Below are 270634 nucleotides of genomic sequence, written 5' to 3'. Positions count from 1 at the left end.
CATGTGAGATGACGGGATCTAGATTGGATAGTAAGACTAAGGCCAACCGTCGCCGAGGCTAACCTTTTTGCCGCTTCCAATAACAGTCCTATATCTTGGTTGCTGCCGACTCACAACCCGAGTCTTAACATTCTTGTGTCTCGTCGCATAGAAACGTCTTGAGGACAGGTCCTTGTTTTTTCTTCCATAATGGTCCAGTCCGTATCCAATGAACATCAAAGCGATTACGCAGAGAGCCAGGCCAATGCCATCGCGTCGCTTGTAGCGGCACGCAAAGATGGAAAGAAGCACCTCCTGTTGGCGTATGATTCGACTCAGCTCTTTTTCTTTTGAAACAATACACTGACGTCCAGTCAAGGGCATCCGGCTCCGTAGCCACTATCAAGAGCAAGTGAACCTGCCAATGGTCCTCCTCCAGTGTATCCGCTTTCGTGTCCTGACCTATCACTGCCTTCCAGTCCCTGTCATCGTCCAAGCCCTGGCGAAGTATAAGGGTGTTCTCTCCATCCGGATCGTTTTAACCGAATCGGCCACACACTTTCTGGCTGGCCAAAGCCCAGAACAGCCTACAGTCTTGTCTCTTTTGCACCTGCCAAATGTCGATGCCGTCTACCGAGACCAAGACGAATGGGGTCCTCAACCATGGAAGCGCGGCGCAAACATCCTCCATATCGAGTGAGTCAAAGTTTACCGCATCCTCTGACTCCAGCAGACTGCTGACATGTGTATCTCCTGCAATAGGTTGAGGAGATGTATGTCAAACAATGTCACGTAGTTCACTCCCTGACGTCTGCTAACATATGATGGAACAGGGGCCGACTTGATGGTAGTAGCGCGTATGCCACTCTCCTACATGTTTCCCGGAGGCATATGCATAAGAAGCGGCTAACGAAACAACAGCCCTCAGCGCCAATACGCTAGCCAAGGTATGTGACTGCTCTTTTGTTGAAGTCATGGACTCCTTCTCACGCGACTGCCCTGTTTAGATTGTAAATGGAATGTCCGATAATTTGTTGACCTCGATCATTCGTGCTTGGGACACAGATGCTAGCATTGATATGAAGAAAAAGATCATCTTGGTGGCGCCAGCTATGAACACAGTAAATCCCATCTCCCTCTCTTCTCCAACCCTCGTGTTAGATTATCGTTCTTTTGCTCAGGGGCTAACGCATGTTTCCAGGCCATGTGGCGACACCCAATCACTGAGAAACAGATGCGTGTCCTTGAGCAAGACTGGGGCGTAAAGGAAGACGTCCATATTGCAGGCCGCACGAGGGCGATTATGGGGTGGTTTGAGGTTCTTAAGGTAAGTAAAGGTTACCAGTCGCTCTTGGACACTTGACTGACATCGCTGTTACAGCCAATCAGCAAGTACGATTAATTCCCAGTTATTGTTGATCGTCGCTTGTATTACTGACATGCCTCTTGCAGAACGTTAGCTTGTGGGGACACTGGAGGTATGCTTACTATGGACCTGTTTCCCGCTCCCGACATTTTGTATGCTAACCAACCCATCCAACTTTCAGATGGTAGGTCATCTGAGCTATGTTTCGCTTGTCCTGGCCGACTTCTGTTTTCTGTGCTTCCCAGGATCACCACCAGGCCTCGCACACGCCAAGCTTCAAGGCTGACTCATTTCCCACCCAGGTGCAATGGCCTCGGTAGATACCATCTGCGAGGCTATCGAGCAAAGATTGGAACTGAATGACGCTTTGGAGGCGAAAACCATGGAGGATGAAGAACAACGTCGGGCGCAGGCATTAGCCAATGAGTGAACTCGAGATGCCATCTTGCCGCGACGAATAAGATGTAAGACGTTTGGCAGACAACAATATTGGAAGCCCGTTTCCGGATGAGAAGATTTCGCAGTTTCCGGCAATTGCCTTACCTGATGGATACGTATCTCTGTAGTAAAATAACGGTGCAGCTGAAGGAAACATGTCTCACGCAAAGGGATCAAAACTGTCCTGGTTAAGAAAAGAGTTATTCTCTTATTTTTGGATCTTCATGGATTTTCGATTCTTATGTTGCAGCCCCCTGAGGCCGGCAACATGATCGTATTCCCCACTCAAAAACTGTCTACGCAGTTTGCTAGCCCATGGAAGTAGCATTGTCTGTAAGTCAAAAATAATGCCAACCGTAGAGTGCCTGATAGAGAGTGGCTTGGAAGTCTAGCCTGAGCCGTACTTAGTACACAGTGAAGTACCATCTACTAACAATCTAATAGCCGGTGCCCGGTTAGCTCAATCGGTAGAGCGTGAGACTCTTAAGGAATCTCCGTCCAATCTCAAGGTTGCGGGTTCGACCCCCGCATCGGGCTCAATTCCCGATCAGCGATTGTGTAATCACTGACTTTTTTATGTCCCCCATTTGGAAATGGCGGCATTGCTTCGATGCTATTGTTCCTGAGTAACGTCATGCTTGACCCTGTCCATCCGTGAAGTCTATAATGTCGGGCTTTTACTGTCGAGCTACGTTTGCACCCCACATAAATCTTGTCCGTCAAAAGTCGATGTAATTTAACGATTCGTGGCCTTATTTACGACATTACTTTTTCGACTTGTTCAGCATCTACAAAAACACGCTACCTAATGCAACAACAAATCACAGAGTAGACACCACAAACAATCATCCGCCCAACCCTCACCTAAAAGCAGAACATCGGAAGAACCTCTCCTCATCACACGTTGCACTCTGAGGCTTTCTTTCCCAGATCCAGGGATCTATGATGTATCCCACCGTAAGTCGTGCAACATGAAGCAAACACTACACCACCCATCCAGATCTATGGTCGTTGGTGTCTGTTTATACACAACATGCACATGTTGGTGTGAAGATGACCTTGCTCGGCCTACTGGTATTCAGAAGGAGGAAACAAGCTTAGTGGTTCATAGCCTCGTTGGCAATGTTGTGCAGGCTATAAAATTGGTCGTTAGCAAGGAACAATATCCCCGCAGCTAGGCATACGCATACCTGATGTCTTGTCGATTCAACACCACCGGCGGTTGCTCGCCGTTTTGCGCTCCACTAGGCGTAGCATCATCATCGCCATCCACAGCGACCCGCTTATTGCCATTGCCGCCCGCAACGTTGACTACACCACCATTGCCAACGAGTGTCTGAGAGCCAGGGGTAGCCTCCTCGGCCATCTTGCGCTTCTTGCCGCGAACCTCGTTCAGGTGCTCAAAGTAGCCCTCGGGTACCTCGGTCTTGTATTCGCCGCAGAACACGCCGACTTCAAAATCGTTGACGACGGGGACCTTGCTGTCGGCCGGGGGCTTGGGAAGGACGGCGAAACAGGCCTGCTTCAGGTCCTCCAGGTCTTGGTAGATGACCTCGTCGGCGTTAATGTGCCGAGCGATATCCTGCCGGCTCTTCTCGTGGGCGATGAGCTCGGCCGGGGTGGCGAGATCGATGCCGTACTGAGAATGGGACGAAGCGGTTAGCTTGATATTCCAGAGAAGAGCAAGGAGATGGTGACTCACGATATGAGGGTGCTTAATGGGCGGAGCACAGCTGGCGAATATGACCTTGCGGGCGCCAGCCTCGCGAGCCATGCTGACAATCTCGCGGCTGGTGGTGCCACGAACAATGGAGTCGTCCACAAGGCAGACCACACGATCCTTGAACTCGGACTCCATGGCGCTCAGCTTGCGGCGCACGCTCTTTTGGCGGGCCTTCTGGCCCGGTAGGATAAAGGTGCGGTAAACGTAACGGTTTTTGATGAAGCCGTTCGAGAAGGGCTTGCCCAGGCGCTCTGACACAACAGCGGCTGCAGTGTTGCTGGTCTCAGGCACGGGGATGATGACATCGATCTCCTTGAGACCCTCCTCTCCCAGAACCGAGCGAATCTTGTCGGCAAGCTTGGCGCCCATATTTTGACGGCTGCTGTTGACTGAAATGCCGTCCATGACCGTGTCCGGGCGGGCGAAGTAGACATACTCGAAGATGTCGGGCGCATAGCTCTTCGCCGGGGTGACCTGGTGGAACTGGGGCTTGCCGCCCTTCTGGATAAAGACGGCCTCACCTGGCAGAATGTCGCGGAAGTTCTTGAACCCCAGCTGGCGGAGAGCGATACTCTCAGAGGCCAACATGTAGTCGATCCCTCCATCGATAGTCGCGGACGGGCGGCTGCCCATGATCAGGGGGCGAATGCCATACTGATCACGGAAAGCCAAAATGCCAAAACCAGCGATCATGGCCGTCACAGCCCAGGCGCCCTGGCAGCGCTCGTACGTCTCAACTAGGGCGCTGAAGATGTCGTCGGTGTTGACACGGGCCTTACCCGTGTTGTTGAGGGCATTGGCGAATACGTTCAGCATCAGCTCGCTGTCTGAGTCTGTGTTGACGTGACGGTGCGCTTCCTTGTCCAGGAAGTTGCGCAAGGCTGGGGCATTGATCAAGTTGCCATTGTGGGCAAAGCAGATGCCATAGGGGGAATTAACGTAGAAGGGCTGACTCTCAGCGCTCTATATGGAGAGTTAGATTGATAACCAGACAACATGGGCGAACAGGCAGAGGGGCAACATACCGAGCTGGTGCCAGCAGTGGGATACCGCAAATGGGCAATGCCCATGTATCCGGGAAGGTCGCCGATTCGCTTGCCATCCTCAAAGACCTTGGAGGCCATGCCATTGCCCTTGCACTGGAATATCCTACCGCCAGCAGCACAGGTGGCGATACCGCAAGCATCCTGACCACGATGCTGCAGATAGTACAGGCTTTCGTGAAGATCGACGGCCGCATCAATGGCCGTTGAGTCGGCAAGAATCAGACCGATGATTCCGCACATGTTTGCTGATGCTATCCGATGTGTTTGTTACAGTGATCGATCAGGAAGTAGGTCGCGTGGTTGTCCGAAGCACCTGACGCTGAGACCGAAGGAAGGAGTTTACCACGAGGGACTCTTGGGTGATGTTCGCAATTGGCCGAACAAGATCAAGTACCACACAACTTCTCGGCCTTCAAAAGCCAATTATCCAGCTGCAGGTCCGGTCAGGTCAGGCTAAGGCCAGTCAGTCGATCTGCTAAAAGCAGAAGCAATCGATCTAGTTCGAAAGTAAAAGCTGCCGGCGCAGTGTTTCGGACCAATGCCGAAGTCGGGCTATCGCCATGTAATGGCCAGTCTTGCCCACGCAGAACCACTTCACACAAGGCAACCGGATAACGAATTGAGAGGCAAGGAACAAGGATATTTCCCTTGGCACACAATTAAGGACCCGTGGCAAAAGGCTAACTCAGTGATGTTGCCGTCTTGACCGTTGACTGCTCAGCGGGTGCGTGTGCGCCGCGTGAGATCTGCTCGACGGGCCCCACCAATGGAAGGGGCGGGATAAAAAAAATCTTAGATCTTATCGCCGTGGCAGGATTGCCAGAGGCAAGAGAAAACTTGGGGAAATAAGCAGGCGGTCTTGAAGGTGGTGACAGAAGCTAAAGAAAGCAGATCCCCTTATTGCATCCATTTTCCCAAGAGTTAAGCATCTAGGGGAAATGCGCGGGATTAATCAGTGTCATGGTGAGCCTCTTTTTTAACTTTCTCAAAACTCCAGATTAGAGATAGCGCCTATACTGTACGGCATCCAGCGGCTGCCAACGGCTACCCCCCATGCCTCCTAAGACAGGAAAGAGGTCCCTACTGAGAACCGCAGCGGCAGCTATCCGACTGTCACCATCCAATCCCTTACCGTCGTTGAGGGGAAATTTTTTTCTCTCTCCAGTGGGGTCACATCAATGCGGCGGGGCAATTCGAAAAAATGATGCGGGGCAGACGGCAAACAGGTGCGCGGTTCGCATGCCGAGAAATCAAGATTTAACTTGGCACTGCGATGTCATTGGTTCCGGCCCTTCGGTTGCGGTGAACCCGCAGAACCATCGAGACTCGAATCCCCAGACCCGCAGATGGATGAAGAGCTTGTGACCTGTGCCGGATGTATGGAAACATCTCGTGGCGAACAAAGCTGGCAAGGCTGTGATGCCTACCTATTTTAACATCTCTAGTCATCACTGGTTGTGAGGACTGTGCGATAGATCTCGCTGGTTTTCAAACAACCCTTGATCAAGGCTCACTTGGGATGGACAAGCAACTTGGCGAAGGGCACCTGGTACGGAGTAGTGCATACAGTCGGTTCTGTACCACAAGCTCCATCACTGACCCTACGTAGGCCCCAGCGTGTTACAGAAATGATAAAACTAACAAAATGCTAAAACACTTCCTACAGACAAGCCAACAGTACACGAGAATAACCATTACATAAACCGTCATTTTTCGGCAAACTTGGAGGTCGGCAGTGAAAGCTGCGTGAACACTCAACCCATCCATTCGTACCAATGGACCAATGTCTACCCCGATAGATAGAATGAGCTGGAGCTATCTCCTCTCACCAGATTAGCCCCTCCTCACAATGTTTGAGGATCCCTGTGTGATTCCCTTTTCCTTTTATCCAGCCTAGGTAGGTAGTTAGTAAGGTGGGACAGGAAGCAAGTACAATTCTTCCATTAACTCTCCTCACCCTCCCTTAACCTGGAGTATCCCCGAGCCTTGTTATCACCTTGCTATACTCAATTCTTTTATGTCCGCTCTAGCCGAGCAAGCGCCCTCTAATGAGCCCCAATAACCGGGAGCCTTAACCACCCAGGCCATCCTGGACCCATGATCGCCATATCCCATGCAAGCCAGTCTAGCCACCTGACTTTGATCAAGCTGAAATGCTGAAATTATCTGCTCCTTCAGCTCATGTTGCAGTCAGAATCAACCTTCTCCGCCACCCAAGCATCCATTTGTATGTACCTCAATCAAATGCCCAATACCTCAACGCCCAAGTCCTGGGAGCAGAGTGCATCCTACTTCATGGTGTATCACAATCTCAGCTAAGTAGTGTAACCCATGAGCCAAATGCCAAAGATCCCACTAACCCTTTCCCTAGTGTTCAATGAACAAAATTGATGCAGAGGCTTTAACCGCACACACGTTATGTAACAAGAGCGAGGCCGTGGATGGGCCGGAAAATCATCCACCCTGATCGGGGAATGGTCTTTGAGTAATCAAACCATCTCAGAAAGGGTCTTGGCTTGATTCTCTTGAACTGCTTTAATGAAGGTGTCATAGGGTGTCAGCGTGCCAAGAGCACGGCGCATATGGGCATTAATGATCTGAAGGCCATAGATGTAGCTGGCATTGACCCATCCAAAGCTGCAGGAATAGTTAGTCGCCATTCTCGAAGCCTCAAAAATCGGAAAAGACACTTACCCTTCCTTGGCAACACCCTTAAAGTCAAGACCTTGGTTTCCATACTCAGCATCAACCCGGTGAGGGTCAATGGGCCGAGTGACATCATACTTCTCAACCACAACGCCATTGAAATCCACGAATGCCTTGGTGATCATGAAGAGCCACTTGTAAGCTAGTCGCTCAGCCTCCTCTGTGAAAGAGTACCGGTACAAGCCAGTCCAGGCCAGCATTTGCTGAGGCGCCCAGCCATATGGGTAATCCCACTGGCGGTTGGGGCGATCAAGACCGACCTCACCACGCGACTCCTTTGTTCCAGAGAGCAGGCCACCAAAGGCCTCAAACCGCGGAAGCGCTTTGGTCACCATGGCCGCCGCCTGCTTGGGGCTGCTTACGCCTGCCCAAAGCGCCCAGAAGGTTGTCGCGCTCTCGTACGTGCACTGTTTCCGCTTGACCGTATCATAGTCAAAATACATTCCCTCTTGCTCGTTCCACAAGTACTTGTCAATGGCAAGCTTGCGGCGCTTGGCCCGACGATCCCAGATGGCAGACGTCTCAACGTGGCCAGGCTTCAGGTTGGGAGGGCACCACTCAGCAGGAATTTCGAGCCGATCGTTGAACACATTGCGAATGGTGCGAGCAATGTCGGTTTCATACTTGAAGAGCAGTGAGTTGAGATCGATCGTGGCCAGGTTGGCGCAGACACCCTCAAAGCGATATGTCGTGTCATGGCCAGACTCACGGACCGCGCGATCATGCATGAAGTATTCATCCAGCTCTGGCTCTTTGATCCTACCGTAGTTGTAAGCATCCACAAACTCCTTGAACGTCATGTTGTGCTTCTTAACGTAAGGCTCCAGAATGTGGACGAAGTGGCCCGCCTCTGTCTCGGGGGGGACGCCGAGACCCTCAGGCCTATACCTGGAAAGGCCAGTAACAGGGTCGAGGCGGGGCTCAGCCGTCCAAACGCTGTAATACTCCTTGATGGCTGCAAGAAAAGCAGTCTTGAGGAAGTCAAGGGCGCCTTCCTCATGCTTAATCTTGTCGTAGACACGGAGGGCCATGTCTGTTAAGAAGGGGGGCTGGGACCGGCAGAGATAGTAAGAGCGAGTCGCGTTCAAAATCTTTCCGTAGTGCTTGATGCAGAAGCAGAAGTTCAACACCATTGACTTAGCAAGATCGACTTTTCCGTGGACAAGCAGGCCGAGAGATTCCATGTAGCTGTCCCAGCCATACAGCTCATTGAAGCGGCCTCCGGGGACGACGAAAGGCCGACCTCGGAGTGTCTTCTCTCCCGTTTTGGGATCAATGACCTCCTCCATGTCAACCGCCAAGAGACCAGGCTTTGCGTTCATGTCTCGGACGAGCTCAGGAGTGATCTTTTCGGGAAGCATCTGAACATCGAGGCGAATTTCGGGTCTCTCCTCGGCCAATTTCTTGTAATATTCGTACTGTTCAGGGCAACCATGAGGGATGTAGATGCGAGGGCGGGGGTCGTCTGTCCAATCCTTCGGATCACGGGCAGCAATCTCGATGCTAGAAGCGTCGATGCGGCGGGTCAAGCCTTCCCAGAAGTGGTCGCGAATCATTCGAGAGAGCCGGTTCACCGGGTTTTCGTTCAGTCTCGCCTCATCGAGAATGATCTGCTTACGGCCGTACTCTTTGGCGAGCGACAACTCCTGGAGGAGATTGGAAAGCATGTAGGTGCCGCGGATGTCAAAGCGGTTGTAGCCATTCGAGGCAGCAGTACGAAGGGTCAACACCTGGAGAGTTGTTCCGTTAGTCTCTCTCACGTTCTGGCTCTGTCTCCAATAACTTTCTCCTCACTTTCGGCCCGTTGTCCTCGATTGTAATTTGCATGTTTTGATCGGTATCCTCCATTTTGAGGAGGCTTTCGAGGGTTGGCTCGACCCAGATGAGAAATTTACGGCCATGAGGAAGGGTTGACTCGTCTTCACCAAGCAATTGTCAGCACTCAAGATATGCGTCAGTTCAAGAAAATCGAGTCGGTCATACCATGGCTGCCTCGTCTGTAAGGTTCATGGAGATGCAGTCTCTCAAACTGCTTGAGTAGTAAACTGTTCTGAAACGGGAAATTGTTCAATTAGCAGCTGACAGAAAGCCAAGTTCTGTTCCAATTCCTGCTTACCTGAGAATAAGTGCGGGTCCGGGGACCGGCCCTGTGGTTCCTGTGCCGCTCCTCGCTCGTATAGTAGGTGCGTGCATCATCATAGACATTATAATCATCAGTTGACCCGCGCGAGCGAGGGGGTACCGGGTTGATCGGGTTTGCCGGGTTGGTCGGACCCGCGAGGTGGTGATCTTGATTGACAGGCATTGTAATCGTTCCCGCTATGCGGCAGCTGACAGGATGAAGTGTTCGAGACAAGGTCCGGACTCTTAGAGGTGATGCAATGGTAACACGAAGTGCTGAGAGCTGCTGTTAATTTCGACAATCGTAGTGAGTCCAGTGCTCGCGAACAAAGTCGGTTGGCCGAGGTCGCCTTAATTGTTGGGTAAGAGGGGCAACGATTGGGTGATGGATGGAGGGAACAGCGAGGAAGTTAAGAGCTATAGCAGGCAAAGACAGGTTTGCGTGTCGTTTTAATGCTGTCTCACAATAGATCTCCGTCTTTGTCGCCGGCCACAGATATGGACAGCCAGTCACGGGCACGGTGATGGGGGTGAACGGTTGTAATGATGGGCAAGGGGGGTTTGGGTACCTTTATGGACGGATTTGGGTGACGCGATCACGCGGACCCAAAAGCAAAGAAAGGGCAAAGCAGAGGGAACCCCCCAACTGCACACTCGGGAAATAGCGAAGGTCCGGCTGGGAACAGCGAGATCCGCAAGAGATAGGTTTTGCTTGCCTCACTCGACTCGGTGGTTCCTGTGTGGACACACCACAAGCACACTTGTCTGCGATGTTGGGATTTGCAAGCTTTGGTTGTTTTAAGGACAGAAGAGCTGCCTGGGCCAGCTGATTCCTTCCTGCACACAGCCCACTCTCTGCTTAGCTGGGACCTGTAAGACCTGGCAAGCCCAACCCTTTTGACGGTCGCCACAGACTGGGCCGATATCGCTGCAGCTGAACTTCAGGACACACGAAGCAAGCGTCGACGGACAGATTTTTGTAGCGGAGGTCGTGGTGAGACGCGATTTCGAAGTAGAAACTCGTGTTCTGGGCCGTGGCGGTGGTGGTAATTTCAATGAGAGCTTGCAGCAAACACAGCTTTTCTGTAGTGGAGATGTTACAAGTGGCAAACTGGTGTAAGCCGTTAGGAACCAACCGCGACTGCGCACAAGCTGACTATAGCTTGCTTTTTGGTTTCAGGCAACGCACTTGTTTACTGGCATGTCCAACTATCCAAGACGGTCCGACAGCTGATAACTATAACTTTTTCTCACTCCTTCCCTCGGCTTTAAAGAGAACGATCGGCTCCCTAACAAGACCCCTGTTCAAACACTTGCACCGAAAGTCCACAACATGCCCAACGTTGGGTCGCAACCAAGCTCCCCAGTGTCGTCACTGTCAACAAGGGGCTTCTCTTTGCGAGAGCGGGCCACTGCTGCGGGATGTGGACCAGATGAATGCAGCACTCGGATCCACTATGACGATCTCTGATGTTTGGGCTTTTACGCATATTAGAAGCATTAAAAATCAGGCACCAAAGACTTGATATTTCTGTAGCCCAAGAAGAGTATGACAGAATTGCCTCAAACAACATTCTCCAAGACAAAACGCTTCTCAGGAGTTTGTCGAGGAAGAGTTACCAAATCCGGTATCCAAGGTCTACTGTGTAAGTGCAAGCCGCGACCGGGCGCTTTGCCAATTTGGCAGCTCTAATTTCACATTCCAGTAATGTTAGGTATACTTACGCAGATACATATCAAATGACAGAATAGGCCATTGAAATGATCATTTTTGAGCTCATCCATTGACTGTCAGCCATTTTCAACTTCATGATGCCAATCTGGTGACATCCAAATCCTGCTTTTACGACCCAGAAGTCTAGGCACCGAGTTCGAAAAAGCTCAAATTAGCACAGAGCTGGGAACCTCCAAGGCGGTGAGATAGCTTACAGACTCCGGCACGTAACACAACTGTGCGCGCCGAACTTCTCTTCTCGAATCTCCCACTTCCACAGCCTTTTCGAGGTTCTTGAAGGGCACATGACCACTGTTCACGGCACCATCCGGGGGATGATCGGCTCTTGGCAACGCGCTTGGGTACCCCGGAACGTGGGGGGTGTGTGGTTCCGGGCCGGCTGCCTTGACCGGGACGGGGTTTAAGCTGTTGTGCAGGGCTGTGATCCTTTTTTTGGATTGGGTTTCCATCTCAGGGGAAACTTGCACAAACACTCCTCTCTGCACAAAGAGAGAGTTTTGAGCAGATCTGCTTCCTGTTTTCTCAACAGTTTTCAAGGAACCACGGTCAGTTAGGACTCAGCTTGGAACACTCATCTTAGTTATTCCCGTTGCTTACATCTAGCATAAGGGCGACATGAAAACTGGAATTCTTGGTCTCGTGACTTTTATCCATGACTTCTCCGAGTCTCATCCCCAGTTTGACCCCCATGTCTTACCAACAGTCATGACCAACAAATGCCTCAGCTAAACACCTAACACCTATTCCAATCTAATGAAAGGTTTGATAAGCAAAATAGTCTTTTCAGCAGCAGAGACAACAACATCAATGTGAAAACTGACCCTTACATCGGGTCATTCGGATGTTCCCACTTGATCGGATGCAACAACATACTCCTCAAACACATCCTCCCTGTGCTCCCCGGCCTGCTCTCCTCCCCAATTCCACCACGGAGCTCACCGCCGCCACGGTTCCTGCTCCCTCCTAAACCGCCATCATCACCATCTTCATAGACCTCGGTCGTCCACACCCTGCCATCCACTTGCGCGTACCCCAACCACCTCCTCCACAACAGCCCCGCAAACTCGCTATGATAGTACCATGTCGTCCCCTTATGATTATGCTCATTCCTCAGTCCAAACGGACTCCCGGGCCCTGATGTGGTCTTCCCCCTTCCACCATTAAATGCCTGATCCACAGACGCCACATCCCACGCACGATCAACATACACTGGATGTGGCGCATACACGGCCTTCAGCCCGTGATGCAAAGCTACGGAGGCGGGAAACATCTCCACGAACATGGCATGGCCATGCCGGAAGGTTTCTTCGTGCATGACAGACAGCAGCCGGCGGCTAAGGCGCGAAGCTGTCACGATGGACGTCCGTCGTGGAGGTATGGGTAGGTCAAGAGGATAGCCAGTCACATCGGCTTCAAAGACCCAGCCGGAGGCATCCGGGTCGAAGAGGGGATTTAAGGTGATGAGATCTGCAGGTTCGCCAACGCCGCAACGGGAGAGAACGGGGTCGGGATCGGGCTGCAAGGCCGAAGGTTCGCAAGATGGTGGTAGAAAGGTGTTTCCAAGGGCCTCCGAACGAGTCGGTATGCGGCCAGGGAATTCAACAGACCCAAAGATAGGAACCTGGCCGCTGTTTATTGTTTCGTTGTGCACGAGACGAGTAAAGTTGACCCAGCTCCCATGGTAGGCAGGGATGTAGTACTTCGCAGCGCGCTCCCACATTTCGATCCTCGTTTGCTGGCGCGACCAGCGGTCAAGTCGGTCAAAGAGCTCGTAGTAGTGTCCGAGCCATCGCATATCCAGCTCCTAGTTCCAGAAGTGCGTGTACTCGGGGTGGTTCATGGCAAAATGCTGAAGGGCTAAGTATGCGCTTCGATAAACCCCATGGATGTCCGTTCCGCTAGGGTTACGAAAACTTGGACCGAACCGCACCGGATAGATAACACGCATCTGCGCCTCTGACCAGAGCGTACAAATATCATGGAATTCTGGCGGCACGAACCGATCTAAAATCTCCTGCACCGTATCTGGGTCCGCCCAGATGGGCTCGTGATCATCTCGGACGTGAAGCAATATGTGAACTGAATACTCCGCCCCTGAGCTAAGTGCTGCTTCTGAAATCATGGCGCGAACGTTGAGGACTGCATGTGCCGTCCACAAGTATCCAGTATATGCCCTAATGACAATTGCTGTTCGTGGTAGTGTTTCTCTTTCGGTGAGTTGGGAAGATGAAGGCCGTGGAGAGCGTGGTAGGTCTGACGGCTCATTTGAAAAGCTTGGTAGATGCTCGCCATGCTCGATCGCGTCGTGGAAACGGTGCTGGTTCGCTTGATGACATCGAGTTTGTGCGTCTCCCCAGTCGACTGCGCTGTAGTCAATCTTGCCCGTACTTTCCCATACTACCTCACTTCCTTCGTTCTCAGTGTCAAGGCCAGCTCCGAAACCTCCCTCCTCTATGGTGTAACCTAAGCCATAGGGTCCAAACCTTCCAAATCTATCAAAGCAGACATCATCCCTGAAGCCCAAAACTTCGTACGAACCGATGATATGTCGGGGTTGGCCTTGTACAACACCCGGGTAAGCGTAGATCGAGGGGACAGGGACCTTGCCATCTTTATCCAGGAAGCATTTTTCGACTTCATGGTACCGCAGCGTGTAGTCCACCGAATCATATGCCGGGAAAGGGTTGTATGGCGTAGGAGTAGGTAAGCCGGTATATGTGACGGTGAAGGGGAAATCTGCTCGTTCTTCAGATGATATAGGATATTCAGGTCTATACTCTCTGGGTGACACCAGAGCTTTGAGCCCAGTGAAGAATCCATTGAGGCTTCACTTAAGTTAGCAACCTTTCCATGTCTTCGGGAGAGGTGCTGCTACTCACTGCCCAAACGAGAGCCATTTCGGTATGTTCATGGCGTTTAATGGAGCCACAGCCTGGGTCGGCCCGGTTGTGATAATAAAAGTAGTTCCGGGCTGGTTATTACCCCCATTGGTTTCCACTGGAAGATGCTTCCCTTGGTTTGCATCATTTTGCAACTGAAGATTTCGAGTCAACCAGAACACATAGATCACTAGCACGACAAAAACAGACCACAACAAAAGTTTCCGGCAGAGCCGTGGCCCACAATAGACGGGTGTTCGAGGCCTTAACTGTCGAGTAGCAGTAAAACGACGGTTCTGGTCATTTTTCAGGATTCCTGGAGGACCGGTTTCCTGAGGTGCTTGGGCGCGGGGCATCACTCAAGCGCAAGAGGATCGCATTGACGCGGACAGCGCACAAACGAAAAGATATGGAAATCGGCTCGACGTTTTGGATGTTCCACGGAGCTTTTTCGGGTGAGTGTCGCATTTTTTAAACATTGATTGCTTGATTCGATGATGCGGCGCGTCCATCGCCAAGTGCACGGAAAGAGGACACCAGGACATCACCTGCCCACTTCCCATACCCACCATCGATATTGAAGAGGAATAGTTTGACCGAGTGAAGGCATGGGCAAGCTGATCTGAGCAGGTGCAATGGGCTGATCACCTGCAAATGTTGGGGCATCCTTTTCTTGCTTGTTAAGGCAGACTTCATGGGGACATGTAGGAGACCCCTCACAAATCACTCTCCGCTCTGATACCTGCGAGAGGAAAACGTTATCGGAAAGATACGACAAAGTTGGGTTCTCAGTAATTCTATACTGATTATCTACTATTAGAATCTGTTATCTATGGAAAGTTTATGCGAAGTCTAGTCGTATCCAATCATAGCTGGTAGTAAGCATCACTAAAACAGACGCTTCTCTCTCGTGGTTATACAAGAATTGCTCATCCCTCCGAAGTTTCTACTGCATATGTTTCCTCCTTGCCCTCCTCCTCTCGCGCCGCTTATTGTCTACCCATTGCTTCCAGTCATTGCCCCAACGGACAGTCGCTGCAATGCCTGCGCTACTGGCTATCAGAAACACCGCTGTAATAGTGGAAAACCACCCGACCCCGATACCTTCGACGGCCGGAAGCACACACGCGGTAGCGGCGCACGCAAACAAGTATCGTACAAAGTAGTTCCCAGCAATGACTTCAGCGCCCCTGCCCTGCATGACATCAAGACAGTATGTGTTAAGACTCGGGAAACAGAACAGCTGGGCAACTCCCTGCACAAAGAGTGTCACAACTGCGAGAGGAATCCCTCCAGCTTCCTTCTGCACACCCCATCCATACACCAACACACATCCGGGAATGATAACTCCCATGAAGGGCAGCGCAGAACGCAGGCGATCTTCAGGCACACGGACGCCTCCACGCTTTTTGATCCATCGCTTCACCACATGGTCTGCGTACCGGCCACCAATTAACGTGCCCACGAGGTATCCCGTTCCAGGAGCAAGGTAGAACAGGCCGGACTGCATCGGAGTCGTAAGGTTGAAGCGAGGGTTGAGAACGTAGCGGATAGGCGTCAGCAAGCCATACATGTTCCAGATGACGGCCGAGGAAGCGAGGCTTGCAAGGAGCAGGTTGGGGTAGACGAATAGACGCAGGACGCGGATGGGGTTGATGAGGGACCAGAGGATGCGGGCTTGTTGTCTGCGGCTGAAGCCTGCTAACTCATCGGCCCGGCGGTAATAGATAGTTTCGGGGAGCAAAGGGGTTAAGGTGAATAAGGCTGCAAGCCCTGATAGACCTGTTTGTAACCAGAAGATGACTCTCCAAGAAGTGTAGGTTACGATGATGCCGCCGATAAAGGGACCTAGAGCTGGACCGATCAGTGTCCCGGAGAGGAACCATCCCAAGGCCGTGGCGCGCTCTGTTGGACGATAGATATCTCTGGACTGTGTTAGTTCGGCCTTTCAATTCTACAAAGAGTGTAGGCGACGGTGGTACTGACCCTATACATGCTGACCCCACGAGGATAAAGGCGGTTCCTTCGAATGCCGTCAAAACTCGGAAGACAAAGAAAGCAGCTAGATTCGGGGCCAAGGCTGTCCCAATGCTGCATCCAAAGAAGAGCACGGCGGTGACCTGGTTAACCTGCTATGGTCAGCCTCTATATTTTTCTCAACGGCCGTTTGGCGAACCTTACCCTCCTCCTACCGTATACTTGACTTAAGGGACCCCTGTCCGAACGCAGTAAGCAGCAATAATCAGCAAGTAAATCAGGGGAACACTTACCAAACAACAGGACTAACTCCCATCATCAACATATAGATGGCGTTCACCACATTGACCACGCTACCTGTTGTCCCATACTCACTTGCTACCTCAGGGGTAGCCGCCAATACCGATGTACTGGACACAGGGGCCAGGAAAGAGCAGAAAGATAGCAAAGCCACCATGATAATTTTGCGATGTCGCGGGAAGCGGTCGTAGGCTGAGTCCGGAATTTCGGGGGGAGCTGAGAGCGTCGGTTCCAGGAGCAGGGGTGCAGGAGGATGGGGATCTGGAGGGACAGCATCGTCATCTTTGGCCCTGATCGTTATCGGATGATCACTGGCGTCGGCAGCCTGCTCTGGCGGTGATGGTGGAGGTGTGACGATGATCGCTCGATAAACTTCTGGCTGTGGTTGACCTTTCTCGAGGTCAAGCTCGGGCTTGCTGGTTGCAGAGATCACAGGAGCTGGCGCTGATATGGCGGTCGCTTGCTGAGAACCAAACTCTGAGGATGATGAGTACAAGCTTTGGTGGCGATCAGAGTTCCGGCTCCGACTCCGGGTTCGGGGCCGACTCTGACTCCTTTCCCGGGCTTGGCTTCCGTCTTTGCCCCAGTCTCGGGACAGACTAGGCGAGTCAGCGGAACCTCCTTTTCGGAAGGATGAAGAATCCACTGCAGGGTCTTGGCCTGGATGTTCGCCCTTGTCAAGGCCGGATATCTTGGAGTCTGCCTCTTGGCAACCTTCCGACGGTGTTGTCATGACTTGATCTCGGTGCGTCTGGCGTGTATTGCCGTCGGTTTCCACGAGCCGAGGGATCTCAAGTGGGCAAGGATAGGCTAAGCGGTGTTAATTAGGAGGAGGGCGAAATGAATATCGATGACTACACGGGAGATAGGTCGAGTCACAGCTTGAGACTTCAAGGATGATCTTGAGGGAGTGCTTGGCAGAGATATGCTTTGCAGATAAGAGATGTTGACTTTTTTTTTTTTTTTCGTTACGCTTCGGAAGGGGCGACTGCCGAGGTCCGTTTCCGGGTAGTGTCCTAGCCTATGGTGTTGCTAGTACGGTGTGTTAGACTCCAAATCTCCACATCGGATATCGACGTGCCGATCTATCAATGCCGCCTTTTTCGACAGAATCTCCTCTGCATCTTATATACTTCTTGGAGCTGTGATGACTTGAAGGTGAAGGTGTTGATACCCTCTGCATCTTATATACTTCTTGGAGCTGTGATGACTTGAAGGTGAAGGTGTTGATACTATTTACAACCTCTACGACTATCTGTTGGCTTTACTGGGCGGTTCCTTGCTCTCACCTTGTGTCCGGGGACTTCTCGGAACAGCGAGTATTACTCATAAGGGGGCAACATGACAACAGCTCTGGAATGGGCGTTTAAGCCAATGCCATCGGCTTCCCTGTTCATATGTCTAGGGATGGACACGTGTTGATGTCCTGGCTGTTCATCAAGGTCGGCGATGTCAATTGCCAAAGCACCACGAGACTCGGAACCCATGAGCTCGCCTTGCGTACTCTGTGGAGGAACAGATCTGTGAACAGCATCATGCCGCTTCCGACGCTTCCGCCGTTCTTAGAGAGCCAGCTGCCGACTGTAACACCCGGCAGGAACCCGAGTGGTCACGGACGGATACTACCCTGAGTCGGAAACGGGCGTTCCACTTTCGCGGTCCGGCCCCCGTGTGACGCTTCAAACCCGGGGATACCGGGGATATGAAACGTCTCTGGATCGTAATCAAGGCAACGCTCTCGGGGTTGAGATGTTCAGCAGGGACGTTGCAGGTGCTGGAGCGACCAAGCTTAGGGGCGCAAACCAACATGGGCTCGGAGTTTCACAGCAGCGACTTGTTTAGATTACCTGCTTGGAGCAATTGCCAGCATTCCTGATGATAGGGTCAGAAATCGGTCAATGAGTCCTTCAGCGGCTACCAGCTCTTCAGTGAGCGGTCAAGGATGAAAAGTCGGACTCGTAATTTGACCTAGGGGATCCACCACGCGAATCAAGCTCCAGGGCAAGAGCCGGTACGTAACTTACACAACACATGGTATAATACAGAGCTGGGGGTATTTCCCCAACTCGTGACGTCATAGGTGCACGGCTCAAAGGTGTTGGCTTTTGTCTCCAAAGGTTTGGTTGGTATCAGCATTTGGAGCTGAATGGCCTGTATGGATTACTCGTATAGTATGTTTCATGATGTGATTGTTGAATGTGTGGAAAGATGAGAATACTGTGATAGTTTGAGCAGAAAATTGATGCTGGAAGCTGGGCCTCGTTGAAATATCTCAATTTGGCAGGTGCATCAACAAGTTCAATCCTTCATCGATGCTCTTTGCTTTTTTGTTAGGTAAGGCCAAGTATTTGTAAACACCATTTTTGACCAAGGGGTTTGCTTCGTTCCACGTGCAGTCGACAACTCCGGTTTGAACATAAACCTCACTTTAAGAGTTTGGGGCTGAAGGATTAAAGCCTGAGATAGAAGAAGAGGTCCTTGAATGAAATGAAGCCATAGACAATCAGGCTCATACTAAGTTCAGCATAAGCGCGCAGGCTGCATTCTGATTTGCCAGAAGAATGTCGCAACATATCGCTGCAGCATCTAACGTCGTCAACCGCTGCGCAACCTCGGTCTGGGCAATCGAAACGGGAAAAAGATTCAACCAGGATGTTCCGGGTTACCACATCATTGGGCGACATGGTGGGCTGTCAGCCACAGACAGTGGGCCACTGTCAGACGAAGAGCACCAGCGACTGTTAAGGAAGGAGGGCAAGGACCTAAGCCGACGCAATGCGAGCATCGGAGACAGAGGGCAGTAGTTGCAGTTATCATCGACTGGAAGCCATTGGGTGCTCTTTGCATGGGCAGCTCATGCTTGGACATAGAAGCTGCTGATATCGCTTCCTTGTATGAACCTCAGAAATCCTCAAGAAGCCTTTTTTTTTTTTCAGAAACATTGAAGGGGTCAAATACGTCGTCCTAAAAACCAAAATAATTTTTCTAGACCGAAGGATGGTCCCACAGCTTTTCTGGAAATCGCACCAGCACGATCCAGCGATGGCGCGACGAAAATCCCACGGGGGCGGTTTCGGAGCGGCGCTCCCTAGCTTGTTGGAGCCCGGATCGCTCTGCCCGGTCATGACAGCCACGGTGTACTGGAGGATGGCCGGAGTCGTGAGCTTCAACCCCGGGGCAACGGCGGGGAGGAGATCGCCAAGCACGGCTTACCACATGGACAGGCACTATCGTGACTTATCATCGCTGTCGCCAAGCCTGGCGACAGCATGGGGAAGCATCCATTTTAGGAAGCTCAACTAACACGGGCTTTCCCAGGTCCACCCCAGCTTGCGACGCTGGCGATGGCCAAGCATTGCACCGTTCCGGGGCTATTGCAGGTCGAACGGCATGAGATGCCGGGGATTTTAGAGCCTAAAAGCTTCTTTTTCGACGGGACATGCCTAGCCACTTAGCCGTCCGGCAGTTTATGAACGCCATGCAGGAGACAAAGAGAGAGGCACCGTAGATCAGACAACGCTACCCTCAACCGTTAGCATTGTCGTCGTGGTCTTCAATGGAGCAAACTTCCATTCCCTATACTGTTTGTAAACAAATCCGAAAAAATATGCCCATTGCATGGTCGTCTTCGTCTTCCCCCCACAGCTGCCGGTTGGGAGGCTCTGGGCCCTGGGATGCAAGGACATCACTGGCCGGAAACAGCGGCACGCCATCCCCGCGTCCACTATCTCTTGGCACCCTTGATCCATCTTGGAAGGTGACAAGAGATCGAAGGACATTGGAGTCGTCCTCTTGCCAGAGCTGGACATTTGGCCCTGCTCGTGGTCGGGTCATCCCTCGTGCCAATCGGTCGCCAAACACTGCAGGCCCTTGATGTTTGTCGCAACAAGTGGATGCATTACACCATTGTTGGACCGTGGACGTTGCATGGGCACATGTGAGTCTGGACCTCTCCTCATGGTAGGCAGGTTGCGGCAGCTGCTGCGTGTGGAACGGAACTGTGTTTACGCGCCCGAGCACCATTATATTCTCCCGTCTCTCCCAGTCGTACTGCTTTTTCTGTCCTTCTCTTCTGCATGCCTGCGTAAGAAGCGACCATCTCCTCAACCCTGCGCCGATTGTCACAGCAAAAGGCATCCATCGCATTCCCATGGCGTCAGAACCGACCAAAGTCGCCACTGGCGACGATGTTCAAACCATCTCGAAGGAGAAGGATGCCGGTTTGGCCCATGTGCCCTCTCGTCCCGAAGATGATAAACTGGGAATTACGCCCGATGGCGGCGAACCGACTGAAGAAGAAATGCAGACGCTGCGTCGTGTTCCCGACAAGATTCCGCTGAACATCTACACTATCGCATTTATCGAGCTGTGCGAGCGATTCTCGTACTACGGTACCACTGCCGTATTTACCAACTTCATTCAACAGCCTCTCCCCCCCAACTCCTCGACCGGCGCCAGCGGTGACATCAACCATGGGCAAGCTGGTGCTCTTGGCCTTGGCCAGCGCACTGCCTTCTCCCTGACGACTTTCAACTCGTTCTGGCAGTATACAATGCCTCTGTTTGGTGCTTACGTTGCCGACTCTATTCTTGGCCGTTACCGAACCATCTGTACCGCCCTTCTTGTCGACATCATTGGCCATGTTCTCTTCATCATCTGCGGTCTCCCTCCTGTTATTAAGAACCCTAATGGCTCGCTTGCTGCTTTCTGCTTGGGTGTTATCCTGGTCGGTGTCGGTACCGGCGGTTTCAAGCCCAACGTCAACCCTCTGATTGTCGAGCAGCTTGACTTGGAAAAGATGGTGGTTCGAACGCTGCCCACTGGCGAGCGTGTGATTGTTGATCCTGCGACTACTGCCTCCCGTGTCTACCACTACTTCTATCTATTCATCAACATTGGCGCTCTGCTGGGCCAGCTCGCCATGGTCTACTGCGAGCACTATGTCGGCTTCTGGTTGTCTTTCACCCTGCCTACCATCCTGTTGTGCCTCTGTCCGCTTGTCATGCTCTGGGGCCGCCGCCGGTACCGTCGTGTCCCGCCTCAGCCGTCGACCCTCGGCAAGTCGTTCAAGCTGTTCTGGCTTGCCAATAAGGGCCGCTGGTCTCTCAATCCTGTAAAGACATGGAAGCAGCTACATGATGGAACCTTCTGGGAGAACGTCAAGCCCTCCAAGTTTGACGATGCTACCAGGCCTAAGTGGATGGATTTCAACGATGCTTGTGAGTTATACCAAAAGAAAAAAAAAAGAAGTGGATATCAGTGCTAATGTAGACTAGGGGTTGACGAGGTCCGCCGTGGCTTCAATGCCTGCGCTGTATTCCTGTGGTATCCTCTCTTTTGGATCTGCTACAACCAAAGTAAGGACTTTTGTCCCGATATCTATATGTAAAATACTAACTCTCTCAGTCAACAACAACCTCATATCCCAAGCTGCCACCATGCGTGTTGATGGTGTTCCAAACGACGTGTTGACCAACCTTAACCCCTTTGCTCTGATTATCATGATTCCCATCCTGGACACCGTCGTCTATCCTGCCCTCCGCAAGTTGCGTATCAACCCGACTCCTCTCAAGCGCATCACTGTCGGTTACTTCGTCGCTTCCGCCGCCATGATCTGGGCCTGCGTCATCCAATACTATATTTACAAGCGCTCTGAGTGCGGCCACTACGCCAACGACTGCGACCCCGTCAACATCAGCATGTGGGCTCAATCTGGCTCTTACATCCTAATCGCTTTCTCCGAGATCATGGCTTCCATTACCAGTCTCGAGTACGCCCACTCGAAGGCTCCAGCGAACATGCGTTCCATGGTCCAGTCAGTTGCGCTCTTTATGAACGCCATCTCGTCGGCCATCGGCTTCGCGCTGGCTCCCCTGGCCGACGACCCGAACCTGATCTGGAACTATGGCGTTGTCGCTGTTCTTGCTGCCATTGGTGGCACCATGTTCTGGATACAGTTCCGCCATCTTGATGAGCAGGAAGATGAGCTTAACATGCTTCCGACCGGCGAGTTTGGAAACCAGGCTGCTGCGGTACCGGTTGAGACCGTTAAGGAGTCGGACAAGAGCCAGGCTTAAAAAGAATTTGTTGTTCCTTAGCACTGTGTCCACGTAGAGAAGGCTCAAGCGTAGATGACGAGCCCTCGTGACACATATTGATAATCATATTTTACTCTAAGGTCTCGTTTTGATGAAATTGGGGTTTGTAAGAGTTTGGGTCAATACCAATTCCTTGATACCAACTATTTGTCTTGACGTCTGGCGGAACATGATAATATGTGTATGAAGGACAGGGATTTGCGTTACTATGGACAGGCAAAGGCAACATATCAAACTGTGTCTGGAGTGTGATACTTATAATATGTACTGTTTGCTTTACTTGACGGTTATATTCCATTTGAAGGTTCACGCCCATCATAATCAGCAGCCGGTGCGGCCGTAATTTGTAAACGTATCTTTCGAGCATGCACCCAGGTGTGCTCGTGATAACGGGGCGACTTCTGTAATTACTCCGAAACCAATGTTTGATTGCCATTGAATGAAGTGTAGCATGGCTGTTTAAGAAAGTAAATCAAGGTGTTTGATTGCAAGTAGAAGCTGAGTCGGTAGTTGATGATCAAATTGCCAAAGCACTCAGGATCTTTGCAACTGAGTGTGCTCTAAGTAGGACTTGTACCTTGTTGGAAGGGATGGGGGCAGAGTACAAGGCCTTCTGTTTCAATACAAGCGTGGGCAATTTGGTAATGTTGAAATTGGGAACTGGGAGGATAAAAAGGACCAGTAAGCAGGAAAGGGAAAGTGTTGGAAGCCAGACTCGAAAGTGGGTGACTTGCACATGAGCCACAGGTTGTGGTGATCCAGAAGGCAGGTACGGTGTGCGGCCAACCACCATGCAACCAGCTTTCGAATCCCGCTTCTGTGGGAGAGAGGGGTTAACGAGAAGGTTATAAAGTTGTCTATTGTGCCGTAAAGATGACCAGCAGGTCGTGAAGCATGAACTACCGCTGTTGTTGAGGGTGGCGCAGTCAGATGGCTCGTGAGGGCAACGACTTGCGAGGTTGAACTAACAACAACGCCTTGGTAATGGGCTCTGTTGATTTCTCTTATCATCTTTCTGCTTCTCTTTTCTGCCTCACTTCCTGCCAGCCAGCCAGTAGCACTAGCTCAGACCAAGGCTAATGATATATACCACAATCATTGAGCCGCCATAACATAAAGCGGAAATAGGAACTGAGAGGACCACTGTAAGGTTAGATAAAACGTGTCGACATAACATTGTATTCTATCTTGAAGGCCAACACATACGCCAAACGAATGTTAGTTCAAGAACCAAGCCAAGACAACGTGGTTATAAAGTGGCGACGACAAAAGCAGGCGCCCGAAACACCCAGCATTTACTCTTATCAAAGCGAATAAGAGAGTAGAAAAGATCAAATAAAGTTCATACCGAATACATCTTGACAGTCACTGCCCGCCGCAGTCCTAAGTCGGCTTGAGGAAGAAAAGCCAGACAACAGAGAAAGAAACGCAACAAGAAAACAGCTGGGTATCCTGCAATTCTGCCACTTTGACAAAGTACCTGCGTACGCCCATCTTCCAACGCAGCTTTGTATGAAACACTCTCACCACCCCTGCCTTTAGCCATCATCCTTTGTACCGCCAAAAACCATTCGCGCTGGTCCGAGCTCATTTTAAGGCTAAGTGTTGTAGTCACCCAAAACCATATGATACCATATATCCAGCATCATCACAAGCTACTAACAAAAACCACCCACCTTTTCCATGAAAGATTCAAATAGGGCTCACGGGAAAGCTTCTCACGCTCGCCACATGTGGATATCCGCTTAAGTCTCCGCTCCCAGTCCTCCTCAGCGCCTGCGCCATAGTCTCAACCGCGATCTCGCCAGTAACCACAGGGGCAGGCGGCAGGCCCGAGCCTCCTGGCCCTAGATTGGTCGGACTGCCTAGGGACTGTTTCCCGGCCGCGGCTGGAACAGTCGGGTGCAGCCGAGGAGATAGATCGACGCCTGTCACAGACCCGGACTTGCTACCGGCCGAAGAGACTGGCGAGCGTACAGGAGAGGGCGAGCGATTCCGCGGGCTGCTACTGCTGTTGATATTCAGCGAAGTCAGACCCGCAATGAGATGTGTGCTCTCGCGGGACCCTGGCTCGCCGCCGCTCAGCTGCTCGCGGAGCTGCTGCTGCTCGGCTTGCACGACGTCGGCGAAGGAGATGAAGCTCAAACGGCGCACGTCGGTCGTGTCGGCCAGGCTGCCGTAGTTGGAGGCGCTGTCGGCGGGGTACCGGCGGGCCGAAAAAGCGGCAAGCTCGTCGGTCCAGGACGAGTGTGCGGGAGGTTCGTGCGGGCTGCTGAGTGCGGAGGATGTTGCGGCCGCTAGGCCGACTCCGATGGGCTGGTGCGAGGCATGCGTGATGATCTCGACGTTGTCTGGGTCTAGGTGATTATCGGTGATAGCCTCAGAGGATGCGTCAAGCACAGGAGGGATATAGTTCTCGGTTTGGATATGGGAGGGGATGGCGGGCGAGTTGGGAATGAGGATCGAGCCCGTCTCTTGTACGTCGCGCTCGAAAATCTGGCTGCTCGCTGGCGAAGAGATACGGGGAGACGAAGGGAAGCCGGGCCGGCCTGGAGACGAGGGCGAGAAGTATGGGTGCTCAGGTTGAGCAGACGAGGTGGCGGTCGACCGGTTAGTTGTCGCTGTCGTTTGAGCGAGCGCAGAGGGGGGCTTATTGCTCGTGGGTTTTGCGGCTTCTTTCGAGGATGGCTTTGTTGACTCCTCGGCCCTTTTCTTGCCGAAGCCAAACAGGCTGCGCTTCTTTTTCTTCTCCTCGGCTTCGGGTGCAGCAGGACGTGCGGTCGAGGTGCCGGTGCCAGAATCGGATCCTGAAGGCTCAGCCACCTTGGGAGCGGGTTGGCTGCCCTGCGAGGGCGCAGAACCGGATGCAGTCATGGCGCGAACACGACTAAGCTTAAGACTGAGGGTGTGCTGGCTAGCGACGTTGATGGAGGAGAGAACAGGTCGTGTCGCTCAATGCTTGACGAGCCCGCAGTTATTGTCGCCGGTGTATTGTCGCAGATACGTAGCCAGCCCCGCGGCCAAGGGATGCATGAAAAACTCCAAATAGTGTGTATGACGGGTCAAAGGCCTTGTGATTTGTTACGGTTATATTCAAGGATGGACGGCCACTGTCAGAGGGCTGCAGTGCTAAGGGTTGGAACCAATGGTTGCGGGAAGGATGGTTGTCACGTCTGGCTTTGAAGCTGCGGGCTGGGTGTGTGAGTGTGACGCAAAGAAGAAGACTGAGCAAGTGATCTGATCGTTTGCAAGCAGGTTTCACGGGTTTGGCCGCTGTGGCGGCTGGGAGCTAGCTGCACGTGCGATGGACCACGAATGCGCAGAGGAACGGAAAAGGACAGCTCCAGTCTACGTCGGTGTTTTCGCACTTGGATTCGGTCCCTCGGCTGCGTTCACTGTACTATCCACAGCAGCGATGGAGAGTTCAGATCCCCTGAGGTTGTGGTGACAAAACAGGCTGCGAACAGGGGCAGTAGAGAGGGTTGGTGGAGGGCTTACAAGCGAAAGTGGAGAGCGGGGCTAGAAGTCCGTATTTATGCACGCTACACAATGACAGCCAGTATGAAGTTGAAGTACCTATTACTCTGTGTGTACGAAGTTTGCTGTGCCAGCAACACAGCAAATGCGGCGATCGTGCGCGGGGTATGACGTACTCGGCGATTATTTGTGACTCGACTTGGTTGTGCCGCTTTATCCTCAGAGGGCAACACAGTAAGTTATGAGTGGCCCGATGACCAAGCACGCAGATAGCGATCACACAGCAAGGAATGTACGAAGATTAGGGTGAAACTTTCTGCTTGGTTTTACACAAATGGTCGATGCACATCAGCGCCTTATATATAGCCATGTTACGTTTAGGGTATGATATACTCTGGAACCTTCACCTTACATTGCCTTTTGGTACCTCCTCCTGTCTGTGCAATTGCACAACAAGGGCACAAAAGAAGGATGTGCAGTTCATTATGACCGAGTCGTATTGAAGCTTTAATTATACATGATGGGGTATAAAATATACAGATAATTTACACCAGGCGCTAACTGGCCGATGGCGCACAGGGGCCTGCCAAGGCTGAAACTGGAGGATCGCAGGCGGCAAAGGCGATCTTGAAGGCTGGGCCAGGACCTTTGCCCTCGTTCCGTTACCTCCGTAGGGTCAGACACTCCAGGTTGAGAGTGCTGGCACCCGTACAGGAACGCGAGGAATCGTCTTCGTGGAAGCCTGCTTTGAGGCATTGCTTGTACTTATATTGAATTGGGAAACTCCGCCCGTCACTCCGTTCGGAGAGAGGAACGGAGGGTTTGCGACGAACTGGACTTGGCTTCCTCCGCTTCTAACGCCAACCCTAACCCTCGTATGCTAACCAGAACCCCATGGGACGCCTGCGGGTGGCCCCGGTCCGGTGCCCCTTCCGGCGCCCAAAAAGTCCGCGCCTTATGCCTACGGACGGAGAAAAGGTTTTCCCATTTCTGTGCCGCCCTCGAACCAATTAAATTCTCTGTAGGCCATCTGAACACCCAACTGGACGCGCTGAGCACTCCGGCAACCAAGTATGTCAAGCACTCAAATATTTCCTAAAACAGTGCAAGATTTACGAAAACGGAAAGCCATCCGAAACGGGTGCATGTTGGTAGATTGGGAGGTTGTTAAAAATGGGAGGTTGCTTCGAAACGACGTGGGGACGCAACCATGACTCTGTCCCATCACAAGCAACGCATCGATGACCTATGTCACCAAGTAATTACATACACGCATGTGGATGAATTGTTAAGGCGCCAACAGCTAGGCTGACTGGGCACGCTGCAACCCTGACTGCACAGGTTGCCTGTTCCTGATTCTGTGCCCCTAATCCCCCAATCCTGCATGAAGGGACGCCTATCGATTGAACCAAGTTCAGTGCTAAGCCCGTCCGGTATACAGCTGTCGCAATGGCTCCCGAGCTCGGGGCTTCAGTCTTATGCATCCATTAGCCCGTTGAAACTTGCATCTTCTGGTTCCTAAAGTTCTGTTGATAGCGTCAAATTGTAGGCGTGGACATGCGCAGTTACAACAGCTTTAGATTGGGCAAGAAGGCGGGCAAATGCCCTCCCATTGCTGAGAGAGATGGATGGAATGAACTGCTCAAATGAGAATATATTGGTTTATAGGGGAAAAAAAATGATGGGCGCAAATGAGCACCGGGCCTGAGTACCTACTTAGTATATCCACAGCGCAGGGCAGAGGCACGGCTGCAATAAGCATATGAATTGAGCGAAGGAACACGCCCCTGAACTACGTCTGCAAGCCATTAACCGTAAATCAAAGAGCATGGCCAGTTTGTATACGTCAATGGTCAAAACAGCCTTCTAATCTCTTTGTACAGTAATAGTGAGAGCTGGACGCTTACTTCCAACAAAGAAAGTGACAAGATCGCGGCATCTACGGCTGAGATTGGCTGATGACGTTGACCGACGTTCGTCTCAATGAAAGACCTTTCGAAATGGATCCTCCGTCCCTTGAGAAACAACCTTTGAAAGATATATGGGACAATTTGGAGAGAAAGTATGACTTTGGGGAGATTGTTCAGGATTGTTGATTATGGGAAAATGGAGCATATGTGGTGCATGCCGTGTCTACACAGGTACATAAAGTCGTCGTCGTTGCTGCGGTCCCCGCTCTCCGTTAGGGAACTCCACTTCGCCGATGCTGCGAATGGGAGCCATTGGACGTCAAAAAAAGACGGGGCTGCAGTGGCCTTCAGACCGACCCTGACTCTGATTGGCCCTTTACCCCTCTGTGCACGGACTACCACGTGACAGCATCGCCCTTGAATGCCCGAGAAAAAGTTGAATTCAACATCGCGGCCTCAGTGTGTAGCCAGTCGAGCCTGAAGGAGCTGGACGGCGGCCCGATAACCCTCGAGAAGCGCCTGTCCGCCGGCCAATTGCACCCTCTTGCTCTTCACCAACGTTGAGGCTCAGGTCAAAGTCCGGATCAAGGCCAAATCACACCAAAACAAGCTATGGAGGCCATCTTCTCTCGGCCGGCTCTCGCCTGCGCCAGCCGCGCCGTTAATCCCCTCCACCCCGCTGCGACAGCAGCGACGACTAGTTCAGCCCGTCTGCTGTTTTTCACAAACACAAATGCCATCGGAGTACCGGCCACAGTCCGTCATGCGTCGACGTCGAGACGTCATCGCCGCATGCTCCGGATCCCCCCGCACCCCTCGTTCCTGACCAAGCCCGATACGGACCAGATCATCTTCAACCCTCCCTCCTCCGCGCCTTCAGTTTACCATACTCCCTTTAAGTTCCTTCCCAAGTCCGACCCTCGCCGTCGTGCTGCCCTTGCATCAGAGCTCTTCTCCCAACCATCAGCATCAACGCAAACACAAAGTTCGAGCAATCCAGCCGATATACTTACTCAGTACGACCAGATGAACCCCCCGAAGGGAGACTTCAACGTTGAGGACATCCCCCCTCTGCGACAGGATCTGCAACCGCCGTCAAACCCGCGGCATCATTTAACCAAGGAGGACATTGAGGAGATGCGGAGGCTGCGCGCCGAGGATCCTATCAAGAATAGCGTCTTGAGCCTTGCTCGCCGCTTCAACTGCAGCAAGCTGTTCGTGCTGATGTGCTGCAAGACAACTCCCGAACACGCTAAGCGCATACGGGAACGGGAGGAGAAGATTCGCGCTCGCTGGGGCCCTGTGAAGAGGGCGGCAAGAGAAGAGAGACAGATCCGGAAGGAAATGATCTTGCGCGGGGAGCTATGAGCTGTTCCTTTGAAAACAACTTCAGTTATACGAAGTTGGGACGTCTAAGAGGTTAACAATCCCCGTTCATGCTTTGGCCAGTGCAGATCGAGGTATATGGAGGTTCTCGAGTCATTGTTGACTCGACAATCTTTATGCTGTCACACTACATGGCCTTGCAGGTGCTCGCGGACGTTGAGCCCTTGCTTCTCCTTGGACAAGTTAAAGCCGAAGCGGCACGGCTAGCCGAAGAGCAATTTGCCGCCACTGTACTATTTGGCTGGAATAAAAGGTGTTCTCCGCGCACCTTGGGATGGATCGTGTCATGGAGGGTTTTTTGGTATCTCACAAATTACGGATACCTAAGTCACGGTAGACAGGGGATATGTGTACGACGAGATTGGGCGGCTGGCATCTTTGTTCTGGCTCGCCCACTCTCACTGTATAATGCAATCAATTGTACCTTGTATATTTCTTGCTGTTATAACAGGATCATCTCTAATTTTTGCGGTCCCTCTACGTTGAGCATCTATCGATCTGAGTTGCAGGTCATTGTTTCTACCACACTCAAGCCATTCACCTCCCTCTTGTCTCCTCTTTTGGGTCTTGCTCATGCAGCCCCTTTCCTTTCATCACATCCTTTTCATCACCTCCTTTTGCACCACGTGGCCGCAGGTCGAGTTATTTCTTGCTCCTCAACTGCTTACAGGATACAGGCGTCACGACCCCCGCATCAGGCGGTTGAAGTTGAAGCTATCGATGGTCCGAATTCTTCAAATACATGACAATGTGACGAAGTAACATGCGGATGATCTCAGCTGAACAAGGCAGACTGAAGACATAAAAAAGGAAAGCAAGGGGATTCTCGGAAGTCTCGAGAGCACCAGATGTCACATGGCCAAGGTGCAGCAGCCACCTTTATGTGGGGGCTTTCCGGTGGCGTTGGTGGCGCCACAGCCTTCCCCGCCAAGAGCTTAACCGGTCCAGGCCCGTAGGTGGGAGCCCCTCATTGCGGTAAGCGGGGTGGTTTTGCTGACATCGATGCATGTCCATCCGCACACGACAGACATGGAAGCTGCGAGTAGGAGGATGGCCAGCAAGGACAGGTACCTGCCTCTTGCTACCGGCAAGACAGTGTCAAAGCTCAATTCAGGTTTCTGAAGGCCATTTCTTGGTATCCAGAAAGTTAACATGATTCCTTTCGTACGAGCTCTCTTAAGCTATTAATCCTATATTTTCCTCTGTTTCTCCCTCGACCGCGGCCCTCGTATCTCGCTTGCAGATTGTGACCTCGGATCGAACGCTTCTTATCAGCTTCACAAACCTTCCTGTCCACCTATTTATCAAGTCCTCCATATCATACACGCAAATAGCGACGATCCTTGATCAAACACAAGAAGAGTGCCAGGGGACCTAGCAATCATTCGAATCAACCGCTGAGACTTGCCTGACCCAATTGTCAATATCCAATAGCGCTATATCGCGGGATCTTCCACAATGGCCGTATTTGTCGACTTGGATGAGGAGGAGAATGGAGCCCAAAGGAACGGAGATCGTCCATGGAATGGCCGGGTGGATGCCGTGAAGCCTCACCCTGCGACGGTGGCCATCCGAGATAGCGAAACAGGAGACGTTGTCAACATCTCTGCAGACGCGGCAAACCAGCGAAGTGGACATGAGTCGGTTGCAAGAGAGAACCCTAACCAAAACAAAGCTGTAACGCGGGCGCTGGGCTGTTATCCGTACGCTTTCCTCACTGAACATCTTTTGTTTATTTGGGTTCTTACCCCTATTTTTTTAACCTCATACCCCTGCACGATGTCAATTGCACATTATTTTCTGGTTGTTTGAACTTACAGGAGGGTGCGCTGACACTGACTGCCATGTCACATATTCAGTATCATCATGGCGGTGGCTTCGTCCATCGACCTCAACACGCTTGACAATCTGTCGCGTACCTGCCACCAGATCCGGCAAAGCTTGCTGCAATACCGCAAGTCGCTGATCGGTTCAACACTGCGCTGCTCTTGGGATCATTTGCCCGTAGACCCAGAGTCAACGCTTCGTTACCGCGCCCGTGCAGGTAATTGGTGGTACATGGAGGACGTCAGCAGAAGTTCATACAATGGCAAGTCTGGCCGTTGCGCGAGGGATCTTGTGTCCGAGTGTCGCCGCTGCGGCACCGTTGTATGCCGGGTAAGTCTTTGACTTCAGCCTTTGGTTATATTTTTACCAGTCTTTGCGCTCATCGGCGTACCAGAATTGTACCATTAAGCAACCGGCCCCTGTTGTCCTGCGTGACCGCCATCGCCGACTTTGCCAGGCATGTGTAAATGCCTCGCTAGGATCTCTCGTCAAGCCTCCTCTTGGGCCAGAGATACCCGTCAATTCAGACGACATGGAAAGGGCAATCTGCAAGTGTGGTACTGAAGGCGTCTGGCTGTGTCAACCTTGTGGAAGGTCCATCCGTAGCGACGATGGCGATTACAAAAGGTAAGATTCTGTTTATTTCACTGACAAGATCCCCGGAGTTAACGAGATTCAGTATTTGGAGATGGCGCCATCAGTACACAAATGTACTTGGAGGTCTCGGTACTGGTATCGGAGAAGGAGACCGCGGTGTCCCGTGCGGGCGCGAGTCAGAATGCTGCGCAGCCCGCGAGCGTGAACAGGAAACCGATGGCGATGCCGAAGATGCCAAGGGGGCTCAAACCTTCACCGAGTATCAGCAACAGCAGCAGCAACTCCAGCAGTTACAGCACATGCACGAGCAGCAATTATCTTCGGACAATCCGCTGATTCCGAGCACCATCTCAAATGGCTCGGTGTCGTCGCCTTTCTCTTCCTTCCCACCAGAGGGAACCTTAACACTCAATGGTACTGCTCCTCCATTTAACGGCAGCCACTTACTTGACAATCGACGCACTCCTAGTCCGGCGTTTAAGCCTGGATACGAACGGCATGAAGTTGAAGGCATTGGCGGAGTTGTGAAGAAGCTAATAGTGAGGACTGTCAAGGTCGGAGCGTGTGTTCCTGAATTTCCTGATGAGATTATAAAGGGCGAGATTTTGGGGCGTGAGGTACGACGAGAGAGGAGGAGCTGGTGTGGATGGTGTAAGAGGGTTATTCCGTCCATGGCCGATTATGAAAATGATAGGTCCAGGAGAGAGGGAGGAGACAGTTCCAAAGGAGATCAGCCTAATGGACAGGGTCTGGAAGGGAGGGGTAAGGGTAAGGAGAAGGCGTCCGCATCACAAGGCGCTTGACTAAGGGCTAGGGTCCTGGATCATTTAAAGGCAGGGGAAGTCCTACCCAACATGAAGCTCTGCGTGGGTTGTGTTCTGCCTGAGTCGAGCTTAGCTGAAATACCGTGCTTGAGGAGCCTAACTGTTCCTTTTATTGGATCAGCGTCAATCAGTGTGATCCCTGATAACTCCCTGTGGAGGGCACTTGGCGATTGGTGCTGTGATTGCCAACACGCTCCGAGCCGTCCAGCGATTGATTGAACCCCTCGTTGAAGACGGCCGTAGATGTTTGTTAATTCTAGTCATTTTTTTCAGTCGATTCTCGTCTTCAGAATTTAAGATCAGCATGTTTAAGTAAGAAAAGGAGAAACAGTTTGGGTCGTCTGGCTGAGTTCTTGGTTCAGCTAGTCCTTGCTGAGTTGTGCTCCACTACCACGTGATCCCGCCTTTTGGTCGCGACACGGTTCCCCGCCTATACGCGTCGTGTCTGCATATTTTCCCCCTCTTCCTCCAAGATCGCAACCGGTGGCTTCAATTGCTTCCCAGTGTAGCAACGGCCATGCGATATTGCAGTCATAATGTCACGAAGTTCAAGCACTTATATCGAGACACTGGATGATGATGCGACCGCGTCTTCCGTCAATGATCTCCAATCCCCCATGCCTGCGCGCAAGTGTCTGAAGCGCAAACCCAGCGCTGATTTTGAAGAGAAGGTCACCTGGACAGACGAAGATGAACCCGAAGAAAGCGTGAAGTCAAATCTTCAAAGGGCTAGCAAGCGACGTGCTACTGGCAAGGGCCAGGCTGCGGGGAAAAAAGGCTCCGGCCAGTGTCAGGCGGACAAGCAAAACATCTCGGACGACGATTGCGATGCTTTTCTCCCCGACTACCTCCAGAAGCGCCGGCGCGAGTTTAATCAGAAGAGGGAACTCCTACACAACGCTGCTCTCAAGCTACCTCCTGACTATTCTGAGATCTACTTCTCGGATGACGAAAGGGATGAGCCGCTCGAAGTGCGGCCCCGATTCGACGAGACTAGCGGCATCAAGCTTTGTCGCCCTTATGAAGACATCGAGCTGGAATACTCCGGCGGTATTATTCCTGCCCCAATTGCTCAGTACCTCCGTGACTACCAAATCGCCGGCGTCAAGTTCTTGCACCAACGGTTCGTCTACCAGAAGGGTTGTATCTTGGGCGATGACATGGGCCTGGGCAAGACCGTGCAGGTAGTTGCCTTTCTAGCAGCCGCCTTTGGCAAGACGGGAGACGAGCGTGACACCAAACGGATGCGGAAAATGCGCCGGGCAGCTGGCGATCTCTGGTATCCAAGGGTGTTGATCGTTTGCCCCGGCTCGCTGATCCGCAACTGGTACAACGAGCTGAGCCGGTGGGGATGGTGGCATGCTGATATTTATCACGGTTCAGGCAAGGACGATGTGCTCGCAGCGGCCAAGGCTGGCAGACTTGAAATCATGATCACAACATACACGACTTACAAGAATATGCATCAGGCTGTCAACACGGTTGAATGGGATTGCGTTGTTGCCGATGAGTGTCATGTACTCAAGGACCTCAAGTCCGAAACCACACAGTCTATGAACTGCGTGAACGCGCTCTGTCGGATTGGGTTGACGGGCACAGCAATCCAAAACAAATACGAAGAACTTTGGACACTCTTGAACTGGACGAACCCTGGAAAGTTTGGTACGCGTGCTGACTGGGACCATGCGATTTCGAAACCGCTGAAAGTTGGGCAATCCCATGATGCTACTTTGAAGGAGCTCAGCTTGGCTAGGTCGACTGCCAAAAAGCTGGTCTACAACCTGCTGCCAGACTTTTTTTTGCGGCGTATGAAGACGCTCATCGCTGATCAACTCCCTAAGAAAACCGACAAGGTGGTTTTCTGTCCGCTTACAACCCTACAGAGAGAAGCCTACGAAAATTTCTTGGACAGTGAACAGATCGAATACATCATCTCAGCATCGGATCCCTGCGACTGCGGTTCAGGCCGTAAGAGCGGCTGGTGTTGCCATAAGACATTGCCAGATGGACGGTCGTGGAGGAGCGTGGTGTTTCCATCAATCGTCACGTTGCAAAAGATTGCTAACCATCTGACGCTCCTTGTGCCCACAACGGGAGACCCTCGGGACAAACAGGAGACGGAACTTGCCAATTTGCGAACATGCTTGCCGGAAGGGTGGGAGGAAATGTACCGCAACAGGGACTCGATGGTGAACCTGGCAAATCCAGAGTTCTGTGGCAAGTGGAAAGTTTTGCGGAAATTGTTGCGTTTCTGGCACGAAAACGGCGATAAGGTGCTCGTTTTCTCTCACAGCGTTCGGTTGCTGCGCATTCTGCAATGTCTCTTTCAAAATACCAGCTACAATGTGAGCTTTCTAGACGGGTCGCTGAGTTATGAGGATCGCCAAAAGGCCGTTGATGACTTCAACTCGGACCCACAGCAGTTTGTCTTTTTGATCTCAACTAAGGCTGGTGGTATGGGTCTCAACATCACGTCCGCCAACAAGGTTGTAATCTTCGACCCGCACTGGAACCCGTCTCATGACCTGCAGGCTCAAGACCGGGCCTACCGGATCGGACAGTCGCGGGATGTTGACGTGTTCCGTCTCGTCTCAGCCGGCACAATCGAAGAGATCGTCTATGCACGGCAAATCTACAAACAGCAGCAAGCCAACATTGGCTACAACGCTTCAACAGAGCGACGTTATTTCAAGGGTGTGCAGGAGGACAAGCATCGCCGTGGTGAAATCTTTGGACTCCACAATCTATTCAGTTTCCATGCTGATCAGGTCGTTCTGCGTGACATTGTCAACAAGACCAACATCGCTGAGGCAAAAGCGGGTGTCCTCCTCAGCGATATCGATGTCAATCTTAAGGATGATGATGATGATGATGCGCTAAGCCTCCTCAAGCAGGAGGATGGGGACAACAGTCGCGATGATGAGCACGGCGGCATGGCGCAGCTGGCAAAGCTGCTGACCGCCGAAAATCAAGAGGAGCTGATCCGGGCCCGCAAGGCCTCCAAGCCCCGGACCGATGCCATTGCGGCGATCCTTGCATCGGCCGGCGTCGAGTACACGCACGAGAACTCGGAAGTAATCGGCAGCAGCCGCGTAGAAGCACAACTGTCTCGGAAGGCCGAGCTAGTTGCGGATGTATTGGAGGGCGACAGCGCACTGTTCACGGCTGTCCATCACAGTCCCGGCATCCCTGACAGGCATGGCGGCGGGGATGTTAATTATCCCTGGAAAATGCACTACAGGTTTAAGCCCCCAAAAGATGTGATGCTCCGGCAGTTCTGTAGTATGGCCAAAGAGTTTGGGTTCGAGAGTGCCACGGATTTTGCGCTGGTAGTAGAGAGTTGGAGTCCAGAGCAGAGACGAAATTGCTTAGATCTGTTTTACAAGATCAGGGAAGTCAAGGTGCTAGAGAAAGAAGTGGCCCAGATGAAAGCTGAAGATGAGGCCGGTGGCGACGTAAGGGAGGTAAAAGACGGTAAGACTGAGGATGCAAAGAAGAAGCCGGAAGAAGACTCGAATAAGGGATCCAATGCGACAGTGCAAGGAAACCGAGAGATGAGAGAGGAGGGGTCGCTTAAGCAAAAGGGCGTAAAAGCGGAGGTGCAAGATAAGAAAGTCGCAGATACAGAGGAGTTCAGTTCAAAGGCTCCAACCCCAGCTGTCAGGATGGAGAAGACAGAACAGCGGCGGACGACAATGATCTTCCTCTCTGACGACGACGAGGACGATGAACTCTAATGATGTCTACAACCCCACATACTGGACAGGTTGGTTAAACTTCAAGATACCCAGGTTTATTTTGGCTAGTTCTTTCAAAAAGCTTGTCTTGATGTCTCCGAGCCCTCAGGTGAACTCCTTCCTCATTTTGCTGGTCCGAATTCTCCCTCTTCATCTCGTGCAAAGTGCTTACCTACCGAATGCATGTGCCTTGTTCTGACCTCAACTGATTCACTTCATTGACAGTCATGGAAAAGTCTTGTATCACTGATGATGACGATGCGCTTGACCCCGAGCTACATGTGAAAACCGAAGTTCGCCCGCGCTCAACGAGGCTCGCGGTTGCGAAGACCGAGTGGTCAAGGAAGTGCCTTGTACACTGTGCGCCCCCGCTAGACGCACCATGCGCCCAAGCCGGGTCGGGAATGGCGTCGGATGTTCGAGGTCGCGATCGCGCAGCCGCAGCCGAGGTCAAAACGGTCCAAGGGGAGGTTGGCCAATCAAAGGCGGCTTTTCTCGGAAGGGCAGCCGCAACGAAGATCAGTCGCGTGCGGTTGATGCTGGACGGCTGGGTGTGTCGCCAGGCCGCCGAGTCTGGAGGTGCGCCTATGACGCATCCATTCACCTTCACATGCCAGAGGTGGGGTTCTGCACTTCTGCGCTTTTGCGCTGGATGACCAGGGATGGCTTTTGGCCCGATGCACGGGCAATTGTCGATTGCTGTTGAGAAAATCCTGACCTGCCTCTGGAGGTCTGCGTGCTGTGCTGGGTCCGTGGCCGTTTGCCGTCGCGATGACCGTCGCTGGCATTGACAAGCCTGGAAATGCCCTGTCCCAGGTCGAAGGGAATTCGATGACGGCCATCACCCTTCCCTTTCCCCATGGGCAACGTTGGATCTTCCCCGAAAATGCGCCCTCCCATTGCTGCGGGGGAGGGGCCATTCGCCTGCTTCACTGGCAGCGAACGCAATCTGGGGGACCATGAAGAGCCAAAAGGACATCCACGGGCATCCATAGCTGGAAGAGATGGGTGATTCCCACACTGTGGCACACGCCCCCCCCCCCCTTCTCCCTCCGTCCCTCGATTGCCCACCCCCTTCCCGGCTCCGGCTCGGCAATTTGAGTGGTGGGTACCGAGGGGCGGCGAGCAATTGGAGGGCGTTAGCTCGGCTCAAGGGGAAGTGTTTTTGACACTTGACGACGACCGCGACCTGTTGCTGCGGTCGAAGTGTTGACTTTTTGCAATATTTCCGTGACTCCCATGACTCCCATGACCGTTACGACGATTCATTTGGGGCCCAATGTGAGCCACACAGACACAATGGCTCGCAGACAGGCGTGGAGGCACGGCCTTCGCAGCTATCGACTCATCAAGGTGTCCGTCAGTCCAAGGCGTCGGCAATGGCTGCTGTTTTAGAAACTGGTGAGACTTGTAAGCAAGAGTCATGATGCCGTGGAGACAGGGGAATAGCCGCTAGACCGATCTCTCCCGAATGGCAGAGCCATCCCGGTTCCCTGGCCTCGACACTGGACGAGCGTCCCTGGACCTGCATGGCTATCGGAGCATGCATGCCAGCGCTGCCAGAGACCCAGAGAGTCTCCAGAGAGGGCCCAGAAGGCCCAAATGCGTGCACGCGCGCTCCCGAGTCCCGTCCCTAGCTCCGCTTGCACCGACGGTTGCCCGGCCTAGCCCCGTTCCGGTTTCCTGTTGAGGAGTGTGACTGCTCAGTCATCTGTGGCCGTCTTGTCTCCCTGTTCCCTTCATATTGAACCCGTTCCCTTCTCATTCCTTCATCCTTCCTTCCTTTCTTCTCTAGGTTTCTTCCCCAGCTCTCGGCTGTCTCTGCCCCCATCCCACCACCGCCCCTCCTCAGCACTAACCCCATTCTCCTTTGCGTCGAGTCGTGTGTCACCCTCTGTTGGATACCCTTTCTAGTTTATACCACACAAAAATCGCACACAATGGCGGCCAACAACATGCAGAACCCCGCGGTTGATCCCGCGCTGGAGGACGAGCTCTTCGCGAAGGAGGTTGAGGAGGTCAAGAAGTGGTGGAGCGATCCGAGGTGGCGCTACACCAAGCGCCCCTTCACCGCTGAGCAGATCGTCAACAAGCGTGGCAACCTCAAGATCGAGTATGCCAGCAACCAGCAGGCCAAGAAACTGTGGAAGATCCTCGAGAAGCGCTTTGCGGTAGGTCTTTGTGGCCAGAATCTTGCCCATTCAGCTTTCCTGCTAACAACTGAGTCTCTAGGAGCGTGATGCTAGCTACACCTACGGCTGCCTTGAGCCCACTGCTGTGACCCAGATGGCCAAGTACCTCGACACTGTCTACGTGTCTGGCTGGCAGTCGTCTTCCACCGCCTCGTCCACTGACGAGCCTGGCCCCGATCTTGCTGACTACCCCTATGTGAGTTGAGGGCTCTTTTTACCTTGGCGTTCACATGCTAACCGTTCCAGACCACCGTCCCCAACAAGGTCGGCCACCTTTTCATGGCTCAGCTCTTCCACGACCGCAAGCAGCGCCAAGAGCGCATGTCGGTCCCCAAGGAGCAGCGCGCTAAGCTGCCCAATGTCGACTACCTCCGCCCCATCATTGCCGATGCCGACACTGGCCACGGCGGTCTCACCGCTGTCATGAAGCTCACCAAGCTCTTCATCGAGAAGGGCGCCGCCGGCATCCACATTGAGGACCAGGCCCCTGGCACCAAGAAGTGCGGCCACATGGCCGGCAAGGTGCTCGTCCCCATCCAGGAGCACATCAACCGCCTGGTTGCCATCCGTGCCCAGGCCGATATCATGGGTATGTTCCGAGCCTTCCCACGCTCGATGTGTTGTGATGTCTCAGGAGACTAACCAGGACCAGGCCACGACCTCGTCGTCATTGCTCGTACCGACGCCGAGGCCGCTACCCTTATCACTTCCACCATCGATCCCCGCGACCACGCCTTCATCCTCGGCAGCACCAACCCCAACCTGCAGCCCCTGAACGACCTCATGCTTGCTGCTGAGCGCGCCGGTAAGACTGGCGCTGCCCTGCAGGCTGTTGAGGATGAGTGGCTTGCCCAGGCCAACCTCAAGCGCTTCGATGAAGCCGTTCTCGAGGCTATTGCCAAGGGCGGCTACGCCAACGCTGAGAAGCTCGCTGCCGAGTACAAGGCTGCTGTCCAGGGCAAGCAGATCTCGAACCGCGAGGCCCGCGCTATTGCTCGTCGCCTCCTCGGCAAGGACATCTTCTTCGACTGGGATGCTCCTCGTACCCGTGAGGGTTACTATCGTCTCAAGGGCGGCTGCGACTGCTCTATCAACCGCGCCATCTCGTACGCCCCGTACTGCGATGCCATCTGGATGGAGAGCAAGCTGCCCGATTATGCCCAGGCTGAGGAGTTCGCCAAGGGTGTCCACGCCGTCTGGCCCGAGATGAAGTGAGTTCCCTTTCCTTTCTGTCGTCTCAGGCAACATGCTGACTTGATCTTTCCCAGGCTCTGCTACAACCTCTCCCCGTCCTTCAACTGGAAAGCGGCCATGTCGCCCGCCGACCAGGAGACTTACATCCGCCGTCTGGCCAAGCTCGGCTACTGCTGGCAGTTCATCACCCTGGCCGGCCTCCATACGACCGCCCTCATCAGCCACCAGTTCGCCAAGGCCTACGCGGCTCGCGGCATGCGCGCCTACGGCGAGATGGTCCAGGAGCCCGAGATGGACCAGGGCGTCGACGTTGTCAAGCATCAGAAGTGGAGCGGTGCCAACTACGTGGATGAGCTGCAGAAGATGGTGACGGGCGGTGTGAGCAGCACTGCTGCCATGGGTAAGGGTGTGACGGAGGAGCAGTTCCATTAATTGTGTCAAGTTGGGATAATGCGCAAGCCGAGCAGGTTGTGATACCATGATACCTGAGGGGATGAAAGTAATGATGGGGCTTTTGTACATTGAGTGGGAGGATCTTTTCATGTTCCCGTTTTGCGGTTCTCTGGATATATAGCACTAGAGCTCGTTCTGGGTTGGATACTTCATACAGTACTGGGTCCTTTTCTAAAATCACTGGTCTTCGTTACCTTGCTCCCTCTGACTCTGCTGATAGGTGCTTCAATGTCGTCATGGTCGCCAGCCCAGAGCTCTGATTGTTTCTACTTTTAGGTTCTACTTCTGGCCTCTTGGGCCCAAAACAAAATGTCCGCAGACTCAAATTGCCCCTTCACCCAAGTCCAAGCAGCTTTCAACCTGCCGATAAAGACACCGTTATTGGAGAGCCAAGTGTCATGCTACTTCCAAGCTTTGTTGGATATGAGCAACGTGCATCATCCTCAACCAAGTTGACATTTGGGTCGGTTGTTACCAACTCATGCTCATTGGATGACTTGGTCTGCCTGGGCCATATCCTCCTTGCCACATCCAAGCGGTGCACCCTACGGTTGGAATCACCAACAAGCGTTCGTATCATCCTACATGACCACCTTCGGGAAATCTTCTTGTTCGGGGAACAGAAGCCACGTCTTTGTTGTTATTCGACACAGGAATCCATGAGGCAAGTTGGAGGAAGGACAGGCTTTCATCTATAGGATGGTTACACTTTGAGTGCTCTATATATCTTGCACGGGTAACCGTTGCATTTGATCTGTGAGATGCTAGATATAACACATATTTCGCCAGGTTGAATTCAGGAGACACTCACTGAAGTCGAGGGTATGACAGAGCTTTCTCAGTAATGGATGAACTCATGCATGTTTCGGAAAATTAAGCAAAAGAGGAGAGAACAGTTACATTGGTACCTGGTAAGTTTCTAATGTGGGAAGTTCTAGAACCCCTAGCCATAACGCTGCAGCTGCCTGTCCAACATCATATCGATTTTTTAGAGTCCTGTGGCACAAGTGGCGCAGAGCTTGTGCCTTGCCTGGGAAATCAATAAAATCTTTCATAAGCTTACTTTTTCTTGTGTATCCAATAGTTGGAAAGACTCAGACTCGCAAAGAGAAATGAGGACAATGGCTGATGCTAGAATTGGAAAACCTTGAGAAGTCTCAGTTCCATCCAGTTGAACGCATCATCTGAATCTGTGAACCGTGTCCATGGAATCGGAACAGTCCGAGTTACCCTAAGTTCAGGATTAACCAAACTATCAGCTCATACACCATCCGAAGTCTTGGCATTACTTCTGGGACCTTTCCACATGGGATGTGGTTAAGTTTTAGGACCCAAGCATGGGCGGCCGTCTAGGTTGTCTGAGCTATTTTCCCCAGAGCCAAGAAATATGGGAAAGTAGAGGTAACTATCACATTTGTGCGCCAATCCTTGCAAGGCTCTGAAGCAGAGAACTTGCTCTCGGTTACAAGTATGCTTGAGCTGAAGTGCCCTCCTATCTCGTCCTGCCAAAGCTTGGAAGTGGTTCCACTAAGCATACAGGAAAAATAAGGATGATAGCAAGTTGCATTCTTATTGGAGTACTCTTAATTCTTGCCATTCGTTAAAGAGTGACAGGCTGTTGACAGGTTTCATTGTTCAAAACCAGCTTGAAAGATGTTTCCTGCCAAGACATTAATACACTGTTTAATCGGAAAGCGTTATCTCCTTTAGAGAATTGTTACTAACTCAAGATTCACACTTGCTTCATTGTTTAAGGGGTAACGAAAGTGAACCAGTATCAAAAATCTCTTAGAAACTTCTGAGACAAGTGAAAAAGGTGACATGCTAACGGAACAGAGGGGGGGATGAAGCTGAGTGGGAAGAGGTCGATGCTTTAGCCAGGTTTCCATTTCAGGACAATTTGGGGATTTTCAGGGAACCTTTTATATGTGTCGACGTGAGAGAAAACATGAACAGTGTTGATTCGCTATTCTCATGGAACTAGAGTGATACAAATAGGAAGATCAAGCTTGTAGCACACTGGAACTCATACCAGTCGCTCCTCCTCTTAGGCTCTGGTTGCTCATACTGCGTGTAAATATCGACATTTATATCGGCTGCATCTTGTGATCAACTTTTAGTAATGTTTGAGCACACACAGTCAAATTACCTCTAATGGCAGAACTCAGCTGGGCTAAGACAAACAGAGTGATGTAGGCTGCACAAATTAGCCGGTATGCAGCAGTACAAAAAGAAAAAAACAAATATTAAGAAAAATTGGGGCCAGGATGGAATCATAGCGAAGAATTTAACCTTGGATCAGAGCCTGGGGAGTAAACTGAACTGTTGATACTCATCCACCCTCGCCGAAACAATCAAGGGCCGAGTAAAGTGAAGAGCAGTAAGAATAGATATCAGAAGGTGTTGCACTCCGTAGCTTGAGACAACCAGTGCAGTCACATTTACACCTCGCTTACCGTTATGGTCTTGGCAAGCCATTTTGGTGATGTGTATCTGCAGCATCCCATGGGTTTGGAAGTGGTTGAATACTGGCTTATTTGAAATCGCACGAAGAACTGGAGCTTGAAGCCATCGTGCACAAAGTCTCTCATGGCCGATCCTGTACAATTTGCATCCATCTTGGTCCTCAGCTGTGGATCCGAAGTGATTTTGAGTTTTTTTGTCTTGGCAAGGCTCTTGCCTTAACCCCTGTCAGCACCTGAAACCAACGCTCTGTCTCGGTGTTAACTCTGGAAGTACCTGCCAATCTCTGCCTTATCGTGCGCCCGGAAAAAAAAACCGAGACTTAACATTCTCCGTATTTGATTCTGCTAGATTGCAATCAGCAAATAGCAAAACTATAAAAAATAAAAGATAATATTTCAAAGAGTTTAATTTCCCTCTGTAGAGCCTACAACAGAGGAAAGTACCAACAGCTTTATTGAGCAGGCCTTAAAGCAAGTAACATCTATCGCTGCCCAACTGCTTCAAGTGACCTGCTCACTAACAGCCAACCAGACGTGGCGCACCAAGTTGGCTGCAGATGATCGAACACATCCTGCTTCAAATCGAACTGAAAGAAACAAGCTTTGTGAAGTGGCTTTGTCATTGCAAGCTTGCATATTCTTCCTTTTTGGCTCTGATAGCGAAACAATGCCTTGTTTAGGATGTATTTCGCAGCTAAACTCACTCTAGTCCTTCCCCCGAAGACAGGGCTGGCCATTCAAGAGCTGAAATGGATGTTTCCGATCCCAATGTAGGCATTTCTGCGCTTCTCATCATGGGCCTTTGCATCAATCCAAGTAGTCCACCCAACGGATAGTCAAACAGCATGTTTCATGCCGTCGATCTCGCAATGGCTGCGCCTCATACACGCTGCGGGGTCTAGCATATTTCTCTCCGTGGGGTCACCATTTCGCAGGCTCATTGGTGCGCATACACTGATCTCAGTTATCTGACCGAGCTTCTAAAGTACCTATCTTCAAGGTTGACATAGAATGCTGTGCAGCCTGTGCCTTGCCATCTCTGACGCTTATGGCACCTAACCCAGGACGCCTGGAAGCTGAGTGACTTTCTTCTGTCTTGCTGGAAGAGGTCTCTAATTTGTGAGACAGCCCCATTGAGGTGTTCCACTACCAGCTCCAATGACTCTCAAAAGCTGGGATATAAAGGGGAACAAGCTCAAGCAAGTTGCCTGTGCTCACAAAGAGTGGGCGGCCACTGTCTGCGAACGAGCTCCATGCACGGCGAGATGCCGTGGCACAGTCCTCCAACAGGCCAACAAGAATGAGATTAGGTTGACGTCGTATGCCCGATTCCCGTTTACCGACCCACGATCTGCTCCGCCGTCCGCGGGTAGGTAGCAAATCTGATCGCCATACAAGTGCGCGGCTGTGCCAACTTGATGGTTGCATCCTTTCCCCTTGGGCTGAATCGAAACTTTGTTTAAACCCATGTCCTTATCATCGATGATCAGCAGCTGATGGTTTCAACCTGTCATGGTCGTCTTTTGCAGGTTTCGTATGTTACATTGGTCTGGTCTTGGATGCGACTCTAGACCAACTGCCGTTGCCATTCATCAGTCAGTGACTGTCATCCCCCTTCACTCGAGCTCCTACGTTGCCGGAGGTTTTTGCTCCCATGAGCAAGTCTGGGTCACCCCTGATCTGATCTGACACATCACGGGCTCCTGCCATCTTTTTCTACCCTGGTCTGTATTAGCATCCTCAACAACTGCGGCAAGCGCCGTTGGGCGCTGTTGAAGATCTTACAGGGACTTCCCAGCATTCATACTCGCCATCTCGTCCGTAGCCCATGAGTGAACGAAATGCACTGTCCAGGAACTGTGCCGTCGATTCGTGTGGCGGCGTAGATGACGGTCTGACGTCCATCCAGTGTTAATGTGCATGGGACCTCGTCTTTCCTTTTCTGTTGCTTGGCACCCTTTCTTGACCCCCTTCATCCTATCTTTCTGTCATCAGAGGATACTCCAGCTTGCGTCCAATTTTGTGCTATTGAGTTAAGACCAACAAACGGATTTGAGAAAACAACAAGGCCATTAAGTTTTCTTGGGTATCTGGTGAGCACTCGACCTCCGCAAAGAATGAAAAGCCCGTGTCCATCATTGTCTAACTCAGTTGCAGATATAGCTATCTTTACCCAAAGCCTACCTAGTCCAGAGGGTATAGGCATCTTTGTTCCTAGCCTAGGTTTTAGCGGTGAGGCAGGCTGCATCTTGCTTGCAAGGACCATTTTGGGGAAAGAAGTACCTCATCGACTTTCGGATCCCAAACAAAAAAAGAGGTCATTGAGCGTTTCTGAGAAACGAAACAGGTAAGCAACGAAACTTCCACTCCTGCACCCGTTTCGCGAATCTGTTTGGCATTCTACCAGGGATCCGTTCCTTACCTGCACCGGCGTGGCTGCCAGCACAGGTTAAGTGTGCCACGCTTTGCAATCGATCCGAAGCTAACTTGTTTTATAGACGAGTCGCACCTGTCGCCGGCTCTGTGTTTCTTCCGGAAGGCTGTGTCTAGTCACACCGGGCTCTGTGCTTCTTTGGGGGTGCTTTTGCGTGCTCTTGGAACATACACGGGTGCCGTCATCGTCAGTGCGGAGAGTTATCGTCTCAGACGTCGATCCCACTGGCTCCACGCCGCCTGCTATCGACAAGATCAAAAGCTTGTTGCATCCTCTTATTTGACAAGCTTCCGGCTTTTAGTCGCGAGGATCTACCCGCCTCACTGCCATTCAGTTCCCGTTTCTGCTGGCGCTTTCTGAATGACGAAACACTTCCTCTCCACTACGCTCTTTGCACTTGAAACATCGTTATCGGCTTCTTCAGTGACTGACCCAGTCTTCGACTGCTTCGCTGCATCTTCAACGGATACATTTTAGCAGAGGAACCAATATCATTGATTCTCAAGAAGGTGAATGAGACCCCTTGTTTTTGCTCCCGCGCTTGCAGTCTGGCTTTTTACACTAGTGATGTGCATGCTGGCATCATTCTTGTCGACATAGAACTGAGGACTAAGTAGTCCTCTGCTTCGGAAACAATGTTGAGCCCTTGAGTGTCCAATACCACTGCCAACTTATGTTAGAACTTGCAGTTTCATGCATTGGCTTGTTGCAGTGTGACTGACTTGAGAAGCGCGTGAAGATTCCACGGCGTTCGCGACTTTGTGTTGTGGCTCCTGGCTATCCGGGTCTGTATCTTGTGATTTTTGGAGGAGAAGCGCAAGAGACGTCGTGTCGGTCGAGGCGAGAGAGGCCCTGTGGAATTAAGCCGACATTGGTCACGATTGCTTGATGAGAAGGCCACTAAAGTGGCTGTCTTACCATCGCGGCAGAGGCGATTGAGGAACGAAAGAACTCTCTACCCGAAGGACTCGTCAACTCGGGACCTTGTGTCCAAGCCGAGTGTTGTCTGTACTCGAGTGTCGTGTTGCAGACACGTTCTCACTGTCAAAACAAACGACGATTCAGTCTTTGATCACTGGCAAGGAAGTGGTCTCGACGTGGCTCTCAGGCAAGCAGCAGTTGACAGCCACAGTAAGGCACCATGGATGTCAACGCACTCCTGAATGTCTCATCTTCGGGACCAAACATCATCAGCACAAAGGATCCCAGTGCCAGCTCATTGACGATGGCCACTGAGGAGAGAACAACCGGTCAAATGACAATGCCAACCCCTCCATCCCATGGCAGCAGCCCGGCAAGGAGAATGAGTGGGAGTGGGGCGCGGTCGCTGAGGCGACATCGAACCCCGTGGGATGCGGGAGGCTATTCATTGCCGCTGACAATAGATACTGCATCTGCGAAATCAATAACGATCCCATCTCCTCGCAGCAGGCTCCCCACCTTTTGCTCTGATTCGCCCACAGAAACGCGGCCCTCGATTAGCCCAACTTCTCCCGCCCATAAATACTCCCTCTCTCATGGTTCGATTTCTTCCTCCTACACTTCCTCCACAACATCCTCACTCAATTTCGGATCTGCACCGTGCTCCGGATCCCACTCTCGCATCTCTTCTCTATCCACAGTCAGCGAGCTACAACCGTTAACATCCTCCTTCAACGACTGGTCGTTATTCTCTTCCGACAGCAACTCCAAGAAGATGGCTGAAGAGGTACCCCGGGAGGAGTACCACCGCCGTCTACATGGCACTCATGATACCATTGACCTGACTGGGGATGATCGTCGCCCCGAGTCGCCTACCGATGTGGTCATCCGTAGGCACGGCAACATGAGCAACGGGTGAGTCTATCTGCGTTTTTCTCGGCTTCATTGCTGAGTCCTTTGATCTCTGCTATTCCCATCCTCCTCCAAGACCATTAAGATACCCTTCTTCTCGGGAAGGACATGAGGTTCCTGGCTTGAGATGCACATACCCCTGAAGTTACCCAGAGTCCCTTTTCTGAAACCACCTGTCGTCGATCCCATATAAGTTTCGCGGGGAGCCTTGACAAAGCCTTTTTTTTTTTTGCTCTCAGGTCGAAAACTTCAGATCGCGAGACCAGAACTCATTGTCAGGTGGAGCGTCTGGCTCGACAAGCATGATCTCCAGAACATACACAAAGCCCCCTTCACACTGAAATCATGTGTCGTTGTTCCTATACATTTTTGCGGTGTGCCGCGACAGTGTATTTTTTTTCCCTCCCCTCCCAAACATCAGACCGCACACCCGAAGCGGAATGTGATGTGGACCCGCACGCGGGGTTCTTTTGATGTTTATCCTTCAGATCGACCACTCAGGACCAGTAGCACCACCCGATCGGGTAAGCGGGTCAACCACCGCTTTGGATCAACAAGCCCAGCTAGAGACATCGGTCTGCAGGTCATCCATCGGTCCAGACATGCCAACACCAAGTCAACAACTTCGGGATCGCGGTGCCAGCCAGCCGGGGCAATGCTCTTCATGGTATCAGACCGTAAGCCCCAAATGAGCAGCACACGATCCCATGTCTTGCACATCCCATCACGAGAGATGAGATCGTGAATCACCCCACAACTTCAAGACTCTGACCGAAGCATGCGATATAATATATGGGCTACACTCCAACCTGAGAGCTAAACCTCTGCATGCGGGCTCCAACGTTCATCTTCCTCATCATCATCCTCACGTCCCATTCACACTCTCTTTGATGTCCACACCTTGGTCATACTCTCTCTCTGTCTTTGTTCTATTTTCCTCCAACATTCCTCTCCAAAGTTGGCTGTACGTTGAGCTAGAGTGTCTTGGCATCCTGCAAGCGCGGAACTCATTGCACTGCCCCACAAAATTCCCGTCAGCCAAGATCATCACAGCCTATCGGAGATTTTTGTAACACGGGATGCGGCTTTGTTCATCTCCCGCTCATCGCCCCACAAGCCCCCCACGCTCAATCTTGAATTTGCTTCCTTCACGACACAACATCTCCACCTTGGTCCAGACAACAAATTCCCTTTACTCTGTTTGGTTAGGTTAACAGTTGCTAACAATGGCATTGGCAGTCTGAGCAACCTTCGCTTCACCCAAAACAATGTCGCCGGCACCTCAGGTCAAGGTCGCCAAGACGCGCTTACAACACTTCACAACTTTGCCTCCGCTGGCTTGTCAAATGGACACGACAACACCCCTGCTGAGGATCTCGAAGAGGGAGCTGCCAATGTTTCCCCCACAGCCAACTCGGTCATTCAAGATGTTGCAAATACCCAAGTCAACCATCCTTATGGACTTGCTGCCCCACCCAATTTTAGATACGTTCAGCTCAATGAGCCGCTTCCCCCCATTGGCCTCCATGGCCGCTCCGTTGCCGAGATCATCAACGCCATTGACTGGAGCCACCCAGTCTATGCCGGTCCCAACCGCGTGGTTTTCATTAGCCGCCATGTCATTGAGGTGGCTGCCCAGTTTGTTCACGACAAGGACGAACTGGAAAAGGAAATCAATATCTTTGTGGGCACCGTCTGCAAGTTTATGGATAACTGTAATTTGTACAGTAATACTGCCAGAATACCCTGGAGGAAGGCACTCTCCCACTTTTTTGGGAGAAACAAAAAATGCACCCGCCAGGTTCCGGAAAACGTTTGGATCGTGATGTGCCGCAAGCACTACCAGCGTGCTCGTTATCGGAACACCACCGAGTACAACAAGCGATTGATCCGCCTCATTGCTTTCCAGGTTCTCCGTATTGAGAACTGGAGCGAAAGCAACAGATTGGGTGGTACCCCTCAAAATGGCATCGTCGAGAGCTGGAGTCTCCAGCCCCGCCGTCGCGAGCAAATGCGTATCGACGAAGCTAGGAAGCGCAAGCTTGAGGATGACGAGGATGTTGAGGACGATGAGGATGAAATGGATGATCTGGACGTGCCTACGCCCGCCACGAGCGGTGGGTCCAGCCAGATTCCTGACTGGCTTCTGGAGATGTGCCGCGATGGCTACTCGACCATTGACATTCTCCGCATTATCCTCGAGATCAAGGTTCGTTTGGACAGTGGTGAGCTTACTCAGATTCCGGACATTGAGATTCTCCCCAAAATCTCGGGAGATCAGTCCCAGCCGAGGTCAAAGCCTCGTACTGGACGAGTTTCCAAGGGCACCTCTAAAGATTTGGGTCATAGAAGGACTCAGTCATTGGAGAATCCTTCTGCCGGGCTATACCGCCGCCATGCTAATGCTTCCCGGCGCTCAAGCCAGCCCAACGACGCCTCTCGCCACGATGCAAAGCGCCAACGTCGGGACAACTATCAGGACGAGTCCTACGAGGATGATTTCGGTACTTACGTTGGCCGTGCTGCTGAACGTCCAGACACGCTTCGGACCCTTCCATCTACCAGCTCAAATCTTCCATCCTTGTCGTACGGCGGGTATGGTGCTGGAGCCAATGGTCCTCTTCCGGCTCCCAGATCCAACATGTACAACTCTGCGGCGACTGGCTCCTTTGCCAATACCCGCCCTTCTCATCAACGAACCTTCTCAGATGTCTCCAATCTTCCCTGGGAAAACACCGTGACCTATAATACTTCGGCCACGGGCTATGATCATTCTACCAACGGTATGCAGCAGGAGGTCCTTCACGGCCCCTCTTTTAGCTCGACTGCCTATCCTCAGTGGCCTGAGATTGGCTATGCTCCTCGGACTCAAGGTGCATCCTATCACCAGCAGCACCAAGCTCCGACGACTTCTTATTCTCCACAGTCTTTTTTTCCGCCTTTGTCCACGTCAACTCCCGGTACCGGCGCTAGCCACTCACGCCAGCCCTCGTCGTCATATATGAATGGCTACTCTTCCGCCACGGGGGGAAATGCATCTTCGGGTGCTCATGGAGGATTTGCTGCTTGCTATAACGCTGGTCGAGGTAGCTATTCTGGCGGTGCTCAGAGCGGCTTCGGCGCCGCCTACAATCTGGGGGCCACATCTTCGGCCTCTGGCGCCCAAGGTCCTTATGGAAACACCTACAATCCTGTCAACGGTCAAGGTCATAACGCCGGCTATATGTCTTCCCCTGCCGGTGCTCAGCAATATGACGGCTTTGACCGCACCGTAGATGATGAGTCGAAGCGTTTCGATCGCCACTAACTCCCATAACTTGGGTACGATGAGCAGTCTTGCTTGATGCTCTGCATCCAGCGAGCGAGCAGACTGGTTACGAGGATTCTTGACACCAAATCACCAAATTGTCCAATAAAGCACGACATATATATCTATGATTCATTGATTCTTCCACAAGAACGCTACTCAGTCATCGACCTCAATAGCATCATCAACTTGCATCCCTTGATGTCATCTCATTCAGTCTTCAATCGCCATAGAAAAGACCAGCTTGTTGCAACGCGCAGCATTCGACTAGCAATGCAATACATCCTGTGCGCGCTTTATCGGGTCACATTCGTTTTAGACGATTAGCAACAGTTTGTCGGCTTTTCTAGGCACAACCATCATTTTGGGATTTGGGAAGATGCATTTTCACGGCGTTCGGGTGTTTACGGTGATGATACCCAACTCCCCCCCCCCTCTCTTATTTTTTTTACTCCATTTCCTTTCTCTTTCCGGTCCAACGCGGTATCCATCATTTTGTTTCTTACTGGGATTAGGTTCTCCGGGGATAAAGAAAAAAAATAAGATTGGTCAGGGATTGTGGTTGGGAGATAAATGGACTCGGGATTGGGCGTTCGGGGGTTTTGCCGGTCATCGGACGAGGGACGACATCTACCAATGGTAATGACCAAAGAGGACGTTTGAGGGTAGTGGTTGTATGATGGTTAATGGGCCCTAGTCTCTTTTCCTTTTCCTTATCTCTTCTTCTTCGCTTATGCCTTGTGCTTTATGCATTTATTCCGTTAGATTTGGCTTTCTTATTTGGTATGCCCCTGACCAAGGTTTCCATTTGCTTCCATCATCCCACTTACTATCGTCCTCGGAATCAGAAAGACCTCGAGGTGCATGGGGTCTATGTGGCGGACAAATTGGCGGGACAGGGTGCATTTGAGAAACAGAGATTACATAGCGTTGCATTATTTACGCGTTAAGTTGTACGCTCTTGCTGCTTTTGCTTGCCGTTTTTGTGATTTTTGCTTGTTGGAAACTGCTGGGCGGTTTGGCACACAGGCGCTGGGGATCTGGCGTTGGGTGTTGTTGTGCTTCGTAAACCCGCTTTGAAGCTGTCGATGGTGGGGTTGATGGTATAAAGGCGGATGTTTGCCCGTTGAGTTTTTTCCTGCCTTGCGTAAACTGCCTTCCGGTAATTTATTTGCCTTGCGTTTTGCGTTTGCTAATGATGCATGCCGCTGTACTGCTTTGGGAAAGCAAAGGGGCAAAGAACTTGGGGCCGCATTTACCACGACTACATACACCACGTAAGTGAGTCTACTCTAGGTATGCAGTCCTCTAGACGTGAGGGACATTGAAGACTTGAGGGCTGGGAAAAGGAAGGAGATAAGGAGGAAGGAAATAAAGTGAAAAGAGGTTTGAAGAGAGTTGTGGGCTGTGGTAGCGAGAAGACATGGCCGTGAGGAAGGAGTAAGCCGGATCAGGTACTCATGGAAGATGAGTGTATCGTGGGAGGTTTCGAGCTTTAGACTGCCTGCGTTTCATTCTCACTAGATTGCAATCACAGTGACGAGAGCTCCTTCCAGTCCGATAAGGGTGGATGAGGGCATTAAAAAAGCACAATATGAGCTTTCCATTCTGCAGCTTTCTTGAGTCCGTTGAGAGAAATAAGTCTTTCTTTGTAGAACGGTGATCAACCAAGTCCAAGGTTACACTTTGTGTGATGCTCAATCTGACCACATCATCGAGCAGGTCGCAGCTAGATAGATACCCTGTGTATCCCGAGGACTATCTCATCTGAGAATTCCCTTGCAATTAACTAGAGAGGAGATGCTGTCCAATTGTGTACAAACTTTTGCGAAACTATGCTTCCAATCCCACGAAGCCGGCCTGAAGAGATATCCTGGTCTCATGTCACATGCTCGAGCTAAGATCAACCACTTCAGACAACCGAGGGCTAACCAACATCGATATCCGCGCTGACCTAGACTGACAAGACATCCAAAAAGCAGGGAACAATACCAAAGAAGTCGCACTGTGCGGTGCATGAGTGGAGCAGACATTGTCATCTTGACTTATATCCTACCTACGTCTGACATATGGCAAGATAGGACGAGGAGACGAGGAGAAAAGGACATGGTGGATCTACGGTTGAAGGGAATCGGAATTGCCCGGCTCAAACCCAGAGTCATTGAAGCTTGATGGACGCAGAGCATGTGATCAGGGTACAATCGGTGTTTAGCAAGAGTGTTACAAGGTGAGAGGCGGTTTCTCGGAAGGAGTCGGCTCTCGTGATAATGTGTTACCATCGAATGCGAACTTTTGCTTCCGGAGATAAAGTTACAAGAAGGCTTCTCGGATGCGGGGTGCGAGGTCTGTGGGATCGAGATCATTCCAATCAACGGTCCGATTTGAAGTCATCAGTTGCCACTGCGCTTATGATGGGAACGCGACGGTACAGGGCTGTTCCTTGGTTGTAAACAGCGGACAATGCTCAACTTATGGCTAGTATGGTTCAGTATATTCCCCGGAGAAACAAGCATCACGAATAGGGGATGAGTCGGAGAGTACAGTCCTGCCGGAAGATTTAGGCATGATATGTATCTGCCTGTCTCGGTGGATAAGTCGTCGTCTTCTGAGAGAACAGCACACAGACTAAGATACTGCTCCGAGAATGGAATGTGGAGGTAATTACGTGATAGCAGTAATCATAACTGACCAGATAGATCAGTGGTGCGGGCATGAATAGGTCTGGTGTCTTCTGTCTCGATAGTAAACAAACCACTTACTGTTCCCAGCGTTGGGGGACTTCAAATATTGATAATACAGGATGTTACGTCCGTGCCCCGAACGTCCTTTTGTGCTACAACGATGCCTAACACATGTCCTATAGGCAGGACCTGTTTATGGATGAGTTAGCGTGGCTTGACTGGAATAAACCACTTCAGATACCACCGCTCAGGCTTGGAAACCATTGTGGTCAGAGCTTGGATTTGGAGCAGGTAGCTGGGTTGGAAGATGTGTTTTGGGAGCAGACATGCCAGGTTGGTAGAGTGTCATCGGCATGGAGGCTGCTGTAAAGTCGCATATCACGCATAACAGAGCTGGCATACATGAGCAGCTTTCAGTTTTCTTCGTAAATCCACCAGACCATCAGAGATCAAAACGTAAGGAGCTTGGTTGTAAAAGATGCATCATTATAGCACGAACGGACCTCGTATATATATCACCGTTCTCCGCAGTTGGGGGGTCGCAAGAGATCGAAAGGACACAATGCTTCATGTCAAGAGCTCCAATTCCCAGCCAATAGGGGCCCCTGCCTAGCCACGATACGTACCTGATATGGCTCGTGGGCTCTGTCAAATCCAGCCCCACTGGTCCGCAGCGCTTCCCCAAATAATCGGTGGATTGGAAGCTTTCCCTCTCCAACAAGCTCCAAGAACTGTTGAAGCTTTTTTCAATGTCGTTATCCGGGATACACTTCGTATTTGATTGGCGTCCGATTTCTCCCAGCTTTCCATGAGGGTGCGAAAGCCGATTTCGCAGAAGGTCTAGTCGACAGATTGATCCGTGCGCGATCTGCCAGATGTTTCAGTAGAAAGCTTCTCGAGAACTAATGCAACAAGACTTCAACCACACTGCAAGTTCGCTGTAGACATCACTTCGTTTAGGATGGACGGCATGGATTTTTGCCAGAATGAGGAGGCAGATGCGACCACGGTTCCAGTCCTGAGCCGTGTGACCTGACCATATTCCTGGGTAGCAGCGAGTGTGACAGGATGTGAACTAACCACCCCCCCTTTTCTCCTCGGCGAGAACATGGATGAAACACTTCTGGCATCTCTTTTGCATCCGAAAACTCCGGATCAGGATGTCTGTTCTTTTTGTTCGCTTTTTACACCAAGACATCCTCACTTACCTGCTTCTTCCTCGTCATAACATTCATCTATGTTACCAGGACAGTTAATCAAGGTATCTGGACACATTTCTGCTGGTTTTTTTATTATCTGCAGCTTAGCCTTAACTTTAACATCAGATGAAATAAGTGATCACTTTTTTTGCGGGTCAACGGCACAGCATATTGATCTTGCGACGTCACAGGTCAACAAAAATTGGGCGCGATGGCAATCATATCTCTCAGGACGGCCCTTGGTGCCGTTATCTTATGCATCTGCACATACATCATCGCTCTTACGAAAAGCATCCTCCAGGCGCGCAAAACCGGGCTGGTATATATCGTTACGCGTATGTGATGCCTTCATCAGCCTTTGATAGCTTGACCTTGTAGCTAACTTCTAGCCCAGCTGTTTCCCCATTTTTCCGTCCATGGCAACTTACATGCGGCTTATGGGTGCCCTTGATCAAGCTGCTTCCTCGACGATGCTGGGAAAACTGGCTCTTGTACGTTAGGATCTTGGCCCTTAGATCTTGACTCCAAGCTGACGAACTCTTTAAGTATCCTACTTCCCGAATGGGGTTATCGAACTGGCCAGGAGCACTTTGACCGGCTGGGCACTGATACCTTCCTGGTGGTGTATCCTGGGGGGATGATATTCTTCACCCAGAGCCCCGAAGTCATCGCGAAGATGACGCATAGTCGAGATGCTTTCCCTAAGGATATAGAGAAGTACGGAGTACTGAGAATGTTCGGGAACAACGTTCTCACAACCGAGGGAGCTCTGTGGCGTATGCATCGCAAAGTTACCAGTGCCAGCTTCAATGAGAAGAATGCCGCCCACACCTTTCGTGAGGCCATCAATCAAACACATGGAATGTTGCGCCACTGGTTTGGCTCAGAAGGCGAGAAGACAAGTTCCACCAAAAACTATTCGGACACTCGAGCACGACACTATGCGCTGGGCACTCAACATCATCGGCTACGTTGGCTTCGGCTTGCGTTTGATCTGGCCTGGCCAGGAGCTGCCGTCTGATCTAGATCCAAACGCTGGCCAAATACGGCAGTCTCAGCCCTCCTCCAGGGCACACCTTGTCGTTTACCGATTCGCTTGAATTGACGTTGAAAAGGATCGTGAGCATCATGGTTCTGCCGACGCTTGCTCTTAGTACGTCGTCCCCATCCCTGATGTAAGGGAGCTTCACTAACCTGGGTAGAAATACTCCCATTCAAGTGGGCGCGAGAGGCCTATGAGGGAAAGATCAACTTCCTCCAGTATATGAATGAGTTCCTCCATGACAAGATCGAAGAGGCTAAACGTGGCGGACCTCAAAAAGAAGGCATGGACATCATGGGCCAGTTAGTCCAAAGCAAATATGGTCGGAACGCCTCGCCAGCCTCTGAGAGCAAAGATGGCGTTCCGAATATACTTAATGACAGCGAGATCATCGGCAATGCCTTCATTATGATCGTTGCCGGTCACGAAACAACCGCGAACACACTGCACTTCGCCCTCCTCGAGCTCGCCAACAACCCAGGCACGCAGCGACGCATGCAGCGGGATATCGACAATCTCTTCAACGGCGCTGACCCAAGCACCTGGGACTACGAGCGCTCCATTAACGCACTGATGGCCAGCTATACGGGAGCTGTGGTCAACGAGACGTTGCGCATGATGCCCCCCGTCACAGGCATCCCAAAGGTGGTGAACCCAGAGTGCGATCAACGCATCACCATCAACGGCCGCGAGCATGTGCTCCCTGCCGGCGTGAGCTGTGCTTTGCAGATCGTATGTGCACAGCGCAATCCGCGATGGTGGCCCACGCGACCGAGCGAGCGCACCGGTAAACCGAATGACATGGATGACTTTCTGCCGGAGAGATGGTATCGTTCGCGAGACGAGTTGAGGGGCGCCAAACGAGAAGGGACAGTTGTGGACGATGTCGCCGTTCCTGAAGACAAGACCGACTACGGCGGATTCCAGGGCAGCGACACGTCCGCAGCGCTGTATAGACCTGTGCGCGGCAGCTATGCGCCGTTCAGCGACGGCCCTCGGTCATGCCTGGGCAGGCGGATTGCTATGGTCGAGATGAACGCTGTGTTGGCTGTGATTTTTCAGAAGTACAGCATTGAGTTGGCTGTGGATGACTGGGCTAGCGATGAGGAGGTTGCGAAGATGAGTCCTGCTGAGAGGAGGGCAGTGTATGCCCGCGCTCAGGAGCGCAGCAGACAGCTTCTCCGGGAGGCCGACTCGGTGCTGACGCTGAAGTTACATGGGGGAAGGCATGTTCCGGTAAGGTTTGTGAAGAGAGGTTGTGAGCGGTTTGTTGCAGATCCTGAGCTGGTCTAAACTCTTGAGAGTTTGTGCTGTTTCACGGGGTAAATGGCTCATTTTCAAAGAATATATTTTACACTGCCGAAGCAAAAACCTGAATATATATATATATATATATATATAATATTGTTTTCGGAGTTCCTGATAATTCGTGTAGGCTCTAGCTACTATTATCAGCGTGGAACTATGTCGAAAGCTGCATGCGGGATGCAGATGCAGGTCTGATGGCTGAGACCTATAGTCTAAGTCAACGATTGCCGCCTATGTTGAGCTCCCTTGTCAGTGCTTTAGGGCCCGTGACGGCTGGCTACACTACCGGGCAAGTCGCTATCAATTGCAACAACGGATTTCCGGTCGAATAATTGTCATGGGCTTTGTCAAGGATGATTAAGCAACTGTGTTAGACCTCGTTCCTTCTTTGTCTTGCTTGGTTTCCTGTCGGGCTACTAACGGGAAGCAGTTACGTGGCCCAGCTGCTGCTGATAGTATAAAGGAGAAGGACTAAAAAGAGCGAGGATCGGGGTCCCGATTTGATATCCAAAAGAAGCTCGCCGCATTTGCTGGCCCCCTTTAGCGACGGTTCGGGTGTGGTAAGTGTAACATGCATGCGCCTGGGCACCAATTCGGCAACGGGCTGAAGACATGAAACAGCGGCTCACAACTAAATATGGTTGGAGATTGGCAGAAAATCGAAGAGAACTCGACGGGCCGCGCTAGCCATATCTTGTATTCGTTGTGGAGAAAAAGGCCGGTTTCGAAGCTTTGAACCTTGTTCCGGATGTGTTCTCGTCCGTCGCTTCTATAACTCCAAGATGTTTTGGCATGTTGTGGATAAGTACGGATTATGAACATCCGGGGTTCCCAAATTTTGCCCAAGGAACAAGACATGGCTTTCATATCCGAGACCTTCTAGAAGGTGTCTCGAGCATACCTCGCTCTTCGTCTTCTCTCTTTCACTGAAAACCGTTCCGTTATACCGACCCGTGCCTTGATCACACATACCCAAGCGCGGACCACTCCAGGCTGAGTCGTCGACCGGAATTCCCCCAAGGGCTTCCCCCTGGCTCAGAGGCTGCTGCAGGGGCTCAAGGCACAGCGCCCGCTCGAAGTTCGCGGCTCAACAGCCGGTCAGAACGACTTGCCAACCTTCACCTTCTCTAACATAGACCTGGTTGGCGACTTGTCGGCAGAGTCGAGACTGAGGCTAGAAAATCGTTGACATACCAGAGTCACCACTATCACGAGCCAACCCGGGCCCCAATGATGGAGTTGGGCCGAAATAAAAGGCCCACAAGGCTGGAATATACGATATGATTATTCAGCTTTACAGTTCGCTAAGCCTCAACCTTAGATGACGAGCTCTCTCTCGATGAGTAACCACACCTTGATGATGCATCGTGTCGAGACTTGTTCATAAGCGCTTTATCCCTTTCCATCCGCAGGCAGCTTTGATCGCTTCAAGTTCAGGCACCAACCTGTTATTGGGAGTTCATAAAAACAATCGCAACACTTTCCAAAATCTTATCGCGACAGCCGTTCAAGGCCTGTTGAAGCTTGACAATGCTGACACCACTTAACAAGCTCAGTGGTCCCTCAACTCTTGTTAGACCGGATACATGAACAAAACAGTCAATATCCAGGGCATCTGAGAAATTTTGTCTATGGCAAGTGTATCCAAGCTTGGCAGCTCCCCTGGATGCCACTGATTTTGAGTACGTTCTGAGACCCACCTAGTGTTAGGAGTTCTTCAACTTACACAATGGGCGTTGAAAAATAGTATTGTTGCAATCCATGGCTTCCTTGCTGATTCAATTGAGACCTGGACGTGTCCGGATACCCACAAAATATGGATTAGGGACTTTCTCAAAGACACGTTCCCTTGTGCGTGTATTGTTACATTTGGATACAAAGTTAGCAAACTTTTCCTCAATGTGAGGACAATCAAAATTGAAGATGTGGCAAAGGACTTCCTTGTAAGGCACGAGAAAGGACTGCGCCATACTAGTCAGGAGGTCAGTGTCTTCATGCTGCAAGCGACCTTCAACCCGTCAGGGTTCACTGACAACCTTTAAGCGTCCGATAATCTTCAGTTGCCACAGTCTCGGTGGGATCATTCACAAAAAAAGCCATGATCAGGGCAATGATCGCAGGGAATTACACAGCTTCATCTTGGAACGCCTCAAAGCAGTCATGTTCATGGGAACTCCCCATCATGGTTCCAAAACAGCAACCTGGGTGGACAGATTTACCAAGTTACCACTGCCAGTATCTATTCTGAATAAGGATGTCGTCAAGTTGTTGAAACAAAACTCAAGATTTCTTCTCGAACTCAACAAGAGGTCTGTTGAGCGGATGAAGGAGTTCCGAGCTATTGTTCGTTCTATGAACGACAAGTCCACCCGATTTCACGACAGATCGTATGTACCTCATCATGGGCATTAACCCCTTACTTTGTCGCCATTGAAGCTGAGCTGACGAAGACTCTGCGATATTGAATTAACCAAATGAAAGAGCAGTCCCAATGAACGCCGACCACAGTTCCATTTGCAAGTTTGCGACGCCTAATAACTGTGATTTTGAGCTGGCAGTGGCAGAATTAGCACGAATAATCGAGATATTGGTTCAGGGTATGCCTGGAACTCCTACACTTCAAGTCGGTGAGTATACAGTACGAGTCAGCAACAAATCAAAGGATCTAATGCTGGCGACTCGCTCTGAACTAGATTACCGACTGGAGCAGCCTCGCGAACTTGTCTCCAGGCGATGCCCAGATGGCTTCCAAGAGGCATGCAATGTATACAAAAAGGTCTATGAATACCTACGGCCCCTTGAACCAAGACCACCTCAACTGGCAGCGGCTTCTCTCGGTATGGCGCGTTGTCTTCTCTATACCATGCGCTGTTGGGAGAGTGCGCCAGGGCGTGAGCAATGGGTACAACTGAGCCAACAATTCGGACAGGCCGAACCAGCAGCTCCTATCCGGCAGCGAAATTTTCTGGGAGAAGCGTGGCCCTTGGTTGACAAGGTGAAGAAATGGCCGGGCGAGATCCCGGAAAACACCAGGGCTGAGCTTATCCGATACCTCTACGATATGCAATTGGATCTGCATTCCGTGAAGAAACCCCCGAAGGTTTTAGAGCTCTTTCAGATGATAAGGAAGTACTTGAGAGATTGGACGCTGGGGGACTTGTGTAGCGAGGAGAAAGTCATTTCAAAATAGCAGCCCTGATACCCTCTTTGATCATTAACATTTGGACTCCTCCGTCTACCTCCGAAAGCATTAAGATGGGACTCGAATAAGCTAGGCAGAACTAAGTAACATAGAAGCTAATATAACTCAAGGACCCAAACGCCCAACGGCGCTCCTCCAGCACAGCTTCAAAGCAGTGCACTGTTCCAACCATATCATGGCCATTGACACTTTGAACTCTATACCAAATCCTCCGTTCTGACTCATCTCGGTCATTGGGCAGCGGGAAAGGGCTCGGAAGCTCCGTCAGCGTTGAATACCTGGGGACCAGAGGGCCGAACTGATGGGCATCTGCGTTATATCCAGTCCGGCCGTACGCTGCTGGCTCTTCTCGAGGTGAGCCTTCTGCCATCGGCGGACTAGAGCCCAAACGACGAGGATGACAACCACCATCACGAAGCCAACGATTTGGAAGACTATCTTCATCCAGCCATGGTTGGTTGTAGTGCTCTCCTCTGAATTATCTGCTCCAAGCTGTCCGACGTCGGTAGCTCTGGGCGTACTTGGGGTCTCTTCAGCAAGAGAGCTGAGACTGGCGGTCAATGCCCTTAGCCTTGAGGGTCATCAGGACATCGAATGTAGTGGCGATTGTCCAGCAGCCCCATGATGTGCCGAACTGCGTGCTCCCAATGTGTATCAGGTTTTTCACACACTCGCTGTCGGTGGTGGTGATCACGTCTCCGATCTGAAAGGTTGAATAGAGTTCTCGAACCGGGTCCCAAAGCGAGGTGACAGTTTTGACAGTCTCTGGAATCTCTTCTGTGTTGATCAGTTGTCAGACATAGTTAGCTCTTTCGACATTGATTATCCTATATGTGAGCATGAGGAGAAAACTGTACCATGTCAACGCCCTCGGATCCGTCGTAGGCATAGTCTGAAGATCCGATTTTCCATAGCAGGTTGTGAAGAACTCGCAGGCCGCGGATCCTATGTTATTGTACTCTGGCGGACAACATCTCACAGCGGTGTTATGGAAGAGCTCACAGAACGATTGTTGTGAGGAGCATCTCATCGGGCTTTGGGCATCGCCCCCATTCTTTTCGCGGTCGTACGAGCCGCAATAATCCTGGGCGACGAGCTTTCGCTCGGCCAATACGACGGTCTTCCAAGATCTGGGTTCAGGTCTGGCGGTGACTATGGGGAGAGGTGATGTCGTTGGCTCTGAACCTGCTGTTTGGGATGGCACTTGAGCGCCCGTCCAAGGCATGAAGAGTCCTAGGATCAGAAAGGCCATGGCCCTCAGAGAGCATTGGGGTCGAAGCATCATGATTGTGGCTAATCTAGAGAAATATTTCATATATGGCGTTGAAGTTTCTTGACGAGCATGCCTCCAAGCGGCATTATTCAACCTATTCTTATACTCATCTTCATATCGCTCGCCGATGGCTTCACAAGCAATCCCTCCTCTCCATGTAGCAGATCACTCTTGGTAAGCACATTCCGCCGGCACCTATCCCAGCAAGATGGATGTCGCAGAAGGACGAGCGTACGTGTGATTCATGCTGAACAACAGATACTTAAAGAGGTCTCAAGCGGTTTGGGGAATCGAACGGTGTTGACTTCTCCAGAACCTCAGGTTCGCCGGGCGACTGGACCCGCGCCTCGTTCAGCTAGCATGCAGCGGTTGGGCCTGGCTGCTGTGTAACTGGAATAACGAGTACCCCGGACGTACCGAACATACCAGTCTCCCGTGCTAGCAGTTCCTTGCTCTCAGTTCGAGCTGCGCAACCATGTGCCCCTTGTGTGCCTCAGCCCAGCCTTGCCGCAAAGAGCCACCATTCTGGATGACCCTGGTTTAGCGAACTCGAGACTCTGGGACAGCACAACTGCGGCAAACATGCCGAACCGCTCTGATGATAACCCGGGGTGGGGCAGTAAAGTTTGTGGGTTTGGAATCATTATGCTTTTCTGCTCAGCAATCATACCAAGAGTGACACTGAAAGAGCCGTATAAGACTAACAGGGGGTGCCGTGACAAGTATGCATCTAGAGCTGATAGCACCATCATTTTGGGATGTCTGCACTTTGGCCAAATACTTGAGTGGGAAATATACAAGGAACAAGGATTGGACCGTAGTTGAAGACTTAAAGCTGGTGTTGACAATCACCTCGGCATGGTTTGTTTTATTGATCCCAATGGTATCCCAGGAATGTTCCCAGAAACCAATACTTATATCTTGTTCTGCAATGGGTTCTATCATTTTATTAGCACCGTAAGACCCTTTTGTGGTGCAATCCGTACTCATCCTTCACCAATTGTACGTACATACAAACCTGAAAAATGTTGGGAATATGTTTTTGAGAATCACCTTGCGGTGCTGTTCAACATTTCTCTCGAAGGCTCGTCGGAGAAACAAAACTCCGCGCCGACTTGGGCGAATCCTGTCAGTGGCCCGTGCTTAGCGGGTTCAGTTGGGGTGTGGGGTGGGTGCGGGAGCAATAGTCGTAGCTCCACGCGCCCGTCCAAGCAGCAAAACAAACAACCCCAAACAACGCGCGCACAGTCCACGTCGGTTCCCTCGCCTCCCTTGCCCACTGCGGGACTTCACCTGCTTCTAGGTTGCGTCTGCAAGCCGTAACCCTACCGCCCCGGCGCCCCCTCCCCCTCCACATATCTCGATCGTCAATATCATCGTCACCCCCTCTCGCGATTTCTACTGTAGCAACCCAAGTGTTGGCCCAATTCCCGAGCAAAAACCAATTGCGCCTTACGCACGCTTGCTGCGCAGTATCATTTCTTTATCCTACATATTTTTTTCCCCCCAATAAACACATTTGCTTTTAAGCACGCGACATGGCGAATCCATGGTTGGCGCGACAGCGCAAGGCCGAGCTTGTCGAACTGGCGCAAGCCGTTGGGCTCAAAGAGTACGTCACCCTGTCCTCCCTTACTCACCCTACCCTCACCCCCAGGTTGTCTCCCTGCGTATAATCAGTCGTCAGCAGGGATTGACGCTGTCAATTGTCCACATTGCCCTTGTGAATTATGCTATATCTTGGTTCAATCCTTCTGTCGCACTGCGCATTGGCTTAAAGCCCGATCATGCGCCATCGCTAAACAAGGCACATGATGATCTGACACGACTAACTTGCTAACATCACTGCCCTGAAATAGCGTTGACAGCAAACGCAAGGCTGATCTTGAGATCGCCATTGACGAGGTCCTCTCGGACAATGCTGCGCGCTACCAGAGCGACCCGCGCTTCACCGATTACTTCAAGAGCCGCGCTCGCGCTGGCGGCTCTCCAGTCAAGAGAGAGAGGGAGTCTGCCGCCGCGACAGGAGCTGCTGCCGGCGATGTAAAGCCATCCCGGCGCAAGTCGACCAAGCCGATCGAAGAGCCTGTCGCTGCTACTGAGTAAGTTACCAATCTCCCAGTCTTCCCCTCCTTTCCCCCGTTTCTGTTTTGCGCGCGCGGCAGAACAGGAAAAACCCAAACAAAGACCCATCCCAAAGCAGCATAACGTAAACAAAACCACTAACCGACACTGCGCCCACCCCCCCTCTCCCCCTCTTCCAGATCCGAAGAGTCAGAATCGCCGACCGACCCCTCCGCAGCCCCCAGCGACACCCCTTCGATGGCACTGACCCGTACCCCGGCCCGCGCGTTCGCCCTAGCTGCCCGTCTGACCAATTCCCTCCCCGCAACCCCCGCCGACGTCGCGCAAGCGGTCGACCGCTCCACGGTCGCCGTCCGCTCACAGCTCTCCTCGCTCGTCGGCCCCGCCTCCCCGGTCGCAACCTCCCTCACCGACGCCGCACACACGACACGCGCCTGGCTATCGACCGTGCACGCCGTCTTGTCAGCCGCCGCGCTCTTTGAGGCGTACCACCTCCGCCGGGAGCTGCTTCCGGATGTGTATGCGTTTACCATTCCCGCAATCAGCTGGCTTGGGACTGGCGACAAGCCGGTGCATGTTCCCGACGTGTTCGCGTTGCTGACGAGCGGGTTTTGGGCATGCACTGCTACGTGGCTGTTGACGAGTCTGATTATACCCGGTGTGGCGGGGTGGTTTTTCAACCTTAGCTCAGCGACTGGCACTGCGCCTGTTCGTGTGCCGGCTTCGGCTCCGGCAAAGAGGTCTCGTGGCAGGCCGAGCGGTGCGTCGCAGAAGCGGGAGGGTGTTGATAAGAATCAGGAGGAGGAGCAGGAGGAGGAGGGGGGAGAGGGGATGTCAGAGGGGAAGCAGCAGAAGCAGGAGTATGCGGTTGATCCGCTTATGTTTAGCGTTGCTAAGGCGCTGATTACGTACGTGGTGTACGCGCAGGGGGTTACTTTTGGGGGTCTGCTCAGCCCGTGGGCTGTTACCCGTGTGGAAGCTGCCTTGTATAGTGGCTGGCGCGGCGTCCTCGTTGGGACTGGCGTTACGGCCCTGGCGGCTGTTTGGGAGGCTGTGTCGCGGAAGTAGAATCGTTTGGCAAGCTTCCTTCTTTGAGCTTGAATGGTTATGTTATGCTTCAGTTTGTTTATGCTCTCTCCCTCTCTCTCCTTCACACACACACACACACACACACACACACACACAACAACACAGAGAGAGACCGACATATGCACACACCACACACACTCACTCACACACACACACTCTCACACACATTCACACACTCACTCACACACGCACACACACTCTCTCTCCATATCTCAACTTTGTTTTGGATGAGAGCTCCCATCGCTGGGCGTATTGAGTCGAGTGTGATGCTTTTTTTTCGGTTGCTTCAATGGTTATCGGGTAATACGGTACTGATGGGTCTTACTCATGTCCACGCCCTGCGCCGCCCTTGATTCTTCGCTTCAACTCCCCCCTATATACTTTCTCTTCTGCCAACCGACACAATTGCCCATGCACGTTTCTTGGCCTGATTTGACAGACTTCATTACACGGGAAGTCAACTACTTTTCGGAAGAGATGGGCTGGATCCTACAAGGTTACCTGGTCCGTGGCTCGGGTTATGGGGAAAGCGCAGGATGGTTTAAGGGAAGAAGAGAAGAGAAACCCTATCTGCCAGCGGTGGATACGCGGTCGTGGTTTAGGATGGGAATCAGGGAGGGCGTTCTGGGCGTTTTGTAGGTTGGAACTTGGTTAGCTGAAATATCAGGGAATTGGTAGCTTTTGGTACCATGTCGATAAGTCACAGCACGATTCACATTTCAGATGTTATCCTCTTTGCTCATGAATTTCTTGGCCAATAAGTGCTACTTTGTGAGATATGTTAACCCCCGGGAGTGGTACCTAGCTGTCAGCTAGCACCATCCCCACTGATAAGATAGGGAGCTCTAATCGCCCACAGCGGATATCCGCGGGGCAGTTCACCCCTCCAACTCCTCTATCGCCAGCGGGGCAATACTGGCCCGTCTCACTACTCTTGATGCTCTTTCAACTGCTGATCGTACCAGCATCAACACCTGCATTCATAAAGCCATCTTCTCCTTAGTCTTCAAAAACCATCCCGTATCCCAGCTGTTAACTCATTCACCATGTCCTCCGACGGGCTCACCCCCGAGCAACTTGCGGCCTTCCACCGCGACGGCTACCTCATCATCCCTGACGCCCTCCCCCCAACCACTGTAACCGCCCTTCTAGACGAGACTCATCGTCTGCTCGACTCCCTCGACCTATCCACACACCCGCTCACCCGCTTCCGCACGGGAGGTGAAACGGGCGAGGACCACGTCGGCGACGATTACTTCCTCACCTCAGGTGACAAAATCCGCTTCTTCTTCGAGGAAGATGCCTTCGACTCCGAAGGAAACCTCGTGCGTCCTAAGCATCGCGCCATCAACAAAATCGGACACTATCTACACGGTCTGTCAGCTCCGTTCAAGGCGCTGCTTGCACGGGGTCCAGAAGACGAGGGATGGGACCTAGCGAAGGATATGAAAGCCCGCCCAGCAACCGTCGCCCGCCAGTTGGGGTACGTTGACCCGCGCTGCTTGCAGAGCATGATCATCTGCAAGCAGCCCGAGATTGGCGGGGCTGTGCCGGCGCACCAAGACTCGACATTCTTGTATACCGATCCACCGAGCGCCGTGGGCTTCTGGTACGCGCTGGAGGACGCGACGCTGGAGAATGGGTGTCTGAGTTTCTTGCCGGGATCGCATCGCTGGGCGCCGGTGGAGAAGAGGCTGGTGCGAAATGGGGATGGGAGCGATGGGAAGGGGACCAAGATGGTGGTGAATGAGGGGTCGAGGTTTCCGAGGGGAGAGGGGTACGGGGAGGAGTTGAGGGGGCAGGCAAGGGAGGGGGAGTATGTGCCGGGTGAGGTGAAGGCTGGGTCGTTGGTGCTGATTCATGGGAATTTGCTTCATAAGAGCGAGAGGAATACGAGTCAGAAGGGGAGGATTATTTACACATTTCATGTTATTGAGGGTGCGGAGGGATGGCGTTATGATGAGAAGAACTGGCTACAACCTCCAACTGAGGGCTTTACAAAACTGTATGCCTAAGAGGATACGCTTTTTTTGGGTAATCATTGTTTTTGAACTTTGCTTAGTGTTGTCAATGAATAATCATGATACCTCTCTCTCCGAACTTCAATACATACCTACTGTCAAACAACATCAAGAGAAACCAGGTTTCGAAATTTGGGGTATGGGCCTGCACAATGAGATGTGAACCGAGGCGGAATGACAAAGCTACGTACAATACCACACTTTGTCCAATGACGTGGTCAGGGAGCTTGCAGCAAGCTGCAGCGTTTACCTGAAAGTCACTTGGAAACAAACTGATTGTGCTGCGTCATTGGACTGACATTTGCAGCTCCCCTCGGGCCGTTTCAGGGGCCCTTTGTTACGATCGTCCCTAAGAACTCCATAATCCTTGCCAATTCCCTCACCGTCCACATGATTGTAAGCCAATCATCACCAGTTCAAGCATATTCCATTGCAAGAACTCTTAGAGCGTCCTGGAGTAAAAACAAAGATATAAAGCATAGTTATAATGCCGGCCAGCTCTAGCTTACCTGATGCTCCTACTGAGCTCAGCAAGAAATATGAGACCTCGTTAGGCATTGCGCACACCACCATGCAGGCCCTTAAGGATCGTATCAGGTTACACTATGACCTGGCTAGCGATTACTATCTCAACCTATGGTATGGCCTATGAATTTTTATTTTTATTTTTATTTTTTTCCTGTCGACCTTCAGAGCGCTCACCATGCCAACCCAGGGGCGAACACATTCACCACGGCTACTGGCCGACACCAGAGTCCAAGAACACCGACTCCAAAGAGACTGCCCAAGTCAACTTGATCAAGCTCTTGCTTGACATCTCTCAGCTCTCTCCCTCAGACAATCATCCCAATCCCAATGGCGGCGAGACCATGAAAACCAGTCCTCCCAGTCTCCGCATCCTCGACGTCGGCTGCGGCCTAGGCGGCACCTCCCGCTACCTCGCCTCAACCCTCGGTGCTGCCGTCACCGGTATTACCATCTCCGGCAAGCAAGTGCAGATGGCAACCAGGTTGAGCAAGAAAGTTGCTGCTGCTGCTCCTACCGGAAACGTTGCCGATATATCCGCTGCCGCCGCCGACGACGATGATGATAATGATAATGATGATGATGATGATGATGGCTTCATCCCCCTGGCGGGGGGAGGGAAAGTTCGTTTTTTAGAACTGGATGCGGAGAAGATGGGGGAGCACTTCTCGGGAAGTTCACAAGCTTCGGGAAGCGACGGTGACGACAGCAGGAAGTTTGATATTGTCTGGATTACTGAAGCGCTTAGCCACTTCCCGGATAAGGGGCTTTTCTTCCGCAATGCACAGAGCTTGCTGCGGAAGGGAGGAAAGCTGGTGTTGGCGGACTGGTTTAAGGCTGAGGGGCTGGAGAAGGAGCTGCTTGAGAAAGATATCAAGCCGATCGAGGGTTTGTAGTACTCGATGACTAGCACTTCGACTCTTTTGGACAAGTATATTCAACTGACGGCTGAACAGACGGTATGCTCCTTCCTCCTCTTTGCACGCAACAGCAATACGTCGAGCTCGGAACAGACGCCGGGCTGGAGGTGTTAAGCCCACCTAAGGACATCAGCCAGGATGTGAGCAAGACATGGTGCGTATTTCTACTCCCTCTCGCCCAAAGTCTGCCTCTGACAATCATGATAGGGAAATCTCCTGGTCCCTAGTCCAGAACCCATCCCTCTGGGCCTTTGCTTTCAGCCAGGGCCGTGACGGCATTGCCTTTCTTCAAGCTTTCCGGGCTATGCGGAGAGGTTATGCCAACGGGAGCTTTCGGTACGCCGTCATGGCCTTTAAGAAACCGTGATTGCTGCTGTTCGTAGGATTCGTACCATGTTTTCAGATAAGGAGACAATTATGTTTTTTTTTTGGGGGGGAGGGGGGTGCGGAGGGGAGGTTATAACACAGGACATAAAGTGGCAGGTATTGCTCGATCTACTTGAGTTAATTGAACGTCCGAAGGGATGGATTGATTTATTGGCAGCTTGGCCGAGTCAGGTCAGCTATTTCGTTCCGTTTTCATTCATTCCTCGTGATATTTGCAGCAAAATGCGAACGTAGTAATTTTGCCGTCCGGTTCTGTTCCCGAACCAATCGCTCTGAGGATATGGAAGATCTCGGGTCTCGAGAACAGACAGGTCCGTAAGCCCGTTATGTATGCGGTCCAATTTGTCCTATTTAACCAAAATCTCTCCTTTTAGAACCCTTTGACTAGTCCAACCGAACGCCATTCCTGTTTCTCATGGAAACCCAGCAGCATTGCAAGGGGGGTATGTTAAAACAGCGCAATTACACAGCAGATTAGAGAAAGGGTAAGCAAAATCTAAATCCTTGAATGTCATAGCCGAGCGTGAGGGCGCTAACGCTCAAAAGAGAATACGTCGTTTTACGGGCTGTGATACTGGCTCTCCATTAACAGTCGTTTTGCTCTTTCGTAGCAGAGATGCCTTGCCGATCGCTTGTATCTTTTCAAGAAGGTGACTGCAGGTCGGGAAATCGTTAGTTATCCGCTTGATCAGCGTTGAAAATTCAGTTTTCAAATCTCATGCGTGGCTTTATCAACGAGCCTTTGGTAAACTTCATCTGGGGGAGGGTCGAACTAGTCGCCTACTCCGCTTTGGGGGGGGGGCGGCTCCTATTTCTCACCCCCTGGCTTCCACTTGGGAGCCAGAACCAGGACTCGAGACCGGTGAAGCAACGAGTAACAACACCGGAGGGAAACACGCATAGACGTACTTGATAGGTATGTTCCCATGGCTGCGGCTCTCCTGCACAACAAGCTGTGCCCGTTCCGCCGCAGCCTCATGATCACGGAAATGCTCACGGATCAGATCCTGCCCCTCCTGCTCCTCTGCCGCCCGCACGACATACCCACAACCTTCGTGCTCGCATGTCCATGTGCCGTTGGGTCCACGTGGTGTTGTATCCATCAGCGGTTCCGCATGAACCACGACGCGGACGACTCCATCAGGCAGCGGTAGACGAGATCCAGAAGCGGCAATATCCTCGGGAAGATTAAGTATGGCAGCGACTTCGTCCCCAACATCGTCATCGGAGGAAGAAGAAACGTCCTCTAGCAATTCTGAGACGGGACGCTTCCTGGAAGTCGAAGGGAGTGGGCGAAGAGTGGCTACTTTGCCGGACTTGCGGCCACGCCGTGGACGTAAAAATGCCACACCACTATCCGAGATATCCTCGTCGCTTTGCTGTGATGGGAAGTCGGGTTTGGTGTGAAGGTTGATTGGTCGAGGCAACGGAGCCAGTGGCTGGTGAATTGCTAGTACCTTAGTTGCCGCTTTGGTAGCCCGCCGGTAGGTCTGAGAAGGGATATCCTCCTCTCGGATACCCGTCATTGGTACCCATGGCTTGTTCGATTCTTCCTGCAGCCATTTCAGGAACCGTGTCCCTTTCCACTCAGGACCCAAACGAGCAAAGAGCTCTTTGGAGTAGTAGAGGACGATGTCCTTTGCGACCCCATACTCCTTCATCTTGCACTTAAAAAACAACTTCGAGTAAACTGTTGAGGGTGACGCCTTGGAGATATCGAGTTCTACAGCAAGTTCCCGAAAGACGCTCAGCAAACGATCGACCGGGGATTCTGCATCCGAGTCCGTCATCGGCACATCATTCAGTTCGTCTGCAGTTTCTGAAGTTGATGGGCCAGATACCTGGTTAGACGCTGACTGGCTTGTAGCAACAGGACGCGCGGGTGTAGGTTGCGATGTTTGAAGGGCGGTAGGTTGATTGATGAACGATCTGTATCTTTCTGGCAGAGGAACCGGAGTGACTTTAGTCGCAGGCTTAGGATGAGGGCTATGCGATCTGCTTGATATAGAGTCCTGGATCTTGGCTTCTCGGGTATCACTAGGCCTGTTGGCTGTTTTAGAAGGTCTGCCCTTGCGCTTCCGTGGAGGTTGGCTTGTTTCAGATGCTTTGGGGACAATAACAGACGGCGGAGAGGGGGGAGGGGGAGGAAGGGGAGGAGCAATCTCCTGTACGATATTTGCGAGCTTCCTTTCCACTTCCTGAAGGCTATTAGCGGCGAGGAATTATACGTCAGATTCAGCTCCAAAGTACGTACAGGATGAGAATCGCGCAGCCACTTGGCGAAGTCAGTATTCTCCCAGGACCAACCATCACACGCGCCCTCCTTGGGGAAATGGGCGATGAGAAAATCGGCCCATTTGTGGCATAGAGCTTTCGCTTCCTCGTGGAAGATCCCATTGCCTGCCTTAAGAGCATACTTGAACAAGACTGTATCCAGGCTTGGCTGAGTCTTTCGTCCCTTCTTTTTGGACTTTTCCGCGAAGTGATTGTTGTAGGCATCGAAGATACCGTAGTAGAGCGTCACAGCCTCGTGGATCTCGCGGAATATTGGCTCAAACCGGCGCGATGGTTTTATTTCGAACCAGCCAGAAGCACCGGAAACCCATAAACGCACTGGATGGTCACCGAACGAATATTGGTCGGAGCCAGTGATCTCAATCGGTACAGGTTCGGTACAGCGCCTGGTTACTTTTAAACAGTCAGAACGAACGAGCAATTGAGAACGGGTAGTCGCGGGGATGATGGAGATGTACAATGTTTCTTGGCCGTTTGATCGAGCACCAATATCCCGCGCACTATGAACGGGCCATGAAGCTGAACAAGAAGCGGATTTACCAATGTCTTGCCGTCTTTGCAGTATACGGTCGCATTGTGAAGTAGGTAGCATGGCCAGTCTTGATCGGAAACCCTGGGATCAACAGGCTTGAGGATGCTCGATTCCTGGATCCAGCGTATGCTTGATTCATTGAAGCACTCTGTGGCTGCTCTTCGGGAGGTGTCGGTACTACTGCTTTCATTGTTGGCCGCCTGCCTTCTGGGACGGCCGGCCATGGCTCGAGACAAGAGAACTATCTTGAGTTGACTTGAGCGCGGGGGCACGGTCAGAAAGATATGAGGTGCGACTCAAGTTTTGGTTCTTGTCAGAAACTCACGGCAAAAATAAGAAAGTTCCAAATGAAATAAAAATTGACTAAAAAGGCAGAAGGGGTGATTGAATAGAAGTTGTGACAAAATTATTGGCTTTTGGCGATACCCCGATGACCCGACGAAACGGAACACTGGTAAATCCATTAAACTGACGCGCCTCAGCCGCGAATCCTTGGTTGGGGATCCATGCTGCGCTGCCCGTGTGTTAGTGAGCACCCTGGTAGTCAACCCCACTCTTATCGATAGCGCGCAACGGCAACAATGGACGGACCGATCCTGACTGTTTTGCGCGTTTCTCCCGAAATTCCTAGTCGCACGCCCTATCCCCTCATTCAATCCCTCATTCTTAAAAGGGTAGGACATCTCAGAACAGCGCTGCCTCCGTTTCTTGTGCAATTGGCCGCTGGGGATTTCGGCGACGGCCTGCGTCGTTCTTTTCTTTTGCGCCCGTCTGCCCATGCGACTTTCACTTCCGAAGCTGGCAAAGATGGCGACAGACAAGGTTCTCGAGGGCGTCTTCGGTACGAGAGCAGCATCCCGCGATGGCTTCGGCGCTTTGCTTCTTGGTTTGTGCTGCTAACTCTATCCTCTTCTACAGCCATAAACAAACCCCTCGGCATGAGCTCTGCCCAGGTTATCCGCGATTGTCAGCTCTACTTCAACCCGTCCAAGCTTTTTGCGCCTCTGCTGGAGCAGGAGCGTGCACAGCGCGCAAAGGAATCGAACTACCAGAAAAACCGTCGCCGGAAGTGCAAGCAAGAAATCCGCGTGAAGATGGGGCATGGTGGCACACTTGATCCCCTTGCGACTGGCGTGCTCATACTCGGCGCCGGCAAGGGAACCAAGGCGTTGAACAACTTCCTGGCCTGTACGAAGACCTATGAAACCATTGTCTTGTTCGGCGCCAGTACCGATACTTACGATCGCACTGGTCGGATAATCAAGAAGGGTGACTACTCTGGGGTGACTCGCGAAGCTGTCGAGAAGGCGCTCGAGAGCTTCCGCGGGAGGATCAAACAAGTGCCGCCGTTGTATTCGGCGCTCAAGATGGAAGGCAAGCCTCTGTATGAGTACGCTCGCGAAGGTAAACCCATCCCACGTGAAATCGAAACTCGTGTCGTCGAGGTATCCGAACTGGAGCTGGTTGAATGGTATGAGCCTGGGACACACCCCCATCGCTGGCCAACCGAGGAGGCTGGACAAGACGAGAAGAATTTGGTCAATTCGGTGTGGGACGTTGCCAAAAAGCAGCAGCAGAACGCTGCATCAGGCGCACAGGTAATTCTTGACCAGAGAGATGGTAAAAAGCACGACGCCCCGGTGACCGTCGACCGACTCGAGAGCCTTGAGGAACACTCCTCCTCCTCCAAGCGGCAAAAGACCAATGAAGGCACAGCTGCACCTGCCGCGACCACCGCAACGACTCGCGAACCCAGACTTGTTCCCCCTCAAGGCAAAGGCTCAAACCTAGTCCCCCCTCCTCCTTCTCCTGATACGCCTCCTCCGTGGGAGGGCAAAGGTCCCCCGGCGGCCAAGATTCGGATGACTGTGAGCTCGGGTTTCTATGTGCGCAGCCTGTGCCACGACCTCGGCGAGAAACTCGGCTGCGGTGCCATGATGGCCGAGCTGGCGCGTACCCGTCAGGGCCAGTTCGTGCTGGGGGGTGAGAACTGCATGGAGTATGAAGACCTGCTGAAGGGCGAAGAAGTCTGGGGCCCCAAGGTGAAGCATATGCTGGAATTATGGAACGGTACAGCCACGAGTACTCAGACTGCTGCTTCTGATGGACAGAAGCAAGAAAACAACGGCAAGAAGAGCCGCGAGAGCAGCCCGGCGGGCAAGAGGAAGTCGTCACCGAAGAGGAAGAGTCGTGAGGGGTCGCCGGCTAAGCAAGCTCAAACAGAGCCCGTCGCTGCTGCCAGTGCCTAGGGTGCCGGCTCTGACTCTCACTCCCCCTGGATGGACTGGTGTGACTCTGATTCCTGAATGGACAGTGACTCGGATGACGTCTTCAACTTGTAAGACATCATCAGTATGGCGCTCAGGCTCCTTTTCAAAGGAATCGAGAAGAATGCAACTGTCGGCACAAATATGGCAGAACCGCTGCATACGAACGCCTGTAACTTAACTGGCCCCAAGAGCTCGTTCTGAGCATTATACAGCAGTGTACATATCCCAATATAGCACCCTTGATCAACGATGTGTTACAAACATCCAGGACGATACATAGAGCAGTGTAGATACCAACCGACGACCGGACCCTGCGTGATGTTTCAACCAACTTGCTACACCCGACCGTTTCCCAGATATCCCTTCCAAAACGTAACGCCTTTCAAACCAACCAAGTATATCCCAAAACAATGCTCATCATATGTGTCCGTATAATGCAGCCCATTCTCCCAACCCTAAACCCCGTTCTATCTTTTGTTTCCCGGCCCCTAACTCTCTGCCATCTTTGAAGACTTCCAAGACAGAAGCCCTATTACAACCTTCCATCATCCGAGTCAAGACTTCAAGCTAACCCCCAATCCTTCAATTACTCAGCTCCTTGCAAACTCCCTCTTATGCTCCTTCTACTCTCTCTCTCTCTCTCTCTCTCTCTCTCTCTCTCTCTCTCTCTCTCTCTCTCTCTCTCTCTCTCTCTCTCTCTCCCTCCCTCTTCCAACACCCCCCTAACACGCTCAATCCTCCCCACTGCTCGTTCCAAAACTGCCAACCTCGCCGCCTTCTCCTCCTCCCGCCTCTCCAACTCAGCAACTCTCGCCTCCAGCGCCGCCCGTGCCCTCCTCTCTGTAGCAACCATTTCGTTCGCTTGCTCAAACAGACTTGCACTCAACTCCTCTACTTCGCGACTCGCGGCGCGGAGCTGGGTCTCGGCTTGTTGGCGGAGGGACTTTTCTTGAGATAACATCGAGAGGAGCGTTGAGGTGTCTGTTTGCTCGGACGGTGTCACTGACGGTGTTGGTGTGGGAGGGGGGAGTAAACTGCCGGGGGTTGGTTGGGAAGGGGGTCGGGATTGGGATTGTTGTTGCTGTTGTTGGGGTTGGGAGGGGAGGGGTTTGAGTGCCGGGGCCGAGCGTCGGGAGGAGAGGAGGGCTGATATTCGTGCTGCGGCGCCAGAAGTTAGGAAGGAGGTTCGGGAGGGTGAGGGAGAGGGTAGGCCGGCGGCTGAGCTGGGGGGTGTTGGGAGGGAGGTTTGTTGGCGGTGTCCGGGGAAGCCTAGTTTGTCCGAGGAATCGCCTAGGGCACCGACTGTGCTTTGGGCTGATGGGGAGGGGACGCCGTTATGTTGGGGCTGTTGCTGCCTTGGTGTCTGTGGGCGAGCATCGAGTTGGGCTCGTAGCCGGGCGAGCTCGTCTTCGTAGTCGGCCCAGCGGTCGACGGCGGCGGTTGCTTTCTGGTTGAGCAGACGGACTTGGGCTTCGAGGTCGGCGATTTGCTTTTGGGCTGTTAAGAGCGCCGCTTGCGTTTCTTCAAACGGAGGTAGAGTGAGAGAAAAGCCGCACCGCGGACAGCAGAAGGATTGGGATTGGGATTGTGGTGGTGCAGTCGTCAAGGTGCCTGATGCCATGGTGACGGGAGTGGCGGTAGTTGCGGTAGCGGTAGCGGTAGCTGACATGTTCGCTGCCTTAGCTATATTGACACAGAGAGGCCCAAAGTTATGTCGGTACTCCTCAGGCTGCTGGCGCACTCCTGCGGCATTGGCACCGGGCCGTCGTCAACAGAGAGTGCAGCCGTCAGTTAATGTGGTCCGAAGAAGAAAGGGAGAATACGGTGGGCTTCGTGTCGAAGGCTTGGACATTTCACAAGTTCGAGCGCTAAAGGAGTGGGGGTCCATGGGTTGCAGTGGGTCCAGTCTTGGCAACGGCTGAGCCCGGGGATGAGGCTGTTTGTTTGCTTGTGACGTTTCACGATGCGCATGGCTGCAACCCCAGATCCAGCTCCTACCATCAAATGACAGGTCCAGGAGGGGCTAAGTTTCATCGTTGCATCTTTTTCATTCGCTTTTGTGTGCCAATATGTCCACTGTTTTCAAAAGTGTCTATATGATTCCCCTCAACATTACAATGCCAAACGTTCAGATCCGCAGCTACATGTACACTCTTAGCAGGTGATGTGCAGTCAGGGTCCCATCCTCCTCTTGAAGTTCATTCTGCCGTAGTATGAGATCTGATCCCGTGTCGTCATACCCGGAATGAGTCTGGACGCTAATGCATGTGCCACGCCTCGGTGCATGTCATGCGGGTCAGGGATCGAATACCCGTCCATTGCTCCTTGATGCTTGGTAGCCGTAACCCTTGACTGATCTTATATCCGGAGCTTGGCCTGCTATACAACTCTGCAAAGAGCGTTACGGCCAGCTCTTTATGGCCCAAGGACAAGTGCTATAGCCACCGACATATAGCCTGCTGGCTCGTCGTCTCTGAAGTGCAGAAGTGTAGAATCACACTCTCAGCAGCTCAGTTAGCCGGGCAGTCCTCCGTGCCTGTTGATGGATGCTCTCCCTGTCCAGCAACAGAGCTATCCACTGCGCCGTGCGCCATGCGGGTGGCATTAACTGACAACAAATGATGCTTTCAGCTGCGATTTCAATGGCAGGTCGTGATCGCCGTGCTCTCGGGGGGCTTGGGAAGATAGATCGGCCTCTCGTGACATTGTTGCCTTTCAATACGGCTTCGCAACCTTCCTCAGCTCCGTGAGACCCGTAATAGGGTCGCGATACTCCCTCCAGCTGACGGGATACATGGTGTTACCGGCTTCGCTAGTAGCCAGAATGACACCAAGCTCGTTGCGTGCCGTGGAGAGATAGTAGTTGGCCTGGTCGCCGAGGGAAATCTGGTCAAAGGGCAGTTAGTATAAATTCCAAACTGCTTGCTCTTCAGGGGAGAGCACATACCACTTCGGCGCGGACAATATCTCCAGGCCGGAAGCTCTCATACACCTTCACCCGGTCCTTCTCAGTCGCCCGGATATCCTGCACCCGGATCAAGCCCTGCCACTCGGCATCGAGGACAGTATCCCCGCACACCAAGATCGTGACAACCGCCTGCCGCGGGGTGATACGAATGACCCGGCACAGCACAATGTTGCCAACCTCAGGTAGGATTTCCCGCTTGCGCCCAGTCACTAGCCCACTGGCTGCGGATCCCGCGGGACGCGCGGCCGAAACCGAGATGGTGGGAAGCTCGGCGGGGGTCGGGGCCGGTGTGATCCTGTTCAGGCGCTTGACCGGGCCCGGTGCGCGCGCCGGCTGGGTGACGTGGACGGTCCCAAGAAGCGACGAATACAAATTGGACTCATGAACGTGCGTGCCGGGACCGGGCTGATATTTTGATATCGGGCCGAGAAGCTGGCCAGGAAGTGCTAGGGTAGGCTGTGTTGTCGTCATCGTTTTGAAAGATGCTTGCGATAGTTGAGGACCTGCGGCTGGTGTCCCAATTGTGTGCGACACCTTCGGCACACCCGAAAAACTGGGACTGTTCTTTTTGTTCTTCTGTCGCTCGCTCTAGACGTAATCCAATCAACGGCCGACCCCAACGGTTGCGGATCACAAGACGCTTGGCATCTGCCGGCAAGTTGAGTTCCGGGTGGTTCGATCGCAGGAGAGCAGTACAGCATAGGAAAAAGACCACCACAACAAGCCCCAAAAAAAACCTGAGAAGAGTTTGCCAAGAGAAATTCTGCCATCTGGACAAGAGCTCTGGGAGCAGTTATGATTTCCGATTGGCTCGCACGCTTCTTATCGCTCCACAGATAAGTGTGCCCCTGTCCTTGGGGTTTCACCGCTTTCCTAGAGTGCACAAACCCCCAGGACTGCCAGGGCCCAACAGGGGTCTAGGACCCCGAGATTGACAAGCGCGGCGCGCCCGCAACAATCCCAAACCCAGCAACCCCCAACCACGCGCGATCCGATCTTTCTTCCCTGTTTTTATATTTTCCCGACTCCCATCCACCCCATCATTTTCATCCTTTTCATCCCTTTTCTTCTCCCCCACACCACATCCCCTTTGTGTCCGCCTCAGGTCCTAGGTCCAGGTCGAACGGTTCCGCGTCCCAATGGCTCCATCCAAGTCGAAGCAGGCGGCCAGCAGTGGCTGTAACTGTAAGAAATCCAAGTGCTGCGCTGGTGGTGTCACTGGCTGGCTCAAGATCTTCGCCATCCTGCTCGGCGTGCTCGCGCCAATTGTTTACTATCTGGAGCAGAACCTGAACCGCTTCTACATCTTCGACCTGGACCATCTCCATGACCTCTCCAAGCGCAGTATTGCCGCCCACGGCAATGACACCCGCGCCATCGTCAAATATATCGTTGATGAGCTGACCAGCAAGGTCGAGCTGAAGCCTTACATCAACACCGATGAAGAGTGGGTTTTTAACAATGCCGGTGGTGCAATGGGTGCTATGTATATCATTCATGCAAGTACGTGACTGCCCTTCTTTTTCTCTCCACGCCTCGTTGCTAATTCAGTACCAGGCATCACCGAGTACCTCATCATCTTCGGCACTGCGATCGGTACCGAGGGCCATACTGGTCGCCACACAGCCGATGATTATTTCCACATCCTGACGGGTACCCAGGTCGCCTACACTCCTGGCAAGTACGAGGCTGAGGTCTACCCTCCTGGCAGCATGCACTGGCTCCCTCGCGGTGAGGTCCAGCAGTACAAGATGCCTGAAGGCTGCTTTGCCCTCGAGTACGCTCGCGGCTGGATCCCTCCCATGCTTTTCTTCGGCTTTGCCGATACCTTTAGCAGCACCCTCGACTTCCCCACCCTCTGGCGCACCGTTGTCATCACCGCCAGAGAAATGATCGCCAACCTGCTCAAGGGCAAGTTCTAAACCCAAAGGACGGGCAACACATCCGTTCGTCATCTGTATCTGTTTAAACAATAAAGTTCGCCTAAGGAGTGAGGGATGTAATCATCACTCATCTGCCTAGGGAACTGGCATAGAATTTAGAGAGCTGGGCTTCTGTCAAAAAGTAGGCCCCGTAAGTGTTGGAAAACTGGACTCGCGGTGATAAGCTCTCATGTGAAGCAGCCGCTCAGTGTCGGATACACGGAAAGACACCTCCGTTTGGTTAAAAATGTGGTAGTCATGTATCTAGGTATGGTAGACACGTCCTACCTTAATGCATAATGAAGTGCTTCGGGGCTTGAGCAAGCCCCGAGAGTGCGCCAGGCATGTAACAATGGATACAACTTGGTGTGTGGATGTTATTGATAGCGTGCCTGCCTCCAAGGTATAAAAGTTGTATCCTTTTAGATGCTAGTACCGAGAATTTTGTCTTTTGCTTTGAGAATTGGGTCTACCATAAATCGGCAGCTGATAAAACTTATCAGTCCAGTCATCTTTTTCTCTCAAGGCCTCTGCAACAATATCAGCTTATGCGATATCTCTCTGTGGTATTCCTCGTCTTCTCCTTCAAAGGTGCTACAGTTGAATCAATTAGACTGGAACTAAGAGAAGCGGCTCGGTGGAAGCTGCTTCTTGTCCGTCTGTTCCAAGCAACTTGATTACCGATTTGGAGATAAACCAGTGAGATCTCGGTATGGGGGGTAGAAAAGTCCTTGTGTTAGGGACGTGCGATAAGCATCTTGCTCTCTTACGCTTCCAACATTAAGGCAAAGAACGTGTGCTACAGAGGACAATCACGGTCTTGACTGAGAACAATCCACACTCCAGTACTTTTCTAGTAGCCAGTTTTATGAGAAAACATGAAGTTGCTGCAAATTACTGTCAAAGAAGATTACCTCTGCAAGTTCCTAGCCCGTTGATCACCCTTTTAAACAAACTTTGCTTCAACGTAAAGCCTCGCCTCTTTAATTATACAGTTAGACCTGCTGATAACGATGGAGTCCATTACCCAGGTTCATATCGTTATAACCAAACTAGCGCTATGGACCTGATCGTTATCCGCAAGTGTAACTACAGTGATGTTCACTGGTTATGAGCTCCTCCAGGTGTTTTGTTCACAGACCTTTGGGATATACATCATATTTACTTAGAAAAGAGGGAAAGGCCATCCTGGGCGCCTCACAAACTCGGCTCTAGGCGGACCCAGCCAGTCCTCTGGAGTAACTCATCGAAGACTTGATGGAATAGTGCCAATAAGCGATGAGAAAAGGACATAGACACCCTCCGGCGACGAAATGGACAAGAACCACTAAAGAAACCTACACCGTCTTCATGTATTCTTGTGAACCGTTCACATGGTAGAGGTATTTTGACTGCTTCGCTAAACCCAATGTCTCTGTGTCTGCACAACACCTGCGGACGAGGCAGGAGAACTATTTCCATATGAATCAGATAGCCCGACCTTGTTCCAATCAACGGGTGAAAGGCATAGTAGACAAACAGGCTGAAGTGGCATGCACTAGACATCACGTGTGAATCTAAAATCATACCATCGATGCCCAACAGTGGAGTGAAACTCCCCAAGGATACCTAAAAAAGAGGGGAAGAAAGATATCCTCAAGAGCTGCTAACCCAACTTGCTCACTTTCTGAGCTTATAAGCGCAGAGTCTCTGGCTAAATCAGAGCGACCACAATAATCTTGTCTTCCAGCCCTCAGGTACTACATGAGCCTACATGAGCTTGTCTATGCAGGTAGCGTGGACGTCGCCATATTCCTGGATACGTACGAGCCACACCATTCCAGACTTTAGTCTAGACTTCAGGGGGAATCATTGCATATAAAGCTGGACCGATATGCCTGATAATCTCGTGTGGCCCGAGTGAGCCGTCCAGAAGACATTACCTTCCAAGGAATCCAGCCACTGAGGACATTGAACGGAGGATTTCCTCGCTAATGGTATGGTATAGTCAGTAGTGTATATACGCAGGAGAAGCTTCCCTTTTTCTTTTTTTCCCACCTGAGTTGAAGGAACGCATCCTAACTGCAGTAACATCTTCTTGTACGCTCCTGCAGAACAACCGGGCCAACATCCTGGGCCGGCCGGAAACCCCCAAGAGGGAAATGCCGTGGCCATACTTAGCGAAAAACGTGGGGGGACCAGGCCAAAGTTAAGTCAAGCTCACACTAAGCACCAGGTGATGACGTCGTAATGGTGCCCCCTTGCAAGGGCCATGATGACATTCTCATCTGCGGTCCTCTCAAAAACCAAATTTCGGGCCAACCATCGCCGACAATCTGAAGCTTCAGCCCCAAACCCCGGGGTTCGGGTTGGCGATGGCAATGCGCGCTCACATCTCCCGCAGTTGGTCTCGCAGCCAGCCAGGCCGAGCCGACTGGCGGCAGCAAAGCAGAGCAGAATTCCCGAATCTTCCCCGCGATTCGGAGGAGTATCCGCTAAAGCGGTCAAATTGCGGGGAAGGTCAGGTTAACCTTAGCTAACGTTGCTTTAGCGTCTTCTTGATTGTTGTCTTGCCTTTGGCTGGGTTGGATCGTGTTAGGCTCCGAAGTAAAGAAATTTTACACTACGCCGTCTGGGGTCCATCATAAGGCGTAACCTGGAAAAGTTTCTTAGCAGTAGCTGGGGTTTGCTTCCGTCGAGACTTTGGTATCATCCTGAGCACTGAGTGAAGCTATACACGATACGGAGCGTTATCGACAACACATCAAGACCTCACACTTATACAAGTGCCAACCATATGAATGGACAAAAGTTATGACGGCTCGTCAGATGCATCCATGCACTGCAGGGTCGCCGCGGAAAAGCACAGCTGGCATCTCGCTGCGGCGTTGGCGACATGGCGTCCCTCGTGGCCGCATTGCGCAAGCTGGTAGGATTCCCGAGGAGGGGCCTGACCATTGGTCTCGAATAGTTAATGGTGTTAGCGGTGCAGTTTGTACGTAATTGAAAAGAGAGATTCTCCCGTGAGCCAGTCTCGATGCTAGCGGTCTCTGGTTCCCTTTTTTATGCTGCTCCTGAACGATGGAAAATCTGTGTCGGCTGCGAGTTGTGATCGACCATGCGCTGCACTGTTGTCACCATTATTATCCTATGCTTATGCTGCTGCTACTGTCATGGCAAGTCTGGGTTGATGAGAGAAGAGGTCATCGAAAAAAAAAAAAAAAGGTAGAACCAGCGCAAATATCGCATACACCAGGCTACGCAGCCGCTGGCGCGGTGGCTTCCGTTTCGCACCAAGGCTGCTCTGCCACAACCCCTCCCCTCCTCCTTCGCAATCGACGAGCAAGTTCCCATGTCGGCAGTCAGCAATACCCTCGATGCCGGTTGTCCCTTTCCACAAGGTCAGGGTCAAAACGAGTCACTGCCCGAGACTTTGTCTAAAATTCGAGTCAATACCGTCATCTTCAGGCACCCCGATATGATGCTGTGTGTAACACATAGGTCTGACCGTTTCTCGAGATCATGGGCCTTTGGTCTTTGAATCTGGAATCAGGATCCTGGGGGCGGGCGCTTAAAAAACAACAGCCATGATCTAGCCTTCCAAGCCATCCTTCCCAGCAGGAGGTGCAGTCGCGTCATCGAGCCGACCAACCGGCATGCCAAGACAGATTTGCTGGGCATTTGTCCTCGGATATGGATCGGGAAGGTAATCATCAAGTAACAACAACCTCTAGCTGCAGCGGACTGGAGCATCCAACCCCAGCGGGCCCAGCGCACAGCACTCAATTGCTGCCGACGAAATACAGATTTGAAGGGTTTTCTCTGGTGGCTGGTGGAGAGAAGGATTTTCCCAATGCCCTTGCAGGTTTTTTCTTTTTTTTTGTCCAAGGGTTAGGCATGTTTTGCTGTGCGTGCCTCAGTTGCCTGATTCGGAAAGAAAGAGTGTGTTGCCCTGCCCTGTGGGTACCTGGTACCAGATATCACGGGAGAGGAACAAAAGCACAGCAAAGCTAGGAGCTAACCTGCTGATGGTGTCGGGAATGAAACAGCCGAAGCTTGACCATCACCAATTACGTGCTCTGTACAACGAGCATGTACAGCCTTAACAGGGCCAGAAAGCCGCCTTCTGAGCTACTGATATTGCCGCATCTGCATATTGCTCTGCGTGTCTCGTGTTACACCAAGCTGTGGTCTGTTATCTCCACGACGCCGGATGGATTCCAAAATTTTCTGTTCCGCTGTCCTGTTTCTTGTCCGTGGATCCCTGCGCAGTTGTGCAGGCTGCTTGCCAGTTCCTGGACAAGCGAGTCGCAAGGAACCTGCAACTAAGGCTCCAATGCGCTGACCGACTGACCAACCGACACAAGGGATCTGGGATGTGTCCCTCCGGAAAACTAGAGCCTAGGATCCGTCCTTCGTCCGGTTTGGCTGGGCGTGTTCTGGGAGACTGAGACTTTGACAGGCTGACATCTGGTCTCCGCTGGCCGCCGGCTCGCAACACAGCGCCCTGCGCCCGGGCGCTGTGCGAGTGTTTGTTACTGGGCCGAAGTCGGTGGCTCCCATGTGCGCGCCGCCTGGAGCATTGCATGAATCGGTCTCCGAGCGCTCACCATTCTGCGATTGCACATGCGAGGCGCGCATGCTATGCCCCCGATTGGCGGCCGGGCCTTGCGTTTGGCCCTAGCCGCATGCTCCAATGAATATTTCTTACCTTCTGACTGAAGATCTCTCTCTTGTTGTGTGGATACAAGTGGATGCACTTCCCCGTCTTCCGCCCCGTGGAAAATCGGTGGAAGTTCGTCCAAGTCGACGCTAAGGTGGAAACAAGACTTTTGGCGGTGGAGTGATGCCGCTCTGCCAGGCTGTTTAGCAATCGCAGAGCGCTCAGGACACGGCCCTTCTCTGCGCGGGCGGCCGTGGGCTGCTGTGGACTTTGTGGGCTTGCTGTAGTGATTTTTATGGAGACAGGCGCCCAGCTGATGGCCCGATGGCTCGATGGAAGGTTTGCATCGGCCAGAACTCCTTGTCACCAAACGGCGGGGCAGCCCAGCCGGCCCTACACTAGGACGACACGATGCCTGCAGATGGACTCCATACCTGCTGCGCTTTGTCATGTGGACAGGCACTGGCACTTGTTGGTGCTTCTGGCTGCTGGCACTCTCTGTCTCCATCGTCTGTCACTTTGGATGATCTGGGTGGTTTGTAAATGATGAATTGCCTGCCATCCATGATGCTCTTTGCCCTTGGCCCCTTGTTGCCGGTGCCAGTCTGCTAAAGCAACTTTTGTGTACAGCTCACCCCTTCTTTTCACTGCACACCGCAGCAGGCCATTCTGTCCGATAGTCCGTACCTGCAACACGATTCTCCCCTTTCTCGTTTTTCTTCCTTTCTTCCCTTTGTCTCTCGGCTGCCACGTACCTTCCGTGCCTTCCGCGCCTTCTCTGTTTCCTTCTCTGTTTCCTCATCAGCCTGTTAACCTGTTTCAAGGCTGCACGAGCCATCTGGTGACCAGCACGCACCTCACGTCGTCTGCGTATATATCCGCTAGAAAAATTCCATACCGGGCGATACCAACCTTTATCAACCCCCCTGTCATGCGGCCTGCCCCGCAATCTGGCATGAACCCCACTAACAGATAAACGCGACCAAGAATTATACGCCATCTGCGGCCGAGCTTGCCTTGTCCATTTGGCGATCTGCCGCACCAGCTACCTCTACTTCGACCTGCCCATCAAGGCCCTCAACTGGTTTCTCCCGAGAAAAAAAAAAGTTTATAGTGCCTCCCGAAGGTTACCTCACCGCTGCCTGAAAATAATCTACAGTGCGCTTCCTTGATATCGCTAGCCTCTCGGGAGTCGGTTTAGCACAGCCGTTATCCGATTTCTTCTTCTGGATCAAGATTTACATCCACTTCTCTAATTTCCAAAGTCTCTACGTAATAACCGATCTTGCGATCACACACACACACACACACACACACACACACACACACACACACGAGACCCTGCAACCATAGGTAGAAGTCGCTGAGCACTCTGTTGAGGCTTAATTAGAAAAGAAATTCTTCTTGCGACTGGAATTGACAAGTCGGTCGAACCCCTCTACACTCGCCCGGCTCTCCCGCGGATGGCAACCGAGCTTCATTCGGAGCTGGCCATTAGGCCTGGCCCTAGGGATATCAGGCCAGTCGGCGCAGTTCAGCAGGAAGAGCGACGACACAAACACTCTCGATCATCCTATTCAGACGCCTCTCCCCTTGTATCAAGGAATAGCTCCATGAACTTCCGCCCGCCCAAGAGACAGATGATTACCCCCGATAAGACCATCGCCGTTATCAACGCCAGTGGCAGGCAGGCCGCTTCCTTTATCAGAGTTGCGACCGCTGTGGGATATCACGTCCGGGCACAACTTAGGAATCTTGAGGGTGTAGTAGCCGCTGAGGTTGCGACAAATCCCCATGTTACCGTTATCCAAGGAGAACTGTATACCAAAGAGCCACAGCCTGCGAAGGTTGGCCAAAATCAAGGGAATGGGCATAGCCAGGTGGGCGAGGTCGATGTCACCAATACCGGCCCCAACTCGGGCATCGGCGTAAATTACGACATCATCGAGAAGCTCTTCAAGGGAGCGCAACTAGCCTTCATTAACACAACGTTCTATGGAGACGAGGTCAAGATCGGCCAGGCACTCGCAGATGCCGCTAAGAAGTACAATGTACAGCACTACATCTACTCATCCATGCCAGATCACCACTACTACAATAAGGACTGGCCGTCATTACCTCTGTGGGCATCGAAGCACAAGGTGGAGGAATACATTCGGAAGCTGGGGCTGCCCGCGACATTTGTATATGCGGGCATCTATAATAACAACTTCACTTCGCTCCCCTATCCCCTGTTCTGCACCGAGATGCAAGAAGACGGCTCCTTCGTCTGGCAAGCCCCCTTCCACCCCGACGCCAAGCTCCCCTGGCTCGACGCCGAACACGACGTTGGTCCTGCGATCCTCCAGATTTTCAAGGACGGTGTCAAGAAGTGGGGCGGTAAGCGCATCGCCCTTGCCTACGAGATGCTGTCGCCCGTTGAGGCGTGTGAGGTCTTCTCGCGCGGCGTCGGCCGGCCTGTTCGCTACAAGCGCGGCCCTATTGAGGTCAAGGTTAAGATCCCTGAGGGCTACCGATGCCAGCTGGAGGCGCTCGAGCAGCTGTTTACCCTGGGCGGCGACGACCCGACGAAGCAACCCCCATATTTTGGCGACATCGAGCTGGAGCAGAGCTGCCCGCGCGTGGCGCTGGAGCTGTGGGAGGGTCCCCGGGGACTGGAGGAGTATGCGCGCGAGGTGTTCCCGCTGGAGGAGCAGGCGAATGGTCTTACGTGGATGCTTGAGGATGAGGCGAAGAAGAACATTCGCCCTCCTCCGATCATTGGGAACGGTTACCTCTCGACGCTCGCCGAATATCACAACCTGTATCAGCAAAATGGGGAGATCATCATCAACCCGCAGGACCCTCCAGATTCCGAAGGTGAAGAGTATGAAGAGGAGGAAGAAGGCCTGGTCATGCGTGGCCTGAAGCGGGACGACGAGGAGTGGTTGGCTTGAGTGAATCACACTACCTACTCCATCAAATTCCCCTCAACCACCATCCGAATACACAGACACAGACGCAGACATAGACAGATGCACACAAACACATCTCCATCACGACATCGACATTGATGTCATATAATACTCGACGACATGTTGTTTCCATCATCGCAAAGGGGGAAAAGAAAACAAATCAAAGAGAGAGCAAGAACGAGCATGGGAAAAGCATGATCTGGTTCCGGAGCAGGGAGCAAGGAGCGTTGGCGTGGGGTCCTGGTATGGTTGGTGGAATCTCAAAAAAAAAAACTTGGTGTTTCTCTAAAACAAACCAAAAACAAAACAATTAGATTGAAACAACAAAGAGAGAAAAAAAATTGGTGGTTAGGTAGTTTAGGCTTCGCCCCGGTTTAGGTTGGTTGACGTTGAAATTTACTACGTTTTTTTAAACTCTCGGCTCTCAACTCTCCTCATCTTTTTCCAACAGCATGCTCCGTCTTATTGTGTTGTATTGGAGGGTTCTCATATATATTTGCATGTTTACCCCCGGGAACGCCGGCGCAAGGAGTCAGGTGTTCTATTGTGTTTTGGTTATGTTCCTGGATGGTTGTCGTTTATCAGCTGCCACACTTTGGGATATTGGGGTTCTGGTAGTTCCCGATTATGGTAGTTTGATACTAGGCATTCTATTCCTGCAATGGCTTGAGAGGAGTCTTAAGGGCTAGTAATCTTCTGCTTGATTAACTTGGCGCAGGAAGGCGCTGGATGATAGTGTCCTTATGTTCTGTTATAGGGAGGAAAAAAAAAAAAAAAAAAGACCGTAAGGGATTGATGACTGGGTAACATTTGTAACGGAGATCCAATCGGGCCTGTGTATTTGTGTGGCAGCCTACTGGACGTATGCAACATCATTGTAAAAAGCATCCCAAACTCCATCTTGTCTGGTTTGTCTTCGTTTCATTCGTACATAAAGACGAAGAATCAATCAAACTACCTAGTACCGTTGTTCCATTTAACCTTCAACCCCATTTGTGCATGTACCCTCTTTATCTATCCCCCATATCCCTCTTCCTTTTTGTTGTTCGCGCCGGCAAATATTGACTGGCTAGTGTCGGGTATCTCGGTTGATGATTGTGATAATATAAACGAGGCCAGTTCCATGCTCGAAAATATTGAAAGATCAACGAATGACTCGCGGCATGCGAGTCTGTAAGTTGAGTTGCCTTTTCCTGAACCTGGCTGGGCTTACACCGGTTGAAGAGAAAATCAGCCTTGCAGATTGGCCATCGAAATAATCCATCAGAAGCTGATGTGGTATTACATGGCCTGCCAGGAATATTGGTGGACGCCATGCTCTAAATGAAACATCGGTGCCTGACGCTCAGGATGCAGGGGCACCGGGTAGACGCTCGATGGCATATTTGCCCTTTTGGACGCTCATAATCGGCACACCGGGGATCTTGCGGATTCTCCTCTTCAAGTCGCGATCGTTGGCTGTGATTGGTGTAAGTATGACTGTAAATGTTTAACAGTAAAAGGTAAGGATAGGCGTACTGGCAACAATGTAGATACGGTGCTTCTGGACTCGGTCGACAATGCACTGGACGAGGTGTTAGTACGCTAGGTTGACTTCTCAGTTGGACTCAGTGAAGGATAGACATACGTCATCAGCATATGTGCCTTTATGATCGCAAGTAAGACGCTGCCACCGTTCATCGCGGGCAACTGGAGAAAGAGTTAGTGTGACGAGAAGACCTGGGCGGTGCTTCCGAGGACTCACTCATCAACGCAACGCGATACCTGGGGCCAAGCTTTTCCAACTCGCTGGAGAAACATTGTTAGGTACCAAAACATCGACATTAACAACAACGACAACTTATAGACAGCTACGTACGCCATAACGCAGGATGTGATGATAATGTTGACTGAAGCATAAAGGCAGTCCATTGCCTGTCAAGATGTCAGCAAAACAATAGCCTGAAAGGGGAGTGGGTAGGATATCGCCACATACACTCTCGAGAAGAGGAAGCTTAGCACCAACTGTCCTAGACAGGAAGTTGGTATCCTGGGATGGGTCAGTAAGTTTAAGCCATCTCCTGAGGGTCGCACCTGGCAACCCAAGGTGAACACATACCACCAGGACATTGTAAGGCTATCGAGCATTGGTCAGTACATATCATCATAACCAAGGACACCGATGAATACTTACAGGAACGAGAGCCTCGTTATGCTCGAAGAACATAGAAGAGGGCATCTGCGGTCTGATATGATATGGCCTTAGTTATGGCTCTCATAAACAGCCGATAAACGAGGAGGGCAATACGCACACTTCACGGATTGCCTGCTTCTCCTTCTTCCTCTTCTCCTCTTCGGCCTTCTTGACGGCCTCTGCCTTACGGCGTTCATCCTGCTTGCCGATAATGCGCTTGACCTGATGCCAAGGTTAGCATGACGATGGATGTCGATATAAGTGAGACCGTCGAGGCCGGTGAGAGCGAGTGACATGCCGTGGCAAATTTTCTTGTCCGCTTGGCGACACCCATGTTGTCTTTGTGGTCAAGACAGTACTGTAGAAGTGATTTATAATTTAGACAGGTATTAAGCCGAATATGATGGTTGCTGGGGCGATGTTGCTGAAGAGCTTGTTGAGTGTTGTCTTTTGCTCTTTGAGAATGAAAACTTGGACTCGAAACCAATGATTGGCTCTGAGCTCGGTGCACATGCATTGGCAGGTGACAACTGTCAGCAGCTGGAGAGTCTTGGCGAGTTGTATGTAAACTACAAAGCAGCGCAGAGTAAAAGAGACCAGCTGTGGAGTTCCGGGCACCAATCAAAAGTCGGGAGCTGACCAGATCCACCGTGGGGTCAGTGTACAGGGACACATGCAGGGACTCCTGTATGCCTTATCGCGGGAACCAAGCGGAAGGGTCAGGTAAAACTGGATCTGCACTCGTATGCAAGTGTCCGATGGCAAGGGGAGAATTTCAAAGTTTTTATCTTGCTGTTTGGAACTCGATTTGAAGACAAATTGTGGTGAACATGATACTCGATCGTTGAAGCTCTTGAAGATGTCAATAGATCATGTACCTGTACCTGCCGATGCTTGCTTGATTGGGCAAGCTGGGCTGACAGGGCCTGGAGACGGCAGGAGTCCCTCGCGCGCTCCTTTTCTCCCTGTGGGCAGCATCGAGGCTTGCTCGTAAAATTAATCAAACTCGACCCATCGACTCCCTCAACGCCAACACCAGCTCGTCGCCGGCGTGAACATGCGCGTCGCATCCCCTCGTTTAGTCCTTTTCTGAATCTTGCATTCGTCCTGATAGCTGATCGCTGTGTAATTGCGAAGCCTGCGAGTCTGGACAGCATTTCCGTTGTTTCTTCGGTCTCCCGAGAGAGCGTTCGCAGTCAGCTGTTAGCACTCAGCCACTTTTGTTCGAAAAAAGAGCCACCCACGGCTCACCCTCACTCACTCTCCCACATCCGACGGTCGCCGTCGTCTATTCATCCATCCACAACATCGCCGAAAACACTCCCACTAGCCCATCCTCGCAACCGTTCTTTTGTCTTTGCCAGGCCTGCAGCCGCAATGACATCGCCGCCGCTGTCCCTGAAGAGGGCCTTGCTTCTCTCGGCCTTCTTCGCGCTCCGCGTCCTGGCGCAGGACGATGATGGCAAGAGCCAGACATCAGTTGCCGCTGCGCCGACGACTAGTCAGAGACAAAACAACCCACCGCAAGCGACTACGAGTGCCAACAATGATAACAACAATAACCCACCCACAACTACGATTGTTCAGCCTCCTCCCGTGCGGACTACGACAACACCAGCCCCCCCAGCTCAGACATCGGAGACGAAAGATGAGCCGGAGACATCGACCACGTCGGAGAGGTTGAACCTTCCGGCATTGACTACGAGCACGTCGTCGACCACTTACAGTCGTCTTACTGACATGCCAACGCTCTCCCGAACGGTCAACACCGAGATCCCCACGTATCCCCCTCCCACCATTCCGCCGACGAAGAATGCACCTTTCATGAATCATTCAACTCTCCCTGACGGCACCGTTTTCATCGCAGTCGGCGCAATCCTGGGCGGTTTTGGTCTAGCCGTGCTGGCATGGCGTGCTATGGTCGCCTTCATGCTCCGGCGCTCTATCAAGGAGGCTGCCCGCGCGCAGTATGCCGCCAACAACGGTCACGGCAAGGGCATGGACAAGAACGCCGCCTCCTTCCCTGCTCCCCCGGCCCAATTTTACAAGTACCTTGAGCGCGAATCCTCCCACTCTCTCGCCGGCGGCCCCGGCGCTGGCAGCTCGAGCAACGGCGCAGGAATCGGTGTCCGCCGTACCAATCGCGGAGCTACCCCCTCCGCGACCCCAAGCCAGACAAACCTCTTTTTCTCCCCGACCGCAGCCGGCTCCTCCGCCGCGGGCGTCACTGCCAATCGCGACTCTCGCTTCCTGCCGTCTGGTTTCTACGCCTCTCCTGCGTCGCCCATCGCCAACCAATTCGGCAGCGCCGGTGGCGGCGGTGGCGGCCACCATAGCGGCAACTCGATCAGTATGTCCACTTTGCGTCCATCGTCCCGTGGTCGCGCGGGTGTCTCAGCTGTCTCGCCCCCCGACTCGCCCGACGTCGGCCCGCGCGTCGTCTCTCGCAACTATAGCACCAGCTCGCTCAACCTCAATCGGCCCCCTAGTCCGGGAGGGCGGGCGCCCAGCGCGTATTTGGATGATTTGTTGGACGAGCAGCCGGGCATGTTCCCGCCTGCGGGGGGCGTTGCCGGTCCGTCATCGGCAGGGCAGAGGCCCGGGGGTGGGAGTCAGAGGAGTAGGTATTGATTGATTTGAGGGATAGGGAGAGAGATTGGGTAGGGTTGTTTGGTTTTCTTTTAAAGGGAAAAAAAGAAAGAAAAAGAAAAAAAATAGGGCGGCCTGTGTTAAACGTAGGTTCCTTTTTCTTTCCACTTCAAAAGATGAGGGCGGGAGGTGAGAGGGGGTCCCTTTTTTTAAAAGTAAAGTTCTCTTTGGCGTGGCGTGGTGTGGAGTTGATAGGCTGCGGGGTCATGTTTGCATGCTGATACAATCCCCTTCTGTTTATCCTTTCTTTCTCACTCACCGCCTGTTTTTGTTTTTCTTTCTCATTTGACAACTGGACGGACGGATCACATGGGGTGTTTTGTTGGCAACGGATTAACCACCTATGTAACTTTCTGTTTCTCCACGAATCGACATGTTTGTTTTTGTCTCTCAGCTGCTCAGGTAAATAGGTTTTAGGATTGTTAGGTAGCTCGTACGATGCGTACCGAGGTAATGAGTATAGATTAGCATCGTATTTGTGGCAGCGAGTTGTTGATTCGTTTTGACTGGGCGGTGGGTGATGGACGTGATGTGGTTAGTCGTGGATCCGTCTAGCTGAATATCCAATTTTCACCTATCCTCTCTCTTCTTCCAAAAAGCAGACATCGTCCACTTGTGCCGACCAGGTCAAGATTAAACCATATAACAGATATGAGCCATAGCTCTCTATCTCTACTTGAAAATTAAAACGCCTTACAAGTCTATCGCTTTTGGGTACCCCATCAACCACTTATTCAAACTCTACAGCGTTCTTCTCCCCCTCGAACATCCTCTTCAGTCACCTCCAATCCCGCCGCCCTTTTTATATCCACCTCTCGAATCCCTCCGCGCTCACACATCCCCCTAAAAATCCCCTCTTTTTCCCACAGCTCCCACGGCGTCCCCATCTCCGCGATCCGCCCCTTATCCATCACGCATATCCGGTCATACCCGATGATTGTCCGCAGCCGGTGTGCGATGCAGAGTAGTGTGCGTCCCTTGAAGGCAGAGGCGATGGTCGCCTGGATCTTGTCGTCCGTCTCCATGTCCACGGACGAAGTGGCCTCGTCGCAGACGATGATTTGCGCGTTGCGCACGAGGGCGCGGGCCAGGGCCATGAGCTGTCGCTGGCCGAGGGAGAAGTTGAGGCCGTCTTCTTCGACCAGGGTGTCGAGGTGGATGCGGCCTTCTTTGGCATTGTTATGGTTGCTGTCTGGTGAAGGAGCGGTCGGGCTGCCGTCAGGTGACACCAAATCCGCCTGGCGCAGGGCCTCCCATAACTCCACATCAGAATGTTCACCAAACGGATCGAGGTTGGAGCGGACCGTTCCACGGAACAGTGTTGGGTCCTGCGGGATAATAGCTAGCCGGGAGCGCAGGTCTTGTAAGCCGATCGTGGAAATATCAATCCCATCAATGGTGATATGTCCTCCCGAGAGCTCAACCAGCCGGAATAGCGTCGACATAATCGAGCTCTTGCCTGCTCCCGTCCGCCCAACAATCCCAATCCTCTCACCGCCACGAATATGCATCGTCAGACCCTGCAAAACAAGGGGCAGTCCCGCGCGGTAGCGCATCTGCACGTTATCAAACACAATCTCCCCCTTCTCAGGCCAGGTAGGCCGGACGTCGATGGTCTTGAGAGGTGCCTCCTCCTCAAGCTGGGTGCCGTAGTACAGGAGTCGCTCGACCGAGTTCATGCCGTTCTCGACCTCGGCCAGCTGGCGCACGGTGAACTGGATCATCTGCACGACGGCGAGGATGTAGGAGAGGACGAGGCCGGCGCTGGAGGGGTTGACAGAGAAGCGGGATGTGACGACCAGGATGCCGGTTGTGAAGACCAGCGCATTGCCGATCATGTCCAGGCGGAGAGACAGCCAGCGCTGGTTGGAAAAGGTCAGGTAGTAGGCGGCGTCCATGTCGTCGATGGCGCGGCGCAGGTCGGCCACGAAGCGGTCCCGCAAGCCATACGCCCGAATCGATGCCACTCCCGAGAGGCCCTCGCTGAACTTCGCGAAGACGACAGATCGCAGGACAGACTCCATCCGTTTGACCTCCCGCGCTGAAGCGCGATAGTAGCCCGTAGCAAACAAGAACAGAATGAACAGCGGCACGAGGGCGATAACGAAATAATAAAAGTACGCAATGGTGAGGGCGAAGATGGAGACAATACCTCCGATGCTGAAAAGATACATACGCATCGCATCCGTGAGGTTATTATCCATGACATCGACGTCCCTGCTAAAGCGGTTGGTGATGCGGCCCAGCGGCGTGGTATCGAAGAAGGACATGGGCGCGCGCAGCACGCGCGTGACAGCGTTGCGAAGCATGTTCTTGCTGGCCGTAGTGCCGTAGATGGACAGAGAAACCATGAACGCGAACATCAGCACCGCCTGGCCGACGCCCAGGCCGGCGTAGGCCCCTATGTAGACGCCCATGCTATAGCCGAACTTGTCTGCCGTCCACCAGGACAGCCACAGATTCGTCACGATGTTGGCGCCTTGGGAGAGGATCAGGAGGATAAGCACGATAGGCGCGTTGAGAAGAGTCCCCGATGCCTTGACGTATGCACTGTACACCGACCAGGGCACGCTCGACACGGCTCTTTCTTCGGCCTGCATCAGACCCTTGCCCTTCTTCCTCTTCTTGTTGCCTTCGTCTGCGTCCTCACCAGGGGCCTTTGCAACGACCGCCTGTCCCTTCTCCTTCTCTTCAACCGCGGTCGTCTCCATGAGCTGGCGGAAGCCCTCCGAGTTCTTCATGAGGTTGTCAAACGTATCGATGGCCTGGATGCGGCCGTTTTCCATCCAGATGATGCGATCACAACGGTTCAGGACCCAGAGCTGGTGAGTGGCCAGGATACGGCACTTGTCCTTGAGCAGACCGAGGATGGCGTTGTCGAAGATGTGCCGACCGACATGGGCGTCGACGGCGCTCAGGGGATCATCCATCAGGACGATATCAGCGTCGAAGTAGATGGCACGAGCAATGTTCAACCGTTGTTTCTGGCCTCCCGAGATGGTGATGCCTCGTTCGCCAATCTCGGTCTGATCATGGTTGGGCAGCATGTCCAGATCGGCTTGCAGTGCGCAGCTGGAGATTTAATATAAAAAAAAAGGTTAGCAGAAACCCCAAATATAGTTGCCGATAGGTAGGGAAGGAACTTACGCCTTGATGACCTTCTGATACCACTCCCTGTCCATCTCCTTGCCGAACAGGATGTTTTGTTGCACCGTCGCATTCTGGATCCAGGCATACTGCGGACAGAAGGCCCTTGACGCACCCAGTATCACCTTACCACCCGTCTGACGCATGTCGCCCGCCAGAGCCGCCAGCAACGACGTCTTGCCGCTTCCAACGGTACCGATAACCGCGACAAGCTCATTGCGACCGATCTGGAAGTTAAGGTCGTGCAGCTTGAACGGCTCCCGTTCTTCCTCGACAAGGGTACTAGCCTCTTCGCTGGAGTCGTTAGGAGAACTGCTGTCGCCCGTATGCTTTTTCTTGGATGCCTTCTCCGCCTTATTCTTGCCGGCATTCGGTCCAGCAATGGTGCCTTCACTCTCCTGGGTAGGCGTACGCTCCCAAGTAAACGACGCATTCCTCATTTCAACCGCATAAGGAGACTTCGGGTTGAACTCTGCCTCCTCCTCCCGTTCTTCGGCCAAAAGAAACTCCTGAATGCGTACAAGCGACTGCCACGCATCCGTAACCTGGCCAATAACCATGGGTAACATATTCAGGGGCATCCGCAGACCATTGAAAAGAGCCAGCGACGAGAAGACCTCCGCAGGCGACAAATTCCGATGAGTCAGATAATACGTAATGAACGCGAGCATCGACGCAAAAATCGGCATCGACAAGCTCACAGCCATAATCGCATTGCGCATAGCAAGCAGGACCTGGATTGCAGAGATCTCGCGGGCGCGGAACTCTTCGAGGCGCTTGAGGAAAGAGGCTTCCCAGCCGAAGAACTTGACGAAGCGGACGGATTGGAGGATTTCTTGGGTCAGGCTGACGCGTTGGTCGGTGATCTTGTTGATGGCCTTGCGCCGCACAAACAGGCTCTTGACGGCCTTGGTGAGGATGGGAATGCCGATGACGAGGAGACCGAAGCCGGCGAGGGCGCTGTAGGTTAGGTTGACGAGCAGCATGGCGAGGGTGATGAGGCAGGAGACGGGGGCGGTCCAGATGACGTGGAAAAGGCCAGATGCTTGGTCGATGCGGTAAGTGTCGACGCTCATCAGGTTGACCTGGGACTTGTTAGCTTCTCCTCGTCAGCCACCGGAAACAAGGCCAATAATACACATACGATTTTGCCATTTCCCCAACCCGTTCCATCCGGAGTCGTCCCGGGCTTCGGCTCCTTGCCCTCTTGTTCCTTCCCCTCCCCAGCCTTCGCCCGCCCCGAAATAACCATCGCCTTCTCATAAATCAAACTAATCAAGCTCGCCCTAGCCATACCCCCCACCAGCATCCCCCGATAGATCCAATGATTCACCGCGAGACTCTGCACAACCTGCATCGCCGTGACCCCAATCACCAAACCAATCCCCCTCCCCACATGCGGCGTGGGTAGCCTACGCATCCGCGCGATATACGCGTCCGCGGCGAACTGAATCAAGAACCTCAACGTAAAAGGCGACATGACCTGCAGGATGGAGTGAATCAGACTGCACAGCCCGCCCAGCCAGAATTCCCAGAAGAAGGTCTCGTGCAGGGCACGAAGTAAGGGGTGCTTACTTCCCTCGTCGACACGCCTGCGAAACGCTTCGCGCAGGCGCTCGGTCAGGGGATCGACGGCGCGTGCGGGGTTGACCGTGTAGATGTCGTTAGGCTGGAGCGGGCGCTTGTAGCCCGTGCGCATGAGCGGGCTCATCCATTCGAAGAAGAGCTTACCGAAGAAGCCGGATGTATATTCGGGACAGACAGTGCGTTGCTCAGGGACTGGGGGGATGCGGCCCCAGCGGAGGGGGTTGGGCTGTTTGTACCATGGTTTGGCTTCGGGAGGAGTGTAAGGGGTTGAGTCGGCGTTGCTGGCGACGCTAGTGGCTGTTGCGTGGCTCTTCATGCGGGATAAGTCATCTTTTCGTGAGGGGACCTCGTTCCCTTCGTCTGGTTCAGAGACTGGCTTTTCTCTGACTTCGGAGATGGAGTCATCGTGGGGATGGGAATGGCTTGACTGTGGGCGCTTCTCGGGATCCGAGCCCTGGGCCTTTTCTGATGAAGGGTCTGCCATGGTGTTGAACTCCTGATGTTTGCTCTTCACTGTTGGTCTCAGGGGTTCTGGTTGAGAAATTTTCTTTTTTTTCCCCTCGTGCTGACAGCCAGCAGGAAGAGGGCTATCACTGAGAGTAAGACAGTGAATTGAGTGTTGATGAGTAAGGGTTAGAAACTTTTCAGATCCCCAGTGGAGCAAGCCAATCGACGAATTCGGCAAGGATGACGATGTTGTTGATCCGCTAGATTTCGAGACCGCTTAATATTACGAATCGCACTGAAGTCGATGGCGACGACGGGGATGATGATGAGGATGGGATGGAATGGGAATAAAGAAGGCGGGGAAGTGAGCTTTTGCGTTTAAAGAAGGCTATGTTGTGTCGAGCACCATCATTTCATTCATATCCTCATCCAGTGCGATCGAGACGGGGAGGAAAGGATTATGTGTCAGTCCAAAAGATGTTCAGGGTAAGGGGGAGAGAAGATGAATAGTCTCGCTCAGGACTAAAGGTCCCCCAGATCTTATAAGACACATACCATAGGTCATTAACACACTAAATGGTAATATGATGGATAGAGTCACTGGGTCCAGGTACCCTGCTATGGACTGCGCGGAGTTAAAGGTGCCTTTGACCGACTGACTCCAATCTCCAATCAGTGACTTAGATGTACGGAAAAGCTTCCCGGCCAGCGGCGGCGTCGGGTAGTGGGCGTTGGGTCCAAGCCTCTCCCTCCCCCCCTCCCCCCCCCCTTCTTCTTCCTTCCCACCCAAGCAAGTGTGAGCAACAGCCACGAGTGACCGCATCCGTGCCTGGCTGGGCTTTTGTGCCTGTGCCTGTGTCCGTTGGCTCGTGTCTGTGTGCCCGTCCATCCAGTCATCCACCCATAGCCGTCAAGTCCCGATTTTCTTTCTCAACATCAGTCAACCAGCGAGCAGGTTAGAGGTAGAAAAAAAAGTTTATTCTGCACAAATCTGTAGGTTCACACATCCCAATGGACCCAGCACCTTCCCCAATCTGCTGTGTTGCATCATCATCGCCGCAAGTTAGCGCACTTTTGATCGCTTTTATTATTTATTATTTTAAATTCTGTTGTCCAAAGTTCCTCTCATTTCAATAGAATTCCCCGCTGTTTTGCTCGTTGCTGCAAGGCCCACATTCCCAGCATCCAAGCAGCAAGTGGACACCCACCCGACCGTCGGCAAACGGCACGCCCCAATGCCCGACCCGCCGACTAACTGACCGACCGCCTTCTCGACCCCTTCCCTTCTTTTTCTTGTCGGCGACGGCCCTGGCTGCTGTTGCTGCTGCTGTTGCCGGAGTTGGACAGAGTGTCAGCTTTGGCCTAGAGTCCCTTATCCCTCTGATGGGGACAAAACTATCTTTTTTTTGCCTTTTTGGCCAATCATAGGCGCTACTCACTAACAATTTTTCAAGCTATACCTGTACGCTACCTCGCACAGCAGTGCATACACTGCACTTACAGCAATAATAAATCCGCAAAACTCACAAACATCAATAAAAACATTGTTTCTGTACTTATAATACTATTAAGAGTGTACGAAAATTTTCCGGGCCTTCAAAACTGTCATGGTTGGCAAAACTTATATGCGGCTTGCATGTGTAAGTCGAGGAAGAAGGAGGTGGATTTTGGTAACTTTGCACCACCCGAATCAAGGATATCGTCTCCATCAGAGGATCTTGGCTCTCTGCTCAAGCTTTTGCGGCTGGAGCCCTGTAGCAGGTCTGCAAATCGTTCGGAGATATCGGCCATTCTGCCCGCCGAGAGTACATTAGCGCACCACTCCGCCTCCCCAGTCGTCATCTAGCTTTGTAATCACCTCATTGAGAGCTGCGGGTTCAGTCACCTGGGTAAAAGATCGCTAAGTACCTATGTAGTAATGCTAACTTTTGTCCGTTGTGGCGATTTAGAAAAAAAACCCGCGACACGCGGGGCGGTGTGTGTGTGTGTGTGTGGATATCTTCCAGGAGTTTTTGAAAAGCGAAACCGATGCCTCGTTCATCCATTGTTGGGTCAGGTACCTAGGTAGGTAGGTAGGTACGTAGGTTTGGGGGGAAAGGGGGGATCTTGCTTCCCATCTCTGCCGCTTTAAGCACGGTACATACCCAAGCACGTAGCACTCTCGGCAAGCCGAGCGGCGTCTCGTCATCCTCCTTCCCCCAATGTGATTTGCATCCCCGCAGTGGTGGTTGCAATGTAACGCGCATATACACTACCTTACCTTGGGGCCTTACAGATGGGGACTTAAACGAGCTTCCCTTCCAAACAGTAAACTTCAGCCGAGCACTTGTTCTCTCTTTGCAACCTCCCAAGCTACTACAGAAGGGTTGATGATAAGGATTGAAGGACCCTCGTGCGAAGGGAATACCGTTATCTGCAGCTTGCGCCATACCAAACCTGTGGTACAACCTAGGTAACCCTTTGTTCCCGAATTTGTGAGAGCCGTTGTTGTGATGAAGATCAGTCAGGTATGCTTGGCGTCTTATGGAGAAAGCTTCTGGCCGCAGTTGTGCCCAGCTTTTTGACTCTTCTAAGCTGTCAAAGTATTTGCTCACGTGTGAAGCGCCGCTGCTTATTTGAGAATAGTTCGCCGCTTTCTTTGCAGCTTACCGCTATTTCACTCCCGTGCAGAGTTTCTTTTCAATGTCTTTCGAAAAAGGTAAAAAGAATGACAGAAGATGCTGCTGTCATGCCTGGTTTGTCCAGAACATCACTTCCCCAAAGGTGATGCCGCATAGAACACAGCCTCCTGCGTAACCATGACTCATTGCTGTAGAGGGGGAAAGCCGTCCAGAAGCTTGAGTTAGGGCATTGAGCACACGTATCAGCAATAGAGCATGCCCATCCAGAGGATGTCAACCAGGAATACAGTTGAAAGGATTAGTTACCTATTACTGACTGTCTACAACCTAGAAAATCCTCGTTGCAAAGTACAAGATTAATCGAACAAACGACAGCTAGGGGGTCTCGAGAGTCGACCCCAGAGAAGTTGAAAAAAAAAAAACTTAATACGAACAAGGCCCTCTTGACAATTAATACACTGAGATAAAGGGGGAAAAAGAATTACCAGACTGCAATACTCACAGCCTTCTAGCAGCAACAGCCTCACAGCTGTAGTCTGGGGCTAGAGGTTGAAAGGCCAGCAGCCTGACAGGTCGAAGCAGGAGTGTGATCATGCAAGAGAGAAGGTAACGATCAGCAAATCAGCAAGAGCTTATTGCGTCGCCATTCAGTTCACAATAATGGCAGACACAATTAGCATGGCGCGAGAATCCCATAGATGATTCTGCTGAAACACCTTAACAATCCCGCTCCTTCCTCCTGCTCGATTTTTGTTCCAACTCCCAGCTCTGTACTTTCTGTTCGACTCTCTTTGTCGCTTCCATATATTGGTCTGCGTCGAGGTGACATACTTGAACCGAGAGCCAGCCGGAACTGGACCAACCTGCTTGTTCTAACTAGCCAGCAGGCAAGTTTTCGTCCGTTGGGACACCCAACAGACCCGAGCTGTCAGGCTCAGTACTCAACAAGCCCGGCCTTCGTCGAACCCGGAGCTTAATATTGATAGCCGTCATTGACCGGCCAACAACCTCTGCAGTTGAGAACCTGCAAACCAACACCCCATCAAATCAACCAACACCAATACCAACTCACACCACCCCAACTCGACTCAGTTAACAGACTAGTTTAACCAACAGGGGAAACATTACCTATTTTCTTTGTTCTTCCAACCAGATCCCGACCCAGCCGAAATCCGAGTGCAGATTCAAACCCAGAACGAAGCCGATACCTGCAGGCTGGCTGGCTCGAGTCAGGTCAATCACCTGTCGGAACTTCTAGAACCGAACTTCGAGGGATGGGCTGAAAATGAAATGGTCGCTACGTGCCTTAGGTGTTGGTTCGCAAACTAGATCAGATCCTATTGGCCGTGTTAGTAACAGGGGTACAACGAAACCAGCCAACCGCAAGTGGTGGTCTAATTTCCCAACAGCACTGGGCGACCGACAGATGCCAGAGCTAGGTTATTGTCCTGGTTGAACGGGCGGGTTTGATGAACATCAATAGCACGTTGGTGATGGGCGGGGGGCTCCAAAGGTTATAACGGGGCGAGTTGGAGCTGGATGGGTGAAAGGTCATTCAAGGCATAGCAGGTGAAAAGCGAACATGGCGACACGGCTGCATTGACTATGGCGTTCTCAAAAATCGCAATGTTTTTTTTACACAGCCGAGCCAGGAGAAACTCGACTGACCCCTCAGTACAGGCTTCGTGTCTCATTAGTTGCCAGTCCTGAAAAGGGTGTGAAAAGAAGTGCCACGGGCATGTATGGGGCGTGCTGATCACGATTTAATGCTGTTGTGAGGGAAATTAGAGGTTGTCATGTGTTGCCTTTTCGCATCATGCCGACTACGAGAATTAAGCGAAAAACTGCGCTGCTGAAGCAAAGTCGTCACGGTAGTAGCGGTGCCGTTACCGTTATTTGTGTGTGGCCGTAAATAAAAGGCGCAAAAGAAAAGAGATAATCGTACAGAGGCGGCTCCCATCTCTGCTCCGTGTCTTTTTTTTTTTTTTTTGTGCATCCAAACCGGGAGTTAGGCTGGGGTTGGGGGGGGGAGGGAAAAGAGAAGAAGATGGAGGCCATGACAAATGTCGACTAATGCTGCTGCAGATCGAGAGCCAGATCTCCTGCCATCAAGAGAGTCGAAGTGTCGCAACCACCAAATGGCTAAGATCTAGGGAAACTTGTCTGAAAACGGGCCATATGCCGAAAAGGAAAACAAGGCCATGTACCCTCCATGTGCCTGCCGAAACTCCAATCGATCGAATTTTTTTTAGGACATCCGCCGAATTATTTGCCCTCGCCAAACGTGAAAACCAGAGATAAAGGAAATCCGAGCCGCAACATTCGTCGGATAGCTAGCCGCCCCTTTTGACGCATTTGACGCCCAGGAAGATCGATGGTGGGGTGTGTGTTTGGTTTAGCGGCCACCTATGATAATCAGTTAAATTTTTAAACACACACGCGTCACGCCCAGCCATCAGTAGTAGCGGGAGCGGGGAGGAGGCGAGTAACGGGGAGAATAACGGGAGCGAGGGGAATAGCGGGAGTGGGAAGGCGAGCGAGTCCTACCATAAGGCTCACGGTCGCGGACGTCGCCACGGGGAGCCGAGTCATAGCCAGTACCGCTGGGAGGAGCATCACGAGGACGAGAGTCGCGGTCGCGGTCCATGGGGCGCTCGTAACGGTCGCGGTCATAGCTGGGACCACGGCGGTCATCGGGGCCACCACGGCCACCGTAGCGGTCGCGATCGTCACGGCCATAGCGATCGCGATCATCGCGGTAACGATCGATACGGTCGTAGCGATCATCGCGATAGTCACGGCGATCATAACCACGATCATCACGGTAGTCGCGGCCGTAGCTGCGGTCGTAGCCACGGTCGTAGCCGCGATCATAACCACGGTCATAGCCACGATCATCACGGCCATAACCACGGCCGCCGCGGTAGGAGTCATCACGACCGTAACCACCATAGCCGCCACGGCGACGATCGTCATAGCGACGAGGGTCTGCATACATGGTTAGCTCAGAAGGCAGATGAAAGAGAAAAAGAGGGTCGCTCACCACGCTTTGGGGGGCCGAAGTATTTGCCAGGAGTCGGGGTACGAGGACGAGAGCGACGAGCCTTCTCGATGTTCAAAGTGCGGCCCTCGATGATTTCGCCCTTGAGGCCCTCCATGGCGGCCTCAGCCTGCTCCGAGGTCATCATCTTGACGAAGCCGAAGCCACGCGACTCGCCGGTGTGAGGGTCCCGCATGATCTGGCACTTCTCGACCTCGCCATATTTCTCGAACAGGCGAGTGATCTCCGACTCCTCGAGACGAGGGTGAATGCCAGTCACGAAAAGGTTGGAACCAGGATTGACCGCGCTGTTATCCTCTTCTTTGGGAGCGTTCTCGCTCTTAGTAGGAGCACTGTTGAAGCATGATGATTAGCAGACAATTCCCAATCGACATGGCAAAGACTGAAGTAGAAGGGGGTACTGTCGATGACCTACCGGTCATTGCCGTTGGGCGACACAGAGCGGCGACGCTCATCGCGGCTGTCATCGCGGCGCGGGGAAGCGCTGCGGTCGCGGTCATAGCGATGACCGTCGTCTAGATGGAGAGGTCAGCATTGTTTGGCGTGTCGATGATGGATGGTGAATCAATCTGATGTAACAGGTGGTCAAGGTCGAGTGCGCGTGGCCGTCGATCGGCGGTCGGGGGGCACGCGTCCGACTCGGACTGATGGATGCATGGCATGGATTGCGAGCACATACCCTCGTAACGATCGCCGTTGGCGTTCTCATAATCCATCGAAGTGGTCGCCATTTTGATGGATTTCGTTGCGTGACGTCGTTGTGTTCGAAGGTTGGGTGAATGATGGAGAAAGGGAAAGACTAGCCTAGCCGACTTTGTTGGGTGGAGCGCGGCTGGAGCAGCGAGCCGTGAGTTGTGGAGTGGAGGAGGGAAGAGATAAATGAGAAAACACGATTTGTTGGAAGCTGAAATGAGGCGCGTGCGTGCTGTGGACTGTGGTGGCCTGTGGCCTGTTTTTGCAGACGGGGAAAAAAAAAAAGAAAACCTGAGGGAGCTGCTGTGATCCCCTTTTTGGATAGAAATGGGAAGAGGTAAAAGTTGTTGGGAAGGCGTCCGCCTGGATGGACAAAGAAAGGGGTTTTAAAAAAAAATTCAGAAAGAAGGCTGCGAGGCCAAGGCGGAGCAGATGATGAAGGCAGGTGACGACTGACAAGGCAGAGGAGACACTGTCAAGCACTGGGTCTGGCAGCAGCAGGAGGAAAGGGAAGAAAGGGAACCTGGAAGGGAAGGCAGCCAGGAGGCGAAATTTTTGAGAGGCGGCGCACCCGGCGTTTGCCCAGGCTCCAGCTCCTGGCAGCTGTGGTTGACGCTGAGCAAGACTCTCTCTGGGCCAAGAAGGTTCAGCAGCCGAGACCTTGTACTAACCTGATATGGTTAGCGCATTCTCAGAATGGATCGAAGGCTCCGCGACCGCTATCGATCCAGAATCATTCTATTACGATTCACGCTTTCGCGACGCGGTCGGCTGCAACCACTGTTTTTTTTTTTTGAGTTTTGGAAGTGTGGATTTGATGATTTGAAATTGCAACGTATACTCTACGAGGTTTGTTAGACTCACAATTGCAAGGCTGGCTCAAATCTATCTCGGCCAAGGGCTTTCCCCTTAACTCACGAAGATGGGCGGAATATCCTGGGTAATGCAGCAACACAGCCTTCTGTGGCGCAAGACATAAAATTCGGGGGGTTCGATCAACACCCTCGTGCTGTTCGGCGATTGGTCGCCCTGTCTTGCGTTGTGTCGATGGCTATTCCAGTTCCAGTTTCCGACCGAAGGCCTTCCCGCTCCTCGAACGCTTGCCAACTCTCAAACTTTGGCGACCTTGAAGGAGTCAGGACAAACACCCAAGCACCAAGCAAGCCATCCCCGAAATGAAATAACAAGCACAAAACAAGTAGCGCCGGTCTTTCAATATCAGAACACATACAATGTACTCCTAATCCTACTTCCGTAACCATAGGTGCCAATAAAACAACAACAACATCTCCCCAACCCCAACGCCACCGCTCAAACTTTCAACCAAACCGCTACTAGAGGTCCTCACCCCTCCATCCCTCTTTCTGCTGCAGCTCCAAGCCAAGCTCCCTCTCCCTCCTCAACAACCGCACAACATCCAACTCCTTAGGTTCAATCTCATCCAGAAACCTCAGCGCCTCAATCGCCTTCCCCCCGCAAGCCCCCTCCAGCGCCAAGAACGCAAAGTGACCGCCCACAACCGGCCGCGCCATGAAGTGAATACCTGGATACCCGCCCGTTCCTTCGGTGTCGTAGAGATCTGTTAGGGGGCGGTCTGCGATTTCGTCAGTCGATGCTCATCACCACCAGAAAAGGGGGACCAAGCGGGGACGTACCAGTCGAAGTCTCATTCACCCACCTCGCCACCGCGGTCAGAATTTCCGTCCGGGTCTTCTTGCTCGTCACGGCGGCAGCAAAGAACTCCCAGTCGCTCTTCGTATACAAGTGCCGCGAATCCAGCGGCAGTCCGTATCGCTGCAGAACAGCAGAATACCAGTCACTCTGCATCTGGTAGATCCTGTCCGGGATGAACACCTCCCTCTTCTTGTACTGAGTCGCCTCGCTCCTCTTCCTGACCAATGATGCCCTTCGCGCAAGACTGCTCAACCCACCCAGGGGTTTCTGGCCCCTCAGGCGGCCGGGTACCTGATCCTTTGCGTCGTCATAATCACTCCCCTTCCCCTCGGACTCCCTAACATGAAAACACAATAGCGAGTCCGCATACAAATTATAAATCGTCGTCCACGACCCATACCAGGTGTACGCCAGCTTGGCATGGGTACCATCCCTCGAGATGCCATACTCCTGCCACTTATCAATATACCACTCTGCAATGGCGCGATAGTGCTTGGCCTCATCCACTTTCCCCAACATCTCTGAGATCTCGCTCATGGCGCGGATGCCGATGATCCCCTTGAGCGCGAGGTTGGTCTGGTTGGCGAGCCAGCCAGCAAAATCATCCGTGCAAAGCTGGTTGTGCGGGATGAGTGACTCGCGGACAAGATAGCCCGTCCACTGTTCCCAGAGCTTCCATGACCGGGCTAGCCATCGGGTCGCTGCCTCCTCGCCCGATGTCTTTCCGACCAAGTCAAACCCGTACTTATCGGCGGACGCCCCGCTAGGAGAGTAAGGCAGCACCTCCGCAGCCGTCTCATGAGCCTGAAGGTACGCCGGAGACGAAGAATCCTCATCCTTAAGCGCATTAGCCAGCGCCAGCGCCATAATAAGCATATTCCCGCACTCCTCCACGGGCATGTACTCATCCTTCCCATCCGGGTGCCCAGTCGCGTTGGGGAAATGAGCCCCCAAATCATGCATGCTGTAATCATTGGGGTACTGCCCGCTGAGCTGATGCTCTAGCAGCGGCTCTAGCAAATGCGCCAGCCACTTGGGGTTGGTGTACAAAAAGAAGGGGAACGAAGGGAAAATGACGTCGACGGTCTGGAAATTCCCGTTCGACGAGATCTCCTTGAGGAAGAGGATGGGCCGGTCGGGTGTGCCTGAGAACTGCGTCGCACCGAGGACCTGCCGGGCTGACAGAGCGGCAATGTCTTTGTACTCGGAGGAACCCGAGTTGAAGGCGTCGATGGCGAGGGTGTCGGAATAGTTCTGGGCGAGGGCAGCGGCTGTTGGGAAGTCGTCGTAGTGGTAGGTGATCAACTCATCGGTGGTGTGGATGTAGGATTGCCAGAGGGGCTTCATGTGGATGAGGCCCTTGGCAGAGGCGAACTGGACGACGGGGTCCTGGATTAGGGCGAAGGTGAAGGTGATGCTGTCCGCTTTGGGGGGCCAGCGGTCTACCTTCTTCTTGCCGGCGAGGTTGAAGGACTTGGAGAAGGCAAAGACTGGCTCCTCTTGCATGACTTTACGCCATCTCTTGTCGACGGTATTGCTCAACGCGCCGTGCTCAGCAAACTGCTGGCGGAGGATGGCCGATGTCCCAGCTTGATGGTGCACGTCGCTCGGCGCAGAGAAGTAGAGCGTACCCCATTCCGCGTGGTCAGCGAATTCCGTGAAGAGCTGCTCGTGCACCCGCGACACCTTCCACGACTTGAGGGCCGTCCCCTGGCCATTGCCGTAGCGGACCGGTGTGTGTAGTGTCCATTTGATCTGGTTGTTCCTATTTCCTGTGACCCATTCGCCGTTGGTGTCCGTGTAGATGTTGAGATCGATGCAGCCCTCGACGTAGATGGTCATGTAGGCGGCGGGAATGGACTGCCGGAACGTCGAGGACGGGGTGATGGGGGAGAGAAATGACAGGGTCACGAGTGCGGAGTTGGATGACGAGAAGCCGTAGATTCTGTATGTTAGGTTCGTGGTTGAGGCATCGAAGTTCGCACCGAGGTACTCGGGGTACGTGATCTTATACTGCGGATGATCCCAGCGAAGGGAGTCTTGTGGTCGTCCGAGCAGAGGATAGACCTTTCCTGTCTCGGGAACGGATGCCATGACGGAGAAACCGACCTAGACATTGAAAACATTGAGTTAGTTGAGCGTCCTAGTAAGCTGAACACAAAAAAGAGAACGCACATGAGCACCAGTCCAAAAGATGGGCCAATTGTCCCAAGGGGCACCGCGGGCATGGTAGAGCCAGGTGCTGAGATACGGGTTCCGGACGATTAACGGGAGGACATTAGGGGTCAGCGTTGATGCGCCGGCCACAGCGGCCAGCGCCAGGACGTCAAGTTTCATCTCGGAGAGCTAGCGGACGGGTTACAATAGCTGGCTCGAAAGACCGCAGAATAGATATGTCACAAAGACAGGGGGGTTGGGTGGGGGGGGGAAGGAAGAACGATATAAAAGGCTTGGATGCCGTTGTTGAGGATTTAGACGCTGAATCAATGGCGGCTCGTCGTCGTCATACTTAGCTCGGTCAGCCGAAGGGTGTGATGAGGTGAAGTTAGAGTGTGGTGTGTGTGTGTGTGTGTGTGTGTGTGTGTGTGTGTGTGTGTGTATAGTGTGGTCAGTCAAGTTGTCGCTGAAGGTCTCTGGCTCGTGTGCTTTGAAACCGTAGCTCAGAGCTCCCGACGGTGAGCGTGGAATTCGATAATACTACTTCAGAGGAGATATAATAATGTACACAATGTCCAAGGCCGGATCGAGAGCCAAGGAACAAGCGAGCCCGAGTCAGATGGGCGAGTAAACAATGCAGCAAGGAGGAAACAACTCGAAGAGCGTCTCCAGCGGTGAGCCAAAGAACCGGTTCTCAAATAAAAGTAGCCACGCGTAAAGCTGCAATCTTGATAGGAAGTATCAGTCAGGCAGTTGATCTAAAGCCCGCTTAGACCAGAGAGGAGAGACTGGGAAGAAATGAGGGGAAGAGCAACTCGGGTGCCGAGAAGTTAAAACGACGACCTGAACGATTGACAACGACGGGACGCTCAGGGACACTCGTGACCGCAGCCTTCCCTGGCTCAGGTCTTGTCATGCATATGTCTGCTTCTTGAGACACGGCGGGGGAGCTTGTGAGCCTTGGAAGACGTCCCCGTTCCTTCCAATCATTCCTCGAGAGCATAGGGTCTCCCCGCAATTTACCCCCAGCTACCCCGCATTGGGATTGGCGGGTGGAGCGCACCTTTGCGGAGCTGGGGTTTTGGCTTGGCGGAATTTGATTACATAAGCTACATTTTTGAACCCTTGAGGTCGGCCGAACAAACAGCTGCGGTTGAGCATCGTTCACGGATCACATCACCATGGTTTTTGCATCGCAACACACGACTACGCCCTGCACCGCTCTGCGACACACATGCCATGTATTTATCTGTCTCGAATGCTACGATATTGTTGTGATGCAAATCCCTAATATTCCTTTGCCCTTATAACCATTCCCACATAAAACATAAAACCCAAAAGATGTTAAGAAGCATGTTGCCCGAGCTGCTGTCAAAAGACGATGCCATTCGCAGACAAAGAAACTATGCGGAAGCTGGGCCGACCCAAAGTGAAAAAGTAGAGAAGTTAATCTGTCGAAGCCAAAAGTAATAACCCGAAACGGTCGTGATGGCTCTTGGTAGCCCGCGGCCCCGGGTATCTGATTCTGAGGAACAAGACTCACGGGGCAGAATCAAGTGTTGGAGTCGAACACCAAGCCAATACAATCAAAACCAGCCCTGCTCGAACTCAAAGAATGCCCTGTCGTGGAGTCGATACGGTTCCTCTGGATAACGGATCATGTTGAGAGTATTGATATAATAAGGTCGATGTGACCTGGTCATCGCAGTCGCAGCTCACGAGATTAGAGTCATCGAGGCTCGACACACTCAACCTGGAGAGAGGGCTCATTGTCGGGCCGAAATCCCCTGCGACTTACTCAAAACTAAGGCAATTGGGCCATGATGCTGCCGGCAAAATCGACGTGGGCCTCAGCAAGCCATTCCCTCTGAACCACCGGCGGGTCCACGTCGCTCCTCACCCTCCGCCGCAGCATGAGTCGATTCATCAAAGTGCCGATAAGTCCGGGTCCGGTTGGGGTTTTTCCTCGCCCAAATGTAGTTCACCATAGAGAAATGTCGGCACATAGCGTGTTGGCAAGCGTTGCAGCTCCTGCCCCCGAAATCATCGATGGACGCGCGGCAATCACATTCGGCGCAGAAGTGGCTCGCAAGGGGTTCGATGCGCAAAAACTGGATTATGGTCGGGAAGTTGGCCTCATAGTCAAGCGGATGCTTCGCGGTCAGGCACCAACGATACGTAGCCCGGATGGGATAGCAGGCCTGCGCTGTGGGGTTGTCTCCCTCCCTTGAGGAAGTCTCCTTCGTCAAAGATGACGCGATGCCAGTCGATGCTGTGGAGGGGGGACTCGCGTGGGTCGTTGGGGCGCCGCTCCCTCTGGTACTGAGACTTCAGGGTCTGGTAGGAGACGATGACGAGGTCGAAGTGGCGCAGCGTGTCGGCTTGAGACCGACCGCCGCTCCGCGCGCCATTGGCTTCCCATGGGACGGTTCTGAAGGTCTGGCTAATGGCTTGGTCGAGGTAGTTATCGCGGAACTCCTGAACAGCGACGGCCCACGCATCCCGACCCTGCACATTAGAAATCACCAGATTGGGTTTTGCTTGCTCAGGAGACCGGTCGGCGATGATGTACGCCAGGAGCTGCATCTTATCGGCATCGATGAAGCCGCCACGGAACTGGGTCTGTTCCATCTGGGCCATCCAGTTCAGGCCCTCGAGCTGAGCCAAAGATAGGGGCCGTCGGGTAATGCTGTCGGGCTGGGACGCGGCGACAGGCACGATAGGCTGGATGGAGGCAATGTTTCGCAGGGCTTGGTCCAACGCTTGGCGATCGCGGGCAGCGGGCGCAGCAGGCATGAGTGCAGGCACGACGGGAGCAGTGACAGCCGGCACAGCAGCAAGCAAAGTAAAACTGGCGGCGGGCGCAAAGTCGCTCTCAGGGGCTGCAGCTAGAGTGAAAGCAGGCGGGCACGTGGCGAAATCGACATTGGGAGCAACAGGGGCTGAAGTAGCGGGCGTCTGCATGACGAAGACATTGGCTGGAGCAGCCAGCACATCAAACACATCGCTGTCATCATCTTCGTCATCGTCACAGGCTCCCCGGATGCTGTCATATCCCTCAAAGACGGCCGCATATTTAGGGTCGGGGTACCCCGGGAACGCCGATGATGACGACGGGAAGGGAGCCTCAGCGGGCCCCAATACAGAGGAGTCGAAGGGGACAGCGAGTTGGAGCGCGGGTGACGAGCGGGTAAGCACCTCCTCAAGCATGGCATCGAGGTCAGAGGAGGTGGAGGGAACCGGCATGGAGAGGTGGCCAGTGTGGGCGTGCACGGCAGCGAAGGCGTGAGCAGGAGCTGGGGGAGTAGAAAGGCCTGGCACACGCGAGGAGGTAAACAAGACGGCAGGCGCAGAAAGCGAGAACGAAGGGGCAGCCAACCGAGCGGAACGAGACGGCACTGCGCCAGGGCGGACTGCAGCAGGAGAACGAACAAGACCTTCGCCGGAGTGCATACAGGTAGCAGTCCGCAAGGAAGACGAGGACGAGGACGTCTGCTGCGCAGCGTCCCAAGCGAGCAAGGCAGGATCAACTAAGAAAATCAGAGGTATGCTCATTAGCGCGGATTCAGCAGACTAACATCAGAGATGTCAAGTGCTCAAGCAGGGCTGCACAAAGATTTAAACGGGTTGAAGCAGCCCCAAATAATAAAAACCGGACAAATCTTTCGCCATATTTTGAAATGACATCACTCCTTGACAGGATGTGAATCTCGTCCGAGATGTGTGATGTTGCTCAGGATGTCACAAGTTCAGACAGGAAGTCAAAGTGATCAAGGGGTTGTTGTTCTGGTATCAGGGATTGGGGAGGTGATACCAGTGTAGGAAGTAGGCAACTTCGTCAAGTCAAAGAAGTCATTCAATCAACCTAAGCTAGGTTGATTCTTTCAACCGCTCACTGAGGAGACAAGACTTAAGAATTTAAAGACTTCAACTTGAAGCTCAACTGGCCATGAACCAACTGGTTGGTTGGCTGATTGACTGACCAACCGATTAACCGACCAGCCAACCAACCCAGGGCAGGACAGAGAAATCCAAGCGACGTGAAGGCAGAGAGGGCCGGGCAGGACATGGGGAAACCGTGGTAGGCAACTTGAGCAGAAAGCGCAGAGCCAAACGAAGGAGAAGTTAAAACTTACTCGGAATGCCGACATTCTTGGCTCTGCCGGCGCTGGCGTTGTTCTTGAAGTCGGCCATCGCAAAAAAAAAAAAGGAAAAGAAAAGGAAAAAAACGAGGCCAGCCGAAGGGAGGGTAGGAGGACTTGTACCTGCTGCTGTTGCTGTTAGTATTATTGCTACTGCGGCCGTTGTCGCCGCCGAATGCTGGTGCCAGAAAGACGAAGAAGAAAACTTGCTGATGTGGCTAGTGGGCGGTGGGCGGGCGGAGCAGCAGCTGCAAAAGCCAGAGGACAAAGCCAAAGAAGACAGAATAGTGCAAGGAACAGAAGAAAAAAAGAATTTACAGGAGAGTTCGCTTCCGGCGCCGAAAGATATACCCAGGGCAGGGCACAGCGGACCCGCGTCCCACGCCCCGTGCTGGTGCTCCCCTCGCACAATAGCGGGACTTTTCTGGTCGATGTGTTGACGGGGCATGTGCTTTCCTGGCGAATAGCGGTTTTGGTTCCGGGATATTCTCCCTCCTTCCAACAATTGTTGTAAAGAGGGGAGCGTTGGCCGCATTGTGAGTCACGATGTGATGGGAGTGAGGCTGGTGGACGTGGCTGGAAGAGTGCGGGTCTCGGCGTTAGGAGGGCGAGGAGCCGATTGCTGCTGGTCTTATGAGAAAGTGTGATGAGCTGGTTGTGAGGCAGGAGACTGTGCCGGAAAGGGGAGGAATTGCGGCATTAGGGGGACTAGGTTGTGATCCTGATCGCTACTGAGACCGAGCAGAATCCAATATTGTCGAGGATACCATTGGCCATGTCGTAATGGCCTGGTCGTGAGGTAGGCGGACCATGTCAATCTCGTGATCGTAAGGTCTTCCTGATGGTTACTGATCCTATGCGGGATCACTTATGGGGTTGGTCGTGAAGCAAAAGGACTGTGCCCGTTGAGGTTGGCATCTCAGCGTCGTTAGGTCACTCCTGATCTGATTGTGATCCTGATCGCAATCGATGCCATTCAGATTAGCATGTCGTCAAGGTCAGCATTAGCCGTATTATAATGGGTTGGTCGTGAGGTAGCTGGACCATACGATCAGGAGTAACGATCTCGACGTCGTTCGTTGAGACCAGCATTAGCTGCGTCAAGACAAGCTGGTTGTGAGGTAGATAGCCCATGCTGGACAACATTGGACTCTAAGCGTCGTGAAGCCCTCGATCACTACTGATCCCAAGCAGAATCCTATATCGTCAAGATTGCGTCTACACCAAATTAGACAAGAGAAGTTACTTGGGATATATCCTTGACATTGAGTGCTATCTACTAATACTGGCACGTCATGAAGTCACGGATGGAAATATCTTGTGAGTAGGATGTTAAAACAGATGGGGTCGACAGCGTTGTACAGGCTGATCAGACAGATGAGTGACTAAATAATAATTCGTCTGGTCTGTTCAGGTTTCGGTCTCGCTGCAAATCCTATGTTTGAGTAAAATGCCTCTACAAAAAACCCTTGTTCTTTGCGATCACGGCTCACGTGTGCAGTTCCTGTTTAGATCTGGCTATATGGTTCATCCCTATGCTCTCGGCTTACCAGTATGCTTCTCATTGTTCTCTTCTTTATCCTGATATTGCGAGCGACGGGTAGACTTGAAGCCACAGCAGGCTTCTGCTGGCCTGTCCATTTTTTTCTTGTTCTTTTTTTTTTTTTTGCAGTCGCAGCTGGCCTGTCAGGGCAATCCGGTGTAAATGTTGTGGACAATCGATCTCCAAAAGGTCTATCGCCTGCTCCTCGGGGGAAGCCACCCTGTTGTGTAAACTGGGATTGCAGAAAGTAGGAACCAATGCTTGAGTCACTTTTGGGTGTTGGTCCTAGACAGAGACTCCGCTGTAGCTGTATTGGTTAACCAAGCGGGAGAGGAATGTGCTGCTCGGCTTCACAACTCAAAAGCATGCCATGCAGGGAGACACGAGATTCATGTTGTAGGGACAAACTTCAACAATTTTGGAATCACCTCAGGCTCTGCGGCTCCTTGTCTATCATTCACTTGCTTATTTCAACAAGGAAATTTACCATCAAGCTTCATCTGTTCATTCCCAATCACCTGCGCAATATCACCAAGGAGCCCTCTATTGATTTTGTATCCAATGACTTTGAACTTGTTCAAAACACCATAGCCGACAGAAACAAGGGATAGCAACTGATGATGTCTCAAAAAGCGATTCGTTATCCATCAAATCAACATACTGATGTTAAAAATAATTTTGTATAAATCGGCTGGTGTTCCAGCACTGTGTTCTTCATCACATCTTTGGTTTGGGACGAGGTATGCGTCAGGTTTGGCAGTATGCTAGCGCGCGGGTAGAGCCGCTCTGATCTAAACTCTTTAGGACGGGCGGTTGTTGGACTATGACGTCATAGAGGACGAGTTGTAACAACCATCCACAGATCCACAAATCAATGATCACAAATGAGTTACATGAACAATTATTGGCGTAACTCTATAGCAAGGTCTTCAGGATGAAAACTTCTTGTGAATGGGAATGAATAAGTTTGCTATGTGATCTGGATGCCATGACACTCAAGAAAGATCTTTACTAGTTTTCTTGTCCAGTTCCAGATATCTGACAATTCGATGATAAATGCTGTGTGAACCATGTCTGCGTACAGCTGTGGACTGAGCTATTACAAAACGTCCAAGAGCTTAACCGTTTTGAATTCTATAGCAGATTCCAAAACCGAGATGTGAAGCCTAGGTAAATACCCTTCGTGCTATCGGGGTTGAGATACCACATACAACTTTACTTTGTGAATTACTCGACTACCTAGGGAGACCGCCAATGCTACAACTGAGCGCAAACCACACGGATAATGGACGAAGTCTGTGTCATTCTCTGGGCAGCAATGCCATTTCACTTGAGACTTGACGAAATGATACACCAGAACAACTGCAATTGTGACCAGCCAGCATCTGAACATCAGTGCTCACTCCCTATATGAACACCTCCTCCGCCTTCTTTTTCTCTTTCCCACCAAAAGTCAACACCAAGATTAACAAAAAAAATCCCCCTTTATTCACTCTTCTTTCTCAAGCACACACGCAACAAACAATAAAAAGAAAAATAGAATGGCCAACCACCACCCAACTCAATCTCAACCGTCTGCCCAACCCGACACCCCCAGCCAGCTCCAGCCCGCCTCCCCCGCCCAGCTGGGCCAACCGGGCCAGCAGAGAACCACCCGCGGCCCCCGCTCCCTGGTCACCATGGCTCTCACCATCGCCGTCGCACACCTCTCCCGCGTCCCGACCCTTAAAGGCCTCCCGGACTTTCTCATCTCTCAGCTGGCCCGCCTGGTCGTGCAGCGCGGGCACCCCCTCACGCTAGCCACGCTGCAGCATTTCCTGCCGTACCTCGGGCAGCGGCACACCCTGGCGCTGCCCGTGAGTTGCGGGCTGTCGTCGGGGGAGCTGCTGCGCGTATTGGGGTCGCTTGCGTCTGGAGAGGGGGAAGGAGCGCTGAAGAGGCTCATTTTGCGTGGGGGAGCGTGGGGGGTCGACGATGAGGTGCTGAACTTTATTGGGGGTGTGAAGAGATCCGGCTAGAGGAATTGGATCTAGAAGGGGCGGGCAATCTTAGCGCACGGGCGTGGATCCGCTTCCTTGAGGGGAGGGGAGGACACTTCCTGCGCAAGCTACGCGTTGGCCCTGGGTGTGGAGGGCTCAACAATGAGGTGTTGCTTGTGCTGGCGGAGAAGTGTCCGGGGTTGGAGAGGCTGAAGATTGTTTCCTCGGGGGGAGGAGGGGCGATCACCGATGTTGGGATCGCTGCGCTGGCCGGGTTGACTCGGCTCAAGAGGCTGAGTCTGTGCATGGGACAGATGGTGAGGGTGTCGGTGGACGTGGTGATCGGGGTTATTCGCGCGGTTGGGGCCCAGCTTGAGACGCTCGTGCTGGAGGAGTTCTTTAACGCGAATGACGCCGTGCTGGAGGCGATCCACGAGACCTGCCGATGTCTCCGGAAGCTGAAGATCACCGGAGCTCCGTGCCTCACGGACGGCGGGCTTGCCAAGTTATTTCGAGATTGGGAGAACCCCGGGCTGGAGTACGTCGAGTTCTCGGGGAGGAAGGATCAGTGGGTGTCTGGGCGGTTTTATGGTGGGCGCCTGGAGGGATTGTGGCTGGACGGTTTTTACGCGCTGATGGCACACTCGAGGACAACGCTGGTCCAGCTGAAGGTGGGGTACTCGCGGAAGTTATTGGATTGGGTCATGCCGGATGTGTTCGACAAGAAGCGGAACGAGTGGCCGGCGCTGAGGAAGCTGGATCTACGCGGAGTTTGGGCTGCTACAGATGCTGTGGTCAAGGCGGCCTTCAAGAGCTGTCCCAACTTGGAGGAAGTCATTGTGTATGACTGCGAGGACGTGTATAAGGTAAGGCCTCCGCCAGGGAAGACGATTGTGGGGCTTGTCACCAGGAGAGGTAGTTACTGGGGTAGGCACCCGAAGAATTCGGGAGTTGGCTGGGTGGCTGCTGAGCCTCGGAAGACGAAGGAGTTCTATATCCTTTCTGTGGGAAATGAACTTTAAATATCTGTCTTCTTGCGGTCTCCCTGTTGGTTTGGTTGTTGTATGGTGCCCTAGGAGCTTAATTCATGATTGGCTTACTGAGACATGCTTTCAACATTTGCCATTTTTTTTTCCCTATCTCTGTTCATGTTTGAGGTGACAGTGATATATGCTACACATGTCAAATTGGTTGTACGGCTCCGTGGGTTAAACTAAAGGGTTATTGGAGTGAAATTAAAGGCATGAAAACTGTGCACAGTGTCTAACTAGGCACCTAGAAAACCTTTTTGCAAATGTCTGATTTACAGAGCAACACTAACAAGTTAGAACATAGTTCATGTAAGCAGCACGTCTTAAGCTAACACAAGACAATTTAAACCCTCTAATGCTAGCATGACAAGCACCTTCTTTAGTAACTTCATGGGTGCATAGTAGGGGAATGGAGTGAACTAGGGGATGTAATGATTGGCATTCTACAGAATGAATTCAGTCATTTGGATTATACTAGTCAGTCCATGTGCGTTGTGATGTTGGAGAAGTTGATATGCTCTCTTTGCTTGGTCCAGTGGGAGGTCGGTTGAACAAAGACGAAAACAGGCGACGATTCTCAGATTCAAGTTGACTGACTCATTCCATGTTGATGAATTCAAATATAGGCTAAATAGACTTAAAAGCAACTCTAGCTCTCCCAGAAGCGATCTCTAAGCATCCAGACTCTAAATATATAGGACTTACCCCAAGGCCTTGGGTCTCAATCGTGCTCAGATTTTCATTATTCATCGTACCTTCAGTGCAGGTATCGGACAAGTCACATTACCATAGCACAATATTTCAAACACCAAATGGATTATTCATATCCTATTGCATTCCATTGCATTGCGTTGTCTATCTTCCATTCCACCTATCCTTCAACCAACCACTCTATCCTTCAACCTTCATCCATTACTACATTGCACACCAACCCCATCACCCCAAAGGTCATGACAGGTTTTAGCATGCAAGTGTCATTTCTTCATTGACTTATGTAGGAACTTCCAATCGCTAAGTAACGTAAAGGCGTCCCTTTTTAGCTTGCACTCTCCATCTCTTCTACACCATCCCAATGAATCAATGATTGTCTCCTTTCTTTCCCTTCCCATCCATCCCGAACAAAAAGAGATACAATGAAACATGAGGAACCAAAGCGAAAAAAAAAACCACCACGCGTCTAACGAGATTAACTAAATCAACGCGATAATAATAAAAAGAAAGGCCAACACCCAACATACGGGCTGTACTGGTGTTGGGGAATCTTCCAAAATAAGTTGGCAGCTGGGTGTAAGGGGAAGGAGGTAATAATGACGATGATGACCAAAAAAAAGAGTTAAAAAAACCAATGCCGATGCTGTACCCACAAATGACACACCCCCTCTCATTCAGTCAGTCACCCTCCTCTGTGCCCAGTTCAAAGCTGCGGGTTGTAGATCCGATCCTTAATCCACTTATCGAGAGCTGGATCACCCCACTCCTCAAACTGCTGCCACAGCGACTCATCCAACTGACTGACACCATCCCTCCGGGCAGCCTTCATCACCTCACGGGCCACAACCAAGCTGGATTCCCGCACACGCTCAATGCGCGGGTAAATCAGACCCTTGCGAATCTCATCCGCATTCAGGGTACCCGCGAGGGCCGCCGCTGAGGTATAGATCATATTATCCGTAACACGGGAAGCCTTAGCCAGGATAGCACCCAGACCAATGCCAGGGAACACATAGACATTGTTACCCTGGTTGGGGTAGTAAGTGACCTCGACGTCGCCGACGTTCTTGGTGTACTGCGAGAATGGGGAGCCCGAGGCAAAGATGACGGTGCCGTCGGTCCAGTCGACAGCCTGCTCGAAGGTGCACTCGGCCTTGCTGAGGGGGTTGCTGAGGGGGAAGAGGATAGGACGACGACCGTGGCCGCCGCCGTCGACAGAGGCCTTGAGGGCGCGCACGACCGACTCGGTGAAGACGCCGTGGGTGGCAGTCAGGCCGATGAGGGCAGTGGGCTTGACATACTCGATGACCTCCTCGAGAGTGCGGAACTGGCGGCCGTTGTTGTCGGTGCGGGCGAAGTACTTCTTGTGCTCGGCGAGCTTATCGCCACGGTCCTTGGTCACCAGACCCTTGGTGTCGACAAGGTAGAACTTGTCCTTGGCCTGCTGTTCTGACAGACCGCGCTTGGTGTAGTACTCAACCAGCTGCTTAGCGACACCGACACCAGCCGAGCCAGCGCCCATGAAGACGAGGCGTTGCTCCTCGATGGGAACATTGGAGAGGTTCACGGCACCGATGTAACTGATGATCAGATGGATTAGCTTAACCCTTACCCCGGAATGCAACCTTGGGCATGCAAGCGAGGCAAAACACTTACCCGGCAAGCACGACGGCACCGGTACCCTGAATGTCATCATTGAAGCACTTGTAGCTGTTGCGATAGCGATCGAGGTAGTTAAAGGCTTTCTCGCTCTCGAAATCCTCAAACTGCACAACCATATCCGGGTAGACCTCGCGGCAGGCCTCCATGAACTCGTCCATGAACTCCTGCTGCTCGGCAACGGAGGGCCGCTTGGCACGCAGGCCGAGGTACAGCGGATCCTTGAGGTTGGTCTCGTTGTTGGTGCCGCAATCCAGAACGATGGGCAGCGTCTTTTCCGGGTGGATACCGGCTGCGGCCACATACAGGGCTAGCTTGCCGATCTAATGCATGCAAATTAGCCGACTCCGCTCACGCAGCGATGGCCCCGCCACTGGCTGATCATCACACAGCGACCGCCAGTTGCCTGTTGCTGACAAAATGCCGAAGCACTTACCGGAATGCCGACGCCATTGACACCGAGATCACCCAGGCCGAGGATGCGCGACCCGTCGGTCACGACGCAGATCTCGGGGTTGGGGTAGGGCCAGTTCCTGAGGATCGTCTTCATTGACTTTCGCTGCTTAATCGAAATGTACAGCGCCTCCGGCCGAGTGTAGAGAGTCGAGTACTGCAGACAGACATCGCCAATGGTCGGGGTGTAGACCAGGGGCATCAGCTCCTTGGCGTTGTCGATGAGCAGGCGGTAAAAGAGGTCGATGTTCTCGCGCTTGAGCGACGACAGGTACAAGTACTTGTCGATGTTGGTCTGGCGCGTGCGAATCATCTTGAGCGCACGCTCGCACTGCCTCTCTGCATCTTCCATAACGTGCGGGATGAGGCCGGTGAGATTCTTGGCGATGCGTTGCTCAGGTGTAAACGACAGGCCTTTTGCAAGACTGTCAGTGACCATTGCACGTTCCAGTGCGCGTTTCGCAGACAGCGGCATGATGGGCAGATATGCTAGGAGAGAAGGACGACGTAGAGAGCAATGATAAGAGGAGGAGGAGGAGGAGGAGGAGGAGGAGGAGGAGGGGAGCTCTAAGGGGGGGATTTGGGGTTGAGGGGAATGTAAGGTAGGTGCAAGCAAGAGTGACGTAGATGGGTAGGCGATGGGGATAGGGATGGCCAATGGGAGGACTGGACGACGACGGGACGGCGATTGGCAGACAGGAAGCTGGAAACAACAACAACGAAAGTGTGAAACCAGCTGCTGAGATGACTGAGTTCTCGGACAAAGCTGGGGAAACACACAGTGAAGTAGTTTCCAGCAGCCAAGGACGCCATGGACCCCGCGTCGGCGGCTATGGAGAAAAGCTGGGGAAGAGTTGGGGATGCGGAGGGGACTGGCAGTCTGGCTCGGGCTAGAGAATGCCGGAGTGCCAGAATGCCTAGGCTTTGACTCGGTTGACTCACCTTTGTTCCACATCGGCTCGTTGAGGATCTGGTAGCCGAGGGCCTGGTGCTTGGGGATGTACTCGGTCTGGCAAAGCTGCTTCACCTCGGCGTAGTTGTTCTGCGCATAGCCGCGGAGTGTGTCGAGCTTGGCCATGCGCATGGCCTCTTCAATGGCTTCGATGTCGACGGACGCCATAGGGTTTGCAGCAAAGATTCTGCGCGACGACGATATGCTCATGCGCTTGGAGCTGGAGATGGATGAGTGTGATGAGCGGGCCGAGGCCACGGATGAGGGCGAGCGGGATCGGGGTGTTGAGATGTCTGTGGAGGGCGACGAGGATGTGCTGGACGCATACGACGCCATGGCAGGGCCGGCAATAGATAAAAGAGAAAGAGAAGCTGGGGGGAGAGGGAAGGAGAGAAAGAGCAGCAGAAGGGGGAGTCGGGCGAGGATAACAAATGTGTAAATCCACGGGGGGAGCGCGAGGGCAACGGGGCCGACGTGGTCGAGGCAGGGCTGGACCAGGCGTTCGAGGAGGGTTCCTGGGTTCCCCTGCGGCGTGAGTCTAGTGGTAGCGGTAGTGGGTGCGGGCGTGGCCGTCGCCGTGGGCGTGGAACTGGAGCTGTGCCTGAGATGGTTGCTAAGGGTGTTGGTACCGGTACTGGTACTGGTATCGGTAAAGTCCGTATTAATAGAATGATTATTACGGCCTTCGGCAAACGTAAGGCTGCGTCTGACGGTTGCTGACGACAAAAAAGGAGAGTCAAAAGAAGAAGAGGCGAGCAATGCCTTGGTCAAAGTCCACGAAATTTGGATCGTCTGGCCAGCACGCCGATTGCTCGGGGCCAGCTGCTTTAAGAGCTTTTGCACGCCGGCCCTCTGCGACGCGAGCAGCGCCAATCTGGACATTCCTGATTTCCCCATGTGGATGCGTCGTTGCTTGACCGGATAGTCGGCTTCGTTTATGCCCAATAGCTAGGCAAATCTGCACATGGAGATTGGATGTGATGGGATGGGAAAAACGGCGCCAGGGAATCTCGGGGCTGCTGCCGTTGCAACAAGCGCCCGTGCCTGTTCCTGTTGTTTCGTGGTGTGTTTCAAGGGCTGCTGTCACAACCCGTTTGCAAAGCCTATTACACGTCTTTTTCCAGTTGTCGAGGGGGCGATCGAGAGACAAAGCGTGGCCGTGTGGGATTTAGGGCTCGAGATGAGAATGGGTGCGCCCACGATGGGCAGCTTGCCACGAGACCTCGCACCTGCCGGGAGATTGAAGCATTTAAGAGCCCGTCTGCGAACACGTCACCGGCACGCTGTTTGTCTACGCTACCATACAGATCCGTACAAAATGTACCGATACCAACCCAACAGTCGCGAAAAAAAAAAATAAAAAAAATTGGCCGCAACTGAGGCCTCATGATTGTGGTTGTGACAGTGACTCGATTTTACTCCACTGGAGGAATTCGCGCAGTCATACTCTCCGAAAGATCGAGAGGAAGCTTCATCATCCCTTGAACTTTCTATCCCGTCTGCGCGCAATGCAGCTCGCTCTCGAGAGAAAGCTGCCCGGTGCTTTCTTTGCGCTGCACACCTGCCCACATCGGGAAAGCACGTCCAGGTTTGCAGCGTGTCCAGGCTCCCTGGCGGAAGGAGTCACCGAGATGACACCCGGGTGGGACCCAAGGGACCAGCAGCCAGCAGTCAGCCTGCGCCCTACCGCCTGCCAACAGCCACGGAGCTTGGAGCCAAGCATTCACACCATGGAACATGGAACATGCAAAATTGCATCCCAGACGGCTGCTTCCTTCGCGGCCCTTCATTCGGCTTCCCTCCCGACTGCTATCTCGCGTCGTTTCGATTTTATTTTTTTTGGGTCACTGCTAGCATAATCATAACTGTTTTTTGTTGGGGGCCTTTGATGGAGGTTGCGAAGTTGGTTGGCTGTCAGTTTCGACTTGCTGACTGTTGACCGCCGCAACTGCTGTACAACGGCGTCAAGAGCGACGCAATCCAGCTGCCGGTACGGTACTTTGACCCCCGGGGTGTGCAAAACACACTGCAGCTTTTCGGTTTCACACCCCCATCCATGTGATGCCAAGAGGTACGCCGCCGGAATCCCAGCCGTCGCGGACACTGGACACTCCAGTCCTTCGACCTTGGAGTCTCGCGAAACCAGTAGACATCCGTTGTGATGACGCTGGGCGCCCGTTCTGACGCTTACCGTTGTGTGCCTGTCCTCTCTCTCTTTCATCATCTTGCCGCTGGGTATACTCTATTGTAAGGATGAAAGATCTGAACCTCGTCACATCACACCTTTTCTTACCCTCCAGCATTCGAAAAGCACAAAAGGCATTGGTGGGCCCAATCGCACGCACTTCGTGATGGAGTCCTGCAGGAAGCTGTCCACCAATCAGGTGTTCCATAACCTGCCCCATATTTCCCCTTTTGGCTAAGATGGCTCGTCCCGATCCGTCGGGAGCAGCTCTCACTGGACATTATCAACACACCAACCTCTCTCTCCCTTGCCTGGCCGGCGTCAACGATGCCGCCGTCCTAGCAAAAGAATCACGGGACAGACGCCCTCGACACAACGATGTCTTACCGCTCTCGACGATTACCTAATGGGTCTCAGAAGGATACACTAGGAGACCAAAAGTCCAAAAATACAGACATTTCTGTTGAATTACTTGCGCTAGTGTACCAGGTGTGTGCGTGATCAAGCACACAGGCACACACAAAAGTTGAAAATGCGCTGGAAGTCAAAAAAAATTATCTTCGCTTGTCTCGGCCACCGCGCGGTGTATCCCTTCCGCTTCCCATATCCAAAAAGCCAGCCTGGAAGGATGTTGTGCAGACAACCCTGCCGGAAAATCTTCTATCTGAAGATTGCGCCAGCAAGAGAGAAGCATTGCAACGTTGCACACGGGTTGGTATCATCTCAACTTCTGGAAGTCAGGTGTGTGGCCGAGAGATCGTAAAAAAAAAAGACGGATTTCCACCTGCCATCCCGTCGTGTGTTGACATTCCATTCTTTCGAGACCGTCTTGGCTTCTGGCGGCGATGGGTCCGAAGCAGTGGACCAAACAGAGACGCCAGTAGGGAATCGGGCAGCGGTGGAACCAGTGGAACCAGTGGATCTTTATTGGGTTCAGTGGGCCCCTGCGACATGGGAAATCGAAATGTGTGGATTCCCAGGGGTCTCGCCGGGGGTGTGCAGAATGCAGGTCGCAGCCATGAAAGTCAAGTCCATTTTTCCCCCCGAGTTCTCCCGATGCTTGTTGATGCTCGTTGTGTTTTCTTGACTTTTGATGAGATGGATGCTCTGCCGCAGGCGCAGGGATCTGACACCGTCGCAACGACGAACGTGACCACAGCCATCGCTAGCATCGCCCAGAGAAGCAAGAACGGCCTAGGTCTCCCCCTTCGGGTCAACTCCGGACAAATTCTTGGGGGAAGAGCGGGAACGAGCAAAACTCAGATGCCCAGCGAAACGAACGCTTCGAGAAGCAACCAGGGGGTTGAGACAGCCCGCCAGTCGCGCTTGTGTCTGATGTGTGATTTCCCGTCGGCAAGCCTTGGGTGCCTTTGGAGCTTGGGCGGCCTCCACCGGTCTCTGACGAAGGACCAAGTTTTGGCTCTCCGCTCTCTCTTATTCTCAACGATCGAGTTTTTGTGGTTTTTTTATGGACTTCTAAATTCTCTCTCTCTCTCTTCTTTTTTGGGCATCTCGCACTTTGTTCGTCCGAACCTGCCCCCTCGAAATGTTTCTCTCACCGTCCCAGATCCCATCCCAGTCCTGGTAACCCCAGAGAGCAGCACGAAGCATGCTACTGCTTCTAATGACACTCGCAAACCGCCAAGGCACCCCTTTCTTTTTCTTGTGTTGCTTCTGGGGTTTCCTGCAGTTTGTCTGGGGACTCCTTGTTGCCAGGACTTCCCCAGAATCCCTGACTCAATTCCCCAGCCTCATCAGGTACGCCACAGTGTTTCCCTTTCCTGAAGTCTGGTCGAGACCGCAGTTCTGGATGACGATCTGCCAGTGATTCCAAAACCGGCTGCTGCAAGAAGTAAGAGTAAGCATCCATTCAGCTGGATTTCCCCAGTCCGGCCGCCACTGGCAATCTCTTGTGTTTCTCGATGCAAAGCAGAGCGAAGGATTCCCCCAACCTCAAGATCCTACGAGATCTTGCATCGTAGTTCCGTAGCAACATTCTTTATTTTGGTTTTTTTTAAAAAAAAGGTATCCTGCAGCGGCAAAGGGAGTAAAAAAAATCAAGAACAAAAATATGCTCGGTCGATGCCAAGCACTTTTATCCTGAGATCGAAGTCCTCGTCCACCAAAACGCTCTGCCGGTGTGGATCTCGAGCTTCGGTGTCACAGCAGCTGGCCCAACCCTCACGCCCGGCCCCACTGGAGCACCGTCGTCGGTCTTCATCTTGCACATGCTGCTTGCTCCGCCGATGGTGCCACATCCTCCACACCCACGCCGCCGCCGACGGTGCCCCGGCTGTCGGGCTGTTCGGCTATCCTCCGGGGCATCCACCCCACACCCACAAGCTGTCCGCCCGTTGTCTTGTTCGCGTCCCCATTGTTATTGTTGGAAATTCCAAATTCTCCAAATTCCGAACATCGGACACCCCGCGGACTCGGAGGATCCCGGGAGCATATGATTCCCAGATCCTCAGACCTCAGCTTCTCCAGCCGGGGAAAAAAAATGACAGTGTGGATAGGTACACGACCAGGGAGTTCCTGGACGGGACTACGCAACTTGAGAGAATGGAGAGGCGTTGCGATCTCTTGACCGTGCAGCAAGACGACGATGAGTCGAAGACACGGTCAACAAAACACAAACCATGCACCTGGGCCTTTCCCCGGACCCCACAAAGACCACCAACCTGGGCCTGCCACAGAGCCAAGAATGGTCACCTGGGCCAGCCATCTTCTCCACACCAGCCACGAGGCGTCAAGACCCTCACACCGCCACTGGATTGCAAGCCAGGGCCCGGACGAGCGCTCACACACCCTGTCCAGCCCCAGCGAGCCTCAATTTGACTCCCCCAACGGCCTTGGCTTCTGGGCCCTGGGCTGTTCCGGCCCGCGTAGTGCGGGAATGCTCGCCCCGCCATCCCCGGATTCTGGGTTTGTGAGAGACAATCTCAGATCAGATCGATGAGAAGCCGCTGTTAGATACCATATGCCAGATCTTATCTTCATCCCGCGTGGCCTAGTGTTGGTGCCGTAGGGCGATCGATCTTATCTCTGGATTCTGTTCGCCGTTGCGTTGCTAGCAAGTTCATCTTAATCTCCAGATATAGTATGGAGTGTATCCTCCTCACATGTCGTGGATGAGAGGGGCTGCTCCTCCATCCACACCTCACGGAACTCTACCCCTCATTGTGACACCTACCTGTACGCAGGCAAACAACCGACGAACTCGTTCAATGGCTCCCAACAGGTGCTCGGGGGTTCATCATGCTTGGTCCCGATCCTGGCCAACATCCCGTTCTCATCCGAACCCATCCAACCGTCCATCATCACAAGCCAACGTCAGAAAGAGGCGAACCGTCTGAGTAAGCCTTTCACAAGCCTGCCTGCCTCCTCCTCACAGGATCTCACACTTCCGAGTGACGAGATTCTGGAGTGAGAGAGGGGCATCACACACCCACCTCCCGGTAAAATTAACCTCGGTCTATCTTCCTGAGGAACGTGAATGAGACGAGACGAGTATTGTACGGAATACACAAGCTGTGTATCGTACGACCGGGATGTATGTTCAACGGAGGGTAAGCGTAAGTAAAAGCAAGGGCATGACTCCAGGGAGGAACAAGCACGCGAGGAGAGAGAGTGTGTGCAGAGAAACGAAAAAAGACTAAGAAAGTGAAACGTGATGGATCGGGACGCGCAACACAGAAAATCCACATCTCCTCGGCAAAAGTATGTAACAAAAATTGGCTTTTTTTCGCCATTCCTTCGGTGACTCGGCGGTGGGTGGAGAGGGCCAAGCGCACACTGGACATTTAGACACAAGCACGCAAACATTCTCGGGCGTGCCGTGGGACGGGGTGGACGGTGGAGAGACCGCGGCTACAGATACACTACCGGCGGCTCTGCTGCTTCTTGGTATGCAATGGGTTGTGGATACATATGGGCGTGTCCATGCGTGTGAGTCAACGTAAACCCGGCTTGGCAGAGTTGGCATCATCGTAGACTCCATTCCCCCTTGTATGTAAGTCTTTTTGCAGCGCCTGCAAGTTGCAACTAGAGTTTCTCTTCTGTAATACTGTGTGGCAAGGGTAGAGTAAGCAAAACAACCAACAGCTCTCTCCGTTTGCCCGGGTAGAGGGGGAAAAAAAAGGATGAAAAATTGTTCATGGATGGAAGGAAAACAACAAGAGACCGTGGGATCTCTTTCGCCTTTGTTTCTCTCTCCTGAATCCTTCTTTTTTTCAAGGGGGGAGAGAGAGTAAAGCTTGGAGAGTGAGTCAGCTACGCAAATGTATTTAGTTTATCCGTCAAGGGAAGTGATTATGCCCTTCGGGTCCTCTGAGGAATTCCATCAAGCTGTTTCGTCGTCGATCATAGTTGAAAGTGGTTTCCATCAAATGGTCATACCTTGTTCCAACTCTGGGGAATCATGCATGTGCCGATATGTCAATGACTACACCACCATCTCAGCTATGGAACAAATATAATTTGTACCTACAAAAAAAATCTTCCAATTCAGCCTGGAAATCGTTGAGTATCGCAAAGGCTTTGGATAGGCTATTCTTAATGTTCGTCTCAATCTTATTCTCTGATATTTTTGTATCTATCTACCTAAGTGGTTCATCATCACTCTTGCGTCAATGAATCCGAACTGATCTTCGTCAACTCAGATCTCAGACATGTAGCATGTATTGTGTTTCGACTTCCTGCTGCTTTCGGCAAAAGGGTAAATGGTCAAGTGCAGGTTAAATTGGGTAGTTCAATTGACTTAGATTGGGTTGAAATGACGATGTGTCATAACTTTGGCTCGCCTAGAGCAGTGATCGACATCTATGTTGTTGTGTTGTCCTTGTTTAGCTGACCTCCTACTCGACAAAGCAACCGCCCCCAATATCAGCACTTTTCAGCACCATCACAGTGAACATAGGCTATAAAGTAAATAGCCAGATTCACTCAGCAAAAAAAAAAAAAAGCCCATGGATATAATTTCATTTTCCCATTCATTCCAATACCTAGGTAGGTAGTTAGATACTCATTACACCCCTGAAGCATCTCTTCACCCCAGTGCCAACCACGCCAGATCAGGCCAGAAATGTGGTTAACCAAGAGCAAGAATAAAACGCAAAGAAGTACCGGTACTTTTTTCATCCATGCATAAAAAAAAAACTCCAATTTTCTTATTTTACCCTTATTCCATCCATCATGCTTTGTATTGTTTATTTCCGATCCCATTCACCTGGTGTTTTAAACCATCTGACATCCCACTTGTCTCCTCCCATTGCAACCCCCACCACCACGCCACCTCATCACGACACTCTCACCCGTTACCCAAATATGCCCCAAAACCTCAATTCCCTCTTACTTCCCACTATTATTACCACTCCCCGCAGCCTCACCCAACCTTCGTCCCGCCCGCTCCAATCTACCCCTCGTGCCCTCGTCCAACCCCGCACCACCACCGCCTCAACATCCCCACAACTTCAACACAGCCCTGCCAGTCTTCGACGGGAGGTCCTCTGATCTGTGGCGCGCCGACCTCAACCTCTTCTGCCTTCCCCTTCCCTTCTGTTCCATGATCATTATTCCCGTGGAGGGTGCTAAACGAGGCCTCATCCCAAACAGCCCACCCCCTTCACCCGCACTCCTAACCCCCCACCCTCTCCCCCTCAGTCCCGTCACCACAAACCCCCTAAGCAGCACCACATCCCCCGTCTTAACCACCGGTAGACTGTCCTTATGCGCGCGATATATCTGCACCTCTACCACGTTGTTGGGGGCCACGGAGGGATCAGTCACCCAAAACGCCAGGAAGTACTCCCTCGGCCCGCCCTTTGCCCTAGTGGGCGGGGCCAAGGGAGGTGTGGTCACGACGGCCAGGAGGGAAAGGGCTTGTGATGCATGAGAGCGCAGGGATTTGAGGGGAGCGAAATCAGGATGGTGGGTTTGGAGGTGTTTTGTTATTTCTGTTTTAAGGGAGCCTGGGTTACTGCCGTCGGCGGTCTCGCGGCCGTGCTTAGAGGGCGAGGCAAGGGCTGCGCGGGCGAGGGCGACGCTGTCATCGGGGTTTTCGGGGGTTGGTGTTGTCTTCACAGAGGTGGTGTGGTCGGGGCTGAGGCAGCGAGCGCGGGTGACACGGGGGCTTGTCCCGACCGGCTCGGGGGCCCTTTTGAGGCGCCGAGGGGGGCCGTAGGCCGGGTGGCATCACCTGCTGCGGTTGGGGAAGAGGAGTGCGCTTCGGAAGAGCGGGCTGCGACGGCTTGGCGGGCGAGGTCAATGCTAAGATCGGGACTGGGAGATTTCTCGCGGGGTTGGGACTCGGAGGCAGTTGAGTATGATTCGAAGGAGCGCTGAGCTTCTTGGGTGAGCTGCTCGAAGATGGCGATCTCGTCGTCTAGCTCGTCTTCGTCGTATTCTGGGTGAAGTTGTGTAGCCTCGTCCTCTTCTGGCTCTTCGAATTCTTGTGTTTCGTCGTCCCCGTGATCAGCCTCGTCAACAGAAGCAGCCTCGTCTGAAGCCTCAGCGTGCGCGTCCTCATCGAGAGTGATGGGTGCTTGAGCGCTGGATCCGGGAGCTGGGCCAGCCTCCTGAGACTGTGTAGACTCATCTGCCGTCTCTTCAGCCTTCTGCGGGTCCTCCCTAGCCTTAGCCTGCGTAATATGGTCTTCAGCCTGTTGGGTAGGAGCACTCTCAACCTCGCCTGTGGCACCAGACTCTGGGTGTTGCTTGTCGGTCTGGGTTTCGACGCGCGCACTGTCTTCGGGCTTCGACTCGACCACCGAAGGTTCGAGTTGTTCGGGCACCAGCTCGCCCTCCTGTTGCCCTTGATGAACTTCCTGCATCTTCTCCCTAACAACCTGACTCTGTTCCGGTGGAGGAAAACCATCGGAGCCTTCCATTGCCTGGGCTTTCATCTCCTCCGCAGTAACCTCAGCCATAGGCTGTGTCAGTGTTTGCGTCTGTGTTTCGGTAGTCATCTCAACGTTTTCGCCAGACGCAGGTTGGACACCGACCTCCGGAGCATCCTCCATCCTCTCCTCTGCATTCCCCCCCACGATAGTTTCCTCCCCCTCCTGAGAAACCGCATCAACCATATCAACATCCTCCGCGCCCGTATGACTCTCATGCACGACCTCCATCTCGGACGCAGAATGGAACGATTGCGCATCCTCATCCATTTTTTCTTGCGTATCTGACCATGCATCGGCGTCGCCCATGTCTTCGTCTTCATCTTCGTGGGGTTTGAGGGGTTCAGTTTCCATCGGCATGGGTTGGATATCGGGGGATGAGGCAGAGGCGGCTTCGGCCATGATCTCGTCTTCTTCTTTGTCGGAGGGGCTTTGAGGTAAGTCAGGCTGAGTTGAGAATGCGGGCTGGGATTGGGTACTGTCCTCGGTGATGGACTCTCGTTTGGGGGCTTCAGTTTCGGGGGACTTGATCGCCTCATCTTCTGAGCGTTTGACAGTCGCGTCTTCGACGGCATTGTTCTCAGCAGCTTCAGGCTCGGAATGCTCGTCCTGTGTCTCTACGATCTCATGGACCTTGCTTTCAGCAGCCACACTTTCAACTTTCCCCCCTTCATCCTTTGCCCGTTTCTTGTCCAGAACTTGAACCTCACCCTCCTCCTCATCCTCAACCTCTTCAACCTCTCCGTCAACACTCTCAACCCCCTCACTCGCACTCTCTTCACTCTCTTCATCCTCAATCTCAATAATCTCCTTCGATTCCTCTCCAGAGCCTTCATCAGAACTCTCTTCCTCAGACCCTCCCTCCTCCTCCTCCTCCTCCTCCTCCTCCTCCTCTTCCTCCAGCAGTTCCGATTCCTGGCCATCGTCAGTCCTCTTAGAACCGACAGCAGACCCATCTTCAGCTGATTCTCCCTCCGAAGAAATCGATGCCTGGTACGAGGGCTGCTTGACAAACAACCCCTCATCGGAACTCTCACTCGTTGATGGCTCACTTCCCACAATCTCCACATCCCTATCCTCTTCGTCTTCCCTCTCCACAGACTGATACACCCTGCCCTCGACAGACTCAACCACCTTATCAGGAGACTCCTCCCTCGAACTAATATCCTCTTCAATTTCTGCGCGAGATCCTGTTGATCGACCGTCGCCCGGATGCGGAGCAAAGTCAATCACCTGCGTCCCTCCATACAGGCTGCTGGTGAGTCGACCTTTCTCATCCTCGACGAATTTGATGTCTTTTTGGGAGAGCTCAACAGGAGTAGGGGACTTTTGGCGTGCCGTTATGGCGGCAGTTTCTTTGGAGGGCTTCTCGGCCGCTTCAGCGGCGGCTGGGGAGCTTGAGACTGCCGCAGGTTCGGACTTTGGCTGTGTTGCTGAAGGAGCTTGCTGAGTAGTAGTAGTTGAGGGCTTCGCCGCCGGAGCTGGAGTCGGAGCCGGCTCTTCGTCTTCGGAATCTGAAAGAAGGCTGATGACGACAGGATCCTTAGGCTTCTGGGGGGCCGGCGGTTTCCTAGGCTGATACCGCCGCATATACCTATCATAATCCTCTTTGTCCTCCTCCTCCTCCTCCTCTTCTTCTTCTTCTTCTTCTTCTTCCTCATAGTCCGGATCCTCTTTCTTATTCTCCTCCTCGTCATCCTCGTCATCCTCAACCTCCTCATCTTCCTCCCCCCACTCATCTCCCTCTCCCTCCTCTTCATCGTCCTCCCACCTCTCCCCATCCTCATCATACATCTCCGGATTGCCATACCTTCCCTCCTCTTCTAACTCCGCCTCCTCTTCCTCCTCTGATAGTCCCTCATCATCATCCGACGGAACGGAATACATCCTCTGATCGTAGTCCCCCTCCTCAAGCTTCTCCCTGTAAGCTATCTCATCCTCTTCGGCCTCAGCATCCTTCTCATCATCGACCGCAGCATCTTCTTCCTCATCTTCCTCCTCTTCAACCTCTTCTTGCTTGTCATCATCCTCATCTGAGGAATCAGACAAAACAATAGGCGTCTTATTACTCCCCCCCTCTGGTACAGGAGTCTCATGCTTCGAAGACTCCTCCGCAGTTGCAGCAGGAAGTCCAGGTCCGTAACTAGCAAACCCAGCGGGGACATCGTGCGGGGAAATGGCGCTGGAATGGAGGGAAGGATGCCCGATATCGACGTGGGACCCTTCTACCAGAGCGCCGGGGCCGAAGTGCCCGCCTTCGGTGGGATTGTATTGCGGGGCTTGGGTGGCCATTTCCCAGTGGCCGTGGGCGAATTGTTCGATTACAGGGGGAATGGGTTGGTCGTGGGCGGGGACGGGGGGTTGAGTGTCGGAGGTGGTGAATGGGGGATGAATGGCATCCGTAGGGGCAGCTTGATCGAGGTAGGAGACGGGATAAGCTGCTTCGTGAGCGTAGCTGGTCGTAGTGGTCGCTTCATGTCCACGGCCCGTCGTAGCAACAGCTTCGTGTGAAGCAGATGCAGGGGCTTCATGCGGGACGTGGGAGAATCCGAAGCGGACCTGATCCGCAAGATTCACAGACGGAGCAACTTGGGCAGCGCTCGTGCCATAGATGCTTGTACCCAAATTAGAGGAGCCAAAAGTAGACGACTTGGGGGTTCCAAAGAGACTATCTGAGAACCCGCCAAGGCTCTTTGCCGATGGCAGATCGTGCTGCTGAGCCGAGTTTTGTTTATGTGGCTCTCCGATGCGAATTTGCAGGTCTGACTTCTGCTGGGGTGTAGAGACACCCTCTCGCTCCTTCTGAGGGCTTTCTGGCTCACGCGTAGGAGAACCAGCAGGCTGGGTTACCTGCCCAGAGGCAGCCGTAGGAGCAGGTTTTGGACCAGGCGTCTTCTCCATAGCCTCAGAAACCGCGGTTTCTTTAGGCAATGGCGTCGGCGACGGGGCTTCCTCTACATGGCCAACCTTCGCAACACCCGAAGTCTCCTCAACGTCAACAGTCTGACAACCCTCATCCATCATCAGCGGCCTACTCGGTGTCTGAGCAGCCCTCGTCTCAGACTCCTCATCCGTCATGACCTCATCAACAGGCGAAGCCGGCTCAGGCTCCGGACTGGGAGACTGACTGGCATAGCGCCAGGACGTACTCTCACGGGAAAACTTGGTTCTCTTGCGACCCCTCCCCTTGATGCCTCCATCCTCTTCGAATATGTCGAAGTCGCCTTCAAACAGAGCACCGTATGAGAGGCGAGCGCGTTTGAGGAAGGCTGGCGAAGGGTACTCGTTCGCGGGAAGGTCTGTGATCTGGCGAACGGCAGAGTGGACGAACGTGACCGGGTCGGCTTCTGGGGTAGCCGCTTTCTGTATCTCATTCGTTGGCTGTGGCTCTGGAGTGCCCTCTTCCTCGGAATGGTCGATGTTGAGACAGCGCTTCTCCCCCGACTCGCCGAAGGTGACCTATCGCAGTGTCAGCACGGAGTACGGAGTATAATGACAACGAATGCTCATAAGTGAGGTAACAGACCTGCAAAACAACCCTCCTTCTAAATCCCACCTGCCACCCAACACGCGACTCCAGTGGCCTCTTCAGCGATCTATCCTCGTCCCATTCCGTGCCCTCCAGTCCAATGACCACCTCATCAAAGGCGCCAACACCAAGCTCAGCCACAGCCCTAGCGCAGGGCCCGCTAAATTCAACGCGCACCTGCCCCTTATTCCGGCGCAAGCGGACGTCTGGCTCAGACAGTAGGAAGGCGACGGTCTTAGTGACGGAATTGAAGGGCCATGTGAGGGTAACCTGGCCGCGGACGGCACGAGTAGACTGGTCGGGCAGGTCGGGATTGAGCTGGGCGATGGGCGTAAGGGAGCGAGATGCTAGCTGCGCGGCGATGGGGTCGTCGCCGTCTGTTGATGCCATGGCAGACGGTGTGAATTTAGGTTGGGGGAATGGGAGGAGGCGCGGCTGTGAAAGATTGTTGTTGACTTGGCGCACGAGGTAATCCGTATTTAGGGAATTCTGGGCATTTGTGTGCGTAACTTGAACTCGAACTTGGCGGATTGCTTGCTCTGGGTTTCTTCTCTCTTGATTGGGGAAATTAGAAGTTGAGGCGGATTGACTAGGCAGCAATATGTAGCATTATGTGAGCTACTAAACGGGGGAAGTAATTCAAAGTTTCAACGTCTGGAGGTGGAAGCCATAAAGAGCTCCAAACGCAGAAGGCACATGCTGAGCTCCAGCTGAGATTCCGGCAGACGCGACGGTGGAGGCGCGCTCGCCAGGCGACGTGACAGTTGTAATGGGCTGTAATTACGTGCAACACTATAAAAAAGATCCGAGGCGAGGATATCTTCCAATGTTACGAGGTTACAATGACGATACGGTAACATCTTGTCTATCGATACACGTTACGCTATCTTATCAGTCAGTCCACTTACACCTGAGCCCTTGCCTCTTGCACCATTTGCCCCTCGCCGCGGGTCGCTCAATTCATATCGCGAGACTCGGGACGGGGAACTTCAGTGCCTGAATGCTTCTATTAATAATCCGCCATGGGATCGCCACAAGAATCCAGCCTCGAAATCTAATCCCCTTTTCGTCCCTCGTTCTCTCTTCAAAAGTTCAACTACGGTCCTCTCATTTTCTTACCATGGGCTCCTACGAAAAACATCCCTTCACCATCTCCAGCATAGCCGTCATCGGCGCCGGCCCCTGTGGTCTCGCTGCCGCCAAGTACCTCCTTGCCCAAAATGCCTTCCAAAAGATCGACATTTACGAACAGCAGCCCGAGGTCGGCGGGGTCTGGTACTACAGCCCATCCCCTCCTCAGACCCTCCCCGTCCCTCAAGTAAAACCAGATTGTCCTCCCGACCCGCCCCTCCCTCAAAACCCGCCCGTCTTCCCTTCGCCCATGTACGAGCTCCTGCACACCAATATCCCCCGAGGGCTGATGCGCTTCTCCGACCTGCCCATCCCCGAGCCTACACCTATTTATCCTAGGCGCGAGCACATCCAGGAGTATCTGGTTGAGTATTCGAAGGAGGTGCGGCATCTCATTCAGTTTTCTAGCCAGGTTGTTGATGTGCGGTTGCGGCGGGATGAGGGAGACGGTAAGGAGCGTTGGGATGTGGAAGTGTTGTCGTTGCAGACGAGCGAAAAGAGGACAACCACGTATGATGCCGTCGTTGTGGCGTCGGGTCACTATGCGACCATCTACATCCCCAACGTCCCTGGCATCACCGACTTCCACGCCGCTCACCCAGGCGTCATCACGCACTCCAAGCACTACCGCAACCCGACCCCTTTCACCGGCAAAAAGGTCGTGGTAGTAGGCAACGCGGCCTCCGGGCTCGACATCGCCTCCCAGATCAACACCGTCTGCCGCAAACCTGTTCTCCTCTCCGTCCAGCATCCGACCCCCGAACCCAGCCTTCAGTGGTGCGGCGCTGAAGAGGTGCCCGTCATCGAGGAGTTTTTACCTTCAGAGCGCGGCATCCGCTTCAGCAACGGCCGCGTCGAACACGACATCGACGCAGTCATCTTCGCCACAGGCTACCTCTACGCCTACCCCTTCCTTTCCTCCCTTACCAACCCCCCTATCGTGACAGACGGCCGGCGAGTGTGCGGTTTGTATCAACACATCTTCCGCATTGACCAGCCAACCCTAGCCTTCATCGGCCTACCGATCAAAGTGGTGCCCTTTCCCGTGGCAGAGAGCCAAGCGGCGCTGGTGGCGAGGACGTGGGCAAACCTTTTGCCGCTGCCGTCAGTGGAGGTGATGCGGAAGTGGGAAGAGGATGAGGAGAAAGCTAGGCAGGAGGGGAAGTTCCATGTTTGGGGGGAGGGGGAAGACTCGAGGTATATTAATGAGGTGTGGGAGGCTATTGAGAGGTCGGGAACGCCGGGGAAGAAGCCGCCGAGATGGAGTCCGGAGCAGGTTTGGCAGAGGACAGTTTATGGGAAGGCGAAGTTAGCGTTTGAGTTGGGCGGAAGGACTGCGACTAGTCTGGAAGAGCTGGGGTTTGTGTATCCGGGTGAGGGAGAGTGATATGTTTTTTTTTTCTTCTTTTTGGATTTTTTTTTTCGTTGCTTAGACACATGGAATCATTTCACCCACAGCTCGATACCCATGGATTAGATGCTCACCTACCTAGACCCATCATACCAATAAAGAATGATGAGATATCAGCATCCCGCAGAGTCGGCGTCATATCCCCGGATTGAAGCAACAGGAGATCGGCACAACCCCTGTTCGCCGAGCCGACCGGCCCGGAGCCAATCCCAGCGCGGTTAGCCTGGTTGATGACACTCGTGCCGGCCGTTATCACTTATCATGCCGACGTCCAGTTGCCGATTTCTAATCACCTTCCTCTTCCATACGTCAACATTGAACACGCATGCTGGAATAGAAACAGCACGAAAAAAAAGGTCGTCATAGCACAAGGTTGTTGAGAGCTACTATCAGCAAACCAATCATCATAGCTGGATAAACATTAGCCTAGACTGTAAACTCGGAAAGGAAAGATTCTCAACAGCCAACAAACACCATGACTTCCCATACCGACTCCGACCTCCCCCCGCCCGTCGACCTCAGCCATCACTTCTCCTCCATCACCAAGCGCCGCGCCCCCAGCGAAATCAAAGATGCTTACAAATTCTTTTCCATCCCGGGCATTTTGAACATCGCTGGCGGTGAGTTTCCCATTTTCTTTCCCATCTCAGCGTTACTAGTACTAACTTGCCCCCAAGGTCTCCCCAACCCCTCCTACTTCCCCTTCGACACCCTGGAAGCCCAGGCCGCGAAGCCCACCCGCTTTACTCCTCCTTCTTCCTCAAATTCTTCCCCTGTACATATCACGCTGCCGACGTCAGCCCCTCCGAAGGACGGAGACCCGACTAAGCGGATCGATGTCTCCACCGCCCTTCAGTACGGTACTCCCGAAGGTTACCCCCCTCTACTAGGTTGGATCCGAGATTTTACTCGCAAGCACCTACATCCCTCCGCGCCCTACCAAGGTGGGCCGGATGTGATTCTGACGTGTGGTTCCACCGACGGGTTCGCTAAGGTCCTTTCCCTCTTGATCGACCCCTGGACGGAGGGTAAAGATGATTATAGGGACAGGCCGGGACTGTTGGTGGAAGAATTTACCTATGGCAACGTGCTTGCACAAGCCCGTCCGTTGGGAGTTAACATCGTTCCTGTCAAAGCAGATCAACAAGGGTTGGTGGCGTACGGGGAAGGGGGGTTGGAGAGTGTCTTGGGAGGTTGGGATGCCAGCAAGGGGAGAAGGCCGAATGTGCTTTACACCGTGTCATTGGGGGGGAATCCGACGGGGACGGTTGTGGGGATGGAGAGGAGGAAGGAGGTGTATGAGGTTTGCAGGAGGTGGGACGTGGTTGTTGTGGAGGATGAGCCTTACTGGTTTTTGCAGTTTCCCAATGCCCAGAAGGAACAGGCTAGAGGGAGGGGGTTGGCTGTGCCAAAGGGGGCAGAAGAGAATGTTTCTAAAAAGCCGTCGTCGGGGGATTGGTTCTTGGAGTCGCTGACGCCGAGCTACATGTCAATCGACACGGATGGGAGGGTGATCAGGTTGGACACCTTCTCCAAAACTGTCGCTCCAGGCTGCCGTCTAGGTTGGGTCACGGCTCAACCAGCTATCATTGAACGGCTACAGCGCATTACCGAGGCAACGACGCAACAGCCGTCGGGGTTTGTGCAGGGTCTGGTAGCGGAGCTCTTGATCGGGCAGCAGGGTAACAAACAGCAGTCGTCCAAACCAGGCTGGTTCTGGGCCAGCAGCAGGAGGAATGCAAGTGATGAGAAAGCTTGGGACTTCTCAGGCTTCATCCACTGGCTCTCCGGCCTGCGCGAGGCGTACGAATCGCGCATGTTGCGTATGTGTCGGGCGCTGGACCGAGACAACTATCTGCTCAACACCTCCCCTGGGCCCTCTCCCTCCGCCACAGTCCAAGTCCCCTCCCCTGACGATGACTTCCTCCTCGTCACCAAATCCCCCCTCTACACATTTACCTATCCCGCTGGAGGCATGTTCATCTGGCTTCGCCTCAACTTCCCCACCCATCCCTTATACTCCATCCCCCCTCCCCCGCGTACTCTTCCCCCCGATCTAACCCCCCACCAACTCCTCTCCTCGGCGCTAATGATCTACCTCACGCGGAAGCCCTACCGTGTCCTGGCCGCACCAGGGAGCATGTTTGCTGCGACAGAAGAGATACGGAGGGAGGAAGGTTGGAAGTGGTTTAGGCTGTGTTTTGCGGCTGTTGATGAGGACAAGGTGGAGGAGGCGGGGAGACGGTTTGCGGAGGGGGTGAGGGGGTTTTGGAGGGTGCGAGATTGGAAGATTGTTAAGAAACTGGTGACGGAGGGGGCTGATGGGGATAGTGTTGATGGGGAGCAGGTTTGGAATATAGGGGCATTTGGGATGGGGTGTTGAGATAGGGGTTTGTTGGGTCATGGTATATACGCAAGGCAATGTGATGAGATGCTGGTGAAAAGTTAGATTACGAACAACAACAAACATGGTATCAAGACTGCTCTACCTCTCCCCTCCCTCCTACACCCTAGCCTTCCCCTTCCCCTTCCCCAAATACTTTGCCGGGATCCTCGGCGGTCCCAACTCCCTCCTAATCTCATCAAACTGTTCCACGCCACTCAGCTTCCCCTTCTTAACCCGCTTCTTCCCCGCCATTTGGTAATTGTCCAAGAATTCGTCCAATAGCCCATCAAAGTCCTGCCTCGTCGGCCCCTGCACCGTCGACGCCGTCGACACTGCCGACATCGACGCCATCTCGTCGTACTCGGCGTTGTATTCCTCCTCCAGCTTCTCGAAGCGCGCGTCGAGAATGCTGAGCTGTTCCGTGCGGAGAAGAGAGGACGAGGTCATGGAGTAGGTCGAAGGGTTGGTTAAAGCGCCCTTGCGGTGCTTGCGCCGGCCGCCGTTGGTCGTGACAGTCCAGATGGAGGATTGGATTTCCGAGGGGGCGGCGCGGGCTTTGGCAGATTTGCGTTCGGCGGCTTTTTGGTCGGATTTGAATTTTTTGAATTCTTCCATCCAGGCATCGGAGGTTGCTTCGGGGGGTACCTCCCCTTCAGCTGTGTCACCTGATGTCTGTTGACCGGGTTTTGTGTCTGAAGCGGGTTGTGCGTCTCCGTCGCCAGTCTGTGCTGGTTCAGGCTTCTTCTCTGCCTTCACCGTCCGATCAGACTCCCACCCCTCATCCTCCTCAAAATCGTCAAACGTCTCCTCAAACTCATCCTGACTCAACTCCCTCGCATCCTTTGCCAACTCCTGAAAAATTTCCTCCCCTCCTTCCTCATCCACATACGCATCATCTTCCAACGCCTGCAGAACTTCCCTCAACCTCGGATCCATATCCGGCTGGAAGCCCGCAATCTCATCTGGCACGTCCTGCTGGGCTTGATAGCTCACATGCTGCAAATTTTTGTTGGGCAAAATCTCTGGATCCAGCAGCTCCTCGCTCTTATTCTTCAGATCCAGCTGTCTCAATGCCTCCTCCAGACTCTGTTTCTGCTTTCCCCCCTTCTTCCCCCGGTTAATCACGGGATTAGCTTCAATAAACACAGCCTCCCCTTCGCCGGTCCCAATTTCGCGAAGGTGCTGCATGTAATCGTACTCCGTGTCGTCGAAGAAGATGCCGTAGTTGGCGGCCTCGCCCTCATTGGCGCGGACGCTGCGCACATCGTCGCCTAGCTCGCTGGCTAATTCGCTGAGGGTTTTTCCCTTGCCCTTGCCTTTGCTGTTTGGGGGCTGGGTCGGGTTAAGCACCATTTGTGGTGCATTCTCGTCGTGGATGAGGGGATCATTTTGAGGGCGGTAGACGAGTTGGAAGTGGGTGGCTGTTTTTTTGTCACTGAGCAACGTTAGCAGAAGTAGTAAAACTAGAGATTATGGGAGAACGTACATCCACTTTCCCTTAGCCATGTTGAGTGTATGAAGGGACGATGTTAAGGACGAATTGGGTGATGGAGAGTCAAGTAATGGAAAGGAAGCAGTTGATGTTCTTAAGAGTACGGCAGTCCCGCGCGGTGCAACCGTCAAATCAGGCGCACAGGAAATTTTAGGTGGGGTAATTGAGCTTATCTTATCGATAACAACAACGGCCTGGGCAACAACATGTGCATGTGCACTGTCAACGGTAACAAAGTGAGCGCCATTGAGCGAGCAGTATATTTTGTCTAGATATCTTGGAGACCCTGTATTTTAAATTCTTGTATTTGAAAAAGTACCCTATCATTTTTCTCTCAATTCGTACATATGATTTGTTTTTATGCCAACTGATTTTGATGGAAGTTGACAGCCCCTGCTAGCATTCGTGCTTATCAATCACAAATTTGCCCCTCTATCTCGACCGTTACAAATCAACCCCCGCCTGCTCTTCAACCCATCAACGGCGCTGTCTGCAGGGCCGTACGACAGAATCAATTCCCCAAATTTTGCAGAGAAAGCATCGCCACCATGGTCTTGGCCAAATCCAAAAAAACCGTCGGTCTGGGTAACCAGCTGATGAAAGACCGGTTCGGCAAAGGCAAGGGCGCCGACCGTAAGAAAGTCTCGGCCGTCACCCGCATCGACCACACCACGGGCCAGGAATACATCACCAATGACCGCGAGGAGGCCGCCTGGGTCAAGATGCGCTCCATCACGGAGCAGGACGCGCTCGACGAGTTCCTGGCGACGGCCGAGCTAGCTGGCACAGATTTTGCCGCGGAGAAGATGAACAACGTCAAGATTATTCATACCGACCAGCGCAATCCTTACCTGCTGTCGGCTGCCGAGGAGAGGGCGGTCTTGGGTAAGCAGAAGGAGCATAAGGGCCGGCTGACGGTGCCCAGGCGGCCGAAGTGGGATGCGACGACTACGGCGGAGGAGTTAGATCGGCTGGAGAGGCAGAGCTTTTTGGAGTGGAGGAAGGGATTAGCAGAGCTGCAGGAGACGCATGATTTGCTGATGACGCCGTTTGAGCGGAATTTGGAGGTGTGGCGGCAGTTGTGGCGGGTTATTGAACGGTCGGATGTGGTTGTGCAGATTGTGGACGCGAGGAATCCGCTGATGTTCCGGTCGGAAGATCTGGAGGAGTATGTGAAGGATGTTGATCCGAAGAAGCAGAATTTGCTGCTGATCAATAAGGCGGATATGATGACGTACAAGCAGCGAAAGGCTTGGGCGAAATATCTTAAAGGGGCGGGCATTGCGTACCGGTTCTTTTCAGCCCAGCTGGCGAAGGAGTCGTTGGAGGCTCAGGAGAGCGAGGAGGAAAGCGAGGGTGGTCCCAGCAAGGCTGCGGCCCAGAAGGAGGAGGAGAAGGTCGAAACGGGGGCTGAGGAGACCTCCACGGAAGCTAGCGCTGAAAAGCTCCACGATGACGAAGAGGACACCAAGATCTTGACTGTCAACGAGCTGGAAGAAATGCTTCTCCAATACGCTCCCGAGGACGCAGGTCAGTAAACCCCCTCCCCCCGGTACTATCTACATTCCCATACTAATACCAGCAGGCCCCGACCGCAAACTCCAAGTCGGTTTAGTCGGTTACCCCAACGTAGGCAAATCCTCCACCATCAACGCGCTCGTCGGCGCCAACAAAGTCTCCGTGTCCTCGACTCCCGGCAAGACCAAACACTTCCAAACCATCCACCTCAGCGACAAGGTCGTTTTGTGCGATTGTCCGGGTCTCGTCTTCCCCAACTTCGCCAGCACCAAGGCCGAGCTCGTTTGCAATGGTGTGCTGCCCATCGACCAGCTGCGCGAGTATACCGGCCCAGCCGCTCTCGTCGCGCAACGGATCCCGAAGGCTTACCTCGAGGCTGTGTACGGCATTCAGATACGCACCCGGCCTCTCGAAGAAGGTGGCACGGGAATTCCGACGGGCGAGGAGCTACTCAGTGCGTATGCCCGACGCAGGGGGTTCATGACGCAGGGATTAGGCCAGCCCGATCAGTCGCGTGCTGCGCGGTATATTCTCAAAGACTATGTCAACGGCAAGCTGGTCTGGGTTCAGCCTCCCCCCGGAGGCCCCGATCCGACCGAGTTCAACCGCGAGCTGTACGACTTGTCCAAACTCCCCGTTAAGCGGAAGGCCGCTGCTGCAGCCGTTACTTCCGCTGTGCAAGATCTCGCTCTCGACGATGACGACGCTACCTCTACCCTAGGTGACATGATTCCTTTGCCAGCAGCGGGAAGCAGTAAGGCCGAGAGGCTGGACAAGGCGTTCTTCAAGACGGCGCAGGGGAATGCCGGGCACATGTCCATGCCGTTTAACTATCTGTATTCGCAGCAGGGGTCGGCGCAGGCGGTGGCGGGGAGCAAACAGCTGAGTGGGAGGAAGTTGCGGACGATGATTGCATTGGAGAAGGGCGTTGATCCAAGCGACGTGCAGATGGCGACGGGGAAGAAGCATTTTAAGGGGCGGGGCCCGAAGGGGAGGAAGAAGGGGGGAAGGGCGGAGGATGATGATTAGTAGACCGGGGAAGAATAGGGTCTTGTTATGGGTATAACATGGTCATATGTCTGTATAGCCCCGGCGGCTGTTAAAAGTTGTAGATGAGTATCCATTGCTCTTTGTTGTTTCTTCGCCTGGGGTCGTATATCACTCTGGGGAGAATAAGGGTTGCTTGGTGTAATTTCCTGATCTATATGAACTCCACAAGAAAACAGAAACAGTAAGAATATTCTATTTCCTGTCTCATTTTTTTAAACAGAAAGCTATTGCATTTCGAGGTTTAAACCCCAAGGTAATCTGTCTTGTGCTGACTATTTGGGGGTCCCTTGGGGGATGCAAGCGCTACAGCCAACCCTAACCCGTATCGCGGGGTAGTCTCTTGGCCAGAAAAATTGCCCGACACCACTTGCGACGACCTTGAGCCGCGCTTTTGGCCGGAGCCGGGAGTCGCTCACTCTGTCGTCCAAGTCAATCTCTCTCTCTCTTTTTGCCGACCCCGTCGCACCGTAGCCATGGCGAGCCTCCGCGGGTTATCACGACCGGTTCGCAGCCTTCCGCTCGCTCAATTAGCCCGCCAAACTGCCGGTGGTCTCAGGTCAAGACGATGCGTCTCGTCGCAGGCCGCCGAGGCTGCCGCTCCTGTGTTGAATGAGCTCGAGCAGACATCGTTGGATGTGCCGGAGCTCAGTCATGAGGAGAAGCTGCAGTATCGCCCATGGAAGCGCGCGAAGGACCGCAAGATGAGGCTCCCTGCACAGAGGTAGAGCCGCCATACTCATTCGAAATCTGCCCTAGATATGCTGACCGCGCTCCTTAGATACCAGTACCACCCCCCCAAGTATTACCGCGGTCCTCTGCATCCGGTTCAAGTCCCTCCCTCCTCGGACCCCATCGCCCGCGATTTCGTCCCCGGTCCCTTCAACAACCCGCGCCTGCGACAGACCTACTATAGCACCGTTGCCTCGGACATCATGACGCTCACCTATATGCACGTCCCCCCCGGCACCCCCGAAAAAGATTACTCCCAGCGCCTGCGCAGCTGGGACGACTCCTCGCCCTACCACAAGAATCGTCCCCTTCGCGGGCCCCGCGGCGGCTCAGCCCTGCCCCTGATTGAACGCCCCATCACGTTCAATAACATCCCGCGCATCGAGGAGATCACCATTGCGACGTACGTGCCCGAGGCGATCCAGGAGCCTGATTACCTGCTTGTGGCGCGGACGATGCTACTGGCACTGACAGGGACGACACCCGAAATTACGAAGACCAAGAGTAACGTGGTGCAGTGGCGGATTCAGAAGGGGAAGAAGGCGGGCGTGAAGACGACGCTCACGGGGAATGCGGCGTATGAGTTTCTGGATCGGTGTATTCATTTGGTGTTTCCAAGGATTAAGGATTGGGAGGGAATTAATGGTAAGTGAAGATCTGAGAAGAAAAAGGGAAGATGTGGACTGACAATGGGATAGCTTCGACGGGCGATGGCTCGGGCAATCTGGCCTGGGGTTTTGATCCCGAGCAGATGAAGCTCTTCCCGGAGATTGAGGTTAACTATTGGGTAAGCATCCTGTGTCTACAGTAATGGAAGAGAGAGCACGGCTAACTTTTACTCTAGCTGTATCCTCCAAAGGTAATGATCTCCACATATCCGGCTTCCTGCTCAAATGTTTGTTGGAGACAGAACTAATGTGACCGCAGATGCTCCCCGGCTGCCGCGTTTTCGTCAAGACGACGGCGACTTCGGATAGACAGGCAAGGCTGCTGCTGCAGGCTATGGGCCTGCCGTTTACCGGCAAAATCCGTGACTAGAAGGCTGCCTTGATTTATTAGACCTTGTAACAATACCACTTGTGTGTATATCTCTTGTAACATCACGAAACGAGCAGGGTGTGGCGGAATCATAAAATCATGTCATTTCACCCTTCTCTATCTCTTTTCATGTCCATTCCACTGTATCCCGTGAAGTCTCCGAAAGATATCCCTGGCGGGTCGAAAGACAAGATAGCCACCCCAACGCCGCCCATATGAACAAAAGCCAGAAACAACCAGTCGAAAATATACAAGTCAAAATCCCTCACGCTTTGACGGACTCAGCAATCCTCTTCTTCAACCACCCACATATCTGATCCACCAAATCCATGTCCGTCGCCACCACCTGCTTCCCCCTCCACTTCCCCAGAAACTCTTCCTCACCCCCCAAGTGTTCCTTCAACTCCCGCACCAACTCTTCCAACGCCGGCTGATAATTCCTCACCGCGCTGCTAATCGCATACACCGCCTTTTTCCGATTCCCCTCCGTCTCCCCCTCCCGCATGCACATCCCCACCAGCGGCTTCATGCCCCCCATCGCGAGGAATCGCTCCTGGCTCTTGATGTTGTTTTGGACTGCCGTGCCGACGCACCAAGCAGCGTATTTCCTGATCTCTTCCTCTTCATGCTCCATTAACTTAATCAAGGGAGTCCAGAGGCCGAGAGGTTCGAGGTTGTTCGCGTTGTCGAGGGACTCAACGAGCTGCTCAAAGTTGTCGAAGGCGATGAGCTTGTTTTCGAGGGTTGTTTCGGGGTCGTTGATCACTTCAATTGCGGCCTTCATGAGCTCGGCTTCTGAGGGCCCGCCGAAGAGCATCTCGAGAATGTCGCGGTCTAGCTGGCGGGGGCGTTCAGGCTTGGCATCGGAAGGGTGAACCGTGATTCCCGTGGCCTCCGGGAGCATTCGGTCTTCGCCCATGGGTTGGGCATCGCTAGATTGAGTAGTTTGTGGTTGAGTGGCGGCTGGGCTCGTTGTTGAGTTCTCGATGCTCCAGCGGAGCAGGTCGGCGAGTTTCTTGTTCATTGTGATGATGGAGGAGTAATGTGCAGTTTCGCCCAGTTGTTGACTTTGATAAAGTTCTTTTTCAAAATCTTTGCTCAAGTATGGTTTTATGCCGAAGGTTTAAATGTTAGTCTAAGAAGAAGAGCTCTTCGGAACTTGAAAATTGGCGAATAAAAAGTGACTAGAGTTGAAGTCTTTCTTGCAGATATTGTCAAAGATAACCTGCCCCTCCAAAAAGTCGAGGTTTCATCTTGACTTCGCGAACTTTCGTGAAAGTTCTTTCCAAATCCGGTTTAGCGCTAATAAGGCTGTGCTGGGCTGAGCTTATCGATAGGCCGCCCAAGGCTTGGCTCACGCCGAAGAACCCAACAGAGGCGGAGCAAAGGTAGACTAAGCAGATTTGTGTAAGCAATTTCTTACTGTTCTGGAAAATTCATAAAGTCTATCCCCAACAGCTAAGTCTTATCATGAACCTTTTCAATGGTTAGAGATAGTCAGGAGGTCTGTGCTTCGCCCCTTAAGGTGGGATGAAGGCCTGTGGCACAAAGGGTCTATAATGCCGTCATCCAACCAACAGTCGGCAAAGCCCACCGGTGACCCGCGTGTTGAGGTCCAAAGTGACATCATATTCCATCTCGAATAGTTATATCATCCAGAATTCAATGTAGCTACAAGACAGCAGCGGCCTACAGGTGTCAGATGGCAACGGGACTCTGTTTGCTGCCGGGATCACGGCCAGCCTTCTGTTTTGTGGTACAGGTTGCTTCGGAGGTTGTTCTTGTGATGGCCTAGAGGTCTGTCTTCATCAGATATGCCGGTACTACGGTTGAACACTTGGGTTGGAGCTTATTTGAACCATCGCTCATTCGTTCATACGCAACGGATATCCAGCAACAGATTATGATGGCTACGTTCATAAACCAACCTTTGGTTGAACTTCCAAGTCATCAGTGTACCATAGCTGTAGATAACAACCACTGCTGCCTTGCCCATCATAGTGAAGTGGACATCCAAACCCTCGTCGAGCTAAATATGGCAACCTTCCAACAATCAGCCGCCGTACTTCTCAATATATGCTCATCTGGCTGGCAGACAGTGCTACGATCAGCCACGGGTTCAACACAAATGATGGGTTCGAGACATATGAGCACTGCACCCCTGAATTCGAGGTGATAAGCCATGAAAAATCAACGCTGGCACTTCGTAACGAGCTGTAAGCAAAAGACAATCAACCCGCACACTACACCAGCGGTAACGCCGAAATTAAAATGTTGCTCCCCGTCGACAGGCTTCCACAAATAGCCCCGGGACATGGCAAGCGGCCGGGGAGACAGCACCGGCGCCGATAGGATGAATGAAGCGCACCGGTGCTCAGCTGTCCTCATTCCCGTGTCCCCGTCTCCGCCGATGTGGGGAACATAGGCGGCGGTTTCAGGGGCACTTGGCACTTTGGTGTCTTGGTCTCATCCCCACCGACCCCGAGATTGTCGTGGCTCCACTGCAGCACGTCGACCGGAAATTGCAACGTCAAGATGGGAATCGGGATGCACCATCGTCGAAGTTGCATATTTATATAAATACGAGTCCGGGAGTGGTAAGTGAAAGCGGGCGCCGCGTGTATCAACAAGACAGGCACGGGATATGTGACGCATGGCCGAATTGTACCAACATGTATGTAGTGGAGGAGTAGTGTAAGCTGGATGTAGGACCGATCCCGCAGGAGCACAGAACACAGCCTTTTCAGCCTCAAGCCAACAGCAAGCCAGAGCCAAAAAAAAAAAAAGGCCTGCCTAGCTTGATCGCTGACCGGGTCCTCGTACGAATCACATTCCATCCGACTTCAGGCTGAAAAGTTCATCGCAGTCGCTTGTGTTGAATGCTGTTTCGGATTTCCGACGTCCCAAAAGCTCATCGTCCATGATGACATGCTTCTGTCGTCGACATCTGCCTGTTGCATAAGTCAGGCGCTTGGTCCCGACTCCATCGAAGCACTGGGGCGCCGTGTAAAACCGATGCCTGCTTGGCACCATCCTCGGCAGTGGCGTGTCTTTCGAGATCGGCGTCACGATGCCGTCGTGGTTGATGAAAGCGTCGTCAGCTGGAATTTGCTGTCCGACATCCCCCTTTTGCTCTCTGGAAGGTATGGATGGAATCCATACTGTGTCTGTACCCTGTCAAGCCCCTGGGTAGTGGCCAGGATCTGCCAAGCGCTGTTCTCGCGCAATGTCGCCGCACCGTGTCTTGTGTGTCACGTACGGTCTTTGGCGGTCATGGGAAACTGGAACAGATCAAAAGCATCCCAGCAGAATGTCTCGAAGGCTTCCAGAAGTCTTTGTCTTCTGCTTTTATCAGTGCTGCTGGCTGTCACCGTTGCGCGTAAGAAGCTGGCGCCTGACGGCTCAGCCAGAATGCCATTCGTCAGCGTCCACTTCTGGCCCAGCGGTCCAGCCACTGACAGCTGACGAAGCTCTGGCCACCATCCCCTGTGGGCCCCCTTGGCCCCGTTGCTCCCAATGAAAAAGCGGCAAGTGAGATGATTGTTTCTTCCAATGAGGCAGTCCCGCCTGCCCACGGAAACCCACCCGGAGCCCACACCGCCTACCTGGCTGCCCCACCAAGCTTCGCAGCTCTCGCTGGCTCTCGCTGCAGCCCAGGCATTCGAGCAGGGACCAAGCCACTCGTTCCCTCCCACTTGGCAGTCTCCCTTCTGGCCCCCCTCCTTTCTCCAGGCTCAAACCCACGGCAACCCGAGCACTGGAGCACTGGCCTTAAATTCACCTCCCCTTTCCTACTTCGCGCCGCGACAACCAGCTGTCTTTTTCTTTTCCCCTCTGCTCCGCCAAACGGCATACCACATACCCATTCCATCCACACCCGCGCTGACGATCCGGGGATCGCACGAGCTTTTGATATCTTAATTCCAGTTTTTGTTAATTCGCCGAGTTTCGTTCTCTCAAAATGGAGGGTAAGTTGGCCTACCTGGACACGTTGCTGCTTGATTCCCCGAGCGTCGTGATTCCTGATCCCTGGGTCAGGACAGCCCGACCTCGCCCTCCGCCGCTGCAGCGCATCCCCGCTGCCGGCGACGCGGTGTTTCAACATGGCTGCTTTTGAGCTCTCTTGATTCTCTTGACGGATGCTGACAGCTCGCTACAGAAGAGGTTGCTGCTCTCGTTATCGACAATGGGTAAGCTTCGGCTCCGATCCCAAATCCTGATCGACGGGCGAGCGGGGTTCGATTGGGTTCGGCCCACGCGTGCCGCCTATCCCATCGCGTGCCAACAGCGCTTCCAGCGGCAGAACAGAACACAAAACATCCAGAAACATGACTGCTGACGCCTTCCAGCTCCGGCATGTGCAAGGCCGGTTTCGCCGGTGATGACGCTCCCCGCGCCGTTTTCCGTAAGTCAGCTCCTGGTTCTTTTGTCCAGTCCAGCCTACGTAGCTGGGCCGGCCATCCCGACCACATGCCAGCGGCCAGCTAACACTCGCCAGCGTCCATCGTCGGTCGCCCTCGTCACCATGGTATCATGATTGGTATGGGGCAGAAGGACTCGTACGTCGGTGATGAGGCGCAATCCAAGCGTGGTATCCTCACGCTCCGCTACCCCATCGAGCACGGTGTCGTGACCAACTGGGACGACATGGAGAAGATCTGGCACCACACCTTCTACAACGAGCTGCGTGTGGCTCCCGAGGAGCACCCCGTCCTGCTCACGGAGGCTCCCATCAACCCCAAGAGCAACCGTGAGAAGATGACCCAGATCGTCTTCGAGACCTTCAACGCCCCTGCTTTCTACGTGTCGATCCAGGCCGTGCTGTCGCTGTACGCCTCGGGTCGTACCACGGGTATCGTGCTCGACTCGGGTGACGGTGTCACCCACGTCGTGCCCATCTACGAGGGTTTCTCGCTGCCGCACGCCATTGCCCGTCTCGACATGGCCGGCCGCGACCTCACTGACTACCTCATGAAGATCCTTGCCGAGCGTGGCTATACCTTCTCGACCACGGCCGAGCGTGAAATCGTCCGTGACATCAAGGAGAAGCTCTGCTACGTCGCCCTCGACTTCGAGCAGGAGATCCAGACCGCTGCCCAGAGCTCCCACCTGGAGAAGTCGTACGAGCTGCCCGACGGCCAGGTCATCACCATCGGCAACGAGCGCTTCCGCGCCCCCGAGGCTCTGTTCCAGCCCTCCGTCCTGGGTCTCGAGAGCGGTGGTATCCACGTTACCACTTTCAACTCCATCATGAAGTGCGATGTCGATGTCAGGAAGGACCTCTACGGCAACATTGTCATGGTAGGCACCCTGCTATCTTGCTCAGACCCATGCGGACGCTAACGTACCCAGTCTGGTGGTACCACCATGTACCCTGGTCTCTCGGACCGTATGCAGAAGGAGATCACTGCTCTTGCTCCTTCGTCCATGAAGGTCAAGATCATTGCTCCTCCCGAGCGCAAGTACTCCGTCTGGATCGGTGGTTCCATTCTGGCCTCGCTCTCGACCTTCCAGCAGATGTGGATCTCCAAGCAGGAGTACGACGAGAGCGGCCCGTCCATCGTCCACCGCAAGTGCTTCTAAAGTAGGCACCCGCAACCCAATGCATCATGATAGTGTAAAGGCAAGAGGCTAACAGTTTGTTCAGCGCAGGGCTTGGGCACTTTCCCGGATCGGCGCGAGACGGAGCTGGCGGCGGCGGTTGCAACAGCCGCGTCTTGAAGAAAGACGGAGAAGAGTCGGACGTCGCGCATGTATCTCGTGAACAACAACAACGAGCCTCGTATCTTTCAAAAGTTTTGACCTTGGTCAAAAACAACAAGGATAGGTGGGCTAGACATGTTCGAGCATACTTTCGTGCTGTTTGGAACACACAAGACATGCAACATGGGCGACACACGCCCTTGGTTCTTCCCCAGGCGGATGGGCGCGTGTGTGTGCCCTGGTTTAGAGGTGGAAACTGAGAACTATGGTTACAAGTAGGGCCAGGTCTTATACACTTGTTAACTTGTCCATCCGTGGACTACTACGTGTTTTTAATCGTAAAACGTAGAAGCTTTTATTGGAGGGGCCCGTCTTCTTCACCATGGCTTATTACCCCGTTGGTTTCCGGTCCATGTCCTGACCTGTCTATGCCTCGTTCAGATCATATTGCCTTTTCCTTGATGTTGTCCTGGGTATTGGTGTCCAGCTCATCCTCATCTTTCTCTCCCTCTTCCTCTTCCTCCTCCTCCTCTTCAAACTCTTTCCCCTCGTTCCCCCCCTCCTCTAGTCTAGCCGCCTGCTTCTTCGCCTCTTCCAGCTTCCTATACTTCCTCCTTGCCTTCTTGGCCCTGCTAGCTGCCTTCTTGCGCTTGATCTCGCTGACGATTGCTGTCCTCGACTTGTCCCCGTTGATCAGCTCATCAAGTTTTTGGGCGAGCAGTTCGCGGGCGATCTTGCGGTTCTGTTCGCGCGAGCGGGTCGCTTGGCATTTGACTACAATGCCGGTGGGCGTGTGGCGGAGTTGCACGGCGGAGTTGGTTTTATTCTACAAGACACCAAGATGTGTTGGTCAGAAAAGGTCTTGGTGGTGGGGAGGGAAAGCAAACATTACCGAGGGGGAAACCAAACGGGGAAGGGGAGCAGAAAAGAGGGGATACTAGGGAAAGAGGGGAGAGCTTACGATCTTTTGTCCTCCTGGGCCGCTGCCCTTGAGAAAGGATTCTTCGATTTCGGATTCGGGAGGGGGTTTTGGGCGAGGGGGGAGGGGTTTTTTGTGGAGGAGGGGAGAGGTTGTGAAGGGAGCTGCTGTTGCTGGTACGGATCGACCGAGGAGAGTAACGGTTGGGGAGAGGGTTCCTAGGAGAGACGGTCCCCTAACAGATGGGAGGAGGATAGAATCATTCTTGGGGCTCCTTAGTCCGTGTGAAATGGCATTTGCTGCTGGAAAGGCAACCAGTGCTCGCCGGAGGAGAGGAGTGGTAGCGGGTGTCATCTCGTCATTGTAGCGTTAGGTGCGAAGGGCTTGGTTGTTCGGTTGGTTTGGTGATTGTTCACTTCATCTAGAGTGTTGAGGCATGACTTATGAATAGTGTCCTATGTCCAAAAGAGCTTTAGTCTCCCTGCTTGAAAATAGCAGCCCTAGGTCAACATCAACAAGGACAAAAGGCCCACCATCTCTCTCGCGATATTGAAGCCGAAGACGATGATGCTCGAACTGACAGGGATCGAAGGTCTGGGGCAGTGCCGATAAGGTGGGGCAGCGATTGACCAATTAAAGTTTGAGATTCTGGCCCAGTCCGGCTGTTCCGCAGTCCGTCCTCCTCCTGGGTGGGGCCCCGTCGCTTTCTCCTGGTCTGACGCTGACTGGGGCGGTGGGCGGGCGGTGGGAATTCGTCCGATAGTTTTGGTGATGCGACACACCGCGAACCTCGACAACCTCCTTGACAACTACAAGACACGGGATTCGGATTTGCAGACACCGACGGCGACAACGACAACGTCAATAACGGCAACGTCCTACTACGGATGCGCTAGACTACACGACAACAAATCAAATAAATTCCGAAGCGCTCTCTCTTTTTGATCTAAATCCCCTTCCTACCGATTCCTCGCGACCAGCGCAACACCCATCCCCTTTCCATCACTTTCTCGTCCAGCATGGCCCAACCACCATCGATCTCGACCAAGCCGGCCTCTTCCCGCGTGGAGGCCTTCAAGAACTGGCTCAAGCTCAAGCACTACCAATTCGAGGTCACCTTCTCGGTGTACACCTTCACTAGGGGAGAGAAAGTCTTTTTCTGTACGTTTCCCATCACATCACTCCCTACTCAGCCCAACACTCTCTCAGGTTCTGAAATACCCGTATCTTGCGTTGATATATCTTTGAGCACACTGCTAATATAAACGCTAAAAGACATGGTGCTCCTCCTACTCATCTCGCTCACCCTGGCCGCCACCATCCTGTACCTGCCGCGCCACGTGCGCTTCGTCATCTCGCGCGCCTGGTACTACATCCACGGCGAGGCGCCGCCATTCGGAGGGGCCGAGTCGGATATCTCGTTCCTCGCGACGACGGCGAAAAGGGTGATGGATTCCGCGGCTGCCGCGGTGGAAAAGGCGGCTGCTGCTGGGAGGAGGGAGCTCTGATGGGTATCTTGATCGGTGGAGGGTTGACCTGGTTTATACGGAGTTGTTAGATTAGATGAAGCTGGGAATGGAGAGGGGAGTTGTGAATGCTTTCCTCATATATAATGCTGGATTTTGATAATGGGGAGGAGGTGATGATAAAAGTGAAGGCACGTCATGTTTGGACGAACCCTTATCTAATGTCTGACGGGAAGGCTGGCTGGGTGAGAACTTGGCCGGATGAGGATGTATGCTGCGTTGGATAAAGAGGTATGGCGTTTAGGGTGAGTTACGACAGATAGAACTGGCATGAAGTACGCGATCACGTAATAGACTAATAATATCTGACGATGAGCCTTAAATCTAGCTACTTCTCCCTTTCGATGAGATTTTTTTTTTCCTTTAATTGAACTACATATTCCATCATCCAATTTAACCCCCCCTTCACAACCCAAACCTATATATCCTCAACGACCCATCCTCCCCCGCAATCGCCAGCTCCCGCCCCTTCTGCCGCTCCCTCCTCGGCCGCCACGCCAGCTGCATCACAGCCTTGGGAAGACACAACTTCGCCGGAACATTTAGCGTCGACACAATCTCAACATCGCCCTTGCCCTCCTCGCCGGAAACTACCTTCAGAGACACCACAAGCAGCCTACCCGCCTCAGTACCCACCGCCAAAAGAATCAACCCATCCTCCGTGAACTCCGGCACGAAATCCAGCGCTGTGACTGGGTGCTCCTGTGGGATAGCCGCAGCCTGAACAAATTCCCCCTCACCGGCACGTCGGATCCAAAGCTTGACGCTCCTGTCGCGTCCAGCGGTGGCAAACAGTCTTGTTTCATTGCCGTCCTCGCCAAGACGGACAACCGGCGCCCAGGCACAGTCCAAAATCATCCTGCTGTGCCCCTTCGCGTTGGCTTGGATCTGCTTATACTTGTACTTCTTCGCCCCGTTCGCTTCTTCGTCCGATTCACGCTCAAACACAACCCACTGCCTATCTCTCCCGACACTCAACAGTAACCTGTCATCAGGGTATGAAAACCTTACTTTCGTCACCGTCAAACTATGCGCCGCTAACGGCGGCTTTACCTCCGTCCAGGTTTTAGTCTCAAATAGCCTTATCACAGCGTGGTTCAGCGATGACGCTTTACACGCGCTGGCAATCACCCCGCCATCATGGCTTGTCGCGAGACAGGAAAGCTCGTACCCGTGCCCGTAGAGCTTCTCGATCTCGGGCCAGAGCGTGTGTCGAGAAAGAGACTCTTCAAACGGAGGGTGGGAGATTGCGAGCGCCGACGCGCGGATGGTTGTCGCCGGGTCGAAGGCGTCTTCCCGCGAGGTGAGGGGGTTGCTCGGGTCGATGACTGTATCTTGTGCTGGAAGAGGAGCAGTCGGGTCGGCAGAGTCGTCGACTACCTCGACGGCTTTATTGGACAGCCCAAGCACGGGGATGTTTGCTGCATCAGGGGCGGCATTGGCAGCCTCGGGAGACGCGTCTGTCAAACGGGCGAGCATTTGCGCCACGGCCTTGGGCTCGGTGAACACGCGCATGAGCTTTTCGTCTGCGCCGGAGACGAAGGAGGTGTTGCTCAGCGTGCCGATGCAGTTAAGGTCGTAGCCGTGAATTTGGGGGCGCGCCATCTCATGCCAGCTGTTATCGCTTCCCTCGCCTCCGCGCGTCCATTCGGCATGCAAACGGGTCGTTTGGTCGGAGCTGGCTGAGAGGAGGTACACCCCGTCAGGGGACCAGGAGATACCCGTTACCGCGCGAGTGTGGCCTGAGACAGCGAAGTGTTGTTTCCAGGTGTCTTCGTTCGGATCATAGTCCCATCTCCGCCAGCTGCCGGTGCGGCCTAGGGTGATGACCGTTGTGCCAGAGGGGGACCACAGGCCCGTCCAGAACCCGCCGATGCTGCCTGTGGCTGTGGTAGCGCCTTTCTCGCGGCTGACTTCGCCCATTCGGGCGATCGTGAGCCAGATGCCGGAGTCGGGGTCCGCTTCCCAGATCGCGAGGGTGTTGTCCGCTGAGGCGGAGAGAAGTTGGAGCTTGTTGCTGGAAGGGGAGCGGGACCAGCGGGCGGTGTAGATCCAGTCTTCGTGGCCGAGGAGAAGGGCTTCGAACATGATGCAGTATTTGGTGCTACCAGCAGTGACTTTGTGGAGCTTCTGGCCTGGCATCAGGGAGTCAACTGAGAGATCCAGGCCGGTTGAACTCAGGGCTGATAGAGGACTGCCCTGGTGAATCCGCCAGAGACGGATGTATTTGTCCTGGCTGGCTGACGCGAGGAGTAGGTCACTGCCTGCCTCCTTCTTTTCACGGATGAAGTCAAGGGAACGAATCCAGTTCTCATGGCCGGGCAATGTAGCCTGAAGGGTGAACTCGGTAACAGGTGCATCCCCGTCCACGGTTGAGGAAGTGTAGATATGGACAACGTTGGTAGTGCCCGCAACCGCTAAGATGACTTCGGTTCCTTGCTTGTTTAGGGGGTAAAAGGCGACTGCCAATGGCATGTATCTCTTGACAGTTCTGATTGTCTGCAACAGCGCAAGTTGTCCTGTTGTCGGGTCCAAGGTCCAAATCTTTACGGTAGCATCTGCAGCCCCCGTGGCGACAATGGATCTTGATCCTAAACCATTGCCAAACCCTGGAACTCGTAGGACAGCTATGCAATTGATAGGCTCTGTGTGTTCTTGAACGGTCTGAACGCAGGAAGCGCCGGCATCTCGTGAGTTGATGGCCCAAACCCTCAGCGACTTGTCATCACTGCCGGTGATCAAGTAGCTAAACTGGTCCCCATCTGCCTTCGGTACGAACCTGACAGCCCTAACATGAGCTGTATGACCACTTAGGATGTGTGATATGCCGGCTGAATTCTAGCGTTGTGTGAGCTATGAGCCCTCACCAAGATCAGTGATGAGAATGAAAACTTTAACTTACCGAGGGATTCCACAGACAAACATTCGTGTCTGAGCCAAAGGCGACAATCCCATCATCGCCCCAGTCTGCTGCCCAAGCGTATCTGTTTGCGCCAGCCGACAGGTAGCGGCTTTGCACAATGTCTCTTGCGTTGTCTTGAGCCATGCTTGACGCTTCAACCAGGCTCGTCACTTTGGCTCTGGCCCCTCATTAAACTGCCCCTCCATTGCATCGGTGTTTGGGAGGCCCAGACAGATTGCTCTGCGTTCCGTAACGTAAGGATGGGCGAAACGCGTTCTTATTGGATGAAACTTGTTTCAGTTTGAAATTTTAGGCAACCGAACAGCAGAAAATAACCGTATGTGAATATCGTAATTTACCACTAGCGGAAAGTTTGTCCCTGTGTAACTTTAACAGCATTGAACCACCCACAACGCGGGCGGGGGGGCTGTCTTGGCTCAGATTTCAACTTCACCCTTTTCACCCCACATCCAACCAACACAACGCCAACAGCTCTCGGGCATACGAGACAAGTCTCCATCACCATGTCCAGCAAAGCAAAGCTTGAGGAGATCCCCATCACCGTAGATTTCTCGTGAGTGGAGACTTCCCCTGCGTCAGGTTTCACCTGGGCGCGTGGTGATGCTCTCCCCTTGCAGCCAAGGAGTTCTCATCACACTGCCCTCACCCCGCTTCCATGCACGCGGCTGACATACGCGACTCGATGTAGCGGCGGTCTTGAGATGCTATTCGACAATCAGCGTCGTCACTCTATTTCCTTGCCTGCTAAGGATACGGAGGGAAAGCCGGTCACCATCGCATTTTTGATCGACTATATCTGCAAGAAGCTCATGAAGGACCCCCGCACCGATCTGTTTGTGTTAGATAACCACATGTAAGCAGTTTCTTTTATACACAGCGTGATGTGACGACAGCTTTTTAACTGAAGTACAGCCGGCCTGGCATCCTGGTGCTGATTAACGATGCCGACTGGGAACTCGAGGGTGAGGAGGCCTACGAAATTCAGCCAAACGACAATATCCTGTTTGTTTCAACGTTGCATGGAGGATAGAGTCCGAATGCCTTCTCCCCCCCCCCCCCGGGCAGACTTCTCCTTCAAGCTTCACTCCGCATCTCTCTTGGCAGGGCTCTCACAGCTCAGCACAGCCTCTTGTGTCCTATTCCCAACTGATGAGCAATACGTCAAGGGCTCCTTGCCAGCGGTCAATTGTGGTGTTCCCAACATCCAGGCTGTCCGGAACACACTTCTCACATTCGGCCCAGTATGCCATCCTCTAGCCTATTGTGATCGTGCACAGTAAAGGCTGGACACTCTTCTTCCGAGTTTCCGCGCCCGTCGAATTAATCATCTTCTAGGCCCTGGCTAGTTTCTTCAATGACTTCTCATCCTTGCGCGGAGATCCCTATGAGAACAGGCTGGATACAGCAAGCAGCCAGACAGACACCCTGTCAATCGCCTGACTTGATCACCATGCAAGTCCTCCCTTTCACGAGCAAGCCATGTTCCGAATCTTCCATGACGAAGGGAGTTGTGAAGGGAAGGTAACACAACGCCGTTGGAGGCGTGGCTCGTCACGGAAGCAATGAGGATCAGGCTTGATGGAATACGGGGAAGTTTCAGATCAGGTCTGAAAGATGTGATTGATTCTATCATGCCTCGATGACATGTTGTTTTGTATTGATACATTTTACCAACGACGTGCTTGGCGTCAAATCAATGGCTGAAGAGACGGAAACTCAAAGTTGATTCCAAGGCCTTCTGATATTCCACCGCTACCTATGCAACGCGGTTTCTACCGCATCTCCTCTCACCTCAACTTCAACTTTTCATATGACAATGATCGTTGGTCTCTACCTCGGCCCTTCTTACGGTCAGGTCCTTCATATCAATGAATAACACCACGGCTCCCAAACAATCATGTTGTTCCCTTGTCACCGCCATACTCTCTCCTTTTGCCGAGAAAAGTCGGTTCACCTACGAAGTGTTCGTTGTTTGCCATTGTTGGAAGTGCTTCAGACGAAGTTTAAAGTCCACAGAAGTACAATGTGCTGATTCCTTAACCAATCTGTGGAGCCTTGACATAAAGACATGACCTGATGCCATATCCATCGTGTCAACCACCTCCCCTTTTAGTGTACATATGTAGGTACAACATCGACACTCCTTCAGCCGGCACCGTCGCGGCTGCTGCTAACTTCGGCTAAGTGTAAAACCGATATCATCATCGACGAGAGACGCGTCTGAATGTGCCCTTCGAACATCTCCTGCAGACTGCTTACCCCAGCGAGCCCGATGCAGACGAAGGACGATGACGAGGAGAGAAGAGACGAACATGTCAGATGACGATGCCAGGGGCAAAGGCTATCCACAAAGCCGCCTTTGCAGTCTCCAGTAGACAGGGGTGCAGACGCCGGAAGCAGGTCCCGGTGGCCGGGGTCTGTTCTGCAGTGGGCAGCGGCGGGGGCTGGGCTGACCCGTCCCAACCGGAGGTCGGGGAAAGTGGGGAGAGGGGGGGGGGAGCAATTCCAGCAACAAGGGCAGGCAAGCTCCCGTTGCAAAACGGAATCATGAAGCGAGAAACGGATCCGCCTGGCCTTGCCTTGCCTTGCCTTGCCAGAACAGAGGATCGACGTTGTTCTTTCGCAAGCCCTGCCCGTACCGAGCTGGGGATTCTTGACGGGTTTAGGTACAATGGTTTGGAGGATTATTTTTGGATTGGTAACGATACGCTATCGGGAAATCCGATTCGATTCGAGAATGATATCACCAAAAAGGGTAGAGATTGGGAGGGAGATGTTGGGCTGAGGGAAAGGTCCAGGTCGAGACCGTTAGGAGTCAAAGTCTTTTTGTGAGGGGGTTACTGGGGTACTGATAGGGTTTGAGTTACGGAAAGGGCACTGTAATGTGCTTTAAATGTTGACGCGATGAGAGATGAAGATAATATGAATTGTCAGAGACCATGATAATGCATGTCATTGTCAAGGGAAAATGTGACAACACAAGTACCTATATGCACACTGCATATCAGAAGAGACATTTTTTTTCCCCTTAAGAATGGTTTTGTTTGTTCACGCATCCAGCAAAAAAAAATAAAATCTGATAACTAGTTACCAGCAATTCTGATGTGGCGGGCTCAGTAGGTGTGTACAAGTATTTCTCCTTGGACTTGGGCTAGGGAGACTCTCAACTATCCTGATGCCCAAAAGGCAACCGAGCAGATCGATCGACGATGCAAGTCGCCCAGTACGGACAGGGGGCCACCGCTGTCCGCCCGTCCCAGTGCTTGTCGATGGCTAGGGATGTGGGATGTGATATGGTACGGGTTCAGCCGTGAACATCTTTGGACCCAGCAGTTTGGTAGCCCGGCCGCGAGGTCGCCGACCATTTTGCTGTTTCTTGATCACAGGACACACAGTCCAGGAGAGACCATTTGCAAACAAACTTTGAACAATGGAGATAGGGGCGTGGCAAACAGTCGAATCAGATACCGAATACCGAAAGGAGAAGTGGGAGATGTGTCAGAATGCAGATTGAGGAAGTTAGGGTGTGGAGGTTGTGTCACATCTTCCCTGTTGATCTCGCTTTGTCATCAGGCGGATTTGACAGGAATGGCGCTGAAAAAAAAAAATTCTATCCTTGATATCGAGATCGATGAGGTGTAGAGACGTTGCAATTTGAGCAACGTGGAAAATCCCATCTTTTGTGGGCACAGGTTGAGCAGTTCCGTGCAAATGACGCCTCCTCCGCATGCTTGTTTCCTTGGTTCTAACTCAAACATTATCACTCTGGAGTTGGGAGCCTTGTGGGTTGATGAATCCCTTCATTTTACGCCTTGAGATAGATTTTATGCCAGTGAAAGTAGAATACCTTCCCAATACACAGCGCAAGCCAACCCCACCCTCAGTACATACCAACAAAACCCCCTTGAAAGCAGACAGCCGACCCAGAACTCCATAGATGGTGTACATGACCAGGCACTTCAACAAATGACCACACAAAACAGAGAGATAGATCTACATGTCCCTGAAGAAAATCAACAAGGCCAACCCACAACACTAATGCAAAACTTTTCAAGTGATCAAAGAATCCAAAAAAAGATGCTTTTGGATCAAACTCCATATGGCGCGGGCCACTCCCCGCCCGGATGCCTAGTCTGAGGAATCCCCATCACAGTATGGGGCTGTGAAGGCAACACGAAATACCCCTCAGCTCTCGGCTCGTTGCCATAAGGATCATGATAAATCGGTGTCGGGATCTGCGGAAGCCCATGATGATGGGCAGCAGAATTCGGCGCCACCATCGCCACCGGCGATGAGAAAGGATGTGGCTGCGGAATCGACTGGTGATGATGCGGCGAGGGCCCTTCAATGGGGCTACTCGCTGGTGTCGTAACAGGCGTCAGAGCAGCTGTGGTCAAGACCTGATGAAGCATCGGAGGCTGTGAGGTTTGTTGATGTGCCTGGATTTGAGAAGAAGTCAAGGGCTGGTCGAGCTGCAGGCGCTTGACTTTACGGTTCTTGCCGCGGCCCTTGATGCCCTTGTTGGCGTTGTTGTGCAGGGTCATGAAGTATTCGATGAACTCTTTCTCTTCTTCGGGGAGCGCGTCAAAGTCTTCGATAGAGGCGAATTTTTCTTTGAGGGACAAGATTGTTTCGAGGTGGAAGCGGTTCTGGTGTGTCTGTGTTGGTGGGGGGGGGGGAGGATTGTTTAGTTGAGAGTTTTGAAGTGCTGGGGAATTTGTCAGACCAACCTTAAGATTGCCCTTGACGGTAAAGGCCTTGCCACAATTATCCAGGCGGCAGATAAGCTTGACCCGGGGTTCATGGATCTTCATGTGTGACTTAACGTTGGAGCGCTGAGGGAAGGCCTTGCCGCAGCGAGGGCACTCATATGGTCTTTGGCCGAGGTGACGGCTCACATGTGACTAGACTCTGTCAGCGACATTCCAAGAGTGTCAATTTAAGATGGACAACTTACCCTAAGGTTAACCCCCTGAGTAAACCTCTTCCCACAATCAGGAATAGGGCAGACCTATAACCCAATCAGCACAATGCTGGTTTCTCATCTCCTTCCAAGGCTACTCACGTAAGGACTCTCCCCCGTATGCGCCCGTCGATGCGTCTCGAGATTATTCCTTTGCGCAAACGTCTTCGTGCACCCCGGAATATCGCAAGCAAATCTCTTTTTCCTCGCCTTCCCTGCCGCTGCTGCCCCCTGCTGTGAGTCCTTTTGCCCCTCCTCACTACTCCCATTTGCCTGCTGCTGCTGCTCCTTCCGACTCTTCTCCGTCAGCTTAGCCGTCTTCACCCGCGTCTGAAGAACCTTCATGAGATCGTCGACAGCAGTCCGTGTTTCGTACACGGGCGCTCCCCCAACCCTGACGTTTGGTGTGATCTCCTTTGATGTGGTTGATGTTGGCGAAGAAGCAGAGGAAGAATCTGGTGATGGCCGCCGCTCCTCGACCGTGACGGAGGGACTCCGGCTGCGCTCGACGGGTGTCATAACCTCCCAGCGGTCTTGGCGTCTTGGTTGGGTTAGGGGTTCGGGACGAGGTTGGGCGCGGAAGGAAGAGGATGAGTCGGGGAGCGTCTGGGGGGTCAGGGGGACAGGCTCGTTGTAGGCAACTGGGCCCTGGTATGGAGGAGAGGCAGGAGGGGACAACTGGTGATGTCTGAAGGCATTCGTGATGAAGGGCTGAGCAAAGTTGGTACGCTGGATGGGCGTTGTTGGTGACCCCGACTGGCACTCGAAGGACATCATGCCGGTCTCGAGGAAGGGGTATTGGTCGGGATTGGCGTGGGGTTGTTGGGATTGTTGAGGCCAACGAGCCCAGCCGTCGGTGCTCGTGTTTGACTGAAAGGTGATGGCCATCTTAAATAGAGATGTGTTCGTCTGGAGCGTTCAGCAAGGTCGTTGTATTGGCGTATGTATAAGTCTGGACAGCAACACAGAGCGATACACGAGAAATGATGACGCTAGATGATCACAGACACACAGAACAGGCGACAGCCTTCAAGCAATACAACTAGTACAACAGGTTGTCCCTGGCTGTTGCCACGACTTGATGGAGCGAACGAGACGATGGGGCGAGCATCCCGAAGGGGTGGGAGAGGAGACCCGGTTCATATATCAGTAGCGTACCGGGCCAGATCCCGTCAGCTGGTCCCGAGCAGGCGGGAACGCCCAGTCTTTCCGATCGACACTAGTTTAAGGCAAACCAGTCGATTGGTACTCTTTGGAATCGTGTTTGGGAAGGGCAAGTCCCCATCAAACTGGGGCGTTTGTATTAGTTCCTTTCCCCATTGGGGCACATATTCTACATAGTGCACTTAGTCGTATGAGAGGGCTCGAACCAAGGCCAAACCCCCACCGCCAGCCAATGCAACGGATCCCGGGGGAGTCTTACCCGCGAATTTGGGCCGGGCTAGAGGCAACAGACCAAGCCGGGCCGCAGGGGCTCTGATGGGGCAACCCCCTTCCCTTTCGTTTGGACCCCTCTCTAGCCAGGCAGGCTACCGTCAAGTCACCATTTCCTGTTGAGAGGTTTGACGGTGAGACAAGATCACAGCCGGCAGCCTACGTTGCGATGACACACGCCGAGCCGAAAGAGGACTCGGATAATTCCGCCCCATCACGGACTTGTCAACACGTCTCCAAATTCCCCCTCGGGATGATCTCTCAGTTCCCCGGTTTTAATATATCTCGTCTTCTCCCGCAACCATTGCCTTCATATCGAGATATGGGAGCCCTGTTGTGCCTTGTTTCTGAAGATCGGGTAGCAGCTGTTTGGCAAGATCTTGGCTTGAGAGGAGCAAGATCGCAGGTCCAGTGAGCGTGGTACGACGACTCTCAAAGCTCGCAACCACATCAGGTCTTTGATGTCGGCTCTAGTAAGTTAGCATGATTGCTAGTTGCAAGAGGAGTCTGAGGAGCAGCTCCAGAGTCACGCCGTCGTGATGCACGATTCTTTTGCGAAGTTCCATGGAGAAAGATTGGTGAGAAGAGATAAGTAGCAGTGGGTGTGAAATCGATGGCGTATGTAAGATGGCACGGTAATGACAAGGCGAAACAGCAGAGCAATAGGGGGCTCGAGCCAGGCCAAGACGAAGAATGACAGGGTATTCTTCCTTCAGATTGGGCGCCAGCACCGGAACCGAGCCCGGACGCAGCCGTGTAGCTTCCCGGAAAGTAACATTGCATGCTGAAAGACCAAGGACATTCTCCACTGTTCATTTGGTCAGTTTCATCCATAGTTATTCGTCTCAGCAACTCTCTTGCATGCCCTTTGGTCATCAGATCTCATAGGCGCGCTGACCCCGCGTTTCATCGCACCACATCACAAAAGATGAGAATTGAAAAATGTTTTTTTTGTTGACCTCGGGAGACGCAAACAGAGGAAATCTGATAGCCCTTGCTATCGGCATGTGATTTGTTGAAGCGCTTTGCAGGTGGATGGTTTGTTAAGTACCAATGTGTTTTTTTGACCTCCTCCAATCAGCCAGTGATAGGTATGTCCGGGTCTCATATCGCGTTCCTGCTCAACAATACCACAGAATCTTTGGCCTATACCTAGGTAAATATCAGGGTACAGCTTTGCTCCTCGACAGCATTCAGGTCCCTATGTTCAGTCCCCTTCGGGAGGACTTGTTTCGTCGGCTACTTGCAGCAAAGTTGGTGTGCACTGGCTCTCGATCGAGCGAGCCGCCTCGGTACTGCAGTTACCAATACCACGGTTGCCGGCCGCGCCTTTGCTTGTGGTACCGTAAATCCGGGGCGTCCGCTACGATGGGAACCGTGCGCTCGAGGCTCAATTGGCCTGATCTGTGCGTTTCGAGATACACAAGTCAGCATCCAGAGTGTTTACGGCAAGAACGAAGGCAGTCTTGCAGCCGCATTGTTTCGTTAAGTCTACTGCATCTTTGCAGTGGCCCCCTACGCTAGCATATTGCATATCCCCTTGGTGTTGGTAAGACGAAGCAGGATAAAGGCTATTCAGCTAGTTGATACCGACATGCCTATACTGTTTGGAGAAGGCTACATATTCGCTCTCATGTGGCGTCCGGTCACTGCAGTGACAGCTCCTGCATGCTCAAACGGTTTTCTTAACACAGACCTGAATACGGATCCGTGTTCACAAACCCCAAACATTGCAAGAAAAGTATATTTAGTTTGGACTCCTGTTTTTGTTGGCAAAAAATGCTGCAAGAATGGCAGGTACACATTGCGTCTTCCTAGCTGACGTACCTACATATTCGTCATCCACGTACTGTATTGGATGCGAAGCCCTTTAGCCCAATAAGCGAACCTGTAGTCTTTCCCTGCTTACACAATTGGACACATCTCATGGGGGCAGCAACCTTTCGGTCTTAGATAATGTATCTGCAGCTATTCAAATGCGACCGAAAGACTCTCGCGAGAGAGCGACCGACTCACCAAAATCAGGATTCAGACTGCTTTGGAAACTGAGCCTAGGCAACATACCTAGGTGTCTATCTACTTACAGCCCAGTAGCGCTTGTATGTAAGGGGCAGCGAGCGGTTGAAGCAAGACACTCTGCTGCTATGTGAGTAAGTACCTACCATACATCGTACCTAGACCAGTGACATGACAAGCAATCGAGCCAACCAAGGCTCAGCCCGACACGATGGCCGCGGTAGTGACCCGTTGCCGCAAGGAATCGGACAGGGTCCAGGAATGCAAGTCATGAATCTGACGACTCATATATATTTCTCACAAGAAGCGGTTCTGCAAGCAAATCCGGATCTGGAAGGGCTTACGAGAGGTGGACGGATGTCGATCAGTTGGTTATATTTAAACCAGACAGCCGGGAAGGAAGCGTGTCACCTGGCCTTTTCATCATCAAATTCGCCAGAAAAAGAGTATCCCCGCTGTTTGCGTATCCTCGCCCAAGGTACAGTATCGCGCTAACTAGCCGCGCTAAGGGTAAGGGTCCGGGAGCGTTGGTGGGTGTCCGCTTCGCTAGTCCATCCGCGAGCGTCCCCAGGCCCCATCACTGCCGCCGGCACAGGCTCCCGAGGAGCTTCCCCGGTGACGGGTCGAGCGCTAAGGGGTGCTGGAACTGGAGATGGCGAAATCGATCGGACCCTCATCGGGCCAATCACGGCGGTATTCCAGGTTCCCCTCGCCAAACTTCCGCGGCGCTAGAAGATTCCTCGGTCACATCAAAAGGGCAAGAAGTGGACTGAGCAGTCGTTAGTGATCGGGACGGCCATATATAGTTGGTACTTAACAGCTTTTCGGGCAGCTATGCAGTCAAGCTTTGCGTGAGAAGCAGCGAGAGAAAGAGTCCACTCTTCACATATTTGATAATCGGTTAGGCCTAGTGCTGTTTGCTAGAGCGTGTTTATTTCAGTAAGCATAATTTTTTTTTAAGAATTGGCCTCTCGAAACCTCTCGCTAATAACAGCTTGCACCTCGCTTTCTGCCCTGGGTTTTCCAGGTACTTACATAAGAAGACAAATGCCTTCGAAGGCACAGTCTCGCTATCGCCTCGCACCAAACATTTGTACAGATACCGTACCATCTTGGCATTGTTCGGTAATCATGGGATGATTTGCTGCTGGCAGCAAGGGTAACCAATCAGGTGACGCTCTTAAATGTTTTTAAAATGGTTCTTTAACCATTTTCAGCATAGAGCGCCCTACGAACGTGAACCCCCTGCTCTTCTGTCGCTTCCAGTACTCTGGATTGCAGGCGATCTCCCCGGACCCTTGTTGCTGGTCGCCAAGCACCAAACCAGCGTCGTGATACCCACAGAATTGGCTCCCGCCTTTGGTTCGCGACCCTTGGCGTGGTGCCGCCGCGCACCAGAACTCTACGCTCGCGCGCCTTTCCTCACCATCCATGCTAGCCCCGCCACTTCTTGCTTGGTATGATAAAAACAGGTGATTCTCATTTGCTGGCCTTGCTCAATATGGCGGGCAGGCTATGAGCTCCCTCCAGCCCCCGACTCCCACTTCGATGAAAGGCTTCGTCCATTCTCGTTCAACATCAGTCTTGCCACCATTTTACTATCGCCATCACTTTTGCTAGTTGAGCCGAACAGCACTCCCGAAACGCCGGCAGTGCCGTGGAACCAGCACCACGATTGGGAGGATACGGCGGGATGAGGCAATATTCCAAAAAGCCAGCACCTAGCATAGCAAGTGCTAGCGATTTCGGAAGAGGAACCAAGAACCTTGATGGGCACATCTGCGTTTCTCGTGGGTAAGAACTCTTGGCGAATACGGAGAGCATGGCATGCAGATATGATCCCACCAGAAAGGTTGTCCCTGTTTCCCTGGCACGTTCCCATCAGCGCAAGGCGCCCAAGCGTGGGGGTAAACTGGGGTTTGGGCCAAGGTGGGGGGGAGGGGAGAGGGAAGAGGACGAGATGCTCCAGGACGACCGGAAGAGCCCGCCCGTTGCGCTATCTCTGTCCCCGTACCATGGCCATGGGCTCCAGGAGACGAATCCTTCTGCCCCGTTGGCTTATGAGATTTGCTCCGCCGCGGAGAATGAGTTGGACTAATGTGATGAAGAAGCGTGGGGAATTTTTTTTTTCCGAGAAAATTTTCTCGACCAAAAGTTCACATCCCCAACACCAACACCGAGGTCCTGAATCGCGGCGGTTGTTGGGGAACTGGAGCCAAGCAGAGCAAACCGTCACCAGGCCAGGTCATGTCGATGGAACCGTGACCGTTTAACAAACCCACAACGGTTCTTGTTCCAACGTCTCAGATTAATAGCTATACTCCACAGAAGCATAGCGAACTTCATTGAAACCACTCGACAACAACCAAGAACCGTCCAACATGCTCAACACCGCCAAGAAACTCATCGCTCACTATCATAAGCAGGGTGGGGGACATTTTCAGCATCTTCTGAAGCCGCGATGTCGGAGAGGGGCGTGGCTCGCTTCTTGCTCTCGTGTCATTGGTCACCATGGATTCAAGCACTTGCCTTAGATGTGAAATGCTGCAATCTTCTTGTGAGGGAAACGTTTCCCCGTTCAGCATTGCCTCCACGATTACCTGTTGCTTACTCTGCCCCACGGGATCACGAATTTAACGTGATTACACCTACGTATTACAGACACTAGAGTGTAGATGCGGCGCAGCAAAGAGTGTTGTTGGAAGTTAGACCGGTTTAGATCCCACGGCTTGTTGAAGGTCTCAGGATGCTCAGCTGCACCGATGCCTGAGGACTAGTTGTGAGAGATCCAGCCGCTGGCCACAACCACGATGGGCGTTGGTTTCTCAGCTTGATAATGGGCATCAAGATGGTTGGACTGGGAGATAAGCACCTGCCAAGTCTTGACAACAACCAATATGACTCTGTGGTAAGAAAAGCAACAGTTTCGCTTGCTGAGACAGATCCCGTGTGCCTGTCAATGGCATCCACGATAAGGATAACAGGAGGCGATCAACAACCTTCTCAACTAACTCTCAAACCTGCTCGACACTCCCATTGTGTGTTCCCGTAGCACTGAAGATCTAAACAACAGGCGAATCGGCCCCTCCCAAAACAGATCCACGACCTCTCGAGCGGGTCACTCCCGGGACCAACCCTCCACCAATGCCTAACCTTCAACCTCCTAACAAGCTTTGACGATGTTTCACCCGTGCCTGTGGGGATAAGGTTTGTATCGATCCGATAGGCGAGGGCGAGGGCGAGGGACGGCTTCTGCGTGTCCCTTGCAGGAACTGGACAATCTGGACAATCCCGAGGAGCTCAATGAAAGTGAGGGCCACTCTGCAGGGTCTGACAGGGGAGCGCTCGGTTGTTGTAGAGGGACGTTTATGCAACGGTCCGGAAGGGGGAGGGGGAGGGAGAGAGAGATATGAGTGGATATATGAGTGGATATAAGAAAGATACTATTGAGACGATGTTGCACAGCGTATCGGCATGCCTGGGTGGCTGATCTTGAATGGATGGTTCATGTATCATGAGAAGTGCCGGTCAAGAGGATGGAGGGTCTTGTTGCGACAGCATCATTGCCCAAGTGATACTGCCGCCCTCAGCCCCTGATTATCTTTGGTGTGGGGGTTACATTGAAGAGTGAGATATCTCCAGTCTTGACATGAAAGGGTCCCTTGTTGAGAACACTTGGGGCTGCGGCTCTTGTCAAAGGGTAACAGTGACAATGTTAGGTATCATTTTCCTGCACTCGTCATCGATCCTGGCGCATAGACAGGTGACATTCGGTAGTTATTACTCTTTAGTGAAGCTGTTTTGTTTCGCCAAAGCCTCTTAGCATAAATCATATGTACAATCTGCAAGATCCAGGCAAAAATAAAATAAAATAAAATAAAATAAAATAAAATAAAATAAAATAAAATAAAGTCATCCTCCTGCTTTGTGGCGTAATCGCTACTGCATCCACGCTCGAGCGTGTTGTTAACACCTAAACACTCCCGGTTGTCGGACAAACTCGGGACGCCGATCGCTTGCCCATGAATCCGCGTTTATCACTTGCCCGAGCTGGCCGGTGCAAAGAGACGATCGTTTCAGACTGCCAGATGAGGACTTGGGCCCTCGAGCTATGTTTGGATGGAGGCGGATAGGGCAAGGGCAAGACATGTATCGAAGATGAACGGTTGCGGCTCTGCGACGAATCGAGACCGTCCGAGACGATCAGAATGAGGCGCTCGGGAGAGGCGGACGGGACACGAGGCCGGTGGGAGGTTGTAGTGTTGAAATTTGGGAGGGGATCTTGGGGGAAAAGGGTGGGTGGGGAGGGGGGTTTGGCTTGTTCGAACGAGACAAGTGTTATTGAGTCTATCAGTGATGATGATGATGATGATGTATTTCTTACACTTTCTGTCATCTTGAAGTTGATTTGATTCCTGTGGGCTGCATTCAGAAAGACTTGCTGTGTAGTTACAGCATCAGAGAACTTGTTTGATGCTCTGCCCTTTGCTACGTCCTGCACGCTGTCACAATGAGACAGATATTTGCCAGTCAATGACAACCCGACGTAAGTCACCAGCGTCATTCCTGCCGCCGCTGCCAGTAAGCTTTGCATGACATAGTCAACTGGCTCAGGGGGGAGCATGGCACGGACGATACGCATACCTAGAAAGCTGAGCGGGCCCGATGTTGTGCCGCGTAACACAACATGAAAAGGGGACCTCGAGCAAAAGTTGGTCAGCAATAATTGGGATTAAGTAACCTAGGCGGCTATGGCCGTGCTACGGACAGTTTTTGAGTTAGGGTCTGAGTCTCGTTTCATCTATAAGTTGAGAAGGTGATACATGTTAAACTGGTGCTCAGTTGTCTATCTAATGATTATCCTTACCCTGGAGCCTGAGGGTAAACAATGTCGTTCATCCTTACCCCTGACCTAACGGTTAAACTGAGACTCTTATACGTGTATATCCAGATATGTACCTGAATTTCGTGGTAATTTCTATGTGGTATGAGTTTGTCTACTACCACAATCTTCTACGAGCAAACACCGCCACCCCCCCACCCCCCAACCAACAATTTTTCGATGAATGACAATTAGGGTTGTAAGATTATTGTTAATCGCTCAAAATTCTGTCTAAGCTCAATTGCCTCTAAGGATAAAAAACTGAATAGGATGACACGCCCCCTAATCCCTGATTGCCACTCCTCACCAGGGGCTACTGGCGCTTGTTTTATGCACTCGACTCTGCCAATTACGTGCTGCTAACCCTTGGAAATTAAGCTCGGCTAGAAGTTAGTATGGACTAGTCCTTGTCGCCATCTCGCCTCAGGAACTCCGGTATCTAAATTCCGGTTATGTCTCACAGTTCTTCCAAGAGCGAGACCTGAGTGTCACAAGGTCATTGGCCAAGGAACGATTAAGTTGCTAGTCCATAGTCTGAACAGCCATAACTTGAGTGATCTTGTTCATCTTGGAGTGGCGTTATTTTCCAAGTCCTTGAGGGGTACTTAGGTATTCAACGCAGCATGTACCAACGGAACAATTTCCCTCTAACCCATAATGTACTCCGTCTACGCATCAAAAGTTACCATGTCAGCTGTTCTCATCACCCTCCCTGCAGTTTCTTGAATCCAGAACTCTCTAGCTATGGGGTTGGATCAAGGAACACGATAAGGATCAACACAACCTTGCATGTGGTTGGATGTTGCTTGCGATTCATACAGATAGCTCACCAGTCTTATGTGGGCTAGAACTCCTGAATTTTTGCTCTGCTTCTAGAACTCGCAATTCTAAGCCTCGCCCGTATCAATTGATGCAAGCTGCAAAGTCTAAACGGAGCTAACCTGCCTCCCTCGCCACCTCCCTAGCGGCAAATGCCTACCAAGCCAGCTGGTTGGCCGAGCGACATCACGCTATGTCGGAGACAGCATCAATCTCTCCTGTGAAGCATACAAGTCCCTCCATCGAGATCCGAGGGCTGAGTGCGCCTCAAAGTTGAACGGACACATTCCGGTGGTCATGGTCTGGAAATTGGGCGGGAATGGTGTTGAAAGGAGATTGCCTCCTCGCAAGCGCATTCGCCCTAGTCCAAGTGATATGCTGTACGATCCTGCTTGGGATCGGGATCTTGCATGCTGCCCAGAGCTTAACAGTTGGCTGTCGGCTTTGCTAGGCGAGAGCGCGGTGTCTCGGATGCTGGTTACGATATGCGTATGTGTGTTCAGTATATGGATGCAGGTTGCGGGTTGGGATGGGGGTCAGCAGGCTGATGGCTTACATACGCTGTCAAAGCTCACAATGGCGAACAAAAATCATGATGAAGAGGTTGGGCATTGTTGGGAAAAAGCATTGTCCACTTTTTGTTCGCTGAGATGTGGCAAGCTGTGATAATATCACATCGAGGTAGAAGGCGCATCCTTGTTGAGGCTGCATATAATCTGAGACATGCAGACTGCTTGAAGTCCATGGACCGTCGTTGCGATACTCAAGGTATGGCCCTAGTGCTTGTCGAGCTGAGAACATAGGCACCTAACCTTGGATTGTCAAATAGATGTTAGTCATTTCGCGTCGAATGTCGAGCCGCACGAGTTCAAACTTTGAAAATGGACAACACTCATTTGGATTTGAAGAGCTGATAGCACTTGAAACCTTGGATAACTGTGTAAAATTGCTATCTTAGAGTGTTGGACGACACAGGAACACTCTGGTCACTTCTTCTAGCCATAGTCATGTTGTCACTGTCCTATGCGGTCCGATGTGGGGGATTGTGACGGGTATCTGCACGATTTGCAAGACAATGACGGAAATTAATGTTTTGCTGAGCCAGATATAACCTAAGTAACATTGAGATATGATTTTGTGTGTTGGTGCTAGGGGATATTGAGAAAAAAAGACTAGAGTGTAGAGGGGTATTGATCGTAAGTCCGAGCATCCTAGATACAACAGCCAAGAGCAAAACCTAAAGCCCAGATTCTATAATTTCTACAAAGCAATAAAGAATAACCACACATGTATTCTCTCTCTTTTTTTTTTTTTTCACAATCATGCATATATTGAAGTTGAAAGGGTATCTGAGAGAGCTGACCAACGCATTTGAAACTTCCACAGGGATTTGAGGAGATAACACAGAGAACAAGTTTGATCTTAGATATGAGAGAGAATCCTCTGGAAAACATAGCATTTGTACCTAATTTAGGAATGTTCTTGGGCTGCAAAACAAGGACAAATGTAATCACGCACTCAGAGGCCGATAAACTGGCTAGATCATGAGAGTCATGAACCAACACTAAGGTGCCATGAAGAGCCTGAAAGCGTAGAGGACCAATGGCCAGGTGGCATGCTCGAAGCCCAGGTGAACATCTGAGTAATGAAAGCTGGGTGAGCATCCTTCTTTCTACAGAGTACAGTCAGAGAGCTTCGTGAGGGACGGATTGGTAGAGGAATAGATGGGCAGGAGACATCCATCTGTGAAGACTGAAATTTGGTGAAGGAACCGAAGCCAACTTGAGTTAACAAGTGTCATCACCAGTTCAATAGAAAGCAATAAACCAACAAGAGCCGAGGGAGGAACTCTACATGATTGCGACTATTGTTCAACGAAAGCTTGGGAACGACCCTGATAGGAAGATGGGGATACATGAAGCTGTCGCAACGTCGCCACCCCCAAAAATGGGCTTCATTAGAGGTTTGACATTGGAAATTTCCTAAACAAAACAGATAAAGTCCTTTTTTGAACCCTTCTATATCCATAGTTCAAGGCATCTCTCTATACATCCAATGATCCAAACCCCAGCGCCAAATATCCCCTTCCTTCCCTCCTCCTCCCCCCCCCCCCCCGGTTCCCCCCCCATCCATGCCAACCAGCCTACTAACACACGACAATAATACAAACCCTTCAAACTTAAGGACATTCCCTGCTAAACGACTCTAATCTCCCTCTCGCCAATCCACCTCGGCAGATACCATTTCACATTCTCATACACCAAAAACGTCACCCACGTCGCCGGCATCACCCTCACAACCCCCGGCACCAGTCCCCTATAAAACCCCCTTACCCCTTCTTCTCTCCACAACTGCCCAACCACTCCTCTTAATCCCCTCCCAAAAACCCTCTCCGCCTCGTGATACTGCAATCTACTCCTCAGTACCTGTAGCGGGTACGTTACCGTGCCAGCAACGAGCTTCGACACAGTCGACAGCACAACGGTTGCCTCGTTGGACAGCGCCGCCTCTCTATTACTTTCGGACGTCCCCCGACTGCGTCGAACCCGTTCCGCTGCAGCAACCCACAGCCTCCGTCCCGGCTCGTAAACAGCGAATTGTACCGCGCCATGGCTGACGGCTAGCATACCGACGCCCAGCCCGCGATAGAAGCCTTTCCAGCCCTCGTCGCGTAGGAGTTGCCGAGCGCCAGAGAGCATGGAGGGGTATGCGCCTTGGGCGGATGCGTCGAGGGCGAGCATGCGGGTTTTGAGAACCCAGATCGGGTTGGTGAGGAGTTGTGTGGCTATGCCAGAGAGGAGGGAGGCTAGGAAGAAATCTAGGGGGGTTAATCGGTGATTTCCCCTCTTTTGGCCATCTCGGGTTGCTGAGGAGCGGATACATGCGATGGCGCGCTCAAAACGGGACTTGAAAAAGAAGAATGAGGCCCAGCTCGTTGCGTTTCCTAGTAAGTTTGGAGTCAAACCGCGGTAGAGGGCTGACACAGGCCGGTCGGTCTGGAGGAGAGCTCGGAGGATGGCGATTGTGGTGAGGGGAGTTGGGGAGGAGGTGTAGGTGCTGCGGTAAACTACATTGGGAGTGGTTGGTATTAATCAAGGAATGGGTAAGGAAAGAAGAGAGGCGAGTAAACGTACCTTGCATGCGCGTCTTGACGATATCAAGTGGATGCACGGCTAGGGTGGCCATGGACCCGGCCGAGAGCCCGGCGACGGTCTCTACGAGGGCGGGGGAGAGGCCCGCATATTTGGTGTCCGTCATAGGAGACGTTTTGAGTGAGGTACGTCGCTACATGGGTCCCCGGGAGGGTTGACTTGGTTGTTGTGTTGGTATTGGGTGTGTTCTAGCTGAAGTCCATGTGAAAGCGTGGGCGTGAATGGGAAAGTTGGAAGAAGTAGAAGTTGCGCGCGCGACTTGGGATGACGCAAGGCAAGAGGGAAAAAAAAAAAAAAGAGTGCGACCCCGGCAATCCTCGGCCGAAGAAAGCGAAACGCCGAAAGGGGCAACACCGGCACAAAAGACTTTACAGACTGACACCTGTGTATGGACTACCAAGGAGTAAAAGAACCCAAGCCAGTTTATCCCATTACTTAGTACAAGCCGAATATCATGCGCTGGAGATGGTTCGTGACTATAGTGTACAATCATCGTGGCCCATGGTGACATCACGATGGCAGCTGTCATATTTTCCTCTTCCTGTTCCTCTTGCTCCCCGTCTCAGAATCCAGCCGGCCCTGAACACATTGTCCATCCTGCAGCCCACACTACTCATACAACATATGGGGATCTTTGTCTGTGAAGGGGTATATATCGTTCAAGAGAGGGGAGAGAGGAGACTGGAAGAGTCAGCGGGTCGAGTTCCTGGTTCGATAAAGAAGACCGGACATACCGGATAATCGAGGGCTTAGGCTCGCTGCGAGTGTATCCTGAGACAGAGTTAGCATATCCATTCCTTTTAACATTGCAGAAGTTCATGGAACAACATACCGAGATAGAGAATCATAGGGAGATAGCCACTGCTGGGGTCAGTATGCCAGCACTCGCTGAGAGTTAAATGGCAGGATGACGCACTAATGAATGACAACACGCGAGATCTCGATGAGCTTGCTGATGCGCTCCTGCTTGCTGTCAGCACCAAGCCGAATAGTGCGGAGGGATGGACCGCGACGAACCTTGGACTCTTCGGAGAGGGCGAGCATTTTAGAGGCTGTGGAAATCTGTGCAGGAGGTTAAGCTGATTGGTGTTGTGGCTCGTGCAAGTAGACTCGTACAATTGAAGTATGGACTGATTTTCGAGTAAATAGGTTTGTGGTATTGTCGCTCTTTAGCAGGATCGGTGATGGCGCTGTCGATATCCGGACGATGGCTGCTTTAAACTTTCACCACCTTCGAGGCATCGCCGTGGAGTTGCGGCAGAATGAATTTTGGGCGGTCATCTTGTTGCTGCGGTCTTGGCATACTCCAGTGCCCCACTGTCTGCTGCACCCCTGTCTGGCCCACAGTGCGACGAGCCCCGGGCCAAGGCGGGCCGCGCAGTGCCTCAGTTCGACGCGGGTCTGGCCCAGAAAACTTCCAGCAGCAAAGCAGCAAAGCTTCTGTTGCGATCCACCGAGAATCCTCAACGCAAGCAACACCAATCCTATCCAAGTTGTCAACGTTCGACCCAACTCAGCAGCAAGACAGCCTGGATATCAATTCGACGCTGTAATTGACATCATATACATTGCTTCTCCAGGCTAATTCGCCTGGACACAGCCAAAATGGCCAACAGGCACTGGTAAGAAGACCCTCTCACCTCTTTATTTAGGACAAAAATATCATACTAATCCCCCCCCCTCCCCCCAGGGAACAAAACAAGGATGCCACGGTCTACGTGGGTAATATCGATGAGCGCTTTACCCACGAGCTTCTCTCGGAGCTCATGACGCAGGTCGGCCCAGTTCGCCAGGTGCACATGCCGCAGGACCGCGTGTCGCAAACACACCAGGGCTACGGCTTCGTCGAATTCGACACCCCCGCCTCGGCCGAGTATGCCGCCAAGGTTCTCAACGGTATCCGTATCTGGGGCAAGCCCATCCGCGTGAACAAGGCCAGCGCCGACAAACAAAAGACGGTCGACATCGGCGCCGAGCTCTTCATCAACAACCTGGACCCGCTGGTTGACGAGAAGATCCTGTACGACACCTTCTCGCAGTTCGGCACCATCCTGCGCCAGCCCAACGTCGTGCGCGACGAGAACAACATCTCTAAGGGCTACGGCTTCGTGTCCTTTGATTCCTTCGAGGCTTCCGACGCCGCCATCGCCAACATGAACGGCCAGTACCTGCTCTCCAAGCAGATCACGGTCGAGTACGCCTACAAAAAGGACGGCAAAGGTGAACGCCATGGCGACGCAGCCGAGCGCCGTCTCGCCGCCGAAGGCAAGAAGCATAACATCCTCCCCGAGAAACAACAACTCCCCCCGCCTACCACATGGCCCCTCCCACCGCTGCCGCCGCCGCCGCCGCTGCCGCCGCTGCCGCAGCCGCAGCAGCAGCAGCAGCTACACCCACCATCCCAACCGGCCCAGCCGCCGCTGTCCCCCCCGCCCCAGCAGCAGCCGGCATCCCTCCCGTTCCCCCAGTCGCCGCAGCAGCGGGCACCCCAACAACCCCTTACGCTCCGATTCCCCCCACCGGCCCAAGCCGTCCCGGCGTTCCCTATGGCGGCCGTCCCCCCGCCTCAACACCCACAACCCCCTCCACAACAACCCCGACCCTTCCTCCGGCCCCATCCGGACTCCCTGCCCGCCCGCCGCCAAGTCACGGCGGCTATGGCGGCCCTCCTCCTCCGCACATGCCCCCTGCGGGAGGATATGGTGTGCCGCCTGTGCCACCGCCAGCAGGGTTTGGTCCTCCGGCTGGGACACCGCCAATGTATCCGGGTGTGCCCCCGGCCGGCTTTGGCGGGCCGGGGGCGCCTCCGTATGGGGCTCCACCGGTACCGCCGCCGGCTGGGTTTGGGATGCCTGGTGTGCCGGGGGTGCCGCCACCGCCGGCTGGGTTTGGTGCGCCTCCGGCAGGCTATGGAAGGCGTTAGGGGAGCGGTGGGGGGGGGGTTTAGGGAAGATTTTGGAACCGTTGCCAGTGTTGGTATTGGGTTGATGATGGAACGATCTAGCCACCTCATTACCTGCCTGAGAACCCGACACTGCCAATTGCCGTGTAGGACAAGGTTTATGGCTGTGTTTGACCAGCCTGAAGGTTTTTGACGGCGAACTTTGATGAGAAGCTAGACAAATTATGCTCGGTTTGGGGAACGAAGGTTCTACCCTTACTACCTAGCTAGGCATCAATGTGCCTATCTTCGACGCTTACACTGGAGGCTGGTCTTTCATATGGGGATTCCTGTCCCTTCTATGATGGATAAAACCTCAAGGAGGATGCGTAAACTGCAGGCGAACATCTGTATCTCTTTTATTGTATGTACAAGCCTGGCTTGGATTGGTTTCTGGATGGATGAGGAAAGCTAACTAAAGCTCCTAGAGCAAAAGAATGCATAATGTGGATGGTGTTGAGGTGGAAGAAATGGCTAGCATGTAATCAAAGAAGAGATGTAAACATCGTCTAGAAAGACAAAAAAAAAAAGAAAGATACCCACACTGTCACATTGTTGAGACATTCAGATCAACTTCAAAGAACAACCACCAATTCAGGTAACAGCTTTCATTTTTGTTACTACTCATTCATTACTGCTTACACAGCCGTAGCAATAAATATTGCAACTGTGTCATGCTTCTTGTTACGCTGCTTTTTTTTTAGTTGATTCTTCACTGAATCTCTCCTAGGAGAACCTGAACCTGCCTTTACCTCCTCCCTTCCTCATGATCCCCGTTTTTCCCATTGGGAATGAAATACCTAGCACCCTCCGAAGCTGATCCATAGGAAGAAAATAAAACCAAGAGGAAAAGGCAAAGAACTGTCGATGTAAGTAAAGTACAGTAGAGAAGCATGACAAATCCCCCTGGGCCGTGTCCATGGAAATGGCCTTTTTATGCCGTCCTAGGAATCTTTGATTGTCATCTGCCTTCACAAAAAGGAGAGGGCAGAGACAGTAGGTGCCGGACGGTCTAGCTGGTGTCTTTTAACCGACGCCTAAGCTTGAACCGTAAGCTCAAGCATCAACATTCATCCCCTCACCCTCCCCATTCTCAGCCACACCATTGGCCGGCTTCTTGCCATCCTCCTTCTCCTCCTGCTCCTTCTTAGCCTCCTCAGCCGCCTTCTCCTCCGCAGCCTTAGCCTTCTTCCTCTCCCTCTCCTTCGCCGCCTCAACCAACCACGTCTCCTCAATCGCCGCCCTGCGCCTAAACACGCGCAACCAGCGATCAGCCCAGCGCCGAACCATCCTCTCATCCTCCTCATTCTTCCCATCCTCTTCCATCTGCTCCTCCCTAGCAGAGGAAGACGCCCACGGGGCAAGGGCCTCCTCGATCTCCGTAAACAGCGCTCTCATCCTCGCAACCTCCGTCTCGCGCGTCTTGGCATCTTCCTCTTCCTCCTCCGGTGTCGTGGGGACCTTGAACGCCAGCCCGCGCACGCGTGAAGTGACCTTATTAACCGTATTTGCCACTAACTCATACATATACGCCGTGCCCAGCACGCGCCCTCTGGTCTCGGCCACCCGACCGCGCAACACCCACTCCAACACGGCAGCCGGTGTCAGAATGGAATAATTCAGCAGCTTCTCGATGATGGTAATAGCGACACCGGGATGCGCGGACCAGTACGCCATGGTGGCAGTGATGATTTGCGCCCGCGCAGCGTCGGAGGCCGCGCCCGCGTCGGCGAGACGGTCCTTGGTGCGCTCGATGGCCGCGAGCACGTGCGAGAGGGACTTGTTGCCGATGTGCAGAACACAGGTGACGAAGACGTCGGTGCTGGCGACCAGGGCGTCCATGTCGCGGTCGACAGCTTGCGATTGGATGCGCTGGATGTATGTCTCGATTTCTTCGTCAGCGGCTTTTCGCTTGAGGAGGGAGGCGATTTCGCGGCCTTCGGGGGCGAAGGGGGTTTCTGGGGGGTTGTCAGCAACTTAGTCAGACTGATACAAAGGAAGGAGACGTACCATCATTAGCAAACTTGAAATCCGGCGCGTCCTTCTCCTTCTCAGGCGGTATCAACACCTTGTACGGATCAGGCAGGGTATTCTTGATGCGCTGGGCAAAGCTAAGCCGGATCTCCTTGTCAATGGCGCCGAGAATGAACGCCTTGCGAGGATGCACATCCGGCAGCTCAACATCATCCACCCACTCAGTCCACTTCCACGTGAAACCGAAGTTGCTGAGATGGTGCGCGAACCAGTCCATAAAGCGGTACGCCAGCTCCCAGTCCATGCGGGGAGCATTACGGTACAGGTAACGAATAGCGCGACCCAAGCTGGGCGCAATCGCCGCTGGCGCCAGCTTGCAGGCCTCGGTAAGGACGGAGTGGTAGTAGACGAGCTTGTGCTCGGGGTTAGGCAGAGTAAAGATCTGGGAGAAGACGGCATCAACGGCGACATCTTCCGGCTTCCAGGTCGATTTGGGAGGTTCAATCTCGCGCAGCTTATCAAACGGGGTAGCGCGGGCGGTGAAGGTGCGCTGGGAGAAGAAGCAGTCCAGGTCGATCAAGTGACGCGCTGTGACGTTGCGATTGAAGTCCAACTGGTTAATAGTATCAAGCAGAGCATCGCGGATCAGGGACGCAGCGGCATTGGTCGTCGGGGGGACGGACTGAACCTCTTGGTTGGCGTACACGGAGAAGTACACCTCTGGGAAGAGAGGGCGAGGGCCAGCGATGACGGTCTCGGGGATCTGGATAGCAGGAAGGGCATGCTTCTGCGCATTCTGCAGCTTGGTCTGCATCTCGGAGTTGCTGGGAGGGAACTCCCACGGCCTGGGCAGGTACGGGAGAGCCCACCCATTGTTGGCCTCGTTCTGAAGCTGTGCCTGCAGCAAGCCGATCAAGCTCTGTGACTGGGGAGCAGTCTCGTCGCTGCTCTCGGGATGCCATGGTTCGACCAGCGCCTGAGAAGTGTGTGGCTCCGAAGCAATGACCTCCGTTTTCTCCATAAGATCGGCGGCCTTCTGATTCCACTTGCCCGGCGCCGCAACCATTACGTATGGCAGGGTAAGGAGGATGATCTTGACAATCTCGGTACCAATCGTCTGGTCCAATGTTAGTCGGTTTTCTCACTCTCGTCCCAAAACCTCGGATGAAGGGGAAACGCACATCCTCGGAGCTAGCCGTCTGCAAATCAACAGCCCGATTAAACAACTCTTCCAACAATGGGAATATCCCCTCCCCCTCCAAGCAGCCCTGCAAACAAGCCAGAAGCTTCAGGTACAGCTTCACCTGGCGCCATTCGCCCTCGGCGATCTTCTCCTCGACCAATTTCGCCAGCTTCGCGAGCAGCATATCGACGATCTCAGGGCGGGCCGCGTTCGCGACGATCACGACGGCGGCGACGAAGGGCGTCTTGAGCGGCTGCTCAACGGCCAGCTGGAGAGCGAGGTCGACAAAGTTACTGCGCAACAGCTCGTCATCCCAGTTGTCTGTGAAGAGGGTCGCAATGGAGTAGACTTCTTCGTGCCACGGCCGCATGGGATTCTCGGCGATGGCGATGAGCTGCTTGCGCACGCGCACGTGGGGCGGCGGGACATTGTCGTAGCGGCGACGAGGGGGGGCGCGACGCTCGTACTCATCGTCGTCTGTGATGGAGGGTTAGTTAGACAATAGATATCAACTTGATCAGGTCGTAGATGTGCGAAGCCGAGATCTTGAATAACTGAAGTCGGTCGGTCGCATCGAGCCGTCGCCAACAAAATTCGACCAACGCGCTGGCGCAGGAAGCCATCAGACGGAATCTATCAAAAAAAAAAAGTAAATACCTACCACGATAGCGACGCTTCCTCGAGTTATACGAGCTGCCGCCGCCTCGGCGATCGTAGTCGGCCATGGTGGGCAGTCAAATGGCTAAGCACTTGCTTCCAATGCCTTTGCACTACTCTGGTAGCCAACGGCCGCAACGCCAAATTTGTTGTGTTGTAAAAGGAAGAAGGCGGGACGCCGAATTTTTTCAGCAGAGAGTCGGAGGGATATGGCTGACGGGAAATTTTCAATTGTTTGGAGAAGGCTTTCGCTGCGGCAGGCTGCAGAGAAGCATTCACGGCGACGACGCGAACTTCCTAAAATCCAAACACCCTTGCTTGCTGCGACGACACGAGCCAAGCATTGAGAGTGGGTCTGAAGCACACTCTCTTTAGCGAGACTCTGTTGCTACCCAGGGAAAGATTGATGCCTGAGATCTCAGGCTCATGCATGATGATGAGGTCGGACGTGTCGTCATCAACTTCTCATAACTGGCTTGGTGTAAGAGTAAGGCACATGGGAATCGTTTTGACGCTTCTTAGTAACTTTAGCAATTGAGGGAAAAACTCCATAATACTACGACAGATCCCTCAGCAGGATGTTCATGGTCTACATAGTATACCAACTCTGTCTTGTCATGCCTCTCATCACCAAGATCAACAAGATACAGTCAAGCCCAAAATGTGTGACCAACTAAGACTCCCGTGGCCTACGATTTAGGATAGAAAATAGGAAAGGGATAAAGCTGATAGGAAGTGACCAACTGAAGATTTAGCTCCCAGACGAAGCTCAGTCCTATCACTCACCATCAGATACCTAGCCAGTGATGATGCCCATCACGGAATATAGTCAAGCAACACACCTTTTCCCCCCCAATGTACCCAATAATAATAGCACTTAATTCATTTCATCATTCGCAATACGTACCTAGTTAACCTAGTTACCCTGCCTAGCCTAGTAGACCTCTCCTCTTCCAGAAAACCAGCCAAGCCATGAAGGAAAAAACCAGTCTTCCGTTTCTTTCTTGCTTTCTTTCTCATCCACACGCCCAAAAAAAGCTTACATACTCTCTTTGTTTGTTTCCTCCAGGATGATATTTGTGTGTGTTCAATCTCGCTTTTTCTTTTCTTTTTTTGTTTGTTTGTGTAATAAAAATGCTGTACACTGTGTAGCTGCCTAGGCAGACCTCTCTTTGTCGTAGTCGGTGTCATCACCACACATCACTACCACCAACACTAACTCTTCTTCTCCCGTCATACTCCTTTCACCAGAAAAACCCAAGCATCTCAAGGGACACCGGCGAAGAAAGCATAACTAGAGACAAAGAGCCAAGAGAACAGAGAGAAGCGGTGAGACAAGACTCGAGCAGGGGTAGGTAAGGTAGGTCCAACGAGCGTCAAACCTCAGCGAAGCCAAGCCAAGCCATGATGCCATGCCATGCCTTTGCCTGTCTGTAGTCCAACCCATAAAAAGCAGCATCGCGCGAAGAGGTGAGGGGAAAAAGTAAAAGAAAAAAATAATATAAGGAGGGGCCAACCAACCAAGAGCGAACAAAAGAGGCAACAAGCAACCAGAGCATAAGAGTTCTAGGTTTAATAATTTCCCAGCCAGAGATCAAGCGACCTGACGACAACAACAACAACAACAACAACAACAACAACAACAACAACAACAACAACACAAGACCGAAGACAACCAGCCAGTCACTATAGAGATCAAAGAACTGGGAAGGAGAGGTGATGAATGAATTCCTGGAGGGCCACAACAACTAACGAGTAGCCGGAGCTGTTAAATAAGGAGAAAGAGAGAGCCGAAAGAGCCAATACTCCCAAACCAGTAGAACAAATTATATGTCCAGCAAGGATAGGGGCAGAGGTTAAGCAAGAAAAAAAAAGTTATCTCGCGTAAGGCAGGGAAAAGGAAAACAAACTGAAATCTAGAGAACGTAAAAAAGGAAAAAAAAAAAAAAAAGAGTCCTGGAGGGAGAACCGCGATTGTCATTGGCACTTCCTCTCTCCCGATGCGGCCTTCCATCACACATTCACCAACCCAGTTTTGATCCCATATATCCGTTTGCATAGAAGATGACCGCTCATGGACCATCTCGTTACTGTTGCTATTAATTGCCGTCATACTGCTCGCCACTCGGCCCTTGTTGCTTGCTGCCCACCGTTAATGCTAGAAACTCTAAGCATGAATAGAGGGGGGGAGCAAGTGACTCGACACCATATCTGTCTTGAATCCAAGGGAGAAGGCATGCAAACAAAAACAGGCAGGCAGACGGCAGCTCGCAAGTCCGAGGCATGTGTGTGGCTCGAAGTGTCCTTCATTGCCACCTCTTGCTTGCCTTTGTTCGGTGTGGGTATCTTAATGCCATTTTTCTCTCTGTTGTTGGTGTTGTGGTCATGATAATCATGAACGAGTTGCTCGCAAACCAGAGTCGAAGTGCCTTTCTTTCAGCCGAATCACAATCCCGGGCTGAGAAAGCTGTGCCGAAACCGTACAGCAAATAGACTGCCCAACAATAAACCTGACATGATAATTGCAAGTCGCCCTGAATCCAATGTGGTGAACACCCGTCACTTCAGTCCAACCTGGCCATCATCTCCTGCTTTGTCATAGGCTTAAAGTTGTCAATGTCGAGCCCTTGCGCTGCAAGGATAGGCCTGTAGTGAGGAGGAACAAGCTGATGGTTGAGGTGCGGCGCAATAGAGAGTTCTTGAGTAAACCAGTGGTCAGTAATTGAATCAAACATTAATTTTTTTAAAAAAAAAGCTCAAAAAAACTTACCATGACGAGAAAAGTTGAACAACGGGGGGAGATCCCTCAGTTGGCCAGTGCCATGTCTTGAGTCGGGCAGCTTAGTGTTGGGGTCACGCAGCTCATCGAAGAACGGATGGACCATCGCATCAATAGCGGCCAGGCGTTCTGTTGGCGTGTACTCCAAAAGCTTCGAGATCAAGTCGATGGCATTGGCATCCGCCTTACGGAACACCTTATTGAACGGGTGAGGCTTGATCTGAGGGAATTTGTGCTCCATGTAGTTGGGGTTCATTGTCCGGATCTGTTCACGGGTTGGGGTTCCGAGAACCTTGATGATCTCGACAAGCTGATCAATGCCAGACTCTCCAGGGAAGAGAGGCTGCCCCAGCATAAGTTCGGCCATGACACACCCGGTTGACCAGACGTCTGAAATACTGTTAGCGAATGCCTGGCTGAATAATAGGCGGTCTTGGGCCACTTACCAATCTTGGTCGTGTAATTCGTCGCGCCAAAGATCAGCTCAGGGGCACGGTAGTATCTCGAGCAGATGTACGAGACGTTGGGTTCATTCTCCACCAGAATCTTGGCGCTGCCGAAGTCGCAGAGCTTCAGGACGCCCGTAGCTGGATCCAAGAGAAGGTTCTGAGGCTTGATATCACGGTGGCAGATGCCCTGCGAGTGGATGTAGGCCAAAGCACGGAAGAGCTGGTAGATGTAGAGCTTGACCTCGATCATCGGCATGGTCGTCTTCATCTTGTTGAAGAACCGGGAAGCCCGATAGACCGTCTCGGGTACAAACTCCTGGACGAGATTAAGGTAGACTTCGTCTTTCTATTATCCCAAGTCAGCTCTGAGCCCCGCGTAACTAGTCGCCATCAACTACGGGTGACATACCCGCTCGCCATTGGAGTAATAGAAGGCCTTCAACTGCACAATGTTGGGGTGCCGCACAATCCTCATGATCTGCAATTCACGGTTCTGCACGAAAAGGCCGATTAGCCTTTGTCAAGCCGATGGGGGAAGAGGAAAGGGGGGAGAAGGGGGGGGGGGAGAGGGGTTGGTATCCAAAGACAGAGTGCGGGAGCCAACCTTGAAGCGCTTGTCCTGCAAGACTCGCTTGATCGCTGCATCTTCGTTCGTTGGGGCAAGTTTTGTCTGGAAGACCACACCAAACGAACCGTTGCCTACGATCTTGCACTGGGTGTACTGGATCTCGCGGGTCTCACCAGTAACACCATCTTGGACCTTTTCGCGGATGACCTCTGAACAACCATGCATCAGCACATGCCCCTACTAAACCCCCCCATAGTGTATAGCATATAGCATATAGCATGTGGGATTGTATGGCGCAAGCTCACCTCCCATCCGCAGGGTATTGAACGCTGCCGGTCTATTGGACGCCATGGTTCATCAAGTTCAAGGTGGGGTCCAGATTTGTTCTATCCAGATGGAACGACTGAAGGGAATGTTGGAGATGTGCGACAACGGATATGGATGTCGGGCGAGTCGGAGCTGGCCGTGTTGGGCAACAGGTCGACGACGAGTGATGGCGAGGGGTCGCGGTCGTCGATGGACTCGATGCCTGGGCCCGGATTCGGCGAGGGGGGTCTCTCTGTATAGTGTGTCTTGCTGAGGCCCAGGAAGCGTGGCAGCTTCGCGAATGGGACGCGCAAGAGGAGATCGAATTGAGGTCTGCGGCAAACCGGTAAGGCTTGCTTGGGTTTTGATACCTCGTCGCCCGATGCCGGGGGTCTGGGTATGGATTTGTTGGAATGGCAAGGTAGGTGGTAGGTTTTCAGGCGGGAAACGAAGCCCTTGGCGGCACAGGGAGAAAAACCGGGCGGGGGCTCGATGCAGCTGGACTGGCTGCGACGGACGCGGATTGGCTGTGGTACGTTTTGGTACTGTACAGTCTCAAAGGTCAGAAGGGACGTTCAGTACAGGTTCTGGCCGTCATGCAACAGTCTGGTGATGGGCCGAGTAGAGGAGAGAGATGCCAGCTGTCCCAGGGCCGGTTGCGAGGACTGTCAAGGTGTGCGAGGGAAAAGAAGATGGATGCGCAAACTGACGCAGCAGTAGGAGAGCGTGACAGGAGTGTTAGGTTTGATGAAGTGCAGAGGGCAGCTGAGAAAGGTAGTAAGGGGCGAGGGCAGCGACTCAAAGATAGTGCGCTGGTATGAGTGGATGGAAGTGCAGCAGCAGCAGCAGAGTGTGCAGTGCAAGGTGAGTGGCTTGAGGTTTTGGAGGGGCGGTCCGCGCTAGCTAAGAGTGCTTGAAATGACGGCGGGGAATGACAGGGCACTGTGGTGGCGATCGCACACAAGGGAAGCCTGGCGCGCACAGCAGCGGCTCTCTCCAGTCTCCCCGGGCCAGGCAGGGTCGACTTGATGCTGTGGGTGGTGTGTGCAATTGCATGGGATCAATGATTGCAGACTCGACTCACTTGAGTTTGACTTTCCAAAGAAGCGACTGGAAGCCAAAATCCAGCCCTCAGCCTTCACACAAGTTCTGCCCAAGACGTTAAGGCGTTACGGGCAGCAGGGTACTGGGCAGGCTGGATGTGGTCGGGTACGGATGATGCTTGGAGGTAGCAACCCAAACTCGATACTGTCTCCTGCGATGGAACCTGGGACCGAGGGGACCACGGGCTGTGGTTTGTCCGCAAGGGAAATAGCGTTGCAGTGTGGTTTCCAGCCCCCGGCCGTTGAACAAAAGCGCGCCCGAAGGGAGAGAGGACAGTCAGGGGAGGGCGAGCAACGATGCAGCAAAGCAAAAGGATGAAAGGGGGGGAAAGCAGGTAAAAAATGTGGGAAGAAAGCGGTGTTATATTCAGGCCCTTAGCTCCAAGCTTAGAATGGGAGGCCAGGAACAGAGGGGATCAATGGGCACAGCAACGGGCAGCGGGCGTTGTCGTTGGCCGCAAATTCCTGCCCTCTGGCATTGCATGCTGCCCTGCAGCTCGTACATCTGGTGAGGTCAGATGGCCGGGGATTTGGCGCTCAGTCCGATCGACCCAGCCAACCAGGGCTGGCCAAATGAGGGGTTGGGATTGGGAAGGGGGCAAGGGTTTACAAGGCAGGTGAGCCTTTTGGGACAGCTCGGTGTGCGGGTGTCGGCGCAGGACCGCATCAAGCACGAAGCAAAACAGAGGACGTTAGAGTGCAATGACAGCAGAAAAGCAACAGAAGGATGCAAAACATAGCAAGACCCAATACTTGCAAAAAATGGAACACTCTACGTCAAACTGACACTTACGCGCGCTTGTTGTTCTCTGTGTTGTGTTGCAGGGGATGATCGTCTGCAGGTCAGAGACGCCTACGTTCTGGCGAAGCGATCAAGGCTTGCCCACAGCAGTGGTGAGGGGTTCGTGCCGGCCCGTCGAAGGCTCGCTGGGGTTTTCCCTTAGCTCCAACGGAGGAGCAGTGCGCAGAGGCGATTGTACTGTACAAGCGTAGTGGCTCGTGTGCCCGTGTCCAACTCGAAATGGAAAGGGAAACGCGCTTCTCCATCCTGTTGGCTCTGCGAGCGCGCGATTCGACTCTGATGATGATTTGTGGAAGTGCACGCTCCTATACCTCTCAAGTCGCGGGTAATAGGCTCCAGATCTGACAAGCCGTTCCTGTAGATCTCTGGAAGCTATCTCTTCTCCGGCAAAAGAAACACTTTGGGAATAGAGACATTGAATCTCCGTTGACAGATGCTGTCCTCTGAGCTCTAGTGTATGTCAATGAGCTGCCGGTCTGTGCTTGTCGTCCTGTTTGGGAATGTAGCACGACAGCCGGAAGTATCTTCCTATCGTTATTGAGTCTGCAATGCTTTGAAGGGGGTTTGAGCTCCAATCTTGGGGTCCAGACTTCAGTAATGGCAGCGCAAAAGAATGCACAGAGTCTGACACAGGGTAGAGCTGTCTTGAAATTTAAAAGAAAAGCTCAGAAAAGGAACACTGAGCAACAAGCACATTCATACCATCTGTAGACAGCAGAACCGATGAAGTTACTGACGCCTTGCCATCTCCGAAATAGCCTCACTCCCGTGGCAAGAGGATGTCTTGGCATACAGGGTTGTCTGCCTGGCCGTCTGCTGGCCTGCCAGCGTTTGCTTGTCTCGACCATCCTGGACTTGCTGCCCTTGTCTGAGCCCCAAGGTGGGGCAGGTTGTCGCATTGCAAGTGGTCACCTGGCTTCTCACCCGTACGTAACTTGACAAAGAATACAATGCGGACAGCAGCTGCAAACTGTATTGAATGACAACATCACGATCTAGCCCATCATCCAGTGGCAATATGTGATCAAAGAGACCTGAACCGCAAGCCTTTGATCATCAGGTGCCTGGCTAATACGATCGATTGGGCAACGTCTAAAATTTGAGGGCGCTGCCCAACTCTGATACCCGTTCCACGGTGGTGGGTTGTCCTACCTACTTCAAATGCCTGCGGTTTTTTGTTTGTATCTTGCCCACAGTTTTATAGGAACGGGAGCAGTAGCCGACGCGTTCGGATCACTATGACTCGAGAATGAAACCATTGTTTAAATTCTAGCCGTTTGCATGAAAGATCCTAGCTCCAGCAGTTAACCGAGAGACCTGCGTAGGGCATCGCTAGTAGACGGCTGGTTGTCTTTGCAGAGCCTACGCCAATGAGAGGTAGTTTACTTGACTCCATCTTATTATACCGGTGATATCTTCATGGTATTGTTTGATCTGCCCAAGAAACAACCCCTGAAGGACCGCTCTGCGCAGTCATGCTACGCCCAACACGTGGCTTCTAAAACCACCAGCCAAAGCCGGTGTCCCTGCAGCACTGCAGCACGGCGTGGGCGACCATCTCGTCTCTGAGACGGTTGACGAATTTGTTGCAGGCTGTTTCTTGACGACTGACAGATTGAGAACTTAGTCGAATAACATCATCCTAAATCCCGTGTGATTGGATCCGCACCCACACCTCTCACCATCACAGAAGCATTTGCCTACCCGCGCCTTTCTCGCTGGAACCTGCCTATCCGCAGCCGATCATTTTCTTCAACGTTCCCACTCCTTTGGTTGCTTCGGTGCTGCTGCTGGTGCCACCGCCGTGGCTTTGTAGCGGGTACAACTCGACACCGCCCAGGGTGGGATCCTCTGCAGCCAATCTCCGATGTCTTGGCCGGCTACTTTTTTGATGAACGGCCAGACTCAAGAAAGTTGCCCAAAGACTTAGGTCTGCAGCATACTACCGCACGGCACCGCAGAAGCTCCAATCGCATGTGCAGCATTGTCTGGCTTGACTTAGTGCCATTGGCTCAGCGAGCCTCGAATCGCTCAAGTTGTTAGCGAAGTTGATGAAGACAACTTTTAGAGATGCCATCATGGTATTAAGCGACGAAGAGACAGAAGCATGTTGCTCCTCCTGCCGCATACGTGTACCTGGCCTTGACCGAGACAAAAGGAACAGCGCGGCTCTGCGGCCTGGGCGCAAGGTGGATCTTTTCAAGGTCTCTGAAGGTCCCATGACCTTCGGAGAGAGCACGCTAACCCACTGACAATGCCGGGAGCATCGCAATTGGTCGGCATTCTCTCCATCAAGGAAACAATAAGGAGAAGAGGAAGAGCGGGCTCGGTAAACGGTGGGTAATCAACTACAATGTTCTCAGATTGTCAAGAGATATCAACGCCAGCGAGATCGACGTTAATGATCTCGCCTTTTCTATTCCCAGGTATAGAAAGAGGGGAATTTTGTGTCTAAACATAGCGAAAATGGCTTGCCCTTCTCAGAGCAAGAAGCTGGGAATCGGCAGAATGCGTTCGGAACATTCCGCTGTGGCAGATTCAGGCACTGCGGGCGCTGGATCTTACCCAGACAAGAGCCCCAGACACACACACATACACTCACGCACGCACGCACGCACAACAACATAGGACAGGGCTTTGTAGAAGAGAAGCTTCCACTCAGGTTTAATCATTGAATGATCACACAGGGCCCCCAGCCAAGCAACATCAACCAACACTCAGGCATGTGACCGCCAGTCCATGTGAGGTGTCACAAAGCCGCTGCTGCCGATGATGGCAGCCTGGTCTCCTCCAGCTCGCCATTGATAGGGACGACAACAAATTGTCGACGACGCGAATCCTTCTCATGGAATTCCACACAGATTCGGCCAGGCCTGGAAGCAACAAACCAGCAAAGATGGAACCAGCGTCCCATCTGCAAACCCACAGTGCCACCCACCAAAAAGATGCCCGGCGACGACGCTACGCCCGGCGGGTTGTTGGCGGGACTTCAGTCATCGCGATGGCCGGGCGGGGCTCCACTTCGCGGCTGCGGCCAGGGCTTCATTTTAAGTGATCCGTGCGTTTTTTTTGGAGGGTTGAACAATGCCAAGCAGGAGACATGGATCATCGGGTGGAAACACTGCCGGGGGTGATTGACGCCAGAAACGACGACACTCGACCAGTTACCACGCGTCAAAGTTGCTGACATCTGAGAATCTTGAGATCCAGACGTCATCGCTTGGAGAGTTCGGAAAACAGAGCAGATGGATCCATCCTTCTATTTGATTGTTAACCGTTCTTCGCCATCGTTAGATATGTCCTGACTTGGTGCGTAGAGTCTCGTGTAGGTGACGGCTGATAGAGTGGTTGGATTTGTCGTACGATTGCTTGAAAGACGGCAAATGCTCCGGATGATGCTCTGTCAGATGACAGCACCTTATGGTCGTCTGCTGTGCTGTTCTTGGAGACACTATCTGTTGTTGTTAGGATCGTACGTATATCTTATCAATGAGCGCATTGCTTCACAGAGTTACCCTATCAACATGGTCCGCTAAGGATGAGACGGAAAGCATTCCACCACTCCTGACTTAAACTTGAACGAGACAATTTAGGCACCTAGCTGGTTACACTGCTGTGAGCTGTGAGCTGTTTCCTCGATAACAGCTTTCCACAAGCTCACTCTCTCACCAAATCCATGGGAATGCCTTGTACGTAAGCGAGTTGGGACTACTGGAATAGGAACTCCTGTCCCTCCGGCTGGGCTCTCATCATGGAGGGTCGCACAAGGACATAAGACGGTAAGACGCAGGTTGGCAGGGTTTTGTCTGATGGAGAAAAACTGCCCTGTTTTGGTTTCGGGAGTCAGATTTGGCTGAGGTCTGCAAAGAGGGGGCCTCGTTGTCGCTTGTCTCTGCCGCTGAGAACCGTGAATTGGCCGACTGATCGATAATCCTACTGGTCATCCAACAGCGTGCTGAATATGATGTTGTCTCTCAAGTCTATGAAGACGGCTCTGAGCTCTTCAACTTAGATTCAAGATTGAGAGCCTAGCCTTGAAGTTCTACTAACAGTATTAGACTCAAATCAGCCGACTCATTTAGATGGGAACACAAAGTCAAACAAAGCACGCCATGTTGCATGCAAGCGGCTAGAACGTGATGCAGATGGAAGTGCCAAGAGCATCCAGCATGCAGTGGCTTTGCCGAGCTGTAGCTGATGATTGGATATACTATGTCTGGAGTACGTTAAATCTATATTGTGAGCTGATTCTAGTTCAAATGGGATAAAGTAGCTACTATCGTGTCAAACGCTAAATGGCTATGAAGATGACACCAAGAGCTCCAAGAACGGTTTGAATGGTAATGTTATATCATTTCAAGGCTGGTAGATGCTTATTAGAGCCATATAAACAAAGAAAAAAGAAGGGGGGGGGGATACCTATACTGCTGGCATTGCTGTATTTCAACCTGCGAGTCTTTTCGTTGCTTCTGGCTTCTGCGTGATTAAAGTGCCGTTTGTGTAGATAAGTTATGATATATACCAATTAAAACCTTATTCAAACGTGTACAACTTGCCGGTAGGTGTTTTGAAGTAATAAGCGCCGAGGTCGAATGGGGTTATGCCACCACTGAGGATCCTGACAGCGGCCTGTTAAAAGAAAGCCATGCCTCAGCGTACCAACGCATTCAATATTTTTGATAATCATATTCAACCATAGGGATTATCAACCATCATGTATGGTACATATCCCAACAAGCAAGCCTTAGCCACCATAGCCGTAAAGGACACCAGTGCCCGTTAGCCCCAATGAACCGCGTTCCAGAACCATCCTTTGTCCTGCCTGCAGAGGAACCGTAACTCATATCGATCGCAAAGCTCCAACGCCAATTAAAAGACAACCCCCTTCGTCCTCGTCTCGCTCAAGTTGCTCGGCCCCGAGGAGCTGCCCAACCCGGAGCTGCCCCTCCCTCCCCCTAAATCGCCAAACTATAAGAATACTCATCCTCCATATTCTGACTCACCCACAACACAACCGTACTCAACCCGACCAAAAAGTTCGACACCAAGTTTTCCACGCCCATCCCCAGCGCCGGCCACTGCACGCCCGGCACGACATACTTCAGCACGAAAACCGTCACACCGCCCGCCATGCCGCCCGCCAGACTGGCGAACCCGAGAAACAAAATGACGCGCGCCTTCCACGCGACGCTCGACGAATACCCCGTGTAGCTGAAGGACTCGGAGGAGAGGCGGGATTTCTCAATGTTGCTGATCACGAGCATGCCAAGAGCTGAAAAGATGAAGGGAAGCCAGTCGACGAAGCCGACGTGGATGGTGGAGCCGTTGCGGGAGGACTTAGACCAGACGGCAGAGTCTAGGAGGGTGTAGAAGGCGAGGGAGAACTGGAGGATCACGTGTTAACATCGTCTTTCTGAAGGGGAGAGGAAGTGTATATAGGGGAGAGAGAGAGAGAGAGAGAGAGAGAGAGAGAGAGAGAGAGAGAGAGAGAGAGGAGGAGTAGAGGGGAGAAGAGGGGGAAGACGTACCAGCCCGCCGGCCGTATAAACACCCGCGTTCCGCACCCAAATGCTGTTAAGCCATTCTGGCTTGCGGAAGCGCCAAAGACGTTCTTCGGGGAGGGACATCATGGAAATTTACTTGGGCTGGATTCAACGTAAAGCGATCAAGCCGCGCAGGCCGGATGTTGTTCAATAGGAGGTAGAAGTTGTCGAACCTGGGGCGGGGAAGGGTCCAGCTGAACGATTGGGTGTCGCTGTGTTTTTGACCTTCCCAAATCCGGACTCTCTCTTGAGATATCGAAGCGTCGTACCCTTAAGTATATGCTCTCCTCCACTGCACTTGTGTTGTACGCGTTGAACCAATATCAGGTTCGTTTCGTGAAGCTGCTGGCTGCTGGTGATGCAGCTGTTGCTTGAAGCTCCGGGTCGTCTCAGGCTCCACACCAGGATGACGACGTTGGAGGCTGGACCCACACGGTCATGTCTTGGCAGGCTGACGTGCTTGGGTTAAATGCGGCAGCCGTAACAGAGGAAGCGGTGGGCAAAACTTATCGTAATGGGAATATCACGTGACTGCCCTTGATGGTCCTCGGGGTTGAGTTTCTGGCACGGGAATTGTGCTACAGTTGAGACGGTGCCTAGGTTGGTGCGATGTATGTATAGACGCGGTACTTTGAAGGAGATGAAGGATATTTCAAAATAAAAAGACATCGCTTTGCTAACTACGAGATGACCAAAATTAGTGAGGAAGTTTAGAGGAATCACTGTCCACCATGCCAGCACTCTCCTTGTCTTCACCCCTTTTGCCTTTTGTCTTTCATCGAGAGAGAGTGCCCATGACCCTCCTAGCCCTCCATCAGATCTATTCGATACAATCTGGAACCTCACACCAACCTCCCGACCTACGTCCTCTATCCCGATCCCACGCTATCTTAGGTTACGGGCACGTTGAAGGTTCAGCCCGTTTCGAGATCTTCCCTCAAGATCCTCCACAGTATCAAAGCACCATTAAGGAGTTAAAGGAAACAGCCGATGAAAAACAAGGTCATTAGTAAACAATTAGACCAAGTATAATGTACAGCAACAAGAAGTAGGTAAGTAACCTAGGCATCCAGCAGCAATGCTTTACTCGTGCTCCTCCATTTCCTCCCGAAGGGCAAGAGCAACGGTCAGGATGATCGATTGCGGAGAAGATGAGCACTGAGCCGATACCCAGACAACCCCCCGACTCAACAAGAAAAGTTTAGAAAAAAAAGCAGAAAACGTAATTAATGATCCCCCAACCGACTGTATCCCCAACCCCGAAAGACGCCGTGTGGAAAACAAATATCCCCCTTGTGTCGATGTAAATCAGGCTTCAACTAGTATGTAATGTTTGTATGTAATGCGCCAATTCCTTTCCTTTTCCTCCTTTTCTGTTTCCTTTACCTTCCTAATCTCCTAATCCAGGCGGTTGGCTGTGACGAGGTCAATCCTCGACTGTAGCTGATTTGCGAATTCCTGTTGAGAGAGAGGGAAGGGTGTGGTGGTGGTGGTGGTGGGGGAGTTTTCCCAGATGGCGGGACGTTTTTAGTTAGAATCCTCGTTATCCAAGATTCGAGAATGGGATTTAGATCTCAATAGTCTTCATCCCATCACCCTCCGCCTCCGCAGCCTTACTACTTGACGACGCCTCCGCCTTACCCTCCTCCTCCTCCTTCTGCTGACCCTCAGCAGCCGCATCCTTTTTCTTCTCCTCCCCACTCTGCCGCGGCGTATCAACCTCAACGAGTTTCTCCTTACCCGCCGCAACAGGGCTACTCGTCCCTTCCGCACTCCCACTCGGCCCCGCCTCCTCCGTAATATGCGCGAGAGGCGTACTTTTCCCATACCCCGCCGGGCGAATTGGGCTCGGAATAGGCGAGATAGACGATTTCAGCCTCTGGATGGATCTGCCCCTTTGGGGCTCACCATGACCATCCGCAGGCGTGACATAAGGCGAAGTTGGCGCACTAAGCGAGCTGGCGCCCGGCACACCCGTAATACTAGGCGCCATCGACCTCCGCTTAGCAGCCGCGGCCGCGGTACGACCATACTTCTGGTCCATACGCCAACGGAGGATGTCGAAGTAGCTGGGCTCGACGCGGGTGGTCTTGAACTCGCGGAGCTTGAGTTCGCCCGAGTCCTCGTCGATGAACCAGCGGCCGCTGTTGAGGTCGTCGGCGACGATGGCGAGGAAGGCGGCCCATGAGCGGGCAATCACGTATTTAGTGTCGTAGTCACGGCCGAAGAGGATCACTTGGCCCCAATGGCCGTTCGGGCCGGGCGCGAGGTCTACGGCGAGGTTGTTGCCGCCCCAGTCGCGGACGAGGGGGATCCAAGCCGGGTGGGCGTAGGCCTTTTGAATCGTGCCTGGGGGCACGCAGTTCTGGCGGGCGAGGAGCTCCTCGCGCCAGTTGGTGCGCCGAGGTGAGGTTGGTGCTGAGCTGGAAGAAGCGGCTGCTGAGGTTGAGGCCTGACTGCTGCCGGCGGCTGCTGATTTAGACGATGAAGCGGTAGCTGGTGGCGGCCGGTTGAACGGAGGCTCCGTCATCAAAATATCCTGGTTGACCTTTCTCCAGTTCTCCCACTCCTGGACAATCTCCTCGCAATCAAGCAGCATGTGGCCGAATATGATACCGGTAGGAGTGCCGCCGCGTTCTTGACCATCATGAATCTGAAGGGACTCGCGGACGTCTTGAGGCAGCGAGCAATCCAGCTGGTACTCCAGCTCGTTCAGGTCGTTGATGGTGCAACCCTCGCAGAGCTGGTCAAACAGTTCTGGGTAATTCTCCTCGGCCCAAGCGTCGATCTTTTTCCACGAAGCGGAGACGGGGGGTGGGGGCGGCATGCCATCTTGGAAGGACTGCATGGGGATTGAGCCGGTCGGACTCGCGATCTCGAAGGCATCGTTCGCGGCGGCCTGTGACCTCATGCCGGGCGAGTAGGGAATGCTGTTTCTTGGGCTGGTAGCGCCATTTGGGTCGAAGCCGGGATGGTGAGCATCGTCATGGTATGGGGATGTGATGTCAGAGCGCGACTCTCCGGCGGTTGCGATCGAAGTCAGGGGATTGCGAGCGCCCAGAGGGACATGGCGACCGGTTCGGATCGGGGAATTGTAATCGGAGTCTGGGGAAATCGGGTCAGAGAATGTCAGGAATGATCAGGTAAGGGGAACACGAACGTCGGTCATTGCTGGTCATAACATGCCAGAAGGAGCGTAACAGGCTGTCAAGGAGAGGCAGTTAGCCAGCTGAAGAGAGGGAGAGAGAGAGAGAGAGAGACCAAGATTGTGCTGATGCCACGTACGAAGCCATGTTTGGCAGTCTGCTCGACCTGATCCGGCGACCAAGGGACTTAGTTCTGGTGAAGGGGGTGTTGGGGGAGATAACGAGTGAACGGAGTGCCGGCCGCGAAGATCAGTTGGATCTGCGAATCCCTAAAGGGAGTCGCACGAGGGAGAAGGGCCGGTGTTCCGGCAGGGAGGACGATCCGCGAGACAGAAGGGCGGATATAGATAAGGGCGCTGATTTCAAGCAAGATATCGTCCAGAAAGCCGGGTGTCCCGTACTTCGTAAGCAGAGGAGGAGCTGGTGGTGGTATCGGTACCCGTAAAAGGGTCGTAGAACATCGAAGACCAGAATCACACCAAGGCGGAGTTCAAAACGAGCGATGCATGTGCATGAATCGACGACGACAACAAAGTGGAAAAGATAATGGAGTTGTTGGAGATCAAGTTGTTGGAATGAAAGCGTCAGAGGTCTTCTCTTCTTCTTTCTCCCCGTTTCTTTGTCTGCCGTCAACAGCGAAAGAACAACGACGACAACGAAATGGAAGGAAGGGAAATGGAATCAGCCAATGCAAGGCCTTCAAAACGGTTCAGGCGAGCCGGCCCTCGCTCAGCATCGTGGACCGCATTTTTAATGGGGCCAGGGGTTGCCGGTAAGGGGGCGGACCCGACCTGGGTTCCACACACACTGTCCCCACTTGCCCATCCGGGCTTCGCGCCAAGGAGGGGCTGGCTGTCGCTGGTTCGCTGGTTCGCTGTGCTGCGTTCTCTCCTATTAGGTCGCCAACTGCTGCGCGGCGCTGCTCGCTCGCTGCTCAGTGGATGGAGGGGGCCCTGTTCCAGTTGGTGCTTGCCTCTGCCACGTGAAAGACGGCCACGCGACGCTGGACACGGTTGCCTGCAGCTTGTTGTCGAGTTGGCTTCCTCCCTCTCAAAGAATCATGAACATGAAACGTGGAAAGACGATGAGTCTTCGTTGCTTTCAAGGTTGGAATGGACGATGTTACTCTCGGTAACGGATAACCTTGATTCCCCATAATTTCGGAGCCCAGTAACGCATGCACCGATACAACGTCAGTGCCGGGAAGAGCGGCGAGGGAGAAACGGAATCCTTGCTGAAACACCCTATCATTAAAAGTGAAAGTCCAGGGCAGACATATCCTGTGGGCTATAATTGTCGACGTGCACATATGTTTAGCAGCTGGGTTATAATCTTGTCATAGAGTGTTTGGATAGTTTTTACGCGGCACTGTGGACAACAGTATAAACGAAGATGCATCTGATCATCGGGAACAAGCCAGAAATTTCAGATTTGAAAAAAAATAAAATAAATAAATAGATAAATAGATAAATAAAAGCCCCACCTAGATTCAGCTGGACAACGGTCTGCCTCGCAAAGATCTCGAATCAGGAGCCACAGCCGCATGTCAGGTACATGAGCCATGGTCCATACTTACTGCGAAGTTTGCATGCCTGCTTCATACTTTGATAAATCTGGACTCTCAGAGCTGGATATAGGGAAGAAAGTACACTAGTATCCTTAACACTGTGCCAGAACTCCGATGATGACCAAGCATGTTCTTGGGCGTGGAGTATGTAGTACGCACTACGTATTCACCCATGTTGTGCAAGTGTAGCTTCGTGTAAACGGCGTGGTTACAGACACTCGATTTAGCCAGAGACATCCTATGGGCTGCCCAGGAAGCCCCTCTAAACACACTACCAATGAGATCTACGGCGATATAAATCTAAATGTGACCCCTTTAGACCTACGTTAGCATCGCATTCGTGCGACATGAGTAATCAAGGATAGACTGGATGTAGATCGTGGGGACACCAAGGGAGGGGTGACATCTGTCCATCATCGGTGTAAAGCTCATGACTAGGCTGAGTGACGAAGCATCACACAACCCCGCTCGTTGAATCTTGACCATTTCTGATATTGAGAAGGTATCACATCAAGAGCTATTACCGTAACTCGTCCCTAGTTACCTAACTCTGCCACATATACTCACTCAACCCCAATAACCGATCCGCCATCTGCCTCCTCGCCGCCGCAGCAACCCCCTTCTCCGGATCCGCCAACTGCTCACTAAAGCATAACTCCATGAGCGCCTTGAGCTCATCATACGAATACTTCCACCGTCCCGGCACAATCTCCTTCCTGCCCCTCTTCCTCTGTCCCTCCCCATCCCCTTCACTCTGCTGTTGCTGCTGTAACTCGCCATCCCCTCTAGCCCTCTCCAGTATCCCCTCCGGCCCGCGACAAAACAATTCAAAATACCCATTCACCCGTCCTAAATCTGCCTTTTCTCCCTCCACATTCCGCAGGTTCTGTTGCAGCACGCGAACGTTCAATAGCATGCGCTCGCAGCCCATTAGGTTCATTGGCGCCACGCGAGGGGCATTCGCGATCAAGTATTCACCGACTAACAGGGCTAAACCGTCTCGTAGGAAGGAGACTTCTCTGTCGCATCCGCGTAAGAGGCGGGAGAATGTCTCGTCGAATGCGATGAGATCTGCGTTGAGGGAGAGGATTTGCGGATCTGGGTCGGTGATGGTTACGGGGGGGCGGAGGAGATAAGGGGTTGGGTTTTGGGAGGATGTGGAAGAGGGAGAGGGGGTAGTTGGAGTGGGAGAAGAGGTTGGGGGGTTGGGAGTGAGAATGGAGGAGAGAGAGTGCAGGATGCGGAAGCGCAGCTCGAGGTGGAGGGTGTGTAGCGCGGTCGTGGCGAGGGTGGTAAGGGAGGCTAGGATGCCGTCGAAGGACCTGGGAAAACGTCAGTATCATTTCGTAGGGATGTTGGAGAGGCAGAAGGAGAACTTACTGGACAGTCTCCAGCGTCATAGGCAAATAGACCGGGCCGCCCTCCGAGGTAGCCTTATTCGGATCATTGAGCAACGTCCAGCGGCGCTTCACCGGCCCCGGAGTCGGCGCTCTTGAAGAATCGGTGTCATTCCCCGTGATGAACCGCAGCCCCTGGATCTTGACCGACAGCCACTTCATGCTGGTATACAGTAGGCACAGCGACGAAATTGTGTCGCGGTCCTGGATGATGTCACTGTTCTGAAGCGGCTTTTCCTTGGCCATGGAGATCAGCATCTCAGTCTCCTTCTCCAGGAGCTCCGGATCGCCCGTCTTTTCCTGATCCCACAGCTCCTGCACCATATCGTGCATGTCGCATTGCTCGAGGGCGATGCGTGCCGACGCACGGAGTGCCTGTGGGCTGTTTGAGGCTGAACCGTCTTGCTCAGCCTGGCTCTTGGTGACAAGCGCCTTGTACCAGCTGAAGCAGCGGTCATAGTACCGCATCATCTGCGTGATGATGAGCGAGCTCAGTGCCTGATCGTGTGGGATGGTACCCAGCATCCGGCAGAAGGCTGTGACGATGGTGAAGAAAGCAGTAGCCCCCTTGAAAACAGGACGCTTGGCCACACGAGCCCAGTCGGGGTCCTGAAGGAAGGCATCGGTTTCGCCAAAGACGGTATCGCTCAGCTTGCCGAGGGTCTCGTCCAGCTGCGGCTGGAAGACATTAACGAGGAAATTGTCCAGAAAAGAGGTAAGCGTGCTCGTAGCCAGATCAGAGCCCGGAGGAACGATGCTCTTCAGACGCTGCAGGAACACCAGCGTAGGCGGTAGCAGCAGACTCATGTTGAACACGCTCGGCTCAACCAGCGACTTGTACGTCCCACTGCCCTGTTGGCTGCCATACCCAGCAAACCCCTTCCTCGAGCCGGCGAGATCGGATCGCGGCACCACAAGGACTGTCTTGCGGCCGTCGCCATTGTTCTTCCGGGCATTGGAGGTCAGACCGGGCACGGCATTCCGGATGATGTTGTCCAGCGCCTCATACTCGGCGACCATTTCCGGCGACTTGGAGTCAGCCTCAGCAAAGCGGAAGAGATGATCTCGTGCTGAGTCTGACTTCCCATTCAACCCTAGGCCCAGGCCGGGCCGGGTTGAGGACCTGAAATGATAGACATCGGCGTCGGTAGTGACATAGTTGTGCAGCAGCGAGCGGATCTCGTTCTGGTACAGGTTCCAGAGCTCCTTGAAGCTGCCCAGCAGGGCAATATTGTTACCCGCGCCTTCACGACGAATCAGGGCCTTGATGGCCTCGTGGAAGACGCGATGGCACTCGGCGATGGCCTCAAACTTGCCATACAATGTCCAAAGCAGGTCGTATATAACGTCGGCCCGCATGCGGGTCTCACGCTGGCCATAGATGTGTAGGCCGTGGGAGCCCGAGCTGCCTCGTAGTGAGCTGGGGTGCTTTTGGTCGATGTCGTCGATGGTCTCGTTAACGACCGAGAAGAGCTCGACCGGCAACCTCTGCTTGATGGTATCGACAGCTGTCTCAAGCTTGCCTAGCTTGTTGAGGGACTCCACTAGGAGAGTGATATAGTAGAAGGTGTCTGCTTCGGGATTCTTGTGCGGGTCTTCCGTCACCGGTCGGTCCCAGTCCATCGAGTCCAAGACCGCATGGAAGGGTGGCATGGCCGGGGCGTCCTTGAAAGCTTCGCTCAGCGCGCCCTGGCACTTGGCAAGATTCTGCCATCTCTCTTGGCAGTAGGGAGACTTGAGGTAGAGGTGTTCGTGCAGCTCTTCGACCAATATGTCCATGAGCGCGGTCTCCTGGTTGGCCAGGTAGCTCCGCAGGTCGCTCAGAGCACCGATATCCTCCAGCTCAGGTCGAGTAAGTCTACGCAGGGCATTCTGCAGGACGCCTACTGCTGTGAGGAAGCGCTTCTCCGAGATTCTTGCCTCGAGTTGATCCGGGACGGTACGCAACTCGTCTAGCTCATCCAGGGTACGCAGCACTTCCTCGTACATGCGCGAAGTAGCATGGAGCTTCTTTAACTCTGGATCAGTAGCGCAGAGAGCAGCCTTGGAGGCGGCCAAAGATTCCTTCAAGGCCCGAACCTTTTTTTGAGATGTCTGAATGCTGCCCTGGATCTTATGGAATGTGCCGATAGAGCTGTTGAAGCCCTGGTGGTACTCATGGACGATCTTCTTGAGCGAGTCTTGCAGGTACTGATGTGCGCGCTGGAAATTGCGGTACTCATGGGCACGGCCGACCGAACTAGTATCAAGCAACTGCAGGGCCAGCTGGACGGGGATGCAGTCGTTCTCCAGCATGGCCGGCCACTCCTGCTTGATCAGCTCGAGCACCTTGGCCATCTCGCGCTCGGCATTTGACTCTTGGTGGGAGCTGCTAGTGCCAGGACGCTGGGCTGAGCGCGGCGGAGGAGCTGCTGCTGGAGCGACGGGTCGAAGCGACGACGACGAGGAGGTAGCGGCTCGGGAAGCCTGCTGACGGTAGCGTTCGCTGGCGCTCACGTAACCCTCCCCATAGGAGTCGTAATCATCGTCCGGGCGGCTGAGATTGCCGTAGCCGCCGGCGCGGTAGGGCTGGTATCTGCCGGACATGTCGGGCTCGAGGCTCGGTAGAAGCTTTCGTGCGCAGGCTGTGTAACAACGTTATCGGATCGAGCTGTGCTTTGGCTTCATTCTCGTCGCGGGGTGTGGTCGCGGGGTGTGTGGTCGCTGGTGATGGGCCGCTAAAGACGTAGGGTATCGGTTGGGTAGGAGAGACAGAGCCTGCGTGGTTTCTGCCGAGATTCTGGTTTTGTGTAAAAACGTCGTCGGCAAGCTAGCCTGAACCACTGTTGACTCTGCTCTTTGCGATAGAGCAGTTGGTCGCTTGAAATTAAGATGCTCGATGTGTCGGTGTTGCGAGTCGATGCTGCGACAGGTGCTGCAGGTTCGCGCGACCCTGGCCAGAGACCCACCCACATGAGCTTGGCTGTCCTCCTGGTCCCCTGTCAGCTTTGGCCGAAACGGAATGCAGATGCACGTAACGGACACCGTACCGTAAGTACCTCCGTTAGAAACCGAGCCCACAGGCGGCTTCGTAATGCCAGCTTCGGCATTTGTGCTACATCTGATGTATGATATTCTTCTAATACTTCGATTCATTCTTCTCGAAATCTAGTTTCTTGATACGGTCTTTCCTGGTGTAAGGGTATTATCTAAAGGTCAGCTCTGTAATAGTTGGCTGTTCCTGTTGTTCCTGTTAGCAACGCATAATTACAAGCATTGCGTGCCCCGCGGTCGTGGGTTTGGAGAAGTCCGAATGTGATTGGTTAGCTATTCGCTCTTACGCCCCACCTCGAACTGCCATCAAGACGCTTGGACGGCATCTCATTCACTCGATTTCATCCCATTGGCACTCACGCCCACCAATTTAAGGTCAAGTCGATGCAAGCAAGCGTCCAAATCGTCTACAAATTTGGACGCAGCGGGGGATGAGGACCCTAACAAGAACTCACACCGCAGTACGCACCGCGCTTAGGCGTATTGTCTTGGCCGACAAAAGCATGCCTATCGAATTCACAATCCAACCGCCCGACCACTATGCTGGTGTCAATGAGCCCGTGAAGCGCCCCAGGGAGTTCACTTGCTTCTCCTACGACAGAGAGCGGAGGTTCCATCTGGGCGACAGGTCCCTGAAATGGTTCTATCCGGCTTATATCCCGTCAGACCTGTCCCGGGGCTACCAGAATTGGCAGAGGCATGATGATAGTATAGACGAGCATCTGGACGGCTTGTTGGCTGCCATTGCTGATTATGAGAAGCAAACGGGCAAGCCAATCGATGCCCATGTCACGACATGGAGAGGCATGATGACTAAAGTATGCTGAGTCGACGTCCCATGGTCAGGAACACAGGCTGACTTTGACAGATAATGGCCACGCCGTATGACCAAGAGGAGTGGGAGATGAATGCTACCTTCTACCGAGTATGTTGTCTTGCTTACTAATGACATCCGTACTCCTGACTAACCACTTATAGGGCTGCATGTGAGCAACTCACTCAACGGCTTGTTGTGCGATATGGACTAACAGAGGCAGCTTCATTGAAGAGAACCATGCGTTTGCCAGAAGGAAAAAGATGATGGAGAGCAGTCGACCTGCTCGGAGTGACGGCATCTCACCCAACTTGATGCAGTACTGGGGTAAGCGCCCACTTGCGGTCCGGCTCATAAACCAAAACTAATAGCTTAGGGTACAAATTCGAGACCCTGAGCACCATCCCACGCCCCTGGGGCGAGGTCTCAAGAGACGAGATTGAGAGTCGCGACGACGAAATCGTCAACAACATGGAGCAGTACTGCTCTGTTGTCCGCACGGGGTTTGGCAATACAATAGTCTGTCTAGGCGGTGAAGTCGATGCCAGTATGTCCTCACCCCTCTAATAGTTTAACTCCACAAAACGCTAATTCTCCAACAGTCTGGGACGCCAAACCAGAAACCCCCGGCGAACCCATCAACTGGGTCGAGCTCAAGACGTCCCGCATGATCACCAACACGGGTATTCAGACCGCCTTTGATCAGAAACTCCTCAAATACTGGATCCAGTCCTTCCTCCTCGGCGTCCCACGCATCATTGTCGGCTTCCGCGACCAGGACGGCATCCTACGCAGCATGGAGGAGTATGAGACGTTGAATATTCCGTACGAGGTCAGGCGCAGGGGCTTGGCTAAATGGGATGGCAATGTGTGTATTCGGTTTGCGGCGTTGTTCTTACAGTGTATGTCGCCTTGCTATTTAACGTTTTTTTTTTTGGAGTCGGAGAACTAACATATCGCCAGGGCTCCGCCTAAACATCACCGAAGAAGGAGTCTGGCGCATCCGCCGTCCTTTCCGGGGCAGTCGTATTGAGCTTACAAAGATTGAACAAGTTGGCCATGGCGCTATCATAACTGAGGAGTTTATGAATTGGCGCATTAAACTTGACTTGCAGAAGGCGAAGCAGCAGGCTCTTGAAGAAGGGAAGCAGGACCAGGGGGAAGAAGGGCAGAAGGCGGCTGCGCCGGCTGCAGCGTAGATGGCAATAAGATGATCGCCTGCCATGTAGCCAAGAGTTTTTGATCTCTCAGTGTGTATTTATATATATAGACGGGGACTTGTATGTTGGTAAGTCAGGAAGAGTCAGGAAGAGCGGAAAGGAAGGCATTTGAGGGCATGGATACCACGGCGTACTTGGTCATAAATTCATTTCATCATCATCATCATCATCATCATCATTATCATAAAAAAAAACAGCCCATCTGGTGCTGGAATGAAACGGGGTTTGATCTACACATAACAAGCCGGATGGTTGATCCGGACGAGGGATGGATAAAATTTCAAGGACCGGGTTTGTCAAGGAATGACATGAACGATGAGTTCAAGTTGGGTGATAAGAAATTAATGGAAAGCTTGGGAAAGGTCGAAGTCAAGAAGGTAACTTCATAAGTATTAAGTAGGTATATAGTACTTCGTACAAAAAGAAATGCTGCTAAACAACAACCAATCAATAATCTGCCCCTTGCCTTGGTCACGGCCTCAACACCAAGCATTCAGACTCATTCGCGATCCAGTTCGCCCTGACTGCAGGCGATCCCATCAAGCAGTGACCATGAATCCTACAGTATCCCCTGGAAAGGGTGACCTGCGAATGAATCTAACCTCCATATGTATTCCGGATCCTTGGATCATTTACTCCAAGGGAGTTCCTAATCACACCCAACATCCTTGAGGCCCTTCACTCAGATACCCGTCCCTGCAGCCAACTGAGCAAATCCCTCCATATGTCCATCCAACCAAGACAGGTATCTCCCTATCCGTAACCCAATCCATTCCAGCGCCCGCCTGACCTGAAGCAAGCAAACTACGCCCCCCCCCCCCCTCGCCCCCTTCAACAACAACAACAACAACAACAACAAAAAGAAAAACCATGCCAGCCAACAACCTGACCCTGAATCCCACCCATCAAACAAACCATCGCACAGCTCAAAAGCAGCGTAAATAAACCCAACCCAAAACGCCTAAACCCCAAACCCCGACCACATCCCTTGACTGACAGCGACAGGATACGAGGATGATAAGTATGTGACATGCCATACCAGACAGACATGACATGTTGATAAAAACTCCTCGACAACTCGAAAACCACATACTCGATATCTCTCCCCCTCAAACAGCACCTGACCACTACAGCAGTCACCGCATTTCATCTCCCAGGGTATGTATGACCCGTTTCAATCCTTCCCAACACCACCATCTCAGTAAAAGTGAGTTCACATCCCCGCCAAAACCCCCCACCGGCTCCTCAACCCATCCGTCCACCGCGCATACAGCAGCTCCGACAGCGCTTTACAATGCTCCATCCCCGGTTGAGCGGGCCGGCCAGGGAATTTTGCTTCCAGTGCTGCATTTGCTGCTCTCTCTTTCTCCCTTTCACGTTCTCTCTCCCTCTCTCTGTCCCTCTCCTTTTCGCGGTGGTGCTTCTCATCCCTATGGTGGGGTGTGTTCGGCGGAGGGGGCGTACGTAATTCTTTTTCACGTTCGTGATGGGACACGGGACGGGAACTGGGCGTTTCATTTTGTTGGTGTTGCTGCTGGGAGGAGGAGGAGGAGGAGGAGGCGATGGAACTGCCGCGTCGGCGATGGTTCTGTAAGTAAGGGTTGTCTTGGGAGAGAACGAACTTAGTTGGGCTTGCGTTTGACTGGTTGTTCGGAGCGGATGGGGAGCGGGCATGGGAAGACGGGGTAGAGACTGCCGATGGTGCGGGGACGGAGACCGGGCGGGGGGATTTAATCAGGACCGTTCCGTGTTGGTTTTGCTGTTGGTGGTGATCATCGGTATTTCCGTTCTTCTGGGGCGTCGACGGGTGATGGTGATGTCCCCCTGGCTGTTCCCTCACCTGTTGAGGAAGAAAAGCAGCGCTCAACTTTGGATCCAGCGAAATAGCCGCCATCACACCCTTCAAGAAATGATACGCCCCCTCCGGATCAACCGCATCCAGAAACCCCCACGCATCTGACAGCCTGGCAATAGCCTCCCTCTTCACCGAACTCGCCGTCTGCGCATGCAACTCATCCAAAGAAGGCTCCACGGCCTTAGCGTAGAGCCTGCGCCCAAGCAGCGCCTCCTTGCTATTCGCATCAACGGGCGCATGATACGTAGGCGGAGGACGGTTCTCGTTGTTGTTATTCGTAGCGAACTCGCTGTTGGTAGGCGAAGGAGACGAGCTGAGGTATCCTCCTTGGTTGTTGATAGTATGATGAGACGAAGAACTATCGGAGGGCACGCGGCGGAAGAGGCGCATGGTTGAGCCCGAGTTGCCGAAGGACATGTCGGGTTGGAGGGGGCGTTTTGCGGGAGCGGGGGCGAGGGGTTGGCGGGGAGATTCGAGGGAGGTACGTCGGTTGTGGTTTGACGAGAGGGAGTTGCGGCGAGATGATGATGAAGAAGGCTGCCGGCGGGCTTTGCGGACGGTTGGGGTATTGGGCGGGTGGAGAGGGGCGTCTTTGAGGTCGAGCTTTTTCATGGCGTCTTCGAGGGAATACATGGCGGAGGGTTTGCGCGAGCGGACAGTGACCTTCTTGCCGTTAAGGGGCGGCGGGGGAACGGACTTCACGGTCTCGAAGACCCATTCGTCGACTGAGTCCTTGGGGCCCATGGTGTGGAGGGTTTCTTGGTAGTAAACGGGGAGCTTGACGTGCTCGGCTCTGGCGTCCGCTAGGCGCTTGCGCTGGATCAGCTCTTGGAGGGCCTCGACTTTGCCGGCGTTGCGGATGAAGCGATGTTTGAGGAGTTCTTTTGCTGTCGGGCGGAAGTCGGGATCTTTGATGAGACATTGGGCGACGAAGTCCTTGAACTCCTTACTGAATTTCCCTTCGAGACGGGGCGGCGGGTTCTTGGGGATCTGGAAGAGCACCTTCATCGGGTGAATGTTGGCATGAGGCGGCTCGCCCATGGCTAGTTCAATAGCGGTGATGCCCAGGGACCAGATGTCGGCCTTGAAGTCATAGCCGGCCTGCTGGATGACCTCAGGGGCCATCCAGAAGGGGGTGCCGACGAACGTGTTCCTCTGGGATTTCATGTAAGTGAGCTGGGCGGCGACGCCAAAGTCGGCCAGCTTGACGCGGCCCGTGTCGGAGAGCAGCACATTCGCGGCCTTGATATCACGATGGATCTTGCCCTCTGAGTGAAGATAGTCCAGGCCGTAGAGCAGCTCACGACAGACAATAGCAATGTGAGCTTCGTTAAAGGTGCCGCATTTCAACTGCCCCCCCGCCCCCCAGTTAGCTCCAGCTCTCGATCCAAGTCGCGGAAGAAAAGACATACTAGATCCAGACAGGAACCGCCGCCCAGATATTCCATGACGATCCACAGCTTGTGGCCGCGCAGGAAGCTCGCCTTGTAGCGAGTGACATAATTGCTAGAGCAGGTGCTGAGCACCGAGATCTCTTGCTGGATCTCCTGGATGTCATCATCGCTTGATTCAAGATCGATCTAGAGAGTCAGCGGCCGTCCTGGCGGACTTTCTCTCAGCAGGGCACTTACATGCTTGATGGCGACCGTTTCCCCCGTCGCAATCTCGATTCCCTTGTACACAACTCCAAAGCTACCACCTGCATAATGTCAGTCAGCCAGCCTTGAGGTTTGACTTGATTCACTGGAGGCACATGGGGAACACTCACGCCCTAACTCCTCCAACACCTGATAGTTCTTAGCAAGGTCCTCATCCGCCATTTTCGTCCCCGGTTGCCCAGCTGGCGCTTCTCAACTTTTTCAACCCTCGAGGAATTTCAAGAATGTCAACAGAGCGTTTCAATGCTTCTCTAATATCGAGACAGCGTCCCGCGTGCCACACCGAGTCTGTCGAGGCAAGCACGCGATGATACGACGGGCAGTGGGTCGGATGGAGTCCGAGAGGGGCCGCCAGAGTGAGCTGATGGGGCGGCGCTTGCGGTCAGAGGTCAGAACGGTGAAGGTCGGTCGACTTGAAAGTCGGGGAGACGCTGCGATTATCTAGCGATGGGTTCCTGGCCGAGCAAAATTCGCAAAGCAAACAAAACCAAAAAAAAAAAAGCAGACGCCGCGATGTCGTTGTCTGAAGCTTAGAAGACGACAATGTCTTGGTCGGGCTCTGTGGTGGTTGTCAGGGTGTTGGGAGGAAGAGCACGGGCCATTGTTTACTTTGCGATGCTGAAGGGGAGAGAACAGGGGCTGGCGTCTGGAGCGAGTGATCTTCGGGGCTAGGTAGCTAGGGTCTTAGGACGCAGGGATTGGATCCGCCAAAATTGAGGTGCCTAAGGATAGCAAACCTGCGCGACGCGACCGGAGCTTGCTGCGAAGAAAGATGGGATATGTGATGGATGTATTCTTTTTTGTTCTTTTTTAAATTAAAAAGATTGTGGATTGGTAGCTTTGTACATGTCGTCGCTCCAATGGGCTTTACGGAGCTTGTATGTATGAAATCAAAGTGCATGCAGATCGATGCGACTTTAGCTGTTATTTTTTTGTTATTTTTTACTACCAGGACCAGCTCGCTGCAAACAATGGATGCATCCAGCGCTGCACTCGCTGCACTCCAGACAGCGCGCCGTCGCTGCAGTGGGATCAGGGCCAAACCAGTGGCCAATGGTTGCCCAATGGCTGGCCTGGCGGCTCCTGGCGGCTCCTCTGCCCTCCTCCGGTTGGCAGTAGCCCCGGTCACCAGCGGATCGCAGCAGCCACTGAGGTTTCACTGACAGCTCAGCTGTGGCTGGGACGAGGCTGCATCGGCATCCAGCCAATCGGAGATAGCGCCCGGCACTTGGGACGGGTTTGGGACGGGACCTGGTATGGGAAGCCTGGATCGGGGAGGGCCCCACTCCCAGCCACGGGGGGTGCCACAAGGGAGAGATTCTTATCCGGGCCCGATCCGCCTCCTCCAGCTTATCGAAGGAGGTGGGGTCGGAAGGTCAACACACGGTTGCCCCTCGCAACTGTTGATCGGGGGGCGGATAGGGCGCTTTGGCTTCTTGGGAAGGAACCCGCCGGGGTCTCAGTGAGCTTGGCTAAGACGCTATCCACTGCTCGTCCACTGCGCCCACTGTTCACTGTCCACTGTCCACAGTTTGACCGATACAGGTCCACCGAAGACTTAGGCTGCCCCAGCCCTGCGCTTGGTTGCTCTTGGCCGTCCCGCTAGCGCTGCCCTGCCTCTGCTGCCCTGCTCCAGTGTCCAGTGCTGGTGCACTTGCTGCCGTGTGCTGCCCGCTAAAACGCCAGATGCCCCCAAGCCGCTGACGCCGCTGACCTGATCACATCACTCGAGTCGAGGAGTCGAGGCGACGACCGCAACCAAAAACTTCACTAGTTTTCTCTTCCACACGCATTTTCGCCTTTCCCCTTCTCTCTCTTCCCCCCCCCCCTCCCTCTCTCTCCCCTCCCTTCCCCTCCCCGAACACCGTTCGCGGCGCGGAACCAGGTTGTCCCTTTACGAACGACGACATCGAATACCTGCACTATACATTGTATAATCCGTATATCCGGTCAGCTAGAGATCGCGACTGTTGGGGGTCAGCGACGCGACACGACGAGAACGATCCCTTAAGCGTACACCGCTGCGTGCTGCGTGCTGCGTGCTGCATGCTGTGTGCTGCGTGCTGCATCAAATCGACGACCTCACGACTGCTTCGCCGATCGAATAGCTACGAGTACGAATATCTGCGGCATCCGACCTGCCCATCAGTCATTCGTTTGTCTTCGGTTCGCTGCATGGCTTGCGCGTTCAGCAAAAGCCACAACTACGCGCCGAGCAGCCTGAATGAACTTGGAGCTTGGTTGTAGTTGTGGTTGTGCTTCGTTGTCAGGCCCCTGGGTGCTAGCGTTCAATTTCATCTCGTGCGTCCTGTCCTGGGGTTCTGCCCCCCCCCCCGGGCCAGCCGTTGATCAACACAAAATAACACAAACAACTACAACTACTTAATATAAACGAATAGCAAGGATCCAGACACAAGACAGACCCCAATGGCTCCACAGCCGCCGCCTTTGCCCACGCGCTTCCCGTGCTGGGTTCGGGCCATCTACTCGTGGGGCGGCGAGGTGTGTTCCCCAGGTCTCTGATATTCTGATCTCAATACTGATTGACCTCCACCTCCAGTCGAAACGCGATCTCGGCTTCGTCGAAGGCGACCTGATTGAGTGCTTGAATGCCGGCGATGGCTCGTGGTGGACGGGCCGCCTCTGGCGTGACCGGAGGGCCATCGGCCTGTTTCCCTCCAATTTTGTCGAGGTCTTGCCAGAGAACTTTCGCCCTGCGCCTCGCTCAACGAGTCCTATGCCCAATAATCCCAGCACCAAGGCCACGACCGTCCAGAAGTCGCGTACCTTCCGCAAACCCTTCGAGGCCTATGCGAAGGCGCCGCATTACACGACAGCAAAGGTCCCCGAGACTTGGAAGGACGGTGCCGGTCCTCGCGCTAGCAACGCCTCGGCCACTTCTCTCGACAATACCAATGCTGCCAGCACGAGTCCCGCGAGAAGGACCCCCTCGCCAATCCCGCCCCGGGACCCCTCGCCTTCGCCGCGCGCTCTCGTCCCACGCGAGACTTCGCCCAGGCGCACTCCCATCCATTCACGAGAGCCGTCGCCAGCCCGAGCTCCTAGTTTTGGCTCCCGAGGCCCGTCTCCCGCGCCGTCACCTGCGCCATCGTACATACCGTATCGTCCGCCACAGCAGCGACAGCATGCCTACCACCTCAGTCTCGACACGGTCGATAACACCTTCAGACCTCCGGCTCGTGCAGAAACCTGGACGCCCAGTGCGCACCAAGAAGACTCGCCTCCCCCGCCGCGCCCCCCTCCACACCGGTCAGGCACTTTTATCCGACATGCCGTTCACTCGTCATATGACGAGGGGTACTATGGGGGCCTGTCTCGCGAGCCGACGACGCTGTCCAGAGAGCCGTCGAATGCATCGTACGGGTACCGGCCACGCCAAGATTCCACCGTTTCGTATGAGCCGTCTGCTCCAGCGTCGGGTTATCACACGCCGAGGGGGCCATCGCCTTGCCCGCCGAGTCCGGGCATTGCCAGGGACCGTCTGACGCCGTCGCCAAATATTGGCAGAGAGGGCATGACGCCGTCACCGCTGAGAGAGGCTATGGACGACGTCATGTCACAGCTGGATGCGTTGGGCGTGGGGAGATCGTCAGCTCCTCCGGAACACCTGAGATCACCAGCTCCTCCAGAGCACCTCAGATCATCCGCCCCTCCTGCAGAGCAGCAGTTGAACCCCTGGTCTCCCGAGTCCTTTGATATGTTGAATTGGCGCTCCAGGACGAGGCAGGAGCCGCAGCTGCGTCCCAAGACGTCGATGGGTATCCCGCATCACATAGTTGATGAGGGGTATGAGACGTTTAGCGCGAGTAATGCGTCGTCGCAGGCGGGTCATCAGCATCATCATCATCATCAACAACAACAACATCATCATCATCATCATCATCAGCAGCAGCAGCAGCAGCAGCAACAACAGCAGCAGCAACCTGGAGGGTACCAGGAACAGCCTATCTCGAGGTTGAGCAACTATGTTGAGCGCATGGAGTCTAGACTGAGGAATATGCAGCTGCATAGCCCCGGCACTCAAGATGACGTCGAGAAGGATGAAGCAGACGACGATCCGCCGCCTCCGCCTCCACCAAAGGGGCGTCATCGTATGTTCCAGAGGCCAAAGTCCACAATAGAAATGCCCGAGCCGTTAGAACAACCTTCAAAGTATCAGAATAGGAGGTCGGCATATGACATCCCTCGACAGGCTCTGAACTTGAACCGGACGTTCACCACCAAAACCAACTCGACCAACAGCTCGTCGGCGACCCAGAGCACAGAGCGCAGTCTCATGAGCGGCGTGTCAGCCGGCGCCATCAGCGCCACCAGTGCAGGCAGCCTGGCAAGAAAGAACCGCAGTAGGGCTATGAGCATGCTTGCCGGGCGCGACCTGGAGGAAGACCGACCCGAGACGCCCTTCACAGGCATCACCTACCACAGCAGCCACGCCTCGGATCATCCATATCAACAGCAACAGCAACAGCAACAACAACAACAACAACAACAACAACAACATGGGCACCAGCGGTCCAAGTCGCATATAGGATTCAGTGACGATCCGATGCCGGCCGTGGGCGGCCTGGTGCAGCCGAAGCCGAAGAAGCAGAACTTCATCAAGCGCATTCTCGAGTCGGCAAAGACCTCGGCCAAGACGGGCGTTGCGAGCACTAGGGGGATAGCAATGTCGTCGTCGACCAACTCCGCGCATCATGTGTCGACCAAGTCGGCACCTTCGATACCGTCATTTGCGTCGGGGTTGCGGTCCAGCAAGACGGGTCGTGAGCCGGGCAGGGAGACGCCGCATAGTAGTGTCGACTGGGTGCAGGTTCGGCGTGATATCAACAGGTCGAACTCGCTCAGCCAGAATGAGTTGTTAGAGAGGAAAGAGAGGTGTCAAATGCTGGATTATCCGGCCATTGATCCCGTCGATGAGCTGTACAGCAGTATCGAGGGGGATGAAGGGGCTGATGGGATGCCGGTAGCTGAGCCGATTAATTTTGCGGCGATTAATTTTACGCAAGTGGATAAGAATTCGAGGTTCTTGACCAACCTCCCGCCGACTATTACCCCGATTACGCTGGCCACGACATACGTCTGTCGACCGTACCGCAGCGACGTGCAGCGGTTCAGAGCCATCTTTACCTGGGTATCTGAGATGATCAAGTGGGAGGAGGACTTTGACGGGCCCATCGACACGCGCCGCGTCATTCAGACCAAGCGGGCCTGCGCCGAGGAGTATGCGACGCTCGTCATGGAGATGTGTGCCGCCGTCGGCCTGACCTGTGAAGTCGTCCGCGGCTATCTAAAGCCGCCTGGCGAAATCACTGACGTCAGCATCATGCCGCGCCCGAACCACTGGTGGAATGCGGTCATCTGTGACAACGAGTGGCGTATCATCGACTGCTGTCTGGCCAGCCCCTCTAACCCCAAGCGAGCCCTTTATTCCAGCTGGAGCAGCTCCCAAGCCGACCCCTTCTGGTTCCTCACGCGCCCGTCCGAGATATGCTGGACACACATCCCCGAGCATCACGGTCAACAGCACATGTGCCCGCCCGTCGCGCTCGAGACCTTGATGAACCTTCCCTGCGCCTGCCCCCCTTACTTTAAGCACGGCCTGGAGCTTGTGGATTATAACACCGCGCTCACCCGCATCGAAGACCTCGAGATGGTCCACCTCAAGGTCAACGTCCCCCACGACGTGGAGCTCGTGGCCGAGGTAGAGGTCAAGGCCTACGCCCGCGACGCAGACGGCGATCTGTATGAGTCGGGAGATGTGATCAAGAAGCGGGCGCTTGCGCAGGCAGAATGGGTAGGCGGCGTCAAGCGATACGTCATCAAGGCCTTGCTGCCGGGGGATGAGGGGTCGGGTGTGCTGAAGGTATATGCCGGCCCGAGAGGTCTGATGCACTCCGTCCGGGACTGTCCCCATCCTTTGGCGTTTGCCGTGCCGATTATTCATACTGGAGAGAATCCCCCGTACGAATTCGTCCTCCGCCATCCGACGCCCCACGCCCAAAGGCATGATATATATGTTGTCCAACCCCAATGCCAGCGCCTAGCGCTCAATAACACTTTCGTCTTCTCCATCCGCCAACACCCCTCCTCTCCACCAGGCGTCGACATCCCCCGTCCCGAATCCCCCACCAAATCCGGCCGCCGCTCCGCGAGTCCCTTGCCGTTTGTCCGCCCCGGGTCTGCGCTCTCCATCACCTCCGCCAGCACGGCTGCCGCGTCGGGGGTTAGCAGCTCCTCCGCTTCGGGCAGTAAGCAGAAGCCGGCTAAGTTGGCAATTCAGACGCCCGGAGGCAAGATCTTGAGGCTGATGAAGAAGGAAGGGGTCGTCAAGAGTAAGAATGGGGATGAGGATACGGGGGAGGGGGGTATTTGGGAGACGATTATCAAGTGTAGTGAGAGAGGCGTTTGGAGGGGGTTGGTGCTTGCGGATCGAAGTGCGCGGTGGTGTGTGTTTGCGGAGTGGGTTTGTGAGGGTTGACCTCCACGCGTTGGTTTGGTGATATATGAGATCTGGGACAGAGTTATCTATTTGTAGAAATGTGTGTGTTGAATTTGTGTGGGTTGGATTCGAATGATGTACACGACATGTACGACGACGAAGATGACATCATTATCATCATGAGTGATCTTCCAGCATTTGTGTCTGGGAAATACAAAACAAAAAAAAAAAAATTTTTTTGAGCACTTGAGGCAAAAGGCGGAGGGATTACATCATAATCACATAGAGAAACCCTCGCCAAGGTGAGGGGCATCATGTTTTGTTCGTTTGGTTCATCCTTCTTCGGGGTTGAGCCATATTACCTATATACTTCAGCATGGGGCGACCTGGTGTCGGATTAACCACATATAGGTGTATGGGATTACTATATTATGTATGGAAATGTATGGTATTACAATTGTACTGATATTGCATTTACCTCCATTAAATGTATGGATTGATGAGATGCAGGGTGTCATGGTGTGTACATGTTTTGAGACCGTATGTGTGCTCGTGGACTTGGTATAAAGTGAGATTGACATGCGTTTGGGGTGAAGGCGTTTTATCATAAGAACGAACCAAGAAAAGAAAAGAAAAGAAAAGAAAAGAAATTTGTGATACTTATGTCTTTTCCATGAGTTGCCCTTTTTTGTTCTTTCCATTTTGTCCTCCTTGAGCATCCCATCCCGCCAGTTCCAGCTTGGAACGCTTTTCAGTTATATTTTAACGGAGGGCCTCTTTGGATGAGGAAGAGACATATTAAGCTGTCAATAAAGTTCCTAAAGACGCCTAGAGCGCGAAAATAAGAGGTTTGGATAACGGGCAGTAACACAGGTTGAAGGCTGTTGAAGTTTTAGTGAAGACGGCAAAGTTGACGATGAGGATGAAAGCGGAGTGAGATAAGGAAAAGGCTCCGCTTTTTATGTGACATCGCGGGGTATATTGACGCCATTGTTGGATTAAACTTCGCTCCTACATCTAGCGTTAAGCATTTTTTTTTGTTTTTTTTTTTATTTTGCTATATTTTTTTACAAAAAAAAATCTACAACAAACGCTTAACATTTTCTTCATTTCCGTTCCTTCCTCCCTCCCTCTGGTCAATTCATCTCCTCTTATCATCACCGAGGGTTTCGAACAAACCGACAATCCTTTTTCATACATCAATTCGCTCATCACAGGTTTTCTTCTCCCAAGCTTCGACTCATCACGTCATCACGATGTCAACCGACCCAACCTCAACTTCTCCTCCACCTCCCCCCTCCATCACCACAACCAACCTTTCCTACACCGTCCCCGACACCAACACTCCCATCCTTACCTCCATCTCCCTGTCCCTCCCCCCGCGCTCCCGCACTCTCCTCATCGGCGCCAACGGCGCCGGCAAAACCACACTCCTCCGCCTGCTCGCCGGCAAACGCCTCGCGCCCCGCGGCAGCATCCAGGTTGCCGGGGTCGACCCTTTCACGCATTCCCCTGAAGGTGTGACTTATCTAGGGTTGGAGTGGGTTTTAAATCAGGTGGTTAGACGGGACGTCGGCGTCGGGGAGCTATTGAAAAGTGTTGGGGGGGACGCGTACCCCGAGAGGAGGGATGAACTAGTTCGGGTGTTGGATATTGATGTTACGTGGAGGATGCATGCTGTTAGTGATGGGGAGAGGAGGAGGGTGCAGCTGGCGATGGGGCTAATTCGGCCGTGGCGGGTGTTGCTGCTGGATGAGATCACCGTGGATTTGGATGTGTGGAGTCGGGCGCGGTTTTTGGGCTTCTTGAAGAAGGAGACGGAGGGGAGGGAGTGCACGATTGTATATGCGACGCATATATTGGATGGGTTGGCCGGGTGGCCGACACATTTGGTACATTTGTTTTTGGGGAGGGTTAAAGGATGGGGACCGGCTGAGGAGATGTTGAAGGAGGGGGAGGCTAAAGAGGATGAGGAAGAGGAGGATGAGTTGGTGGGGAGGGTCGAAGGGAATAGTAGGCTGGGGACGCTGGTTATGAGGTGGTTGAGGGAGGATTTGAAGGAACGAGGGCCGAGGAATAGACGAGGGCCCGAGGGGAGGTCATATATGATTGGGGGGATTGGAGGGTATGGGTTGGAGTGCAAGGCAGCCATGGAGGAGGACAGGTAGGGGTGAGGGTGGGGAAAAAGAAAAAGAAAAAAAAAGAAAAAAAGGCCCGTTTAGGAATTGCTCTGAAGGAGTTGCGATACCTTGCCCACCTTAACATGGGCATATATAGGCATAGGGACAGGTAAAGGATAGATACTAGGTGGGTAGTGTGGCATCAACTGCCTGGACATAAACTGGGATGTGCTCAGCGTTGATGTGAACAGCAATCCATTCTCAGCAGCCATGGGGTATCTAACACAACCACTCTCAATCATGCTCATGTTCTCTGTCTCCCTTAGAACCTCATGTCCTCCTCTCCTTCATCAGATTCTTCATCGTATTATACATCAACTCCTTGATCCCCCCGAACCCCTTCGCTTCCAAATACTCCAATACGCCCACCCTATAATCCTGCCACGACAGCTCCAGTCCCCCCCGTCTCGCCAACCTCGCCAACGAAGCCTGCGTCACAGGTCCCGCATGCCTAGCCTGCACGCTCTCATCCTCGTCCTCGAGCTCCCGCATGAACGAAATCGCTTGCAAGCACAGCGTCGGCGCGTATGACAGCCCGAAGACTACCGCAAGCGACATTTCCGAGTCGACTGCCCTGACGTACTTCTCGAGAACGGTCTGGACGGATTGAGGGAGGAGACAGCCGCGCGCGTTGAGATCGGTCGTGGTGAAGGCGCGCCCGCGCCACAGGCAGTTGCAGAGGTCCATGAGGAAACCGTTGAAGTCGTTGACCTGCGCCCTCTCGTGTTTTGTTAACTGTCTCTTGACCGTCGACCCCGACCCGGAACTCGAGGAGGACGGGCTAGCCATAACTGCCTCCCACGCCCTCTTGTACATTGCTAAAATCCCGCACAACCGCGACACCACAGCCAAGGACGGGCTAAAATACAGATTATATACCAACAATGGATGCGGGATCGTTATACTAATATGCGAAAGCAACGCCGGGTTGGAGTACAGATTTGCGCAAGAAGCGTAAAAGTCGAGGATGGAAAGGTGTGTGTGGACGGTCGGGCTGGTTTGGGAAAGTGTCAGGGCGAGCTTGTTAACATGGCTGATGAGTTGGGGGATGGAGGTGCCGGCGGGGTATTGCCCAGGGTCCGGGGAGGACAGGAGGAGGGTTGTCCAGTGGAGCAGGAGGCGGTGGTAGAAGGTTAGGAGGGAGAGTTGAGACGAAGGGGTGTTGTCGAGGAGGGTTGTTTCGAGGAGGTTGAGGAGGGGGGAGAGGTCTGTGCTGTTAACCTTGTCTCTTATCAAGTACAACGAGAAAAAAGAAAAAAAAGAGAGAGAGAGAGAGAGAGAGAGAGAGAACTTACCGTCGAAATCGATTAGGGAATGTAGCTTAGGGTCTCGAGGACGAGGTCGCGTTTGGTCAAACCGTCCCAGATGTGGAGGAATTGCTCGAAGAAGGTGAGCAGGAGGGGGGGGAAACCCTAAACAGCTGTCAGTGTTGATTGATTATACTAGATTGTCCTGGGCAGACATACCTTGGTAGCAATAACATAGTCTCGAATAACCTCGACCATATCAAGGAGTAGCTCAATATCAGCATCTCCGCTGACAACATCCCCAAGACAAGCCATGAGCCAGCTGGAGATGCGAGACGAGGCCTCAGCACTTGGCCTAAGCAGCAACAGCTTCTGCAGGAGGGGATCTGCCAGGACAGCCACAAGCTGGGTTGGCAGCTCAAACTTCTCCAGGTTCTTGACGAATGCCTCGGCGTTGTCAATCTCCTCCAGAGTTATCGAGTTCTGTGCTGTTTAGTATCATTCACGAAGACACCAAAGGGGTATGATCGCTTACTTCCTGAGCATGGAAGGTATGAACGGTCGGCAATACAGCTTTCGTGCCCCTTAGACGACGCCCAAGGGCATGGTTGACGGAAAAACCATTGCGGACGCCGTCTTCTTGGGCCTCAGAGCGTCGTTGCTGGATCTCATCGAGGTGTTGCCGCCATTGGGGGTCGGGATGCTATGACAATGAGTATGTCGTCAAGCGAATGAGGGTGTCAGTATTGTGCATACCTTGAATGCTGATGCCCTGCCCTTCGTGGCATCGCCAACGATAATTTCAGGGTAGTAGTTCTTGAAGACGCGCAGCAAGCCAGTCAGATTGGGGTCACCTCCGGTCTGCCGAGATAGAGTGAGGCTATATCTTTTGTCAGTCTCCGACTCACTCAGCATAACTCCCAGCTAGGATAACCTACATAGCCTGTATCCGAAACGGCCTAACATGCTTTCTCCTCGTCACCAACGCCAACAAATGACACAACTGCGGCCTAGTATCCCAACCCGTCAGCCTCATCCTTGCCAACTCTCATATCCACAACCTACCTACCTAATCGCCGCGGTATCCAACAAATCAAACAAAACCCCATACACCTGCCCCAGCACGCCCGGGTTCTCCAACAAATGGTACACCATCACTAGCCATCTCAGAAACAGCGCCTGCAGCGCCAGCGTAGGCTTGAGCTGCCCATGCCCCAGTGCTCCGATAAACCGTAACACAACCTCATCGCTGACGGTTGAGGAGGGGTACAGGTTGCGGGTGATGGCGGCGAGAGAGGCCTGGTCGAGGTGGTTACGCAGGGTGAGGAGGTCGGCTAGGCGGAGGAGGGAGTCCGGGGAAGCGCCGTGGGTGTAGAGGTGGGTGGTTAGTTTCTCGATGGTGGGTTTGATGGGGGTTTGGCGGCGCTTTGCTGGGATCTTTGAGGCTGGATACGTGGTTAGTGAGTGTTTTGATGATGAGAAAGAGGGTAAGGATGAAAAAGGGATGAGGTACCCTCCTCGATGGCGTCGATCAGACGAGGGAGGCCGTCTTCTTCGGTGTTTACCATTTTCAGTCTACGTTTTTGATTAATTCAATTTGATATAAGTTCTCTCTGGTCGGCCAATTGCGCTCAGTCGCTCGTGAGTTTCATGGCGCATGATGCTCTTGTGAGTATGAGACGCGTCTTGTATCGGTAAACGCGTTTGTTACAATCTGACATCATCATCAGAGTTCTAAAGCAGCCGCAATGTGGGGATTTCATTATCAAGTATCAAAACCTGATTGGTCGATAAATTACAATCTGCGCTACACGATCCGCGTCCTCTTTGGCGATTATTAAGGCCACCGCCCAGAGTTCCTTTTCCCTCACCTACATGGTTTCACCGTCCACTTCTACCGCCAACCGTGTACCATCTAGCTCTCATCTTTTTAATTTGCAGCGCTTGAGCTCGCTCCTGAATCCTGCAGCTGGCCGTGCTGGCTGCAACCTGGGGTGTAGCGCGCGGCAGGCCCGTGGCACTGCATGAGCTTTCCATTTTTTTTTCTTTTCTGCTTGAAGACATGAAGAATGCAACGGTGGTATGATTCGATGCAGAGCCAGGCTCCCCAACCGCGAAGGAAACATCAGTCCCGGCAAAAACTTCAGCTCGCTGTGTCACCGATCTCAACTCTTGCTTTTCCTCATCCTTCCAGCCCAGAAAGGGTCCGACCCTTTTTTGTGTAACAACATCACACAAACACACCCCCCCCGGCCGCGAACTTGTGCCCGTGGATTGGCCCGTTTTCTTCCTGCTTTTGAAAAAATCTGCAGCACGTTCCCTTCATGGATTGTCCCTGCCCGCTACCTTGTCATGTTCGGTGCTGCAGCTGCAGATATGGCAGAGATGGCGGACCTAATGCCCCGAGTTCGGATTGTGATTGTGAATTGGGCAGTGAGATATCAACTCGAGGCGTTTTGGTTTACCATAAAGTACCTTAAGGTTGTCATGACTCGACTCGTCTATTCAGGGTAGAATAGGCTGTATAAGTTCGGATAGTCAAACCTCCCCCCTCCTCCCCCCCCCACGCAATATACAAGGAGACAAGAGGAGTGCGTAAGAGTTTCGAGGCGGTTGCCTTATGAGATTGTCTGAGGGAGTCTCAGCCTCTGGGCCTTTCGAAGCTTTTCCGAGAATCTGGGGGTCCTGTTATCAAAAGCTCTCGCCGCAAACCTCAGCTAAAAACCCCGAGAACATATCCGGATATCCGGGACCTAATCCGTGCGGTCAAGAAGCAAATTTCAGATGAGATGTTCTGGACGTTGCGGAACAGACGGATGGCTAAGTGGTGCAGCCCTCAGTGGGAACCCCCGCGGACACTTCCTAAAAGGCTGAGTAAATGCCCGGCTGCCAACCACCCCGGCCAGCAAAATTCCAGCGAGTTACGGCGCCACTACCGCGCGGTCCAACGGGCCTGGCCTCTAAGAGGAAGTCATTGTAACGAGAAAGTCCTTGTGTAACCATCCCTCCTCGTCCGTTCCGCCAGGTGTGAACGCCTTCAACTGCTCCTCGGCTGGTCTTCTCGAGGCACGGAATGCACGCCACACAGTTTCCAGGCCTCATGTGCGGATTATGGATTACGGATTACGGAACGGATACAGCTGTCGACACACAACGGCGAGGTCAGCACGGTATCAACAGCTATGGCAGAGTTTGGACAAAGAATACATATGCTTGCATGCCAAGCTTATACCACATAGGTGTCGATATAAGTATCTAGATACGTACTTAGCTGGCCAGCTTGTGCCCTACACGTGCCAGCCTGAAGCAGATCCTAATCGGGACGGCACGCTTTTCTTGAGCAGCGGGCAGCCACTTACTAGGCTGCATAGCCGAGCAAGGAGCAAGGCTGCCGAGCGAGGGTACGCATGCCGAGTTGTGTTCTGTACTGTACTCTTCTCTTTCTGTCGAGCAATTCCTACAGAGTCAGCATGTTGTAGTAGGCCTCCGGCCATGCATGTTGCACGTCTGATGCAATATCCGCGCGCTGAAAGTGTGCGACCCGGCTGCTTTCAGGCTTGAGGTGTACAGATTATACATTCCTCGACGTCCAGCCTGCTCTGCGGACCAATGGTTCGCTCTCATCGCCCTCTTATAGCAGCCTGTGGCTCTTACTCTCGGCAGACCATCCTCCCGCAGTATCGTGTTACCCACCAACCTCTCACCACGCCCTCGGAACGGGCTGGAGCGAGCAAAAGCGGCAACATTGTGGTGAACCCTTTGCGCCGTCTGCTGACCGAGAAACTTACGGGCGGCTGACGGACAGCTGAGACCAAACAAGACCTCCGCAATCCGTACCTACTCTGGAAGTGTATACCATGCTTACGGATCCCTTGTAATTGTGCACTACACAGCTGTGGCCATTCTACTTTATAAGCTCCGTCATCCCACGTCACTGTGCTAGCCAACCTGTAGCCTGTAACCTACGAATTACACACGCAGAAGCAGAAGAAGAAGCAGAAGCAGAAGCAGACAAAGGCGGGACGGCGCACGGAATACGGGAACGTTGATCCTCATCCATTCATCCATCATTCCGCTCCTACTCTCAACACAGTAAACCTTCCCCTGGAAACACGTAGCGGATTGCATCAGGACAGTAAAGTAGAAACCTACTCTACTTTGCTCTGCTCTGCTACGCAATTTACACATCTAGACGCGTTCTGCAGTACACAGCATCAGCACGCACCGCATCGAACGAGTACGGGCAACGCAGCAACCACCTCCTGCTGCCGCTCCGATTAAGCACCAACCTGGTCCTCAGCTGGTGAAGAGCAGTAGAATCCTTGAGAAAGTCTCCTCTCGTACTGGCCTCTATGCGTCATACTCCCCGGTTACTGCTGCAAACCAACTGCAAATCCAACTGCAAATGACGGAGCCTGCTAGCTTGGACCGGTGTCTGAGCTCATAAGGGTCCGGGACGCATTACATTTACGTTGACATATACGTTTACATACTACACATACGCACCGGCATTATCTCCATGCTGTCCTGGCCACTCACTGCTACTGCTGCTGCTCCTCCACCAACAACACTTCACTGACGGACTACCACTCACCACTCACCACTCACTTACTTCTTCCGAAGGCCCAGCCTGGGGCTAGGAAAAAAAAAAGAAAGGAGAGAGAGAGAGAGAGAGAGAAAGAGAGAGGACCCGATCGAATCAACCAGTCCCGTCCCGAGTTCAACTTGCCACCGAGGCGAGTATCACGCGAGCCTGCCGCGGGGGAAATCAATAGTTGGCCACAGGAGAGGGTCCTGTCTGTGGGGAAGAGCCAACAGTTTCTCTCAATGCCTTGCGTCTACTGCCAACAAAGTTGGCCCGGGTTGTTAGTTGTGTGAATTGGCGTGGGAGTGAGCCCGTTGACCCGTTCTTGGACAGGGGGTACAAAGAAGTGAGATCCTGCTGGTATGGCCCTTAGCTCTCTTATATGTCGTCCTATACATATACATATTCTAGGGTTTGCTGACAATTTCTCCAGTAATTCTTGCTGAGTCTGCATTGCATCCCACTCCTCAGCTATCTGTGAGGCAAACTCAAACATCTGTCCCATTGAGCCATACCCCACCCCAGCACCATGACCAGAATGAAGCTGCGAGCATCAGCCATCCTACAAGACACACAGTCATGTATCCCACTATCCAAACTCCTCAGGGACCGCGACATCATCCTTCTTCTTACCCCAGCCATCGCTCCTGAGCTGAGCCCTCTCAATCAGAACCCTAATAAGCCAACTAAGGACCCATTTGAGCCATTTGGTCAAGAATTGGCGAGATTCCACCCATGGGTTCACCATGTTCCCTACGGCCCTCGCAACGGCATCACGCCTACCCATGGAGCACACATCCATTACGCCGCTCTCATCATCTTCGTCATCTATGGTCCCCCATGCCACGGACAGCTTTCTCAAGTGGAACTAGCAGACTATGTGCGATCTATTGCTAATCACCGTCCTCAGATCATCGTCACCCTTTGCAATCCCCACGAGCTCAACCTTTCCCCCAGTGCCTTCCCGACCATCGTTCAGGTCTCGAGCCTCTGCCCTGATGACCTCCAGTCTGCCGCTTCAATGCTCTTCCAGTTCCCCCCTCTTAGCTTGAACAATAACAGTCCCCGTCTGCCTACGCTACAAAACCTCCTCCATCATGATCACGACTATCCAAAGCCCAAACCCCATCTCCAACCTCAAGTTTGGACCGTCGAAGTCTGGAACGAACACCTCGACCCGCCTGCCATCTACAACCTCTGGAGGGAATGCTTACCCCCCCAGTTCAGCTGCATCTCACAGTACCAGCTGACAAACCTCCTTCGGAGGGACGGGTACGCGATGCACTACGTCGTCCGCGCCCCTTCCTCTCCAACCAGCAATGGCACTGAGAATGGAGCGGAAAAAAGGGAAATAATCGGCTTCTGCGCAACCTATACTACCTACCTCGACCGCGACGGCGAACATCTCCTCGGCTCGTTAGCTCTCCTCCTCGTCAAACCGACCCACCACGGCCGCGGGGTGGGGCTGAGTTTGCATCGCCATGCCATGAAGATGTTGACTAAGACTAGAGGAGTCTGTCGCGTGCAATTGGGGTCCACCTTCCCCCGACTGTTGTACGGCCTGCCATGGGATGTTGATCCTGAGGTTGAGAATTGGTTCCGCAAGAGGGGATGGCCTATACACTCCGGAATGGGGGCGGGTCCTGGGAGAGGAGCAGAAGTAACCGACTGGGTATTACACTTCACTAATTGGCCCATCACCCAAGTATTGTTACCACGCATCAGCTTTAAGCAGTGTTCCTTCCCCGAGTTTGAGGCCGTGTTAGAGTTTGTCGAGGTTGAATCAAAACGAGCCGGGAAAATGGGCTGGTACGATGAGTATGCTAAGCTGGCGGGGTCGATGCGGGTGGAGGATATTGTGTTGGGTGTGGAGGATGGAAGGATCATTGCTGCTGCGTTGACATACGTTCCGGGGAGTGCGGGAGGGGGCCCGGTGGCGGAAGACTTTCCTTGGGTGGGGGTTTTGGGAGGGCCCGGAGGGGAGATTGGGGGGGTTACGTGTGTTTGTGTTGATGGTAAGTTTTGGACCACCCAAGGGGAGGAGTGGAAGGACGAGGCTGACAGGGAAATAGGCCGGTTGTCAGAGAGCCCGACTAAGAAGGATGCGGTCATAATACGATTGCTGGCGACGTGTATTAGGGTGCTGACGGAGCAGGGGATAAAAGTAATGTTTGTGGATGGGGTAATGGGAGAGGATGAGGGGTTTGAGTCTATGGGTGAGTCTGCTTCCCCTTGCTATGCAGAGATTGTGTTGATGCTGACCGACTTTTGGGGGGACTAGGATTCCAACGATGGGCTAGATACAAAGATGTCTGGCAGGAACTGGACGGCTCACCGGCGTGTAAAATGCTTCTTTCCGCCAGGGGCGTGGAATGACCACGGACTACCTAGCCATAGTGCTTATCTACCTATTTACCCGGGCTCTTGGTTGATGGGCTTGGCTACTGCAAGGCAGAGTAAACATATTCTACTTACATGCCCGTCAGATCCTGTTACTGATCTCTAATGAACGTAACGTTAGGCATACCACTCCTGTTTGTGAGTTTATTAGATATATTCCCAATAGAGTCAGCTATAATCGTTTTTCAAGCATATACTAGGACACAGACACCATATTTCCTGCAAGAAGCGGATACCCGAGAGTGTGAACGTCAGAGTGTGCCCAATGCACGTCCAAAAAGTCCTTGCGGCTGAGTTCAGCGTTGCTTCACATATCAAACCTTAATGGTCCTCAACCCAATCTCACGATCCAAAGCTGCTTATACTCAGCCTTCTATAACCAGCAATCATAATTGTTAATACAAACGATAACACGTCGGCTGCAAGTCCAAGAGGCCCTGCTTGGTATGTTTGTGTTGCCCAGCGTGTGAGGAGGTTATATCAGATTTGCCAATTTTGATCGATATAGATCAATCCCCAGTCTTGGAGGACCGTTCGAGACTCGTGGCTAGGCACCCAAATTTTTATCAAGCATTCCCAGATAGAAGGCAGTACCTATATGTTTTGTCGCTTCCCTCGGCAACAGCTCCATCAAAATTTCACCTCGTAGGGTAGAAAGTGGGTAGGAGCATTGTTTAAGTCCTTATTAAGGGCCGAATTGCGATTGCATTGCGTTGGGTTCGGGCCCGACTCTTCCCCGCATTGCTGCAGAAACATGCTTGTTTCGATACCTATGTCTGGACCATGTGATTGCATCATCGTCACCGGAAGGGATTTGGGTGGATGGATGGGCACTTAGAGTCCTCGGACATCGACATCGTGCCTCCTATGCAACAGAATCTATGGGCTTCGATGTTTGTCCTACCCTCGACCGGGGCATATGCTCCTTTTTCCAACTCTGATCTCCCCACCCGGCATGTATACATGTACACCAGTCCAAGAACCCGAATGTCCCATGGGGGCCGTAAAAGGAACCATAACTCTTCCCTCCCCCCTCATCCGTCCCGTTCGGCCCGGCTTCGGCTACGGAATGAGATATATCAGAGACTAGGTATCACAAGCGTTTATTGCTGACTATGAAGACTTGAGGGTAGAAATTGAGGTTAGGTTGTTTGTGTTACATACATGGGTGTGTGGAGTAGTAGTAAGCAGAAGGCAACCAAATGACATGGGTAGGGCAAGAATGTGAAGCCAGGAAGGTTGCTTACTGAAATGTGGTGAGGTAGGCTAAATCTCCGAGAAACGGGGCGTATCTGTGCAAACCGGCAGGCAAAAGACGGTAGGGCTGAGAGGCGAGTCTCTTCAGGAGACCTCAGGGCAAACTACCGCGAGCACGTTTACCTCGTAGAGAAGTTTACATTTTTTTTTTTACACGGTATGCTTCAGTAACCTTAAGATACTGTTCACCTTGCCTGCCGCGTCAGCGTAAATTGCTGGGCCTACTGGAATTTTTCAAAGCTCTTTTGCTGTTCAAGCCAGTTAAGAAAAGGGGAAGAAATTCCGACCGCAGGGGGAAGCGCGAGACGGTATTGACCAACCAATCTTGTCGAGGAAGAAGCACGAACTAACCCAAGCAACACCAGGAACCAAGAAAACTACCTATCTTCTGCGGGAACCTTGATGGTCAAGGAGTTACCGAGGACCCGACAGCTTCGGGCAATCTCTGTACGTACACGTATATCTATGTGTATGCTCGTCGTGCATGATACGGCTCGGAACGTGCCCCCTAATGATCCAGCCACACCGATATATTGGGAAAACTGCACCATGAGGAGACCTTGTTCTGCGTCTCCGATCCCGCAGGCCAGCTGATCCTTCAGATCGTTATCCAACTCTCCGATTTGGCCGCCAATTAGGGCTTCGTATGGATGTGCATGTGGCAGATGGTTGGATGGTCCGGTTTAGGAGCTTCGTTCAGCGGTCCTTATGTGTGTTCGGTTTACTGTTAATGGTATATGATTTGTCTCTACGGAATCCGCATCGGATTGGGAGTTGGGATCTTCAAGCTCACAGTATCTATCTGGGTACAAAAACATCTTGGGAAAGGAAGAAGCTCCGATCTGTAAAGTCTACGGGGTTCTTGATTAATATACCTATCACTGAGATCGACTCCTAAACTGTATAATGTCAAGAAAGTGGATAAAACGAAGTCATGCCCATCTCGTGTTGACATCATTAGATGTCCCTTATGTTTTACCGGTACCTGTCGTCATGCAGAGACACCAACCGCAGGCAGACACAGATAGCTGATTAAGTACCTAATCTGGAAGACTAACTCTGATCTGTCCAACGCAAGACGAGGCTGGCTGGCAATCCCCCGCTCGGTGTAATGCACCCCCCCCCTCCAAAATCCTTCCTCGCCTGTTTGTGTAACCAGTGCACAACGTGTAACTTGCTCAACATCATTTCTTGGCTTGATTATGTGGTTTCTAAAAACCATACAGCACAATGCAGTTACATGCCACAAAAGTCCATGAATTGGGAACAGTGCGAGGAAGCCTTTCACAGTAAAACATTCGGAGGCATTCTTGTCCTACCAGACGCGGCTGAGGAAAGATAGCATTGTAATTACCTGAGAACGTGGAGTCATAGACATTTCAACGATGTATGCACAGGCATTTGCTCCTCGTACAGGAGGAGGATGGACGTTGTGTAACGTCGCTTGTTGTTGGCTGGGCATTTTGTGGTTCAGTTGGTCACATTGACGGCAGAGAGCCTCTGTTCGATGTGGTTACCTGCGCTTGAAAGTCGAGTGCTAGAAAATAGTGACCGCATGTTAAAGGCGTATCGGCCAGGAGGGATGAACAAGGCGTGTGTAAGAAGGATCTTAAGAAGACGGAGTCCGGAAGTTAAGATGTTGGGGGCCAAAACAGGGGGACATCAAAAAAGGCAAGAACCCCTTCCCCCATCCAAATTTTCTAGAAGCTGATATATTTGGCATGCAAGAATTCCTAGGACACCTCCAAGTTATTATATTGGCTTAAATACCGAGCCAAGGGATATGTACAAGGGCCACCTAGTCGACCAAAAAGTATTCCAATGTCAACACCAACCGCCCGTATATGCCTCAGCTCCAGCTTCACACACAGCAGCTCGATCTCGTCCCTTCTCTCAACAACAAGAGAAAGATCTGACCGACGGTTCATCTCGGTCAACATGCATGTCTCATAAGCCACTTATGTCTGGGAAATGGCTGATCACCACTCCCACTCTATGGCTGGGCTGAGTGGCCATTACGATGAGACCGACGAGCATCATGTGCTTAAGGTGTTTGTTTGATGATCCTATGTTCTCGGTAAAATAATAGATGGATGGGGAAATGCCGCAGGTCCGATAATGCAAGGTAATTCACGAAGCCTGGTCATGAGATATGTACTGTATTGACCATGAGGGCTTTGTTGTAGGTGTATGGACGTATCTAGGTCTGGAAAACTCGGCGGCTATGGTGTTAATTGCAGACGATGACCGAGTTTTTTTTGTCAATGCAGGAACCTGGTTACAATACCTATCTACTTTCGCACTGCTGAGAGCGAGGTTGGGCCCCTGAGGCCAACTCCGTATATACCTCAGCTAGGTAGGACCCATACATTCGAGTCTTTCACAACCTCCTTCATACACGCGCCGGACAAGGCAGAGAAAAGTTAGATTCAACAGAAAAATACCTAAATATTAACAAACAACCCAAGATAAAGACCAAAGCTGTACATAGCCGCAACATGTGGTCATAGTACAAGCATTTTCTGTAATAAGATTCCCAAAGTTAGTTCGTGTTGACCTGACTGTTGCCATATCCATCCATCCTTCACCCGATTGTCCTGTCCATCATCCCGTCTACCCGTAGACCAACCTCCTGAGCATCCATGAAATGGCAGTCACAATATCGCAAACGTCCCTCTAGGCACACTTTCTGCCTAAGTCCACTTTGAAAAATCAACACTCTCCACCAACGCCTCCGCCGTCGTGCCCACTGGAGGCTGTAAATACTGCGTCGCCCCGACAATGCCCACACCCCCAGTCCCTCCCGTACCCTCAGTACCCCCACTAACGGTAGTAACCCCCGTCCCCACCGTTCCAATACTGCTCTCACTCGCCGGATTCGACACAGCCCCCGCTGATAACCGATGCGGCTGACCTCCGGGACCTTGTTGCCCCTGGCTCTGGCCGGGAGCGGCAGCAGAGACGGGAGTGCTAGGATCCGTGCTGGACGAGTTGTTGGTGAAGAAGGTGGCGACTGAGGAGCGACGGAGGGAGCTGATGCTGATGCTGTCGCGGAGGGGCATGCTGGAGGGGCGGGAGGAGGGGCCGGAGATGGAGCCACTGGCTGAGCCTCCGGGACCTGTTGGCGCCGAGGGAGTTGGTCCTCCTGGGCTACCGGTGCCGCTTAGGTCGAGAGTCATCGGTTGCTGGGTGATGGACGGGACATGGAATTGGTACTGGTGATGGTGATGGGAACCTCCTAGATGGAACTGATGTCCATACTGATGATTATGGGCGTGATGCTGGATGCCAGGAGGAGGGGAGGGCGAGATACCCTGGAGGGGACCACCGCCGCCTGAGCCGGTGGTTTTGGGGCCGTAGCGCTCGCGCAGGCGATTGATCTCGCGGAGACGGTTACGCCAAGATGATACGTGCTCGCCGCCTTCCCTATTGGCCCAGACGAGCGAGAAGACCGAGGCATTGAGAGCAAGCAGCCGCACGAAGCTGGGGAGTGCCTTCAGGCTGATGATCTTTGGCTCAGCTGCAGGGGAAATCTCGGGGAAGCCGGGCTGCGACATGACCTGGACCATGACAAAGCGCTGTTCGTCATCGTCCTCCTTCCTAGCTGTACGAGCTGCAAGGAAGGGCACTCTCGGAGTAGGGGTGATGACGATGTAGACATAGTTGAATTGGGATGGAAAAGTATCGAAGCGGAATGGTTTGCCAGAGTCATTCCACACGATGTTGACAAAATCGTTCCCAATGTGCCGTTTCTTCATGATGCACTGTGGGTCGTGCTCCAGGTTCGTTGGCATTTGGGTCGTCACGTGGAAGACGATCTCTGTGACTCTGTCGCGCCAGCAATACGTGTACTGGCCATCCATGTCGTTCACCCGGTCAAGCCCCTGGGTGTTGAAGGTCGCACCCTTCAACCTGGTCAGAGCACCCAACCCCTTAAGGAAGCGGTGATAGTCGGGGCTGCCCATGGTATTGGCCAAGATCTCCGTCTCGTGCGTCTGTCCTTCCTTGATGTAGATGACGCCGACCTTGTGCCCGTCAACTGGAGAGTTGAGATCAAAGCTCCGGATCGCCCGATCCACGGCTTCCTCATCAGGGAGAGGGATTGGGCGGACGGCTGGGTCATAAATCTGCGGCATTGGGGCGAGCAACTGCATTAACAGATGGCTGGGGAAGATGGTGATTCCCTGTTGGAAGCGCCCATCCCATGCCATAGCATCAGAGCCATCAGGAGCTGCATGCCCTGGCATAGGGGTGAACTCGACACGCACCGCGTAGGACGACGTTCCTGAGGGATACCGACGAGTGATTTCAGCCCAGTTGCTGTCCTTCGCTTGCCGAATTGTGACTAGGCTGTTCCCGATAATCCAGCGCTTCTTATGGATCGTCCCAAAGTACTCTTCCTTGAATAGAGGATCTTGAGCTGAGTCGGAGGCATCTGAAAATGCCACACGCTGCATGAAATCGAGCGTGATTTGTGCCTGCTCCTCATTGCTAGCCGATCCGTCGACATCTGTAAACAGGTTTTTGGCAATCCAGCCGATGTGGTTTGGCCGGTCGGGAAGCTTGACGGCCAGGAACCAGAACGTGATGACGTGATAAGCCAGCGCGTAGACGTATTGCGGAAGGTCATCCGTAGCTTGGTGCCCGAGGACATCGTGCTGGCTTGCAGACGCGACACTGGGTGTTGCCGGCTCACTGGCAATGCTGCCACGCATGGCATGCTTCTTCTCACGCACATACTGTAGGTATCGGAAGCAGATGCCAAAGACAATACGGTAGTCGTCCTCACGAAAGTTAGAGTAGAGGGAGTGGAGACGGCTCAGGCAGGCCAGGAACTCGAGGATATGCATAGCCACGAAGGGCTGCGTGATGACTTGCGACATCCTGCCTAGGATGGTGATCAGAGACTTGCTCACAGACATGGGCAGTTCATGGCAGCAGACGGAGAGGGCGTGGATGCATGTCTTCGCTGTTTTGTCTGGGATGCCATGCGTAAACGTTTGAACAATATCGTCCTCGTCAACCTTCGAGAAATGGTGGTGGTAGCTGAGGATCATGGTGAGTGAATGGTAGAGACAGTTTGCCACGTCTGTGCGACGGAGACCCGACACAAACGGTGGTTCCTGGAAGGTGCAGCCTCGTAACATCTCACACAGGAGACGTCGGAGCTCCCGGATATGTGGAATGGCGCCACGGAAGATGGGATGATTGCTGAGCTGGGCTGGGAGATGGACAAGAATGAAGCTGTATACCTCCCAGTCGCAACCGTGATGGAACAGGCTCAGCAACGCGTCAAGCCATGAGCTCATGTCCAAAACTTCAGCTTCAGCTTGGCCAACCGAGTCCTCTTCCTTGTGTGACAGAAGAACTAGACTTGGTGCCTCTGGAGGAGCTTCAGGCAAAGCGTCTACGTCCGGAACAACCCAGAGTTTCTGAGCCACGTGTGAGGTTGGTTTCGGTGTAGAGGCCGATCGCGTTGGAATGCCGCGCTCTACTGTCTGCCCCTGAGAGAACGACAGACCGCGGCCTGGACGGTTAGCGATGCTAGGCCTCGATAGTCGGCCTGCTTGTGCTGCTTCGTCGGCCAACTTGCGGGCCATAGACGACTCTGTCCTGTATAGCGTGCCAGCTAAGCTCTCGTTCTCAATCAGAGGTGTGACATACACCTGGTTGTCGGCATCGGCACGCAAACGGAACAGGAGTCTCATCGCTGTGATGCGGGCATCCAGCTCACATGAGTTGGATCGCGCAACATGCACGAGTGCCGTAAACGCCTTAACGGCTTTCCATGCTTCGACATTCATGGTCCGTAGGAAGATTTGAACATATCCCCTGGTAACCAAGTTGGACAGGCTCGGGCCGACAGAAAGCGTCTGCTGGGCTGGTGAGTTCCGAGAAGAAGACGACTGCACACTTGCCGGAGATCGGGACATTTCCTTATGAAGCACCGCCTTGAAGCCGTTCAAGACATCGTCGAATAGGCTGGGCTTGGCTGCTTGAGCAACTGTAACCAAAAACGAGACAGTTTCCTGCAGAACGAGGGCATCATCCTCAGCCACCAAACCAGACAACACACTTTGCACAGGTTCCTCAACCACTTCCTGCTCGACGAGGCCCTCAGCCAGGCACAGAAAATCGTAAACCTCGGCGACAACCTCGAGAGCACGCATTCGAGTGAGGGGGTCTCTAGCCCGGTTAAGATAAAACCGGTTCAGTATCAGGTTGAGGTTTTCCTTCCAGCCAATTTCGGACGGGAAGCAGCCGCGCGTTTCTCGAAGGTAACCAACGAGGAGAGCGGCTGCCGAGTCAGGAAGGGCATGCTGAACCCTGATGAGAAACTTCATGCAGTCGTCTCGCTGAAGGAGTTCAGGTCCTTGGTGGACAATCAGATTCTCGACGCGAAGGATGAGATGCTTCAATTGAAGCGACACGTTATCCTCGACCACCGGCTCTTCCTTGGCCACTGTCGGCAGGGGAGAGGCGCTGGCGTCGGCAGGAGGAAGCGTAACAGCCTTTGTGGCACACTGGGCAGCTACATCGAAAATCGGCTCCCAGTGCTCTTCGACCAAGATGGGATTAATGTTGCCCTCACGGCCATGGAACAGGGAGTTGATCAGTCTGAGAATCTCAGTGGCCACTCTCGTAGAGCTGCTCTTGGAAACGTTGGCCAATCCGCCGACGAGAAGGGACAAAGGTACTTGCGGATAGCCTTTCTCAGCGGTCTTCCTGAGGAGTTTTTGAAGAACAGAGAGTGCGCCCCTGACATCCCTGACCGTGTCCTTCTCCCTATTCTTATCCGGATTCGGCGAGTATGATCGGAGGAAGTCTAGCAAAATTCGGACCGTCGACTGGCCATGATGCGATCGGCAGATGATCGAAATCGTGTGCCACGCTTCCTTCTGCAGGCTGGGGACCAAGCAGTGGATAGAACTGAGTACCTGGATGCAGTATTTCAACTTATTGGTTGGAATCGAGCCGAAGGTGACAAGAGATTCAATGACGTGGATGCAGGCCCTCAGGTCGTCTTCCACGCTGGTGAGCATGCAGATCTTCAGGAGCATATCTATCAGGCCTGCGATCACGTCATCTGTCGCAAACTTGAAGTTAAACTTGATGACATCCTTGACCAGGGCGAATAGCTGGGACAAGTTCTTATCCTCGGGCGAGGCCGGCGCTTTGCCTTTTGAGGAGTTCTTAGTCGCTCCACGCGCGAGTGCCAGCTTTCGGGCATCCCTCGCGGCTCTGTAGGCTTGGTTGAGCCAGAGGGTCAGGAGAGGAAACATTTCATAGTAGAAGCCGGCAATATTGCGGCCGTGATTTGTGAGCTGCTCGAGTGCCACAAGCTGGTAGCAGAAGTCCTTAGAATGAGCTGGACCGGTAAGGGTGTGAAAATACTCGCTCCGTTCGAGCTCCGTCGAGTTTGGATACTTGACGCACTCTATGAGGAGCTCCCAGGACGCCTGGCGAGCATTATCTGGATTTTCCGGGTGGATCATGTCTTTGGCCGCATGCCAGATGGCGTGAACCTACTGTTATCAGCTTCGAACGGGGGAATCAACACAGCCTATATGCTAGCAACTTACCGGATTCAGAGGAAAGTCCACGACGGCGAACCGAAGCTTGTTTGCTGCAAGTACTCGTTCACTCAGGTGTCCATTCTTGAGCTTTGCAACCAGGTCGGCCTGCTCAGGGGAGAGGCCCTGGAGCGAAGAAACTGCCTGGGAGACAGCATCTGGCCGTTTCCCGAGGGCAGTAGAGCCCACGACAGGAGGTACTTGCGGGATGGGAGGCAGCGGTTTGCTCGTCTTCCCGCCGCCCGCAAGCCCCTTGAAGACGCCGGCAAGGCCGCTTACAGTCCGGGGCTCCTGCGGAGGCTGCTCCTCTCCCGGAGAAGGCGACATCGGCCGCTCTTCGTTAGGGGCCTGGTGGCCAAAGGCAGCTAGACGACGTAGCATGTCAGCGGCCACTTCATGAGCAGAGAGGGCATATCAAGGCGACCAAAAGAAGGGACGAGGTAAGTATAAAGGAGAGAACCGAAGGGACAGGGAGAAAGAAGAGGATATATTGAATATGGGGTCGATAGCAGTTAAGATGCAGATGGCGAAAGAGAAGAGAAGATCGAAGGTCGTTCGAAATGCAGGGACCTGCATGAGCCGCATGCAACTGGCTGCAGCTTGTGGGAGGACGGGGGGAGATTGTCGACCGGTCGACAAGCCGGGGTGGCGGATGCCAGAATGAGCGGGGCCGGAGCCGATGTGGTTGAGCGGGTCGGCGGTCTTCTCGGAGCAGAGAGGGGAACGGGAGCGGGAACAAGAACAAGTATACAAAGACATGGACTCGGGGAGGTGAAAGATGTTAAAAGGGGTGGTAAGCGAGCAGTCAACTACTGCTATGAGGATGATCACCCAACCCAGGTATAAAAAAATGACAAAAATTTGTAAAGGGAACATGTGACACAACACGGAAGAGACAGCGACTTACACACAAGATGCAGGTGCTATTGCATAAAAAATCCACGAGACGTTGAATTCCGCAAGCCGTTGCGCCCCAACGTCAGGCACAGAAACAGCTCGCGGCTGGCAACTTGCAGCTCTCCCCGCCCCAAGTGCCGATGCAGCGGTTCTAGCCAGAGACAGTGAGGGTCACTCGGGTCAGTCGAGCACCACGCAACCTTTGGCTGCTTGGCTCCCTTCGCTGTGAGTTGGCAGCCCGATAACACCAAGCCTGAGGGATATGAATGCCCGCAGTGTTGTGTTCCAAGATCCAGTTTCCCCGCCCAGATCAGGGCCTCTTGCAGCCACCTTCACACCACGAGGTGAAAATTCTATCGATGGAATAGGTAGGTAGCAGATGTACGGGTAGGAATGCGAGGTGTGCGACTGTGGGCGCAGAAATGATTGGCCTGGTGGCACGCTGGGATCCCAGCCAAAGGAAGCCTTGGGGGTAGAGACTCTTCTGGGACAGCAGTGACCAAGACCGAGATGTGCCACGATTTGAGCTTGACCTTAGCTCTGGACAGGCCGCAGAACTGATTGATCACCTGCCTAAATGTCACTGCAAGTAAGGGAAAAGACCAAGAATAAAACGAAATGGTTCCATTCGGCCAGTAGGGTATCGGGCATCGGGCATCGGCTTGGCGTCTTGGTGGATGACGGAGGTGTCCGCTTCTGCCCAAGATCACCCTCGCAGCTTCGAAAAGGTCATGAATCTGGGGCAGAGCTTGACTGGGTTGGTGGGGTCTGCCTGACAGGAAGGGTCGTTGATTGGCCATAAAATGGCCTTTTTCATTACCGTGCCTCGTACTGTCTCTACCCTCAGAGGTCAGCGGTTGAGCTTTCAGGCCCATATGTGAATACTGCTTTGGATCGGCCGTTTTTCATGTTTACTCAAAATAATTTCCTCCCCAATAGACAAATAAAGTCTCTTGAAGTGAATCATATGACTAGCTGGCTGATCAATTAAAGACAAAGCCCACAGTTCTCTTTTAAGACCAATATGGAATCACTGCCACCTACACAGTTCCAATCTTGGTTGACTGCACTGTTCCGTGAACTTTGCAGTGGGGCACCACAATGCTCGGCCCCACCAATTTTTTTGCTCCCCACGGAAGGCACCGCGTTGGACCCCACTTTGACGGGAAGCCAGTCCCTCTGTTGCTTTGCGATTCGCATGCCTGGCTCTCAGCTCTTCTAGAAGGCTACGCGGGGATCCCAGCAACCAAACCAAACCAAACTACCGTTGCGTTTTTCGGGTGTTTTTGCTTGCTGCCGTACACCGCGACCCTCTTCCCGGCTACCACCAGCGTCAATATCTGACTGCCCCTGGTTTGCCGTTTGTTCTCCTCCCTCACTACAAAGTAGCTGGTTTTTCCTACCTCCAGCATTGTCGTCCACCATGGCTTCCAGTCTAGACCTGATCGCGGGTCTGCTTAACCAGACGTTGAACGCGCAGACCCATCGCGAGGGTGAGCTAAGCGTCCCCCCCCCCCTTTTCCCCCGGGCAACCGAGTAGTGAGTCGCTGGTCAACATATATGCTGATATTTTCACGTTGCAGCTGAGAACAAGCTGAAAGAGGAGGCCAAGAAGCCTCAATACTCGCTCTCTCTCCTCAAGATCGTCAGCAATGCCGCGTTCCAAACAAACACCCGTCTGGCCGCCGCTTTGGCCTTTAAAAACTTCATCCGTCACAACTATGTGGACGAAGAAGGCAACTACAAGCTTCCTTTGGACGAGGTTCAGACCATCAAGCAAGAACTGGTCGGCCTGATGATCTCGTCCCCGCCATCAATACAGACCCAGCTTGGCGAGGCCATCAGCATCATTGCCGATTCTGACTTCTGGGAGCGCTGGGACACACTGGTCCAGGACCTTGTCAGCCGTCTTTCCGACACCGACTACAAGGTTACCAACGGTGTGCTGGAAGTTGCCCACTCTATCTTTGTCCGGTGGCGGCCACTGTTCCAATCCAACGACCTCAACCGCGAAATTCTCCATGTCGTGGAACATTTCGGCGAACCGTTTATCAAGCTGCTGGATGTATGACCGACTTCCCCTTTCAGAACGACCGACACGATAGACCAGATACTGACAGTAACGTAGCTCGCAGACCGGCAAATCCAAGCAAACGGGACCAATGTAGCAGCGCTCAAGGGCTGGCTTGAGACGATGAGCCTGCTTGTCCGACTCTTGTACGACCTGTCTTGCCAGGACCTTCCTCCTGTCATTGAAACCCACCTACAGCCCATCAGCCTACTTCTGCACAAGTACCTTGTCTACAAATACCAGACAGATGAATTCGATGACGAAGAGGATACAGCGACCCCGCTCGAGACCCTCAAGGCCGACATCTGTGATGTTCTCCAGCTTTTCACCAACAAGTACGACGAGGATTTCGGTCATCTCGTTCCTGAGTTTGCGAATGACGTTTGGGGCCTGGTTTCAAACCTCGATGAGAAGACGAGATATGACATCCTGGCTTGCAAGGGCATGCAGTTCCTGACTGCTGTTGCCTCGGTGCGGCGCCACGCCGAGGCTTTCAACAACCACTCGATCCTGAATGAGATCGTGCTCAAAGTTGTGATTCCCAATGTGAAGTTGAGGGAGTCCGATCTCGACATGTTCGCGGAGGAGCCGATTGAATTCATCCGCCGCGATCTGGAAGGCTCGGATTCTGACTCCAGGAGGAGGGCAGCAACCGACTTCCTGCGCAAGCTTCTCGAAAACTTCGAGGACCTGGTCACTCAAGTTGTTTTCGTGCACATCAATCAATACTTGGAGAAGGGCAGGACCGACTTCAAGGACAAGGACACTGCTGTTTATCTCTTCCTGGCCATTGCTGCCAAGGGTGCGGTCACTGCTTCTCATGGCGTCAAGACGGTCAACAGCCATGTCGACATTGTCCAGTTCTTCGAGCAGCATATTGCTGCTGATCTGCTGGCTAACACCCAGCATGCCATTTCCAAGGTTGATGCTATCAAGTACCTCTATACTTTCCGCAGCCAGCTTAATAAGGCTCAGTGGACTGCTGCGATGCAGCCTCTCATTCAGAATCTTGCTTCAGACAACTACGTTGTCTACACTTATGCTGCCATTGCCGTCGAGCGAGTGCTCTTCCTCACGGATGAACAAGGCCAGCACCTATTCCCTCGTAGTGACATCCAGCCTTTTGCCAAGGATCTCCTTGAGCACCTGTTCAAGCTGATCGAGAAGGACACCTCAGCTCCCAAGCTACAGGAAAACGAGTTCTTGATGAGGTGCATCATGAGGGTCCTGATTGTCATGAAGGATGGCATCATCGACTCTGGTATCGAGAGCGTGCTCAACCATCTCATCCAGATCACCAATGTCATCCGGGAGAACCCGAGCAACCCACGCTTCTACTACTACCACTTTGAGGCTATCGGCGCCCTTGTTAGGTAACTATTTTAAAGGCTTTATTACCAGACTTTCAGTTGACTAACCTGAGAACAGGTATTGCAGCAATTCCCCTAGGGTGGATCTGCTGGCCCATCTCTGGGAGCCCTTCAGCTACATCCTCGACAAGGATATCTCCGGTGAGTTGTTGCAATAAAGGTGATAATCTCTTGACTTCTTCGAGTGTAACTAACATGCCGCTTCAGAATTCGTCCCCTTCGTGTTCCAGATCTTTGCTCTCCTGCTTGAGCTCAACCCGTCTGGCCATGTGCCTGGGACCTTCAAGGTCATCATCCAGAACATCCTAGCTCCCAACTGGTGGGAGCAAAGGGGCAATGTACCGCCTCTGAGCCGATTCATCGCCGCCGTTATTCCGAGGGCTGCTGAGGAGATCAAGGCCGGCGGCAAGCTTGAGACATTCCTTGGCATCTTCCAGCGTCTGCTGAACGGCAAAAAGACAGAGCAGAACGCCTTTGATGTTCTCGAAGCCATCGTCGGCACCTTCGACGGGTAAGTGCACACCGACTTGTTCTCCCAATGGCAACTCATGCTGACCCCGAAACAGCGAGATCCTCGAGCCCTGGTTCAAAGAAATCATCGCTCTGGTCTTTACCCGCCTGCAGGCCAACCCAACTGATTCTCTCAAGCAGCGTGTCGCCCGCTTCTACCACCTCGTCTCGGCCCGTGGCATCGAGGCCAAGATGGGTGCGGACTACTTCATCCGGCACGCCGAGTCCATCCAGGCTAACGTCTTCACTCCCTTCTACCTGACTGTCATCCTGCCCACCACCGGCCAGTTCGCTCGCCCTGTCGACCGCAAGCTGGGCGTCATCTCTTACTCCAAGACCCTCGGGGATTCCGAAGCCTTCGCCAACCGCTACCAGAAAGGTTGGGGCTTCACCTGCAACCACTTGCTTGATCTGCTCAAGAACCCGCCGCGCGTCACGGCCGGATTTGGTGATGAGATTGTTAACGAGGCGGATGTTGATGACATCGGCTTTGGCGTCGGCTTTACCCCGCTGAATACCTGCAAACGTGGCCCACGCGACGATTTCCCCGATGTGTTGGAGGTCGAAAAGTGGGTTAGTGCTTATCTGAAGGACGCGAATGTTCGTCATGGCGGGAAGATCGCTGGGTTTGTGGAAAGCAGGCTTACGCCGGAAGCGAAGGCGGCTTTGGTGCCGTACCTGGCTTGAGGATGTGGAGTTGAGGTGTGAAGTAACTTGTGGTGTTTGAGTACTGGGGGAATACAAAAAGCTAGGCTGGGGATGGGAATGGGGACGGATGAGGGAGGGTCTAGGATCGATATTACGTACCGTGGCGTTTGGGAGACTATGTCAGGAAGGGCGGGTGGATGGGAAGGCTACGGGTTGACAGATAAATCCATGAAACTGTGGACTTGTCTGGGTGTGTGTGGGAATGTCATAAAGTATTTTTCGCTGCTGTCTAGGGGGTACGTACGGTAATACTAGCTATGTGTAGGTTCTGGTAACTTTCCTTCCTGGTTACACCTCACCTGGAAAAGGGTGGTGGGAGCAGATAGACATGAATAACCTAAAAGAAAACAGATATCTAGTCGGGGAAAAGGAAACGACCTGCCTACATGTTTGTTCGACGAGTGCTGCGGTGGTATGTCTACGGCTTCGTTATCGACACTTACGATGCTGTCTTTCCAAAGGTGCTCTCATTTCCTCACTTCAACATTCAGGCTAGATAATATGGTCAGTATCCAAAGTACAATTAACATTAACGCCACTACATGCCAATTCACTCAAATATACACATGCAATAAAAGTAATGTAATATGCCAGCCATCCAAAGTTATCCTCCAAATGCCTGCCTGCCTGCCTGCCTGCCGAGCGACCTCCCATGTTGCCTTCCTGTCAGTCAAAAGAATAACATTTCTATGATGATGAGAGTGTGCTACGTATGGTGCACGACCGTATCATAAACAAGTGGTAAGTATAAAAAGAATCTCAGTTCGTTAATCAAAAAAAGAAAAATAATGCCAACATCAACGAAGCATGTAAGCAGGCGTCAACATGTCGGCTGGAATAAAGAGTGTAGATGGTAAATGTGTCGATGAAGATCCAAAGAAGGTATCAGAGGATGCCAATGATGGACAGAAGTCGTAAAAAGGGTAGGATGAAGTAGTGTATCGTCAAGCATCTCCTGAGATCCGCCAAAAAAAACAGTTCAAAAAGAATATCCAAAGGATGATAAACACAGCAGATACATTCGTCAATGTTGTATCCGGAAGACCAGAGTCGAGTCGGGTATCCAAAGCATCACTCCCCTTCACATTTATAGGAAATTCCCTTCCGGCGCCCCAAAAACTCCCACACTCCCCCTCCAACCATACCTCTCCGCCCGCTCACTCGCAGCAGACTGCTCCCGTTCGAGCGCCCGCTCCCGATGAGCAGACAGGCTGCCAGCCCGAGGATGCAAATGATGCAGATGCTGCGGCGGTGACTGCGGGGCAATCAGCGAGTGGTGGTCTGCCCCATCACTGACGATGCTCTGCCGGGTACTGCTGGGCGTGGCGCGGCCGCTGGCGGCTGACCCATCCTTGCCGCTTGTATTGGACTGGACGATCAACAGGCTACTGGTACTGCTGCTCAGGCGGCGGGTGAATTCGGAGAAACTGAGGCGCTTGCTGGAGGAGGTTGAGAGACGTTTTTCGTGGTGAGGGGTTAAAGATGAGGTAGTGCCTGTGGTGGTTGAGCTGCGGTGCAGTCGTGTGGCTGGTGGGGAGGAAGTAATGCTAGAGAAGGTGTCGTCGTTCTCAGCGTAGGCAGGGAAAGGAACCGCGCCGTCACGGCGGGCTGAAGAGGCGAGAATCGTGGCGAGGTGTGGCTGGCTGTGGGTGCGCTGAGACATGCTTGGGCGGTTGCTGCGAGATTTCGAGTAGCCAGTCTGTGGCCGACTTGAGGGACCGTTGCCTGATAAGGCCATTAGAGCCTCATGGTTGTATGCAGGCGGTGCTCTCCGGGCCCGTGCTGGGTTCTTCGGAGGGGGCTCGCATCTTTCTGAGACATAATCTGGGGCTCGTCGAATGCTCGTTTCTGGCATTGAGAACCGGTCTTCGATATCCCTTTCCCCTTCCCCAACAAAGCCGTCGCTATCATCATCGGTGTCCGAATCCCAGGCACTCTGAGGCGCTTGTGTTTCTGGGGCCGGCTGTGGTGGCGGCGCGGTTTCGCCCCGGAGCTTTGCTTCCTCGGCTTCACGCTTCTTCCTCTTCTCCTCGAGTTCGGCCATCAAGGCGTCGAAACGAGCAAGAGAGCTCATTTTCTCGTCTCCTGGGTTTGTGTTTTCGGAACCGGGAATGCGGCGTAACTGGAAGGCCCTATCCAAGATTGTCTCTCGAGGCCCGGGAGGGTCCGCAATCGGAGGCAGTGAACTCGGCGGTTGTGAACTGACGCTGTCGCGCCCCCTAACAGGAGAACTAAGCGCGGATGATCTCCCCTGAGCAGATGTCCATCCCTCAATGAAGTCACCCTGGTATTCCCCAATCGTAGTTGCCGGCGATGGAAGTTCTGCAGGGACTATAGAACCGTAGCTGTGGAGAGATACTGGAGGTTGAGTTACACTAGTCTGTGACGAGAGATCGCTCCGTTTCGAACGAAGACTCGGGGTATCAGAGAACGTCACAGGCCGATCACGGGGCGGGTAAGCTTGACCGGCACTCTTGGGGTAGAAAGTTTGTCGTGAGCTCTCGCTCCCACTTTCAGGTTTGAATTGTGTATCGCTGAGTTCCCGGCGAGGTGCGAAGGGGTTGATGAAAGACGGAGAGCCAGGGGTGATCGGGCTCATAGGGACTCGGTCAAGAAGCTGTGGCTGGATAAATTGCTGGATGAAGCGGGCCCAATCGTTCAGTGTGTAGCGCTCATCTCCAGGACGGAACATCAAGGTCGTCGGGCTTGTATCTCTCGAAGACGAGGAAAAGGTAGCGGTGCGGCTTGAGCGCCGCTTCCGGAGCTTGTCCAAGACGGGGTCAGGGAGAATGTTGATAACCAGTGTCGGAAGAGGAGGTCCTTGCTTTCGATGCGCCAGTGTTTGGACCTGGCAATCGGCAATTGAGGTGACCGAGAACTGTTGTATCGGCTCGACATCCTCCTATGGTTGCGAAGGTGAGAAGACAGTTCCCTTACGATACTCCACAGCTTGAATGCCAGAAGGTTGAGGAAGCCCTCGATAAGCTGTAAAACCTTACCTGTGCCTTATAAACAGATAAGAAGATCCCCTCCGTGGGAAGCTTCAGAGCCTCTTTGGTTGACCCATTCTTTGAGCGAGACCCTGGAGGAGGAAGGGATGGATCTCGGGACGCAGGCCCAACAATGACCCAGCGAGTCTTCGATATAACAGTCAGTAATGGGCTGCACGTCACCTTATCATGGACACCTCGAGATGGAGTTTTACCTTCCATGCAGCTCTCCCAATGATGGTACGATCAGGGGGCACAGTGAGAGCACCCTCCATTGTCGCAATGCTTCCTCTACGCCTAAGAGGCAGAGGAGACGGCAAGGGCGCCGCCCTCTGGTAGTCGTAGTCAAACGCGGTTGCCATTAAAGCAGACGCATCATGTATACTCGAGGCATCAAGTCGCGACAACCGAATGGCAGTTTTAAGGGCGACAGGATGGCTGATAGTAACCGGCAATGGCACTCTTACGCTGGTGGAGACTTCCTATCTCTTATCCAAGCAAAAGGGGGAGGGGTTCCGTGGCACTCGGAGCTCGCAGTCGTCACTGATGTCGGCGCCGTCGATAGCAAAGCTTCCCGTTCGCCCACACAGCGTTCGCGATTGACCAAACCGGCAGAGGAAAAGCAGGAAAGGCAACGTGGGCAGAAGAGAAGGAAGAGAAAAACCACAACGACACAACGAAACCTGGGGTTCGCTAGGTTACAAGAGAGCTGTGTGCGTGGCCGGAAAGTCTGGAGCGAGATTAATAAAAAAGACGCCTGGCCTGGTGCCCTGGAAAGCTGGAGCCCAGGACCAGGACCTGGATATGGATTGTGGACCAGGCAACCTGGAAAAGTCATGCCAAGGCGTGGTATTTGCCATTTTCCAGCGAGACATGCCTGCTGTGCAGCGTGTGCTAGCGTCGCGGCGTCAGTATCCGCACCTGGAGCCTCCCTGGACAGGCATCCTGTGAGCAGTGTGGGCACTGCACACACTTGCACACTTGTAATGGTGCTGCACTTGGAGCTGTCTGCACTCTGCAGGTGCAGTGCACAATGGAGAGTTTGGCAACAGGGGATCAGGTACCTAGGGGCACAAGCCCCACAAGGGCAGCGCGCTGCTACTCTCTCATTGGCTGTTCAGCGCTCAAGACGGTCAATCTCCGAGCATGGTTGCTCCTTCGGGCTTGACGCCCACGTCCCCTAGGGCTGTTTCGGTGGGCCAAAAAAGAACAGCGCCAAAAGTCCATTGCCGGCGCCTTGGGTGTTCGATCCCCTTCCAGAGGGTCATTGCTTGCAGCTCAACATTGGATCATCACGCTGGATCTTGCTGGAGATCAGAGGCTTGTTGGCTGTTTGCAGCGACAGCAGCCGCCCGGTTGACGTCGATCAACCATTGCCGTGCGACGAACAGGCGGATGTATTTTACAAGAACTTTTTACGCCCCCAGGTAATTGAACTTGTACATTACGTTTGTTGGCGCCAAGACCCGGGCTGACCCAATATTAGCCCTTTCATCGAAGAATCGAGCGAAGAATCGAAGCGTCAGTGGCCTCAGGTTCGAGAATATGGAGATAATCCTAGTTTTATTCTTACAGCTGCCTTGTTTTCTCTACAGCTTCTTAGCTGAGCGCCATGGACTTCTGCGACTCATGCCCGGCGTTCTTCCATGAGTTCCCTGAGAGAAAGTGCGTAATATAACACCAAAGGCATGTACCTACCCCCGCGCAGCTCGCCAATCGATGAAGTGGGGTCCTCGTCGTGGGTCTCACGCTCCCACGGCATCCGGCTAGGCTCATCAAGGCTAGCTTCACTCACCGTGCACCTGGATAAAAAGCAACAGCAAAGCCACCGTCAATCGCTTGACCCCAGCTTCCCGGCTCCCGCATAGATTTTGTGCGGAGACAGACGAGATTCACTGCCGATCAGCGAAGTTGGCAAGGAGGGGCATCACATCGCAGCTATCGGCCGGGCGAACGGCCATCATGATCACGCTAGGTGACGGAGGGGCAAAGGTCAGCTCGATGGCCATCGTGCGCCCAAGTGTGTCGAAGGGACCCGTCTCGTGGTCTTGGTAGATTGCTCATGCACGCTGCCTGCATATGGACTCTCAGACTTGGTTGGACTGCTGCAAAGAATGCTACTCTGCGCAGTAACCTTCAAACGCTCTTATGGCCTGCTATTCCTGCACTCTTTCATCAATCTGCATGCCCCCGTCTCCTAAACCTGGAACTGAGAGTTCCTGGTGTTCGGAGGCTGTTGTCTCCGGAAAGCAGATGAGCGGAAACCTCAATTCGTCCGCTGCTTCTATCGTTATGATCCATATATCAGTGGGACATTGTAAAGCGAAAACTAGGTCTCACATGACTTTCCACGCGCCTTGGGCATACCCTTTCCCCCACTCTATTCCTCTCACCGTTGCAAGCTTGTTCCTGAGTAGACGTTTTACGTCTCATTCTTTTTGACCACCGAACCAGAAAACAGAGAAAGTTTGTAAGTGAGCCGCCGTTTCCGCTGCGCTCCCGAAGGATCAGCGCCTTTCTGCGTTTGTCTCGTCCCTGGTGCAACGGGGGCCTATCTCACGCTCGGCATGCCTACACTGGGAAGACCGCAGATACCCAGTGTAAGGGTGTTACTTGCATATCGATCTTGTACAAGTTCAGGGTGTGAGCAACGAAGGTACGAAGGAATAGCTAGTACAGGGGCAAAACCAGCATGTGATCGGAGCAGCACAAGCTCGCCACACGGCCTTCACTCGGCCATTTAGCAATTATGAGTTGGTACACTATGGCTGCTATACACCGGATACATATCGCGATCGAGGAGAAGAGGGCCGAGTGAGGGGTAGATGTGGATGTAACCCCTGGGCGTTTGCCCCTGGGCAGCCCCCCAGCGCGGCAAAGCAGTCGGAGGATGTACACTAGCAGGCTTGGGCTTTGACAGCTGCCAGATAAGGGTGTAGAACTTGCAGAAGTCTGTTTGATCATCAACTTGCCGGAATACCTCCCAGCTCAAACTTCCTCAGGCACGAGGTCGTAATGGATGGGGTAAACGTGAAAGTCGTGTAGGCTCACGGAGATCTCCTAGCCCTTCAAACGCCACAACAGCAAAAAGTCACACAAAGGTGCGGAGTTTTTGATCAGTCAAAGCTCTGAACGCACAACGAGTTCAACCTAAGCTAGAGTTGTTCTAGTTTCTCTTCGAGTGGCGTCAGATGTGCCGTTTCTCCCCAAAGACTGGATTGACAAACGGGAGGGTTACGTTGAGCCGTTTGACACATCGGGGATTTGTCTTGTGACGCCAGAGGGCAAATCGGAACCACACATACGGATAGTTTTGCGGCTAGTAAATCCAAGACTCGGCCTGTCACAGAACTTCGAATAGGTAGACGTCTACACTGCCCGCCCCCTTCTCTCGTCCAGGACAGCCGCTGTAAGCTGCGATAAGTGAGATTAGCGATAAGTAGCAGGATGCAACTTCGTTCCATCCCGCGCGGTGAAGACATCTTACTAGCCGTATTATACCGGGACATTTCGAGCGTTGGCGCGATCTGTTCTGCTTGTGCGTTGAGACTTGTCGTGAACAAGGGAAGGAAGGGTTGGAGCGTTTCTTCGATCATGCAGGATACCTGCACGACCCCGGTCTGAACGCTAGCGGCGCATCGGTCCCACTAATATCCTAATGCAGAGAATCTTGCAGGGAGCCATCTGGTTGATTGGTCCATCTCGCGAGGCCAAATGGTCAGCCAGCTGGGGCCGTCTGGGGAAGAGCTTCTATCCCAAGCTTCCAGTCGCTAGAGAACTGATCTTAAGGCCAGTGCTGTTTCATCTCACTTTTTAATCCAAGTTCTGGTGGTTGCTCTCAACAATGGCGCCAACTCAAATGTTAACACCTATAGACTTGGGGGGGGGGATTCTCCCTCTTCTCACGCAGCTCGCTGACCTTGACGAGGACAAAGCCATAGGTAAGGTAGAAGCTGCAAACAGTCCTCACTTTCCGAGATGCCACGCCGGCACAGACTTAGGCATCTGCAAAAGTTTGACCCCGCGACATCCGGCGCTACGTGTTTCCCCTCAGAATCTTGTCATCGCTGGTAAGACCGATCTACCTCGGCCGTTGAAGTACCGGTGAAGGACGACGACAGCAAACCACAAAGCAGGTCGTGGTGCGGAATGAAAGGGAAAAACTTTTTAACACCTTCCCAGCTGCCAAGTTAGAGTGTCAGTTGCGACCTAGCGACCGGTCGGATGATCTGCTGCAACCGTCCCTCTTCGGCACGCCCAACCGGCCCCCCGTTTGAGGAATGGCGGCGTTGGGCCCGTCGGGAGATCTGAGAGACACACTCCATAATTGTCCGATCGGGGTGGCAGTTGTGAGGGGGGAGCAACAGCAACTACGGAATGAATGCCTTCGTCGTGCCGTTTCGTTTAAATAATGTCTTATCCAAAACAGGTCTTTCGAAACGAGTTGAGCCGCTGACGGCCGTGCGAGGCCCGTCGCAGCCACCAACAAGCGTTGACAAAATGCCGGTTTTAAGAGTTTTAGGGGAGGAGCAAACAAAGCCTCGGACAAGGGCGCAATAACCCCCCAAAGAATCACTCTCATCGCTTGCTCATAACATTCTGTTACCTGTCCCCTGTCCGCAACTGGGCCCTGGAATGAGGCTCTCGTGAAACCAAACATGAGAGGTTGCATTTAAAGCTACCTTGACCACTGTGTGGTAACATGTGGTTGACGGAAGAAATCCGGATGGTGGAAACTCTTTCAGTGTTTTCGATTTTGAAAGGCGGACAAATCCCCTTGCTCAGCTGGACCCCATTTGTGTGGCTCTCTGGCTGCATCGTCACCAGCACTGTAGCCAGGAACACTTTTCGATGTCTTTTTGTCCTCTACGGCCATTTTGTTGATCCTTTACGGAATTGAAAGATAAAGATGGGTCTTCTTGGCGTAACGGCTGTACGTAATCCTTACCTTGCACGTACAGTTTACCTACCTATTTTAGACTTTGTTTCGCAAAGAGCTTCTTGCCACCCCCTTTTTTTTCTTTGTTGACCTGCTCCTTCAGCTATGTTAGAGTTTTACACACAACGAATGTGAGAATGGAGCCATAAGACCGAACAATCCGTTCGAGAATGACTGTTCAAAGATTTTTCACATCCATTACCCGCTGGATGTGTGTGAATCCACGGGTCAAAATTGACAGCATCAGACCACCCAGCCGTGACCAGCACACGAGGCTGGAGCTCTCTGAAAAAGATGTATGCAAGTCTAGTTGTACACTATTTGCAGCGTACCGCAGGTAGAGTGCAGCCAGCCTTGGAGAACCGAAAGAACCTCACATTCAGTACCGCAGGTGATTCCAGTTGCACCAAAGGAGAGGCACTATTGATGCAGCCGCATGGGCTGTGGGGTAAAAATGACGTCTACCATCACCACTCATCTCGTTGCCAGACACTCCACCTGTTCGGCGCCATTCGAGGTTGATCAATTGCTTGCGCTAGATTCGCCTTCCTTCGCCGAGATTCTCCAGCAGGCAAGAGTTTATGATGCGTGTCTATGACAACGTCAACCCTAGCTGAAGTCTGGCGATGGGGACGGATACAGAGATGCAGACATAGCTCGGCCATTGGCAGCTAGCCCGGAGAAACTAAACAAGAACTTCCGTCAGTGCGTATTGATACCAGCCGCTTCTTCTACTAAGCATATACAGAGTGATCAACTGCTTTACAAGATTTACCTATTCCCGTATCATCGTCGAGCATCCTCGAGAGGAGGCTACAACGCCCAAAACTGGAGATTTCCAAAAGCAAGCCCCTCCCACCAGACCGATCTTTCTCGCTACCACGAGTGTGGACACTCACCAACAAACCCACTAACAAGCGAACTACGCGTCGATCACCGGTCATCACTTTTTTTAGCGTCTGATTTCTTCCGGTTCGACGGGTCTGGGCTCAGTCACTAGCAATGCACCAGCTCGGAGACCGGTAACAGTTGTCGTACCCGAACAACCGAGCTAGCTATCGCCGCGTGGTCGTAGCTTTGATATCTACGATTTCGGAGCACGCGTGGGAATTTGTGGGTGTGGCTAGCCGTATTTTGGAACCAAGCTCCGAGGAAAGAAACAGGATGGGAAAGCAGTGATTAGCTTTGATTTTACCGTTCCTGTGGATATCAGATTCAGCCAAGACTTACTAACTGGGTCCCTGTGATCGGGGAGCTTAAGTAGTGGGCATTCGGCGACTTCTGTGGGGAATAGGTGAAGCTAAAAGGTTCCGTCTGTTCGGGATCCAGCTTGTTGGAGAGTTCAGGACCTTCAGGTTGGTGGGTTCCTTGGTTTGAGCTGGGCTAGGCCACGCAATCTTTCAGGGCCGGGTGCTGGTAATAGGCAAGTAAACATGTGAAAAGGGTTATGGAACCGGGCCGATTGTGTTAGGATGATGTCCGTGTGTTCCGGGTTGATGAAAGACATTTCTGCGGTATAGGTGGGCTATATCGTTTTGACCATCTCCAACACGCCGTCTTTGTATGTCGATCTTGCTGGAGACGACAACCTAGATCACCTGATCTCGGTGGAAGTGTTGACAAACATTCAAGGGCAGCGGCTGACAGCTCACGACTCCTTTAAAAGCACTGCGATTCACTTGGAAGAGAACTGTGGAGGTCGATGTGTCAATATTTGAAGTAGATAGCTGATGGTCTAAGTAACAGGTTCTAAATTTGCAGAATCGCCCGCTGCTCTCTTCTAGATAGTTGTCTGTGGATAAGAAGTGAAGTCGTCCCATGTACAGCGAACGCCAAATGTTGGCTTCATGAAAATAGTGGATGGACTCGGTAAGGCTGGATCCTTCACTTCATGCAAGCAACCAGGGTGAGGAACCCTATGAGAAGAGGTATGAGATAAGTGAGGTGAGTGCACACTTGAAGTACGATTTTGCACCTGCCCTGTCCTTGAGGGGAGTACCTAGCTAGCTCACATGAATGTCTTCTCAAACCTCTTGAAAGTATATCCAATGAAAGGCAGGCACATCTCTGGGGTGACCTCCTCTTCTTGAAAATTACTTGCGGTGGCTTGATGGCCATTCGTGCCGTTAGTATTGGTAGGCCCATTGCTAAATCCTTCGCCCTGAGGTAGCTCGTCAACAGGGAAGCACGAAGTGTCTTCGTCAGATTCTAGGTGAGGTCGGAAAGGTGCCTCAATACGGCGAAGGGAGTTGAAGTCCACGCCGGCAAAGAATGGATGAGCCTTGATCTCGGCAGCACCACCGCGGCTACCGAGACGACTTGACGCGTCACAGATGAGACTAAAAGTGTAGAGTGTTAGCTTAAGAAAAGAGAGAGTAGATGACCGTAATACGAAGGTCAGGAAGTTGAGTAAGTGAACGAAGAAACTTAATTAGGAAACTGCTAGACTGGAAAAAAAAAGCTCATACCTTCTTATCAAGTGGGCTGCATTCGGATGAAGGTAGACATCGTCCGGGAAGAAGAACGTCTGACGCCAGTTGACAATCTTGCGGTAGGTATCATACGAGTTGTCCGAGGCGAACGGAGGCCAGCCTACGAGGCACTCGTATCTATAGAGTGTGAGTAATTTGCTCTCCGACCTTGCTCAGATCGTTCAGGAAGCCGACAGAAACCCTTACATGATTGCGCCGAGTGACCACCAGTCAATCTCAAAAGAATACCCCTGACCGGTGAACAGCTCAGGAGCAATATAGTCCGGGGTCCCAACCGCTGAGTATGCCATGAGTCTCCTGGACCGTCTCCATTCATTGATTTGAGCACGGTTGCTGACAGTTAGGGCAATCTCATCCAGGTTAACTGAGTTCCTGTTTGCCGGCTTGTTGTTTGGAGGAGCCGGCTTTTGAAGGAGTTCCCTGTAGTAGCTGTGGTCGTGACTCTTGCTGAAACCCTTAGAAAGACCAAAATCAGCCAGCTTGACATGACCCTCACGGTCGATTAGGATGTTGTCCGGCTTGATATCGCGGTGAATGAAGCCCAGGTTGTGAATGGCCTCGATGGCCATGATCATCTCAGCAGCATAGAAACGTGTGATATCCTCAGAGAAAATCTGATACTTAATCAACAAGGCCATCAAATCACCTCCCGGCAAGTACTCCATTAACAAGTACAGGGACGTGCTGTCCTGGAAGGTTGTGTACAGCTTCACAACCCACTCGCTGTCAGACTCGGCCAGGGCGTCTCTCTCCGCGCGCACTCGGGGAAGCTGCTCATGGGAGACCATCTCTGTCTTGGCCAGCCGCTTGAGGGCATACACCTTTCCATCTTGCTTCTTGCGAACCAACTTTACTTCTCCAAAGTACCCCTTTCCTATTGTCTTGATGGGGATGTAATTGGAAAGCTCTTCCTTGGTTCTTAGGAAACGTAGATACTTGGCTTCTGACATGCCCCCGAGCTTCCAAAGCTGCTCGCGCCGTGGTCCCACAGCAGGATCTTCGAGGCGTCGTTCAAGGTCCAGCTGACTGATCTCTCGTCAGCTAAGTGTCTCTTCCGCAATCTTGAGTAGTCATGCTTACCGTTCATTCCGTTCGCGGGCTCTCCTAACACCATCTTTGAAGAACGCCTGTGCCAACTGAAAGCAGCGCTTCTGGTTGTTATTTGCCCGGGGGCCGTAAGCCTCAGGACATCGTTGAGGAGGGGCTGGCGCAAACTCGAAGTTATCCATAATCATGCACACAGGGGGAGTGAATGTGGTCTGAGTCAAATTACGGGATCGGCCTTGCAATCCCAACGAACTTGTTCCAAAGCCTTCAGGTTAGACACGAGTCGTGCGGAAATGTTATAGCATCAAAAGGCGACAGACGTCGAGGCAATACTGACTGAAGGGGATGATGTCCCCGTGGTGAGCTGTAATTATGGTTATGATGGGCATCGCCTCACAAAGTGCAATGGCGGCTTTAGCGGGCCGACCCTCAGGGTGCTACGACACAGGCGCTCTCCAACCGCTTATGGCGCCCGTATTGGCACGTCATGCGCCTGCCAACCCCGACGATCAATGGACGCGGCCGCGGTCACATCTTAGAGAGGGGGCCAAGGTCTGACAGTGCGTGGGGGGAGAGGAGCACCAGTCCCATCATAAATTTTATTATGATCAGGAACTCTGGCCTTAAGGCAAGAACGCCGAACATCGAATACGTCTTAGCGACCACACAGCTTGATGAACCCCGGGGCAAAGATTGCACAACTTGTGTGTAACTTGGGCTTCGATTCCAGTCTGTCGACGTGTGAAGCTCGCAACACACATCGAGGGGCATCTCGGGCCTCGCAAACGGCACGGGTGTGCTTGGAGTCTGGGGCGCCCCTCACTATGGCCAGCTTTGACCAATCACACGTACGGACAGTTAGTGCCTGCGGGGTGGCCAGCTGGTGGCTGCCCCGTTACGTACCCAAAGTGGAGCTCGATGTTAGCAGTGGTGGCCGCCACAGCCTGCCAGCAAATGCACTCCAACGCGCCCCAAGGCCCCGCTGGTGCCAGGCTGTCGCTGCAGCAATTCACCGACCAAGCGAACATCCGTCCACTGACAAGCAACAGCAGCATCGAGCAGAGAGAGGCAGCTCCGGGCATGGTTGATTCGGAAGCTCCCGTCCACTGAGTTTCCGAGATACAGCCCGGTTTTCCATCCTTCATCCAGTCGACATCCCGTACGGCTTTCTAAGCTTCCGGTGCTCCGTCCGTTCCCATCTCAAGGTCCTTTGCGTCGTGCGCTGTCCGTGACCCGGTTCTTTATCTCCCGTCAACTCCATCCCAAAGCTGGCCCAGTCACAGTGTCACCCCCAGACATCCATCCTCGGTCTCAACGCATTCCATAGATAGATCCAATATCAGCCAACGCTATTCATTCTTCTTCCCTCCTCCTGCTCCCCATTGATCCGACTGTGCCCAGTCCGGCACCGCCTATTGCAAAGCCTACGTCTGCTCTTAGCAAGACCTACGTCTGCGGGAACGCCAAACGATCCCGCGGACCAAGAACGCTCTCGCCGTGGCGGACCAAATCAGCCAGATTTTCTCCGACCAACCTGCTATTCCGCAGCTCCCAGACCCTCCTAGCAGCGATACGTCCCGTCCTGTGCCAAGCTCTTCACAGCAGCCCGTTATTTCAGGTGTCGGTCCTTCGTCCTCCAACGTACGGACCGCCCCTCAAGATATCGAAAGATTGTCGTCACCATCGCATCGCTTGTCTCCGGCACAGACACTGGGCCGAAGACAGAGGTCAACATTTGAAGAGCCGGAGGACGGGGGAGGAAACGCCCTCGCTTCAGAAGCCGACGCTTCCCGACCCGCTACTAAGAGACAGCGCCGCGACAGCATGTTGACTGACCACAACAACCACGCATCTTCGAGTCACGCCTCACGCCCCGTGACTAACGGAACACACGCTGTGGGGAACGGTTTTCGGGATACTGCAGACTCATTCGGACACTCGGGAACCGCCGCCACTATGCAGAATACTACGCTTAATGGGAGCAGCAACTCGGCGGCCGGACGGTTGCCTGACTACTTTGGCCACAGTCGGGAAGAGGTTACTCGGATCCTGATCCAGGCCTTGGATGACTTAGGATATACAGAGGCTGCAGAGAAGGTGGCTCATGAGAGCGGTTTCAGTGTGGAGAGCGGAGATGTGGCTGCCTTCCGGCATGCTGTACTCAGCGGCGACTGGCAGCGCGCCGAACAGTTGCTTTGCGGGAGCGGTTCAAACGGAAGCGGGATTGTGCTGGCTCCTGGGGCAGATCGGACAGCTATGAAGTTCGAACTTAGGCAGCAGAAGTTCCTCGAGCACCTCGAGCGAGGCGAGAAACAAAAGGCACTTGCTGTGCTCCGCCTAGAGTTGACCCCCATCTGTCACAACCGGCCTCAGATCATCCAGGCTCTGTCCCGTTACCTTATGACCTCTGGGCCTGAGGATCTCAGGAACAAGGCAAACTGGGATGGTGCAAATGGAAGATCCAGGCATATCTTGCTGTCGAAGCTCAGAGGTGGGTTACAAGTATTAGATACTTGCGGCAGCAAATGCTAACATTGTGAACAGAATCCATCTCCCCTTCGTCTATGCTTCCCGAGCATAGGCTCGCCGTGCTTCTGGACTGCGTGAAGCAAAGTCAGATAGATAACTGCCTTTACCACACTAGCAACGAGCAGCCGTCGCTGTACGTGGATCACTTTTGCGATAGGAGCCGGTTTCCCACGGAGGTTTTGGTCGAGCTTTCCAAGCCCGCATCGGAAGCGACGTCTCGACAGGCTGAAGAGGTCTGGCAGATCCGGTTCTCCCCTGATGGCAAGCGGCTTGCCAGCTGCGGAACGGAAAAGGCCATCAACATCTGGGATGTGGAGCGTTTTACGCTCGTAACACAGCTAGAGGGGCATGCCAAGGCGGGTATCGGTGATGTTGCGTGGAGTCCTGATGGAAAGTATTTGGTGAGCTGCGGCTTCGACCGTTCGTGGAAGCTTTGGGACACGAATGTGAGTCTTCCTCCCCATTTTCCGGTCATAGGGCAAGCCATTTGAGGCTAACTGATTGTTTCTTGTAGACGGGCGAGTGCCTGAAAGTTGCCGACACATTTGAGGAGCCTGTCAGCAGCTGTGTATGGACCGACGATGGCCAAACTTTTGTCACTGGGTCTCTCGACAAGGCCAAGCCTCTATGCACCTGGGACATTCAGGGTAACTGTCTGCATACATGGACCAAGTCACACCGGACTTGTGATATTGCGCTCTCTCCTGACCAACACTGGCTAGTTGCTATGACCGAGCAAAAACAGCTGCACGTCTACAACTTTGCCACGCGTTCGCACGTCTACGAGCTGTCGTTGACCAATCGGCCGACGTCGATCAGCATCAGCGCTGACTCACGGCATATGCTGGTCAACAAGACTGATCACGAGGCTGTTCTGATCGATATTGAGACCCGCGAGACGGTTCAGAAGTATACGGGCCAGAAGGGTGGGCAGTATACGATCCGGAGTGACTTTGGTGGTGCGAACGAGAACTTTGTTATCTGTGGCAGTGACGGTGAGCAGTTCTCTACATGTTCCATTCGTTTTTAAAAAAATATCTATCCTGTTGCTAATGTCTGATCTTTAGACGGACACGTATTCGTCTGGCACAAGATTACAGGGACACTCGTTCATGAAGCTGAAGCGCATCAGCCTCGTTGCAACGCCGTGGCGTGGCACCCTACAGATCCGTGCATGTTTGCAACTTGCGGTGACGATAATAGAGTCAAGATGTACGTGGTCACTCATGTCAGTGTTTTGCCAGTTGTAGCTAACCGGACTGTCATGTAGCTGGTCGTACAAGGATCGGGCCAAGATGCTACCGGGAACGAGCCGGCAGAGCAATGGAGTCTCCGACATTCGCAGCCTTTTAGGTCCCGAGATGTGGGCTTAGGTGTCCCCCAGCTCGAAGACCTACAACCAACTGGTTGCGTTTAGCTACCGATGATCCTGAGCGTCTTTCCTGTTGTGTCTGCGTTTTTCCGAGGATGTCAGGGTCGTGTCTGAACTTGGAATATGGTAGGGTTTATCAGATTTTTGTTCTTCAGACGGGTACAGTTGGAGATTTTTGTAAAGGGGTAATGAACGGCTTGGCGTATTGGCTTTCAAGTTCAATTTCTTTGCTTTTCAGTGTTTTGCTTTTCCCTATCCCTACGGATTCGCGAAGCGGTCACAGGGAGAAGTGGTTCATTTCAATCGGACTCTAGCATTCAATTCATGTTGATGGAGTACGTAGGGAAGATGTAGGGAGGGAAGTGACAAGGGCACTGGGCAGGCATTCGTCGTCAGATCAGGGGAATCATGATTTGGCATGGTGGTTGGGTGGTTGGTGGTAGGATGGCTGCTTTTGTCGGGTCCCGTTTTGCAGTGGTATCCTCCAGATATTTCATATACTAATCATTAGAAGAGTAAATGGAAGGAGAACAGTGCTTCTGGTGCGTGACGGTAGAAGGTCATGAGTGGTTTCGTTTGGCTAGGCGTGGTCATGCGCTCTCTACCACAGCTGTTGCTAGTCCAGTGAGCACGTAGGAAGGAGTATCATGCGGCAGTTGACAGCGTACATTGCTGACCTTTTGGGATGATTGAGGCCGGTTTATCGAGGGAAGGGATGCTAGGTGCTCAACCATTGTGGTCGCGTAGGGGTTGGAGAACGTATTGCGTTTGGAAGGGATACCAACACTCTTTGAATTTTCCTAAACTGACTATGACGAAGATATGGTTTCGGTCTTATATGAATTAACTGATAGTATCCTCTCACGTCCACTACCTATGTGTTAACACTAGATGTCAATGTATTATGCTCATGATGGATCCCTATCCATAACCGCAATGCATGCTAACTTGTTAGCCTACTGCTCTCAGTCGGATACCGTATCATCTCTGTCATATACTTGACACCTCAAAGATTGTGTTGTTCTAGGTCGAACTTGAGTGTATCAATGTCCTGGAACATGTAATGTAACACTTATACAGCGTCGTCCCCTGTTTTGATGCTTGCACAAAACAGGGCAAGGTAGCCTCTTTCTGCTTGTCCAGCCCCCCATTGGACAAGCAAACGGGCGGCTCCTTTTCCTCTATGATCTTCTGCTGTTACCAGGAGGGCGAAAACTGTGGGTAGCACATCAGCTTTGATTGCCATCAGACACAAAGCGCGTGGTTAGAAGCTTATCTACATAGGCAGAATGAGGTGCTTGCCCATTAACTGCTGGCCCGCACCACTGCTCCCAAATCGCAGCACCATGTCCAACACATCGTGCTGTTGGCTTTCATTGAATCACTTGTACATGCACTCCAAGACGCTGGTTTGCAGTTAGCAGTTGGTCAGCGGCACTGCAACCCGATTTGCCTTCAACGTCGTTGAGGGTAGTGAACCGTGATTCAGGGTCAGGGTTGAAAGAAAGGCTCATACCCGTCTGATGTCATCGCAAGTAGCCTTTCGAATCACGTGGATGACAACCCTCGAAAATGGACCTTTGGCTGCACAGTGGAGCTTCGGGCGAAGCCAAGAGGACCCACCCGTCAGCCGAAACTGGAACAAGGGACATGGGGCGGCGCCACGAGTCGTCGGGTTTGGGTGAGGGAGGCTCCCTGGGCCAGTGAGAGCGAGAGGCACCCAAGGTTCTGAGAGGCTGGCGTGGACAGTGGACAGCGAACCATTCACAGTGCATGAAAGCAGAGGCAGCAACCACCATCCACCATCCACATTCGTTCCAGATTGCGAAGACGACGACCTGACCCCAGCACCACACATCGCCAGAGCAGCCGCACGCCGTTTGACGACGTAATCGCGGTTCCATTGCTACTTGCGTTGCCGAAGAGGAATTCCATTCGAGACTTTGCGGCGCTAAAACACAGCGAGTTTCCCCTCTGCTGAAGAGCGAAGAACCTATCTTCATACCGACCACGTCCGCTTCACCCTTCCTGATCCTCCGCCGCCAACAAGAAGTGCAGCGATAACCACTCCAACAAACACCACACACCCTACCGACCGCCAAACATGACAGCCGATGCTCCCGCCGGGACGCTGGCACAGCCAGGAGGTATTTCGGATCCGAACCTCATTAAGTACGCCTTTGATGCCGCTTCCGCGTTAACCTCTTGTCGGGCGTTGACTGACCCTTGCCCCACCTTCTCTCAGGCTTGTCAACAAACTCCAAGACGTCTTCACCACCGTCGGCGTCAACAATCCAATCGATCTCCCTCAAATAGTCGTCGTCGGTAGCCAATCTAGCGGAAAGAGTTCCGTATTAGAAAACATCGTTGGCCGCGACTTGTACGTTTTCTATTCCTTACCCCCCCCTCCCCCTCCCCCTCCCCCTCTCTAGCCTCTTTAGCGTTTGTCCCGTCTTGCGATGCCATCATGGGCGGTGAAGGCGAGGGGGTCAATGTCTTCTAAATACTAACATCACGACTTGTCTGCAGCTTACCACGTGGTCAGGGTATCGTTACTCGTAGGCCCCTCGTGCTCCAGCTGATCAACAGGCAAAGCTCTGGAAATGCGAACGGCTTCGATGAGCGACTTGCCGACAGCACCGATAAGGCCGCCAACCTCGACGAGTGGGGCGAGTTCCTTCACCTGCCCGGCCAGAAGTTCTACGACTTCAACAAGATTCGCGATGAGATCAACCGCGAGACCGAGGCCAAGGTTGGCCGTAATGCCGGCATTTCGCCTGCCCCCATTAACTTGCGCATTTACTCGCCCCATGTGCTTAACCTGACTCTCGTCGATCTTCCCGGTCTGACACGCGTGCCCGTCGGCGATCAGCCCCGCGATATCGAGCGCCAGATCCGCGACATGATCCTCAAGTACATCCAAAAACCAAACGCTATTATCCTGGCCGTCACTGCTGCCAACGTTGATCTAGCCAATTCAGACGGTCTGAAGCTGGCGAGAGAGGTGGATCCTGAGGGTCAGCGCACCATCGGTGTGCTCACAAAGGTCGATCTCATGGACGAGGGTACCGATGTCGTGGATATTCTTGCTGGACGCATCATTCCCTTGCGGCTCGGCTACGTCCCGGTTGTCAACCGCGGCCAGAGGGACATTGATAACAAGAAGCCCATTACAGCCGCGCTCGAAGCCGAGAAGGCTTTCTTCGAGAACCATAAGGCGTACCGCAACAAGAGTGCGTACTGCGGTACGCCTTACCTCGCTCGCAAGCTGAACCTGATTCTTATGATGCACATCAAGCAGACGTTGCCGGATATCAAGCAGCGCATCAGCAGCTCCCTGCAAAAGTACCAGCAGGAGTTGGAAGCGCTGGGTCCGTCGCTGCTTGGGAACAGCGCGAACATCGTGCTGAACATCATCACGGAGTTCACGAATGAGTGGCGCACCGTCCTGGATGGCAACAACACCGAACTGTCCAGCACGGAGTTGTCTGGCGGTGCGCGCATCAGCTTTGTCTTCCACGAGCTGTACGCGAACGGAATCAAGGCGGTCGATCCCTTCGACTACGTCAAGGACGTCGACATCCGCACCATCATGTACAACTCGTCCGGCTCGTCGCCCGCGTTGTTCGTCGGCACCACGGCCTTCGAGCTCATCGTCAAGCAGCAGATCAAGCGCCTCGAGGAACCCAGCCTCAAGTGCGCGTCGCTCGTGTACGACGAGCTCGTGCGCATCCTCACCCAACTGCTTAGCAAGCAACAGTTCCGTCGGTACCCCGCCCTTAAGGAGAAGATCCATCAGGTGGTCATCTCCTTCTTCAAGAAGGCGATGGAGCCGACCAACAAGCTTGTGCGTGATCTGGTCGCTATGGAGGCCTGCTACATCAACACGGCGCACCCTGACTTTTTGAATGGTCATCGTGCTATGGCTATTGTCAATGAGAGGCACCAGGCCTCGAAGCCGGTGCAGGTCGACCCCAAGACAGGCAAGCCGCTCAACCAACAGCGCGCGGCTAGCCCTACACCGGAGGAGTCCTCGAATACCGGCTTCTTTGGTAGTTTCTTTGCTGCCAAGAATAAGAAGAAGGCTGCGGCGATGGAACCGCCGCCGCCGACGCTCAAGGCGACGGGCACGCTGTCGGAGAGGGAAGGAATTGAGGTTGAGGTTATTAGTATGTACCCTGGACTACCCTATTGCAGATGAGTGTGATTTGATGCTGACATGCATGCAGAGCTGTTGATCTCGTCCTACTTCAACATTGTCAAGCGCACCATGATCGACATGGTGCCGAAGGCTATTATGCTGAACCTTGTCCAGTACGTTGTACCTGCCCTTACGATTTTTATTATGGCAGTTGGCTGACAATTTTGGTTAGGTTCACCAAGGAGGAGATGCAGAAGGAGCTGCTCGAGAACCTGTATCGGCAGAGCGAGCTGGACGACCTGCTCAAGGAGAGCGACTACACCGTCCGCCGCCGCAAGGAGTGCCAGCAGATGGTAGAGTCGCTGCAACGTGCGGCTGAGATTGTCAGTCAGGTGCAGTGAAAGGGGCACCAGCCCCCCTCCACCCCCCCCCCCGCCCGATAGGACTGGCTTTGGTATGTAGCCTGGGGTGAATGGCTTGGAAGGATAGTGTCATGTGCTGTTGGCTTTAGACTAAGTGAAGGAGGTGATGGCGCTGGTGGTAGGTGTGTCGGCATACCATGGAGCGAGCGTGTCGGCCTTTGGGTGTTGGTTGTTAGGTTATTGAATGGATGTTTTGGGGAATGAGGATGCCATTCTAAGCTGAGTCCCTATGTCTTAGGTGATGTGCAAAGTTTGATGGCGGTCCTGAAGCAAGGCCCCTGACGTCATGCATTGTCTTCCCGGTTTTCTGGAATGCTGGAACAGAAGATGGGAAAACCTGAGGGACAAGCTTACAACCCATTCTAGGCTGGTCAGTTTGGACAGAAAGCGAAACTGCAGCAAATGAAAACTAGATGGAAGCCACATATATTAACCAAATGGGTATACATACTTCCCCCTCAATATCCCAACTACAACTTTGCCTTCTCCTTCACCAGCACACCCCCATCCTTAATCTCATATTCCTTCCCCCTCATCCAACCAAGCCACTCCCTCAAAATCTCTTCCCCTCCCTCCCCCGGAGCCAACGGCATACCCACATACCCCTCGCCCTCAACACCAGGCCCCTGCCCCTGACTCGCATCCGCAGCCCCCTTCTTCACAGCCAAAAGCGGAGTCTCCTTCAAAGTAACAGGCGGCCTTTGCTCCCCCTCCTTCTCTTTGCTGTCCCTCAACAGTTCATCGTATTCATAAACAGGCGTACAGCACGCATCCGTCCCCTCAAACACCCTCTCCCACTCCGCCCTCGTCTTACTCCTAAACGTCTCCTCAAACACCCTCCTCAGCTCAGGCCAATGTTTGCGATCATACCGCATCCTCTCCCAACCTTGACCCGACAATCCTAATCCCTTGAGCAGTTCGCTAAAGAACTGAGGCTCTAGCGCTCCGACCGCCATCCACCCCCCATCTTTTGTCTGATAAGTATCATAATATGGACACCCACTATCCAGCAAATTCTCCCCCCTGGGCCTATCCCACGTCGGCGTGCCACTCGCCTTTGCCAACCGTGCAAAGCTCGCCAGATACCCCGCCCCATCGACCATATTTGCTTCTACGACCTGCCCTTTCCCGGTTCTCTCCCTCTCGAGGAGGGCGAGCAGGATTCCAAGCACAAGCATCGCTCCGCCGCCGGCGAAGTCGCCTAGGAGATTGGCGGGGGGTGTGGGCGGCGCATTCTTCCGGCCGAGCAGAGACAAAACGCCAGAGATGGAGAGATAGTTGATGTCATGCCCTGCCATGTGTGCAAACCGTCCGTCTCGGCGGAAGCCTGTTAGACGGGCGTAGATTAGGCGGGGGTTGATGGCCAACAAAACGTCGGGACCGAGGCCGAGTTTTTCGAGAACTCCTGGGCGGAAGGGGTCGATTAGAATGTCCGCTTTGGAGGCTAGTTGGTGGATTAATTTTATGGCAGAGGGGGATTTGAGGTTCAGAGCCAGAGAGCGTTTGTGACGGGTTAGAAGGTCGGCTGCGGGAGGGGGTGGGGAATTAGGAGAAAGGGGGCGGTCGATGCGGAGGACGGACGCGCCAGCGTCCGCTAGAAGCAGGCCGGCGAAGGGACCTGAAAAAGCTCAGAGTTAGTCGTTGTGGAACAGAAGATGGAACAAGGCAAGAAAAACGAACCTGGGGCTAGGCCGGCGAATTCGAGGACTCTGAGGCCTGTTAAGGGAGGTTGGCCCGGCATGATGGTGGGTATAAGTGGGATGGTGGCTATAAGAGAGGAAGATGGAAGAATTGTTGGAAGTCCAAGTGAGATGGGCGCGGTCCGGAAAGGCCTTAGAGCTTGTTTCAACAATCACAGGTAAATTATGACCTTAAGGACCAGAAATCAAGACTCTTCATAGACCAACGCCTCCTCCATTATGCAAGATCCAAGTGAGATCTCCTAAGTTTACCTCACGCCTTGCACGTGGACTTTATGCAGTCGATACAAATAACGTTACCGAGGTTCCGGGCTGCCGCTCACTGTGGGGTAGTGCGGGGCAGGTGTGGGTTTTGCGGAGTAAATGATCGGGGTACCTTCGTGGCGTCTTACCTTGTCGTAACCTACAGTATCTTTTCAGTCCCATATTTAACCCTAACCCTTTATAACTAATTGCGAAAAAAAAGTCGCGATAAGTCGTCATCATCATTGAAGCTGACGTCTACTTGGTGAACGTCCGCGCTCTCCGTGAACACCTTTGCGCCAAGCCACACATCAAACTCACTCAGTCACCATGTTCGCCAGGACAGCTTTCGCAAGGGTACAGAACATCCCCGTCCCTTATTCAAAAAATATACTAACAGCACTTCCAGGCCTTCCGCCCCCTCGCCACTTCTGCCTCTGCCGCCCTCCGCCCCATCCCCCAGCAAACAGCCAACCAGATCTTCCTTTCGCTCACAGCGCGCCGGTTGCTTTCACAAGAGACGCGCAAGGCGATCGATCAGGCGGTCAATTCTACTCCAGTCGTACTCTTCATGAAGGGTACGCCTGAGATGCCGCAATGCGGGTTCTCACGCGCTACGATCCAGGTGCTGAGCATGCATGGCGTTGACCCGGAGAAGTTTGCTGCATATAATGTGTTGGAGGATCCTGAGTTGAGGCAGGGTATGGTCTTTTTTCATCTTGCGAATGGGTTGGGAGAGAGCAACATGAGGAAGGGGAAATGCTAACTGAGTAAATAGGGATCAAGGAGTACTCCGACTGGCCGACTATCCCACAGTTGTATGTGGATGGTGAGTTTATCGGCGGGTGTGATATTGTCATTTCTATGCACCAGAGCGGTGAGCTGGCTACGTTGCTGAAGGAGAAGGGTGTGTTGCTGGAACAGCCTAAGGAGCAGCAGGAGGCGGCTGCTGTGGAGGGTGAGAAGAAGGAGTAGAAAATCTACAAAAAGAACTGTGCCAATATTCATGGTTGCCTCACTCTACTAACGATGACATGGTATTGTTGCCGTTGTCGTTGTCGTTGTTGTTGTTGTTTTACTTGTATAGAAGGTTGGGACTTCACAGGGCTGCACACACCATAGGCATACATACGCATAAGATGAGATACGATACCACATAGGTTCAACTTGTAACAATGCCGCTTTCTATTCTTCCATCCTTCTGTCCCTATTCTATACCGGATAAGCCGCTCCATCCCCTCTCATATCACTCCCCGCTGACCAAACCCCCCCACCATCAACTTCATCCACCGTCCACCTAATAATTTGCCCCCTGCCAAACATCTGCCTTCCCCTCGCCCCCCACCCATGCAAAACCTCGACCTTATGCCCCAAACTCTTCAACCCCTCAATCGCCTCCTCAGCCATACCCTCCTCTACAAACACTGACCGATCCCCCTCCGCCACAACACAAACCCTCGGCGCATCCAACGCCTGCTGCGGACTCAGCCCGCCTACTATCTGTCCCAGGAGGACTTGTACATGTCCCTGAGGCTGCATGAACCCGCCCATGACGCCAAACACGCTGTGTAAACTCCCATCCTTTAGGTTGGTGACTAGACCCGGGATGATGGTGTGGTAGGGCCTTTTGCGTGGGGCCAAAAGGTTGGGGTGATTGGGCGGGTAGAGGGAGAAATTGGCGCCGCGGGATTGCAGGGTGAAGCCGCATTGCGTCGGGATGATGCCCGTGCCGAAGGCGGAGTAGGTTGAGTTTATGAAAGAGATGGCGTTGCCTTGGGCATCAGAGACCGCTAAGTATACTGTGTCGCAGCTGTTGTGGGCTGGCGAAGGGTAAGAGTACGGATCGCCGTGGGTAAGGGGGGCCGAGGCTTGCGAAGGATTGAAGAGCGCTGCGCGGGAGGAGAGGTATTCGCGGGAAAGAAGCTGCTTTAGAGGGGCGGAGTTTGTGGACGGGTCAGCGACGAACCAACGCGCGTCGGCGAAGGCTATGCGTAGGGCTTCGATGACGGTATGGAGGTATTCTGCGCTGTTGTGTTGCTCGGGCGTGAAACGAGGGATCTTGCCTTGCTTTTCAAGCTCCTGGATGATCCCCAGCGCGAGGAGGGCAACTAAGCCCTGCCCGTTGGGCGGGTGCTCCCACAGTTCGATGCCGCCGAGGGGGTCCTCGCCAGTGCCCTGGCCTGTGAACTTAAGGGAGATAGGCTCAACTGTTTCGCTGCCTGTTTCGAGGTGATGTAGCAGGTCATCCAGTGTAAGGTGTCCGCCAAGGGATTGAACTGTGTTGATGATAGACCGGGCGATGCGGCCTGTGTAGAAGCCTTTCTTGCCTTCTTTGGCGAGGGTCCGGAAAGTTTGGGCTAAAGTAGGAAGCTTGATAAGGTCTCCTGCGCGGGGGGCACGCACGCCATCGGGGACAGAGGGATCGGGCTTGAGGAGCTCGGCGTAATTGGGGGAGGCTTTGCGGAGAATATGTTCGGCATTTTGCCACTTGAGGAGTATAAGCTTTTTTTTTGTTCTCAACTGCAAGATGGATGGAGGGAGGAGTAACATACGGAGAAAGCAGAATCCTCCGACACAGGGAAGCCCTTCTCTGCAAGCTCGATCGCCGGCATCAGGATCTGTTCCATGCTCAACTTCCCACTGCCAAACCTCTCGACCGTGTCGACCCAACCGGCAGCAGCACCGGGGACGGTCACAGCGTGCACGCTGGTCAGGGGGATCTCGGCCGGGCCGTCGGGGGGTAGGCCCAGGCTTTGGCGCATCAGTTTGGGAGTGTACTTCGCACCGGATCGGCCGGAGCCATTGAGTGCCGAAACCTTGCCTGTCGCGGCATCGTAGTACAGACAGAACATGTCGCCGCCGATGCCGGTTGAGGAAGGCTCAGTCACGTTGAGAGCGGCAGCTGAGGATGGGGATCAGAATGAGCTGACTTGACATGGGCTAGACATGATGAGCGTACCTACAGCCACGGCGGCATCCTGATAAGATTCAAGGGGCATCAGTATGTCTCAGTGAGAGATACCTAGGCATCAGAGGAACACCCACAGCAGCATTGCCCCCAGCATTCAGAATGGCGATGCCGCACTTGGCGGCCAGGGGTTGAGAGCAGGCCACAATGCCCTTGGTGCTGTGGACGACACTTCGCCGGCTGGGCCATGGCATAAACTCCCGGGACGGTGGCGGGTAGACTGAAGAGGTTGGAAGGGGCATGTTGATAACTGTTTATATGAATATGAACCTGGGTTTAAGGTCTAAGGTGAGAGAATGAGGATTATGCTCATGAGTCTTGAGACTGAGTCAGTGCTTGATGAGAGAGTTTCAGTAAACACATTCGACTGGATAACGTCTAAGGCTCAACTTCAACTCAGATCCATACAAACCGTCATAGCAAAGAACATTGTTATTCATCACACCAACACGCAAAACCGTCTTTTCGTGTAGAACAGAGTGACAAATGTTACAATATGGGAACAGCCCCGCCTCTTCCGCGAATGTGGGGCAGCCGATACCCTGGCCTCGGGGTAATGTGATGATCGAGCGCCGGCCCGGACCCAAGCTCAGGGTTGCCCGGGGCCAAAGCACGTAAAGGGATATTCAACTGACCAGACTGGCATGGCTGACGACAACACGGTTACGTTGTTTCGTTGCTTCTGCGGTTTGCCTGGACGGATGAGTAGACCAGGCAGCAACGACCTATGTTAAAACGGGGCATTTATGCAAAATTTGGGATTATATCGCCCCGACAGGCTGCATCATCTTCATGATCTTACTTCATACGCAATGAGATACGTCTGCCTCCAGGCTCCAACCTCAACCTGTCCTACATATTTTGCAAGAGATCAGCTGGGCGGTTAGGTTGGACCGTGGACGTTGTGATTAAGAGAACCTAGAGACGTTAGGGTGCTTCTCCAAGTCTCTTTTACTACCCCCAATCTCCCCAATCTCAAAAACAAGTGTCAAGCTGGCTCTGGAAGGTCGACATAGAGCCGATGGAGCAAACGCAGTCCTCTACGGGCACCCACCTGACACTTCTTGCCCCCCCCCAAGAAGTCCTCACCCTAATCGTGTCACAACTCTGTCTGCACTGCCACGAGCGCGAACGCGGTCGCATCATCCCTTACACCTACCTCGAACGCGAATGTGACTTTAACAAGCCCGAACTATCTACCTGGTACTATCTCAACCGTCTCGCCCTCTACAACCTGTGCCTCGTATCCCGCCAATGCCGTTCCATCGCCGAGCCCATCTTGTATCATGAATTCCCACCGTTCTGGGCCTTCTACCCGTCACCGTCCGCATACCCCGACTGGGCCGACCGCCTGGCCATGTTCCTTCGGACCGTCGGGCTGGACTCGGCCAAGGCGGCATATGTGCGCAGGGTCTGCATCCACAGCAACCGTATGCGTTGCGGGGGTGATCTAGAACTGGCTGCTCTGGCCGTCAGGGAAGTGTTCCAGGCGCGTGGCATTCAACTCGGCCCTGTGTACGATGCTATCGCTAAACGGGAGTTAGAGCTCTCAGACTTTGGGGTAAGGCCGGGCAGCAGGCCGCCAGACGGGCCGAAGCTTGAAATGGGCGTGTTGTTGCTGCTTGCTGTGCTGCCAAACCTGACTAGTCTTGTCTTGCCAAACGGCTTTCCGAGCATTGGCATTCCCTCGCAGGCGATTCGTCTTTTGGGCCGCGAGCAGCTTGTCCTCCAGAGCTACGAGGTCAGGGCCAGCAGACCAGGAGGTTTCCTCCGATATCCGCTCAACGTGCTCGAGATGGCTTCCGAAACGCTTACTTCATTGACCTTGGATTACCCATTGGATCTTTCTTTACGACTGATAGAACCTGTTCCGCTGCCTAACTTGCGACACCTTTATCTTCTTAATTCCAGCATCGGGCATCAGAATCTCAAGGGCGTCGATCATTGGCTGTTCAAACTTAAGGGGCTGGAAACGTTCGATTATGAAAGTGGTAAGTTGCTTTTTGGGGGCATCCATGACGCCCTTATTGTCTTCTGCGTGCCTTCAGAATTGACTAAGAGACTCGTGCCGAGATGCCGGTGTGTTCAATCCAAAATTCCCATGGTGCATCCTCACCATAATCCTCAATAACAAAAGCACACTGAAACGCCTGCGTCTCGACACCACAACCACATTCTACAAAGCAGCTTCCCGATACCAACTTCCCGACTTCAGTTTATTCCGCTCCCTACGCCACCTCACCCTCAGCTCCCTCTGGCTTTACGAGAAGTGCTCCCAAGAACAGTGGAACAATCACGATGACAGCAGGCCGCACAAGTGTACTTTCAGGTCCCTCCATCGGCACATCCCCAGTTCTCTCATCTCATTGCGTGTGAATGACAACATGGGCCCTCAGTGTGAGATGATCTCTCTCCAGGCAGATGCGAACTTGGTTCACCTTTCAGAAGAAGCAATCAAAGGTGCATTCCCAAATCTGAAGAGAGTCATGTACTGCTCTTCGCGGCAGGCCAACCCGGTGATTGGGATTAATTTTGTAAAAGCTGATATTGACTACTCATTTCGGAATCTGTCTGTTGGTCTGATGCATGAAGTAAGGTTACGCTGAAAGAGCAGGAGGTACCCAGACCCCTGATACGGTGGTACCACATCAGGAAGGAACAATCAATGGCAGGGTGCGCTTACTTCATTCAACCTGTAGACTTCAAATTTTCTGAGTGAGTCAGCAGAGAGCGGAGCCACCTGAATTTTCGACTTACTTTTAAACCTTCATATATTTCAGGCTGCCGATGATTCTTTAACGGTCTCACCAACAACCTCAATAATAACGTTCACTTATCAATCACCCCAGCTGGAAGTTGTCTTCACAACATCGCCGCTAAAATGGTCTACCGTCTCTACATCACCAATAAAAATTACTCCTCCTGGTCCCTTCGCGTCTGGCTGCTCATGCGCCAGCTCGACATCCCCTTCATCGAGGAGTTTCGCCCCATGATCTCAGGCACTTTCAGCCAGCCGCAATGGAAGGAGTTTTCTCCTGTCGCCCGTATGTTCCCCCACTCCACAATTCATCCCTTCGTCAGATGAGATTCCCAAGCAAACTCACGTCACACCCGACTCCAAGGAGTCCCCTGCCTCCATGTCCTCCCTGACAACCCTCACACCGATTCCGAACCCCTCATCCTCTGGGACTCCCTCTCCATCACCACCTTCCTCTCCCTTTCCCACCCCGAAAAACCCATTTACCCAAGTAGTCCCCAAGCCCTAGCCTGGTCCCTCTCCGCCGTGGCCGAGATGCACTCTTCTTTTACATCCCTCCGCGACCACCTAGCCATGAACATTGGCGTCCGCGTTCAGCTCTCTTATCCCCTCCCCGCAGGCGTTGTCAACGACCTACAGCGCTTGAACACCCTCTGGACCGAGGGCCTAACCCGCTTTGGTGGGCCGTGGTTGGTAGGGAAGGAATTCAGTGCGGTCGATGCGTTTTATGCGCCTGTGGCGTTGAGACTGAGGACGTATGTCGGGTTGGAGGAGGAGTTTTTCTCGAGAGAGGCAAAAGGGTGGGTGGAGAGGGTGTTGGGGTTGGAGAGTGTGAGGGAGTGGGTGAGGGATGCGGTGGGGGAGAGGTTGAGGGAGGAGGTGCATGATAAGGAGAGTATGGGGGGAGAAGGGAGGAGGGTTTTGGATGATTTGAGGGCTAAGTGAAGGCCTTGGGGGCAGACAAGAGTTAAGGTAATAGAGGAAAACGAGGCGTAGTGTTCCTGGGGAATAACTGCATCATGTTGTGACGCTTAGTATACTCCATGCTCCAGATCTATAGCAACTTCATATAAATCCCTTCAAATCCCTCTACGCCCCTTCAGCCGGCTCTCCATCCGCCTTCGGTGCCTGCTCTACTGTCGCAGCAGCCTTGGCCGCGGCCGCCTCAGCCTTCTCCTTCGCCTTCTGCGCCTTCTTCGCTTCAATCTGCTTCTGCTTCTCCAGCTTCTTGAGCTGGTTCTTTGTCAACTTGCCTTCACCCTCCTTAGCCTGGCTATCGGCGGCTACACCATCCTCAACCTTAGGCACCACAATCGGCGCGCGGGGGTTCCCCCTCCAAGTAAGCGGTCTCGGCGTCATAAACAACTTGACCGTCTCATCCGTCACCTTGGCCCTCCGCTCCTGGAAGGCAGCAACATATTTCTGCAGCTCACGAATGCAAATCGCCTTGAGCTCACCCGTCAACATCTCGCCCTTCTCGTAGGCGACCTTGATGCGCTCCAGCTCGTCGTCGTCCTCGAGGAAGAAGCGCAGGTACTGATAGGCCACGTCGACCTCGGTGTCGCCGCCGAATTGGCGGTGTTCTTCGACAGACACACGGCCGCCAGAGAAAGCGTATTTGTTGATCTTGTTCTTGATCTGGTTGGGCGTGTCGCGCATGAAAATGGCGGATTCGTCGATCGAGGCGGACATCTTGGTGCCGGGGCCCTGGAGGGCGGGCAAGAAGAGGGAGTGGATCAGGGCGGGTTTGGCGTAGGGTTTGCCTTGGAATTTTAGGCGGGCGGAGACATCTCTTGTCATGCGGAAGTCTGGTTATGTTAGCTATGAACAGCGCATGAATGAGATGGAAGCTTACATCTAAGACATATCAATATCCGTACTCATGATTTGCTTGGCAGAATTAAAACTCTTGTGGGTTGTCTAGGGAAGGAGACTTACGGATCTTGATCAATGGCGCAAGGACTGGTACGAAGTTAGCTACTTGCTAGGAAACAAGAGGATAACAACTGACTTACATGAGCACAGGTATCCCGACGGTTTTAGACTCATCCTCGCCAAAGATGTGAGGGAACGAAGAAGCCCAGCTGGCAGCACCTAGACTTTTGTTAGCCCATGTTCATGCCACTTCACACAATTCTGTGCGTACCTTGGATGCTGCCGAAGTGGATTCGGCCAATATTTGTACTGTCGTTGAATCCGAAGATAGCACGGGCCTGGTTGAGAGTGATGTGCTTGGCCAAGCGCACAATGTTCTTGTAGAAAGCGCCACCGACGTAGTCAAACTGAAGGTCCGTCAGTTACCGTTCTGTTTTTTTTCTTTTGAAAGGTCATTCTTACGTCGGAGAAGATGAAGGTCTTGTTTGGATCAAAGCCGACGGCAATGATATCCTTCGCATTGCTGAGGCAATAGCCCTGAACCTCCTCGATCGTCTTCTTCTCGGAGAACAGGTACCTGGCGGCCGTCAGTATATTTACGTATGCCCCCCTTGACAAGTGCAATCGACTGACTTCTCGTCATCTGTCATCATGATGACCAGCTAAGATAATTGTGTTAACACAAGCTGGACTCGAGCCAAGGGAGCTACTGTAACTCCTGGAGCGCAAACATACCGGGACGTCGAAAGTATCCTGCAGCCCTATGCGAAGGTATGTTAGCGTCAATCCAACAAAACACCTCCTATCTGACAAATCAAAGCTGGCGCGTACACTTTGTGAACTCAAAAGGTATAGTATGCCCAATATGGACACTATCCGACGACGGCCCGCGACCGGTATAAAGGAAGAACGGCTCGCCCCGTTCATAGCGATCAAGGATCGTTTCGAAGTCGCGATGCGAGAAGACGATACCTCTCCTGAGAAAGTGGTGCGGGCGCTTGCCAGTGACGCGCTCAAAGCGGGCCAGCAGCTCGGCGTCTATTTTCTTGGTACCAAACTCGTCGATCAACTTGTTGTAGTCGATCGCCTTGACCTGCCCGTCCTCGCCAACTTCGCCTTGGACCTGTCAAATTGCGAAACCGTCAGAATTCGGTTTCTGTATAGGAATGGTGCATTCTGAAACATGCATTGTACGGGTCAACGGTCTGCTTCTGCGGTTTGGGGGCCTCGGGCTGAAGCGTCTCGTCGACGGGTGCTGGGGTCGCTTCGGTCGCCATGGTCGCAACTGTTTGCTGTGCCTTTTCTTGGGGTAATTAGGTTGCAGATATGGTTCTGGGAGAGTAGTCGAAAGTCTAACGGCGACGCTCACGGTGAGTCAGAACCCCAAGTCCCGGAAGGTATTCGAGCCGCACTTTTAACGGAACGGGTTGCTCGGTGTCAAGACGCATGAATGGTGGGGGAGGGGCAAGCGACGGAACAAGGGTCCGAGTCTAATTGGGGCAGGCGGTGGGAGGTGGCAAAAATCTAGCCCTTTGCATCCGAGGGGCAAGGGTTCGCTGTGTGCGGGTTACGGCTCGCGTGCAAAGACCAAGAGTTGCGACGATAGTTGATCCGATCTTCTTGGCGGATTCATGCTGTCGTTTGTGGACTGTGGTTGTGCGCTGATGCCTGCCACCTCCCATCACCGCTGGGTGTCTTGCGACTAACCATGTTCGCGGCGGCACCATGGGTGTGTCGGAGCTGCGCGCGGTCGCTGAAGCGCGCCAGCACGTTCTGGATGGCTCCTCTTGTAAGGAGAGCTAGCACAGGTATGCAATTGATAGGATTAAACATAGGCAAAAGATGCTGACTGACGTTCTTCAGACACAATATCGCAGCTGCCACCAGCCCTCCTCGAGCGCGCTCGTCGATTGGCAGACGAACACACCAAATTGACCAAAGAGTTAGAGCAGGACTTCGACCCTAAGAAAGCGAAGCGCGCCGGCGAGATCTCACGGATTGCCGAGGCCCTGAAGCAGTTCGAAAAAGCTAAGGCTGCTCTGGGAGAACTACAAGGCCTACTTCAATCAGACGACCGAGAACTGCGAGAATTGGCCGAAGATGACCTCGAGGCGACCAATGCCCAGCTCGCCGAGTCAACGCACAACCTGTCAGCCGCCTTGACCCCAAAACATCCCTTCGCCGATATGCCCTGCCTGATCGAATTTGTGCCCGGGCCAGGCGGTACGGAGGGACGTTTCTTCGCGGATACGCTCTTTAAAATGTACAAGGCCTACTGCACCAACAAGGGCTACCGGCATCGGGTAGTCAAGTACGAAGCCTCAGATAGCGACGGGCAGACCAGCTCCGAGGGCGAGATTGCACTACAAGAAGCAGTTTTGGAAGTCCAAGAGCCTGGCGCATACGCCATCTTCCGCGGCGAAGCTGGCATGCACCGGGTACAGCGCGTGCCAGACACAGAAAAAAGTGGACGCACCCATACCAGCGCCGTAGCTGTCTGGGTGCTGCCGTCCTTCCCCGAAAACACCACCTCCGAACAAGAAGCCGACTGGGACAACCCCGAAAGCGACTTCTACGTCAATCCGGCCGAGGTCAAGGTCGAAGTGATGCGTGCCCGCGGCGCAGGTGGGCAGCACGTCAACAAGACGGAGTCGGCCGTCCGCTTGACTCACATCCCAACCGGCACGACGGTCAGCATGCAAGACTCGCGGTCGCAGCAGCGTAACCGCGACGTGGCCTGGCGACTACTGCGGTCACGGCTCGCACAGAAGCGGCGTGAGGCCCGAGAGGAGCAGGCCCGGCAGCTGCGCGACAGCGTGCTGGCGAGGAGTCAGATCACACGCGGCGACAAGATCCGCACGTATAACTACCAGCAGGACCGCTGCACTGATCATCGGAGTGCACTGGATGCTCATAACCTACCTGATGTCCTTCGTGGCGGTGAAACCCTGGATAAGATCATCCAGAGTGTGCATGTCTGGTTGGTCAACCAGGATATTCAGGCGCTCATTGCTGAGGAAGAGGCGGCGGCTTCCAAGGCTGCTAAGGCGAATAAGAAGTCGGGCAAATAGCCGTTTAGTGAAGCTGCTTGCTTAGACCTCGTGCGTGTATTCTACTGTATAAACTGCTGTGTATTTTAACCCTTTCTATACTGCTAGATGACGGCTAGATGAGAGAGACCGATACCCTGGAAAGGATTTGGTTGATACGGCATTTGCTGGTGTTTCAATATGTGTGTCAGCAAACGGATCGACGATATTCAGCGTTGTTCAAGCATCTTGGATTGCTTTTTATGTGAAACTCAGCTGGCAGCAATCCTGTGTGACCAGATGTGACCGGAGCGCAAGGCTGAGCGTTCAAGACAACGGCAACGGGCGATGATCAGATCGGCGGAACGTTAGGTAAGCTACGGGGAAAAGGTGCGGATCCGAACGGTTGACCAGCCATTAGCCAATCAGGTTGCGACATGGGTCCTCGCACCTCCCTAATGCGGACAATAAGCCCTTGGCAGGGCAGCACCACCTTCTCAACGCCGTTAGCTGCCTGACAGGGGAGATTGGAGGACTTCGATGTTTGCTGCTGCTGACCGCTGAGCTCTTGCTTCGATGCTTCTCTTCGTGAAGGTAGATAATTTACAACGTTTATCCAAGGTATCCAAAATAACATGGACGAAGGGATGAGCTTTTCACGAGATATTCACATCATCAGTTTAAGCCGTCCTCGCGAATAGATAAGGAACTGGAAGGGTTTCTAAACTCAATCCATTGATCTGGGTTAGTGCTATATCTTTGCCTACGTTATGCATGTTACCTTATCTGTGGATACTAGACGAAAGTTTACTAGCACCCTTCCTACATTGACGGGATCGTTGGATCTCCGACTCTACTCAATGAACGCTTTCGAAATGATTTGCATAGATGTAACTTCCCGGAGTGGTAGGTGCGTATTCCTTGCATGCGAGAATCTCTTTATACTTACTATCCGCGCCAAATATCTCACGCAACCTGCTGTGCTCAGAGTTGTCCGAGCTCCGCCCTGTGCGTGATGCCTGGCGCGATACTACTGAAGACTGGTTTCTCCGCGATCCCATGTATCCCCGTGCCATCCGGTGTTTCGGTGTTAGGACGAAGATGAAGGTAAGCTCCGTAGGTATCCCATACGGATGAATGCCATCGAGTTACTGCACTAAAGCAACCCCAGTCACACTATCCCGGCCATGTTGCCTTCTATCCGTATGGTATGACGTAGCCCACGGTTGTATATAAACGCTGGGGGAAGGAAGGCGGCATACAAAAAGGCCGGGGATCTCCCGGTCGTCCTTTTCCAACGGTAACGATTTTTGTCCATCAGCAAGCCTTTCAGCACAGATAAGCTTTCGGCATCTTAAAATCGGTGGGAGTACGAAGCTCGCAAACATGAGGTGGACAAGCCTTCTTCCGGCCCTTCTATTTTCGGGGTCTGTTGATGCCCTGGGCAGGAGCCTCGGTCATGCTGGCAAACGTTTTGTTGAGCATGCTGCCAAGAGGATCAAGCCGGTTATGCCCCCGGGGCCCCCTCCCGTGCTTGAGGCTCGCCAAGAGAAGACGTTCAAGTTCTTGAATGAGAAGACACAAAGTATGTGACACACATGCTGAATGACGTGATAAGAAAGTCCTCTGCTGACAGTTACACAGAGTTTGCCGTCAATGGCACAGAGATCCCGGACGTTGACTTCGATGTCGGCGAGTCCTATGCCGGCCTGTTGCCCATCAGTGACAAGGAGGGCGAGGAGAGCCAGCTCTTTTTCTGGTTCTTTCCATCTGAGAACCCAGCGGCTGAGAAGGAGATTCTAATCTGGCTCAATGGCGGCGTATGTTTTCCTGCTCCACGTAAGACGAATTCAAAAACTGACAAAGATAGCCCGGTTGCTCGTCGTTCGAAGGTCTGCTTCAGGAGAACGGACCGTTCCTCTGGCAATATGGCACCTACAAGCCCGTCAAGAACCCATGGAGCTGGCACACCTTGACCAACATCATCTACGTCGAGCAGCCTGTTGGCACGGGCTTCACGACTGGCACTCCTACCATCACTAATGAGGAGGAGCTTGCTGCCCAGTTCATGGGCTTCTGGAAGAACTTCATCGACACTTTCGGCATGCACGACTACAAGGTCTACATCTCCGGCGAGTCTTACGCGTAAGTCTTGACGCTCAATCGCCTTCCGGACACAAGAGAGAGACTAACTGACTGCCAGTGGCATGTACTGCCCGTACATCGCCAACGCCTTCCTCGAGGCCAACAACAAGACCTACTACGATATGTCTGGCATGATCATCTACAACCCCCTTCTCACCCACGAGGAGATCCACGAGCCAATTCCCGTGGTCCAGTTCGTAGATTACTGGTCCGGCCTCTTCCCCTTCAACGACACCTTCCGCGCCGACATTAAGGCCCGCGAGAAAAAGTGCGGTTACGCCGACTGGATGGCTAAGTACCTGGTCTATCCTCCTAAGGGCCACATCCCGATGCCCCTGCCCGGCACCGATAAGAAGGGTAGGACCCGTGACGAATGCTGGAACCTCTACTGGGACATCTTCGACGCTATCATGCTCATCAATCCCTGCTTCGACATCTACCAAGTAGCCACGACCTGCCCCCTGCTGTGGGACGTCCTCGGCTTCCCGGGCTCCCTGCCCTACCTGCCCGAAGGCGCAAGTATCTACTTCGACCGTGAGGACGTCAAGCGCGCGATCCACGCTCCCGTGGACAAGACCTGGGAGGAGTGCTCGTCCATCGACGTCTTTGTCAATGGCAAGGACCATTCACTGCCGCCTACGTTGAACGGCGTCCTCTCTAATGTCATTGACAAAACCAAGAATGTCATTGTCTCCCACAGCGCGCTTGATATGATCCTCATCGCCAACGGCACCCTCATTGCCCTGCAGAACATGACCTGGGGCGGCAAGCTCGGCTTCCAGCACCGCCCGGACCAGCCGTTCTACGTCCCCTACAACGACATGACCGATCTGTCGACGCTCGCCGGAGCCGGCGTCTTCGGCAGTATGGTGTCGGAGCGTGGTCTGACATACGTCAGTGTTGATCTAGCCGGTCACATGGTGCCGCAGTATGCTCCATCGGCGGCGTACCGCCAGGTTGAGTTCATGCTGGGCCGCGTGCCGTGCATGAACTGCACGCTGCCGTTTACTACTGATCCGGAGACGCCCCAGAGCACCCAGCCGCTGGGCAAGGGCACTGCGCCGCAGGGTTGGAGCAATGCTGGTCCTCGGAGGGTGAAGGGGCAGGGGCATAAGTCGTGGAGGAGGAATGCGATGAGGCCTTAAGGAGTGAGAGGCGTGATACAGTTAAAGGAGCTTTAAATCTCTGTTAGCATGTATATATATATATATATATATATTTAATCATGTCACGTATGCCCAAGGGCAAAGTCACATTCATGTAGTTGTAGTGATGATATACCATGGAGACGGGAAAGCCAGCATCAGATTTGATCGCTACCTAAGCGGTAATGAGCGGAACCTTTTCCGATCCCTTCGCTTTCCTTCGTCCGTTGTGTGTCCTGTTTTTTCCTGACTTCTTGTGTCTCTTCTTTCCTTGCCTTTTCCGAGGACCACAAATCGGAACAACTTTAAAAGCACTAATCCTACAATGAGTGGAATTCAGGGACACAACCAAATGCCCATCCGGTTTGTTTCCCTTACCGTCCGTCCCGAAAACCTTGCCCCCCTAACGCCACTTTCCTTGATCAAGATGCATACGAGCTATCCCTCCTCCTCAACATCCACCTTTGGGTAGTAAGTGGCCATGAAAGTGGTTTCATAACAACAACAGAATGCAGTTCGTTAATATTGGAATACAGACAGCCTCCTTCCTTCCTTCGTTCACCTTGTCCGGACGCCTTGCTCATCTCAAGAGATAAAAAAAACGAGAGGTGAATAACACAGCGTCGAGAAGTTGGAAAAGATAAATATACAACACAACATTGGCCGCCAGTCAGTCAGTGTTCGCCGGAGTGTTGGCTTCCCAGTTGTCCAAGACTCCCTTTCTGGAAGAGGAGTGGTGTGAGAAAAAAGCAACGCAATTGGAGAATATAAGGATTCTCCACGCAGATCAGGAGAAGTGTGTTTCTGCCCAAGGTTGCTGAGTGGGGTGACCAGAGCACTGGTGTTGTGTGATAAAACCCCGACATGAACTCCATAGATGTGGTC

The 270634-nt window shown here is 53.0% G+C and overlaps 71 protein-coding genes, 1 non-coding gene and 1 pseudogene across 73 annotated transcripts; 37 read left to right on the top strand and 36 right to left on the bottom strand.

The window, feature by feature from the left end:
* Positions 1–403: 403 nt before the first annotated feature.
* On the top strand, positions 404–1775 carry CTHT_0062460 (uncharacterized protein; the record flags this gene model as incomplete). Its single annotated transcript, XM_006696497.1, has 8 exons — positions 404–675; positions 742–752; positions 813–836; positions 901–926; positions 1181–1306; positions 1361–1371; positions 1432–1457; positions 1648–1775. The coding sequence occupies 8 exons, from the start codon at positions 404–406 to the stop codon at positions 1773–1775; spliced, it is 624 nt and encodes a 207-aa protein (XP_006696560.1).
* Positions 1776–2232: 457 nt separating this feature from the next.
* On the top strand, positions 2233–2320 carry CTHT_0062450. Its single transcript is given in 2 exon segments — positions 2233–2271; positions 2283–2320. It is a non-coding gene; the product is annotated as a tRNA-Lys (tRNA).
* Positions 2321–2880: 560 nt separating this feature from the next.
* CTHT_0062440 (amidophosphoribosyltransferase-like protein) lies at positions 2881–4792 on the bottom strand (the record flags this gene model as incomplete). The annotated part of the gene is made up of 4 exons (XM_006696496.1): positions 2881–2917; positions 2974–3422; positions 3486–4469; positions 4532–4792. 4 exons carry the CDS (start codon positions 4790–4792, stop codon positions 2881–2883), a joined length of 1731 nt encoding a protein of 576 aa, XP_006696559.1.
* A 2249-nt stretch (positions 4793–7041) lies between these two features.
* Positions 7042–9563, bottom strand: CTHT_0062430 (alpha,alpha-trehalase (alpha,alpha-trehalose glucohydrolase)-like protein; the record flags this gene model as incomplete). Its single annotated transcript, XM_006696495.1, has 5 exons — positions 7042–7189; positions 7247–8988; positions 9053–9177; positions 9242–9308; positions 9375–9563. 5 exons carry the CDS (start codon positions 9561–9563, stop codon positions 7042–7044), a joined length of 2271 nt encoding a protein of 756 aa, XP_006696558.1.
* A 2374-nt stretch (positions 9564–11937) lies between these two features.
* CTHT_0062420 (uncharacterized protein) lies at positions 11938–14025 on the bottom strand (the record flags this gene model as incomplete). The annotated part of the gene is made up of 3 exons (XM_006696494.1): positions 11938–12918; positions 12994–13939; positions 13994–14025. 3 exons carry the CDS (start codon positions 14023–14025, stop codon positions 11938–11940), a joined length of 1959 nt encoding a protein of 652 aa, XP_006696557.1.
* A 914-nt stretch (positions 14026–14939) lies between these two features.
* Positions 14940–17003, bottom strand: CTHT_0062410 (uncharacterized protein; the record flags this gene model as incomplete). The annotated part of the gene is made up of 4 exons (XM_006696493.1): positions 14940–15918; positions 15980–16113; positions 16175–16208; positions 16264–17003. 4 exons carry the CDS (start codon positions 17001–17003, stop codon positions 14940–14942), a joined length of 1887 nt encoding a protein of 628 aa, XP_006696556.1.
* Positions 17004–20420: 3417 nt separating this feature from the next.
* Positions 20421–22347, top strand: CTHT_0062400 (peptide transporter-like protein; the record flags this gene model as incomplete). Its single annotated transcript, XM_006696492.1, has 3 exons — positions 20421–21489; positions 21547–21627; positions 21677–22347. The coding sequence occupies 3 exons, from the start codon at positions 20421–20423 to the stop codon at positions 22345–22347; spliced, it is 1821 nt and encodes a 606-aa protein (XP_006696555.1).
* A 1713-nt stretch (positions 22348–24060) lies between these two features.
* CTHT_0062390 (uncharacterized protein) lies at positions 24061–25242 on the bottom strand (the record flags this gene model as incomplete). The annotated part of the gene is made up of 1 exon (XM_006696491.1): positions 24061–25242. One exon carries the CDS (start codon positions 25240–25242, stop codon positions 24061–24063), a length of 1182 nt encoding a protein of 393 aa, XP_006696554.1.
* A 3125-nt stretch (positions 25243–28367) lies between these two features.
* On the top strand, positions 28368–29123 carry CTHT_0062380 (mitochondrial 54S ribosomal protein mL58; the record flags this gene model as incomplete). The annotated part of the gene is made up of 1 exon (XM_006696490.1): positions 28368–29123. One exon carries the CDS (start codon positions 28368–28370, stop codon positions 29121–29123), a length of 756 nt encoding a protein of 251 aa, XP_006696553.1.
* Positions 29124–30599: 1476 nt separating this feature from the next.
* On the top strand, positions 30600–32368 carry CTHT_0062370 (uncharacterized protein; the record flags this gene model as incomplete). Its single annotated transcript, XM_006696489.1, has 4 exons — positions 30600–30844; positions 31001–31298; positions 31363–31595; positions 31648–32368. 4 exons carry the CDS (start codon positions 30600–30602, stop codon positions 32366–32368), a joined length of 1497 nt encoding a protein of 498 aa, XP_006696552.1.
* Positions 32369–32925: 557 nt separating this feature from the next.
* CTHT_0062360 (helicase-like protein) lies at positions 32926–36126 on the top strand (the record flags this gene model as incomplete). The annotated part of the gene is made up of 1 exon (XM_006696488.1): positions 32926–36126. One exon carries the CDS (start codon positions 32926–32928, stop codon positions 36124–36126), a length of 3201 nt encoding a protein of 1066 aa, XP_006696551.1.
* A 1940-nt stretch (positions 36127–38066) lies between these two features.
* CTHT_0062350 (isocitrate lyase-like protein) lies at positions 38067–39944 on the top strand (the record flags this gene model as incomplete). The annotated part of the gene is made up of 5 exons (XM_006696487.1): positions 38067–38297; positions 38359–38514; positions 38565–38907; positions 38971–39529; positions 39587–39944. The coding sequence occupies 5 exons, from the start codon at positions 38067–38069 to the stop codon at positions 39942–39944; spliced, it is 1647 nt and encodes a 548-aa protein (XP_006696550.1).
* Positions 39945–46560: 6616 nt separating this feature from the next.
* CTHT_0062340 (uncharacterized protein) lies at positions 46561–50004 on the top strand (the record flags this gene model as incomplete). The annotated part of the gene is made up of 2 exons (XM_006696486.1): positions 46561–46700; positions 47937–50004. The coding sequence occupies 2 exons, from the start codon at positions 46561–46563 to the stop codon at positions 50002–50004; spliced, it is 2208 nt and encodes a 735-aa protein (XP_006696549.1).
* Positions 50005–54825: 4821 nt separating this feature from the next.
* CTHT_0062330 (putative cytochrome P450 protein) lies at positions 54826–56219 on the top strand (the record flags this gene model as incomplete). Its single annotated transcript, XM_006696485.1, has 3 exons — positions 54826–54935; positions 55000–55037; positions 55087–56219. 3 exons carry the CDS (start codon positions 54826–54828, stop codon positions 56217–56219), a joined length of 1281 nt encoding a protein of 426 aa, XP_006696548.1.
* A 3481-nt stretch (positions 56220–59700) lies between these two features.
* CTHT_0062320 lies at positions 59701–60721 on the bottom strand (annotated as a pseudogene; the record flags this gene model as incomplete). The annotated part of the gene is made up of 3 exons: positions 59701–59986; positions 60108–60213; positions 60439–60721. Coding segments are annotated over 3 exons (675 nt in total).
* Positions 60722–62247: 1526 nt separating this feature from the next.
* Positions 62248–63862, top strand: CTHT_0062310 (uncharacterized protein; the record flags this gene model as incomplete). Its single annotated transcript, XM_006696484.1, has 3 exons — positions 62248–62321; positions 62569–62811; positions 62974–63862. The coding sequence occupies 3 exons, from the start codon at positions 62248–62250 to the stop codon at positions 63860–63862; spliced, it is 1206 nt and encodes a 401-aa protein (XP_006696547.1).
* A 1067-nt stretch (positions 63863–64929) lies between these two features.
* CTHT_0062300 (uncharacterized protein) lies at positions 64930–65898 on the top strand (the record flags this gene model as incomplete). The annotated part of the gene is made up of 1 exon (XM_006696483.1): positions 64930–65898. One exon carries the CDS (start codon positions 64930–64932, stop codon positions 65896–65898), a length of 969 nt encoding a protein of 322 aa, XP_006696546.1.
* A 493-nt stretch (positions 65899–66391) lies between these two features.
* CTHT_0062290 (uncharacterized protein) lies at positions 66392–67716 on the top strand (the record flags this gene model as incomplete). Its single annotated transcript, XM_006696482.1, has 4 exons — positions 66392–66543; positions 66620–67317; positions 67386–67503; positions 67557–67716. The coding sequence occupies 4 exons, from the start codon at positions 66392–66394 to the stop codon at positions 67714–67716; spliced, it is 1128 nt and encodes a 375-aa protein (XP_006696545.1).
* Positions 67717–68551: 835 nt separating this feature from the next.
* Positions 68552–70606, bottom strand: CTHT_0062280 (uncharacterized protein; the record flags this gene model as incomplete). Its single annotated transcript, XM_006696481.1, has 3 exons — positions 68552–69934; positions 69991–70417; positions 70572–70606. 3 exons carry the CDS (start codon positions 70604–70606, stop codon positions 68552–68554), a joined length of 1845 nt encoding a protein of 614 aa, XP_006696544.1.
* A 764-nt stretch (positions 70607–71370) lies between these two features.
* On the top strand, positions 71371–72812 carry CTHT_0062270 (pseudouridine synthase-like protein; the record flags this gene model as incomplete). The annotated part of the gene is made up of 2 exons (XM_006696480.1): positions 71371–71404; positions 71482–72812. 2 exons carry the CDS (start codon positions 71371–71373, stop codon positions 72810–72812), a joined length of 1365 nt encoding a protein of 454 aa, XP_006696543.1.
* Positions 72813–73419: 607 nt separating this feature from the next.
* CTHT_0062260 (putative exosome 3'->5 protein) lies at positions 73420–74502 on the bottom strand (the record flags this gene model as incomplete). The annotated part of the gene is made up of 1 exon (XM_006696479.1): positions 73420–74502. The coding sequence occupies one exon, from the start codon at positions 74500–74502 to the stop codon at positions 73420–73422; it is 1083 nt and encodes a 360-aa protein (XP_006696542.1).
* Positions 74503–75548: 1046 nt separating this feature from the next.
* Positions 75549–76272, bottom strand: CTHT_0062250 (putative exosome 3'->5 protein; the record flags this gene model as incomplete). The annotated part of the gene is made up of 2 exons (XM_006696478.1): positions 75549–75719; positions 75781–76272. 2 exons carry the CDS (start codon positions 76270–76272, stop codon positions 75549–75551), a joined length of 663 nt encoding a protein of 220 aa, XP_006696541.1.
* Positions 76273–76940: 668 nt separating this feature from the next.
* On the top strand, positions 76941–77723 carry CTHT_0062240 (uncharacterized protein; the record flags this gene model as incomplete). Its single annotated transcript, XM_006696477.1, has 2 exons — positions 76941–77304; positions 77359–77723. 2 exons carry the CDS (start codon positions 76941–76943, stop codon positions 77721–77723), a joined length of 729 nt encoding a protein of 242 aa, XP_006696540.1.
* Positions 77724–83978: 6255 nt separating this feature from the next.
* Positions 83979–85301, top strand: CTHT_0062230 (uncharacterized protein; the record flags this gene model as incomplete). The annotated part of the gene is made up of 1 exon (XM_006696476.1): positions 83979–85301. The coding sequence occupies one exon, from the start codon at positions 83979–83981 to the stop codon at positions 85299–85301; it is 1323 nt and encodes a 440-aa protein (XP_006696539.1).
* Positions 85302–86664: 1363 nt separating this feature from the next.
* On the bottom strand, positions 86665–87826 carry CTHT_0062220 (uncharacterized protein; the record flags this gene model as incomplete). Its single annotated transcript, XM_006696475.1, has 10 exons — positions 86665–86777; positions 86838–86883; positions 86947–87008; positions 87064–87107; positions 87178–87233; positions 87295–87348; positions 87418–87435; positions 87493–87544; positions 87611–87714; positions 87821–87826. 10 exons carry the CDS (start codon positions 87824–87826, stop codon positions 86665–86667), a joined length of 555 nt encoding a protein of 184 aa, XP_006696538.1.
* A 1043-nt stretch (positions 87827–88869) lies between these two features.
* Positions 88870–90123, top strand: CTHT_0062210 (uncharacterized protein; the record flags this gene model as incomplete). Its single annotated transcript, XM_006696474.1, has 1 exon — positions 88870–90123. The coding sequence occupies one exon, from the start codon at positions 88870–88872 to the stop codon at positions 90121–90123; it is 1254 nt and encodes a 417-aa protein (XP_006696537.1).
* A 752-nt stretch (positions 90124–90875) lies between these two features.
* On the bottom strand, positions 90876–95359 carry CTHT_0062200 (ATP-binding cassette transporter protein YOR1-like protein; the record flags this gene model as incomplete). Its single annotated transcript, XM_006696473.1, has 3 exons — positions 90876–93213; positions 93289–94373; positions 94433–95359. 3 exons carry the CDS (start codon positions 95357–95359, stop codon positions 90876–90878), a joined length of 4350 nt encoding a protein of 1449 aa, XP_006696536.1.
* A 5039-nt stretch (positions 95360–100398) lies between these two features.
* Positions 100399–101735, bottom strand: CTHT_0062190 (uncharacterized protein; the record flags this gene model as incomplete). The annotated part of the gene is made up of 4 exons (XM_006696472.1): positions 100399–100931; positions 100987–101336; positions 101420–101519; positions 101684–101735. The coding sequence occupies 4 exons, from the start codon at positions 101733–101735 to the stop codon at positions 100399–100401; spliced, it is 1035 nt and encodes a 344-aa protein (XP_006696535.1).
* A 1296-nt stretch (positions 101736–103031) lies between these two features.
* CTHT_0062180 (glutaminase-like protein) lies at positions 103032–105708 on the bottom strand (the record flags this gene model as incomplete). The annotated part of the gene is made up of 4 exons (XM_006696471.1): positions 103032–103276; positions 103353–103708; positions 103772–105480; positions 105547–105708. The coding sequence occupies 4 exons, from the start codon at positions 105706–105708 to the stop codon at positions 103032–103034; spliced, it is 2472 nt and encodes an 823-aa protein (XP_006696534.1).
* A 1962-nt stretch (positions 105709–107670) lies between these two features.
* On the bottom strand, positions 107671–109722 carry CTHT_0062170 (uncharacterized protein; the record flags this gene model as incomplete). The annotated part of the gene is made up of 2 exons (XM_006696470.1): positions 107671–109058; positions 109665–109722. 2 exons carry the CDS (start codon positions 109720–109722, stop codon positions 107671–107673), a joined length of 1446 nt encoding a protein of 481 aa, XP_006696533.1.
* Positions 109723–112754: 3032 nt separating this feature from the next.
* Positions 112755–114214, top strand: CTHT_0062160 (DNA repair protein rad7-like protein; the record flags this gene model as incomplete). The annotated part of the gene is made up of 2 exons (XM_006696469.1): positions 112755–113069; positions 113222–114214. 2 exons carry the CDS (start codon positions 112755–112757, stop codon positions 114212–114214), a joined length of 1308 nt encoding a protein of 435 aa, XP_006696532.1.
* A 1423-nt stretch (positions 114215–115637) lies between these two features.
* On the bottom strand, positions 115638–118895 carry CTHT_0062150 (malic enzyme-like protein; the record flags this gene model as incomplete). The annotated part of the gene is made up of 4 exons (XM_006696468.1): positions 115638–116514; positions 116591–116916; positions 117030–117460; positions 117989–118895. The coding sequence occupies 4 exons, from the start codon at positions 118893–118895 to the stop codon at positions 115638–115640; spliced, it is 2541 nt and encodes an 846-aa protein (XP_006696531.1).
* A 6742-nt stretch (positions 118896–125637) lies between these two features.
* CTHT_0062140 (uncharacterized protein) lies at positions 125638–130998 on the bottom strand (the record flags this gene model as incomplete). The annotated part of the gene is made up of 3 exons (XM_006696467.1): positions 125638–126226; positions 126325–130538; positions 130606–130998. 3 exons carry the CDS (start codon positions 130996–130998, stop codon positions 125638–125640), a joined length of 5196 nt encoding a protein of 1731 aa, XP_006696530.1.
* Positions 130999–131728: 730 nt separating this feature from the next.
* On the top strand, positions 131729–133126 carry CTHT_0062130 (flavin-containing monooxygenase-like protein; the record flags this gene model as incomplete). The annotated part of the gene is made up of 1 exon (XM_006696466.1): positions 131729–133126. The coding sequence occupies one exon, from the start codon at positions 131729–131731 to the stop codon at positions 133124–133126; it is 1398 nt and encodes a 465-aa protein (XP_006696529.1).
* A 499-nt stretch (positions 133127–133625) lies between these two features.
* Positions 133626–135533, top strand: CTHT_0062120 (aromatic amino acid aminotransferase-like protein; the record flags this gene model as incomplete). Its single annotated transcript, XM_006696465.1, has 2 exons — positions 133626–133770; positions 133828–135533. The coding sequence occupies 2 exons, from the start codon at positions 133626–133628 to the stop codon at positions 135531–135533; spliced, it is 1851 nt and encodes a 616-aa protein (XP_006696528.1).
* Positions 135534–135653: 120 nt separating this feature from the next.
* On the bottom strand, positions 135654–137042 carry CTHT_0062110 (putative low-temperature viability protein; the record flags this gene model as incomplete). The annotated part of the gene is made up of 2 exons (XM_006696464.1): positions 135654–136971; positions 137023–137042. The coding sequence occupies 2 exons, from the start codon at positions 137040–137042 to the stop codon at positions 135654–135656; spliced, it is 1338 nt and encodes a 445-aa protein (XP_006696527.1).
* A 534-nt stretch (positions 137043–137576) lies between these two features.
* CTHT_0062100 (uncharacterized protein) lies at positions 137577–139575 on the top strand (the record flags this gene model as incomplete). Its single annotated transcript, XM_006696463.1, has 2 exons — positions 137577–138558; positions 138614–139575. The coding sequence occupies 2 exons, from the start codon at positions 137577–137579 to the stop codon at positions 139573–139575; spliced, it is 1944 nt and encodes a 647-aa protein (XP_006696526.1).
* Positions 139576–140069: 494 nt separating this feature from the next.
* Positions 140070–141363, top strand: CTHT_0062090 (mitochondrial 54S ribosomal protein uL5m; the record flags this gene model as incomplete). Its single annotated transcript, XM_006696462.1, has 5 exons — positions 140070–140317; positions 140375–140970; positions 141024–141112; positions 141170–141184; positions 141253–141363. The coding sequence occupies 5 exons, from the start codon at positions 140070–140072 to the stop codon at positions 141361–141363; spliced, it is 1059 nt and encodes a 352-aa protein (XP_006696525.1).
* A 265-nt stretch (positions 141364–141628) lies between these two features.
* Positions 141629–142387, bottom strand: CTHT_0062080 (putative nucleotide exchange factor; the record flags this gene model as incomplete). Its single annotated transcript, XM_006696461.1, has 1 exon — positions 141629–142387. One exon carries the CDS (start codon positions 142385–142387, stop codon positions 141629–141631), a length of 759 nt encoding a protein of 252 aa, XP_006696524.1.
* Positions 142388–145324: 2937 nt separating this feature from the next.
* CTHT_0062070 (uncharacterized protein) lies at positions 145325–146946 on the top strand (the record flags this gene model as incomplete). Its single annotated transcript, XM_006696460.1, has 5 exons — positions 145325–145331; positions 145523–145553; positions 145713–145768; positions 145862–146664; positions 146716–146946. The coding sequence occupies 5 exons, from the start codon at positions 145325–145327 to the stop codon at positions 146944–146946; spliced, it is 1128 nt and encodes a 375-aa protein (XP_006696523.1).
* Positions 146947–147508: 562 nt separating this feature from the next.
* CTHT_0062060 (putative translation release factor) lies at positions 147509–148339 on the bottom strand (the record flags this gene model as incomplete). The annotated part of the gene is made up of 2 exons (XM_006696459.1): positions 147509–147892; positions 148028–148339. 2 exons carry the CDS (start codon positions 148337–148339, stop codon positions 147509–147511), a joined length of 696 nt encoding a protein of 231 aa, XP_006696522.1.
* A 665-nt stretch (positions 148340–149004) lies between these two features.
* On the top strand, positions 149005–149493 carry CTHT_0062050 (uncharacterized protein; the record flags this gene model as incomplete). Its single annotated transcript, XM_006696458.1, has 2 exons — positions 149005–149146; positions 149261–149493. The coding sequence occupies 2 exons, from the start codon at positions 149005–149007 to the stop codon at positions 149491–149493; spliced, it is 375 nt and encodes a 124-aa protein (XP_006696521.1).
* Positions 149494–149916: 423 nt separating this feature from the next.
* CTHT_0062040 (RNA polymerase II elongator-like protein) lies at positions 149917–152557 on the bottom strand (the record flags this gene model as incomplete). Its single annotated transcript, XM_006696457.1, has 2 exons — positions 149917–152349; positions 152414–152557. 2 exons carry the CDS (start codon positions 152555–152557, stop codon positions 149917–149919), a joined length of 2577 nt encoding a protein of 858 aa, XP_006696520.1.
* A 380-nt stretch (positions 152558–152937) lies between these two features.
* CTHT_0062030 (ubiquitin-like protein) lies at positions 152938–153464 on the top strand (the record flags this gene model as incomplete). The annotated part of the gene is made up of 3 exons (XM_006696456.1): positions 152938–152987; positions 153123–153287; positions 153347–153464. The coding sequence occupies 3 exons, from the start codon at positions 152938–152940 to the stop codon at positions 153462–153464; spliced, it is 333 nt and encodes a 110-aa protein (XP_006696519.1).
* A 3058-nt stretch (positions 153465–156522) lies between these two features.
* CTHT_0062020 (finger protein AZF1-like protein) lies at positions 156523–158285 on the bottom strand (the record flags this gene model as incomplete). Its single annotated transcript, XM_006696455.1, has 4 exons — positions 156523–157092; positions 157165–157338; positions 157392–157445; positions 157500–158285. The coding sequence occupies 4 exons, from the start codon at positions 158283–158285 to the stop codon at positions 156523–156525; spliced, it is 1584 nt and encodes a 527-aa protein (XP_006696518.1).
* A 4384-nt stretch (positions 158286–162669) lies between these two features.
* On the top strand, positions 162670–162945 carry CTHT_0062010 (uncharacterized protein; the record flags this gene model as incomplete). The annotated part of the gene is made up of 1 exon (XM_006696454.1): positions 162670–162945. The coding sequence occupies one exon, from the start codon at positions 162670–162672 to the stop codon at positions 162943–162945; it is 276 nt and encodes a 91-aa protein (XP_006696517.1).
* Positions 162946–168743: 5798 nt separating this feature from the next.
* CTHT_0062000 (carrier protein flx1-like protein) lies at positions 168744–169806 on the bottom strand (the record flags this gene model as incomplete). Its single annotated transcript, XM_006696453.1, has 2 exons — positions 168744–169615; positions 169683–169806. 2 exons carry the CDS (start codon positions 169804–169806, stop codon positions 168744–168746), a joined length of 996 nt encoding a protein of 331 aa, XP_006696516.1.
* A 553-nt stretch (positions 169807–170359) lies between these two features.
* CTHT_0061990 (import receptor subunit-like protein) lies at positions 170360–170744 on the bottom strand (the record flags this gene model as incomplete). Its single annotated transcript, XM_006696452.1, has 4 exons — positions 170360–170381; positions 170435–170471; positions 170533–170561; positions 170617–170744. The coding sequence occupies 4 exons, from the start codon at positions 170742–170744 to the stop codon at positions 170360–170362; spliced, it is 216 nt and encodes a 71-aa protein (XP_006696515.1).
* Positions 170745–171305: 561 nt separating this feature from the next.
* On the top strand, positions 171306–172623 carry CTHT_0061980 (uncharacterized protein; the record flags this gene model as incomplete). Its single annotated transcript, XM_006696451.1, has 3 exons — positions 171306–171322; positions 171391–171920; positions 171992–172623. The coding sequence occupies 3 exons, from the start codon at positions 171306–171308 to the stop codon at positions 172621–172623; spliced, it is 1179 nt and encodes a 392-aa protein (XP_006696514.1).
* A 1074-nt stretch (positions 172624–173697) lies between these two features.
* CTHT_0061970 (putative cap-binding protein) lies at positions 173698–176523 on the bottom strand (the record flags this gene model as incomplete). Its single annotated transcript, XM_006696450.1, has 4 exons — positions 173698–174599; positions 174652–175732; positions 175797–176275; positions 176460–176523. The coding sequence occupies 4 exons, from the start codon at positions 176521–176523 to the stop codon at positions 173698–173700; spliced, it is 2526 nt and encodes an 841-aa protein (XP_006696513.1).
* A 2496-nt stretch (positions 176524–179019) lies between these two features.
* On the bottom strand, positions 179020–180602 carry CTHT_0061960 (glycogen synthase kinase 3-like protein; the record flags this gene model as incomplete). The annotated part of the gene is made up of 6 exons (XM_006696449.1): positions 179020–179153; positions 179226–179624; positions 179681–180029; positions 180093–180176; positions 180288–180460; positions 180557–180602. The coding sequence occupies 6 exons, from the start codon at positions 180600–180602 to the stop codon at positions 179020–179022; spliced, it is 1185 nt and encodes a 394-aa protein (XP_006696512.1).
* A 6393-nt stretch (positions 180603–186995) lies between these two features.
* On the bottom strand, positions 186996–188089 carry CTHT_0061950 (uncharacterized protein; the record flags this gene model as incomplete). The annotated part of the gene is made up of 3 exons (XM_006696448.1): positions 186996–187091; positions 187466–187846; positions 187991–188089. The coding sequence occupies 3 exons, from the start codon at positions 188087–188089 to the stop codon at positions 186996–186998; spliced, it is 576 nt and encodes a 191-aa protein (XP_006696511.1).
* Positions 188090–189572: 1483 nt separating this feature from the next.
* Positions 189573–191298, bottom strand: CTHT_0061940 (putative 1,3-beta-glucan protein; the record flags this gene model as incomplete). Its single annotated transcript, XM_006696447.1, has 3 exons — positions 189573–191110; positions 191166–191209; positions 191291–191298. 3 exons carry the CDS (start codon positions 191296–191298, stop codon positions 189573–189575), a joined length of 1590 nt encoding a protein of 529 aa, XP_006696510.1.
* Positions 191299–193262: 1964 nt separating this feature from the next.
* On the bottom strand, positions 193263–196701 carry CTHT_0061930 (putative exocyst complex component sec8 protein; the record flags this gene model as incomplete). The annotated part of the gene is made up of 2 exons (XM_006696446.1): positions 193263–194040; positions 194099–196701. The coding sequence occupies 2 exons, from the start codon at positions 196699–196701 to the stop codon at positions 193263–193265; spliced, it is 3381 nt and encodes a 1126-aa protein (XP_006696509.1).
* A 950-nt stretch (positions 196702–197651) lies between these two features.
* Positions 197652–199161, top strand: CTHT_0061920 (uncharacterized protein; the record flags this gene model as incomplete). The annotated part of the gene is made up of 7 exons (XM_006696445.1): positions 197652–197966; positions 198017–198073; positions 198127–198134; positions 198186–198289; positions 198339–198509; positions 198565–198864; positions 198926–199161. 7 exons carry the CDS (start codon positions 197652–197654, stop codon positions 199159–199161), a joined length of 1191 nt encoding a protein of 396 aa, XP_006696508.1.
* Positions 199162–200395: 1234 nt separating this feature from the next.
* On the bottom strand, positions 200396–202857 carry CTHT_0061910 (uncharacterized protein; the record flags this gene model as incomplete). Its single annotated transcript, XM_006696444.1, has 4 exons — positions 200396–202387; positions 202450–202617; positions 202669–202736; positions 202806–202857. 4 exons carry the CDS (start codon positions 202855–202857, stop codon positions 200396–200398), a joined length of 2280 nt encoding a protein of 759 aa, XP_006696507.1.
* Positions 202858–205122: 2265 nt separating this feature from the next.
* CTHT_0061900 (uncharacterized protein) lies at positions 205123–209194 on the top strand (the record flags this gene model as incomplete). The annotated part of the gene is made up of 2 exons (XM_006696443.1): positions 205123–205197; positions 205256–209194. The coding sequence occupies 2 exons, from the start codon at positions 205123–205125 to the stop codon at positions 209192–209194; spliced, it is 4014 nt and encodes a 1337-aa protein (XP_006696506.1).
* A 1217-nt stretch (positions 209195–210411) lies between these two features.
* CTHT_0061890 (uncharacterized protein) lies at positions 210412–211323 on the top strand (the record flags this gene model as incomplete). The annotated part of the gene is made up of 1 exon (XM_006696442.1): positions 210412–211323. One exon carries the CDS (start codon positions 210412–210414, stop codon positions 211321–211323), a length of 912 nt encoding a protein of 303 aa, XP_006696505.1.
* A 282-nt stretch (positions 211324–211605) lies between these two features.
* CTHT_0061880 (uncharacterized protein) lies at positions 211606–214150 on the bottom strand (the record flags this gene model as incomplete). The annotated part of the gene is made up of 8 exons (XM_006696441.1): positions 211606–212543; positions 212693–212747; positions 212802–213065; positions 213118–213285; positions 213339–213462; positions 213521–213592; positions 213652–214027; positions 214096–214150. 8 exons carry the CDS (start codon positions 214148–214150, stop codon positions 211606–211608), a joined length of 2052 nt encoding a protein of 683 aa, XP_006696504.1.
* A 3546-nt stretch (positions 214151–217696) lies between these two features.
* CTHT_0061870 (uncharacterized protein) lies at positions 217697–219448 on the top strand (the record flags this gene model as incomplete). Its single annotated transcript, XM_006696440.1, has 1 exon — positions 217697–219448. One exon carries the CDS (start codon positions 217697–217699, stop codon positions 219446–219448), a length of 1752 nt encoding a protein of 583 aa, XP_006696503.1.
* A 4069-nt stretch (positions 219449–223517) lies between these two features.
* Positions 223518–228779, bottom strand: CTHT_0061860 (GTPase activator-like protein; the record flags this gene model as incomplete). The annotated part of the gene is made up of 2 exons (XM_006696439.1): positions 223518–228350; positions 228408–228779. The coding sequence occupies 2 exons, from the start codon at positions 228777–228779 to the stop codon at positions 223518–223520; spliced, it is 5205 nt and encodes a 1734-aa protein (XP_006696502.1).
* A 1939-nt stretch (positions 228780–230718) lies between these two features.
* CTHT_0061850 (uncharacterized protein) lies at positions 230719–233933 on the top strand (the record flags this gene model as incomplete). The annotated part of the gene is made up of 6 exons (XM_006696438.1): positions 230719–230788; positions 230879–231360; positions 231424–232739; positions 232804–232877; positions 232944–233247; positions 233303–233933. 6 exons carry the CDS (start codon positions 230719–230721, stop codon positions 233931–233933), a joined length of 2877 nt encoding a protein of 958 aa, XP_006696501.1.
* Positions 233934–235041: 1108 nt separating this feature from the next.
* Positions 235042–237219, bottom strand: CTHT_0061840 (uncharacterized protein; the record flags this gene model as incomplete). The annotated part of the gene is made up of 2 exons (XM_006696437.1): positions 235042–236856; positions 237160–237219. The coding sequence occupies 2 exons, from the start codon at positions 237217–237219 to the stop codon at positions 235042–235044; spliced, it is 1875 nt and encodes a 624-aa protein (XP_006696500.1).
* Positions 237220–243891: 6672 nt separating this feature from the next.
* CTHT_0061830 (uncharacterized protein) lies at positions 243892–245610 on the bottom strand (the record flags this gene model as incomplete). The annotated part of the gene is made up of 4 exons (XM_006696436.1): positions 243892–244222; positions 244352–244492; positions 244562–245401; positions 245456–245610. The coding sequence occupies 4 exons, from the start codon at positions 245608–245610 to the stop codon at positions 243892–243894; spliced, it is 1467 nt and encodes a 488-aa protein (XP_006696499.1).
* Positions 245611–246340: 730 nt separating this feature from the next.
* CTHT_0061820 (uncharacterized protein) lies at positions 246341–249324 on the top strand (the record flags this gene model as incomplete). Its single annotated transcript, XM_006696435.1, has 6 exons — positions 246341–246523; positions 246863–247913; positions 247967–248397; positions 248466–248946; positions 249019–249163; positions 249222–249324. The coding sequence occupies 6 exons, from the start codon at positions 246341–246343 to the stop codon at positions 249322–249324; spliced, it is 2394 nt and encodes a 797-aa protein (XP_006696498.1).
* Positions 249325–251427: 2103 nt separating this feature from the next.
* Positions 251428–253865, top strand: CTHT_0061810 (putative sorting protein; the record flags this gene model as incomplete). Its single annotated transcript, XM_006696434.1, has 5 exons — positions 251428–251495; positions 251569–251703; positions 251853–253492; positions 253553–253637; positions 253697–253865. The coding sequence occupies 5 exons, from the start codon at positions 251428–251430 to the stop codon at positions 253863–253865; spliced, it is 2097 nt and encodes a 698-aa protein (XP_006696497.1).
* A 491-nt stretch (positions 253866–254356) lies between these two features.
* On the bottom strand, positions 254357–255627 carry CTHT_0061800 (uncharacterized protein; the record flags this gene model as incomplete). The annotated part of the gene is made up of 2 exons (XM_006696433.1): positions 254357–255504; positions 255567–255627. The coding sequence occupies 2 exons, from the start codon at positions 255625–255627 to the stop codon at positions 254357–254359; spliced, it is 1209 nt and encodes a 402-aa protein (XP_006696496.1).
* A 532-nt stretch (positions 255628–256159) lies between these two features.
* On the top strand, positions 256160–256804 carry CTHT_0061790 (mitochondrial monothiol glutaredoxin-5-like protein; the record flags this gene model as incomplete). Its single annotated transcript, XM_006696432.1, has 3 exons — positions 256160–256186; positions 256239–256530; positions 256608–256804. 3 exons carry the CDS (start codon positions 256160–256162, stop codon positions 256802–256804), a joined length of 516 nt encoding a protein of 171 aa, XP_006696495.1.
* A 237-nt stretch (positions 256805–257041) lies between these two features.
* On the bottom strand, positions 257042–259039 carry CTHT_0061780 (gamma-glutamyltransferase-like protein; the record flags this gene model as incomplete). Its single annotated transcript, XM_006696431.1, has 4 exons — positions 257042–258316; positions 258382–258731; positions 258789–258807; positions 258875–259039. The coding sequence occupies 4 exons, from the start codon at positions 259037–259039 to the stop codon at positions 257042–257044; spliced, it is 1809 nt and encodes a 602-aa protein (XP_006696494.1).
* A 779-nt stretch (positions 259040–259818) lies between these two features.
* CTHT_0061770 (uncharacterized protein) lies at positions 259819–262500 on the top strand (the record flags this gene model as incomplete). Its single annotated transcript, XM_006696430.1, has 3 exons — positions 259819–260788; positions 261647–261841; positions 261920–262500. 3 exons carry the CDS (start codon positions 259819–259821, stop codon positions 262498–262500), a joined length of 1746 nt encoding a protein of 581 aa, XP_006696493.1.
* Positions 262501–262644: 144 nt separating this feature from the next.
* CTHT_0061760 (tryptophanyl-tRNA synthetase-like protein) lies at positions 262645–264707 on the bottom strand (the record flags this gene model as incomplete). Its single annotated transcript, XM_006696429.1, has 9 exons — positions 262645–263347; positions 263494–263517; positions 263571–263649; positions 263702–263837; positions 263893–264007; positions 264064–264092; positions 264166–264191; positions 264262–264553; positions 264633–264707. The coding sequence occupies 9 exons, from the start codon at positions 264705–264707 to the stop codon at positions 262645–262647; spliced, it is 1479 nt and encodes a 492-aa protein (XP_006696492.1).
* Positions 264708–265155: 448 nt separating this feature from the next.
* On the top strand, positions 265156–266501 carry CTHT_0061750 (putative peptide chain release factor; the record flags this gene model as incomplete). Its single annotated transcript, XM_006696428.1, has 2 exons — positions 265156–265219; positions 265294–266501. 2 exons carry the CDS (start codon positions 265156–265158, stop codon positions 266499–266501), a joined length of 1272 nt encoding a protein of 423 aa, XP_006696491.1.
* A 1344-nt stretch (positions 266502–267845) lies between these two features.
* On the top strand, positions 267846–269749 carry CTHT_0061740 (carboxypeptidase-like protein; the record flags this gene model as incomplete). Its single annotated transcript, XM_006696427.1, has 4 exons — positions 267846–268044; positions 268104–268279; positions 268330–268604; positions 268663–269749. 4 exons carry the CDS (start codon positions 267846–267848, stop codon positions 269747–269749), a joined length of 1737 nt encoding a protein of 578 aa, XP_006696490.1.
* Between the last annotated feature and the right edge of the window lie 885 nt (positions 269750–270634).

The sequence above is a fragment of the Thermochaetoides thermophila genome (genome assembly GCF_000221225.1).
Source record: "Thermochaetoides thermophila DSM 1495 unplaced genomic scaffold scf7180000011821, whole genome shotgun sequence".
Lineage (NCBI taxonomy): Eukaryota > Fungi > Ascomycota > Sordariomycetes > Sordariales > Chaetomiaceae > Thermochaetoides > Thermochaetoides thermophila.
Note: the sequence above shows the minus strand (reverse complement) of the source record. Positions and strands in the feature narration are given on the sequence as shown.